Raw genomic sequence first — 287,822 nt, 5'->3', positions numbered from 1 at the left:
TGTCCTTCTCTCTTTCCTTCCCTCCCTCCCCTCCTTCTCCCTCCTTCCTTCCCTTCCACCCTTTCATTCTTGCTTCCTTCCCTCCCTTTTGTTTTCCTTCTTCCTTTCCTTCCTTACCTCCCTCTTTCTCCCTCCCTCTTTCCTTCCCTTTCACCCTTCCTTCCCTCTTTTCTCTCTCCTTCTCTCCTTCCCTCTTTCTCCCCCCTTCCTTCCTTCCCTCCCTTTTGTCTTTCCTTCTCTTCCTTTCCTTTTGTCCTTGCTTCCTTCCTTCCTCCCCTCCCTTTTGTCTTTCCTTCTCTTTCTTTCCTTCTTCATTTCCTTCCTTACCTCTCTCTTTCTCCCTCCCTCCTTCTTTCCCTTTCCCCTTCCTTTCCCCTTTCCTTCTCTCCCCCTTTCTCCTTCCTTCCTTCCTTCCTTTCCTTTTGTCTTCCCTTCTCGCTTTCTTCCCTCCCTCCATTCTCTTCCATCCTTCCTTCCATCCTTCTCTTTCCCTTCCTTCCTTCCTTCCTTCTCTTTTTCCTTCCTCCTTTCCTCCTGGAGAAGGGGAGGTTGAGAGGGAGCATGAGAACCATGTTTCAAGATTTACAAGTTGTGATAATACAAGTCCCTGTTTGCATTACAGAATCTAAGGTTAGACATTGCTTGAACTGCCCTGGCCCAGTGCTATGGGATCATGAAAGGTATATTTTTACAGTGTCTTGAGAATTCCCTGCCTCACCAACCATAGCATTGAGCCAGGGCAGTTAAAGTGGAGTCAAATTGCGTTAATTCTACAGTATAGATGCATGCTGTGTTTCTCATTTGTCCCTTATGAAACATTAAGATTCATTGCTGGCAATTTGATAATGTTTCTAATCCAGCCCACAGTGTTCCAATAACTGTCTCATTCTTTGGAAATTTCTACATCGGATTTGTAAATCAGTTTTAAAATGTTTGTAAATAAAGAGCCTGTTTTGGTTTTGTCTGAGCATCTGGAGAAGCTGCAATGCTTATTTGTTGTTATTTTCAGAGCTGCTTCTAACACTGTGTCTTCTCCCATTTCACTTTCTTTTTTTCTATGGATGATTATTGTACTGAGGACAAAAACATGTGTGCGTTACAGTCTGCAGAACAGGAAACCCACATCTTGTAGCCCCTCTGATCCCCATTTCCTGCCCAAGCACAATACATGTGACAGACAGTATTGTTCCAACCAATTACACTGCTGAAGTATAGAAATGTAAACAACCGTCAGAAGTCTGGAAATTAAAGGTCTTCGGTTGTGTTGATTTAACTCACAGTGCCTATTTCAGCAACACGACTTTCTGGCAATGGTGCTTGGAGAAAGGGAAAATTAACTAAAATAAATTAAAATTCGGGAACATTGCATTGTTGCTTTTTTAAAAAGTGTCATCAGAGAATTGAGCTTCTTGATCATCGACAATGAGGTAGGAAGCTACTTTTTTGATGTTTTTAAACAAGGTCAGTAGCAAGTTCTTGTCCTGTGAGAATAGCCCCAGCAAGGAAGGGCTGAAATGAATGTGTGAAAATGTTTCCTGTAGAAATTCCACAAGATTCATGCAGTCATATGAGTAATGTAGAGTGAATATGGATTTCACCACAACTTGGTCCTGGATAAAATATTTAATGTATGTGGTTAGAGCCAGACTTCCACAGAAATAATTAATTAAATTCCATTGCAAAAATTCGTATGTGGGAGTGGACAGGAATTAATCTTCTGGCACCTTGAAATTAAAGGGGGGGGGGGGGATAGCATATGCTTTTGTGAACTACATCCCACTTCATCAGATGCATGGATTGTTGTTTTTGTATTTGGGAATTGTTGCTGAGTAAGTTCCTATATGATCCTAACTGGATTTAGATGTTAAAGAAGAGCACTATTTATTATACATGTTTTACATGTGCCCATTAGATTTGCCCCAAACTTGTCCTTCCTCACTTAGGCACTTCTACACTACCATATAAAGTCCACATTATCTGCTTTGAACTGGATTATATGGCAGTGTAAACTCATATAATCCAGTTCAAAGCAAACACTGTGGGTTATAGGCTTTGATAAAATGGATTATATGGCAGTGTAGAAGGGACCTTAGTTTTGCTCTACTAACTTTTGTGAATATTTTTGGCAGTCTTGAAGTGGCTTCTGTTGTTCAGAACATGTACACATAAACGATTCTGACCAGTGATATGAGATCCTGGGTGTAGGTGCTACTGCATGCCCCTCCACCGGGTGCATCTCTACTGTAGAATTAACACAGATTGGCACCACTTTAACTGTCACGGCCCAGTTCTATAGGATCATGGGGGTTTTCATTTGTTGAAGCACTAGCACTCTGGCAGAGAAGACTAAAGATATTATAAAACTACAACTCCCATGAACCTATAGCATCAAGCCAGGGCAGTTCAAGTGGTGTCAAACTGCATTAATTCTACAGTGGAGATGCATCCTATCTTGGTAGGTAAATGTAGCAAGGTTCTCTTTGTAGTGACATCCTAATTATGGATTTCCCTCCCTGGAGACACCTTGATGGCTCCATTCAACTTGAGCTACCAACAAAGAACCAAGACAGTGCTACTTCAGCCTTGATCCTTAAAACCATCATAGTTTTGTCTGATTGTTTTAGCTAGATGTGTGTGTTTGCATGTGTTCAAAACTGTTTTGGAAAAAATATTTGTTAGAAGAGTGTTTTTCTTTGTATTTGTTCTTAAAAACCATCAAGTTGATTTCAACTTATGGCAACTCTATTAATGTTGCTGTAGTTACTTTCAAGTAATTTTCGACCTATGGAAACTTTAATGCGAACCTATCACAGGGGTTTCTTGGGAAGATTTGTTCAGAATCGGTTTCCCATTGCCTTTCTTTGAGGCTAAGAGAGTGTGACTTGTCAAAGGTCATTAAGTGGTTTCCAGGGCTGAATAGGGACTTCATCACACTAGAGCAAAAGATATGAATGAATTCCTATGCACACTGCACATATCTTATTTATAGTGCAAAAAAAAAAACAACAATACAATAATTTGGAGAAATAGTCAGGAGGAAATTAAGAACAATTTTAACAAATATAAACTTATTAGTATTTCAATGGAAAGTGTGGGCCTGATTTTGGCTGATGAGATAGGATTGTTGTTATTATTGTGTGCTTTCAAGTAGTTTCATACTTAGGTTGACCCTGAGTGAGGGCCGGGTAAATGACCTTGGAGGGCCGCATCCGGCCCCGGGCCTTAGTTTGAGGACCCCTGCACTAGGACATGGATCTACTTCAAATCTGGTTTCTGCCTCCTGCAGAATTCTGGGTTTTGTAGTTTAGTGAGACCAGGACCCCTCTGGCTTAGCAGTTTAAAGGCTCCTCCCTAAACTCCCCAAGTCCCAGAATTCTGCAGGGGGCAGAAGCTGGTTTTAAAATGGATCCATGCTAGTCCATAAACCCAGAGTCACAGTTCAATGTTTAAACCACTATATCATTCTGGCTCAATGAGAGACCTCCACATTTCTCTGTTAACAACAGTCCTGTTCAAGTCCTACAAATCTAGCATGACTTCCTTGTATCTGTCCAATGAAAATGTGGTCTTCCTATTTTTCTATTCCCTTCTATTTTATCAAACATCCTTCTATTTATTGTCAAAGGCTTTCATGGCCGGAATCACTGGGTTGTTGTAGGTTTTCCGGGCTATATGGCCATGTTCTAGAGGCATTTTCTCCTGACCCTGGTCTTTCCACAGATATATAAACCCATTTTCCTACTTCCAACAGACCTCACTACCTCTGAGGATGCTTGCTATAGATGCAGGCGAAACGTCAGGAGAAAATGCCTCTAGAACATGGCCATATAGCCCGGAAAACCTACAACAACCCATCCTTCTATTTTCTAATGAACCCTGTTTTCACATGATATATAACTTTTTGTCTGTAGTACAAAAAGTGCGAAAATATATGTGTTTACCATTTTGTACGGTACAATCAGTTCCTGTTAAAATGTAACAGGAAACCCTTACCTTCCTGTCTATAGCATGCTATTTCAGGGATCAAATCTGATCACCTGATTACCAGCGTCTTCCTTGATAAAATATACATGTTTCTTTTGGTTTCTAGAGTTGAACTGAAAAGCAAATGGTGGCTGAAATGTAGCTTGTAGTCACTGATTTTATTCTTAAAGAGCAGACATCACCATATTTCTTTGATTGTAAGATGCCATTGATTATAAGAGTCACACTAAATTGGATAGTAGCAGTTGGCAGCATTTACGTCAGTAAAATATGGAATAAATTTAATCTTTGGCCAACTTTAAGGGAGCCAATGAAAGGTATCTCCAAAATAGTCAATGCCTTGGAAAACTCAGACTGATACCAAGAACAGATCCATTATTCTACTGCCATGGAAGTTACCAGGGATGGTGGGGATGGTGGGATTTTAGTAGAGTCAGACATGTAGCCGGGGGGGGGGGAGGGGGGGGTTGAGGGGCTTCAGCCCCCCCCCCCTGAAATTCTCATGGTGGTTCGCGAAAACGCCTTACTGGTATATTGTACATTATTTCAACTGTTATGTTTATTCATATCATGATCTGATCACCATACTCAATATATCCCATATGCATGGGGGTATTGGGGTAATGATACAAAAGGTTTGCTAGGGTAAACCCTCTTTCACTCAGACTCAGCCCCCCCCCCCCCCAAGAAATCCACAATAAGAGTCACCATAAGTAGGAAGCAACTTGAAGGAACACCACAACAACCAAGATTTTTACTGCTATGACTCCATTGTATGCAGGAATGTAGCCCCGGGAGGTGGTGGCTTGAGGGGCTTCAACCCCCCCCCCCCCACCGAAATTCTCAAGGTGGTCTGCGAGAAGGCCTTACTGGTACATTATTTAAACTGTTATGTGTATTCATATCATGATCTGATCACCATGCTCAACATATCCCATATGCATGGGGGTATTGGGATAATGATACAAAACGTTTGCTAGGGTAGATCCTCTCTCACTCAGACTCAGCCCTCCCTCCCCCCGAATCAAAATCCTGGCTATGGGCCTGATCGTATGGATCCATACCATTACTAACCGGTCTAAGACAACTCTACTAAAATCCCATAATTCCTGATATCTTCCATTGATCCATCGTATTAATCCACACTTTGTACACATTCGTCCATTAGCCTTATCTACAACACTAGAGATCTCTGGCAAATAATTTTAAGTAACTTATTGTATGTATGCATGGAAATTATTATGAGGTGCCTATGATAATGGAATCAATTGACTTTTACTCATGCAGTCCAATAGTGGAATAACACTGTCTTGGAGTGTGGTGGAGTCTTCTTTTCTGGAGGGTTTTAAACTACATGGCAGTGTTCCTACATGGCAGGGTTTTGGACTGGATGGCCCTTGTCATCTCTTCCAACTCTGATTCCATGCACATTGTTTAAATTATTTTAACCTTTCTTTAAAGCCTTTTTGTTTGGATGGTTCAATATGTTCGTATTTTGTTTAAATTATTTATGTTGTTTTATCTGATTGCCACCTGATAATCTTATGATAAAAGGGCAAGATAAGAATATTTTGAGAGATTAATTTCACATATCATTTCAAGCACCTTGGAGAATATATATGTGGCAGTTTTGTTAAATTTCTGGTGTAGGTATCTGAAGTTACATCCCTGGTCTACATAGAGAGGGCTGTTGCTTTTTGCGTGAAAGTTACATTATGTCAAGGAAGCAAATGATTACTTCAGAATGTTCTATTAATCATAGCATTATCAATGTTTGCAGTTGATTAGGAGTTTCCCGTGCATTGATTATAAGTAGCAATGGAAGGTAATGGCTTCAATGCCATTGGGTGGTGAATGCGTTTGTTTTAGGTTTTAGCCAGAACTTTACCTCTTCAACCTGCTCATCATAGTTTGGGAATAGAAATCAGCACAATACATAGTTCCTCTCAAGGTCTGTTGAGGAAAAAGAGATTGCTGTGGGAAATATCTGAGGCCCCTTCTACACTGCCATATAAAATCCAGATTATCTGATTTGAACAGGATTATATGGCAGTGTGGACTCATATAATCAGTTTAAAGCAAATAATATGGATTGTCTGCTTTGATTATCTGGATTATATGGCAATGTAGACGGGACCTGAGAAGTTACAAATTGAGAATCACATCATCTGGACCTTTTGCCCCCACATAAAATTTTCTGGTTAAGGCAAAGCAACTGCAACATTAAAACCTTGTGGAGAATAGGCCGTTTTTTTGCTTGTTTGTTTTGTTTTGTCATAGTGAATGGACAAAGGATTATAATTGCAGATTATTCAAGCAAAAGCTGTCTTGGGATATTTCCTTATTGGTCGCAATAAAAAAGAAGCTTTCAAAATATATCTCCCTGGATTTCTTCTGAATTTTACCAGTTCTTGTCACCTCCATATCTCTTGTTTCATTCTTTTGGAAGGCTGTTTGTAGTGAGTTTTTGGATCTTCCCTAGAGCTCTTCCAAATAATTTATAATGTGAGTATGGTCTGCCAAAATGCTCTGATGGTTTGATATGCCAATTAGTTTCTCTCTGATTTTTAAAAAGAAAGTATTGCAAAATTGTCATTTCAGAGCAGCACCTTATCCCTAAAAAATTACGATATGAAAGGAGAAAAAGATAATGGACTATATTATTCCAATATATCATAGAACAGAAAAGAAACTAACTTGAGAGTGGGCCTAAAAGTGGCTGAGAATTACCTGAAAATGTTTCAGGACTAGAGGTGTGTCAATGTGGTGTTTTTTTTAAGAAGTACAGCAATACATACTCCAGCCTATCAACATATTTGCCTTATTTTAAAAAGTGTTGCTTGCTTGTTGTTGTTTAGTGCCTTCAGGTAATTTCTACCATGGAAACTCTAGTGTGAACCAATCATCAGGTTTTCTGGGGCCGAGAGTATGTGGCTCATGCAAAGTCATTTAGTGGGTTTCCATGTCCACGCAGGGAATCAAACCTTGATCTCCAGAGTCATAATTCAATGCTCAAACTATATTGGCTAGCTCTAGGAAATTTTCTCTTTCTTTCTTTCTCCTAGTTTAAATATTGCTTTGCCATTAGAGGGCAGACTTTAACCAGTAAAGTATTATCTATCCATATTTTGACTCAAATATATCCTTGAAGACCTTAGTACCCTAAAGGCACCAGATCCTGCCTGACAAGGAAAGTTAAGTGGGGTCAACCTTGGCTAGTACTTGGGTGGGTGCCTAGCGACCAATACCAAATGCTATATATAAGAGAAAGAAACTAGAAAAAACACTTCTGAAATCACTTCTTGTCTAAGAAAACCTATGAAATCCATAAGTTGGTGGCCAATTTGAAGGCACATACACACATCACGTCAAGTTTGGATTACCCATCAAAGGGATCAATTTTTGCCATTTACAAAGGAACCAAAAATATTTGCAAATATATTTATTACTTAAGAATGTGTATGCACCCTGCTGTAGATAATATGATGCTATACAGTGTAGTAGAATACCAACCACTTAACAAAAGTCACTGTAAAATGCTTAGGGAATGACTCAATCAGCAGAGGGAAGCCAACCCAGAAGCAACCCTGATTTTTTTGTATAATACCAAGAGAAGATACCAGCCTGGGAGCCCCTGGTGGCACAGTGGGTTAAACCGCTGAGCTGCTAAACTTGTTGACCGAAAGCTTGCAGGTTCGAATCTGAGGAGCAGTATGAGCTTCTGCTGTTAGCCCCAGCTTCTGCCAACCTAGCAGTTCAAAAACATGCAAATGTGAGTAGATCAATAGGTACCGCTCCGACGGGAAGGTAACAGCGCTCCATGCAGTCATGCCGGCCACATGACCTTGGAGGTGTCTATGGACAACGCCGGCTCTTCAGCTTAGAAATGGAGATGATCACCAATCTCCAGAGTCAGACACCCATGAAGCTTCCTGGGTCAGGCTCATTTCTTTGCAGTCTGCAATGACATAGCTTCTGGTTGCCTGCTATTTCTTTGTCATTTTCTGTCTTTTGGCTTCTGCCTTATTTGTGCCCTTAGCTACCACCAACTCTACTCCATCATGCTGAATTTTCAGTATATATTGTATGGTCTTCTGTAGTTTTATCAGAAACCTAACATACAGTTTCATCAGACCAGATACTTCTACTTGTATATATTTATTCACTTTATGTGTATCATGCCTCATGGTGGCTAACAATAAATATGACACGATGCAAATTAAAATACGAGTATAATTTTTTTTTAAAAAATCAACCTTTTCTATCATAAAACAATTAAACATAAAAATATGAAAATACATTACAATTAATCTGTATAGCCACCCCAAAGTCTCAATCACACCACACTACTGGGAAATGTTTTCCTGATTCCTTAAACTTCTAGAGTTTTAAAATGCCCAGAAAAACTAATTTTTTATGTCACTCAGAACCTGCTTTACAATGCATTACAAACAGGAAATAATACATTGTGACCTCATATTAAAACCTGTAACATGTTATCGTTTAGGGTAAGGAGGGCATGATGATGGACATTTTGTGTATAACGCAAGAATCATGATGTAAAAATCAAAATTTATTCTTTGCTTGTTTTCATTATTTTCAGATGTTTTCTTGGGGGAATTTCACGGAATTTGGTTTTTTTCTTTTTTAGCTATTTAGATACTTTTAAAATAATTTTAATACATTAAAAGTACTGTATTCACTCTGATCTCACTCATCTATTAGCTTCTAAGTTGCAAATGTGTTTCACTGTTTGAAAGAAAATCAGCTTTCTCCAACCTGTTGTTTGTTAGACATATTGGGTTGCAACCCCCATCAGGCCTAGCCATCATAGTGATGGTGCACGTACACTGTGTGGAAAGCATCAGATTGAGGAAAGCTGAGATCTTCAATTGAATAATAGGTAGCTGAGATATACTATAGGACTAGGTAAAAATGTAGGCCATCTGTCAAAGGTAGTTTTGACTGCTTTTCCTGCATGGCAGGGGGTTTGACTAGATGGCCCATTCAGTCTCTTCTATGATTCTATGTACAGTAATAAAATGACTTTGTCAGAAAAAACCCAGCTCAGGTTCTGCATCACAGCTCCGTGTCTCATGAAACAAGTATGTAGACTCACAGCTTCTAGAGAAAAGCCCCACATCTCCATTGACGAGAACTATTAAAGATCTTTGGTAATTATATCATGTCTGATGAATGAATCAGATGTTGCTGCCCTGTCTCTTCTTTCACCAAGACACTTTGAGATGTGGAAGTTGCAATGAGTGACATCATCTACTTGGGAAGAAAATTTCTACTTTTATCATTTTTAATAGAGAGGCAAAAGAATTGCTAAAATAGGGAAATTACTGTTGCTCAAGAAATATATTTAAAAGGGAAAATAATAGGATAATTAGTACAAATGGAAAGTACGATTACAAAACTGGCATTGCTTTTCATTGACACTCAGTCTTAAGTAGGGAGGAGGATTATAGAGCTTCAAAAACCAGTACCAGTAGCAAAGCCTTAAAATGTGTGATGGGAGCACCATACACTTTACAAGCCATGGTCTTGTGGAATGCAAAGTACAGATCTGAAACCTGCATCCTACAAAAGCAGAAACACTGCAATACTTGAAATAAATAATATGCAGGTACTTACAAAAACAAGGTACCTCAATGCTTATGCAATATGCTGTGTACAGATTCAAAATTCTGCCCTAAAATTAATGTGCTGTGGACTCTAGCATGAGCACATCCTATGTTCCCTCTGTAATCATACTATAGACTTGGAGTGCCTAAGAAATAAACCCTGGAAAATTTCCCAATCCTAGTCCCCTGGAGCTCTAGCCTGTTCCTCCAATTAAGATCTCAGAGCCTGGCAAATGTGAAGAAGAGTTTATACAGCAAACCCATGTTCTTTCCCCCTTCTTCTTTTAGCTACCCCTGAATGAAATGCTGTGCATGCAGAATAAATCAGTTATCCTTTTCAAAGGATTCTGCAAGGGAAGGAAAGTGCAGCATCTGCTGTGTCAGTTGCAAGCAAAGGCGATGCACAAGTGAGCAGCTCACCCTGCAGTGCTCTATGGCATGGATTTCTGAAAGCTCTGCAAAGTAGAGGGTGCTGTAAGGTGACAGCTTCTCCGTCAGCAACCTTCTTTGACATCTCCGTCTTTTCCCTAAAAGGGGCCAGTTATCTTCATACTTTACCACATCTGGGTTTCTCACAGCAACCTTCACCAAAGCTACTACAAAGCCTTCAGGAAACCACAGAGAGGGTGGTGCACTTGCAGGGATAGGGATGTATATGTGTGTGCGTGCATGCGTGTGTGTGTGTGCACACTCTGAGTTGGAGGCAGCAAGAAGGGGAGAGAATCCTTTTTCCCAAGTTTTAACACAACCTGGAGATGAATTTCCTGTGCTGATACAATGAGAAAGTTAAGACTGCAGCTCCTTCCTCGGGAACCACTTGTCAGAAATGGGCATCCTTTATTCATTTGGTGAATAAAGCATATCCAGAGTGTTGTTGACAACCAGTTTTATTTCAGTGCAGACAAGCAGAGTGTTATTGAGGTTTTGTGGAACCACTCTCCTCTTAAATGATGTAATTTTTAAAAAATTATTTAGAGTTTGGTTCAATGTTCATTTGGTCAGTCCTCCACAATTGCAGAGGCCGGGGCAAAAGACCCCACAAACGTGAAAAAAAGTTATTTCTTTTTTCTTTAGAGAACACCTTTCTAGGAATAGCTAGGTTCTCCAGCATGACGATGGAAGTTTTCCCTCTAGTAAATGCCATGTTCACTGGCATGACTGTACAATCAACTTCAGGCAAAGTTGACCATAGAATTGTACTGGACAACTTAGAGATTCTTCGAATTTTTTAAAAAAATCAAATGCCTGAACAATCAAATTCACAAAAGTCAAAGCTGCTGATGTGGAGGGTCTACTGTAGTATCTTCTACCTTGTTCTCTTTCTTTTACAATAGTTAATTGGTTGCTTCATGTTGGCCTATTTCTGTTTGTCTTATTCCTGAAATTCTATTAGTGTGTTTTGTTGCAGTGCAAGTGGATGGTGGTATTTAATGAGTCATAGAATCATAGAGTTGGAAGAAGCCTCATGGGCCATCCAGTCCAACCCCCTGCCAAGAAGCAGGAAAATCGCATTCAAAGCACCCCTGACAGATGGCCATCCAGCCTCTGTTTAAAAGCCTCCAAAGAAGGAGAACCCACCACACTTCAGTGCAGAGAATTCCACTGCTGAACAGCTCTCACAGTTAGGAAGTTCTTCCTCGTGTTCAGGTAGAATCTCCTTTCCTATAGTTTGAAGCCATTGTTTCATGTTCTAGTCTCCAGGGTAGCAGAAAACAAGCTTGCTCCCTCCTCCATATGACTTTCCCTCACATATTTATACATGGCCATCATGTCTCCTCTCTGCCTTCTCTTCTGGAGGCAAAACATGACCAGCTCTTTAAGCAGCTCCTCATAGGGTTTGTTCTTCAGACTCTTGATCATTTTAGTTGCCCTTCTCTGGACACATTCCAGCATGTCAACATCTCCCATTTATCATGCTCCTCCAAATGATTTTCTTTCCTTTCCTTTGTTCCTCTCTCACAATCTGAAATCCTTAGGCCCTTTTTTTTTTGGTATGCTGATTCCCACATGGATCCCAACAAAACTCCCAAGGTTAACATATTTAAAATTCAGTATTCTGGACAGATGAGAAGTCTCTATGCAATTGATTTGTTAAACTGGATTTTAGCAGCTTAGGATGTTTTGACAGTTATGCCTTGAAGACAAATAGTATTTTGTAAAATAGAAGAGAAAACTATATGAGAAAAAGTCATATGGAGGAAGGAGCAAGCTTGTAAAATTACAGTATTTGTTTTCCCTTATAGTAATCACTTCAGATGGCTTTGAATATTTCTATCACTTTCTGAAATTCCCCCAAAATTTATATAAAGAAATGTCTGATTCAGTAATATGGATTCTTTTCCAATAAATGCCACTGAAATTACTTTTGAAAGTAATTTCAATTCTGTGACCTAAACCTTGTAATTATCTGACCCTGAGGAACTAAAAAAATCCCAAGAGGTAGGTTTGCAATTATAAAAGAGAAATAAACAGTTTACTAAACTTTTAGTTCTTTAATGCCAGTGAGATATTATATATAAATATTTGCTTTTTTAAAATCTGGCTTATTTAATTTACTGATAATTTACAATTCCGGGTTTTTTTACTGATTGAAGACAGTCTTTTTCATTAAACATAAATACAATTCATTTGTCAATTTGGAGTTGAAAGTAAGATGGCAGCTAGTGGTTCTTTGGACATTTAGTAACTTGGTTTCAAAAGGCTATTGCTTTCTGTTGCAGAGGGAGTGAAAAGAAGGAGGGCTACCATCGGCCTTGATAAGAAACCCCACATGTTGTAAGGTGATATTCTATTTGTTAGGACCAAACAATATGATCACAATTGAAGATCTCAGAAGCTAGTATATGTGGGGAAGCATTTCTAATGGATATCGTTATGGGGCTTTGTGTGTCGCCAATAACATCTTGAATATAGTTTGGAAGCAATCATAATTGAAAGCTAATGACTTTCTTTAAACCAGGTATGGTAAATGCATGTAGTGGACTAGTGTTGGATGAGGACTTTGGAAGGCCAGGATCCAAAATCCCTGTTATGTCATGGAAACCTATTTAGTGACCTTGTGTAAGTCATAATTTCTCAGCCTAAGTGGAAGGCAATGTCAAACATCCTAGGAATAAATCCCACCAAGACAACCTTATAGTAGTGTTGCCATAAGTCAAAGTCAACCTGAAAGCACATAACAGACAATAATTTACCAGTGCATAGTCCAAAGTAGCAAGCTTGTCCATTTTCTGGGAAACAGTATTGTTGAGACATTTGTCAATGCAGGTAGTTAGTACTTCAGTACACTGCGGTTTGCAGTAATAAAAAAATTCCAGGATTACACAACAGGTGGTCTTTAGAGGGTATGCAGCCCTGTCCAGAATAGATAAACAAGACATTTTCTGGACATGTAGACTCTCTACTCAAAAATATCTCACTAGAATTCAGTTTGACTTGTTCACTCTCATCCAGCTCACTACTGCCATTAGGCAATTTTTCACAGTATGTTTGGCTTCTCTCACTTCAGATCTTGCAGAAAACAAAACTTTGGTGTCATCTGTGAAATGATACTTCAGCTGCTTTGTATATACATGGAAGGGACCTGTCTCGTCTTTGCAATATGAAATTAGGTTAAGAATATCTTTAATTTCTCAGAATGAGTTTTAATGGAGGAAATACACAACAGTGCTTGGTAAAAAAGGATGATCTTGCAGGGACTGGGGAGGTATGAGTAAATGTAAGACCAAAAAAAAATGCTCAATTGCTGGGCACCAAATGCTGTCATTCACCAGCAGAAGTAGAAGAATGGCAGAACACCAAAACATGAAGATAGAGCCTGTCATCTGCATCTGTTGTGAACACACCACAGTAGCCAAAACTCCCGCCCTTTCTTAGAGCAACACAGTTAGTTGAGAGGGTGAAAAATAGCTCCTGATAAAGCCTCACTGAGCCCAGCTGTCAAGAGACCAGCCTACCGACCAAACCTGGGGAGCAGCACCAGCTGGGAGACAATGATAGGCTTCATTGCCCACCGTCTGTTCACCCTCACTCCTCTGGGGACAGACACTGACATATATCATCTCCCTTCCTTCCTCCATGCATTCTCTTATATGCTGCTGTCTCTTCCTCTCTGGGTCTATATTTGTCTCCATAGATACTGCCAACTAGTCCTTGCAAACCCACTGGTCCTTCTCGGTTGAATTCTATCTCTTCTCAATTGCCTGTTTTTCAATTAATCCACTTTGGTGAGGGTCTCACAGAACCATAGCAACACTTTTATGAAGGTCCCATACTATTACTGGTGGAGGATTTTTTTTTTCATATCAATTGGAGAGAGGCTCTTTGACACTCAATGAAAGCAGAAAAAAGAACAAAAACCTAAGTGGCTGTGTGGCCCATAAGTTTAAAAACCTTGAAAATTACAGAAAATTACCCTTTATTTTGACAATTAAAGAGTTCCAAGAGTAGCACATGAGAGGATGGTTTCTGAACAGTAAACTCTTCTTGGGTACCTTCAAGTTAACTAGAGCAAACAACACAAACAAATTGACTTAACTCCTCCTTGTCCCCATTTTAACTCTTTAAGTGTGAGCTTCTACTAGTCCCACACTTCTCTGAAATAACTTGAAGAGGTTGCATCAGGTAGAACATTTCCATGTGTCATTTTCCTTTCTCTAATTTTCACAAATGTATTTATATGTTTATACATTGGTAAGTAATTGTCGAACTGAGGAGAGTCAAGCGGATAAAGGTATCTTTTTGAAAAGGTCCTTTTGATATGGAAATGTCTTCAGCTAGCTTTGGACTTGAAAGCCTGCATGAATCTAAAGCCTTTCAAATGTGTTTCACTACAACTTCCAACATTCCCAGCCACCATGACCACTGGCTATCTACTGGAATGATGAAAACTGTATCTTGAGCCATCTAGAAGGCAGCAAATTGAGGAAGCCTGTTGCAGATTATTTTTTGCTACTTATAAGGAGCCAGTGTGGCATAGGGGTTTGAGTGTTGGGTTATGACTCTGCAGACCAAATTCGATTCTCTGCTTTGCCATTGAGTGACCCTGTGTCAGTCACACATTCTCAGGCCCAGAAAACGCTATTGTAGGTTGGTTTTATGATCACCATAAATTGAATTGAAGGCACACAACAAAAACAGTAACATGTGGCTATTTTGTATACACTCCATATTCTCTGCTCTGACAACAGATACCTAACATAGCTTCCAACTGAAGGAGCGCAAGAACCCAGCCTGAGGCTGTGAGGTGTTACAAGAAGATTCAGTTCATGCTTCACCTGTGAACAACTGTCACTGCTCACAAACCTGGTTTCTTTTCCTCTTTGAATGAGCAGGGTCTTCTCATCTGGCACTGGCAGTTGGATAGCTCTGATGATACAATCACAAGGATAATGCATAGGACCAAGCACCTGTTTTGTTTGAGACAATGGGTTCACTCTTTGTGAACGAAATGCCTGTGAAGACTCTAGAAAACAACAGTTGACACAGTTGGCATGAAGTGGAAATTGGCGACATCTGAAGTAGAAAGAAAGAAGGTGGGAACTTCTGAAGATCAGATTATATGGCAGGTGGAGACTTGGCCCATTATGACTGTGCTAGGGATGCTGATTGAACCCATTGGAAGTGAGAAAAAGGGCCATATTACAAATGTGTTAGATGCAATTTCATGTTTATAAACTCCCTCTACTAAAATGATGGGGCAGTATAGGTTGCAAATTGGAAGATGGGGACAGTATATATGGGCCCAAAGAACAAGAAAGAAGATTCCCATTACACATTTGGAAAAAAAACCTTCCTGATGTAAGTGCTGTTCAATGGTGGAATGGACTGCCTCAGGATGTAAAAACCTCAGAGATTTTAAACAGTCGTAATGGCAGGGAGTTGGAGCAGGTAACCATTGGGATTACTTCCACCTCTACAGTTCTAGAAATCAAATGTAAAATATGGCAAGATGATAAAATAGTACTACATAAAACCAAAGCATTGGGTAAAACAGTATGAGTAATTTTAAAAATGAAATATCATAAACCTCCCAACATTAAAGTAACAGTTATTTGCTATCTTTAGAAATTTGGAAAAATAGGACTGATTTGACTTGGGAGCACATCAGAAACATTCATTTGCTCAAAGGGATGTATATTAGACCTTTCAACATGCAAACAAACTTCATATGTCTGCAACTTTTAGACCTGGATTCAGAACACAAAAATCTTTTCTAGGTTTATTGACAGTTGTGCTCTCTTCTCCCGTACACACCTGTTCTAGAAAAGATGATCTATCTCAAATGAGATAGAGAGGGTCTTTTCAGGGTGTTGAATACTTTCCCCGGAGATGTGTGCCTTATGCCTCTGTTCTGGTTTTATGGTACCAGATGAGTACCTTTTCCCACTGCAAACTACATTAATTCTACAGTGTAGATGCCCTTTTAAAGCCTTTGCATGCAGCAAATATAAATTGTGAGGACTGATAAGACCTGAATACCCAAAGCAAGATCTCAGATGGTGGGGTCTGTGAACAGTGCAGCAGGACAAAAGCCCTATACGGCTTGGGTCTAAGCTTTTTGAAGATCTGTATCTCCCTTTATGAGCACATTAGTGCTCTAAAATCACCTGGATGTACCATTCTCTTGATCCCACCATCTTTTGAGGCTCATTTGGTAGAAACAAAGAGGGCCTTCTTAGTGGCTGTTCCCAGTCATTGGAACTTCCTCCCCAGAGAAGCCAGGATGGCTCCAACTTTGCTCTCCTTCCATCAGCAACTAAAAATATTTTGGTGCCACAAGGTTTTTAGGAATTGAATGGGGTGGCCTTTCAATGATGTGCTGTGCAGTTTTTTTTTATAATTACAGAATCTTTTAATTAATTGTAATGTTTTGAACATTTAATTACTTTTAAATTAACTGTTATATGTTCTATCAAAGATTGTTTATACATTTCTAATTGTATTGTTTCTAAAATGTGTTATCTGCTTTGAGTCCCACTATTGGAAGAAAGGGGAATAAATAAAATCATCGTAATCACAACAACAACACAAAAAGAGGTAGTGCAGCAGTAAAAGTCAAAATGTTGAGGCTAAAATACAGGGTGAATGCTTTTCTGTATTTTGAAAGGGTTCAAATATTAAAATGACTTGCTAACATAAAAGACTGCCCACTGTCTCTGAATTTCAGATATATAGCAGCCACACTTACATGGTACTGCAACATTATCTATAATTCGCTGGTGTATTTCCTTTTTTGCATTCATATATTCCATTGCCAAAATGGTGATTCGTGAGAAACCCAGTTTACCTAGTTTCTCATACAGTTTCTTTTCCCATCTAGAATTGAACCCGTCAGTTAATATTAATGGGGCTAATTCCGCCAAGGTAAAAACATTTTTAACCAGAAATTTAATTTAAGGATCCATGCCTAGGACTCAATTGACATTTGGCCTGTTTTGAATAGTAAATGTGCATTTGGCAAACAACTAGGAAGATCAAGGATAGTTCTCAAAAATTTGTCTGTATGGATTCCGTGGTGGCAAAATTACTATATGCACACCAGTGTGACCATATAGCAGCTGATACAGAATTGCACAAAGAATGCAACTATGCATGTAGATGCACACTCTTTTTTGATGTGTCTTTCCCCTTGCTGAGATTAGTGATAGCACCACTTTATTTGTGCATTCAGTTGTACACTCAATTGTATATTTAGTTGTTTAATGTACCATTCAACTGAAGGATCATTTAACTCAAGCAATGCGTAACTTCATATGTAGTGATATATACTATATAACCCTAATATAACATTTCAGTCATAACATCCAAAAGGGTCCCAGATCAAAGTATGTGAGTACATGCAAATACACATATACACATGCCCTTTTTATTTTTCAAAGTTTTTAAAAAAAATATTTTCAGATATGCTTATGATGATTATTTCCTACCACCAAATGCATTTTTCTAGTAGTTCTTGTAAATTAAAGCAAACAAACCTTGTAATTTCCTCCTACCCAACCACATTGTTTTATTGTTTGATATGATTTTCCAATGTATTTGCTTTCAATTTTTTTTATTTCCTTTCAACATGTGTGCATGCTTAGGCGATCCCTCATTGTCTGAGTAAGATTGTCCTCCAAGTTCATTGTCCTGCCAGGGGTACATGGGTGACTGTGAAGCCCTATTCGTGACCTGCATGTTCTCCCACAGTGAGGGCATTGGTTTCCAGGTGGAAGGCGGTCCCGATGGGGATTGGCTTGATGCGCCTTCCTCTTGGCAGGGTTCCCTCTTTCTCCCTCCATTCGTGCCTCTTCAAAACCTACAGCACTGCTGGTCACAGCGCTCAAGGCCAGGGCTACCCAGTTCTCGGTGTCCTTGCCACAGTTTTTAAGGCTGGCTTTGAGTCCATCTTTAAATCTCTTTTCCTGTCCTCCAACATTCTGTTTTCCATTCCTGAGTTCAGAGTAGATCAACTGCTTTGGGAGATGGTGATCAAACATTCAGACAACGTGCCCGGTCCAGCAAAGTTGATGGCGGAGGAGCATCGCTTCATTGCTGGTGGTCTTTGCTCCTTCCAGCACACTGACATTTGTCTGCCTGTCTTCCCAAGAGATTTGCAGGATTTTTCAGAGGTAACGCTGATGAAATCATTCCAGGAGTTGCATGTGACATCTGGAGACAGTCCATGTTTCACAGGCATATAGCTGGGTTGGGAGGACAATAGCTTTATAAGCAAGCACCTTGGTATCCCTACAGATGTCCCGGTCCTCAAACATTTTTTACTTCATTCGGAAAAATGCTGCACTTGGAGAGCTCAAGCAGTCTTGTATTTCAGTGTCAATGTTTACTTTTGTGGAGAGGTGGCTGCCAAGGTAGTGGAAATGTGTGCATACAGACCGTTTAAATGGGGAAGACAACTAGTTCTCAGCCCTGTAGCCAAAGCCCATACATGGTTTTGAGATGGAACACAGAGGAGAAAAGCCATCCAGTTTAAAGAGTTAACAGAGAATTGAGGCTCGGAGAATATTTAGCAAGATTTTGAAATCTGTTTTTCTTTCTGCAATAGAGATTAATCAACTTCCTATCTGAGAACAGAAGATGGTACAGAACACCAATGGCTTAGATCCTTTGCAGCCTATAATTATATTAAATAACCCAAATCCATTCTCATGTAAATCACTACTGATACTAAGCTAAAAAAGAACATGATTGGAACACTATGCTTTTTTCTGTTGGTGCAGAAATGCAGGAATTCTCTAGAATTGCTTCCCTTGCTGCTTGTCTATCAAATCAGCTCCTGTTATCCCTTAGTCATGGCTGTGTTGCCATTCAAGATGAGAACATTACTTCCACCTTCCTGCTCTAAAATAGATTTGCTTAAATATCCACAGCTACTTTCATAATCATGTGGTGTTCTGGTATTGGGATATGTTTTAAATACCTTCTGTTCTGGTGGAAATTATGCTCTTCTCTCTTTTTAAATGAATATATCATATTTTCATGCCAAGCTCCATGACTACAGGAACATTGGATAAATTGTTTGCAATGCATAAATTGTTTTGGGATGTTGTGTGGTTTTGGGGCTGTATGGGTGTGTTCTAGCAGCATTTTCTCCTAGGAGGAAATGCTGCTGGACCAGTTGTTCTCAACTTGTGGGTCCCCAGTTGTTTTGGACTACGACTCCAAGAAATTCCAGCCAGTTTATCAGCTGTTGGGATTTCTGGGAGTTGAAGGCCAAAACATCTGGAGACCCACAGGTTGAGAACCATTGGTCTATTGCAACGGAAAGCAAACTTGCCCCCTCCTCAATGTGACGTCCTTTTACCAATTCATGTGGCTCACCAACACAATCTCAAGGCTGAAAAACAGCCTGCTGAAGTTGCTTACCTTAGTGTATAGTAGCTGCACTGCATTTCTGGCTATATCCTGCATTCTTTAGAGGAAAATCATTAGTATGGTTATAATAAAATGTTATGATTCCCATACAAATCACCATAAAAATATACAAAAAGGATATGAAAAAATGTTTATTGCTGATTGTGAGCCTTTCAGGCATGCTTTCTGTGTTTTTTTTTTCTCTTCCACTCTGAAGGATAAAGAGAACTGCTATCCTTGTTATGCCTAGAATATTAAATTATTGCTGCCGGGAAATTCTGCTGGCTATTCATTGCTGCATAAAAAAGTGTAGCCACTGGTTTAAACTATATATGACAAGAAGATCTGAGTTCTGAGCTTTGGGGTTTCAGAGATGGGATGGGGGACAGGAATGGTCACCAGTATTTCATTTCTCCATTTCACATTACTTTGGATACTATGCTGGGGGGGGGGGGGGGGGACAGGATATTAAACAAAGAAATAATAATGCAGAATGATGTCTACCCCCATGTGATATTTCCCTGTCTTTTCTTCAGAGGTTTAAATAAATTAAAACTACATTTAGCAATTTAATCCTAACTATATTTAAGTATATTTATTTGAACGCAGTTCCTGTTGAGTTCTACAGAAGTTGTTGCTCAGTACAAGGTTGCTTAGGTGTGCAACTTACATCAACTGAAATATACTTAGGTTCCACAATACCTTCTAATAATTCAGTTGGCACATGTTGCACACCAAGGCATACTTTTACGGGGGGAACAAGTTCTAAAGAATTCAACAGGAACTGCTATATTTATGTGGTAGCAAAGCCAGTGCATTACTAGTAGCAGCTCAGAAAAGCTTATGACAAATAAAAACTTGTAGTCCTTGATGACATGCCTCTAGGCCAGGCATGGACAAACTTCAGCCCTCCAGGTGTTTTGGATTTCAACTCCCACAATTCCTAACAGCAAGTAGGTGGGCTGAAGTTTGTCCAAGCCTGGCCTAGATCCATTGTTATTTTTCCTCAGTTTCTGTCTTAGAATATAGGACACGATTTTTTTTTTACTGATGACACAGTATTGATGCTTTGGAATGCCCTCCTTCTTTATATACCACTTTTTTCTCTCTTTAAAAGACGCAAAGTGATGAAGTTATCTAGCAGTTGTTGCTTGGTTGTCATCTACAGCTAAAACTTTTAACATTATAAGAACAGTGAGAAAAAAATACATGAAATTCCAGATTGAATTGGACGGCAATTCATACCATCTCCAGCCAGTAGAAAAGGGTAACGGAGGTCCGTATTGTGAAGCTTCCCACACATAACTTAGAATGTGAGTTCCCAGATTTCCCATTTCTTTTAGTAGGGAATTTATCTCAGGAGGAGGGTGAATTTGCTACTAAGTATCATATATGGGAGCCTAATTACCCCAAGAGGCCGCAGTGGCACAGTAGGTGAAACTGCTAAGCTGCAGAACTTGATGACTTGAAGGTCAGCGGTTTGAATCTGCAGGATGAAGTGAGATCTTGTTGTTAGCCCCAGCTTCTGCTAACGTAGCAGTTCAAAAGCATGCAAATATGAGTAGATCAATAGGTACCACTTCGGCGGGAAGGTAACGGTACTGCATGCAGTCATGCCAGCCACATGACTTAGAAGGCATCTATGAACAAAGCTGGCTCTTCAGTTTAGAAATGGAGATGAGCACCTTCCCCCAGAGTTGGACACGACTAGACTTAATGTCAAGGGGAATCCTTTACATTTAAATACTCTAAAGGTGCCACACCCCATCTGATTTTGGAAGCTAAGCACAGCCATTCAAGTAGTAGCCATATCTGGTTACTACTTGAATGGGAGACTATTGATGAATAACAGGTGTGGTGGGCCATTATTTCAACTGGCAAAGCCCCACTGAATTTTCCTTGCCTAAGAAAACCATATAGAATTCATGGGTTCACAACTTGAGGATAAATACACAGGCACAGTTGCAGAAATGGTGCCATTATCCCCATCAAAATAGCAGCAGTATAAAGAAAGCCATCAAGAGGTCCTCATCTGTCCCTTAGAAGACAAGTGATAACATATAATAATTCTAATTCTGAATCTGAATCTAACTTAATACCACATTCACATTAAATCAAAGTCCTTTAGAGAGAATGACTTCATGGCCTGGAAATTCCCAAGAACTTTTTCCAGTGAGAGATTACTCATTTTACATTTGACAATTTACTCAGTTTATGAGAATTGCAACATTTGATATGAGCAGGAGTATGAAGATGGTTCAAAGGAAGACAGAAATAGTGCAGGGCTCTGAATCTGTTTAAATCACCCTTGCATGATCACAGACAGTGCCCTACCACTGTGTTGGATTACAGCTCCCAGAATTTCCCAGCCAGCTGTGATGAATGCAATTTAGCATCAGTGACTATGATGAACAAAGAATTCTGGGAGTTGTGGTCCAATACATTTGGCACTCACCAAGTTGATTTATCATATGTATTTAATTGTCTATAGATGAAGGGGTTTCAAAGTACATAGAATACATGGGTTGTTTTTTAAAAAAACATCTGGGCTTTACTGTGGTTCATAATAAATTTAATTTTGCATAAATGACCTGTCTTGCAGTAACATCTCATTTTTGGAACTTCCTTCTGTTCGTGATCTCGCCATCACTCACGTTTTTGTCTTTCAGCCACTCTTAATAAATGTATTTAAATGTAGAAGCTTTTGGAGAGTAAGCAAGCATCTGATTTGGCTCTTATTACTTCCTTTATTGCATTCTAGGGCCACATCTACACAGCCATATAATTCAGTTTCTGAATCCAGTTTATCTGCACTGAATTGGATTATATGGCAGTGTAGACTCATATAACCCAGTTCAAAGCAGGTATCTGGATTCAGAAATATGATTATGTGGCAGTGTAGATCCAACCTATAGGAAATATGGGTTTGTGATTGCATTTGAATTAGCTTCACTGACAAACAGTAGGAGCCCCTGGTGGCGCAGTGGGTTAAAGCCTTGTGCTGGCTGGACTGAAGACTGACAGGTCGCAGGTTTGAATCCGGGGAATGCATGGATGAGCTCCCTCTGTCAGCTCCAGCTCCCCATGCGGGGACATGAGAGAAGTCTCCCACAAGGATGTTAAAACATTAAAACATCCAGATATCCCCTGGGCAATGTTCTTGCAGACGGCCAATACTCTCACACCAGAAGTTGAAGTTTCTCAAGTCGCTCCTGACACAAAACAAAACAAAACTAACAGTTCATTTTAGTCCAGAATTTAAAGTGCTGGCTATGACCCACAAAATCCTATTTGGTTTGGGTCTAGATTAATTTATTGGAAGCATTCAAAGTCAATAGTACTTGGCACTGATGAGTTAGGAATGTCTTAGGAAGTGCAGCAGTAACAGAGTTAGCTTGACCCAAAGTGTCCTCCTTACAGCTACATAAGCCTACCCCCGCCCCATGTAAACTGATACTTTTAGGGTTGTTTCTTCACCTACTTCTCTTCCTGTTGTCCTCTCTCTGCTCTTCCACAGAATAGAGCGAAATTAGATTAACATTCTGAGTAATGGAATATCCACAATAAAGCCTTTGCCTTCTTTCTCAAAACCATTCATGCCTTTGCTCCTTAATCCAGATATCTAAAAGCTGCACACACTATCAATGGACCACATTGGATCCATACAGAGAGAAAAGCAGGAAATTGGATGGATGGATGAATAAATAAATAAATAGATAGATAGATCAGACATCTCCACTATATTTTTAAGATGATGTGATTTTTTGCTTTTTTCACCTAGACTCAAAGGCTGCTCTTTAAGTTCATGCAACACACCTACACACTGCAGCCAACACACTAATGTGTTGCGACACACAGTTTGAAAAGCTCTGCTTTAAAGTTTGGATTAAAACTCAGAGCCAATTCACCCTGTCACTGACATGGGAGCAAACAACAATATTGCCTTAGGTTTTAATTAATGAATTAAGTAAAGGAAAAGGTTTCCTGTGACATTAAGTCTAGTTGTATCTGACTCTGGGGGGTGGTTGTCATCTCGATTTCTGAGCCGAAGAGCCACCATTGTCCATAGACACCTCCAAGGTCATGTTGCCAGCATGACTGCATGGAGTACCATTACATTCCCACCAAAGCGGTACCTATTGATCTACTCACATTTGCAAATTTTCAAACTGCTAGGTTGGCAGAAGCTGGGCCTAATACCAGGAGCTAACCTCGCTCCCCGGATTTGAACCGCCAACCTTTCGGTCAGCAAGTTCAGCAGCTCAGCGGTTTAACCCACTGCGCCAACAGGGGGGTTACATGTATTGAAATATGGATTGGAAAATTAATTAATTGGAGTATTAAGTAATTTTAATTAATTAGATTTTAATTAACTAAAGCATAGTATTAATGTGCTGTTTCAGAGGGGACTGTGAACATTCTGCCCTGAGAACCAAAGCAGTCAATATTATTGCAAACAGGGCATACCACACTGAGAGGCAATTTGTTGTCATTTGCCCCATGCAATGCATGGGATGCAGTGAAAAGCAGAACTATGTTCAGTTCACTGGGCACTCCATTATTGTCAGTTACTTCCTCCAGGGGTGCAAATGAAGATGCAGAAAATAGATGCTCAATATGGCTGGATGCAATGGGGTGTTTCATACACAAATAATTTTGTCTGTTTTTTACCTGCTTATTTTCTGCCTGTGTCTGTATTACCTTTGAGTGAACAGGTGTTTGAGGAAGATGTGTCTAGCACCAAAACAGCTCTGAAACCACTTATTTAGAAATACTGGGGGAAGGACCCAGTTTTAAAAATCAACTGGTCATTAAAGAAAATCTAGCTAAGGTTATTTTTTTCTGGGATAATCAGGAATTTTAAAGGACCATAAGAGCAAGTACAAAAATGCGACCATTCTTCACTGATATATTGTAAACTTTCCCTGATCACTTAGTCCAGTCCACTGAGAAGACATTGGACTGTACTTCCCATCATTCTTCACTGGCTATGCTGTCTGGGGATGACAGCCTTTGTAATCCAAAAACATCTGGGGAGCCAGACATTCCTCATAAGACTGAGTGATGTGTTATAACATTAGCAATGTAATGTTGCTTTACATTTATCAAATTATTTTCCTTATTTATTTAGTTATTTATAGTATTTATAGTATTTATATTTCATCCTTCTCAACCCAAAGGGGACTCAGAGTGGATTGCAGAACATATATTCGGCAAATATCCAATGCTGTTATACACTGACAAGGCAGACAACTGTACCTAGATAGAGGTACACATAGGCTTTCTCATCTTTGGCATCTTGGAGGCTGTGCTCGGTTCCAGCCATGGGGTGGGGGCTGTCACTCCACTTTCCCTGCCAAAGAGCTTTGTTCATAAACTTCCTCCATAATCCTTTTAGTTGGCAAGATTTACTGCAGCTGGTTGTTAACCTGCCATGCTAAAGCCCAGTCCTAACCAAACCCAATTCAGAATAAAACATGGGATTTGTGTTTGGAAATAGAGTTTAATGAAGTAGGTTTCATTAATTTTAATATTTAATGTTTTTTTCTATTATTTATTTTCTTACTCTGATTATCCAGGAAAAATATGAAAACACAAAATAAAACAGAAGGAGAGGAACAAGCCTTCTATCTCTGTGGCATAAACATAATTTAAAATGATATAAACATCCACAGTGTGGACAGTACTTCCCACCATTTCCCTCTCTACTTGCAACCATCCATTTGAGCACAAAAAAACCCATTCTTACCTGAAGGAATTTTCAATTGCCAGGTTTATCCTACAATATAAATTATCTGAGATCAGCACCCTAACCTCTCAACTTAAATGGTACTCGTGCCTGACTTTTCTCTCTTTATACAGTGCCCAACAGCAACTTGGGAGTCATTTCAGTAAAGGAAGTAATTAACAGAAAGGGTCAAACAGCACTTTCCTAGACATCCTTTCACACCTGAATAAAATCCCACATTTTCTGCTTTGAATTGGAATATATGGCAGTGTGGACTCAGATAGCACAGTTCAAAGATGTAGTGGGATTTTCTGCTTTGATATTCTGGGTTATATGTTTGGGTAGGAGGGTCCTAAATCTGGTCAAAATCAATGAAATCCTAACAGCTGCTTTAAGTTCAAAGCAATACCCGATAGATTCTGTCTTGAATCCCTCCTATTTACATATAGAGATTCTCTAATCCAAAATGACTTGGACCAGAAGTGTTTTGGATGTTGGATTTCTTTGGATTTTGGAATACTTACATCAGCATACACGTACATAATGACATACAGGACCCAAGTCTGAACATGACATCATGTTTAGGTATCTGTATACACTGTTTTAAATAATTTTGTACATGAAACACACTGTGTTATACATCAGAAAACAAAGATGTTTTCTTCAATAGAGCTACAAGCTGGGTAGATGTGGGGAATGCCGTGGATGTAGCGTTCCTGGATTTCAGTAAGGCCTTCGACAAGGTCCCCCATGACCTTCTGGCAAGGAAACTAGTCCAATGTGGGCTAGGCAAAACTACGGTGAGGTGGATCTGTAATTGGTTAAGTGGACGAACACAGAGAGTGCTCACTAATGCTTCCTCTTCATCTTGGAAAGAAGTGACAAGTGGAGTGCCGCAGGGTTCCGTCCTGGGCCCGGTCCTGTTCAACATCTTTATTAATGACTTAGATGAAGGGCTAGAAGGCATGATCATCAAGTTTGCAGACGACACCAAATTGGGAGGGATAGCCAATAGTCCAGAGGACAGGAGCAGAATTCAAAACGATCTTGACAGATTAGAGAGATGGGCCAAAACTAACAAAATGAAGTTCAACAGTGACAAATGCAAGATACTCCACTTTGGCAGAAAAAATGAAATGCAAAGATACAGAATGGGGGACGCCTGGCTCGAGAGCAGTACGTGTGAAAAAGATCTTGGAGTCCTCATGAACAACAAGTTAAACGTGAGCCAACAATGTGATGTGGCGGCAAAAAAAGCCAATGGGATTTTGGCCTGCATCAATAGGAGCATAGTGTCTAGATCTAAGGAAGTAATGCTACCCCTCTATTCTGCTTTGGTTAGACCACATCTGGAATATTGTGTCCAACTCTGGGCACCACAATTCAAGAGAGATATTGACAAGCTGGAATGTGTCCAGAGGAGGGCGACTAAAATGATCAAGGGTCTGGAGAACAAGCCCTATGAGGAGCGGCTTAGGGAACTGGGCATGTTTAGCCTGAAGAAGAGAAGGCTGAGAGGAGATATGATAGCCATGTATAAATATGTGAGAGGAAGCCACAGGGAGGAGGGAGCAAGCTTGTTTTCTGCTTCCTTGGAGACTAGGACGCGGAGCAATGGCTTCAAACTGCAAGAGAGGAGATTCCATCTGAACATTAGGAAGAACTTCCTGACTGTGAGAGCCGTTCAGCAGTGGAACTCTCTGCCCCGGAGTGTGGTGGAGGCTCCTTCTTTGGAAGCTTTTAAGCAGAGGCTGGATGGCCACTTGTCAGGGGTGATTTGAATGCAATATTCCTGCTTCTTGGCAGGGGGTTGGACTGGATGTCCCATGAGGTCTCTTCCAACTCTTTGATTCTATGATTCTATGATTCTATGAGTGTTATAAAAATATATCAAATAAATATTGGAAATGCACAAATCATTGCACAAATCATACATGGTGGACCTGTGAAAAAGCAAAAAAAAGAAAAGAAAAGAAAAGAAAGAAATACATGAAAAAATACCAAAACTACTAAAGATTAAAATCAAAATGGAACCCGAATACTTCCTACTAGGAATGCTAGACTTGGAGGAAAGAAAAAAAGAGACCCTGTTTTACTACCTAGCTTCAGCAGCTAGAATAGTATATGCAAGGAATTGGAGGCTAAAAGAAGTACCTCTGATTGAAGACTGGCATAACAAGATGTTGGAAATAATGAATATGGACAGACTTACATACTTAATAACACCAAATCAAGGACTACCAAATAAACTGACTGACAACCAGTCAAGGACTACTTTAAACAATTAAAGATGGAAATAAGAGTTTAGATGGTAATTACATTTGTAGAAAACAGATGTAATTACCATCTGAAAGAAAGGATATGTGAAGAAGGCAAAGATAAGACAAGGTGGTGTCTTGGACTTTAAAACATGACAAACACATAGAACGACCACCAAGGAACAGATGGAAGTCAAATATACTTCTGTTATTATTTTGTTTTGTTTATCTCTTCTCCCCCCCCCCCTCCATCTTCATTATTATTTTTGTATTGTTTTTTTCTTCTTTTTTCTCTCCTTTCCCATTTTAACAGACCTTTTTTTCCTACATTTTTGGATTTTAGTGTAATATGAAATTAACCATGTGTTAACAATTTTAAAAGTTTGCAAAATGAAGAAAGAAAATAAAACAAAGATGGCACCATCTCAGCCACCCTTGTGGACAATTTAGGAGTATTTTGGAATTGCAGATAAAGGATGCCCAACTTGTATCAACACTGCATAATTGTCCTAAAACTTTTCCATGACAGTGGGTTGTTGTAGGTTTTTCAGGCTGCATGGCCATGTTTGAGAAGCATTCTCCCCTGACGTTTTGCCTGCATCTATGGCAGGCATCCTCAGAGGTTGTGAGGTCTGTTGGAAACTAGGAAACTTGGATTTATATGTGGAAAGTCCAGGGTGGGAGAAAGAACTCTTGTCTGTTGGAGGGAGGTGTGAATGTTTCAACTGGCCATCTTTATTAGCATTTCATGGCCTGACAGTTTTTAAGTGAGCCTTGTTACTGCCTGGGGAAATCTTTTGTTGAGAGGTGATTAGCTGTCCCTGATTGTTTCCTCTCTGGAGTCCCCCTGTGTTTGAGTGCTGTTCTTATTTACTTATTTATTCATAATTTTCAGTTTTTTAAAAAAAACTGGTAGCCAGATTTTGTTCATTTTCATGCTTCCTGCTTTTTTGTTGAAATTGTCCACATGCTTGTGGATTTCAGTGGCTTCTCTGTGTAGTCTGACATGGTGGTTGTTAAAGTAGTCCAGCATTTCTATGTTCTCAAATAATATGCTGTGTCCAGGTCGATTCATCTGATGCTCTGCTATGGCTGACTTCTCTGGTTGAATTAGTCTGCAGTGCCTTTCATGTTCCTTGATTTGTGTTTGGGCAATGCTGCGTTTGGTGGTCCCTATGTAGGCTTGTCCATAGCTGCATGGTATACGGGAGACTCCTGCAGAGACGAGAGGATCCCTCTTGTCCTTTGCGGAACGTAGCATTTGTTGGATTTTCCATGACAATCATTTAAGATTGCTGTTCCACAGTCATTGGGTAAAATTAGGGTGTGACCTAGATACATTAACATGCATTTGGTTTGAAAAGAGGTTTTATTTCTGCTTTTGGTGTTATATGAGCAGCATTTCAATTGCAAATTGATTTCTTTGAGGGCAGTAACAGTTAACGGTGTGCAGGTGGGTACAGTTCGCACATTAACATTGAGCTCAGATGCAGATGATGTTCAGCACAAACCACAAGTGTGATCACAAGTGTCTCTTCTATTCGAGTTTCCTCCAACAATAAAAAAGGAAACAGTCCAAATCAGCACAAAGAAACTGGCTCCAAAAACCCCCACAAAAATGCACAAAAGTGTGATGCCTTTATTGGCCAACCAAAAGACACAAAAGTTGCAAGCTTTTGAAACTCTGCAGGTTTTTGAGGCTTGAACAACTTACACAAAACTTTTTGTGCATATTAGTTGACCAATAAAGGTATTGCCCTTTTCTGGATTTTGTTTAATTTTGCAGAATGGCTGACTATACATGGCTATACATGAATGTGCCGCCGAAGAAGTCACTTGCACAGGGCATTCAATATGTTTTGTGTTGAGGAGAAGGGATATGAAATAAAAACCTTTATTTTTAGTTCTGCTGGCAATAAGATATTTGAAGCCAGGGCTTGTTGTTGTATGCAGAGATACACAAATCCATAGTCATTTACACTCTATATATAGGCAGCCACATGCACATACATATCATCCTGTGACAGACATTGTGGGTCTCGGACTCTAGGGATCAGTTCCTTACTTCCTCCACATCTATGACAGCTGCTCAGGAAAAGGAACTTGCAAGTAACTAGTTGAATGTGTTTCTGCTGGAAGATGACTCAACACATCAAGGATGCTATATGACCACAGCAGTACGCTTTATACCTGAGCATTTATTATTCTCTACTGCATCCAGATAGGTGGGTTTCTGTCTACAAAACCTAATACAAAAATACGTAAAAGCTAGTTAAAGGTGTGAACACATTTCTATTTTTTTCTCCTTTTTATGTGTCCTGTAGTTTCATGATCTCCTCCTCATCTTTCCATGTAAAGGGTAATTCCGTGACTTGGTTGAGCTGATTGGAGGAATGCCTGGATATTTGAAAGCACAGGTGGGACAGTAACAGGGTACAACAGTTCAAAAGTGGCCTGGTCCTTAAAATACACAAGCACTTCTTGGAATTTGAAAAGAGGTGGTAAAGGTGAATTTATGATTGCAACTTGATGTGTTGGTTAGTTGCACTTGACCAAATTCTCTAGGAAGTTTGCCACAATAGCAGGCAAAGTCTGTACCAAATTCATTCCAGCCATTGAATTTATCACATTGCATTGCACTGCATATTTTTTTATTATAATTGCAATTTTTCAGGAGTGCCTGTGCAATTCTAGGCTGCATCAAAAAGAGTATATAGTATCAACACTGAGGGATGTGATAGTCCCACTCTGTTCTGCTTTGGTCAGATCTTACCTGAAATAACACTGAGTCCAATTCTGGGCACCACAATTCAACAAAAATATTGTCAAGCTGGAACCTATCCAAAAAAAGGAAACCAAAATTATATTTTTTGGAACCCAAGCCCTATGAAGAACGGCTTAACGATCTAGGCATATTTAGCTTAGGGCCCTTCCACACAGCCATCTAACTCAGAATAGCAAGGCAGATAATCCACAATTTCTGCTTTGAACTGGATTATATGAGTCCCCACTGTCATATAATATAGTTCAATGTGAATTTTATACAGCTGTATGGAAGGGGCCTTAGAGGGAAGGATGGCTGGCAGGGAATGTGTTAGTCATATTTAAATATTTGAAAGGATTTCACATTGAGGAGAGGGCAATGCTCTTGAGACGAATGCCCCTTCTACACAGCTGAATAAAATCCCACATTATCTGCTTTGAACTGGAATATATGGCAGTGTGGACTCAGATAACCCAATTCAAAGCAGATATTATGGGATTTTCTGCAGACCCTTCTACACAGCCATATAACCCAGAATATCAAGGCAGAAAATCCCACAATATCTGCTTTGAACTGGGTTATCTGACTCCACATTGCCATATATCCCAGTTGAAAGCAGAAAATGTGGGATTTTCAGCCTTGATATTCTGGGATATAGAGCTGTGTGGAAGGGCCCTGCCTTGATATTCTGGGTTATATGGCTGTGTGTAATGGCCTTAGAAGACAAAGCAATGGATTCAAATTGCGGGAAAGAAATTCTACCTAAACATTAGAAGAACTTCCTCATTATGGGAACAGTAATGGAATATGCTACCTTGGAGTGTAGTGGTTTTTGAAACAGAGGCTGGATGGCCATCTGTCAGGAGTGTTTTGATCACATTTTCCTGCATAGCAGAATGGGGTTGGACTAGATAGCCTTTGTAGTGTCTTTCCCAACATTACAATTCTATGAAATCATCAACGGAAAGACATTCCAAATATGCAATTGGTCATCACAACAGACTTAGTGTAATCTTAAAGACTAGCAGTGTTTTTGAGAGCTAACGTGGTGTATTGGTTCAAGCATTCAACTAGGACTCTGGAGAGCAAGATTCAAATCCCTGCTTGGTCATGGAAGCCTACTAAATGGGTTTGGGCAAGTCATACTCCGTCAACCTCAGAGAAAGGCAAACCCCTTTGATCAAACATTGCGAAGAAAACCCAGTTATAGTGTTGCCATTCAAATGTTTGCAAACACACTTTCATTCATTCCATCTCAAGACATGATGGGGATAACTCAACTTCAATATCAAGTGCCCCCCCCCCTTTTCTCTTCCTTCTCCATCTTTAAAAATATGTATTTCAAATATCTTAGCTAATGAAGAGATCCGAATAAATCTATTAATACATGTTAAACATCCCTTTACCAAAATGCTTGGAAATAAAATTGTTTTGGATTGTGGATCCCTCTCCCTCTCCAGGTTTTGGAATACCTGTATCTGCATATACACACATCATGACATGTGACTTAAGTCTTAACACAAAAATCCCTTTCATTTACACCTTACACACATAGCCTGAAGGGCAATTGTATACACAATATTTCAAATGCTTTTGTGCATTGAACAAAGTTTGTGACCATTTAACCATTAGAAAGCCAATGTATCATTATCTCTACTATGCATATAGATGATTTTGGATTTTGGGGTGTTTCAAATTTGGAATAACTTCTAAGATCAAAGAGGATTTAGTGCCAGGATCAAACAGACGGATTGATAGCAATCTGTATGAGAAGTTTCACATACATACAAGCTGAGCATCCCTTATCCATAATTCTGTGATACTCCAAAATCCTTTAAGACATTTTGGATAAGGGATACTCAACTTGTATTGAAATATTGAAACTATATAATTAGTGGTCAATGTTGTTATTTGTTTCCTTCTTTTATTTCTTGATTAAGTAACAAAGTGGCTCACAATATTTTTTTAAAAGTACAATTTAAATTCCACATCCCATAAATATTAAAATAGAACTAAACAAATCAATCAATTATAATCCCTTAAAACACTTAATTGTTAAAATACCAGGAATCCCTAGAGCACTGGCACACGCTTGACACACAGCCTATTTTTTCTCTGTCCTTCAATCCCCTATAAAAAGCTATTCATTTCCCATCTTTTACGTCATAAGTAGGCAAATGCAGTCGATGTGGGGGGGGGGCAATTCTCAAGAGGCAAATGGACTGTTAAAAAAGATGGCAAAGAATAACACACAAACCTCAAAGTTATCAAGAGTCACTTCTGATTTTGAAAAGCAGCCAGAATCCCATGTTTGTGAAGCTGCACAATTTTCATATCCAATACAGGTGTGAGAATTACTTTTCTGAAGATTTACATCTGTAACTCTTAGACTTCATGGGCCCTTCCACACAGCCCTATATATGGAATATAGGGCTATGAGGAAGGGCCCTAAGTCATTGGGACAGGAAATATATTTGCGGTTTTAGTGTAAAGGAGCTATACAATCATCTGTATAAATAAAAATGTAATGTTTTTCTGTGGGATTAACATAACTCAAAAACCACTGGACGAATTGACACCAAATTTGGACACAATTTTTATTGTAGTGAGGGAGAGAGACTATTTCCTCTTTAAAAACCTCTTTGTTGCTTTATACTGATCCAGTTTCTTCTTTTATATTGGTTGGGGCTTTCTGTGTGCTGTTAAATCTTTGCACTTTATATCACAGGCAATGAAACACTCTTGTGTATAACAAAGTAACACAGTTTATTTGTAGCTTCTGGCTCCAACGCTTGTGGTTACATTTGTGTTTTGTTGCAATCTTGAGGCTTACAGTCAGTATCATTTACTTGGTTAACTTTCCTGAATAAACTATCAATGTTTCACATTCAAAAACATGTTACTTGCTTTACACACTCTTGGCTGAATTATATTTTGAACTAAGGCAACACTAGCCTTCTTTATGTTCCTTAAAACTCGAGCTCTATTTAACTAACTGCTGCTCTATATCAGAAGTCTTTAACACATCTTCATAACTGCTTATTTCTATCAGACACTCAAAATCCAACTCTCCTCTTCACACACAGATTCCTAACTGTCATTTTCAAACTCCCTCACTCTAACTGCCTCTTTCAAAACCTTGGCTCCGCCCCTTTGGAATGTTCAGCTCTGCTCTCCCCAACTGTCATTTTGGCCTAGCAACCTTTTCAAATCCTGGACCTACACCAATCTGCATATGACCAATCGGCTTCTCATATGCAAATGAATCCTATCTCTGCTGTTGCTACCCTGTCTGTGGCTATTCTTCCCTATCTGTCATATGTAAACATAGAGCTATACACCAAAACTTTAACATAGTGTAGCAATTTCACTACAGCACCTATCAGGGCAATGAGTGACCATCACTCATAAAAATGCTGAAAAACACAGCAGAAGAGACTTCAAAAGCCAAATAACAAAAACTGCATTAGAACACATTTTCAAAACCACATATACATACACAAACACACATATACACACACACACACATGTACACACACAAAACACATATACACAAATTAGGCCACAGCAAAGTGTGGCAGGGGATGGCTAGTAGAACCATAAAGTTGGAAGAGACCTCATGGGCCATCCTGTCCAACCCCCTGCCAAGAAGCAAGAAAATCGCATTCAAAGCACCCCTGACAGATGGCCATCCAGCCTCTATTTAAAAGCCTCCAAAGAAGGAGCCTCTACCACACTCCGGGGCAGAGAGTTCCACTGCTGAACAGCTCTCACAGTTAGGAAGTTCATCCTAATGTTCAAGTGGAATCTCCTTTCCTGTAGTATGAAGCCACTGTTCCACGTCCTACTCTCTAGGGCAGAAGAAAACAAGCCTTCTCCTTCCTCCCTATGACTTCCCCCACATATTTATACATGGCCATCATGTGTCCTCTCAACCTTCTCTTCTGTAGGTTAAACATGCCCAGCTCTTTAAGCCACTCCTCATAGGGCTTGTTCATAGGTGCAAAACCTATTTTACAGAAAGGGTTCAGCATCTTAGATAGCTCGTTTATTCAAACTAAAACCTGGAGTAGAATTGATGCCCTATGGAGATGGAAGCTCCAGCCACTAGTGCTATTGACTATCCATTGCTATGGTTAAACACCCTAATTCTTTGAGATCTTTGTTTGTAGATGCCTGCTTCTTTTGATTTTGTTCTTAATAACTGATCTGTTGCTAGTGATTGCTCTCTAAGAAATAATAATATCTTGATTGCTGCAGTTTTGTCATTATTACTACTTCTACTACTATTGTTGTTGTTGCAATTTTGGCAATTAAACTGCTTGTTAGGGGCTTTTAATATTGTTTGAAAGAATGCCAGATAATTCTGCTGCCTTGTTATGCATCTTTGCAATTCAGTAACGATGTTTCTTAGTGCTTCTGCTACTTAGTTAACTGGTTTCAAATCTACTTTTGAGTGACAAATCATACAGCAGAGATTTCCAAACTGTGAATCGTGACATGTTAGTGTATTGGCTGCAGTATACAGGTGTGTCATGCAAATATAACACAAACGTCTGAATCTGTGTGAATAAGCAATAAATCATATTTTTTAAGAATATGAATGAAATGCTTTCATGAGATACATTGTATCCCCAAACAGTTCATTATTACAGTTTATGTATGTGCCTGTATCTCTTGTAAGGAGTTGCTTTAACCTCTGGTTTGCTAGTAAACCTAAATCATTGTGTTACAAAATGTCTAAAAAGGTGTGTCACCAATGTTAAAGTTTGGAAATCTCTGTCAGACAGGATTCCAGTTAATGTTTTTTGGTATGTGAGACATTGCAGAGGGTTTCCTAATTGTTGTCAAAGGCTTTCATGACTAGTATCACTGGGTTGCTGTGAGTTTTCCTGGCTGTATGGTCATGCTCCAGAAGCATTCTCTCCTGATGTTTCACCCACATCTGTGGCAGGCATCCTCAGAGGTTGTGAAGTCTGCTTACTATAGATGTGGGCAAACGGTCAGGAGCAAATGTTTCTGGAGCACGGCCATACAGCCCAGAAAACTCACAGCAACCCAATTTGAGATCTGTTTTAGTACTGAATTGTTGCTCCTGAAAGGTTCCAGAAGAGGCAAATCAAAGCTTTCCCCGCTCCCCAACATTTGGCCAGAAAAACTGTGGTCTGGGAAACTTGGCTGGACCGAGCACACGAAAACAAGATCCAGGGGCCATATATAGCCTTATCTATGTCTTAGGTAATGCCATACTGTTGACACATAGTTTGATTGACTGTTTGCAGAATTTTCATAGAACTAGGTTGTGCAAGAATATCAAGCAAAGGCAAAAAATGTCTTCAGGACATTTGCTTTTATTAGGCAAAAACAGTATTTTAGAGCAGAATTATAATGCAAGGAATGAATTTGCATATCTGCAGTATTTATAATGCCACTTATCTTTCTTTGAGCTGTCAGTTCCCATGCAAGTCAATAAACCTTAAATATGTAAAATATGGTTGCATTATTATCAGCCATACTGCAGGCATGGTGGTAAGAAACCTAAGGCTGATCACGTAAGGACACAGCTGAGAAATTTGAAACTCTCAGAGACTTGCAATTCATAACATAAATTCTTAACCCCTTTATTATAGAGCTTTATTATAGAACATAGGAGCTTTAGGGACATTCCTGCCTTGCTTTTTACCAAAAGAATACATTCTACTTTCAATATTATTTTACTTTTATGCTCATTTTGATGCTGTATTTTAAATCATCATCCTCATAAGGCAGGGTATATTTAAAAAATAAATGAAACAATAAAAAATCCTGCCAGTTAAGAAAATATGTGACTCTCCTCATACATAGTGGTATTATGCAGTCATTTTACTCCTAGCACTAAATTCTCTCTGATCTTGAAAGTTAAAATCCTTTAAAAAAAACATAGAAATGAGATCCACATAAGTTTTTACAGTAATGTGTTCTTAAGTGTTTGTTTTTGTTTGTGCCCAAATACTTTTTGTGTTATTTTGCTCTTGAAAGCCAAGCAGGGTCAGTTTTGGTTAGTAGTTGAAATGGAGACCAACTGGGAATGTCAAGAGCTGTAAGTCAGTGCAAATCAAAGGGCCCTTCCGCACAGCCCTATATCCCAGAATATCAAGGCGGGAAATCCCACATTATCTGAGTGTGGACGCAGATAACCTAGTTCAAAGCAGATATTGTGGGATTTTCTGCCTTGATATTCTGGGATATAGGGCTGTGTGGAAGGGCCCAAAATCTTGAGTAGCAATTGCTGCAAATTGCATTCAAATTGCATACCCTCCAACATTTCACCAATTAAAAAACATGTTACATGTGGCCAAACAACCTCAGAATGTGATGAAAATTATAAAAGGTATAAATGCAGAAGTGCACACATGCTAGGAGAGGTTGCTGCAGTTTGCTTTTGCCCGAGCCTACTGGGAAGGGCAAGGTTTTGTCTTTTCTGCTTCTCTTCTGCCTGCTAAGTTAACCAAGGCCCCTTCCACACAGCTGAATAAAAGTCAACATTATCTGCTTTGAATGAATATATGGCAGTGTGGACTCACATAACCCAGTTCAAAGGAGATATTGTGAGATTTTCGGCCTTGGTATTCTGGGATATAGGACTGTGTGGAAGGGCCTTGAGTGCCAATACTTTAGGACTTTGAACTCTGTTTGCAGCAACTGAAGAAAGCTGGAGGACTAAAGAAGAGAGCGGGAGAAGGAGAAACAAAACTGGAACATATTAAAGTTAGTTGACATAATAGGTTTAATTGAAGTGCCCTGCCAAACAGAGAAAGCTGGAGGGCATGCCCAGTGCCAAACCATAAGCCATCAACCTCAATTCCTTGGAGAGTTTTCCAGATTGGCAATGGCCAATCTCCTCTAAATAACTCATGTCTAAATAACTCCTCTAAATAACTCATGGGGTCATCATAATTTGGGGTTGACCTAAAAGCACATAACAAGAGTAATAACTACTAGTTCATAAACAAAGCTTGATATAAGAGTGCATTGTGAAGTACAGTAATAATAAAACCACCTCTGTTGGTTTCTTCTCTCTCGGAGGCCTTGGAGGCATTATAAAGTTGAAAACTAGCTGCTGATTGAAGCATTATCTGTTGCTGTCAAGACAGTGCTGTTTGCTTTACTTTCTTCTTTTGAATGCAGATAGATTCTAAGAAATGGAGACAACAAATGGCAGGGGAAGTAGGACGATTCAAAGCCTCCTTGCTTATCTCAAACAGTTCTGTGGCAAAAGGGTGTCATCACGCCACAGGGTGGGCATCCTCAGGGAACTCAGATAATACTAAAGCTGTGACCTCTTGATTACCATAAATTGAACTTAACTTCTTCAAAGACTTAAAAATCCACAAAGAAGTCCAAAGAAAGATACTTCCATATTGAAAGGTCTGGTTAAGATGTTAGCACCAAAGAATTTAGTATTTGGGTTAATCCTGAGGACTAGTATTATAGTGTCTCCTTCAAGGAGGAAATACCAGGATTCCATAGGATGAAACCATAGTAGTTAAAATATAACTACAACATTATAAAATATGTAGTGAAAAAATATTGTACATACGTTTATATTACTATATGACATCATACTATTACACACAAGCTTTCAATTTTTATAAGTGGTCCTTTAGTATATTATGAATTAATTTAAACATTACATTTTCTTGGTGGTTGAATAATTTAATCCTTAGTGAGCATGGCTTCCTGCTGATCAGTTAATAAATTATATTTAGGATGCACCTACACTGCAGAATTAATGCTATTTGACACCACTATAACTGCCATGACTTTTTTTTGTGTGTATCAGGAGCGATTTGAGGGACTGGGCACTGCATATACTGTTTCAATAAGGAGATCTCTAAAAAAGAGATCCAAAGAGGCTATGCTTTTTTTTCATACCCAGTAGTAACTTGAGAAACTGCAGGTTGCTTCTGGTGTGAGAGAATTGGCTGTCTGCAAGGACGTTGTCCAGGGGATGCCTGATTGTTTGATGTTTTACAATCCTTGTGGGAGGCTTCCCTCATGTCCCCATGGGGGAAGCTGCAGCTGACAGGGGAGCTCATCCACACTATCCCCGGATTCGAACCTCTGACCTGTTGATCAGCAGTCCTGCTGGCACAAGGGTTTAACCCATTGCACCACCGAAGGCTCCATTGCCATGTCTCAATGCTATGGAATCATGAGATTTGTAGTTTAGTGACGCACTGGAACTCTTTGGCAGAGAAGGCTAGAGATCTTATAAAACTACAGCTCCAATAACTGCAAAATCTTGAGGCATGGTAGTTAAAGTGGTGTCAAACCGCATTAATTCTACAGTACAGTTGAACCCTTAGGCAATTTCTTAAATCTTTTTGTGTAAAGTGTGAAGACGGAGTTTGAAAAGTATCATTCTTAGATTAAAGGCAGAATCCCGCAGCCTACATAGTTTGTAGCCATGCTGGCTGGAGGATTTAGGGAGTTTTCATTGCAAAAAAATAACTTTTCCAAACTCTGCACAGGGGTAGTTGTTTATACAATATATCATTCTCTACCTGCTAAAGTATGACCATGTCTAATAAAGTGTCAGAAGTGCAATAATGTTAGCACAAGATGGTGGTTTGAGAATTGCTCTGGAACTCCGGAGGAACAGGATGGAAATCTGCACTCAGCCATAAGAACCCATGGCTACATGACCTTGGACAAGTCAGCAGAGGCTCCTTCTTTGGAGGCTTTTAAACAGAGGCTGGATGGCCATCTGTTGGGGGTGCTTTGAATGCAATTTTCCTGCTTCTTGGGAGGGGGTTGGACTGGGTGGCCCATGAGGTCTCTTCCAACTCTATATTCTCTCACCCACAGGTGAGGCAATAGCAAACCTCTGAATAAATCTTGCCAAGAAATCCTGTGAAACTGTTGCCATAAGTCAGACTCCACTTGAAGATATCTACAACAACAGAATACAAATTTGCCTGACAGCAAATTCCAGTGGCATTTACTTCTGAGTAAATCATGCAGATTATAATCCTTCCATTGTCTTTTGGGCCAGAAAGAGGAAATGTCCTTTGCACAAAAGCAAGAAAATCTCCTTTGAGGTCTTGCTTTTGTAATTGTCATTTCCATTTGTTATTTCTAGGGCAGCCACCAAACTTCACATATATGAGAGGCAGCCACACCCTGTCAGTTTCTCAAGTTTTGGTTTCAGTCGCCATGTGGGAGAGGTCAATGAAGGTGACTGACAAGCACTGATGGCTATCTTGAAGGCATGTTTGGTTGCTAAATGCTATGAAAAGGAGAACTGAGCTCTTCCTTTTCAATTAAGTGATGACATCCTCGGGCCCTCCCAAAATTCACAGCTGAAAATGGGATACATGTAAATAGGATACATATAGCCAAAGAAAAACAAGAGTTTTTAATGAGAAAGAATACAGAAACAAGGAAATGCTGCCAAAGTTTGCTTTTGTCTGAGTCTACTGAAAAGGAAAAAATTCAGCTCCCTCTTCTGTCCCACCTGCCCTATTGAGTGCAAACTACTTTGTACTTTGAACTCAGTTGGGAGTTATTGGAGTAAGCAAAAGGAGAAAGGGGCAAATTGGGAGGAGAAGAGGATTAATCAGGAATATCCCTGTAAAGCTCAAACAGTTGGAGGGAATTAATAATATTAATGTCGAAGGCTTTCATGGCTGGAATCACTAGGTTCTTGTGGGTTTTTTCGGGCTATAGGGCCATGTTCTAGAGGCATTTCTCCTGACGTTTCGCCTGCATCTATGGCAAGCATCCTCAGAGGTAGTGACTACCTCACTACCTCTGAGGATGCTTGCCATAGATGCAGGCGAAACGTCAGGAGAAATGCCTCTAGAACATGGCCCTATAGTCCGAAAAAACCCACAAGAACCTAATAATATTAATTTTTGTTTATATCGTGTAACATTTCCTGCCAGATACTAGAACTGAGCTTCCTCCCATACACCTATCTCAATTTGTTTATTGAAGTATTTTATCACTGCATTGCTACTATGTGCACATTCTCTAGAGCAGATCTTTAAAAACACTTCATGTTGGTGACACATTTTTAGACCGGCATCATTTTGTGACACTCAGTTTTACAAGCAACCCAATCCCTTGTAAGAGATACAGAAACATAGGATTGTAAAAACGAAATATATGGGGGGCACAGAATATCTAATTAAAACCTTTCATTTATATATTTTAAAAGATATGATTTGAAAGATAATAAAATACATTTCTAATATTTTTGTTGTTTCCCATTACATTTGTGTGACACCTATGCATTGTTGACATACTAACATGCTACGACACACTGTTTGGAAAGCTTTGCTATAGAGCAATGGTTGTTAAATGTTTCCCACTTGTGATTCCTTTCTGCACAAGAATGTTTTGCACAACCTTGGGCATATAAGTATACAAAACAGGTATAAAAATCAAACATTTACCTAAAATAAATCAGCATTTGCAATCTTGCTAAACTGGCTGATTTTTTTTATGAAGTACAGCTCAAGCATTTTCTTCAGACTCCCCTATAAACACTGCAAGTTGCTGCTAACAGATTAATATAACTATCTAGGTAGCATTCAGAACTTTTTTTTTACTGTTGCCAAATTTTTCGCAATTCCAAAATTGAGTTAAGGGTATCCCATTTGGGGACAGGATCCACAATTTAAGAAGCAGTGCTCAATCTCAGTGGTTCTTAACCTGTGGGTCCCCAGGTGTTTTGGCCTACAACTCCCAGAAATCCCAGCCAGTTAGGATTTCTGGGAGTTGAAGGCCAAAACATTTGGGGGCTCACAATGCAGTTTGTCACCATCCTAACTACCACAGTTTAGTGCTATGGAATCACAGGATTTTGGTTGGACAAGGCACCAGCATGCTTTGTAGTTAACTTCTCTTCATGGAACAGGGAGGGGCTGCCATCTCATCTATTGCCATGTGCAGAAAAAGGCCTTGGTTATTGCATTGGCAGAAGCATTTCTGGTGGATTTTTATATGATCACCACTTTCCTATGGTTTGAACTGGGAGTTGACTCATTCCTCCTCCTCCTGAGTTTTAATGACTGACTAGAGCCTGTGGCATGCCTAATGATGAGTAATACCCATAATTCCTCTGTATATCACATCAAATGGTAACTTTTCCCAATTCTATTAGTGTTCCTATATTATAGCAGCACTAATAATTTGGAGCTGAGGGCTCCAGGTTTATGTGTTTAAATTCCATTTTCCTCTTCCATTCTGTGACATTCTTCAAAGTACAATTTTGTGATTTGGTGCCTATAAGAAGTGAATAGATTCTGCCTCGTTTAAAAGTGACACTGTAATTGTGTCCTTCCTCTCTCTCTTACCAATATTCATCCCAAAATCAGTAAGATATTTATTCTGTTTTGAATGCCTAAACTCATTATTAAAGGTAACTGCTTTAAGTATTTGGTGGAGAAAGTCAATGTGGTAGGCCAACACACCGGGCACTAACAATACATATAACAAAACTACTTAGTAAACTCTTTGTTGACCTAGGGCTTGTCTACATGGGTTTAATAACCCATATTCACTGTGCAGTTGCTCCTGACAGTTTTCATGATGTTCTGAGGCTCCTTCTACATTTCCATATAATCCAGATTATCAAATCAAATAATCCACATTATCTACTTAGACTGGATTATATGAGTTAACCTGATTTAGCATAGGAGATGCCCTGGAGTTTGTCTGAATCCCTGGAGCAACTCCATAGCTTCAGGGCAATGTGGGCAACAAGACTGAATCTGATTCAGACTAGTTTACTGTCCACATGGGCCACTGCTACCATCACCTGTGCTCAACAGTCCTATGTCACCACTGTCACTTCTGTCAGATGGCCACAGGAGCTCCTGGCTGTGGTGTTGCATCAGCAGAAATAGCTGCATGACCAGGAAGATCAGAGGAGATAGCAACCATCTGAAGCAACTTGGAAAACAGTACAATGTTCTTGTCCTCAGGTTCCTCCTCTTTCCCTGAGATGGAGTGAAGGGCAAGCAGGCACTGTGATACAAGAACCCTACCTGTTATTGCCATTGGAACTTGAAAAGCAATGTTAGCCACTACAGTATTCTCTATCAGCTGCTTAATTAATTCTCTTGTTGACGTTATTCCACTGGTGATTGACTTTTTCTTTTTTCAAAAGAGCTTTCATATTTATACCATTGTGGGTGTGCAATTGTCTTCTCTCTTTAATAATAAAGTTCCTCTGAAGACATAAGGACTAATTTCTAGTGTAGAGTCATGACGAGGAGGAAAGCAGAATGGATTTTAGGACACCCTTCCAGCATCTTGAACATATCTGGGGTCCTTCAATGAAGGCAAGGACTTGAACAAATGAGAAGAAACATGAATCAGAATCCCTATCCTGATAATACTGTGGAGACAGTGAGTCTGCACATGGTTGCCTTGTACAAACACTCTTTGACACTGTTGTGACTGAAAGTACAAGAACTCATGTGAGGGGTTCATGTTTTCTGTCCTTGGGCTTCATGAATGTCATACAAAATCAAGGTGTGTTGGAGGTGATCCATTGTTTTCCAGTTGATTATATTTCTAGCTGCATATGCACTAAGGCTACTAGGAATAATATTATTGTGGTATTTAATAGATTTGAGTTTCTGTGCATATATGTGTGTTTGGTTGCCATGGTCCTCAGAAAGAGGGATGTGATATTACCTACTTAGGGTTTTATCACACTAGCCTGCTGTCTCACCACAATTATGTTAATGTTGGGAATGGAAACATACTAGTTTCAGAGCATTCAGTATTATACCTCTCCACATTTACAGAACAACATTATTTCGGCAATCAGTGGTTCCATGATCTGACTTCTGCACAGCTTCCAAAATTGTGCCTTTCTGCTCTATCTGATGTACCATGTTTCTTTTAATTGTACCATAATTTTGCAATTGCAGAAATACTTTAAAAAAGACCAAAAGGGGGGCCTGCTTGGGAATAGCAAGGGGCAAGTGAAAGAGGACAATCATGTCCACTGATGTCACGTGACTACTGGCATATTGAAATATAAGTGGAAGGGACTTATTAAGAAAGTAAAGGGGGGGGGGGCAGCAAAATGGAGGAGACCCATTGATGGGTTTTACCCATCCATGAAAAGAAGCATTTTAGTAATGGGGGGAAGGCAATGCCACAGTAGGATTCACACAATAGCATGTGATAAGTACTAGGAACAGACACTATTATCCTGCTGCAATTCCAATTTGCCAGCATTGTGTGATAAAGTCCCAAGTCCCCTCTCAACAGTGATCTGCATAACAAGATGGAATGGATGGAATCTTTGAAAGATAAGATACTTGTGTGACTCCTTCAGTCAAAGACAGTGAGAAAGAAGCTAGCAAAAACTAAGCATTAAAGAGATTAAAGACAAATAGATGTAATAATGGATCATCATGTGTTAATGGGAACAGGTTGTTTGTTGACTACAGTAGAAATTTCGACGAATTGAAAAGAACCAAATCTCTCAATGGGTTTGCTGTTTCCAACCATAGTTATAATAATTGCTCGCTTGATTTTAAATAACCTGAGGAGTTATCATGAACTGGATGATTTACAGTGTTCCCTCACTTATCACGGATGTTATGTTCCAGGACCACCCATGAAAAGTGAAAATCTGTAAAGTAGGCACACAGGAGCCTGGAAGTGGCAGCCAGGCTCCTGCTTCTGCAGCCGCTGACACCGTTGCCACCCTTCTCACTCACTCAGTTACCTACCCCCCTTGCTTGGTACTCACCAGGCCAAATCCTGGTTCTGCCACCGGGATCCAGCCCAATAAGTGAGCAAGCAAGAGTGGCAAGGCAGAAGCAGGAGTCTGACCACCTCTTCTAGGCTCCTGCTTCTGCCGCTGCCCCCATCTTTGCGGCCCTCGCTCACTCGCTACTCACCAGGCTGGGTCCTGGTGGCATAACCAGGACTTGGCCAGGTGAGTAGCAAGAGAGTGAGGGAGGACATGTGGGTGAGCGAGCAAGGGAGGCCGCAAAGGCAGAGCGAGCGAGGGCTGCTGCTTCTGCCTTTGTGGTCCTCCCTCGCTTGTTCACCCGCCCTCCCTCGCTCATTCGCTACTCACATGGCCGCGGTCTGGTGGCAGAACCAGGACTCGGCCCGGTGAGTAACAAGGGAAGAAAACAGTGAAAAAGCGAGTCCATGAAAAGTGAACTGTATACCACAAAATCAGGATCTGCAATGAGTTGTTCATAGGAACAATCCAATGCATAGTAATTTCTGCTCAGCATCACAGCTTGGTTAAAGTAGACTCTACTAAACTTACAAGATGTTGCTTCATAACATCAATTATCTTACAATTTTATCTATTAAAATCAAGAAGCTCCATTTGTCATATGGAGCTCCTGGTGGTGCAACGGGTTAAACCCTTGTGCCAGCAGGATTGCTGACCGACAGGTCAGTGGTTCAAATCCAGGGAGAGCGTAGATGAGCTCCCTCTGTCAGCTCCAGCTCCCCATGCAGGGACATGAGAGAAGCCTCCCACAAGGATGGTAAAACATCAAACATCTGGGCATGCCCTGGGCAACGTCCTTGTAGACAGCCAATTCTGTTACACCAGAAGTGACTTCCAGTTTCTCAAGTCACTCCTGACATGGAAAAAAATCTGTCATATGAACAACTAGAGAGCAAGATTTTTTTTAATTATTTGAGGTTTTTTTATCATCTATACCTTGACAAATTTGCATTTATACAGATTTTCCAGAAATTCAGCTCCATCTATGACTACAGACAAGTTATGTTTCTCATCTTCAACTGCTACATTATTTCCCTTCAAACAAGTTTTTTTTTCTTGCCAAGCAACCGTGGAGAATTTCAGTGCAATAATAATTGCAAATCATAGCTTATCCTATCCAGTGAGGATTAAAAATACTAAATCCATTTAAGAACCTATTTGACTATGTGGCTCTAATTCTTAATTTCACTATTGGGTTTTTAAATAAATGCAAATGGTTATAGTAATTTTGTTTTAGTTATTTTTCAGAGTTTAATCATTTAGGTAATTCAAAAGTAAATAAATTTTAAACCAGGAAATGTTAAGAGCACCTTGGGAAGGTAGAGTCTCTACAACAGAAAAAGCACAGCTACTGCACATATCCCAGAAAACTGTATTTTGGATTTCCTAATCCTAAGGAGTTTTATTTATTTATTTACTCTATTTATACCCCGAAGGGGACTCAGGGTGGGTTTACATATAGGCAACTATTCAATACCTTAATGGATTCACAAAGAAATCCATTAGTGAAAGACAGGAAGATAATAAAAAGATGAGATTATAAATTAGGAGTGAGGAGAAAGAAAAGGAAAACATGAGAAGACATTTTGGTATGATGTGTAAGTTTTTAAAGCAAGAATCCATGTAGCTGTTTCTGTTCTAGAAAACTCAAAAGAAAATGGATGGGATTTCATTTTTTTAAGATGTTTAGTGTAATAATGTAACATACATGTAAACACCAATGTAAAATTCCCTTCATTCTCCTTGTTCCTTAAAGAGAGAGAAAGGGGAGGGGGCTTTTTCTACTTTCAGTCTCTATTCCGTTCTGAGCTGAACTGAAGTCTGGGAAATGACAATTCTTCACCTTGAGGGACAAGTGCCATTATTCCACCCACCTCCCTAAGATTCACACCCTGCTTTTCAAATGATTGGGGCCACCGTTTTATACTGCTGCTTACATTTCTTATTTCACTTGTTTATGGATTTCACCAGCATATCATGCAGGGTGCCACCCACTCACAAAACTGACAACTGCAAAACCAAAACTACATTTGGCACAAGTGGTAGCTTGTGATCTGTTATGCTTACATGATGATCCTTTATCTCACATGGAGGACAGAGTTAATACATCTTTCCCCTTCTCAAACGGTCCTTAGGTTATAATGGCATACATTTGTGTTGGCCTCCACAGTCCTATATAGAAGATGCTGCACAGAGAAAAACTTGGAATGTCACTTTTGAAAGGAACCAATTAATTATTCTGATCATATTGTTGCTGTTATTGTTGTGGGTCTTCTAATCATTTCTGACATTATTATCCCAAGGCCACAGGGTGACTCATCCAAGACCACTCAGGGCGCATCCAGACAGCCCCTTTAATGCGAGAGTAACTGCAATAAAAAGGGGGTTGTCCAGATGACATCCTGGACAAACTCAAACCAGTGGAGAATTAATTTGTTAGTGGGTTTATTCCATGCCTTCTTGGAAGGCACAAGATAAAACCACTACTTACGGTGTCTGGATTGCAGTCCAAACAGTAGTCCCATGGTTTTCCAGGCTAAATTAGCCTGAAAAACTGTGAAAACACCAACCCCTTCCCCAAAAGCCCTATTTAAAAACAAAAGAACTTACCTAGCCTCCATTAGAGGGTTGCCGGAGCTCTCCTTGTGCATAGAAATGACATGCCAGGAGAAAGGGAGGGAGGAAAATTGCTCCTGCCCCCCCCCCCCCTTCTCCTGGCATGTCATTCTACGTGCCAGGAGAGCTCCGTCAGCCCTCTAATGGAGGTCAGGTAAGTTCTTTTGTTTTTTACAGGGCTTTTGAGAGCTTTTGGGAAGGGGGTTAGAGTGTCTGGAAAGTTCTAGGAGAACACCTGGACACGCATCCCAGAAAGCACAGGCTTTCTGGGGTGTGTGTGGACGTTCCTGAGATAAATGCCTGTCTGGAAGCACCCTCAGAGGGTTTCTACTGCTAGGCTAGGATTCAGACTCTGAGCTGCAGTCATAGTCCTGACAAACCACTCCACGCCACTGGCTCTCAGATCATACAACTGGTTGTTTCTAGTTACATCTACTTCATTCTAGGTTCTTGATTACTCATTGCTCCCTTTATAATAATTATATTGTGTCAATGAAAAATGCAAGACAATGTTCTCTGGTTTCCTGCTTTGGTTACCATTGTAATTCCGAATTGACTACCATGTTTAAACTTCTCACCACATGCAACTGCCATACAGATGCTTTGCATGCTTTTGGCAGGTGCAGAAAAGCAGTAATTCACTCAGTCCTTCTTCCTTTCTCACCCCCCTTTCCCCAAGTATTTGTTCTACATCTCATGCTTGAATTGGTTTGTCCTCCTCTGATTTTTCCTTCACACAGCTCACACTAATTCATCCAGTCCAAATGTGCACTATGTGCCTCTATTTGGTGCAGCCAGACTGATCAACCTTCCTCAGCACAAAGGTTCCCAACCTTTGGTCCTCCAGTTGTTTTGGACTTCAACTCCCAGAAATCTCAGCCAGCTTATCAGTTGTTAGGAATTGTGGAAGCTAAAGTCCAAAACACCTGGAGGATCAAAGGTCAGAAACCACTGCCCTAGCACATACACTGAATATCTAACTGTGGCAGCACTTTCTTTCATTGGGGCAGTCAGTCAGAAAAGGCAGGATAGATTTTTAAACATCATCCCCCAGAAAGAAGTATCCCAAATTTGATTGCAAGTTTCTCAACAACTACTGTCTCACCTCTTCCCCATTGCTGGTCCCTCTGCTCATCACGAACTGCTATCCCACATCACACAAAGAGGCAGCACAAGGCAGCCACCCATGTGATCATTTCTCCTTCCCCTGTCATTGCTCAAGATGAGCAAACTTGTGGGTTAAACCTTTGCAGATTTGATTAATATGTTCTCCTTTGGGAATTCCTAGGTCCTCCAATGTGACTCTATAGAAAAGTGATTGCAAATTGCAGAAAGAAGGGAGGCACCCATCCACCTCCTCCTATCCATGCAAGTGCAATAGGATCCATCTGCACCATAGAGTCAACACAGTGCAACGTCTCCTGGAAATTGACCATAGACTCACACTGGAGGAATTAGACTCCTAAAGATACGTCATTGCAGATTGTGGTGATGGTGATGATGATGATGATAATAGTTTCTTCCTACACTACACGAAGCAAGAGTATTTCAGCAAACTTTTAATCCAAGGTTATCAATGTGCACCAGGTCAGGTAGCATAATTGGCGAAAAGTTTAATTTTCTAGAGACCACTTGAAAGTTTCTACCAAAATACCTGCAGGGGTTTTGTTTTTATCCAGCCTTCCTTTTCCTCAGCATGTTTGATATACTGGGGTGTAGCAGGTGACTCGGGCTTAGCTGATCCCCATGTTATTCCCCAGTTTGCTATTATCTAAGAATTCACAATTATAGTAAGATCAGCTAGGATACAATTATATTATTTCCCAGATCAAACTTTATAGCATTGTTTGCTTCAGACATGCTTCTGTCAAGACCCAGGCCAGGCAGCAAAACAAACGGCACCGTAGGAGTTAAAAGAAGGTGTTTAATGTCTATTAGCAAAACAAAAGGAGTCTCTTCACTTCAGAGATGTAAACAAAGGAGGCTTGCAGTCAGCAGAAATGTAAACAAACCGGTAGCTGCCGAAAGGAAAGTCAGTCTTTAAACTAAAGCAAACAGCTTGAACTCAGCAAGGAAAACATAGTCCGTTTCAAATGCCAACAAAACAGCAAACAGCTATCCGCATGAGGAGCGGTCCAACGAAGTTTCCAGGATAAAGCAGGGGCGTTGTCAGGCAGTCCGAGGGTCAAAGCACAGAAGACTCACGAGTCAGGAACCAGCAGGATTGTTCACACGATCAGGTAACACGAAGCTGCAACAAGAACTCAGGGCAGGAGTTAACACAAGGCACACGGCATGCGACACTTTGAACTCTGCAATTAGTCTGTCCCCAAGCTGCTGCTTAAATCTCATCCGAATCGCTGGAGTTACTGTCAGCTGGGTCCAATTCCTCAGGTGAATCCAGGCTGCGCCATTGTTGCCAGTCAGCACTTCGTGCTCCATCCTGCAAAGAATTATCTACAACCCAATCATCATGAAAACCCTGGAATTCATCGCTAGAGGTGGGGGCATTAAGCACATCCATTACTTCCTGAACTTTAGTCCAGTCCAGATCTTCCTCTTCGCTGTCGAACTCCCCACAATCTGCTACATCTCTCAGGCGTTTAGCAACAGATCCTACATCGCTATTTGAGCTGCTGGCTACTCTTTTTACACCTCTGTAATCTTCCAGCTCCATTTCCTCGCGAGTAAAACCTGCAAAATCCTCCTCATCTGTAGTCTCTAGGAACAAGTCTCTAATCCTTTTCAGCTGCCGCTGAGCTTCATCATTCTCTAAACCACGTTTCCTTCTACTACTAGTAGTAGGTGCATGAGACAAACGCTGAGTCTCAACAGCTTCTGCAATGTTACACCCAAAGTTGGCTTCCTTAGCTTTTCTTTATCCTCCTAATGCCGTTACTATTTTTTAGAAAGGACAAGGAGGAAAAAGTGCTGGTTAAGTGGATATAAAAATTCTTTGTGAAAAGGAGCTTCTTTATTGGAGGCTTAGGTATCCCTGTGTTACAAAGTGGAGGTTGCAGAGTAATCTTCCTTCTGCAATTGCAATTAAAGAATGATAAATACATCTCAATTCCTTCTATTTCTCTTCCTTCCTTCCTTCTTTCCTTCCAAAGGCAAGGAGACAGACTGTCTAAACAGAAAAAGGTGTATAGATGGGATATACTTCAAAAATACAATTTTATTTCGCCATTTGCATGAACTCCCTAGAATGAACTAAAAATACACCCAAGGGGCTTTCCAGTGCTCATTCAGGGTTTACAGTTTCTACCTTAATTTATCTGCTATTGCAAATGCTCTAGAGGCTAAGGATGGGCAGCTGGTAAGCCATGGAGCAGAGCTACTTTTTGAAGAGGTGCCCAGTGCTTAGCTGCCAGTTGCTGGATCTTCTACAAAGACTGATAATAGTAATAATAATAATAATAATAATAATAATAATAATAATAATAATATATTTATATTCTGCAGGGCGGATTTCAAACATAAAAGGCAAACATTCAATGCCCGAATACAACAACCATACATCCATACTAACAAAATTTATACAACCCAATATATAAACATGAATTATAACTTAACAAACTAAAAATAAATAAAAAGCACAGCCTGTTATAACAGACATAAGACAAAACATCAAATGGAAACAATAATTTCACATGGGTGAAACAGCTCCTCATTGAGATCCCAGGATGACATTTTAAGGCCCCTTATACACTACCATATAATACAGATTATCAAAGCAGATAATCCACATTATCTACTTTGAACTGATTATATAAATCTATACTGCCATATAATCCAGTTCAAAGCAGATAATCTGGATTTTATATGGCAACGTAGAAGACGCCTAAGAAAGAGTATGATCTTTAAGAAAGAGTGGACTCAGGATGTCCTAGTACAGATTAGTAACACCCTTAACTGAAAATAAACACTGAGTATGAGCTCTTACTGTACATCAGTGGAGCACTAGGGTTAGATCCTGAATTATTGGAGTCAGACCACTCCGGCTGTAGAAAGAGAAAATGTCATACAGTTAATTTCTTGTGATAAGAAATTTTGCCATATTTTCCAGTTGCATATTCTAGTTTTACATTTTGTTAGGCTCAAAAATAAACTACTGAGCATGCAGCGAACTGATTGCTACATCAATACAACAACACCCTAACCGAGATGTCACAAGAGCAATGTAGGGATGTTACATCATACCTCTCCAACCTTAGCCATGCACTAGAGAGGAGGGATGCACAACTTTTTTTTTAAGAGAAGCAAAATTCAATACTTGATCAGCTTTTTCCAACCTGATGGGGCTCAACACATCTATCTAGAGAGTGTCTGGTTAGAAAAGACTTCTTCTTTTAAAGTGATGTGATGTTCTGAGGGACTATGCATCCTCCCAACAATTTTAAGAAACACCCACATTTTTTAAAAAAATGACATTATGTTTTCTTGATTCACTATATTGGTATAACTACACTAGTGTAGATAATGGCAACAGGAGAGGAAAGGTTCCAGGTTCAGTGGCAAAGAAGTAAGCGTATGACGTATCTTCAAGTTGCCAGTGGATTTGTGGTGACCCCTGAATTTCATGTTTTTCAAACACAGGGCTACTCAGATTTTTTTCCGTGTCAGGAGTGACTTGAGAAACTGCAAGTCACTTCTTGTGTGGGAGAATTGGCCGTCTACAAGGATGTTGCCCAGGGGACGCCCAGATGTTTGATGTTTACCATCCCTGTGGGAGGCTTCTCTCGTGTCCCTGAAGCTGAGAGAGGGAGCTCAACATGCTCTCCCTGGATTCGAACTACTAACCTCTTGGTCAGCGGTCCTGCCGGCACAAGGGTTTAACTCATTGCGCCACTGGGGGCTCCTACTCAGATACGATGCTATGCTACCATCTTCCTCTGAAATAAGCTAAGCAGGATCAAGCCTGGTTAGTACAGATGGGTGAGTGGGATTGCTATACTCAGATATGATGCTGTGCTACAGCCTTGCTCTGAAATATATTACTGTTTTAAGGTTTTGGGTTTTATACACAATTCCCTTGTAATAACAACTCCATTGGTTGCTAGTTTGTTTCTGGGCACTATTTAAAGTGCTGGTTACTACCACAAATGTGGTAGTAAAACTAAAAACATCTTAGTGATATTAATATTAAAAATATCTTTGTAATATTAAACATCAGAATAACACTGTGGGACTACAATTGAGAGTCAAGTGTTAAAGATCTTGAAATTATTTTATTTGTTTTTTTAAAAAATATTGGTCCAGGTTCAGATGGTTAGTTCTAACTCGATCAAAAGAACTTGCATAACTGTTGACAGAAAATTTCCATTAAATCACAATTTCTGCTCAGATTAACAATTGAATTTAGTAAATTATTAATTTGATGAGGAAAACTTCTTCTTCTTCTTGTCGTATTATTATTAATTATTATTATTATTATTATTATTATTATTAAAATAATAGAGTTTGTACCTAGAGAAGATTGAATAGCTGGTAGAAAACAGAGGAGGATCGTTATAAATCACCGTGCAGTGGATATCCAGCAAGTTCTTTCAACATTTTGCGTGTTTTGCATTTCTTTTGGATTTTATGTAAAGGGCTTCAGTTGAAGGTATGTAGGAACCAACAGGAGTGTCTTGGAACAGGATTAAATAATACATCATTTGCCTGTGAATATTAAGACTATCAAAGGTCCTAATGTTTATAATTCCTATATCTTATGTCCCGCCTTTCTATAGCAATTTGTGGTATTTTACAATTTCAGAACCTCACGCACAGAGCATTAAATAATAATTGAAATAATTCTAATATTATACAAGTAGCAGTGTGCATTTAGAAATTAAAAGCTATAGCAGAGACAACCTTATAAAGAGAAGAACAACCCTAGAAATACTGCTGAAATGAGATTGTTTACAGATTCTCCTTAAATATGGGCAAGGGGGAGACATATTGTCCTGCCCCAAGTGACTTGACAACATTGCTATATCCATGCAAAAAGAGATTCCTTTGATGGTGCATGCCAATGTGTGCAGCTCCAAACATACTTGACTTTTGCACAATGTATGAATTCTACTGAGTTCCAGCCTCCTGGACATGAACCAGCTGCCCAGTTGTTCCTGATTGCTGCTCATACAAATCTCTCTGTTCTTCCCTCCTGCACCAGGAGTCGCTAAACCAAAGGTGGGCAACATATGGCCTAGGAGCCATATGTGCCACCTATGATCACTGTTGTGGCCAATGGCCATATGTTCCCTACTTCTGGTTTAACAGCTCCTATGCCATAGAGAGCTCCTAGTGCTCTTCTTGCACCTACTGCTGCTTTAAACATCTACAGGATCTATCCCTCAATTTCAGCAGTATTTGTTATTTGCTGACACACCCTATTTTAGTGTGAAAGCTGGAGTTCTTCAGCAATCAAAAGCTAGAAGAGGGGCACTTCTTGTTCCTATTACATTGCCAAGATTCAGTTGGTGAGGAGTATGCAGTGCATACCAGAATCCAGGTAGATGACACTGGTCACCTTCTTGCCAAACATTGTTCTAAAGGTAGCTACTAAATCCCTGGATGTATATATATAGAGAGAGGGAGGGAGAGAGGGAGGGAGGGAAGAGGAAAAGGCAATTGACCTCACCAGAAGGGTATCCTCCAATTTAATCTCTGACTTATTTGTATTCTTTTAATTCCCAGTGGGATACACCCTCTTGCAACCCCAAATTTTTTTAAGGGAGGACAGCCATGCTCAGATAATTAGTGACAGTCTTCCAAAGCAAATATCTCTCTCTGCTTAGCATTATTTTAGATTCATAATTTTCCACCTGAATATATTATGTTGAGGGAGCTTTGAGGTCATCCTGAATGCCTCAAAAATAGGACTGAAAGCCACACATAGCTGATATGCCACACTTTACCCACCACCAAATTGAAGGGTCTTCTTAGGATGGGAAGTGACAAATGTTCGCTGACCCATTTTCCCTCATTTCTATAGATCAGGGGTCCTTAACCAGGGATCCCTTGAGGCTCTGCGGAAAAATTTCAAGGGTCCATGAGTTTGAACTGAAAAAAATTGTATTATCTTTGTAAAATATAATTTTGAACAATCCTAAAATTTAATTTAAAGACATATTGAGTGTCATAAAACTATCTGCTGCTACATTTTGAGAAGGGTCCATGGTTTTCATCTGACTGGCAAAGGGTTTCATGGAACAAAAATGTTTAAGAAGTCTTGCTTTAGATGCCAGGGGAAAGGAAAGCAAACAAACAGTCATGTGCTTCCAAGTTATCATGGGGTAGGAGCAGGTAGGCACATGCACCACTCTCTGCTCACTCCACAATTTGAGACACAGGAAACGGTTCAATTTCTAAAAATATCTCAATACCTGGTAGAACTTTGCTTAAATACCTGGGATTGTTACACTTGTGGTTACACTTTTTCTAGCAAAGAAAAGACAACTTGTCTTCCTCAACAGAAGGGAAAAGCTGCTGCTTTTGAGCAGCTCGTTTCTCCATTGCCTGCCTTCTGTGTGGGTCTTTTTTTCCAGGATGCCTGGGAAGGCTAGTTGGAAGATAGGCGAGTCTCTTGTGATTTTCCAAGGCAACAGTAGTGAATTCCCTACCTGTTAGGCTAGGAAAAGCCTAGGAAAAAGTAGTCCCAGGAAGTTTGGCAGCCATTTTGGAAAGAGTGCCGGGGGAAATCCATTTTAGTTACTCATTTCCTGAAGGAGGCATGTTTAGAAAGAGCAGCTTTGGAAGGAAATGAAGGAAGACTGTAATTGGCTGAGTGAGAATGGGTGGAGCCTAACTTGGAAAAAGAAAAAAAATGACTTTAAGGGAAGGTTTTAAAACCCTGTCAGGCAGATTGACTGTGGGGGTCAAAGAAGAAGGAGCTGGGTGTTAGGAGTGGTGAAGGCTTAGTGAAAGAGGCCTGAAATTGGTCAGTTGGTAGCAGAGATAGCTAGTGGGAGGATTTTTACAGCTGGTGGAGAAGTGAAGAGATAGATCCAGGATAGGACTATCTGTGCTGGTGCTTAGAATACTTCCAGAGAAGCCTCATTCCAATCACAAGTGGTGTTCTGCCTTTTGGGATTTTGTTCTCAAATAAAGCCTTGATCTTTATACCAACCTTCCTAAGCATGCTGGCTCAAATGACACACCCAGGAGCCATGCTTTGAAGAAACAAACTACATAACAACAACAACAACAATAGTGCTGCTTCTGTGACTGTGCATTTTGTATTTTGATTCTGTAGCCCACTTGTCTAGAATCATCAGTATCCGTGGCCTTTTTTATCCTGGATGATGATCGAACCAGTATAGACTTCATTTTGGTTTGTTTCTCCATACTGCTAATGGGTTAGCTGAGAGCTCTCTGACTTGTTTGGACCTACTGGTAGTTACACTACCACCGGCACAGCTCTCTGCATCTTTGGAACAGTTAAACCCACCACCACAACAAGGTGGCACCCATCAGGTGGTGGTGGTGGTGGTGGGGGGAGTTTGGATTATTGATGTCGCCATACCAGATAACAGCTGAATTGAGGAAAAACAACAGGCAAAACTCAGCCGTTATCAGGACCTCAAAATTGAACTGCAAAGGCTCTGGCATCAACTTGTACAGTTGGCCCCAGTGGTAATCAGCACTCTGGGTGCCATGCCAAAAGATCTCAGCTGGCATTTGAAAACAATAAACATTGACAAAATCACAATCTGTCAACTGCAAAAGGCCACCTTACTTGGATCTGTGTACATCATTTGAAAATATATCACACAGTCCTAAACACTTGGGAAATGTTCGACTTGTGATTTTGTGATCGGTAATCCAACATATATATCTCGTTTGCATTGTGTGGCACATAGAGCTTTGTCCTCTAGTGCAGTGGTTCTCAACCTGGGGTCCCCAGATGTTTTTGGCCTTCGACTCCCAGAAATCCTAACAGCTGATAAACTGGCTGGGATTTCTTGCAGTTGTAGGCCAAAAACATCTGGGGACACCAGGTTGAGAACCACTGCTCTAGTGCCTTCCCACTGCACATTATCTTGTCACACTAGTTGGTTAGGGTTAAGGCAGCCTCCACACTTTGCTCAGTGGCAAAACCAGCCCTGGTCCTGATGCTGTATGGTAGAAAGGACACAGAAGTTTGGAAAGTTCATCTTGAAAAAGTAATCCATTCTCCTTGCTTGTTATAAAGTATTTGAAGTTTGTTTTGTTGTATTTCTGCATTGCAAAGTTGAGATAATAACTTGTAGCATCACTGTTTACCTTTTCCTGTTTTGTTTTCGCTATTTAAAAAAAACCCTTTAATATGGATAAAAGAAGGGCATAATATTAATGGGATGGAGTGGCAAACCTTGGCCCTCCTGATGTTTTGGACTTCATCTCCCACAATTCTTAACAGCCTCAGGCCCTTTCCTTTTCCTGAGACTGTTAGGAGTTGTGGGAGATGAAGTCCAAAACACCAGGAGGGCTGAGGTTTGTCCATGCTTGCTCTAGAAGGTGTTACTTATTATTTTAATAAAGTAGCTTTATTAGCATTACATTGCATACTTTTGGAAGGCAATTCAGTTATACCACTGTTTAACCTAATCCCAGTAACTGATCACAGGTAACTAATATACTTATGACACATAACTTTCAAATTTTGAAACAATGGAAATGTTATTTAGCAATGTCCTTGTGCTTTCCGATCTCAGTAATGTATTACTTTCAATCTCTGAAGCAGTGGAAGGGTTGCAAGACACGAGGGAGTAGTAGAACGTGTAGTTTCATCCTTTGGATGAAACCCCAAGTGTTCTTGTTAGGAAGTGAGTCACGTCCAAGCAAACATGTTTTAGGATCCATCCATTAGGGGAGAATAAACACTTCCTAAAAGCGACAGGAGCCCAGCCTAAGAAAACTATGAAGAATTGCATCACAGTTGAGGCATTTTTTAATATAACGATGGAAGAGTCTTCTGCTTTAAATCATCAGTTAAGAGTAAATATTCCTGGTCTCACTTTTCAATTTAATGGGTGTAATGTTTCTGTTCCCCTTCTCTATTTAAAAATAACATGAAGTTCAGAATTTCAGAATTACATTCTTCTGAAAGAGAAGAAAGCAAAGAAAGTATTTACTTACAGGCCCTTTATAAAAATGTATTTATTTAAACGGGGTGGCAATCCTGTGACACTCCAGATATTGTTGGCTTGCAACTCTCAGTATTCATCCCTTTTGACTATGCTGACCAGGGCTGATGGGAATTGCAATTCAACAACTCTTGGAAGACATCATATTTTCCACCCTTGATTTATAAATATCCAGACTGCCAAGGAAGGGCTAAAGCAAATGTCCCAGTAGGTACAGTTTCAGTGTCCAATATGTGTCAAACACAGCCAGCTGCACCATACAAAATAAATACTCAACAGAGTCACGAGGAGCATCTCTCATAAGTGTGTGCAGCTGCAAGACAGTTAAAGAAATAGTAAGATGTACTGTGGAACAGGGCTTTGTAAACCTTTTCCTCTCATGACCCTGTTCTGCTTGAGAATTTTTTCATGACCCCTTTATTCTCAAAAAATCTTTATGTGACCCCAGGTAGATAGGTATATAAAATAGGTATGAAAATCAACCATTTACTGATAACAAATCAACATTTGCAAGACTTGCTAAATGGTTTGATTTTCCTTTTTATGAAGTACAGCAGAAGCATTTTCTGCAGAGTCCATTATAAATGCTGCATGTTGTTGCTAACATATTCATATAAATGTCTAGGGACCTCATCACAAAGGCCCATGGATTTGTCACACATCATGGTGAATCCATTGGCGTCCCAGTGAGAGGCTTGGAGAACCTGCCGCTCCAGACCTTACCATGATCCCTATCTTACAGGGGAAGTGTCACCACCAGGCTTCTACCCATTCTTTCTAAGGCAACACGGGAAGACTCCTATGTTGCTGCAGTGATGGCTCTCCTCTTTTCACATAGAATCTGGCCAGAAGGACAGGTGCATCGTGTAATGGTCTCCATGTTGAAAGGGGAGAACAAGTGGCATGCGACAATCAAAGTAGCCCATCTGATGAGGTCATTATTGGCATTCAGAAAACTTTTACTGGTGCAAATGTTTTGCAACTCCAGCATTGAGCTAAGAGGATCCCTTATGAGGTCAGGATCCACAGCTGAAGAAGCAGTGATGCAGAAAATGGAATTTCAGCTGGAATTTCAATGAACTGCATTTGCTGAAATCCCCTATTTTGCATAACTATGAAAAAGGTCTTCGTTGTTACCTTTCCACTCCAGCTTTTGCCTAGGTACTACTTCAAATTGCAGATGGGAGATTGCATGGGTAAATAAATTAGTAAATAATTATCTTCACAAGGAAATCTAGAATGCCAAGGAGAAGGTTCCAGTCTAGCACTGCCGCACAAACCCATCTGATCTCTGTTTCTCCATCCACTAATCTTGCCTGCAGCTCTAACTGTTACTGATGAGAAAGTTGTATATGCATTCCATTCCATGCTGGTGGACAGCCCAAATTCCAGGCAGTAAATGTTTCTTAATGAACTGGAACTGACCCCGTTCAACTGGTGGGTTTCCCCGTGCTTTGGCTGTACCTTGGGGACAAGGTCATACTACAATCTTCCCATCAAAATGTTTATCTAGCTGGGATTGGTTGGGTTTAGGAAGAATTGATCTCTATCAACATTGATCCAAAATAGAAAATTATTAAGCATAGAATGAAATTACCTACCTTTGAAAGTTATCTAGGTAGCACTTCATACATGATTATTTTTTGTGTGGGTTAAGTTTTCATGTGCCTTTGGTGGATATGAGTGATATAAGAAGTTTAATTGTATCACTCATTATATCACATCGACAGGAAAAGAAAAATGCAGTGTGGATTATGATAACTTCACAAAGAGTCATAATGAGGCAAATTTTCTAAGAAACATGTGGCTGCTACATATGCTCCAAGATAAGGCTCAGAAATCTGATTAATCCTTGGTTAAGATAGCTTTATTTCTTTTGCCTCATGTTGCAAATAGATTTCTACCTTTATTTTAGAGTATACCATTGAGACCTGACAGTAAAAGCTATCTTCTCCATTCTCAATATCCTCCAGCAGGAAAGAAAATCTCACCTTCCCATCCAATGAGATTTCCAGCTGTGTCATTCAGTGATGAATGGGTCTCTAGTATCACCAATAAAACATAGTCAGGGCAATTCTTAGGATGGGAATGCGTGAGGGATCAGCTTTATAAGCAAAACATGTCATGCTTCCATACATCACGAGTTGGAAAAATGGCCATCTCATCTATATCTTTCATGATCCCACAACAAGATTGATCAGTGGTCGTTGTGGCTAAATAATTCTGTGAGTTTCAGTTCCAAAGTTGATTCTCCAAGTTCTGAAACAATTAGAACAGGGGCCCCCAATCTAATGTTCTCCAAATGTGTTGGCTATCATATTTGGACAGCATAGCTCAAAATATTTGGAGGGCACCAAGATGGGAAAGGCTGAACTACAAACTTGCATGTTTGTAAAAGAATTTAATCCAGTAGAACAATAACAACAACAACATAACTGTTTAGTATATATATATATATATATATATATATATATATATATACTAAGGTATTGGTGGGTGCTATCAGTTTAGATCCGGTCACTCTACTGAGCTCCCTAATGCAAAGGAGAGATCAATTTTATTTTGATATCTGTGCCTCTTAAAACTTTCTTATAATGCTGGGAGTTAGCACTGTTCACCACATTTGAAAACATTTGAAGGAATTTTCTAAACTCAATTTACTTTAGGCATTTCCTAGACTAAAATTAGCTGCAATTAGATTCATATGTCTATGCATGATTAATTTCCTCTACCAAATGAGATTCCAGAATGCAATGCCTTGCAATATTACATGAAGGCACAAAGAACTAAGATGGTGATGGTGATGCTTCATAGGTTTCTTTCCTGCAATGCTTCCTAATTTGGATTTATTCTATGCAGAATTATTTATTTCTCTTGACACTTGGGATTGCAGTTGGCTGTGTGTGTAAATGTGTACTTCCTATTGCTGAATTCAGTGCAACAGATCTTGTTAACATTATATTTACCACTCACCCAATGAGTTTTTATGGCTGTATTGGAAATTGAATCCTGGTCTCCAAAGAGCTCAAACTACTCTGAAGAGCTCAAACTACTACGGCTATCCTTTTCTCAGTGCCACTCGTTAATAAAGTGGACTATGTTTTGGGGGCTGGAGGGAGGAAAGGGGCTTTTTTCTTTCATCATACCATTACAGTTTGGAAATCTCATCCCTAAGGAATTAGAATAGCACCCATTTCACAAGTGTTGGGTGTCAGTTGAAAATATTTATATTTCCCCAGACATTTAAACTGGATGTATTGGTTATTTCTGTGTTATAGTTCTATACTTTGGTGTCTTTAGTTTATTTGGAAGATATTATCTCTTGGGGCTTTTTTTAATTATTATATTATGTGTGCTTTATGCTACACCCTAGATTCTCTCAGGATAAAAAATACTCGATGATTTCTTAAAATAAATTGCCATATTTCATTGCATAATAGTTGCCATCACAACTTTTGGGGTCCCAGTTTGGATATTTCTGTTTTCCTTGTATAATAGTAACACACTTGATTTACCTATGTAAATGTCCTTCCATTCACCCACCTGCCCACCCGTCCAAATCCCACCTGCCTGCTTCATTCACCTGCCCATCTGCTCATCCCCTTGCCCACCAAAAGATCCATCCTCTCACTCATTTACTCTCTCACATATGCTGTTGTGACTCAGCTGGAATCACAGAGTGCCTCTGATGAGGATGATGGGATTCAGGTTCATCTGCCTGTTATAGTCAATGAGGAACAGGGTGTGAAAGTTCAGTTTCCCACAGCAAGAGATGAGTTTGTTGATTCTGACACTAGCCAGGTGCAGGTGCAAATTGACTCAGAAAAAGAGGACAGTTTTCAGCCTGATAATGAGCAGGCAAACTGGATAACACTAACGAACAGGCTGACCTTGACGAAACAGGAAACTTAGATCGTGCTGACCGTTTGGAATTCAGAGTTCGAAGGAGTGTGAGAATAGCTAACAAGAAGGAGGTCACTGGCCAAAGAAATGCCTTCATGTTTTGCAAAGGATATTAAGCTGTGTGTTTGGGACCAAACCTTTGTCATAGCAACTTTTCGTTTAACCAAGAAGCTTGCATTCTGCTTGCCTGGATTGTCTTTCAGTTCTTCTGTTCATGGTCTCAGGACTCAGTCATGTTCTCATGGGATTTTGCTTTGCTGGTGTCTTTTTGGATTATGCTTCCAAGTGTTATTTTGTATTGATCTTTTGGAACATTACTTTTGCTTTTAAGAACTTTTTACCTTTTACTTTTTAATAATCTATAAAGACTTTTGGCTGTGTGCAGTTTGGTGTTTTTAGCAAAGTGAATCTATTCTGAGGTGCGACATATGCACTCACATATGGGGATGTGTTCTCAATTGTTTTTTTAGCATTGCCTTATTACAAGATTACTGTTTTGGAACAAAAAAAAGGGTTTTTTTCTTCATGTAATAGTCGCACCCCCTTTTTGTTACTATTATGACATAAAATATGGTAGCTTTCTTAATCATTTGATGTCAGTCACTTTATAAGTGATAACAAAACCTCTGACAAAGAAGCTCCTTTTTAAAAGGTCTTTCAATATCTGTCGCCCCCACCACTCAAAAAATTGTGTCTCCTCTATATTCTCTGTTTAGCTGCAAAGTTTTCAAAACCAGCATCTGTATTGGGAGGGTAGTGAAGAAGGGTTGAAGAAACACAGACTTTTGATGTTCCATTGTAGTAGTGTGTCTGCAGCAGACAGTGCAATAAAGGAAAGATTAAAGGAGTTGGACATATTCAGCTTGGTGAAAAGAAGACTGGGGATGATATAATTTCACCCTTTAACAGTCTATAGAGCAGTCTCAGAGAGGAAGGGGCAGGTTTGCTCTCTGTTACCTCAGATCAGGTCTAATAGTTTGAAGTTGCAGAAGAGTAAATTTTATTGAAAATTAGAAGGAAATTTCTAACAGCAAGAGTGGTTCAGCAATGGAATCAATTGCCTTGAGGTAGAGAGAGCTCCTTCTCGGGATGTCTTCAAAAAGAGATTGAACAATTACCTGCTGTGGCTGCTCTAGTGCAGTGGTTCTCAACCTGTGGGTCCCCAGATGTTTTGGCCTTCAACTCCCAGAAATCCTAACAGCTGGTAAACTGGCTGGTATTTCTGGGAGTTGTAGGCCAAAACACCTGGGGACCTACAGGTTGAGAACCACTGAATCTAGTGGGAGACCCTACATTGAGCAATGAGTTGAACTCAATGATCCAGGAGGCCCCTACAACTCTATGATTCTGTGGCAACAAACTTTCGATTAAAGAAGTAATGTCCAGTAAACATCTACTATGTTAAGTGAGATATACTTGTATTTGGTAAGATCTATTGCCTTCATTGCTGCTGGCCACTCAACACCCACATCTTTTTCTTTAATAAAATAATTATTACGTATTATTCATGATTCACCAAAGAAAAACTTAGTTGGTATCTTAGAAACCAAGAAACCCTCAGTGATGTGTTTGTTTGTTTTTCAAATTTTCATCAAGAATTTCCTCCCCTATTTGCCAAACTCTTTGCCAGGAAAGCCAGGAAGTTATCCATCCTTAGTCAGCAGTGAACAGACTATTGTTTTTGCTTCATCTTCCCATTTTTTTCCCAGAGGGCTGTTGAGTAGACCTTTCAGGGTTAATGGAGTCCGTCATTTGAGCCTGATAATGTGGTTTTAGATACCCTAGTTTTGCCAAATCATCCTCTGGGGAGAATATTTTGCAACTATCTTACTTTCTTTCCCTCCCCACCCTTGGCTTTTCTGTTTCTCTAAATTGCTTCAGAATATTCCAGGCTATATTTGAGCCAACCCTGGATGAAGCAGATTACTGTTTTTAATGCAATGTGTGTATCTCCAGTTCCAAAATACTTGATCCAGAAAACCTTCAGGAACAAGTATCCAACACTCTGGTTTCCCAATGTTTGGCTAAGAAGACAACCTTTGCCTATTTTCACTGAAAGCACAGAACTTGATGCTTTTGTACAAACCAAACGATGCTGGCCACAAATCATGGAGTGGAAGGTAGCCATAGTTTAAATTCAGCTGACTGGCTGGCATTGGTGAACACAGATATTTTACTCATGGAATCTTTAAATATTTAATGGCCACAGGGGTTGGAAGATTTCTGAAACTCAAGTAAAAGCTGTTCAAGATTAATTTTTAATGTGATGTCACTTCCTTGACATTTTCCTTTTGACATAGGACTTTTAAGTTTTAATGTGCATGTGTGTTGAACTTGGGTTGTCCCATTCATTCCATATTTCTGTTTTCACCCTACTATTATTTTTCAGATACTTTTTAAATGTCAAGTTTTGTATGGTGGTTTCACATATCACAGTGTCTCACCTAGAATGGACTGGAGTCACTCATCAATCTGATACTTAACCATTGAAGTTACTATCAAAACCTGCAGTCTATGGCTAAATCATTACAGTTGTGAAAATCTGAGTCCTAGTTGTTCTTCACATACTTCTGATATAGGCCTAGGATAGATATTATTGTTGTCACAGGAGTGCCACAGAAAAGAAGCTCCAGGTGGTATTATCCCGTATCTACCAATGCACACCCCAAATGTCTCCTTAATAAACTCCGGGTTTCCCTTATGAGTGGCTAAGAGAATCCTTCAGAAGAGGATGGTGATGTGATCCATAGTGAATATATTTCTGTGTATCATGGCAAGGATAAGGATCCTTTAGCAGAGAAAAGATATCTCTGCTGATTGAAATGCATATTTGAGTCCTATGATTTGCCCAAGAACAAGACAGAATCCCAAGAGGGATTGTAATTTTTTCATACTGGTTTTTGGATGCTTCCATTGTTTTGTGGGTTGTTGCAGGTTTTTCAGGCTATATGGCCATGCTTCTAGAACCCAAAAAACCTACAACAAACCCAGTGATTCCAGCCATGAAAGCCTTCGGCAATACATGGTTTCTTTTGTGATTGTTCCATTATCCTGTGGAAGAGCTTCCATGGTCAGCCAGAGGGTAAATACATTTTGGGCAGTTTATGAAATGTGTTTACATGTGAGTGTGTGAATACATTTCACTGAATGAGTCCTTGGTGAGAAATCAATAGAATGATAAATCTACAAATATTAATAGTTAATAGAAATGTATTAAATGCAAGGATAACAGGAGTGAAGAATATACAAAAAGAAAAAAATGGTTGACAAATTAATAGTGTGTGCACAAATTGTTTTAGTGAGGGGTTGGAAAGAAAGCAAAATAGACTCTAACGAATTGGTATACGTCTATAGTTAATATGTTAAATGTGGAAATAACAAATTGCAATTTTTATTATTTTTTTTTGTCATGTCAGGAGCAACTTGAGAAATTGCAAGTCGCTTCTGGTCACTTCTGGTGTGAGAGAATTGGCCGTCTGCAAGGACATTGCCCAGGGGACGCCCGGATGATTTTTATGTTTTTATCATCCTTGTGGGAGGCTTCTCTCATGTCCCCATATGAGGAGCTGGAGCTGATAGAGAGAGCTCATCCACCTCTCCCCTGATTTGAACCTGCGACCTGTCGGTCTTTAGTCCTGCCAGCACAGGGGTTTAACCCACTGCGCCACCGGGGGCTCCTCAAATTGCAAATGGAACAATATAGATACATTTGAAATGGTTACAATAATTAAGTGGATGTGAGAACCAGTTAGAAATTATTTGGAGAATGTGCTAAAATGAGGAGTGGAAAAATTAAGATTGAGATTGATATTTCAAATGTAACTTCTGTAGTCTGCTGTATAAATTGCATGTTTCAAGGAGGGGAGGGTGGGAGTGGGAGGAAACAACAAAACAACAATTAAAAATGAATGAGTCCTTGGTAACATAACGAATGTAAAGTATTAGTCTTAATAAGATGCTGGCAGATTTAATTTCATTTGCTGAAATATTTTATCCTCTACTGCTGTTTTTATCTTGGTTTTATATAATTGTTTTTTCAGTCTGCATTTTAGTCTATTATTATTATTATTATTATTATTATTATTATCCTCAACCTATGAGGATGCCTGCCATAGATGCAGGTGAAACGTCAGAAGAGAATGCTTCTGGAACATGGCCATACAGCCGGAAAATTCACAGCAACCCACTATTATTTTAGTATTTTATATTTTAATAGAATGTACATTTCCCAGAAATTTTGTTGTATGAGCTATTTATAGTGCAATAAAACAAGAAAATAAATAATGGTGTTTTCTCACTTGAAATAAAATGCTTCCCCAATGCTCTCGTCATGTTCAGAACTTCTGTAGTTTGCTCAGTCAGCTAAACATGCCATCTTCATTTTTCAGGCAATGTCATTGCTCTCTCCACAGATCTCATAAAAATGTGCCACTGTAGACAAATGCTAAAGCCATAATGAACCAATTAATTTATTGGGAGTGGTTGTTGGCTAAGTAGGCTTGCCATAGCCTTCTAGGCTCTTGAGATTTCAGGGCTAAACCTTAGATCTAGGAATGGCTCTTCTAACGCCATGAGGATAGGCCTTGGTGAGGTCATTGTACAATTATGTATCAACCATGCTTGATTTAGAGTATGTCCTTCAAATAAAACCGGAAAGTCTAACAAAGGAGAATATCTTTCTCAGGTTGGCAAGCTCTACTCTGAATAAGAAACTTTCCCCGGTTCTCTTTTGAAAATGTGTGCAAACATTTATTTTAAAACCACTTGGCAATTGTAGTCCAATTTAAAAAAGTGTAAATGCTATGCTCTGAGTTTAAAAAAAAGGAAAAAATTCCAGCTCCATTTCAAACTTTTGTAATCACTGCTTTGCACAACACAGGGAAGGTGCAATCCAATCAAATAACTATTTCCAAGCTTAGTTTAGAACAGACTAATTTTTAATAATTTTGCAGGTATTTATTTTTAGAACATGAGAATTATCATGTAACCAAAAAAAGTTTCTGGGTAAGTGAAAGGAAAATTTTCAATGCTTTTAATGGGTTACTCTCATTTCCTTACTTACCTACTTACCTTCTTTCCTTCCTTGTTCAGTCATGGAACTATCTCACCTTCAAAATAATCATGATAAACATGGTGCTAAAATCACTGAATATTTTGGGGAGCGAAAGATGATGATTCTGATTATTGATAATTATCTAATATATTCCTGACATGATTTCAAGGTTTTCTTGGTGGGCTAAGAACAAAAGTGAAGGAGATTGTGAGACATTGAGTGAGAAAGTAAGAGAATGAATGTGGTTAGAACAGTGTTTCTCATCCTGGGAGTCGGAACCTCTGGTGGGGTTGCGAAGGGGTGTCAGAGGTGTCTCCAAAGACCATCAGAAAACACAGTATTTTCTGTTGGTCGTGGGGGTTCTGCATGAGAAGTTTGGCCCAATTCTATCGTTGGTGGGGTTTAGAATGCTCTTTGATTGTAGCTGAACTACAACTCCCAAATGTCAAGGTATATTTTCCCAAAACCCCACCAGTGTTCACATTTGGGCATATTGAGCATTCTTGCCCAGTTTGGTCCAGATCCATCATTGTTTGAGTCCACAGTGCTCTCTGGATGTAGGTGAACTCAAGTATTTTCCAGTATTTTCTGTTGATCATGGGAGTTCTGTGTGCCAAGCTGGTTCAATTCCATCTTTGGTGGAGTTCAGAATGCTCTTTGATTGTAGGTGAACTATAAATCCCATCCATTACAACTCCCAAATGACAAACCTAACCACCAGCACCACCAGCACCACCACCCCCCGGCAACCCCACCAGTATTCAAATTTGGGTGTATTGGGTATTTGTGCCAAATTTGGTCCAGGGAATGAAAATACATCCTGCATATCAGATGTTTACATTATGATTCATAACAGTAGCAAAATTACAGTTATGAAGTAGCAACAAAAATAATTTCGTGGTTGGGGGTCACCAGAACATGAGGAACTGTATTAAGGGGTCGCGACATTAGGAAGGTTGAGAACCACATGGTTAGAAGGAAGGGGGAAGAGAAGGAGAATCACAGTGAGAAATAAAGATGGGAAAGCCAAGAGAAGACAAATTTAACAGGCAAGGACAAAGAAAACATCAGAAAGGGAGAAGGGCTTATGGGGAAGATGAGTGTGGAAAAGAGAGAAAAGAGAAGATGATGGAGTTGTACAAGGAGTTGTACAAGGAGAAGAGGAGAAGGTGGAAGAGGTTGAGAGGCAAAGGGGGAGATGCTTGGGGGAGTGTATGGTGTGTGTTCGAGAAGAATTTTACAGTCGGCCCTCTACATTTGTAGATGTGATGTTTCTAGATTTGGTTATTAACTTGAATAAAGTATTTTCTCTAGGAATTTCTAGGTTGTTGAAGGCTTTCTTGGCTGGAATCACTGGGTTGTTGTACGCTTTTACGGGCTATATGGCCATGTTCTAGAGGCATTCTCTCCTGATGTTTTGCCTGCATCTATGGCAAGCATCCTCAGAGGTTGTGACTTCACAACCTCTGAGGATGTTTGCCATAGTTGCAGGTGAAACGTCAGGAGAGAATGCCTCTAGAACATGGCCATATAGCCCGAAAAAACCTACAACAACCCAATCTCTAGGTCCTCCATTGCAATTCTATGGTCAACCATGAGGTCTTCCTGGAGGACCTAAAGATTCCTAGAGAAGTGTTCTTTCAGGTAAAAAAGATGGACTTTCATGTATGGTTTTTCCACTTTTGTGGGGATTCCATGCCCCTAACCATAGTGAATGTGGAAGGCTGGCTGTATACTGAATGTCTCCTGAGGCACTGAATAATGGACTGTTCAATATTTCCCACATTGAACACTCCCTCATTTTCAGAAACATTGAGAGAGGGAGGATGAGGAGGATAACACGGAGGGGATTATTTGGAAAGTCTATGGCATCCATTATGAAACTTGCACTTTTGTTCTGAGACTTCTTCTTGCTGCCCTGAATCCAAGTTCTGAGGTTCTTCTTGTTCTGAGGCCAAGAAACCTTATTCATTTAGTTGGACATTTTAAGATATTTTCACTACTATAATGGTCAGCATTTTGGAATTTGTCCCATTAATCACAGGATCCTTTGTTGAGTAATGCTTTGGCGCTCCAAAGGAAGGTGGCATTTACAATCTATTCATCACAAAATAAGCCTGGCTATTGTAATCTAATTAGCTGTCTGCTTTCATTCCTTCAAGCCCACAAGACAGTTGTCTAATCAGATAACCCCAGTCAAAAAAGCGTTCCTTTAGAAAGGTCACGCTGATAGAAACAATTAGCATTATAATGTACTCACAATGTCCAAAGGGCTTCCCCATATACGCCCTTGGTTATCTTGGAACAATTTTGTAAAGCTGTTCAGTGCTGTGATTTCCATATGGCAAAAAGGAGGCGAATTCAGCTGCGAGGGGAGATTGGGTTTGCTAAGCTGTGCAAAAACCCTCCAGGCAGTTCAAAAGTATCCACATTTGTTGTTTATTATCATCAAGTAGACTTATGAATCCAAGTCAACAGCTTGGCTCAGGTCTTGCAGATTCAAGTACAAGGCATCCTTGATTGAGTCTATATATCTGGAACTAGCCATCCCCTGCCATGCATGGCTGTGGCCCAGTCTGATGAACTGGAAAATAAAGTAATGAGAAAGTATTGGTTTCTAATATACGTAATTTCTTTATGCTTGTAGTAAACAATATTTGTTGTTGTTTCTTTGTCAGTATTGATGTGGAGATTGTCTGGTTTGCCTACTCTGGAACATGCAACATATAATTATCCTTCTTTAGGGGTTCCTTTCAAATCTATGATACTATATCTGCCATGTACATATTGTGTGTGTGTGAATCATATATATCTGTATATATCTATGGCTCAATGGCTCTTTGTCAGGAGGGCTTTGATTATGCTTTCTTGCCCTGGTGAAGGCAGCATTTCTCAACCTGGGGGTCGGGACCCCTGGGGGATCGCAAGGGTGTGTCAAAGGGGGCTGCTCTAATTTCACTTGGGAGGGAGTTCCATAGCCAAGGGGCCACCACTGAGAAGGCCTTGTCTCTTCTCCCCACCAGTCGCACCTGTGAGGAGAGCAGGCCCTCCCCAGAAGATCTTAATCTCCGAGGTGTATCATAGCAGGAGATACGTTTGGACTGGTAAAATGGGCCAGAACTGTTTAGGGCAGTGGTTCTCAACCTGTGGGTCCCCAGATGTTTTTGGCCTTCAATTCCCAGAAATCCTAACAGATGGTAAACTGGCTGAGATTTCTGGGGGCTGTAGGCCAAAAACATCTGGGACCCCAGGTTGAGAACCACTGGTGTAGGCTAAAGCCAGCACTTTGATTTATGCTTGGAAGCAGACTGGAAGCCAGTGGAGCTGGTGTGACAGGGGAGTTGTATGCTTCCTGAATGCTGTCCTAGTGAGCAAACTGGCTGCCACATGTTGGACCACTTGAAGCTTCTGAACAGTCTTCAAAGCCAGCCCCACATAGTGCACATTGCAGTAGTCTATCCTTTTTGTTACAAGAGCATGGACCACTGTGGCCAAGTCAGACTTCACAAAGTAGGGGTTCAAAAAGTGTAATTCCAGTCAATGTTCGTTTGTGGGATTAACATAACTCAAAAACCACTGAACGAATTGACACAAAATCATAATACAACTATCAGGCCAACAAGTGACCATCACTCATACCACCACCACCCCAAAAAAACCAGCAGAAAAGACTTAAAAACCCCAAAAAGCTAAATGATGAAAAGCTAAATGATGATACAGAAAAAAAGGGAAGGAGGGAAGGAAGGGTAGAAAGAAAGAAGGAAATAAAGAGAGAAAGAGGGAGGGAAAGAAAGAAGGAAAGAGAGAAAGAAGCATTGAAGCAAGGAGCAAAGGAAGGAAGGAAGGAAGGAAGGAAGGAGGCAGAGAAGGAAGAAAGGAGAGAAAGAAGAAGGAAAATAAACGGGGGGGGGGGGGAGGAAAGAAAGAGGTAGAGAAGGAAGGAAGTAGAGAAGGAAAGAAAAAAGGGAAAGGAAGGAAAGAATGAGCAAAGGAAGGATGGGAGCAAAGAGCAAAGGAAGGAAGGAAGGAAGGAAGGAAGGAAGGAAGGAAGGAAGGAAAGAGGTAGAGAAGGAAGAAAGGAGAGAAAGAGGGATGGAAGGAAAGAGGTAGAAAAAGAAGAAAGGAGAGAAAGAAGAAGGAAAAAAACAGGGAAGGAAAGAAAGAGGTAGGGAAGGAAGGAAGGAGAGAAAGAGGGATGGAAGGAAAGAGGTAGAAAAAGAAGAAAGGAGAGAAAGAAGAAGGAAAAGAAACGGAAGGAAAGAAAGAGGTAGGGAACGAAGGAAGGAGAAAAGGAAAGAAAGAAGGAAAGGAAGGAAAGAGGGAGTGAAGGAAGGAGGGAAAGAAGGAAAAAAGAGGGAGGGAAGGAATGAAGGAAACAGAAGGAAGGATGAAAGCAAAGAGCGAAGGAAGGAAGGAAAGAGGTAGAGAAGGAAGGAAGGAGAGAAAGAGTGAGGGAAAAGAAAGGAGGGGAAGGAAAGAAAGATGTAGAGAAGGAAGGAAGGAGAGGAAGGAAACAAAAAAGGAAAGGAAGGAAAGAGGGAGCAAAGGAAGGAGAGGAAGAGGGGGAAGGAAAGAAGGAAACAGAAGGAAGAATGGAAGCAAACAGCGAGGGAAGGAAGGAAAGAGGTAGAGAAGAAAGGAGAGAAAGAGGGAGGGAAGGAAAGACAGAAGGAAGGATTGAAACAAAAAGTGAAGGAGGGTAGGAAAGAGGTAGAAAAGGAAGAAAGGAGAGAAAGAGGGAGGAAAAGAAAAAGGGGGAAGGACAGAGGTAGAGAAGGAAGGAAGGAGAGAAAGAGGGAGGAAAAGAAAGAAGGGGGAAGGAAAGAGGTAGAGAAGGAAGGAAGGAGAGAAAGAGGGAGGAAAAGAAAAAAGGGGGAAGGACAGAGGTAGAGAAGGAAGGAAGGAGAGAAAGAGGGAGGAAAAGAAAAAGGGGGAAGGAAAGAGGTAGAGAAGGAAGGAAGGAGAGAAGGAAAGAAGAAAAGGGAGAGAGGGAGGGAAGGAAGGAAGGAAAGAGGGAGCGAAGGAAGGAGGGAAGGAGAGAAAGAGGGAGGAAAAGAAAAAGGGGGAAGGACAGAGGTAGAGAAGGAAGGAAGGAGAGAAAGAGGGAGGAAAAGAAAGAAGGGGGAAGGAAAGAGGTAGAGAAGGAAGGAAGGAGAGAAAGAGGGAGGAAAAGAAAAAAGGGGGAAGGACAGAGGTAGAGAAGGAAGGAAGGAGAGAAAGAGGGAGGAAAAGAAAAAGGGGGAAGGAAAGAGGTAGAGAAGGAAGGAAGGAGAGAAGGAAAGAAGAAAAGGGAGAGAGGGAGGAAAGGAAGGAAGGAAAGAGGGAGCGAAGGAAGGAGGGAAGGAGAGAAAGAGGGAGGAAAAGAAAAAGGGGGAAGGACAGAGGTAGAGAAGGAAGGAAGGAGAGAAAGAGGGAGGAAAAGAAAGAAGGGGGAAGGAAAGAGGTAGAGAAGGAAGGAAGGAGAGAAAGAGGGAGGAAAAGAAAAAAGGGGGAAGGACAGAGGTAGAGAAGGAAGGAAGGAGAGAAAGAGGGAGGAAAAGAAAAAGGGGGAAGGAAAGAGGTAGAGAAGGAAGGAAGGAGAGAAAGAGGGAGGAAAAGAAAAAAGGGGGAAGGAAAGAGGTAGAGAAGGAAGGAAGGAGAGAAAGAGGGAGGAAAAGAAAAAAGGGAGAAGGAAAGAGGTAGAGAAGGAAGGAAGGAGAGAAAGGGGGAGGAAAAGAAAAAGGGGGAAGGACAGAGGTAGAGAAGGAAGGAAGGAGAGAAAGAGGGAGGAAAAGAAAAAGGGGGAAGGAAAGAGGTAGAGAAGGAAGGAAGGAGAGAAGGAAAGAAGAAAAGGGAGAGAGGGAGGGAAGGAAGGAAGGAAGGAAAGAGGGAGGAAAAGAAAAAAGGGGAAGGACAGAGGTAGAGAAGGAAGGAAGAAGGAAAGAAGGGAGGGAAGGAAGGGAGGAAGGAAAGAGGGAACGAAGAAAGGAGGAAAAGAAGGAGAGAAAAAGGAAGGGAAAGTTGGCGGGTGCATACACACACACACACACACAATATTGGCTGGAGTTACACCTAAAAACGTGCCCGTCCCGACTTACAAACACATTTAACTTAAAACCCATCTTGTTCGTAACTCGGGGACATCCTTTATTGGCTTTGCTGCAAATAACATTCTGGGTAGAGAAGCGTTTTCTGTTTTATTATTTTTTTCCAAACCCCATCTATACAGAGGTGGGGGTGTGGCGGAGCAGGAAGGCCTTCCCCTCCCCCCCCCCCTTCCAATGCGAGGAGGGCAGCCGGGGCGCGTGGCCAGGCGCTTGGGAGGCGGGGTCCTCGGGCGTCACAGGCAGAAGGGACGGCGCTCCCCGGCTCCCACCGCCAAAGAGGAGGAGGAGGAGGAGGATCATCCCGGGCTCCGCCTCCCCGGAGGTCCTTCCACTGCTGCCGCGTTCCATGCGGGAGTGTCAGCACCAGCAGCAGCAGCAGCGCCCATTTCTGCCCTGCGCAGGGGGCGGGGAAGCAGGCCGGAGAGAGAGAGAGAGAGAGAGGGAGCGTCCGGCTTCTCCTGGCTTTGCTCGCGGGCCTCTCTCTCTCTTTCCTCTCCTTCCATTCCCAGCCTTTCTCCCTCCCTCTCTCCCTCCTTCCTTCCACCCGCGGCGCCGGGGTCCCGTGGGCGCATGGAACTGCTGTGCGGGGAAGCGGGTCCGGCGCGGCGGGCCAAGCGGGACCCTCGGCTCCTGGCCGACCGGCGCGTCCTCCGCAATCTGCTCCTCCAGGAAGAGCGCTACACCCCCCGCGCCTCCTACTTCCAGTGCGTCCAGAAGGAGATCCAGCCCTACATGCGGAAGATGTTGGCCTTCTGGATGCTGGAGGTCGGTGCCCGGGTCTTTTGGGGGGGGGGGGTCCTTCCTCCTCCTCCATCCCCCCTCCCCCCGTTTAGCAAACCCATCCTCACAGCCCTGGAGCGTTCTTTTTAACTCCCCCCCCCCCCCATATATAAAGTGGGGGAAGGCAGGAGATAACCCAGGCCTGGGCAAACTTCGGCCCTCCGGGTGTTTTGCACTTCAACTCCCTACCGGCTGTTAGGAATTGTGGGAGATGAAATCCAAAACACCCAGAGGGCCGAAGTTTGCCCAGGCCTGGGATAGGCAGGAAAGGGAATCTGTGTGTGAGTGTGTGAGAGAGAGAAAGAGTATAAATACTTGCATATCTCCCTTCTGACCACGAGGCTTTACTTCCTAGGAAAACTTTGCATACCCTCATACAAATATATACGGCAGATTACTTCATAGGAAGCCTTTGTACTCCCCCATATATGGGGGGATTACTTCCTTGGAAACCTTTGCATTTGGCTCCCCGATAGATAGATATTGGATCTGAACATATACACATACACACACACACACACACACACACACACACATATATAGCTCCCATATAGGACGCAATTTGCATTTGGCTCCCGGATAGATAGATATTGGATCTCTCTGTCTCTCTCTCTCTCTCTCTCTCTCTATATATATATATATATCATCCCCTCCCACACACACACATATATATATAGCTCCCATATAGGATGCAAGGGTTTCCTAGGAAGACTTACTTCCTAGAAAATCTTTGCATTTAATCCCCCCATATATATATATATATATATATAGAGAGAGAGAGAGAGAGAGAGAGATGGGATCTATATGTGTGTGTGTATACAATATATATTAGAGATATATAAGAGAGAAAGAGAGATGGGATCTATATATAAATGTGTTTATGGGCTGCAAAGGTTCCCAAGGAAGTAAGCCTATGAGGTTTCCTAGGGGCTTCCTCTCATCTATTTATGGGGGAGGAAATGCATATATATTAGGGGAAGGGAATGCATAGGATTCCTTGGAAGAAAACTTTGTGGGATTTCCACCCATGGTGGCCCCATATATATCTATATGTGTATATTGGGGGGGGGGGGGGAAGGAAATACAAAGGTTTGCTAGGAAGAAAGCCTCCTGGAGTTTCCATGGGACTTGATCCTCTCTCTCTCTCTCTCTCTCTCTGCAATATATATATATATATATAGAGAGAGAGAGGAAATCTGAGAGATGGTTTTGCTCCTTGGTAAGTATGCATTTAAGAGTTGCTGTGTTTACTCGGAAGTAAATTACATTGAGCAAGGATGCGTGTAGGATTGAGGCCTGGAGAAAGTGCTGATCTTTGAATTGGGGGGTGCAGGATGGGATGAGATTGAGTGCATTTAGGGGGGGGGGTGTATTCAGCCTTATCTGGGGTGCAATGGTATGTTTTGTAGCAGTATTTGTGGGGCTCGGGAATCAATGGAGGCAGGGAACCACGCTGCAGTTAGGAATCAATGCATTGCAAGGCCTGGGAATGTGCAAGCGGCTCCTTCCTGCCTGCAGTTGGGTCTTGTGTTTGGGAAAGCAAGCCCCCCATTGCTGCAAGGCCAAATAAAGAGCCATTTTTAGGTTGGAGAGGTGGCAAAAAAGGGAGCTGCTAAGCTGCCAATACACTTTGATCTCCCAACTGGGAAAGGAGGAAAAGGAAAGGAACAAATGCATCAGGTCAATTATAATTATAATAACAACAACCACCACTACCAAAAACAAGATGCTGCTTTTTAAAACAACCAATGCTATGGAATCATCAGAGTTGCAGTATCACAAGGTTTTTAACCTTCTCTGTCAAAAAAGCCTAGTGTTGAATAAACTACATCTTCCATTGAATCATGGCAATTCAAGTGGTTCCAAACTGCATTAATTATACAATGTAGATACACCCTGACATGACCATCCCGAGACTGTCTGAACTTTGACTAGCCTTCTCCTTATGCAAGAGAGTCTATATATTCAGCATAAATGGCCATTTCCCCTCAAGGAACGTGTGTCATCCTGACAATTTGATTTGGCTCACGGTTTAGGGCTTGCAAAGAGTAATTTGCTTTGGCCTGATCTGGGTAAAGGTAGGAATACCTTCCAGGAATGCAGTCTGGGAAACTCCCAGAAACTGGATAGAAGAGAACTCATTCTTTTGAAATGCTGTGTTGTTAGTGTCACAAATTCTTGCAATCATGTAGCAAAACAGAGTTGTGTTGACTTGCAAGCCTGGTTATTTTCCTTATATATATTTCTGTGTCAGGAGCGACTTGAGAAACTTCAAGTTGCTTCTGGTGTAAGAGAATTGGTCATCTGCAAGGATGTTGCCCAGGGGCTTTTACCATCCTGTGGGAGGCTTCTCTCATGTTCCCACATGGGGAGCTAGAGCTGACAGACAGAAGCTCACCCCACTCACCGGATTTGAACTGCTGACCTTTTGGTCAGCAGTCCTGCTGGCACAAAGGTTTAAAAGTCATCATTTAGACAAATACCAAATGCTAAAGCAGGAAAGCCCTGTGACAACAAATCCATACAAAAATTGCTCTGTTACAAATCTATAAGAAAGTTGGACAAGAAAAAAATAATGAGCTTTTGCAGAAAAGAGAAAGCTCAGTGTAGATTTTTAACTGTAATTTCATGCATTCAATGTGGGCAGTGTTTTGGTTACTCGGTCTAGCCAGTGGTCAAGATGAGGGACTGGACGCCGGACCTTTCCTCCCTCTCTTTGATTCCACAAATTATTCTTGGTTGATATTGTCATCATTTGATAGCTTCCTGTGTGCACATAGCATTCAGTTCAATGGCGTTTGCATTGGCATGAGATCCAGAGCGTCAGGGTTGAAATGTTCTGTTGAGGGATATGAATGGTTTGATTCTTACTCACAAAGCATGACACATTGGGACAAAATTTACAAAAACCCAAGTGCTGATTCTGTATTCAAAATCTGGTTGCAGTGGATGCTGACTCAAAAAGACTTCTGCCATAAGTACATGAATGATTTGGAATGCATGAGACATTGAAAGTGCTCCGTTTGCCTAGTATTTAAATATGCTAGTTTAAATCTCTAGATTTTATTTTTTTTCATGTCAGGAATGACTTGAGAAACTGCAAGTCGCTTCTGATGTGAGAAAATTGGCCGTCTGCAAGGATGCTACTCTGAAACGCCAGGATGTTTTATCATCCTGTGGGAGACTTCTCTCATATATCCGCATGAGAAACTGGAGCTTACAGACAGAAGCTCACCTTGCTCCCTGGATTCGAACTGCCCACCTTTCGGTCAGCAGTCCTGCTGGCACAAGGATTTAATCCATTGTTTCACTGGGGGCTCCATCTCTAGATAATTATATAATTATGGTCATTGATGGGAACTCAAGTCAATACAGCTTGAAAGATGATTAAGACCTTAAAAATACCCTATGTGTTTGAACATGGAAATTATCTGACAGAAAATGCTACGTCTGATTCTTTCATTAAGATCTGGTTGTTATGAATGTTTGAGTACCTGTGTAGGTGGACTTCTATGTCTTTTCACAGCATCCTATAAAAAAAGAGAAATATTTCCATTGGCAGGTGGAAAGTATGGCTCAGTGACCTAACCTAACCAATTTTGCAAAAGACGTCTATGGAAGAGCAGGAAACTGCAGCATGATCCCTGGGTTCCCCATTTAAGAAGCTTGGTGCCCTTTCACACTACATACTTATAGCCCTGTGGTTCCTCTTTAACTACCATGGCAATATCCATGGGAAGGCGGATCTGGCCAAGGTGGTCCACGCCTTAGTCACCTCTAGACTGGATTACTGCAATGCACTCTACGTGGGGCTGCCCTTGAAAATGGCCCGGAAATTTCAGATGATCCAACAGGCGGCAGCCAGGTTGTTAACCGGGGCTCCTTACAGAGGGAGGTCATCCCTCCTGTTTAAGGAGCTCCACTGGCTGCCTTTCATCTACCGGACCCAATTCAAGGTGCAAATTCTTACCTACAAAGCCCTGAACGGTTTGGGACCCGCCTACCTGCGTGACCGCATCTCTGTATATGAACCCACACACCCTCTTCGATCATCCAGGGAGGCCCTGCTCTCAATCCCACCAGCATCGCAGGCGTGATTGGTGGGGATGAGAGAGAGGGCCTTTTCGGTGGTGGCCCCTCGATTCTGGAACTCACTCCCTAAAGACATCAGACAGGCTCCAACTTTGGCAGTCTTCAGGAGGAACTTGAAGACGTGGCTGTTCCAGTGTGCCTTCCTGGAATAATGTCCTCCAAAGCATTTTACATTTTCTAAGTCTGCTCGTATGCCCTTTCACAAACACCAGTATCATCTTCCATCCATGTCCCAGCATATTTCCAATTTTAACTTTACATTTGGCCTCCCCTCTGTTTTAATTGTGTGTTGTTTATTGATAATGTTGTTTATCTTATTGTCTATATTTTTAATTGCTTGTATTGTTGTTTTATTGCTTGTATTGTTGTGTTTGGGCTCGACCTCATGTAACCCGCACCGAGTCCCTTGGGGAGATGGTAGCGGGGTACAAATAAAGTTAATAAATAAATAATAAATAAATATCCTGTAGAATCCTGGGGTTTGTATTTTGCTGAGGCCCTGATGCATATTGACTGAAAACACTAAATCAGAGCTTTCCAAACTTCATGTTGGTGACACACTTTTTAGATGTGTATCATTTCACGACACAGTAATTCAGAAGTTAAATCAGCCCCTTATAAGAGAGACCGACACATGCAAACATTTTAATAACTGAATGCATAGGGACACAACATCTCTCGTGACAACATGTCATTCATATTTTTAAAAATGTATGATTTTTGCTTATTTCACATATATTTCTTATTATGGTCATGCAACACACTGCAACCAACACACAAATGTGTCGCGACACACAGTTTGGAACACTTAGCTCTAACTCCTCTTCCCTAAAATACAATTCCAAGGATTCCATAGGCTTTATGCATGATTATTAAAGTGAAATTCCAACATTATAATTGTGTAGGGCAGTGGTCCCCAATCTTTAGTCCTCCATGTGTTTTGGACAATTCCTAACCACCTGGTCAGTGGGCTAGGGTTTCTGGGAGTTGGAAGTCCAAAACAATTGGAGGACCAAAGGTTGCGAACCACCTAGAATACATTGTTAATGGTAATTCTTTAAAGCTTCCATACAAATAAGAGTGGATGCCCGCCTGTTCATGGACATGTTCACCTTAATTTTTGATTGTTGGTCTTGTTAGGTTTGCGAAGAGCAGAAATGTGAAGAGGAGGTGTTCCCCCTGGCCATGAATTACGTCGATCGCTACCTGTCCTGTGTCTCCACCCGGAAAAACCACTTGCAGCTTTTGGGAGCTGTCTGTATGCTTCTGGCCTCCAAACTGCGGGAGACCACACCTCTCAGCGTGGAGAAACTCTGCATCTATACGGACAATTCCATCACACCGTGTGAAGTTTTGGTAAGATGTCTTCCTTTCTCTGGTTATAAGACACCTTCTCCATTTCTACAAATCGGTTTGTGCTGCCACTCATTAGTAGCACTGTGGTACTTCTTCCTGTGTGGCATATACGTTTGCCATTTTCCTGTTTCTTTTCCTGCTTCTTTCTCAGTAGACATGACACTTTTCCCTGGTGCTGCCATTATGTCTTTTTCATATGATTCAATTTTGCTTTTGATGGTAATAGGGAGGAGGGAGCAAGCTTGTTTTCTGCTGCCCTGGAGACTAGGACACCGAACAATGGCTTCAAACTACAGGAAAGGAGATTCCACGTGAACATTAGGAAGAACTTCCTAACTGTGAGATATGTTCAGCAGTGGATCTCTCTGCCCTGGAGTATTGTGGAGGCTCCTTTGGATGCTTTTAAACAGAGGCTGGGTGGCCATTTCATTCATTCATTCATTCATTTATGGTATTTCTATCCTGTTCCTTCTCAACCCCCAAAGGCGGACTCAGGACGGCTTACATTTGGCAGCAATTCGATGCCACTACATATAACAGAGCAATATAATAACAATTAAAACAATAAGTAAAACATTCATTAAAACAGTAAAAAACAGTATTGATAGCCGTATCACCATTCCAGTCAATTCCCTACCCAATTCCATGTCCAAAGTGCTATCTATGTCTGTTGTCCAAAAGCCTGGTCCCAGAACCACGACTTCAATTTCTTCTTAAATTACAAGAGGGACAAAGCCGTTCTTACCTCAGTGGGAAGCGAGTTCCACAGGCGATGAGCCACAGCCGAGAAAGCCCTGTCTCTCATCCCCGCCAGACGTATTTGTGATGCTGGCGGGAGCGAGAGCAGGGCCTCCCCAGATGATCTTAAACTGTGAGGTGGGCCATCTGTCAGGGGTGCTTTGAAAGCAATTTTCCTGCTTCTTGGCAGGAGGTTGGACTGGATGGCCCATGAGGTCGCTTCCAACTCAATGATTCTGTGATTCTGTATAAGTGAGCTGGGGTTAAAGGTTGACAATCCCAAATTATTTGGGATTGACTTAAGAAAGAAGGGTTGCAAAGAGCTCCACGAAAAGCCTGTTCTGTTCCCATATTTCCATAATATGAAAAAAGGAATCCTGCAGCTTGTGGTGTATGAAAAAGACTCATTATCTTACCAGTTCTATTGGGGGGGGGGGGGGGGGGAATTATCCTGAAGACAATAACTGTTTGCAATTTTCCTTTGATATAAATTGCCTTGGAATGCCTTGGAATATTTAAGATAAACACTCCATTTTGTAGACATAGCAAAATATGATTCAGAACTGAAGTGGTGATATTATAGTTGCATAGCCACTTCCAATAACACTACATAGCATGATTTACATAGTGTAATAGGTCCACTTGTAAATTCAGCAGAGCCCAGTGCAGGCATAAACACATTCAGAAGATCTTCCATTACTATAAGTGTGATGCTGCTCTTGTTCTCTCTTAGGATATGGCCAAATTATTTGAACTGGTAACAAGTAGTTTCTCTACCAAGAGATTAAGAAACCAGTTAAAATCAGTTAACTAGTTTAATATTTGAAGGCAATCAGGGGTGCTTTTTTAACAAGGAAGCACCTATCCAGCTGTACTAGGCTTTGCATGAACGGTCTATTCATTTTGAGTAAAGCATCTCTTTTTAACCACAAATATAATATTAAAATATTATGTATTCTGAGAGTATATAACCTGGATTTTCTTTGGGATCCTGTGGCTAAGGCTTTTGACTGAACAATGTCTGGCATTTCTGGGAAACAAAGGTCTTTTAAGGCATCACCCACAAGATGTTTTTGGTCTATAACTTCCATAACCCCTAGTCAGCACAGCCATTGATGAGAGATGATGTGAACTAGTATGCAGTCCTCTGCAGAGTGGGCAGGTCAAGTTTTCTGAAGGAGAAGGGTAAGCAGGATATTTATAATGAAGTCCCAGGTATGCCTTCAAATTCCAACTTATGGCAACCCTAGAGTGAACGTATTATGACATTTTTGTGGCAAGATTTGTCAGAAGGGGCTTGCTGTTACCTTCTTCTGAGGCTGAGAGAGTATGACTTTTCCAAGGTCACCCACCAAGTTTCCATGGCTAAGAACAGATTTAAACTCTGGTCTCTGGAGTTGTACTCCAACATTCAAATCACCACACCATGCTAACTTGCCACACTGGTTGTTGAGTGTGTATGCTCAAAAGTAAATCCAAATATGGGATTGTTCAGAAAAGAAAGAAATAGGCTTATCTTTTAACCTTTCCACTGTGATTTAACAAAGAAGAAGGCTCCTTGGCATAGCTGCCCTCTTTCCTTAGTACCAAAGGCCAATGCTGTGGCACCACGGGTTAAACCACTGAGCTGCTGAACTTGCTGACTGAAGGTTGGCAGTCCGAATCCGCATGACAGTGTGAGCTCCCGCTGTTAACCCCAGCTCCTATCAACTTAGCAGTTTTAAAACATGCAAATGTGAGTCAATCAATAGGTACTGCTTCAGCCGGTAGGTAAATGGCGCTCCATGCAGTCATGCTGGCCACATGACCTAGGAGGTGTCTACAGACAATGCAGGCTATTCAGCTTAGAAATGGAGATGAGCACCACTCTTCAGAGCTAGAGGGAAAGCCTTTACCTTTTTTCTGTGTTTCGTTGTTCCTAGGCATTGAATGTTTTCCTTGTGTCTGTATATACTGGAATCTTCCCTGAGTCCCCTCGGGGAGATAGGGCAGAATACAAATAAATTATTATTATTATTAATATTAATATTAATATTAATATTTTGAGCTGACATTATTGGATCACAAGAGGCCAGGACAGGCCACCATCCCATCCTCATGCCATCCTCATATTTACATGCACCTACAGAAGGATTCGACCAGTTCCTGTCAACAGGATGGGGTTGGGCATTTACGCTAACAAAGCAAAAGGGCTGATTTAAATAACTGAATGAAACCACATTTCCAACTTTCATAGCCTTGCTGATGTAAGAAATGAAACAGTCTGCTCACAACTGCCTAGGATACGATATTATACATGATTGGACATTTTGGTCATCCTTTTTATTTAAATGATATAATAATAAATGTATATATGGGAGCAATAGTAAAGGCAAGGATTTCTGTTTGACTTTTCCTGTAACATGTAAGGACACATATTAAGGTTGATTACTTGAAGATTGAGTGCTCTGACTTTCAGAAGCAAAGGCTAGTAGTGGTTAAGTAGTGTTTCTACATGTTTCCAGCAGCACAATCCTAAGCAAGGTGGTGATGGGGGAGCAAAGCAGATATTTCACCATTTCTGAAAATCAACTTGCTCCCCACTCCACATACACATATTGTAATACAGTTCCTTTCGACCAGCACAGCAGCACTCCATCCTAATGTCCTCCTTCATTATCTGATGGATCAGCAGGTCAGGATTGCTATACATTTTCTTTTAATGACCAAATTTGAATATTCATAGTAAAGATAAAAGTTTCCCCTTGACATTAAGTCTAGTCATGTCTGACTCTGGGGGGTGATGCTCATCTCCATTTCTAAGCCAAAGAGCTGGAATTGTCTGTAGATGCCTCCAAGGTGATGTGGCTGGCATGATTGCATGGAGTACCTTTGCCTTCCTGTCGGAGCGGTACCTATTGATCTGCTCACATTTACATGTTTTCAAAACAGATAGGTTGTCAGAAGCTGGGGCTAGATTCGAACTACCAACCTTTCAGTCAGCAATTTCAGCAGCTCAGCGGTTTAAGCCACTGTGCCACCGGGCCCCCCTGAATATTCATAATTTACACAAAAATAAATACATGATTTATTTGGCATGCCTAATAATGCTTGATCTCCTGAGTCTTATGTTAATAATGGAACTTTGAATGGTGATAATGCTTGTTTGTATTACTTTCTAATACCATTTTAAACAAGCTTTAAGAGATAGAGTAGGACCCCATCTGCAGGAGATATGTTCCTGAGTGGACCATGTTTATATGAAACCGTGGATGTGAAAGAATGTGATCTCACTCCTGGTTCTAGCATGCCATAAAGTTTTGCTGGAAGACCAAGAGATCCCCACCGTGGTATCTGCTTGGAAATATCTTTATCCTCCAGTGCAACTCAGTGGGTATCTTTAGAGGAGTGGTTGTCAACCTGTGGGTCCCCAGATGTTTTGGCCTTCAAATCGCAGGAACATACAATCCCAGGAACATACAATCTGGGCAGGTGGCCATCCAGCCTCTTCTTAAAAACCTCCAGAGAAGGAGACCCCACCATTCCAAGTCCCCTTGGGGAGAGATGACAGTCTATAAATAATAATAAAAAAAATAATAATTATTATTATTATTATTACTACTACCACCATTCACCAAGGCAGCATATTCCACTTCCAAACAGCTTTTACTGTCCTTATATTTAGATCAGGCAAACTTCGCCCTTCAGGTTTTTCAGACTTCAACTTTCACAATTTCTAACAATCAGTAAAAAGGCTGGGATTTCTGGGAGTTGAAGTTCAAAACACCTGAAGAATCATAGTTTTCCCATGCCTGGTTTAGATGGAACCTGATATTTGAATCCATTGCTCTGTGTCCTAATCTCCAGAGTAAATGAAACACAAGCTTGCCCTCTCCTCAATCTGACATGCTTTGAAATATTTACAGATGGACATCATGCCTTCATTTCTCAAAGCTAAACATCCCCAACTCCTTGCTAGCTTCACAGTAATGAAGCCCACAAATGGAAGTAGTTTTTCACCAACATCTGGAATACTGCAAGTTCTCCAAAACCAGTTTAATCATCATGCAGTTGAATCAACATAAAGCTGGAGTTTTTTGAAGGAAGTGTGTGAGATAATCTCTGCAAAAACTTTTCTCAGAGGATGGAAAGGGAAGCAAGATATGTGGTTTGAGAGAAGAAAGAGTTTAGATTTTTCTTAATGCAAATGTAAATTTACTTCCATGCCCCTTCCTTTTTGGCATTTGCAGGGTGGTTGCTGCTTGGCTTGAACAAAATATATTGCACAGCCTTACTATAAATACATAAGGATGTCCATGTGAGCAGAGTGGGATATCAATCTCCAGCAGTCTTCACTTACAGTTCATAAATGAAATTTGCCCTTATTCGTATTTCTGCTCCTAGTCAAATATGTTTTGTAACAAGCCATTCCTGTTCACTCACATAGTTCCCTTGAATTCATTTTGAGTGCAGTCTTGATGCTATTGTGAACCTGCAAAATGAGGTATGCATCAGAGGACACCGAATATGGCTGCTACAGAAATACAGACTTTGTGCTTATTGGGTATTAGAAGAATGAAGTTCTATCTTAGCTATGTGTCCACAATAGCCAGCATAGCCACTTTGGGTCTCTTTTTTAGAGAGGAAAAAGTGGGGTCGAAGAAAAAAATATCAATACAGTCTTGCTTATCCAAGATAAACAGGCCGGCAGAACATTGGATAAGTGAAAGTGTTGGATTATAAGGAGGGATTAAGGAAAAGCCTATTAAATGTAAAATTACGTTATGATTTTACAAATTAATCACCAAAGCATCATGTTTTACAACAAATAGACAGACAAAGCAGTTTAATACATGGCAACATTATGTACTAAGCTGTGGATCTGGGTGGGAGGCAGACTGTGTTGGATAATACAGAACGTTGGGTGAGCAAAGGTTGGATAAGCGAGACTCTACTATATATGTGTGTGTGTGTGTGTGTTGGGATGTGGCATTTTGCTATCTCTCCTCATTGAAACAGTATATGCAGTGAATGCAGTGAAAAGATCCCAAACCCACTATGTAGTGTTCTTCATTGGAATAACACGAAGAGTTTAATATTGGAAGCCACAGACAAATGTCCGAGAAACACAGATAAGAATGTGATTGCACTCCTTGATCTGGGATTTGTTTTTGAGGTCTCTTCCTGGTCTTGGGCTTTAGGACCACAGAATGATTTTCAGCCTGCTTTTGAGTGTTCATTGCTATTAAGATGGGCCTGTTACTCCCTTGGGTACTGCTGCATGGCATCTGGCTCTGGGATTGAGAGTGTTAATATCTCACTTACACAATTGTAGAGAGCTGCTACTTCCCTTCTGTGTGCTAATAATGTCCCGTGCCTTTCTCTCTTCTTTCACAACTGGGCAGTGAGAGTGATCCAGGCAGAGGAAGGAGAAAGCCTCTTCATCACAGTTAGGACAATAGCTACATCCTGGCAACCTTGCAGGATATAGCCACAAGCCAGCTCCTCCACGGCTCCTGGAAGGAAAGCTGCCTCACTTTCCCAGCAGGTCAATTTCCTCTTGCAGAAAAGGATGCCTGCTTGACACCAGCTCCGCACTCAAAATCATGATGAAGTTATTCTTAGTTAGAAGGAAATGATGCAACAAGGAATTCATCCACTTGGAGGAAGCTGGGTTTCCGTCCACGGGTATTATCTGAGCAGGCTTGTGCTTTATTCATTCAGCCAATCTGCTGTATTCAGGCTTAACTGCAGGGATGGCTCAAAAGAGCATTTCATGTCAGCAGGTCACAAGGTCTTTGCTTTGATGGGATCTGCTTTCAAAGTTCATGCATTTACCATCTGGTCTGCCCAGTCCTTGGTCCTGTTGTTCTTTAAGATGCTCAAAACTGCCCCGTAGATATTGGGGACTATTTTTTGGTAAAGATATTCAGTTGTGAAATATGACCTGGGAAACAACAGAACTCTCCACCCCAATTGCTGAACATGAGATTGTATAATGCAGGGCTTCTTATACTTTTTTGTTCAGGATGTGTTTTGCCTGAAGAAATTTCCACATGGCCCCTAGTAAATAATAATAATAATAATAATAATAATAATAACAACAACAACAACAATAACAACAACAACAACTTGTGCCACAAATACCATCTGCCTGTGACAAGGATCTGGTGGGATTACAAGTCTGAAAAGGTTACGGAAAATGAACATGTCAAACTACTCTGGGACTTCCGAATTCAGACTGACAGAGTTTTGGAGCACAATACTCCTGACCTCATGATTTTGGGGGCGGGGGGGGGGGGGGGGGCGGGACAAGTATGGATCATTGATGTTACAGTCCTAGGTGACAGCAGAATTGACGAGAAGCAACTGGAAAACCTGATATGAGGATTTAAGGATAGAGCTGCAAAGACTCTGGCACAAGCGAGTAAAGGTGGTCCCAGTGGTGGTCGGCACACTAGGTGCAGTGCCTAAAGACCTTGGCTTGCACTTAAACACAATCGGCGCTGACAAAATTACCATCTGTCAGCTGCAAAAGGCCACCCTACTCGGATCTGTATGCATTATTCGCTGATACATCACACAATCCTAGATACTTGGGAAATGCCTGATGTGTGATCAAATACAAAAGCCAGCATAGTGATCTTGTTTGCTGTGTACTAATCTTGTTATGTATCAAATAATAATAGTAATATTAATAAATCTTTATTTATATCTCGCTTTTCTCCCAAAGCGGCATATAAAGGGACCCAAAGCGGCATATAAAAGACATATAAAAATCAAACATTTACTGATAAGAAATCAGCATTTGCAAGGTTCACTAAACAGACTGATTTTTCTTTTTATGAAGTACAGCTGTAAACACTGCACAAGAGATTCACGTTAATGTCTAAAACAGCTAAGTGGCATTCAGAAAACCTTTACTGTTGCCCAACATTGAGCTAAGGGAACCCCATTTGAGGTCAGGACCCACGGTTTAAGAGGAATTGCATAATGGATTGTTATACTTGAGCATGTAAAATGCTTCTCTGTAAAATATTTCCCGCAAATAAACACTAGCATGGCATTAAGAGTCATGCTATAGTCTGCCTTATAGTCTTTGTTTCGGATATGCTATTTTTACTTGTGTGGAATATTTTTATGTGGAAGAACATTTAAAGATGGCACCTCCTTCCAGAGATCTGACGATATCGTCTTCTAGTCTGCCACTTCTGATTCTGTCATCTTGTTTGGCATAAACTTAATTTCATAAGGACATCCAAAACACACATTTATTTTTCCAGATGAGAAAGTGTGTGTTACTGTTTTCTGAGTGTAGGAGGGCACTGCTTGAAGTTGTTTCATGTTGCATCAAGAGACTAATGTCTTGAATTGTCATATTTCACAAAGGAGACAAAAGTAGACATGTAATCGAATCTTCATTTTTGCAAAATGGACTCTTTTTCTCTTGCTCATTTCATTATCTACATCTGTTGCTGAGTGGGTTGAGTGATGAACTGCATGTGTGTCAGTTGTTTTTCTGGTCTTTGAGATTTTGATATCAGTATGATGTGTTGGAGGAAAATTTTGAGAGTGCCATGGATCGCAAGAAGATCAAACCAGTCTATACTCCAGGAAACAAAGCCTGACTTCTTACTGGAGAAAAGGATATTAGAGGCAAAGATGAAGTACTTTGGCCACATAATGAGAAGACAAGAAAGCTTGGAGAAGACAATGATGCTGGGGAAAATGGAAGGAAAAAGGAAGAGGGACCAACCAAGGGCAAGATGGATGGATGGTATCCTTGAAGTGACTGGCTTGACTCTGAAGGAGCTGGGGGTGGTGACAGCCAGGAGCTCTGATGTGGGCTGGTCCATGAGGTCATGAAGAGTTGGAAGCAACTGAACAAATAAACAACAACAACATGATGTGTGGAGATGTTGTTTTGCTACGATGGCTCATTTGTCCCCATGGTACTGGTGCCTACGCTGCAAGTGTTGCCATCTTTTCTGGGACATGTTCAAAAAGAATATTGAGGCCCCAGTGAACCTAAGAGGCTTCTTTGACCCAAGACCACTAGAGCTACTATACAAACAAGATCTAATTCCACCTTGAGCATCAGTTACTGACCATGATAGATCTGAGGTGCAGAACCTCCAAGCCCTGATCCAAAAGTGCTGGCTGGGGACACATGATAGTATTGACTGAAAAAGTTTCAAGAAAAGGGTGTTTCCTCTTTCAGGCAGAATGCAATAGTGCCTTTCCTGGGTTTACGTTTGCCAAGAGTTCTAGTGGTCTTCCTTCCTAAGATAAGGGAATTAAATAATTATGCTGTGATCTGTACTTTCGAGGGAGATAAACATGGGTTGAAAACCTTTAAAGCAAAATTAGACAGCTAATTTGATGTCCCTAGAAGTGTCTGGATTTCTGAAAATTTGAAGTCGATGAGCCTTCCTTGATTTGGGGACCTCCATATGTTTTGAACTACAATTCTCATTACCTCTGACGTGGCTTCGACTGATGGGTCTTCTAGTTCGAATCATGTGAAAGGCACTGTATAGAGAAAGTCTAGGTTAAAACTCTTTAATTGGAAAAAGAAACCATACAACATAAGAATATCTGGAATTTAAGAGTTTTGTTGGAACAAATAAACCTGATTGCAGTTTTTTCTCAGCAAATGAATGAAACAAGGACTCCTCTATAGGCTTAGATAATGGAAGAGTCATTGTCTAGCGATATATTCAGTTGTGACCTTAACTGTTTAGCTAGTTGAGGGCATCAACAAGCAGATGTAGATTTTGGCTAATTCTGCATACTAGTTTTAACCCAATGCATTTCCCTGGGAGACAGAGAGGAGGAATGCTCTAGACTTACATCTTCCATCTCTTAGGAGCAGTAGTAAGCATGCCTGTGGTCCTAGATGTGACAAGAAATAGGAGAGGCAACAATGGTGGAACCTCTTTCTATCTCATACAAAGTTACTCTGATTTTTATGGGTCCTAGCCAATTCCATGTGATTCTTTGTTTTGTCCCTTATTTGGCAGTTCATGGTAAGATTCTTGCCAAGCACATCTCAGCCAAACGGTGATCAGCCATGTTGGCTGGGAAAGTCTGGAGTAGTTTATCCAAGCTCTGAAGCAGATGCTTGCTCATTGAGTGTTGTAATATTGGCTGCGATGTCTTATGAAGCAAGCTGTATGGGTATGGGGTTTTTTTTTTTAAGAGATGGGTGGGGAGTTTTAGGGTCCTGCTGATCTATTCTGAAATATCTAACAAAAAAGACTGTTTTTGTATAACCCTCTTTTGTTTTGTTTTGTTTTGTTTTCCTGTATAGGACTGGGAGTGTTTAGTTCTAGAGAAGCTAAAATGGGACCTAGTGGCAGTAATAGCAAACGACTTCTTGGATCATATTCTCCAGCGGCTGCCCCTTCCCCAGCAGAAGGTGGACTTGGTGAAGAAACACGCACAGACGTTCATTGCATTGTGTGCTACAGGTATAGTTTGGGCTGTGAAAGGTGGACTCCTTTGGAAGTGTGGCTCAGCAGAAAACAACATTAAGACGAGGCAGGCCTTATTTTAATTCCTAACCATGCTCAACCAATTCTCAGCCTGACCTAAGATTCTTATTTTAAGAGAATCTGAATAGCATTATGTTTGATCTCAAGTCCCTTTATTCCTGAGCTTTGGGTTATAAACACTTTCGGAAAAGCAAGGGTGATTTATTATTCTTAATATATAAGATTGAAAGACCTGCCATTCTAAAAGATTCTCAATAGATGCAGAAAAAAAATCTGCATCTATAAAGAAGAGCAGGCCCATTCTTTCTGTTATCAGAGGTCTTAATCCAATTGCCAGTCCCTTGTAAAGGAGACACACTGAATTTATTAAGGAATGGTAAGACAGTTCCATACATTACATTGCTTCTGTGGGTCCTCCTTCGCTGGCGCTAGCAAGTGGATTTAGGTCAGAAGTTTTCACTACTTGGCTAAAGTTTAGCACTTGCTTAACTCACTTTGTGTAGTCACCTTAACACACACACTCTCTCTCTTGTGTTTCCATTTTGCTGAGAGAACTTTCACAACTCTGTTGTATAGTTTTGTCTTCTCTCAGTGTTCTGTCTAATTGAGATGGAATGCCTGGCTCACCACTCGCATTCCAGTGGTCATCTAAAATAGGCATCCATTCAGTCCTGAGCCTTTTTGTGCAGTCAGGAATCAGATTTGAACTTTGCCATGTCTACAGCTGCATGTTTCTGTCACGAGTGCAAGGACAAAGGTGCACAGTCACATGCATCTTTAATGTTAGCTGGCTTCACATAACATGCTATCAAAAAGAAGCAACTGTTAGGTAATGAAGCATCTTGGACAGGTTCCATGTGCCATTTGCTTCTTTTCTAGGTTCAGGTATTAGAAAAAGGAAATGCTTTGTGGTTACTTTGGAACTCTAGGATGTGTTCTCCAGTCACTCTTGACCTGGAAGTGAATGGGGAATGCATCATGCAGTACTGTTTCCCCTTCTTCCTTCCACTGCAGTTATTAAGGGCTGATGTATTGAGATGTTAACAGTGCTCCCACAGGAAACAATAGTTAACTATTAATTATAGATACATTTGGTGCCCAGTGTTTTCAACATATCCTTCTATGGTCCATTTGTGCAGACCACTCCTTGCATTTTGTTGCAAAATGATTTCCGTAAGCTTATGAATCGTATGAACATTTTAAGCACTAGGTTCTTGTGGGTTTTTTCGGGCTATAGAGCCATGTTCTAGAGGCATTTCTCCTGACGTTTCGCCTGCATCTATGGCAAGCATCCTCAGAGGTTGTGAGCTCCCATTTTAAGCACTGTTTCCAAATTCCTAATGCAACTCGATAGTTGCTGAGCTGAATTTGAGAAGTTGGTTTTTTAATGCCCAAAGCCTTTCACAGGCTAAGGTCTTCCTTACTCCACAAGTTTTTTCTGCACATTACCATCATCTCAAGGTGTTCTGCTCCATGGGTTTTTTGTTTATGTTTTGTGAGTGAAGATGACCTTCATAAAAAGGAGGGCTTTTTTATCATAGCCTCACTGCATGTTGAATCCTCTTTTAGTGGGGATCTGCTAACATATTCTTGATACAACAGAGAAGAGGCTGCAGTCCCAATTCTTAAGAATTGGAGTTACTTCTGATAAGTTTTGGGGGACTAGCACTATTTATCCATTTTTATTCAGAAATAGTTCCTACTGGTTTTAATGTAGCTTGGAAAAGTGGGTATAGACCTGCAGACAAATTCAGAAAAAAGACAGGTACAGAACTGTAATATTATTTATTGCACTGCTTGTTCTGACCTACCGAGTGGAGAATGTAGCAGGATATAATTATTTTAAATAAAAAAATTAAAGAAACATCTATATTATGTCTTCCAAAAATGCAGGAAGTATGTATCTTGTTGATATTCAATGCTTCTGCCAAAGTTGCATAACTAAAGTAGAGAATGCTAGTCACTTAGCATAAATTTGCTTAGGTTTAGTTTTGAATTTATGCAGCATGTGGACTCTGTCTTAAGTCTCTCCCCTTCCTCATTTTCTGGTTTCAATGGAATATTGTACTAGATGTAGCAGCAAGCAGGTAGATTTGTCTGTCTTCCCTTCTCCTAATGTCCTTTCTCTCCCTTTGGAATTTGTAGATTACACATTTGCAATGTACCCACCTTCCATGATTGCTACAGGCAGCATTGGAGCGGCAGTCCACGGCCTCTCTACCTCATCCAGTGATTTTTCCGGCGAGGCGCTTATGGAGTTGCTTGCTAGTACAACTGGCACAGAAGTGGTGAGTATGCAGTTGGAGATTGCAGAAGATTGAAGGGGGAAATGGAGGTACTGCTTTCATTTTGCTGCCTGATTCCAGGATAGCCATTGGCAGTTACATTTTCACATTCGGTACAGAAAAGATGTTATTTGTACTTATAAAGAGGCCAGATGTTCTGATGACAACAAGCATCATTTTGTGCCCTTCTTCAGTTTGGGAAAACAAATTATAGTTCGGTTGCTTACTTGATAAGGTTGTTTTTGGAGCAGTGTGGGCAACTTAGTCATTATCTGAGCATGTTGAGAATTTGAGTCCAAATACATGTAGAAGGACTCCAGTCGTTCACCTGCATTTTAAAGACATGGGACAACCATATTTATGCTAACAGAGCTGAGGTACCTGAACAAGGCTGATGACTCACCATGGCTGTAACTGTTTTTTATAAAGATGATTAATAATGATGATTACTTTCCATTAGAGAACTAGACAGCTAACCAAAAAGACAACCCTACAATGGTATTTAATTCTGCCTCCAAATGTGCTTAGGTTGCAGCTTCTTTCATCCCACACTATTAGCTTGGGGTGATGGGAGTTGCAGTCCAAAGTCTTCACTAATTATGGTGTATCAGATTAAAGAAGGCTGCATAACATTAGCAACAGTAAGACAATAAATTTTTGGGCTGCTGATGTCTAATTTGAGGGAGGGGCATTGAGAGATGTATATATTCAGAATAGAAATCTGATTGGTGGTTCTAGAACAGGCATGGGCAAACTTGGGTCCTGTAGGTGTTTTGGACTTCAACTCCCACAATTCCTCACAGCCTACCGTATCTTAGTGCCCCATTCGGGAGAAAGGATGAGAACATTGTAACAGAGAATTGAACTAGATGTGTTTAAAGTCAAGGAAGGACAGTTGACGAAGTAAGTAAATAAATCAACTTCTCCTTGATGTGGTTAATGTCAGTGATTTACAAGGTAGTCCTGTGCATATTTCTTCAGAAGTGAGTCTCTCTCTTTGAGTTTAGTTAGAACCCGCTTTGCAATAGATTATGTTCAGGATTGCAGGCTTAACAGGCTATGAAAGAAAATCCTTCATTCTACCTGAGGAGCATGCTTAAGAAAGGGCATTTCATTTTTCACCTGGCGTGTTCAATATAACCTTTTGTATTAATGCTGTGCATCTAAATGCCAGAGGGATAGCAAACGCACCAGTGGGGATGTTGTGAATTCGTGTCTTGTGAATTTCATGCATGGGGACCCCTCCGTTTATTTATCTTATCTAATTGGACAGCTGATCATCTGGTAGGAACATAGCATCCCTGTTCAAGAAACATATTGACAAACTGAAGCATGTCCAGACGAGGGCAGTAGATGGTAGAAACAGTAGAAGATCTGAAAGCCATGTTGAATGGATGTTGTATTAAAGATGGATCAAGCTTGGTTTCTATTACTCTGGAGACTAGGGCACTGAGCAGTGCATTTAAAGTACAGGGAAATATATTCCATCTAAACCTTAGAGAGGATTTCCTGACAGTAAGGGCTGTTCAACACCATCTCATTCTCTGAAAAAATTTAAACAAGCTGGATGGTCATATGTCAGGAGTGCTTTGATTGTGTAGTCTTCCATGGCAGGGGATTGGCCCTTATGGTCCCTTCCAACTTTATGATTCTGTAACAGATTAGTCATAGAATCATAGAGTTGGAAGAGATCCCATGGGCCATCTAGTCCAACCCCCCGCCATGCAGGAAAAGCACAAGTATCCCTGACAGACGGCTATCCAGCCCCTGTTTAAAAGTTTCCAAAGAAGGAGCATCCACGCTGAGGCAGAGAGTTCCATTGCTCATATGGTCAGGAAGTTCTTCCTAATCTTCCTGTAATCAATAGCAGTATCCTGTATACCTTCTTTTCTTGGCAACCCAAAGACCTTGCTGTTTTCTTTAGTTCCCCAGTAACATAGCTCCCCTCCCCACTTCTCTAGAAGGTCTAGAACAAGGGTGAAGAAAATATAGTGCTCTCCAGAGCTCTTGTTCTTCAATTTTAAAAATCTAATTGAGAATCAGTTTATTGCTCAGAAATTGATAAAAGCTGCCCAAAGCTCACCCAAAACACAGCATAGTTTTTTCCACTTCTCAGAGAACCTTAACCCCTCCCAAAGGGCTGAAAGGAAAAATAAGAGGTAGCATGACAGCAATTCTGCTTTTCTGAAAAAGGCAGGGGTATCTTTATGGATGGGTCAGTAGTCTTAAGTTGGTCCCTGATGCCCAATCCAGGTCTAGTCCAGAAAGCTCTCCTAAAAGAAGTTCAGCTGCTAGACCATGAAAAGCTCCAAATTGAAGAGTAAAACTGAGGGGATTTTTTTGTAGCATTCAGAAGCATGCATGTGAGTTCGGACTTGAAAGAAACGTGCTGATGGCATTAAAAAAAGCCACAATAGCTTTCAGAGTATGTAGCATGCAACACTTTGTTTTCTTCAGTGCATATATCCACACAGTTGAGAGTAGCAGAGGCTTCTTTAAATTCCAGTCCAGTGCGGAAGTGTTGGGGCCTCCGGAAGCGGAGGATGCCCTTGGCTTTCTTTGCCTGCTAGGTGCAAAGGCTACATGGCAGGCACAGGAAAATACTGAGCCCTCTCCTAGCTGAGCCTTCTGGCTGGCAGCCTTCCGCTCCGTCCTTTGCTTCTATCCTGATTCCCAAGCCAGTGCTCCCATTTTGATACAATGCCAGGCTAGTGAGTGGCTGCAACTCTTCCCTTGTCAGCGGGGGTTGCCATGAATCTGGCTGTCTCTCCAGAGTCCAACTGCATTTTCCCAGTTCACCCTGCCAGCTTCCTGGCCTGCTGGTGAATGGATGATTGCCGCACGCTGCAGATGGCGCCTCCACTGATTGCTTGCATGATGTCTCACATCAGTTGCTCTTTTTTTTCTCCTTCTATACACAGTAAGCCTTTGAAAAGCATCCCAGCACTGATTGGACAGGTGTTAGAGATTGCCTTGGCCAATGAAGGAAGGCTGGAACCAGCTTAGTGTCTGGTCATGTGGGCTGATGTCAGATTCCTGCCAGGGTCAACTATGGAGTCTGGAGACATTCATTCCAAGTACTGTTCCGGAGCTTTCCCTTGGCACCAGCAAAGGGCAAAGCTGATGTTTTAAGGGAAACAGTTACTCTGCTACCTGGTGAAAACTGCAAGGTATAGTGAGGGCTGTAGAACTGTACCTGTCTTGCAGATCCCTGCTTGATTGGTACGAAAGTCACAGAAAGCTGTCTCTGTGACTTTGGTTGGCTTTTTGCCCCAGGCTTTCTCACTTGCCCATAGCCAGCTGCTTGCAAGCTGCTCTGGTGAATGTGGCCAAAGCCGAATAGTGAGCCTGTGAGCATTGCTGATTGAAGGCACTGCAGAACAGGTGGGAGGTAGAGAGAGGATTATAAAAGAGTGAAAACTGAAAGAGAAGATTAGATGCACTGAAGTCACCAAGGCTTCATTGGAAAAGTTCAGTCAGTCCAAAGTTGGAAGGACTCACTTTTATCAGTTGGGGTCTTTACTGCTGTCCAGTTCCTTTTGGCTTCCTTTCCGCTTTTTGTTTATTTTGAATATCTTGTCTCCTGATCTGACATTTGAAGGAAAAGTTAGCATCTTCTTCATGAAGTCTCGTGCCATGCCTTCTGCCATGTTTAATAGGCATTTGCTAAAGAGTCAGCAAGGAAGGGCTTCAAGCAGTGACTTGGATTGTTTATTCTCACTTGTGTCGGTCCCCTGCAAGGTTGAAAAGCTGTTCTGTCTTTTCAGGGGGAAAGCGGTGTTTCTTCCCCATGCAATGAAAAAAGGGTTTCTGTCACTATTAGTTGCAGTCTGCCCTTCATGTTGTTATTATTATTATTATTATTATTATTATTATTATTATTATTTCTTTCTTTTCTTGCACGGTGGGAAAATATAAAATCAAGACAATTACAAACAAAAATTTGAACCTGAACCCTGACAAATAAGAAATTAACAATTTAAGACGTTGAAATATTATAAACATCCCTTACCCCTGACAAATAACAACAACAACAACTATATTCTTATATCCTGCCACCATCTCCCCGAAGGAACTCGGGACGGCTTACAGACAGTACAAAGTGCCTATAAACAAACATAAAAGTGAACACAATATAATATACAATACAATAAAACACATGTACATATAAAAACATCAATTCAGACTCAATCAATCTGCAATCTTCTAACCGTGGTGGTAAATTACTGTGACTATGGTCAGGCGGTAAACATTAGGAATAAAATAAGTGCCAGCTGCAGTAATGGAGACAGGGCATGGGATAAAGTGCAGGATTTGCGACTACTACGCAGGACAACTAGGGGCTAAATATTCTCAAAGGCTTTATTGAAGAGCCACGTTTTTAAGTTTCTACAAAAGGAGGATAATGTGGGAGCCTGTCTAATCTCCCTGGGGAGGGATTTCCAAACTAGCATAAACAACTAGCATAAAACTAGTATAGCAACATAAAATTGAAAACTTACCAGTTAAAACCCATGTAATGTCCTATTCCTTTATGCCGTGAAACAAACCAATTGTCGACGATCTGCTATATAGTTCACATATTGCACATTACAATTAATGTCAATATACTGGCCTTTTTTGGGGAAGGCCTGCTTCCAAAGGAAGGTTTTTACTTGCTTCTGAAATGACAGCATTAAGGGGGCCGTTCTAGCCTCTTTCAGGAGGGTATAATCTCATTTTCATTTCTAATGTCCTTCTTTCTTTCCACAAAATTCAAGCAAAGCATCTTGCATGATTTGTTTTTACATCTAACAATATTGTCTTGGAAGCATGATAGGGATGGACTTCTAGAGTGCTATTTCACTCTAATGCTAGAGCACTTTTACACTTAGCAGTAGAGAACTTACAATGCTTCCTGCAAAGGTAATGTCCCAGCAATGTTATTAGGAGCCACCTTGTTACTCTTCTGCACCTGGAAGTGGCTCCTGCTCAATGAAGGAATGTGTTATTTCTTCAGAGTACAAACTCTAATTTTGAGGGATGGATTAGAAGGCTGATGACTTGCTTGAGACATCAAGATCCAAACTTCCGGAAGATATTCTGTGTATATCGTCACCTATGGGCATGTTGTTTCGACAGGTTAATGCTATCAAGCTGGTTAAACAATACACATGGAATCTGACAAGGGGTTTGAATATTATCAAAGGTTTGTTTTCGTCCTGGTTACCTTTGGCTTCTTGGTAGTTGTGCAGGTCCCAAGAAAACTGTTAGTGTACTTCTTATTGCATTTTCAACCTTCTTGACCTTTCTTGCCTGCCACATTTTACTTGGCAGCCCGAAGAATATGGCCTGTTCTTCTTTTAAGTGAGCATGTGGACAGCATCAGTGTGGGATGGCAAAGAGCTATGGACGGATTACTTCAGTGCATATGGTCATTTTCTTGAAGGGAGTACAGAACCATTTTTGTGGGCCATACTTTCTTTGTATTTGCCACAGCCATATTCCTTTGTTTCATGTTAGCATGTTACTTGTATGAGTTTATTTAGTGTGCATTTTCCAACAAAGGTAAACATTTTTATCTCTGAATGGTTTTACCATGACTATGGATGCTGCATTGGATAGGCATCCATGTTACCTATAGAGTTGTCCATGTCCTTTGCTGTAAATCTCTCTTGTGAGCAGCTTGCCTGACACTTCCAGAAGCTCAGGCTCCTAAAAGGCAAAGTTGCCAAATACTTGTGATTGCCAGAGGCAATGCTATCTTTGAGTATACGTGGCACTTGCTCACTGTGGACATCTTAAATAGTTGTGGGCATGTTGTAAGCTCATGAGATAAGTCTATATAGCTCAGCATTCACACACTGATAGTCAGTGGCTCTCCAGGGCTTTAGGCAAGTTACTTTTAAAAAATAACTCTCAGAATCCTTTAATCAACATGACCACTGACTGGATCAATTCTTGTTGTCAGGCAAAAAATGTAACTTACAGTATCCTAGGCGCTAATCTTTTCAAGCAGGAGCCCCCGGTGGCACAATGGGTTAAACCTTTGTGCTGGCAGGACTGCTAACTTAAAGGTTGGCGGTTTGAATCTGGGGAGTGGGATGAGCTCCCATCTGTCAGCTCCAGCTTCCCATGCGGGGACATGAGAGAAGCATCCCACAGGATGGTAAAACATCCAGACATCCCCTGGACAACGTTCTTGCAGACGACCAATTCTCTCACACCAGAAGTGACTTGCAATTTCTCAAGTGTCTCCTGGCACAATTTAAAAAAATCTTTCAACCTCCATCTGGAGATGCTGGATCTGCTGGTCCATCTGGTGTGCAAAGTATGTGTTTGTCCATCCAGGTGTGGTCCTTCCTTAGCTTTCTGAACACTTTGGGGGATGCACAGAATGGAGTTGGGAAGTTCAGTTTTTTTACTCTCTCTCTCTTTACACACAGCATTTTCACTCTCTGTGGAGAGCCCTAATTACAATGCATCTAATTTCTTAGATGCAAATCCTCTTCTCTTTGTAGCTTTGGCTTCCCTTCCTATATACTTGGAAGCTGGACCCAAATTATAGAACGGCCTTCAGTGGGCCCTCTTGCTATAGAGAGGAGGCTTTAGAGGCTACAGTTACTGGAACCGTCTTGGGGAATGGGTGTTGGGTGTTACTATTTTTACTTGCCACATCCTTTGTCATTTCTAAGAACGACGTGTGGATTCTTCGTAAGATTGTGCACACCCGTATGACAGGATCTCTGCGAACAGAGCCAGCCTCGAGGAGTCTGTTGGGGGTCCATGTGAAACTGCAACATGAAATGTCACTTCACGATAAGCTGGGACAAGAAGTTGATGCTTGGCCTTTAAAGAAAGGGTAGTGCATCGGGTTAAGGCATCTGCTGGGTCTCACCGCTGTGGCTCACTGCAGAACTTCAGGGGTTTCCACATCTTCCTGAAACCAGTCATTGCTGCATGCAACTGCTTCCTAACTTGAAGGTCAAGATTTTCCCTTGTATTAAGATCATTACCTTGGCAGTGCTGTTTTATGAAGAACCGGGCTGTAAGGAATTTACCCGATTCAAATACTTGCAAAACGGGAGGTGGGAGGAAAGAGAACTCTAATTACTAAATAATTTATAGCACTATGGCAGTGTTTTGTACATTGTCTCATCGGAAGAGTGGGAAATGGAACACATGCTTGTGGCATTTGCTCCCCTCCAAGTGGAGCAAGACACAGGAAAGCTTGTGATAGCTGCTTCTCCCTTGCAAACCAGATGTGGTCTTCTATCTTGTTGTACTGCCACAGTCCCTTGCCTCTTCCTGCCACAGACAGCAGGATTGGATATTGCCTCATAAGAAGCAGAAGGGGATGTCAGGATACTGGCTGTGTCACCTTCTGAATGTTTCATTGTTGAATGTGTTCTTCAAGGCTTTCATGACCGGAATCACTGGGTTGCTGTGAGTTTTCCAGGCTGTATGGCCATATTCTAGAAGTATTCTCTCCCGATGTTTTTCCCACATCTATGGCAGGCATTCTCAGAGCTTGAGGAGTCTGTTGGAAACAAGGCAAGTGAGGTTTATGTATCTGTGGGATGTCCAGAGTGGGAGAGAAAACTTCTCTGCTTGATACATGTGTGAATGCTGCAGTTGGCCAACTTAAGTAGCATTTAATGGCATTGCAACTTCAAAGCCTGCAAGGCCATATACCATATGCCATGCAGCAGTGGACAAGTCTACATCGGGACCACAAAACACAGCAGTGCCCAAACACAAATCAAGGAACAGGAAAGGCACTGCAGACTAAGTCAATCAGAGAAGTCAGCTATAGCAGAGCACCTGATGAACCAACCTGGACACAGCATATTATTTGAGAACCACTCTAACAACCACCATGTCAGACTACACAAAGAAACCATTGAAATCCACAAGCATGTGGACCATTTCAACAGAAAGGAGGAAACCATGAAAATGTACAAATCTGGCTACCAGTATTTTAAAAAACTCTAAAATCGGGACAGACAATAAAAAGCAACACTTAAAAATTGGGAATTCCAGACAAGAAAGAATCAGGTCCATCTAACACCTCCCAACAAAGGATTCCCCCATGCAGGAAGCAGTCAGGATTTGAAGCTGCAAGGCCATTAAATGCTAATCAAGGTGCCAATTGCAACATTCGCACCTGCCTCAAGCAGACAAGAGTTCTTTCCCACCCTGGACATCCCACAGATATATAAACCTCACTTGCCTAGTTTCCAACAGACCCCGCAATTATAGTATGAACTGCTGTATGGACTGATGAGTTGTCATGCGCTCTGCAATGAAGGTTATGTGTCTTGTGTAGAGAACATGGAAAAATAGACTTTTGAGTTCTTAATATACCAAATAACAATCCTGGCAGGAATAGTCACTCCTTATTTAATAAGTGAACCAGAGATTTGAGTTCTGGTTTGGTGCTCTGTTAAATAAAGTCATCTTTTGGTCCTAAAAACAACTGAAAAATGCCCAGATAATAGACAAATTCCCCTGCTTTATTTTGAGTCCATTTCCAAAGATAAAACAAGATGAGAGTTCAGTGTGATGCCAGGTTCCTCCCCCCTCTCCCCATCCAGCAGTTGCCTACCTCTGTGTTAGTGGAACATAATGCTAAAAATACAACAAAGAACTTGTTCAGTAGTTAATTCTTATGTAACGGCTGAATTCCATTTTTTTTCTCGACCTCTCAAAACATTTCTTCCATTGCACTCTTTCCAGGAGCTTTGCCAAACAATAGAGACATAACTGCAAGGTAATAGAACCTGCGACAAGTCATGTCTGTTATCAGGGGTTCCCAGCCTTTGGTCCTCTGAATGCTTTGGAATTCAAATCCCAGAAACTCCATCCAGCTTGGCCAGCGAGTTAGAATATGCAAGCAGGCAGACTTACATACAAGATGCGTTCTGTAGGTTTGTTCTTAAGTTGAATTTGAATGTATGTTGGAATGGGTATATTGTTAAAGTTTTGGATAGCATAGGGAAGGATTAACATTCCTTTAATGTTTGGTTTGCTGCCTGTGCCCTTTTCCTGAAGAGCAAGAGAGGCTGGCTGTATTAAAATTCATTAACACTACCTTAAAACCCTCGTCATTAGGTACCTACTCAGACAGACTATCTTGATTTTTTAAAAATTGTATTCAGACACTATTTGAACTATACCTATATCAGGGAACAGTGAAGTGCAAGCTGATGCAGTGTTGGAACCTTGTATCAGATTCTAGAGACAGAACACCAACCAGTCTATAAATAAGCTAGCTCTATAGCTAAGTTTATATAGGTAGCTATCCACCTAGTATTGAGGCTTCCAATTGCAGAGGTTTCAAGATTAATGGTGAAGCATCCTTAGTTGGTGTGTATTAAGCTTTAGAGCTCTAATGTCAGTTGCAGAACTGTCTCAGTTGCAACTAACCCCTCCAACATGTTAGGGGTAGGGATGTGACTGTCCCAAAAATTTCCCCAGGGGAAAAAAATGACTTATTTCAGAAAATTTGAAAATGCCTTATTTGGCTGAAGCCACATTTTTACTTTAGAAGCATAAAATGTATGAGATTTCAGATAGTAAAAGCATACTACTCAATTTTCTAATGCCACGTTATCATCATCATCATCATTATTGAAGACTCCGGTAGAGCAATGGGTTAAACAATGGGCGGTTTGAATCCAGGAGTGAGCTCCCATCTGTTAGCTCCAGCTTCTCATGCAGGGACATGAGAGAAGCCTCCCACAAGGATGGTGAAACATCTGCGCGACCCCTGGGCAACGTCGTTGCAGACAGCCAGTTCTCATACACCAGAAGCAAGTTGCATTTTCAAGTCACTCCTGACATGAAAAAATATTATTATTATTATTATTATTATTATTATTATTATACATTTAAAAAACACAGCACTTCCATATCCTTCCTATTTTGGGAGGGATGGGACCTGTAAACTGCTTCAAACAATATAAGCGAATGCAAAAAGCACCCTCCCCCAGTAATTGCCACAATGTAATTTATTTTTACCATGTTGCTTCCACTCTCTTCTCTCCCCCAGTTTTTCTGTCTCGCCCTTCATAATCAAAATAGAAAACAAAGTACCTTTCTTTGTTGCTAGATATGTAGTGTTACTGAGCACAAGTTGCTAAATTGTTTTTTCCCCCAATTGGGTTTAGAGGCATTTATGAAATAATTCTCCTGCCCTGTTTTGATTTTTTTTTATTATTCTTTGGATGCAGAGGGGGTTAAAACCTACTTTATATGGAAGTGACTGTGTAGAGAGTTTACCCTGTCTGGAGCCTCTTTTCAGCCGTGTTCAGGCTTGGTGATGTAATCCACATGCCGGTTCCTTGCACATGCTCCGAACCACTATGGAGGGAGCTTTGCCAGTAACGTTGCCAGCGAGGATGCAGAGCATGTGCAAATATCAGATGTGCTCAGAATAGTGCCAAATATCACAGAGCAAATGGAGACAGGTGAGGTTTGAGAAGTGTTGGCAGAAAGGAGATCCCTTTAGCCAGGTTTTTGAAGCATTATTACACCTTAAATGAAGAGCAGACTTTACCTTGCTTATTGAGGCTACTCTGCTTCCATTTCTGTAGCAGCACAAACATTACAATTTTCAAAGCTTGAAAATATTACTTTTCTGGACTATGTTGCTCCCAGAATTTTCCAGCTAGAAGAAGCATTTGGTTAAAGGTTCTTGGAGCTGTAAGCCAACATAAGGTGCATCTACACTATACAGAATTAATGCAGTTTGACATTACTTTAACTGGCAAGACTCAATGCTATGGGGTCCTGGGATTTGCAGTTTGGTGAGAACCCAGTACTGTGGCAGAGAAGGCCCAAGACCTTGTAAAACTACAACTCCCATGATTACAGAGCATCGAGTTATGGCAGTTAAAGTAGTGTCAATCTGCATAGTCATTTTTCCAACTTCAGTTCAAGGTTTGCTCAGTTAATGTTGTGTTGAAAATAGTCTTATGCCTCAGATGAAAAATAAGAAGTGGAAATTAACCATTCCTTTGATGTTCTCATCCCTTTCCCAGGACTGTCTGAAAGCTTGTCAGGAGCAGATTGAAGCTGCCTTGGCCGAGAACCTGAAGCAGACCTCCCAGCCACGGCAGGAATACAGCTCCTCCAAGAATGCCGCTTACTCCGACAGCCAGGAGGTCACCCCCACCGGCACTCCTACGGATGTCACCGACATCAACCTGTGACCAAGCCTTCCCTGTGACCACCCAGATCCCAGCAAGTAGAACCTGGCACAGAAAAGGAAGGAAAGGACTGGGTTGCTGTGAGTTTTCCGAGCTGTATGGCCATGTTCCAGAAGCGTTCTCTCCTGACGTTTCACCCACATCTATGGCAGGCATCCTCAGAAGTTGTGAAGTCTGTTGGAAACTAAGCAAGTGGGGTTTATATATCTGTGGAATGTCCAAGGTGGGAGAAATAACTCTTTGTCTATTTGAAGCAAGTGTGAATGTTGCAATTGGCGAGCTTGATTAGCATTGAATGGACTTGCAGCTTCACAGCCCGGCTGCTTCCTGCCTGGAGGAATGCTTTGTTGGGAGGTGATTAGCTGGCCCAGATTTCTTGTCTGGAATTCCCTGTTTTCTGAGTGCTGTTCTTTATTTACTGTCCTGATTTTAGAGGTTTTTTTTTTAAAAAAAAATACTGGTAGCCACATCAGCCACGAATCAGATTGACTACATCCTTTGCAGCCAAAGGTGGCGGACATCTATCCACTTGGTGAAAACAAGACCTGGGGCTGACTGTAGTTCAGATCATGAACTTCTTATTGCACAATTTAGAATTAGACTAAAGAGATCAGGGGCAACACACATTGAACCAGTCCATACTTCAGGAAATAAAGCCCAACTGCTCACTGGAGGGAAGGATATTAGAGGCAAAGATGAAGTACTTTGGCCACATCATGAGAAGACAGGATAGCTTAGAGAAGACAATTATGCTGGGGAAAATGGAAGGAAAAAGGAAGAGGGGCTGATCAAGGGCAAGATGGATGGATGGTATCCTTGAAGTGACTGGCTTGAAGGAGCTGGGGGTGGAGCTCTGAAGGAGCTGGGTGTGGTGACAGCTGACAGGGAGCTCTGGGGCATGGACTGGTCCATGAGGTCACAAAGAGTTGGAAGCAACTGAACGAATAAACAACAGCCACATTTTGTTCATTTTCATGTTTTTCTTTTCTGTTGAAATTGTCCATATGCTTGTGGATTTCAATGGCTTCTCTGTGTAGTCTGACATGGTAGTTTTTAGAGTGGTCTAGCATTTCTGTGTTTTCAAATAATATGTTGTGTCCAGGTTGGTTCACCAGGTGCTCTGCTATGGCTGACTTCTCTGGTTGAATTAGTCTGCAGTGCCTTTCATGTTCCTTGATTTGTGTTTGGGCAATGCTGCATTTGGTGGTCCCTATGTAGACTTGTCCACAGCTGCATGGTATATAGTAGACACCTGCAAAAATGAGAGGATCCCTCTTGTCCTTGATGAGCATACCATTTGTTGGATTTCCTTATTGGGTTTGTAGATGGTTTGTAGGTTGTGGAGAGGAGAGGACATTTTGCTTGCCTGCATTCATCACCAAAGAACGAAGGAAGTTCAAGAAGATTTCCCCAGTGAACATCGACATTGTAATAAGGCCGTGGTGAAATTGGGTCTTAGAGGAACAGGGTGGGGCTCAGACAGGAAATGGCATTTTGCAGTAGGGCAGTTTCTGTCTTGCAAACCTGATTTCTTTGGAATGACTGGAACATGGTTCAGCTTGGAAAGGCAAGTTCTGGGTCTTCGTTCCAAACATTCTTCAGTTTGGGTTTGCTTCGTTGCTGTTATCTTAACTATGTTGTCTTAACTGTTTCTGTATGCCTGCTGCACGCATGTCAGATGTAACACACTTTTGTTACCTAAACGACTCGCCTTCACCTTCGATGAAGACATTTTAAGTATTCGCCTGAGACCTCCTTGGCTGAAACTGCTTTTCTCTTGCTGCCATGTATGGGCAACTGGTGAGAGACCAAGTGAAGCACTAGCTTAGTGGCTTCCTTTTCCAGTTTTGCTCAATACTAAAAAATAGTCTTAGTTATCCTTTAAAGGTTAGTAGTAGTGAAGGTTAATAGTAGCTTGAAGGTTAATAGTAGCACAAGTCCTTAGTCTTTCAGTGGAAATGAGTGGGTTTTGGCCAGCTTTGTATAGGTGCTTGTAAAGTGATGCTTGCCATAGTGAAAACTTGGGGACAGGGGGAGAAATCCTCTCATCACAGTAGGCTGAAGCAATAAATTGTCCTTGCACCCAATTGCCTTTTCTTACTCCCCAGAACCCCTGAGCAACTTTATTTATTTTGTGGACTAAGTATTATAAAACTGCAGAGTGGGGGAAGGGGCTTGATAGTGTTTGTTTATCTCTTCTTGACGTCCAAAACTAGTGCCTTAATGTTCTCCCTTATTCTCCTTCATACCTCTGGGTTGCTTAGTTTGAGAGATTAGTCAGTGTTGAAGTCAATCCACATTCAGAGTACACCCAAAAAGTGCTGCTATAACTTGTATGTAGAAATCCCCCCTTTGTCTTCACTGCCAAAAAGAGCGAAAGAAAGACAGAAAGAAAGAAAGAAAAGAAAAGAGGCGGGAGAGCTACATGCAAAGGATGGGTGGAGAAGTAATAGGAAATCAAAGCTATTGGATTGCCTGCTTTTATAACGGGGGTCAAAGATTAACCTCTTTCCCCGAAAGAGTTTACAATATGATGAGCGGCAGACTGCACTGGAGTCGATAGTTGTATTCTTGTTCAGGAAAAAAAAGGGTTTGTTTGTTTCTAAATGCTGCTTTTTATAAGAAATCACTTTTGAGAATTATCAGGTATGAATAAACAGTCATGATGGGTATAACTGTCCATTTGGAAATGCTCCAGTTGGAAAAGAATATGGACTGATGCTACCTAGAACACCACTGGAGACCACGTTTGCCAACGAGAAAAAGGTGCTTCTTTTGCTATTTCTCTTTCTCCTCATTGTGCTTAAGCCTGTTCAGTCATAACAGAAGTGCTACTGGCAGATCTGGTAAATGGGAAGTCAGTATCCTATAAACTTCATAGAAGTTTGGAATTGAGGGGAAATTATTTTTATAGATCCACTTATATCTGTATCTATATTTTACAGCTTTAAAGAAAGTTTGTCCATATTATTCATCATCACTTGAAATCTGATTGTTCTGAAAACCCTTTTGTAATATTGCAATAAAGGATTGTAAAAAAACCCTAGCAGATTCTTTCCTTCTTTCATTGGAAGTGGAAATGTGATATAAAAGGATCAAATGGACCTAGACTCTAATGCAGGGTTTTTCAACCAGGATTCCCTGGAATCCATAAGAAGTTGCTAGGAGTTCCACGAGAGATGGCTATAGATAAAAATAATTTTTATCCAAGCATCCCTCCAAGGTAAAAAGGTTGAGAAAGGCTGCTGTGATGAAATCCTACTATTTATTTCAGAATAGAATACAGCTTTTTCCTGGTCCCTGCTTTCAGAAGGTTTATATAAATTCACTTATAGCACTTTCATATAGTGGTGAGCATTGGCTTCTGGGAGACCAGGGAAACCTACTGGATTAAACCCTTGTGCTGGCAAGACTGCTGACCAAAAGGTTGGTGGTTCGAATCTGGGGAGTGAGGTGAGCTCCCATATATCAACTGAAGCTTCCCAGGCAGGGTCATGAGAGAAGCCTCCCACAGGATGGTAAAACATCTTGGCGTCCCCTGGGCAACGTCCTTGCAAATGGCCAATTCTCTCACACTAAAAGTGACTTGCTGTCTCTCAAGTAGCTCCTGACACACACAAAAATTGAAACCTACCTTTGCAAGTCACACTCCTGAAGCCTCAGAGGAAGGCAATGAATGGTAAACCCCTTTGAACAAATCTGGCCAAGGAATCGTTTACTTTAGAGTTGCCATAAATTGGAAATGACTTGAAGGCACCCAATAATATGACTGTAGACTTACTAGTCTTACCAGAAGTGTATCTTATACGGTAATATCAATTACTTAAGATTATAAGATGAAAGGTGCACTTGCCATCATGTCCCACTGGTGAGCTTTCCATGGGCGACTTGGTTGGCAACTGTGTGAATAGAGTGCTGGACCAGACAAGCTTTCTGCCTGATTTAGCATGGTCCTTGTTATGTTTGCTAGAATGGTTGAACCACACGACTGCTGCTTTCTAATAGGATTATGATGGACACAGTACAGATGGGAGGCCAGGATTACAAGAGACACAGACACTGACCCAACATGTTGAATCAGTCTGTTCAAAGCCAATCCTTCACATATACTGGCCTACTGTTGGCTTGATTTTACTCCTTTCTGCTTTGAACCTCTGTTTTAGCAGCTTGCTATTAGGCAGCACCAGCAAGCGAGATCTCCATCCACTTTAGTGCTCCAGGCTGTTTCAGCAGGGTAATTTACCACTCAGCATGGAGCTAACAGCTTTTGCCTGTGACTGGATCGACTAATTTCTGCCAAGTTAGAAAGATGGGAGATGTGCAAATTGTTAATAATCTGTGCTCTAGCAAGTGTGTGTCTTCGGGGACATCTCCCAGCGTGAACAAACATGGCACTCTTGAGGAGCCACTCAACCAAATCTTCCCAGGAGCTAAAACCTGCTCAGACACATTACTCTTCCTCTCCCAACTGCTGTAGGCACATCACTAAAGGGGGCCTGTCATTCACATGAGAACGACGGGTTCTGGATGGTGAATAAGGAGAGCAGGAGGATCCCCAAGTACAAAATGTGTTAATGCTTCTCTAGGGCTTCAACAGCACAGAGGAAGCACTGACTTGTTGACTCCGAGCCAATGATCAAGGATTCCCCTTTGGCGGCCTCACATTCTTGTTGATCAAGGTTAACAGACTGAAGGCTTCCAGGAGGAGGAAAGTACGCCATGGGAAGAAGCAATTTCTAGAAACAGCACAGGCTGCCATTGCCAGCTGTTTCTAGAAAGCAAAATGTTGGAAGCCTTAACATTATGTAATGCAAACTCAACATTCTTGTGGCTTAAATTGTAGCTTGATTTATAACGCACTGTAGCAAAAAGAAAGGAGAGGGAAAAGCAGAGAGAAAAATAGTTTGCTTTCTTAATGGTGGCAACATAGACTGGGCATTGCTTGAGGGTTGGGGGAAGGGCCAGATGACGCCAACATCAAAATATGCCATGTCCGAGTGATGCCTAGCTGGCCTAGTTCCTCTTATTCTTAAGCCATGATTTGGAAGACAAAGCTTTTGTTGGGTGAGTGGGCTTAATAACAAAAGACCCTCCTCATAAATGTACAGCAGAGTAACTTATTAGTAGCAGCGTGACCCAGCACCAGTAGCCCAAAATGATAAAAAGGACAAAAACACACAGACCAATGTTATCTCTTCCACAAGAGACTTTTCTTTGTAGTAAACTAATATGGTTGCGCTATTTACACGAAGGTTTCCATAACATAAATAAAGTTCAGCCTTCGCACTGGAGCTTCACACACAAGGCCTTCTCATACCGAGGCCTACCTCACACTTGGGCCTACTAAAAATGAGGCCTATTCTCTCACTGAGGCGATCTCTCTCACAGGCCCTTTCCACACAGCTGAATAAACCCTACATTATCTGCTTTAAACTGGAACATATGGCAGTGTGGACATAGGGCCCTTCCACACAGCCCTATATCCCAGAATATCAAGGCAGAAAATCCCACAGTATCTGCTTTGAACTGGGTTATTTTAGTCCACACTCAAAGCAGATTCCCGTTCAAAGCAGATAAATGTGGTTTTTTCGGCTGTGATATTCTGTGATATAGGGCTGTGTGGAAGGGCCCTGAGTCACTGCATCCATTTAACCCTTTCAGTACTTGACTCACATTTCTGTTACCAAAAATACCTAGTTTTTAGTATTACTGACAGCTTTTCATCTAGTAGATCCAAAATTCTGGTCCATGTAAGTTACTATTTTTCTCCATTGCTCTCACCAGGGGACAAGCATGAGGATAACAATCTAATGGAAGTTTTGGTATCAGAGATAAGTTTGGGGGGTGGGGGGAGATCTCTTGCTTTAGTTTCAAGTGAAAGCATGCAACATCCTACAAGCCTCAGGCAGCTGTCCAAGAGACTCTTAAGATTACAGCCATTTTTGTTATTTCATAAGTTAAAACTATTCTTCACAATCTTGATTAGCTATTATTTTCATTGCATACAAAGCAAGCTTTGTGGAATCTATTTTCTAAGATGTTGCCTGCAGTTCCTCTCCCCTTAAAAAGACTGTTTGGATTGGGTTGTTGTAGGTTTTTTCGGGCTATTTGACCATGTTCTAGAGGCATTCTCTCCTGACGTTGCGCCTGCATCTATGGCAAGCATCCTCAGAGATTGTGAGTCTTCGACAATACACTGTTTGGATTCATAGGCCAATATGTGTAAGCATCTTAGATGAAAGAAATCTTAGTTTAATCTGATGATAGGCCAAGTAATTATTTGTTTTTAAAATTTCTCAGACTAAAGAAGAGTAATTGTAACACATGAAAAAAATGGGGGGGGGGGGTGATGACAAGAGACCTGCAGCCGAGATACTTTGCATTTCACAGGCAAAAATAACAGATTTTTTTCTTCACTTGGGAAATGCAGAAGAAGAGCCACAATTGATAACCCATTTTAATCAAAAGAATGAAGCACAGGACACTCAAAGGAATGGCAAGGAACTGGATCAAAATTGAATGACATGGGGCACCAGAGCTGTGATCAAGGTCCTTACTGTGGAGGCTGTAGGAGGCCTTCTGCAGGCAGGGCAATTTTACCAATTCCCATTTATTTATTTATTTAGAGCTTTTCTATACCGGCCTTCTCAACCTCAACCTCGACGAGGGACCCAGGTCGGTTTACAGCACATATGGGCAAAGCCAATTCATAAGACCTCCTTAGTGGATAGGAACGCTCTCACAGCAATTGCTTTTAGACATGGGGAATACTCCTTTAGAACAGGTATGGGCAAACCCAGGTCCGGGGGCCAGATACGGCCCTCCTCTCTCACCATCTAAAAGTTTCCCATCTTTCCTTCACTTTCCGTCTCTGAAAGAGAACAGGAAGGGGAGGAAAAGACAGGGAGGAGACTTGGGCAGAACCCCCTCCCTCCCAGCCCGCCCTGCTTCGGCCCGCCATGCGGCCTCTAAGTTAGAAAGTAGAATCTCATCCTAAAATATACGTATCTTGTGTATATCTCTTTTGTGAAAAGATTTCTTGAAGTACCCAGGATGATGCATTACTTTCTAAAGGTTAACACACTATCCAGTGTTATTTTAACATTTGTTCATTCATTTTTAAATGCACTTTACCAATCCCCCAAAATTGCCCCAAAAATCACCAAATGAAACCTCCAGAAAGGTTACAAGACAAGCAAGCAAAATTCTACCGTTATTTTACTTATTATTTAAAAACAACAAGGTTGTATCATCATCACCCTTCCGAATAATGGATTGTAAGTAATGGTGTTCATTTTTAATGTATTACTTCCAAGCTCCTGAGTAAAAATACCAAGATTCTAAAAAGTGAATCTTCCATATATTTTCCAGACTGCCTCATATTTATTCACTCTCTCCATCCTAGTTTATTCCACTGCTGTTTATTAACAATATGCATTCTCCAGTGGATGCCTTTGACTTAACAAGTTCCAGCCCAAACAAAACCGCAGCATCTGCAGTGTCCAATACACAGAGTTTGTGTTCCCATCCTTGATTCACTCCACTGCCATGGGCTGCATTCCCTCCGTGTCCCGACACTTGGAATTCACAAGTTCTCTGCGGATCTCTGGAGAGATCTGGGGGTGGCTGTGAGACTTGAGCAACTCCAAAAGGGCTTCCTTCTGCTCTGAAGAAAGATCCTCTTTGTACCGCTGAGCAAAGGTCAGGAGACACTGATGCCACAGGACAGGCAAGGTACGCTTGTCTGTCCGGAAGGCTAAGAAGTGAAAGACCAGGGCATCCACCACTCGGAAAGGCAAGGCATACTTCTTGTCAATGAGCAAGCGGAGGAAGATGCTGTTGGCACCGCTGTACTCCATCTCAGCAATCTTTAGCATTGCGGCCCTGTAGGAGTGGGAGAAGACAAATTAGGTTCTCCTATGAGTTTGTATCATGCAATGCCCCTCCTTATGAAGAACGAGACAGAAGAATGAAATAGGGAGCAATTCAGGCAGTTCTTAATAATAATAAATTATTATTATTATTATTATTATTATTATTATTATTATTTGTATTCTGCCCTATCTCCCAAAGCGGAGTCAGGGCAGATTCCAACAAATAAAAAATATAGAGGCAAACATTCCATGCCTCACCACAAGTGCAAACATGAATACATTAAAGTGCTGGAAAAATGCCCTTAGCTTCCCACTTGTATTTCCAGCACAGGGAAGATAAGCAGGAACAAGTTCAACTCCCACCTGCCAACACAATAGTGTCCCATCTCTTTCATCAGGAGATGGATCTTGGGCTGGATTGGCATTCCCGGCATTGATCATAGAATAATAGTGTTGGAAGAGACCACATAGACCATTTAGTCCAACCCCCTGCCGTGTAGGAAAAGCATAATCAAAGGGCTTGGCAAAGACAACTTAAGAAAAGGTAGCCAGTACTCCTGAGAGGGCCATTTTTTGTATTCACACTTTGATCTCAGCCCACCTACTAAAAGTAAAGGTTTCCCTTGACATTAAGTTTAGTCATGTCTGGCTCTAGGAGGCAGTCCTCATTTCCATTTTTAAGCTGAAGAGCCGGCGTTGTCCACAGAGGTGTCCATGATCATGTGGCCCGCATGACTGCATGGAGCGTCATTACCTTCTCATAGAAGCGGTAACTATTGATCTCATATTTGCATGTTTTCGAATTGCTAGGTTGGCAGAAGTTGGGGTGAACAGCAGGAGCTCACCCCGCTCCCTGGATTCAAAACGCTGACCTTTCAGTCAGCAAGTTTAGCAGCTCAGTGGTTTAACCTGCTGCACCACCGGGGGATGGGGGTCACGTACTAAAGAACACTGTCAGATACACAAATGGGAACTCTTTCCACAAGGCATCAAAGAAAATTTTTAAGCAAGGTTACTATCTGATCTTCAATGGGATAAGAATACAAGAGAGAATGACATGAACACACACCCATTCTTATTTTAAAATTATTAGCCTTCAATTAACAGATTAACCTAGTTCTCCTTACCCAGAATGAAGGACAGGGATAGAGCACTTGGCAAGAATGCTGCCCACTATGATGGCTTCCCGCAGCGTGCATGTTCCCGACTCACACAAGGGGAGAAGGATACCTTGGAGGAAGGAGAAAAAACTATATACATTTCTCTAACACTATACATCAAAACATAAGATCAAAAGTACAAGAGGTTATTTCTTTTTAAAAATAATTCCACCTTCAGAATTGCATTGAATGACCAACTGGTGAGCTTAAGTGTCATGGAATGCAGGTAGGTATAACAGTGCTGCAGCCTATACAGTACCACAGCACCACAGTGTGGTTATAATTATGCAGTAAAAAAGCCATTCTCCTAAACGTATAAGATCTTAACAATAGTTTGGTAAAGTTTCTTGGTGGTTTCATATTCATAAGATCATATGCGTTGAAGCTGACTTGACAACACATAATAGACACTTTATCATTAAGAGACCTGCTGTAGACTTGCCTACATGCAAGATCAAACTACTTTAAGTGCAAATCTGCCTCTCAAGAATGTTTGGAGCAAGGTGTGTGTGTCTGGATGCAGTGTGTTTGTGCTTAAAAGTAAAAAGGTGACTTGGGCTGAAGGGCACTAAGTTTGTCCTGCATCTACTTGTCTCTCCCAGGTGTTTCCAGCCATAATCATTTCCAGTATGAAAAATGGCTGACAGAACATTCATCGGATGAAGTAAGAAGCACAGGAAAGTACCTAGGGATGAGTGAATCCATCTGTTTCCAGCTCATATAACCTCTTCTTGGTTTTTGTTATTGTTTACTTAAAATTCAATTCCACTGTACTCTACAATTTAAAACCAATCCTCTCAAAATATGATAGATTTAAAGACATATTTTGTCAAAGTTGATTTTTATTGCAACATTTGGAGAAAGGTTGGAGAGATGGTGGAGAGATCTTGAATATACATTTTAAGACTGCCAGTTTTATCCGCAGGCATCACTGCGTTTTATGAATTTCATGATTAAAAAAAAAATTATAATGTGTCATTTTATGCATGTTTGCTGTAGTAAATTTATGCTGTTACAGTCATTTTTATGTATTGTTTATTTTATGTTCGGTACTGGTAGTGCTTCTGTGAGCCACCCTGAGTCCCTTTGGGAAGATGGTGGAGGGGTATAAATAAAGTTTATTGAAAAAGGTTTGTTTTGGGGTTACAATTCCAGAATCTTCCAGTTCCATACAGTACTCTGAAAGGAGTGCAATAATAATAATAATAATAATAATAATAATAATAATTCTTTATTTATATCCTGCTTTTCTCCCTCATGGGACCCAAAGCAGCTAACAACATATTAAAATTGTGTAAACAATCCATATGAATCAATAGTAAGTATAAAACATCAAAATAAGCAGTTTAAAACAATAATATACATTCACATTCTTGTGGCACCTTGTCAGATCACATTGCACTTTGTTCCAGTTCATAACATTATAGTATTTCTTATCACTCCAGCTTAGTTTTCTTCACTAAAGGGCTGTCTAAACAGGAAAGTTTTTAATTGGTTCTTGAAAGAAGAAAGGGAGGAAGCTGATTTAATTTCTTTTGGGAGGGTGTTCCACAGGGTCGGGTAAATGCCACTGAAAATGTCCTCTCCCTCAATGCTTTGAATGAAAGGAGGCGAGATCCTGTTGGCCCATATTCCTCAAACATATCTAAGAAAGTTGAATTCAGAGACTGAAGCAGAGTCATCATATTAAGAAAGATAGGGCCACATTATCTGCTCTATAGAGACATCAGGAGCTAGTTCCTCCTCTTCTTTGCCTCTTTCTGTTCCATTCTAAACATTTGGATCTTAAAAACAAGTGCCTGGGTTTGCTTTTCCGCTCTTACCCTTTTTTTTTTTTTTGAAAATATACCTTTTAGACTGCAAGCCTGCAGACAGGCGCTTTCTCATTTTGGACTCTATATGCTGCTCTTGGAACCTTCTGTCTAATAGAGTGGCATAAAAAATGCTCTAAAGATAAAAGACTAACTGGTTTTCTCATACCAAGCTATCTATCCTGTATCCTGTGGCACGCTGTAATGCGTCTTTCACGAGTCATTAGAAAGTAGTTACTACAGAGGCAAATGCTTCATATTTCAGATGAAAGTGACAATATAAGTCCTACTTGTGCATACTACAGTGCTGTTCTCTTATTACACGATTTTCAGAGGAAAAACTTACGGTAAGGATTGATCCAAATGAAAGTTCTCCATATTCTCCCTACCATGTAGTGATGAAACGATCAAATAAACCCCAGATAATTTAACATTCTGAGCTACTGTCCTTGAGGTAAAGTGTCTTCTGTACCTTTGAACCAGGCTCCAGGTTTGAACAGCGCCTTCTTCAATGCCATATAGAGATGGAAGTTGAGCCGTTTATATTCAGCAATGTCGTCCCTGATTCTCGGGAGAAGGACCAGATTGTAGAACCGCTGGGCCATCCGCTCTTTGAGATTTGAAGCAAAGATTCTGAGATGAATAACATTAACAATGAGAAAACAAATTAAAAGCCAGATCCTAAACATCTTTGGTTATTATGGAATTCTTAGCAAAAAATCATTCATTACATTTAATTATTTACATGTCACCTGGAGTCACACTGTGTCCAATTCTGGGCACCGTGATTGAAGGGAGAGGTTTACTCTAAGCCAGAAGAGGGCAAATAAAATGATCAAGTGTCTGGAGAAGAAGCCCTATGAGGAACGGCTTAAAGAGCTGGGCATGTTTAGCCTGAAGAAGAGAAAGCTGAGGAGAGACATGATGGCCATATATAAATATGTGAGGGTAGTCATAGGGAGGAGGGAGCAAGCTTGCTCTGACTAGGACACAGAACAGTGGCTTCAAACTACAGGAAAGGAGTGTCCACCTGAACATGAGGACGAACTTCCTATCTGTGAGAGCTGTTTAGCAGTGGAACTCTCTGCCCCAGACTGTGGGAGAGGCTCCTTCTTTGGAGGGTTTTAAACAGAGGTTGGGTGGCCATCTGTCGGGGGTGCTTTGAATGTGATTTTCCTGCTTCTTGGCAGTGAATTGGACTGGATGGCCCATGAGATCTCTTCCAACTCTATGATTCTATTATTCATAGCCGGAATCACTAGGGTGGAGCACAACATATATACGGAAAGCATTCCATGCCGGGACATAAAACAACTATAAATATACACAAACACTAAAATCAGTTATATTTACATTAAAATCAGTTGTCTAAAACCATCTCAAAACACCATGCTGGCTCCGGTCAGAGGAGTGCGTTTCCTATTATTGCCTTATTGCACTAAGGCTCAAAACACTGCTGGGATGAGCAACTCAGGAGGGTCTGGGGACCAATTTTATGGGCTGCAGAAACAGACTCTGTCTGGTGTGCTGTGGAAGGCTTTCAAGGCCAGAATAACTGGGTTGCTATGAGTTTTCCGGGCTGTATGGCCATGCTCCAGAAGCATTCTCTCTTGACATTTCGCCCACATCTATGGCAGGCATGCTCAGAGGTTGAGAGGTCTGTTTCCAGGAGAGATTGCCTCTGAAACATGGCCATAAAGCCCGGAAAACTCACAGCAACCCAGACTGTCTGCCTTTGCTACAAATAATGTGACAGTTCCCACCTTGTTGCCTCGTACATGGCAGCCGCTGTCCACGTTTCTGGCTCTGTGATGTAGAGGATCTGCTCCCAGTTGGATAATGCTGGGATAACTTTGAAGGCTTTGGGAAGTTTTCCACTCCTGTATTTAGACAACACCTTTGGAAGATTTTTTTTAATTATGTAAGAAAAATAAACAGGCATGGCATTCAAGTCCAATATGTATTTATTAAAATATTTTAATAACAATTTAGTGCTGTCATTCATCATTACTCACACATTAGCAAAAATTACTCTAATCCATGAACAGTCATAAGTATTTATAACAAATCATCTTAAAATGCAGTGTTAGGAAGATACAAAGCAATAGCTACCCTTCCCCCGATTACCAGACCTCCATATAAGCATTATGAGTAATTGGTTCTATGATAGATGGCTTTAGATCGATTCTGATGTGTAAGTATATGTACCTATATGATACATGCATGTTTACCCTAATTTGCACAAATGAAAGTATTATTCTTACTTCTCTGACACCCTTGTAGACCTCTAGGACCCGAGGATTAAGCTGTGGCATGGGGTGGCCAGATACTTCTGACATCACAGTCTCCACTTCTGTCTGTTTCTCTGTAATTTTCTCCATTATAATGTCTGCCAAGGTGCGCCTAATGGGACATGAAAGCAAACAAAATAAGACAAAGTCTAACTCCTCATTAGTAAATCAGACAGCAATATGGTAGGAGTCCTCTTCTTCCTTCTATGAAATGCCTCCACTGTAATTTTCCTTCTCCAATTCAAATTGCTGATATGCCAATAAAAAAGCAAGTGGCAATGTCTTTACTGTCTTCCTGCAAGGTTTTGCTCTTGGGGACTAGCTAGGAAACTCATAGTTCTTTGATATTTTGAACTTCCTTTTGGGATGCCAACATACAACAAGATGTTTTAATGATGAAGACCATTACCATAAAATTTTAGTTTGCAGAATTATAATACTATAATACTAAATAAGGTAAAGGTTTCCCCTTGACATTAAGTCTAGTCGAGTCTGGCTCTGGGGGGTGGTACTCATCTCAATTTCTAAGCCAAAGAACCGGCATTGTCTGTAGACGCCACCTAGGTCATGTGGCCAACATGACTGCATGGAGCGCCGTTACCTTCCTGACGAAACGGTACTTATTGATACTCACATTTGGATGTTTTCAAACTCCTAGGTTGATAGAAGCTGAGACTAACAATGAGAGCTCACCACTTCTGTGGTTTCGAACTGCCAACCTTCCAATCAGCGAGTTCTGCAGCTTAGCAATTTAACCCGCCACGCTACCACGGCTCTACTAAATAAGGATATTAGCTTAAAGCTGTCACATAATCTTCTGGCTTTTTTTGCAAGTTATGTGGGGCAGAAACTTAAAATCTAAAATAATAAGGAACTACAAGCAGTACATATGCCTTCTGCTTTTGCTCCAAATTCACAGAGAAAATGATTCTTTCGCAATAGGCAAACAATGCCACACAAAAAGGGTTAAATTATTATTCTTATTTATATCCAGCCTTTTCTCTCCACAAGATTTGGCCCTCCATGTACTGGTGCAACTTTCCAAGTTGATATTTCTTATATAATAACTAAAGCACCATCTGCTGGCTAAAAGAAAAAAACCCAGCAAACAATTATTGAATCACAAGTGCTGTACTAAATTTTATTCTTTCCCCATGACTTTCAGCATCTAAGGAAGTGGTTCCCAACCTTTTTTTTTTGGCCAAGGGCCATTCTCCAACATGAGAAATGAAAGGGTTACAAATCAGTTTTTGGTTTGGTTATTTGGGGTGTTGATTCAGAAAATTACACTGGAGAGACCACACCAGCTCTGGTTTCTGACACAGAAATATGCTATCCAGTAGTCGCCATCTGCTCACCAACAGAAAACCATATTTAATAACCTAGAGTTGATGTGGTAGTAGTAATTTTTCGTTGGTAGTAAGCCTCTCCCCTCCCGACATCCAGTTGTCTAGGTACTATAAGAAGGTTTTGCGATACCAGTCACTCTCGTTGACCCATGGTTTCTACATATTCTCTATTTTCTCCATATGCCCTTTATGTGGAACTGTCTCCTCATACTGCAGGCCCATAAGTGACCAAGCATGTCCTTGGAGGAAGAATTTGTTGACACCACGAAGCCTGTGAATTGGGTAAAACACTTGCATAATGAAACTCCTTTGAGTAAAAGAGAAATTATGCAAACACTCTCAAGGGTAACTTGTACCTGATCCCTCTCCATCTAAGAGGGATTACTTTTTAACTTGGCAGCTGATAAAATGGGGCAAGGACTTTGATATATGATAAGAGCTACACAAATTTGAACTATCTGACTGTTCATACGTCTAGATTTTTTTAAACCGACTTGTACATAGACCCAAAAAAGTATTAATTAAGCACACCATCTAAATGACTCACATTAGCTCCTTTTCTTCAGAGTGTAAGCAAACATTTCACCCATGGGAGAAAGGCGGTATAGAAATACATAATAACAACAACAACAATAATAATTGTTGTTGTTGTTCTGCTGCCTGTACATGATTTGTTATTTCAAAGGTTGTGTTTTATGAGGGTTAATAGCTACTCTGTTTTGCTGTGCTGATGAGACATAAAACTAAGACACATAAAAATACATCTGAGAGCTGTTCCATTCTTATAAAGATCAATAAACACTAGAACAGTGGTTCTCAACCTGTGGGTCCCCAGGTGTTTTGGCCTACAACTCCCAGAAATCCCAGCCAGTTTACCAGCTATTGGGATTTCTGGGAGTTGAAGGCCAAAACATCTGGGGACCCACAGGTTGAGAGCCACATGTTCTAGTCAATTATATTCCAACTGGCTTCAAGTCTCTAAGTTTGCAGGTAAACAATTAATCTGTTTTTTCTCCCAATCAATATTAGTCAATTAGCTGTAGAGGATGCTTTTTCTGTCAATTTATAATTTGACATCATTAGTCCATTAAAAACCAACGTAATCCCATTCCTTCAGTGGAATTCTGTTTCATAATTGCATATAATACAAACAGTGGGAGTGAGGCAAAATAATAAAAGAAGTAACAGGTAAGCTGGACCCAAACCATTTAGGGCAGTAGTTCTCAACCTGTGGGTCCCCAAGTGTTTTGGCCTACAACTCTCAGAGACCTCAGCCAATTTACCGGCTGTTGGGATTTCTGGGAGTTGAAGGCCAAAACATCTGGGGACACACAGGTTGAGAACCACTACACAAGAGGGAACTAGGGGAAATTTCTCAGCTTTTGTACCAACTTTCCACATATCGCTTAATCCCAGGAACAAAATCAAACAAAACAAAAACCCTAAAAGGGCTCCTCTACCACTAATTTTTCAACCATAAACCAAGATTTGGTCCTTTTGGGCTCACCTCAGTGGTGGGTTCTTATTCATGAACATTTCAATGGCTTTTTCATCCTCAGGATTCACAGTCATCTCCTCACAATACTCTCCCTTCTCCATGGCTGCAGCTTTCTCCAGTGATGGCCATTCCTCGTCATCTGTATCTGAACCTCCATCCTTTGAGTTGGAGCCTAGAAGAGGCAGGTGAAAATTAGCTCTACATGTTTAGCAAAACAAGCAATTGCCTTATTGCCCCTGATCTGAAGAATTCCTGGGGACGATGGCAGCTGTACCAACCTGGAGAATACCAGAGTGGGATCCTAAAGTATAGAATAGGTTCTTATTGTAATCAATGGGATAGTGGTCAAAAGGGTTTTTTTCCAGCTGCAAAGAAGAACTAGTTATGGACATGCATTGAAAATGCATTGTTATCCTTAGCTTCACTTACTTTGACTTTGACCACGCATGGGTAAACTTGGGCCCTTCAGGTGTTTTGGACTTCAACTCTCACAATTCCTAACAGCCTCAGGCCCCTTCCTTTTCCCCCTCGGCTGCTTAAGACACATGACCTTGGAGGCGTACGGTCTTCGGCTTAGAAATGGTGATGAGCATCATCTCCCAGAGTTGGGTACGACTAGACAATGTCAGGGGAAACCTTTACCTGTATAGTATTAGATCTAATTTTAATAGCAACTCCCATGCTACCAGAAACTACAGAAATTGCCATTTATCTATCCCATGACTTAACAGAGAGTCTACTGCAGGGGTCCTCAAACTTTTTAAACAGAGGGCCAGGTCAGAGTCCCTCAAACTATTAGAGGGCCGGATTATAATTTGAAAAAAAAAAAACACGAATGAATTCCTATACACTTAAAAACAATACAATAATTATAATGAAGAACAATTTTAGCAAATATAAACTTATTACTATTTCAATGGTAAGTGTGTGCCTGCTTTTAGCTGATGAGATAGGATTGTTGTTGTTGTTGTTGTGTGCTTTCAAGTCATTTCAGACTTAGGTAGACCCTGAGCAAGGGCCGGGTAAATTACCTTGGAGGGCCGCATCCGGCCCCCGGGCCTTAGTTTGAGGATCCCTGGTCTACTGTATATGGTTGAAACATCTTATGGCAATGCTATGAAAATACAGTTAATATCACCCTTAGTTCATTTACTTGGACAAAATATAGTAGACTCTGAGTTAACCACAACTCAAGCAGCCAGAACTCTCGGGTAACCGGGGGGGGGGGGGGGGATCAAAGAAATAATGTTGTTGAAGGCTTTCATGGCCAAAATCACCGGGGCCCCTTCCACATAGCTGAATAAAATCCCACATTATCTGGGATATATGGCAGCGTGGACTCAGATAAACCAGTTCAAAATAGATATTGTGGGATTTTCTTCCTTGATATTCTGGGTTATATGGCTGTGTGGAAGGGCCCTGGGTTGCTGTGAGTTTCGGGCTGTAATGGCCATGTTCCAGAAGCATTCTCTCCTCACATTTCGCCCACATCTATGGCAGGCATCCTGAGAGATTGTGACATTTGTTGGGAACTAGGCAAGTGGAGTTTACAGGCTTTGAAGCTGCAAGCCCATTCAATGTTAATCAAGGTGACCGATTACAACATTCACACTTGCCTCCATCAGACAAGAGTTATTTCTCCCACTCTGGACATTCCACAGATATATAAACCTCACTTGTCTAGCTTCTGGAACATGGCCAGACAGCCCGGAAAACTCACAACAATCCAGTTAAACAAAACTTTTGCTGTGTTTTGTAACATAACCAATTGGGAAATGACGTTTACAACCCAGAAACAAACATTGTGTTACACAGTGTGATAGAAAGGCAGAGTTAGGCCTATTTTTATTACTTGGCTGTACTGAAGGAGTTGGGGATGATGGCAGTTGTAGTCCATCGCATCTGGAGGATGGCGGGGTGTTTGGTTTGTTTAATCCCAGGATGGGCTTAATAATGTGATGTCACGTGCTTTTTGCCCACTCACCCAGGACGGTGGTCTTCCTCTTGGGCTCCTCTCTGCCGGAAAGGCCATGCTCGGCCTGCAGCTCCTCCTGCTGGATCCGCGCCTGCTCCAGGATCTTCCGGGAGAGCCGCTCGTCCACGTACTTCTCCTCCTCCTCCTCCTCCTCTTCTCCTCCCGCTCCCCCGCCATGCAGGCCGGCTTTGCCCCTCCGCTTCACCCGCCGACTGGGCTTCACCGCCTCGCCCTGCAGGATCTGCTCGGCCAGAGGCACGCTCACCCCGGCCGCCGAGGAGGCCCCTCGCACCCGCTTCTCTTTCGGCATGATCGCCCAGACACGTGGGGGAGAGGAAAGGCTAAGACGCATGCGCCGGAAAGAGAAGGCCAGAAAAGGGGCGGGGCTTGCGACCGCAGGGGCGGAATAGATATAGAGCAGAGCTTTCCCAACTTTTCACGCTTTTGAGACCAATCAGGCGTGGGCAAACTTGGGCCTTCCGGGTGTTTTGGACTTCAACTCACACAATTCCTAGCAGCCGGTAGGGCTCAAGTTTGCCCACATCTCTAATATTTTGCATATACATTTGGAAAATTGTATATGCAAAATATCAGACAGATGGAAAGCTATTTAACCTCAGCAGACTGAAAGCCAAAACCAAGGTGACAACATCTATTACAGAAGTCCAATATGCTGATGATAACATCGTCTGTGCACATTCAGAATTTCTACATGCCACTCTAAACACCTTCGCAGAAGTATATGAAAAGCTTGGCCTGTCATTGAACATCGAGAAAGCCAAAGTGCTCTTCCAGCAGTCACCAGCCAATCCCTCTCCAATGCCAGAAATATAGCTTAATGGTGTAACATTAGAAAATGTTGATAATTTCCACTACCTTGGCAGCCACCTCCCCACAAAAGTCCACATTGACACTTAAATACAACACCGCCTGAGCTCTGTGAGTGCATTTTTACGAATGAAGCACAGAGTGTTTGAGGACTGGGACATCTTGAAAGCATGGCTATTTCAGTGTGCCTTCCCTGAATAAAGGAAACAATGCCCTAATTTGATCAATTTTCTGCAATATGTCCTCTGAAGCACTACCCGTTGGATTTATTTCCCTACATTACTCTCTAACCGCCCCACCCCCCGTTTAGATACCCTACTTCTGTTCACACCCAGTATTTTAAAAATTTAATCTACTACATCCGGCCTTTCCCACAGTCTTTTAAATCTCTTGTGTGTTACTGCTTATATGTTATTTATGATATTGTACTGTGTTTTATTTGCTTGCTTGCCTTGTTTTCTACTGATGTATTTTGTTGGGCTTGGCCTCATGTAAGCCGCCCGAGTCACCTTGGGGAGATGGTGGCAGGGTATAAATAAAGTTATTATTATTATTATTATTATTATTATAAACTAGCTGTCCCCTGCCACGTGTTGCTGTAGCCCAGTCTGTGCATATGTGTTTTGTGTGTGTGTATATATGTGTTTATGTATGTGTATATATTTGTGTATATAAGTGTGTGTATATATGTGTATTTATATGTGTGCATGCATATTGTGTATATGTGTGTGCTTGTCTATATGCATATTTGTGTGTGTGTGTGTGTGTGTATATATATATATATATTATTTATTTTATTAATCAATTTTATATACTTCCACTCGCCGAAGTCTCGGAGCGGTTTACAATATACACAAGAAAAACTTTGATCAACAAAATTCAAATGCCACCCTAAATAAATAAGTTTTACAAGCTCTACGAAAAGCAAGTAAATCTCGGAGAGCTCCTGTTCCTGCTGGCAAAGCATTCCATAGATAAGGAGCCACCACCGTGAAAGTTCTACGCCTAGTAGACATCAGGTGAATGGTCCTAAAATTGGGAACTTCAAGGAGATTCTGATCGTCTGAACGAAATATTATGTGGATATGTATATGTGTGTGCATGTGTATATGTATATCTGTGTGTATCTGTGTGTATGTGTATGTATGTTTGTGTATATGTGTATATCTGTGTGTGTTTGTGCATATATATATGTGTGTGTGTATGAATGTGTGCATGTGTATATGTATATGAGTGTATGTGTATCTGGACACATTGACAAGCTGGAATGTGTCCAGAGGAGGGCGACTGGAGAACAAGCCCTATGAGGAGCGGCTTAATGAGCTGGGCATGTTTAGCCTGAAGAAGAGAAGGCTGAGAGGAGACATGATAGCCATGTATAAGTATGTGAGAGGAAGTCATAGGGAGGAGGGAGCAAGCTTGTTTTCTGCTTCCATGGAGACTAGGACGCAGAACAATGGCTTCAAACTACAAGAAAGGCGATTCCATCTGAACATGAGGAAGAACTTCCTGACTGTGAGAGCCATTCAGCAGTGGAACTCTCTGCCCCGGAGTGTGGTGGAGGCTCCTTCTTTGGAAGCTTTTAAACAGAGGCTGGATGGCCATCTGTCAGGGGTGATTTGAATGCAATATTCCTGCTTCTTGGCAGGGGGTTAGACTGGATGGCCCATGAGGTCTCTTCCAACTCTATGATTCTGTGTATATGTAAATATGGTATTTTTGGGGGGGTTTTAAGTCTGTTCGGCTGGGGTTTTGTGTGTGTTTGTGTGTGTGTTTACAGGTGATGGTCACACGTTGGACTGTTAGGTGTATTGTGTCTAAATTTGGTGTCAATTCGTCCAGTGGTTTTTGAGTTATGTTAATCCCACAAACGAACATTACATTTTTATTTATATAGATGAAATACAATTTTAAACCTAAATATACGTATATATAAAGTAGATCTTAGGAAGTTGTTTCTTGATTTAAAACGTCAATATGCTGGCTGATATCCGAACAGAGGATGGGCCGGAGGTGTCAATACTTTCCTCCCTACAGGAAAGCCTGGCTCCACTTTCTTTTGCTGGATGGGCAATGCAGGACCACCTGAGTTGGAGGTGGGCCTGCATTGCCTGCTCCGGCCGCCAGGGGGCCGCTTCCGAGAGGAGGCGGCGAGGACGACACTCGCCCGCATTCCCCGCGATGACGTCACTTCCTTTCGGCGTTCTTCCCTCCGAGGAGGCGAGGCTGTGTGAGGCTCCGCGAAGACCGCCGGGCAGAGGGCGCTGAGTGAGGCTGAGAAGTCTTGGGCCACCTTTCCGCCCGGGTTCACGCCTCCCCCGCGGAGGAGACAGCCGAGGAAACATGGGTGTCACCTGGTACGGCTTCCCAAGGCTGCTGTAGCCTTAGCCAAACATTTTACCTTGAGACCGTTGCATGTTTTTGCTTCTCAGTGTCGGCCAAGATGGAGGCCTGCTGCGATTGTGCTTGGATGTACATTCGTTTCAAGAATGAGGGGTCGGGTATGGAGTGTAACGTGTGAACGAGCGAATGACGAGTGTCAGGGGCAGGAGAGGGACCTGGTGACAGGTAGGGTTACTACAGGCATGGGCAAACTTCGCCCCTCCAGGTGTTTTGGACTACAACGCTCACAATTCCTAACAGCCGGTAGGCTGTTAGGAATTGTGGGTGTTGTAGTCCAAAACACCTGGAGGGCCGAAGTTTACCCATGCCTGAGTTACTAAATCTCCTCAATGTAATGCCAGGGGAGTATCTGCCCCTCATCCGAATTGCTTGGCGCCAGACAAGTTTGCGATTTCAGGTATTTTTGTGTGTGGGATTTTTTTTTTTTTGCATCGCCTAATTGCTAAGCCTAATCAAACCAGTCATTTATGTTTCACGTACACATAACATGTATATGAAACATAAATGTTGTGTTTAGGCTTGGCTCCCATCTTCAAGGTGTTAGTAAATAAGATATTGACACCACCTGCATGTAACACAGGTATGGAGAAACCCACGCCCGGGAGCCGAATGCGGCCTCTTGGACTCTTTTTGCAGGCCCTCCTCTCGCTCACCATCCTATCCTTCCTTCCTTCCCTCTTTCCTTCTGCCTTTCCCCCTTCCCTCCTACCCTTCCAGTCTTCTGTCTTTCTTCCCTCTTTCTCTCCCTCTTTCTCCTTCCTTCCTTCCCTTTTGTCACAGGGAGGAGGGAGCAAGCTTGTTTTCTGCTTCCCTGGAGACTAGGACGCGGAACAATGGCTTCAAACTACAAGAGAGGAGATTCCATCTGAACATTAGGAAGAACTTCCTGACTGTGAGAGCCGTTCAGCAGTGGAACTCTCTGCTCCGGAGTGTGGTGGAAGCTCCTTCTTTGGAAGCTTTTAAACAGAGGCTGGATGGCCATCTGTCAGGGGTGATTTGAATGCAATATTCCTGCTTCTTGGCAGGGGGTTTGACTGGATGGCCCATGAGGTCTCTTCCAACTATGATTCTATGATTCCTTCCCTCTTTCCTCCCTCCCCGCATTCCCTCCACCCTTCCTTCCATCCATCCTTCTCTTCTTCCCTTTTTACCTTCCTTCCTTTTCTTTTTCCTTCCTTCTTTCCTCCTGGGGCATGTTTACCTGGGGGAAGAGAAGGTAGAGAAGGAACATGAGAACCAATTTTCAAGATCTAAAAGGGTGTCCCATTGAAGAGGAGGGGGAAAACCAACTTTCTGCTGCTCTAGAGACCAGAACACAAGGAAGCAATGGGTTCAAATGGCAGGGGAAAAGATTAGGAAGAATTCCTGAAAGTAAGAGCTGTTGGAGAGTGGCCTAGGCTGCCTGGGAGTGTGGTAGAGTCTCCTCTGGAGACTTTTCCGCAGAGGCTGTCTGTCGGGAATGCTTTAATTGTGCCTTCTTGCTTGGCAGGGGGTTGGACTGGATGGCCCTTGAGGGTCCTTTCCAGCTCTAGGATTCTATATCAGGAGTATGCAGTATGGGGTCTAATAGATACACTTTTTCCTCTCGTATCCACCTCATCCTGACCAAGGCTAACCTTTTGGGATCCAAATGTTTCCCATCTTTCCTTTGCTTTCTGCCTCCGAAAGAGAAGAGGAAGGGGAGGAAAGGGCAGGGAGGGGACTTGGAGAGAATCCCCCTGCTCCTGGCCTGCCCACCCTGCTCCAGCCTGCCATGAGGCCCCCAAGTTAGAAAGTTTGCCCATGCCTGATGTAACATATTGAAGATGGGAGCCAAGCCTAAACACAGCATATATGTTTCATTTACACATTATACACGTAGCCTGAAGGCACCTTTATGCACAGTATTTTAAATAATTTGGTACATTGAACCATCAGAAAGCAAAGGTGTCAATATCTCAGACACATGTGGGAAATTTGGGATTTCTGGATAAAAGATACTCAACCTGTAGCATTAGATTGCCGTTAATGCAGTTTTAATACTCCCTTGGGTGGAAAGGGATCATGAGTGGAAAAAGTTAAACCCTGATCTAGAGCACCATTTGTTGGAAAGCTAGGAAATAAATGTAAGAGATAGATAAATTAGCTTTGGCTTTCATTTTTCTTTATTCACCAATGTGAAGTGAAAGGGCAAAGAGGCTTGGAGGAGATGGAATGTTTTAAAAGGCATTTTCTCTCTGTTTTGTATCAGACATACACAATGCAGCATAATATAGAAATCTGGATATGGGTCTAAACATCTGATTACTTGTCTTTCTCTGTTCTCCTCCCTTTGTTATCTTCCACCTCATTGAAGTCTTTGTAAGGTTCTTATGGCAGGAACCTGACTTTTTGTTCCATTTCCTCCTCTTTCTCTTATTATAAGGCATTGAGTATGTTAGTAGGTAACATGTAGTAGTATGTTACTATATAAGATAAACTATTTTATTTGGTAGCACATGAAGTGGAAAGTAGCAGTGATTCTTACCGTGTTTTGAAACTTATTTTCATCAATGGCTTTTCTCCCTTGTTAGTGTATCTCAGATGCCCATAGCAGAAGGGAAAAGTGTCCAGCAAACAGTTGAAATCTTAACACGAAAACTAGAACTACTTGGAGCAGAAAAACAAGGAACATTCTGTGTAGACTGTGAAACATACCACACTGCAGCTTCCACAATGGGCAATCAAGGTAAAAATTAATTTTTCTACCATAATTGGTGCATTCACTTCCTTCAAGCAAATGTAATGGCATTCAATTTGTAAAGAGAAATTTAAGGGCCTCACAGAAACAGCTTTGTTTATATGTTTTCTGGAAATTGGATTTTCATCAAATCCATTATAAAAGATGCTGTCACTGTGTCTAGTATGCAATTAGAATTTGCTGTTTTGGATAAGGTTTAGTGTGGAGGAATGTCAGGACAAACATCTGCAAACAGAATGGTGTCTATATTTTTCTGCAGCTCCTTCGGATTTAAACATTTGCAGAAAGATATATCATCTGATGTATGACATTGGATTCATTTGCTTTTCATCTACTGAATGTGAAATAATAAAATGAAGAAAAAGTGAGATTAAAAATAGGTTAAACTGTTTAATATACATATTAAATTATACCATGGTTGCAATATACTTTTGACGTAATACAACATAGTTCTGTAATAGTACATAAGGTACTAGCCCATAAAAGCACATTCTCTAATCATCATTTATATGTAATATACAGTGGATAAAAATGAACTAGCTTCTGTAAAGCTTATTTGGTTGATTACCTGGAAGTGATTATTCCTTTCCATAGGGGATCTATTTAGACCTTTGATCTTATGCCCATTTGCTTAAAGGTAAGACCTAATGAGTTTAATAATATTTATTCCCAGATAAATGTCAATAAGGCTATAGTCTTGCTAGTGAGAGCCTCTTTTTTACATTCATATGCCTTGTTAATAAGATATAATGAATGCGGTTTTATGCCTCTTGGCAGGGGGTTGGACTGGATGCTTCTTGGCAAGGGGTTGGGCTGGATAGGTCTCTTCCAACTCTATGATTCTATAAATCTTTAGAAAGTGAAGCATTTATCAAGAGGACAGGAATCGATAAGTTGATGTTGCACTTTCTTCCTTTTCTCAGTCGTTGTTCCATGTCTTTGCTATGTTCTACCAGTATGATTGTAGGCTATTAACTGAAGTTTTGCAGAGATACTTTAAATCACAGTGACATTACGTTAGATAATTATTTATTGTTCTAAAGTGGATTCACATCTTTATAAATAGGTCATGAAGTTTGCCATTCTGGCTTGTCAGTATAGGTTGAATATCCCTTATCTGTAAATTTCAAAGGCTCTAAATTCCAATATTGTCTGGAAGAGTTTTTGAGATAGTGACACCTTTGCTTTCTGATAGTTCAGTGTACTTCGTTTTGTGCATAAAATTATTAAAACTATTGTGGATAGAATAACCTTCAAGCTACATATATAAGATGTATATAAAACAAATAAATGTTGTGTTTAGACTTGGATCCCTCCTCCAAGATATCACATTATATATATATGCAAATATTCACAAATCCCAAACATTTCTGGTATTATTATTTTATTTCTTACCTGCCTCTCCTCGTGGCTTGAGGCAGGTTAAAGCATAATTAAAACACATAAACATTGTAATAATGCTATAAATACACATATTAAAATGTATTTCTATAAAATACATATTAAAATAAACAGAACAAAGATTAAACACAAGATATGAGTTTAACATTCATACTTAAAATTGGCTGGCATTTTGAATAAGGGACACTCAACTTGTACTGTATATGTTATTTGCAACTTTGTCATGAGTTAATTATTCTAACCTCTAGAGGTCAGTAATGAATCTTTGCACTTTTCTAAACCTCATTTTCTCTGAATCTTTTATTTGCAAGGGGGCAGGCATGTAGCGGGGGGGGGGGGGGGACTTGAGGGGCTTCAGCCCCCCCCCCCCAAATTCTCATGGTGGTTTGCGAAAAGGCCTTACTGGTGCATTATTTAAACTGTTATCTTTATTCATATTATGATCTGATCACCATACTCAATATATCCCATATGCATGGGGGTATTGAGGTAATGATACAAAAGGTTTGCTAGGGTAGACCCTCTTACACTCAGACTCAGCCCCCCTGAAACCCCCCCTGAAAATTTTTTAGCCCCCCCCCCCCCCCCCCCGAAACGAAATCCTGGGGATGTGTTAATATATCTCATAACTATTTCTGCATTTCCAAAATACTTACCAAATAATTTTCCTGCCCCTGAATTTTTCAAAGCAAGTTAAAAATGTGTAGAAAAGCAGCAAAACGTCATTAGACGAATGTGAATAAGCTGAAGTAAACCCAGTGAGTTCACTAGAAGTTGGAAAATTAAATCTTTAAAGAGACACTTCCAGAATTCACCAAACAGCATGGTCATACTAATGAGGGAGTGTGGGAATTGCAATCCAAAGATAATTTTTCAAAGTTCTGGAGTTTCCCTTTTAGTAAACACACGGTATTGTGTACATTGCTAGTGCTGGACAGAAATAGAAACAGCAGTCTGTTATATGGACAAAGCAAGTCATGCTCTTCAAGGTTATGCCCAGATTTAGGGAGCTTTTTGTCATCCTTACAAATGACTACTGGGATGATATCTACCTGTTTAAATACTGAAGGGAGTTCAACTTTATGGATCCTTTGTATCAGTATTTTTCAGGTTGCTACTTTGGAGGACCTTTCTGACTTTAAGTAGCCTTCTGAGGAAGTTTTGTCCAAAGTCATGCACCTCGGATTTTTTTTTTTGGACTATGGCTGCCACCATCACTGATTGGAACTGATGCACAAAGTAGTCTGAAATGCCTCTTAAGGGATATATATACAACAGTGCTCACCAAGGTATACAATGTTGGGGGCAAAATCAGTTTTTCTCCAGGAAAGCTTGTTACTGCTAAAGATCTTCCCATTAAATGTTTTAAGACTACTAGGGTTCCCTGGAATACAATTTGAGAAACTCTAAATAGCAATTTGCTTCATAGAATTATAGAGTTGGAAGAGAGCTTGTGGGCCATCCAGTCCAACCTCCAGCCAAGAAGCAGGAAAATTGCATTCAAAGCACCCCTGACAGATGGCCATCCAGCCTCTGCTTTAAATCCTCCAAAGAAGGAGCCTCCACCACACTCTGGGATAGGGAGTTCCACTGCTGAACAGCTCTCACAGTTAGGAAGTTCTTCCTAATGTTCAGGTGGAACCTCCTTTCCTGTAGTTTGAAGCCATTGTTCCGCATCCTAGTCTCGGGGGGGGGGGGGGGGCAGCAGAAAACAAGCTTGCTCCCTGTGACTTCCCCTCACATGGCTTTCCTCCTCAACAACCCTGAGCATCATATGCAGTGCTTAGCAGTTCCCCCCTCTTCTCCAGAGAAACAAGGCTGCTGGAGGTGGCAAGGGACATTCAGTGACAGAACATATACGTAGCATGTACAGATCATGCATACAGAATGATCCAGGCTAAGTTCAAATCTCCAATAAATGGGCTGAAACAGAACATAGGGAAATACCTCTGTAATCCTATTCCAGAGGCTTTTTATCAGAGTTCTCCTATTTTGTTTCTCACTTGTTTACACTCCACTTTGGGTTGCATGCCCAACGGCTGGGAATATGTATGTCAGTAGTTCTTACTTCTGGTTCTCCAGATGTTTTGGACTTCGGCTCCTAGAAGCCTCAGCCAGGATAGCTAATATTCAGTATTCTGGAGATTGAAAATCAAAAATATCAATAGGGTAAAGAGATGAAAGTCACAGCTTTATATAAAAACAGAATTCTGACAAATATTCAATTGCTCTTATTTTTCATTGGATGATCAGAATTTTCAAGAGTCTGCCTGTTTTAGCTTGCATGGAACTGAGTTAGTTTACAGCCCATTATAAAATTAAGTCCTTCTTTAAAAATTAGTTCCTGATAGATGTGGATTTTCCAAATGCCTGTTTCCTGGCCAAGATGAATTAGGATAAGAGGAATATTGCTGCATGATGAAATTATGGGTCTCTATTACTGAGTGAGACAAAGGACCCATTGTCATCTAATTTAATTCATGAGGGAGATGCAGCTTGAAAAGGGGGAGGTAATCAGTGTGAATACAAAAATTGTAGAGATCTGTGTTTGGTTAGGATTATGAGCATGACTTTACAGCTTCTGCCCTGTGCTGAATTAAATAAAGTTGCAACTTTTTGAACAAACATATTATCAGAATCATATCTAAAATGCAGGTTTCATTCTACTGAAAGCCTTATCAAGTATTTTTTAGGATGTAAGCCAAAGGTTACACAAGATAGGATTTTTTTTCTTCAGCAGTATATAATGCTGTCTTTCTGTCTGGGTTTTCTCCTCGTCTATCTTTGGCCAGAATCTTGTCAGCACTTTTCTAAGTGGTTACACTTTTTTCCTAAATTGTGCAGCAGTGACAAGGAGATGTAGACAGGCCTGGTGATTAAAAGCAGCCTGATTTTTACAACATATTTCCTCCTTGACAGTCATTACAGTCACCACCTTTCCCTCCTATCACCACCCTAGCATAATTATAGCCGTGTGATGTCCCCAAAAACGGTGCCCTTTATCTCCAAAAGTGGAACATTTTCCTAGGTGAGGCTATTCAATTAATGTATAATGTTTACCAAATTTATTTTTCCTGGGAATATGTAAGCTACAGAGTGAGAAATTATGGAAAACTATGAATAGAGGATGAGAGCACAGGAGAAGTGTGCCAACGCAGGAAGGGCACAATTGGCTACAAGAGAAGAGACTCTCAGTAGTTACAGCCAAGGGGAAAATTAAAATATGGATGTAGCCAGTGGACTGATGGCCTATGGGCCTTCTCTGGCAGATGTGAGATGGAGAACAGATGAAGAGGCAGAGGGGGAGCTGATCTCAAAATAGAAGGATGCAGAAGTCAAGATTAGTGAAATATGGCAGATTGTTTTATGGCCAAGAGTCTGAGGTGAAAGGAGTTCACTTCTCAGGCAAAATAAGATTGAAAGTAGTCTAGGAATGGGAACATGCTGGTGCGGCTCAACCCATTACGCAAAGTAAGCATTTGCAGTATAGTTGATTTTGCCCAGGGGCACTCTTGGGGGAAAATAGATCTTGATATATGCGAGTTGTAGTTCTAGGCTGTATAGTTCACCTACAATCAAAGAGCATTCTGAACTCCACCAATGATGCAGTTGAACCAAATATGGCACACAGAACTCCCACGACGAACAGAAAATATATATCAGTGATTGGGGGGGGGGGGAGCGCCAAAATACTGTTTGCTTACCGTTGAAAATGACCTAGGGCCGCCTCTGGGAGCATACAAACTGTAAAGGTCGTCATCTTGATGGTTAATGAGGCTGAAGTAACCACCATGTTAGAGCCACAGTTTTTAATTCGGTTGAAGATTTTTTAAAAACATTTTGCCCCAGCTAGACTACAGATTTGAAAAAAAATAGACATGTAAAACTGCCCCCCCCCCCCCCAAATTTGATATTGTGGAGACTTCACATCTCAAGTTGAGGGCATATCACGGAATTTTAACACCTCTTCCGCAAAAAACTAGTGGAAATAAAGATGCACTGTTGTGTGAAATTACCTTTAGCCTATGAGTATAAGCTGTATATGAAACATAAATCAATTTCATTTTTAGACTTGGGTCCCCCCCCCCCCCCCACCATATCATATAATCTATATTTGTACAAAAAAATTTAAAGATCCAAAACATTTCTGTTTCCAAGTATTTTGAATAAGGGATACTCAACTTGCAATGCCAGTGAGGAAAGATAATAAAAGTATGATTTGCAGAGCCCTTGTCTTCCTCCCTTTTAACACTAGCTGATAGCAATTGGGTGCTAGTCGGGCAACAACTGTAATAGGAAAGTTTTCAAAAGGCAGAGTGAAAGAGAATGAGAATAAACTCAAGAAGATAGCATCCCAAGTTTCTGGGAATTGTACTAATTTTATAATCCAATTAGCCAGAAAAGAGTGGAAGGAGGGGTTCAGTCTCTGCTGTTCCTGGCCTTTGCTTTCTAAACACAGATCCCCAAAGGTCCCTAGAGATAAGAAATAAGGAGTACACCTACTGTATCCTGATAGGTTAACTTTGAAGTATATTTTCTTGAAAAAGATTACAACAGTTGTTGTTCCTCTGCTTAACTGGTATGTAATTGCCCACAGTTAAGAGAATGATAGTATCTCAGAGAAATTCCTAATCGCTTGTCTTTTTAGGGAAAGCAAGTGTGAGGAAATGTAGAATGCTATGTGTATGGGCATAACAAAAATAATTTACTTCTCTAAATCCAAAAGATTATCTGGGTGGTTTAGGAATTGTGTACATGTTGAAGAATTATTCCTTTCTTTGTCTACTTCCCTCCATCTTGTGCAATTATGTTGTTCAGCCTATTTCCATGTATTAGTCAAGTTAATGGATTGCTATTTGAAGGCTATACTCCAGAATGAGCAAATATTCATTTATCTTAGAACTGTGGTTCCTTTAATAACATGAAGTTACTTATGTTTTGCTTACGCAGAAAGGCATTCAGCAATCAGTGCAGTGTCAATCTTTAATGAATAACATAAGAGATTCTGACTTGGAAGCAATGGCTTGAAACAGAAATGACAAAGAAAGATATAACAGATGTTTCATTTTAAAGCATGTAAGAGAGAAGGAATATCCTTCTTGAAGCGATAATAATGCTGCTCTTGTTTCAGGGCAGACTGCCAAGCTGATGTACGTGATGCACAATTCTGAATATCCCCTCAGCTGTTTTGCTCTCTTTGAAAATGGCCCCTGCCTCATAGCAGATGCCAACTTTGACGTCCTTATGGTGAAATTGAAAGGCTTCTTTCAAAATGCCAAAGGGAACAAGATAGAGAGCCGGGGCACCCGGTACCAGTACTGTGATTTCTTGGTGAAGGTTGGCACTGTTACCATGGGACCCAGCGCTCGGGGAATATCTGTGGAGGTAAGGATGCCTGTGAAATATGAAAATGACAGAGAAGTTTCCGGCAAAGTGTGCAGTGATGTATTGTGGTCCAAGTTGAGACAAGAGCTTGAAGTTGTGCTTTTAAAAAGTAACTTGGTAGTGTTGCTTATTGTTGTAATGCTGATTACTAATTAGTTATTTTGTTTAATTTAAAGAAATGCACTAGGATGGTCAAAGGTTTGGGAGATTGTTGTTTAAATCTCTCTTCTACCTTGGTGAAGAAATGCCATCTTGAAAAGGAAATTGCTATCTCATAATATTTTCCTCCCTATATATATTGCAAAGGCTGGCTTTTCCCTCAATGCCCTTATCTCTGTGGATAATTTGGATTTAATACGTCCAGAGAACACACAAGTAGATAGGTTTGTTGGACAGATAGGCTTAAATAAAAATGATATTTTCCAAAGCAGCAGTTCTATCACATTAATGACGTGGGTGTATTTTGTAGGCATTATATAAGTTTAAGGCAGGTTTTGGGCAAAAATTATGGATTTTGAAATCCTATGGATAATTCTGCAGAGGAGAAAGTACCAGTACTGCCTCAGGAAGCCAGCCATCCTTGACCATTGTTGCCATTTTATCACCCCTGCCTTCAAAAAAGCCAGAATAAGAACTGCAGCAGAGAGGCCTGAGGGGTCAGTGCTTCTTTTAAGTTCTCCCAGCATGGACTAAGTTCCCACCTTTCACTACTCCATTTGAAGAAGATTTTTTTTTACAAGAGTTAAGGCACAGTACTGATATTGACCTGTAGATGTTTGGATTATGTTATTTTAATGGTTATATTAATATGCTTTTAACTCCACATTTTAATATCCAAATGTTGTTACGTTTTTATGAACTGTTTGATCGTTACATGTTATTGTAGTTTATGTTAGATTTCATATGTATGTGAGGCATTAAATTTTGCCATAAATATGTTGGGAACCGCTTTGAGTCCCCCTCTGGAGTGAGAAAAGCAGTGAAGTAAATAAATAATAAATACATAGATTAGGCAGCCCAGGTCTTTGCTGAAGTTTCTAGTCAAATACATAAGTGGGCCTACCATAGCTTTGACACTAAAATTGCCCAATCATTATCCCTAGAGGACATGAGGGCTTTTTCATGCTCTCTAGGGATAAAAAGGCACATGTTGCCTACTTCTGTCAGTGCTACTTCCATCCCCATATTCTGGTGTTCTTGCTAATCAAATGACAGCTGTCCCTCCATCTGCCAAGTATGAACAGTGAACTCTTAAACAGAGCTATCCTTATTAGCAAATCAACTTTGGAGCTGTCCCTTCCCATCTCCTTCAGCACTTGCCTGCACTAGATTAACATCCAGAAATCACAAGTAAAAGTCTTTATTTAATCAACAATCTTGTGCCTGCAGTTTATTTTAGTCTTATATATGAAATTGTGAAATATTTGCTATATGTCATAAGTGGGGGACTATTTTACCATAATTGCACTTGCAGTATTTTTAATACTGGCCCGTAAAAAGATTGTCCATTTAATCTTGCTTTTGGAACATATCCTATATGCTCAAGAATAAATCCAGAAAATTTAATAAAAATATCTGTCTACTGTACCTTAATTCTTACCAAAAAAAGGAAACTTTCCCATTCTTGGAGCAGAATGGTGACAGAAGAGAGTTTTTTCTGTTCTTGAAGAGCCTAAAAGAAGCACTTGGCCCTCATTATTGTTGCCACCATGGTATTGTGTCCAGCTTTTTTGAATGTCTGGGTAGTAAAATGGCAGCAATGGCCACGGGCAGCTGGGCCCTAGGCAGTAATGGTGATTTTCTCTCTTTGTGGAATGACCCTTAACTTACCCATAAGCCATATAAAATCCATAATTTTGTCTCTCAAAAGTTGTCCGTGGTTTATGTATGAGGTAGGTCAATAAATAGGTATATATACGTAATACTCTAATATTCTAGTGATAAGCTTTATTCTAAAATTACTCTGAAATTGAAACATAGCTATATTATAAGAGCAACTACTTCAGTGTTCTCAGCTACCTTAGTGTCTTTAGTTTCACCTCCATTTTTTAAAAGCGGTATTTCAATTTGTTTAGCTGAGAAGCATCTCTTTCCAAATGGGCGAGCTCTTCAGTGTTAATTGAAGTCTTAATTACCTCCTGTGGAATTATTGTTAGCTCTGTATTTTAAAGTTTCTGTGTCTGTTGCCAGGTGGAATACTGTCCCTGTGTGGTGGCCAATGACTGTTGGAACCTGCTAATGGAGTTCATGCAAAGTTTCATGGGAAGTCATGCCCCGGGGATTCCTTCTGTGTTTGGCAATAAACATGACAGCATCTACAGCTCAGGTGACACGATGGTACAGTACATGGAACTCTTCAACAAGATTCGCAAGCAGCAGCAGGTGCCGATTGCAGGGATCAGATGAGGAACCTTTATAAGGCCTTTCTTCATGTGGGCAACTGCATTGTTGACTTGTCAGTCTGCTGAGTAGCTGTTCCATTCTGGCACTCTAGATTGCATTCGTTTCCCATTTTAAAAATGCAGTCGGTCTTCCTTGGAGCTAGAATTAATATCATGTCATCTCTGCTTCTCAAGGCCAGTGACAATGCCATGGGTGGTCTTAGATTCTTCAAGCAACACTCCTGCAACAGAGTGGGATTTGAAGAAAAATTATTATGCAGAAAAGAGCAGGTTGGAAATGTGGGCAAATGGTAGGATAGGCTTTGGATTTGCTCAGTTGGCTATGAGTGAACTTGAGATTTCTGGCCAATAATATGAAAAAAAAATCGTACTTTTTATTTTCATATGATGCATTCTGTCAGTGATACTACTAAAATATATCCTCAAATTGAGGGAACTGTATGTTTTGTGTTAGAAAAGTACTGAACTATATGTTGTTAAATCAAACAGACAGCAACAGAGTTCTGTTATCAGAGTTTTAAGTTCCTGGCCTTTCACTATCTTCATGAAGCTGTTGAGAGGATTATCATGTTTGAGCTTTAGGATAATATCATTGTACCCTGGAAGTTTAAATCCTTTCCCTTCTAATGTTGCAATTCTGTCTGATGGAACAGGGTAGACAGTCCTTCACCATGAAAACCTATTCAGAACCAAGACTTAGATCAAATTACAACAACAGCATTTTTATAAGTTGAGGCCTCAAAGTGCAAATGCATGGAATTTTCCAAATTCTTTAAAATATTAAATGTGTCATTGAGAAATCCCTTACTGTGTCATACAAGTTATTTGTTTTGCAGTTTTCTCCTATTGCTGCTGCAAATGCAGAGTTGTTGTGCTGTTTCTTCTATGAAAACCATTCCCTTAAACTTTTCCAAATTAAAGAGAATATAACTTAGGATCTTCTCTACTTAATTTTGGAGCCTAAATCTTGGTAAAGAATTTATTATTTGACAGGTTATAGTACTCCACCACATGGTAACTTTTTTCTTCCCTCTGATCTCCTTGTGTATATCTGATTTTGACAAAAACCTGTGAGCAAAAGTCCCAAGAGTAGTTAGAAAAGATCTTAAACTCTGAGAACTGGGTCACACACTTTAAATTAGCTTAGTAATAGATGTTTCTGTGCTCGTGTTCTTGGACATCATTGTCTAGCTCTAGGACATGGTCCAGGAAGCTTCAAGGTACAAGTTCCCGCCATCCATGGTCCATATTTTTTGCAGCATCCCTGTCCCCTAACACTGACATGCTTATTATAAAATCTGTAGTAAAAGGAACAGTGACTTTGCTGGTATGCCTTTGCATTGAATGTTCCAGTGTGGAGAAGGGTATCACCTATTTCAGTGTATTTATAGGCTGCTGAGTACATTGTTGATCACTTTGACAGAAAAGGGTGTGCTTCTGTGACTGTGGATAGAAAAGAGAATTTGATTTGTAAAGAGCATAGAGTATAGCTTCAGAATATAGTTATAGGGATAATTTCCTATTAAATCCGACATCTGTGCACGTGCCTTCAAAACATATTTCAATTTATGGTGAGCTCATAAATTTCAGAGGGTTTTCTTAGGCAAAATGGTCTTGCCAGTTCTTTCCTCTGAAATGTAACCTGGTATTCATTTGCAGTCTGCCATCCAAGTACTACCCAGGGCTTACCTTGCTTAGCCCCTTTGATCGGATGGGATCTGGTGCCTTTGGGGTGTCTTGACCCTTAGGAAGGATTAAACCTTTCCTCTGCCTTAACCACCAGATTGAGTGAGGCAACAGTACATAGTAGTAGGTAACCCGCTGATGAATCATGCCTTTATGTGTGTTAGTAACTTTGTATAAATCAGAACCTGTTTGATTTACAAAATTGTAGGAAAAATACTTTTGCAGGTACAGAGGGAAAGATGCTGTCTTATATTCAAGATGCAACATGAAAAGTAGATTTCCTTTTTAAATTGATCTGCATCTGATTTCATACAGATAACATTGTTCCCCAATACATTTGCAAATTAACTAAAAAGAAATACGTGTTAATCGGAATTTGCAAATAGACAGCGTGGTGGGTAAACAGGTCCAATATGCAAAAATAATGGGCAATACAACTTGATTTGAAAATACCCCTTTCAAATCTGCAGTGTGTTTTTGTTATAAACCTTTACCACCATTGATTATCTTTTATTTGTTGATTTCCAATCACAAATGAACATTAAAGCTATACACATGCTCATAATAAAGATATAACCATTAGGATCAGCATTATCCTATGGCTCTAAAAAATCGGCAAAGCTATTACATATGATTTTTATTGTTCAATAGTCATTTCTTAAGACAGGGTATCTACACATTAAAGCGCTTAGAAATGTTTCTCAGTATTTCCAACCCTCTCCATTGGCCATGAGCCCAGAAAGGTCTGACACTGATTGATAACATGTGTAAAAAAAGTTTGTATTGCACATTTATGAGTAATTTCAACATACTAATAACTAAATTGAATCTGGTCCATGAACTACATTTGACTTTAATACCTTTTGACTTCTCTGTTTTCTGATTAACTGCCCTGAGTAAGGCTAAAATCTTCGGCCTTTGCTTCATTGGTACTGTGCCTTTAAAGGAGTTAATATAAACTTCTGTTGTAAATGTGTTTATGTGGAAAAAGACGTAAAGCTTCAGTGGGAGTTATGAATAAGTTACAGTATGTACGTCTGGAGCCCTGCTTGTAAAAAGTACGTGGTTTTTGTGTTTTTCATGATACTGGTATTTAGAACTAAAGGGTCAACTGATTTTACAGTCTGAGGTGACAATCTAAGTCACATATCTTAAAAGTTGAAATATGGGCTTGCTGGAAGCTCAGTAGCATTCATTCTATAATTTTCTTCATATCAGCTTGGGCCCCTAGAGTTAAACTCTGATTTCAATTATAATCATACAACTCCAGTGATATCAGAGTGATACAAGTGGTTGGGCGATTCTTAAAAAGATTCCTAGTATGAAGTGCATGCACATTGCCAGACATTAACCTTGTGTGTAAAACATAATGTAAGATAGGTGTTCTGAAAAAATATACTTAAGGTTAAGAAATGATCAGGTTATGTGTGTCGCAGGAGCAGGTGGTATATACATGTGTCCTTTGTAGGCCAGCAGACCTGCTTGTACGTGTGATGCAGCATCTGTTTAAAATACAAAATGTCCCTGAGAAGCAGCCCTCAATGGGTTCATTTTCATTTCCGTATAATTAGATTTCCTATTTTTCTCTCACCCATCCTGCCACTCTCCCAGATAAAACATATTCTAAGCCACGGAAATACTATGTGATTAGACGGTTATATCAGTTGCTCTCCAATTTAACTTAAATAAGATTATTTTTAATATTTTAATTATTACTTTGATATTAATCATATTTTATATAATTTAATTACTATTTTATATACAATTATTTTAATGTAAGATTATTAACAAAATATTTACACTCCACTCAATATGTTATAAACAACAAGGAGATTTTAGATCAATTATACTGTGAAAAATATAAATTAAATTGCCCTATCAAAATGTAAATAGATGCTAGAAGTATCCAATCTCCTTCTGATGTTAATGCTATTAGTTCTATGAGCAGGAATGCCTGCATGTCTTCTCCTGCCCCTGAAACCTGAACTAAATTGTAGCCCTCCATGTGATGACTGAATAAAACAAATCCCTAAATTCCACAAAGAACATGCTGCTTTGAAAACCCAAAGTCTTCCTTCCATCCACCGCCCCTCCCCGCCTCCCTGTCCATCATTTCAGGTGTTGCTGTGGTAACCAAAAGCAAGGGCGAGGGGGGGGGGGAGTAAGTCTTCAGCAGTCAAGAGTCTCAAGCCACCCACCCACCCACCCTTTATGCTAGGATGATGAGGAGATTCCAGGGAAATCTTTTCCTCTCTGTGCCAATCTCTTTGGTATTGACAGCAAAGCCTCCTGCGCCTTGTCCTTTCTCTCTGTATGCAGACAGACATGAAAACTGGGCGTAGTCAGAAGTTCATTGTTACCCATTGTTATCATTACTGTACTCTAAAACTGAACTAGATTTTCATTCCCAACTTCCAATGCAAAGAATTGGGGAGTTTCATCTTAGAAAAGGCCAGGCATAATGCAAATGCCATTTGTAAAAAAACCCACAAAAACTTTCTCATTAGGCCGTGTATAGCTGAGCACTTCTCTCTCTCTCTAAGCTCTTCATCTATTTAATATTTTTTTCTAACGACCGAGTTTGGACTTTTGGATATCTTTTCTATCACCTTTCTCACTATGTTCTTTGTGGAATTCAGTGGTTCAACTGCTTTTGTAACTTGGATCTAGGAATTGGTTGGGGTGACAACATAGGTAGGTTGACATGCTTTCTGCTTTGAAGCATATAAAGTGAAGGTGAATGACCAGCTACTGAGTTGGTAGAAGGTAATTCTAGTAAGTAAGGGATTGGACTACGTGACCCTTGGGATTTCTTCTATGACTCTGAAATTTGTTTGGACCCATTTGATTTTTGCCATTAAATCAAACAGATTCTTCAGTTTTTCAAAACTAAGAATTGCAGTCAACATTAAAAACTGTCCACTCTAGTCAAAATGACAATCCGAAGAATGCATTTTATGCCTCAATAAGTTCTATGTTTGTCTTGTTTATCAGCTTGGAAAAAAAATCTTGCAAACTTTGTGCAATCAAGTTTGTTGTAAGCCTCCTTGAATCTCAAACAAAGCCAAGATATAGATATAACAATAAATAATAGTGTGGGAAAGGTTGTGTATGGTTCTTCAACAACCCCTTAACCCTGCAAACATTCAATAAAATTCTTAAATGGATTCCCCAAAAAATTAAGTCTTAACTATGAGTATTTTCACAATTGGGGATCCTAGCACTGCAATAAAAAAGCCATTGTTGAGCCATTTAAGCTTGCTTTTTTTCAGTAGATTTTCTTGGGTAAAATATTGAAAAAAGGGTGTGAGAAACCACAGGTGCATCTCTCCCAAGGATAAAACAGAATCGGTCTCCCCCCCTTTAAGGACATTTAGTACTGAGCTATGTGCTTTTTACTGTAGGCTGTGAGTCTTAATTCATACTGTTGACAATGAGTATGTGCACACAGCTCGTGGAGCACCATTCTGTTCTGAGCTGCTGTTTTAAATAACAGGCAAAGTGGTCCCCAGTGCTTTTAAGTACTGTACCTCCTGCAAATAAAATCCAGTTTAATACTATCCTTGTTCCTTTTAAATCATTCATCTCTGGATAGACCTGCAGCATGTTAGAAAATGTCCAAAGCAGCTGCATTCTTCAGCTGTATTATCTCACCCTGGGCTTTCTGCCTGAGATTGTTTTTTTGCTGTTGCATGGTTGGCATTTTATTCTTATAGGGAGCAGCATACTTACAGCCAGAGTTGATATCATAATTAGCATACTGTTTAGAAAGGGTGGGATCCTTTCCATTTGAAGAAAAAGCAGCCCTGGGACCAATTCACAATATACTCATGCTCTGCTGCTTTCCTTCAAGCCACCCCTCCCTTCCCCAGTACTGGTCCAGAAAAAGTGCTGTTTATCAAAGTTGTATCAAAATGCTTTCCCACAAGTTCCTCCACTTCCACTCTCCTACTTGTTAGGAATGTGTTTGTCTCTTGGGGGCTAGATCTTATATTTCATCATTAAGTGCCATTATGTTAAAGTGCTGGAACTCTTATAAACTGAGGATTTATAAAAGATGCTTTATCACGGAGAAAACCTTTTAAAAGTATGAGGTTTGCAACAAATCACACTGAGATACAATTTTGACTTAATTCATTGGGAGATGCCATGTTTCATTGGCTAACTGAACTACTGAGTCGAACAGGTGGACAAATTATGAATTTGATTCAAGGTCGACTGTTCTTGGATATTTTCAAATTATGGTTAGATTTATTTCAAGGATAAGAAATGAGAATTTAGGCAGATATGCTAGGATGTAAAAAAAAGGAATCCCCAGGCTTTTTTGAGAGACTGAAAAAGGAAATTTCTAGCATATGTTTCTGTGGATTGTAGCCCATTTCATAAGATGGATCCAGAAGTAGTTTTATGTGGGCGTGCAAATTCAGCAAGCTTCGTCTCAAGTCTGCTAGATAACAAACAACACACATACAATTTATAATCTAATAATAGATTATGCACATATTTTCTCTCTAGATTACACAAAATAACATTTCTGCATGAAGTGAACTGGTCTCTACAAAGGTTTAGGCTAGAGATGTCTTTTTTGTTTCAAGTATCATCTACACATTTTTGTGCTGGCACAAACTAATATGGTTATGTCTCTGAATACTGTTAATTAGGGATGTTTACTTAATCAGGTAGCAGACTCAAAACACAATGTTTCCAAATTGCTTTCATATACAGAAAGAAAGAGCAAGATGAATTTATTATTGCTGATCTAGCTTAGTGGGCAAGCATCTCACAAAGTACTGGATTGAGCTGACAAGCCTCACTTCAGATGGTATCTTGACAGCTAGCTGCTGGACTCTGAAGAGGTCCTTCACCCTCACTGCCTTGTTTCTGGCATTCCTTTTCCATAGGAGAAGAAACCCTCATGACTTTTAAACTGTGGCTTTTCAGGTCTTGGGAAAATATCTAAAAAGCTAGCAGTTTATTCTTCCTTTGTCTTTTTGTTGTCTCCCTCAAGCCTTAAATTGGCCTCTTTCTTTGTGTTTCTTAATTCCCGCAGCAACCAGAACAATTGCCAGCCTGCCTTTTACCTTGGGTTAACTTTTCGTTGGCCACTCCTCATACACAGTTCATTATACCGTTTCATATTCTTGGAACTGGAAAGTAAACCTATCTAGCAGAATTAAATTGAATCCTGCTGAATGTACACTACTATATGCAGACCTCATGAAACATCCAACAATTCAGTTTGCACAGTTGTTCCTGACAAAAATTGTGGCTCCACTATGGGATGGTGCTGCCATGCTTAAAGAGAGGACTTGTATTACACAGAAACAGTCCAAATCCATGATCATTGTTCACATTTGTTTCAACAGAATGAATTGCACTAGTTTGTGTCTCAATTATAATGTAAAATGTGTGACTTGGGGCCATAAAATTACCATTGATCTTCATACCTAGGAACACAATAATATGCATTACAAAAATGCAACATATCATATTTCCATATGAATTTTAAAATATGTTAAATATATGAACATATCATATTTTTATCATTGTGTAACTCACACCCATCTGTGTGGGAGACACTAAATAATAGAGTTAGCATTTCATGGCATAATTGTAGCACATTTTAGATTTGGAATACAGAACCAGTGGGTTTGGTTTGTCAGATTGCAGTGGTCTGCAATCTAATAATAGATCACACAGTTCTGTCTGCAAAAGCTGTAAAAAAAATCATAGCTCAGCACATGGTACCAGTAGCACAAAACTATATATGAGATCTGTATTTTCACATATTCTTGATCTTTATAAGAAAGCTAAAACCTACAATCTGTACATTGATTACAGTCTACAAACCTTGCTTTTGCAGCATCAAAAACACTGTTTGTGTCCTTGGTGCATAAAAAACCTATCCATTTGCAAATCACCTGTCTTTTTTTTTCAAAAGCGCCACCAAATTATGGCACAACAGTGATAATGAAAAACTACATCCCAAACAGATTAATCCTTGCGATTTTCCACAAACGCATACCAAATACCTCATCTAATTATCACTTGCATCTATGCCAAGGCACAGCTGAATGTATTGCAGGAATGAAATAAAATTTGGAGGGCCATCCATCTCCTACCATGCATTATATAAAATGTATCATCCAGCATTTTATAGCACCACCATGCAAAAATCTAAATATGAAATATAATTGTTTAAACATGCTCCAGAAAATCCCATTGTTTATAAACAGCTCACATCTGTGCTACAGACAAAATCATAAATATAATTTAGGATTTTCTGTTTGTGGGCGCACTCTCATAAAAGCATCAGTCTTAAGAAAAATTCTCATGATTTTACAGAGGCACCCCATGTTTACCATACAATTACAGTCCATAATCATGTCATGATTTACATCATGAAAGTAATTACAGCACGTAAATAGTGCTTATTTATGAAGAAAACAATTCAAAACCTTTCACTGTAAAATGTAAATGCCCACAACAATACAATCATATGGTACATGCTATAGTGTTTTAGTGACAAAAATACAGCCGTCATACATAATATTCTCACACATTCCCTTTGAATTTTAATGTGGGCTTCTCAAACATTTATGATATCTAGATACCATATTTATGTATCTATTGAACTTATATTCTGCCTTTTTCTCAAAATAGAATTCAAAGTGGCTCCTAATATTTTTTTAAAAAGATGTCACTAAAGCATTAATTTACAAAAGTACGAATGGAATATATACTGTCACTATTATTAAAAACGGGTTTTGGATTTAATCTGTGTTCCATTGCATTGAATCTCTGCAGTACTGGAAAAAAAACACAACAAAGAATCATCAGATGCTTCTCTGCTTTCATTGGTTTTCTGTTCAGATTCAATAACTTATTTTAACAATGAGAGTACCACCGTTTCCATTTACATACTCTAACTTTATCTCATATTTTAAAATCCATGTCTCAGACAGATATTTTGGCACCATGATGTTGTCATGAAACAATGGGTCCATAATGTTATAAGCGGTACTGAGATATTTTAGTTGGCAGAGTATATGTCTCATAACCTGGTTTCTGTGTTCTTGGCAAGGCCACAAAATACTGCCTGTTTTTACTCCCAGCTCCCATGTGTCAATCAGTATAGATGCCAGCTAGGGATGTTTTGTGCTATGATCACATGATGGAATATGGGGAACACCAATGCACAAAACCTGAAAAGATCAAAGAAGAATTGTGTCCAGAATTATGCAAAATAGCTACCAATTTTGCATGGTGGTATGTTAGCTTAGTGTCTTTTACACTGGAGTCTAAGCAGCCTCAAAAGAAAAACTTAATTTGGAGACTTAGAGAAATTCATGTAAAAACCATGAGAATCCATGGCAGTTTCAGCATCTGTGGAATGTGGAGCATGTGCTGGGCTATAGACCTCACAGCCATAAGTCCCAAACTGCTGTTACCACTGCACTGGCACGACTCTTGTTGTTGGCCAGTGATTTGAGAAGGGGGGTGAGACTGGCAATGGTACTAAAAGGATCAAAACCTGGAACATTTCCAGAGAAGGGTGATCAACATGGGAAAAGGTCTGGAAGCCAAGCCTTACGAGGAGCAATTTAGGAAGCTGGATGTGATTAACTTGGAGAAAGGAAGGCTGAGAGGGAAAATGAAAGCTATGTTCAAATATCTGAAAAGATGTCATATTTTTGTTGCTTTGGACATGGAACAGGGGACTCAAAACTGCAAGAAAAGAGATATCACCTAAACATGAGGAAGAACTTCCTGCTGGTCAGAACTGTATGTGATTGGGATATACTGCTGCCTCAGAGTATGATGGAGTCTCCTTCTCTGGAGGTATTTAAATGGAAGCTGGATGGCCATCTGTTGGAAGTGCTTTACTTGTGTGATCCTGCACAAGGTTGGACTGGATGGGGTCTCTTCCATCTCTCTGATTTTGTGATCCTCCTGACCATACTAGTCTGAGGGAGAGTGTAGCATAGAGGGCAGCATAACAAAAAGCTCTGTTCACTATCACTGCTGCCATTACCAATAAACCCTGATCAGATAGCTTACCTTTCATAGCGGGGCAGGAGGATGCACATTAGCCTCATAGTTCCAGTACCGCAGTCTCCAAGTTACAAATATCTGACTTACAAATGACTCAATTAAGAATGGAGGTGGGACAACAGGAAGTGACAAAAATCTCTCCCTAGGAAGGGAAATTCACTCTTGAAAGAGTTATGGGGGAAAGGTATCTCCACTGACTTACACCAGTCTTTATTTCCACAACAAGCCAATTTTTTCAAAATCCAATTATCATAGGGAAAGACAACAAGGAGAAATCTTCTGAACAGATAGGAAAACAAAACCACAGGGGTGTTAACCCTTCCCTATGCTATCCAATATATATATGGAGTTACACTTTGAAATGTATCTGTTCCTTCTTATTTACATACACATTCATCTTAAGAACAAGCCTACAGAACCTATCTAGTTCATAACTTGGGGATTGTCTGTATTGACCTATGAAGCTCACCCTGATAGCTCATTTCTCGGCTGTGCCAACTTCATCTCTGGCATGCTAAGTCAACGGTGGGACCGGCAGAATGAAGATGGCAGTAGCAAAATTCAGGTGTGCTGGCTGAAGCTCTGCTCACAACTGCTGCCATGGAAGACAGGAAGCGAAATTGCCACAGGGCTTCTGAAACTTTTTCCACTCACGACCCTTTCCACCTGATAAATCTTTATGTCACCCCTAGTATATAGATATAAAACCCAACCATTTGCTGATAATTCAGCATTTTCAAAACTTGCTAAACAGGCTGATTTTCCTTTTTGTGGAGGACAAGCTGAAGGATCTGCTGCAAAGTCCACTGCACCTTGTTGCTAACAGATCTGTGTAAACATTTACTGTTGCCATTTCTTTCGTGATCCCAACATTGAGCTTAAGGAACCCCCATTTGAGTTTGAGACTCACAGTTTAAGAAGCAGTGGTCTAGCAAACAAGGGAGAGTTAAGGAGGGCTACCTTGCCTAGAATGCTGAAAAACAAAATACCTAGCAATGGTCCATGTGACTGTGCCATTGCAAAACCACAAAGTGCTGTGCCTATTGTTTATGACACATCTAGTTGGCATTAATGTGTTCTGTAAACATATTAATGACAAATGTCCTGGATTGATATTTACTTTGTGTTTGTTGTTTATTCATTCAGTCGCTTCTGACTCTTCGTGACCTCCTGGACCAGCCCACGCCAGAGCTCCCTGTTGGCCGTCACCACCCCCAGCTCCTTCAGAGTTAAGCCAGTCACTTCAAGGATACTATCCATCCATCTTGCCCTTGGTTGGCCCCTCTTCCTTTTTCCTTCCATTTTCCCCAGCATCATTGTCTTCTCCAAGCTTTCCGGTCTTCTCATTATGTGGCTAAAGTACTTCATCTTTGCCTCCAATATTCTTCCCTCCAGTGAGCAGTCGGGCATTATTTCCTGGAGTATGGACTGATTTGATCTTTTCCTCCAACACCACAGTTCAGAAGCATCTATCTTCTTTCGCTCAGCCTTCCTTATGATCCAGCTCTCACATCCATAGGTTATTAAGGGGAATACCATTGCTTTATGCAGATCTTTGTTGCCAGTGTGATGTCTCTAGTCTTCACTGTTTAATCGAGATTGGTCATTGCTTTAATCTCAAGAAGTAAACGTTTTCTGATTTCCTGCTGCAGTCTGCGTCTGCAGTAATCTTTGCGCCAAGAAATACAAAGTCTGTCACTGCCTCCATGTTTTCTCCCTCTGTTTGCCAGTTATCAATCAGTCTGGTTGCCATAATCTTGGGGTTTTTTTTTTAAGCTTTTTTGCTTTCTTCTTTCACCTTGGTTATAAGGCTCCTCAGCTCCTCCTCGCTTTCAGCCATCACTTCAATATTTATTTATCGTATCAGGAGCAAACCAAGGGAAAAGTAAACAAAAAAGCCCCCACATGAAACTTGGCATTATATTAAATGTCCTTTGACCAGTAGCTGGCCACTTGGAGTGCCTCTGGTGTTGCTATAAGAAGGTCCTCCATTCTGCATGTGGCAGGGCTCAGATTGCATGTTGTGCTCTACTTTGTGGCCCCATTTCTTAAGGTTGGCTCTGCATTTCGTGGTGCCAGAGCTCAGTCTGTTCAGTGCCTTCCAAGTTGCCCATTCTTCTATGTGCCCAGGAGGGAATCTCTCACTTGGTATTAGCCAAAGATTAAGGTTCTGGGTTTTAGTCTGCCACTTTTGGACTCTCACTTGCTGAGGTGTTCCTGTGAGTGTCTCTGTAGATCATAGAAAACTATTTCTTCATTTAAGGCGTTGGCGTGCTACCTGATATCTAAACAGGGGATGGGCCAGAGATGTCACTGCGTTGGTCCTTTCACTATTGGTTGCTACTTCCTGGGGGATGTTAGGTTGTGCAATACTGGCTAAACAGTATAATTTCTCCAGTGGTGTAGGGTGCAGACACCCTGTGATAATGCAGCTCAATGTGATAATGCGGCTCAATGAAAATAGCCAATTCAATATAGTCATTTGAAAAAAAAAATACCTCTTAGGGCTACACCTTTGTTAGGATCAACTAAAATATCTCCCAAATACTCAGAATTTTTAAAAATTCTCCATAAACCTTCACCAGCCTGGATTTTCCTAAGCAAAGGCCAAGAATCTGTGGTCTTATCATCAGAGTAGTGGATACGGGCTAGGATTTGATGGTGGATTTTGCATAAAATTACACCTATGTAATGCTAAGGTAAAGGTTTTCCGCTGGCATGTTGTGTCCGACTCTGGGGTGTTGTGCTCATCTCCATTTCTAAGCCGAAGAGCCAGCGTTGTCCATAGACCCCTCCAAGATCATGGGGTCGGCATGACTGCATGGAGCATCGTTATCTTCCAGCTGGAGCGGTACCTTTTAATCTACTCACATTTGCATGTTTTCGAACAGCTAGGTTGGCAGAAGCTGGGGCTGACATCTGAAGCTCACGCCGCTCCCGGATTCAAACCTGCGACCTTTCAGTCAACAAGCTCAGCAGCTCAGCGCTTTAACCCACTGCACAGGGTATTGCTTCAGAATGCAACATATGGGCTTTTGGTGGATAGGTTGCAAGACAGTTTGTGAAGTTATGAGCTGTTATTTCATACCCATTTCGGGGGGGGGGGGGAGAGAGAATCCACATAATAACTATGAGGATCAAAATCTCTGTATATTATTTGCTTCTCAGCAGAATCACACATATTCAGTAATTACCCCCCCCCCTTTTTTTTTTAAATTTTGCAGTCAATGGATGTGTGCAAATTGGAGGAGATTTCCGTGTAGGAGATCCATTGTAAAGATGATTTCCACACTTTGAAAAAAAGAAAAACAGCAGTACTTAAAGCCACCGCGTGCTCTTTTCCCAGGAAAGTAGGAAGCACGTCCAAAACATTTCACCCATTCATTCCTTTTATGGAGTTGCCCTAAGATCGAAACTCTTATGTAAGCCAGGCCTGGGCAAACTTGGGCCTTCCCTCCAGGGGTTTTGGACTCCAACTCCCACCATTCCTAAGGGCCTCGGGCCCTTTCCTTTTCCCCTTCAGCCGCTTAAGCAAGCTTAAGCGGCTGAAGGGGAAAAGGAAAGGGCCCGAGGCCCTTAGGAATGGTGGGAGTTGGAGTCCAAAACCCCTGGAGGGAAGGCCCAAGTTTGCCCAGGCCTGATCTAAGCCATAGCCTCTTCCACAAGGCTTCAGAGTCCCCATAATTACGGTGGCGCCTGTTATGTGCGTACACGTGTCCTGGAAACACGTGTGAATCCGCTCTCGAGGCGACACGCGGCCCTCTCTCTTGGCGGCGCCGTCTCCTGAGGCCTGCGCTGAAGAAACTCGTGCGGTCGGACAGCCGGTCTGCCGAAATGGGTCTCTGCCCCTTTAAGAGTCCCTTTGTCTCCGAAACATCCTTATTTACCCTCCTGTGATTCAACCAAACTTCACCCGCCTCCCCCTCCCCTCGATTCACAAAGCCTTCGCGCGTCACGAACTGCGGGGGGCGGAGCTAACATTCCCCCCTCATCAGAAACTGGGATTTTACCAAGCTCCGCAAATGCCGTAAAAACCTGCATTCGGTTAAACAAGAGAACGAGCGCGTTCTCCCTAGTTACGCAACTCGCGCAAACTGGTTTTGAGGCAATGAGCCCCTACGGCGGCGCCACTTGCGTAAATCCAAGAGAGGTTTCCCGTTTCCCGCTCTTTCTTTTACCCCTTTCCTTAGAAAGGCCTTTGCGCTGATGGCGTAAGCGAGTCGCCGCCGCCGGAGAAGGAGGGTGAGAAGGAGAGGCTTTCTTAGTGTGGCGTGCGGTTCGGCCAATGGGAGCTCGGGGAGGCGAGAGGCTCGGAGCCAATGGCGGCCGCGGGGGGCGTGTCAGGCACCGGTTGGGGTGTCTCGCGCTTGGTGACAGCTCGCGCGTGCTGATGATGGCGGTAAATAAAGGGGCCGGGGGTGGGGAGGGGAGGGGGGCTTTACTCTCTCGGGGCACAAACGCGAAATTTGAAAACCAAGACGGGGAAGGGAGGGGGGGGTAACAAGGAAAGCTTTTCGTGGGGCGCGAAAGGGCGCCTCACGTGGGACCCGGGGGGCTGGAGGGAGAAGGAGGAGGGGGCCCTGACCCCCGAGTTGGGGAGGGAAGGAGGGAGGGAGGCAGGAAGGGGGCTCCTCCCCTTTGGGGCTCTTGTCTTCCGGCGGGGCCTGCCCTGAGGGGGCTTTCTGAGGGCCAGGCCGACTCCAGCCCGACCCCCAAGTCCTCAGTGGCTCCCTTCGTTGGAGAAACGCGGGGCCGAGGCGCAGAGGGGGGCCCCATTTTGGCCCTGGCGAGGAGAGAGAGAGAGAGAAAGAGGAAGCCACCTCTGACCTCCTGAGAGTTTTGTCAGGATGCCTGAACCATCCCAGACCGACCCACCGCTGCATTGTGAACGCTGGAGACCCTCTTCGCCTCTTGTGTGGAGCTGGGGCACCCTCCAGTGCCTCCACAGCTGGGGATATGTCTCCTAAACCCGCTCTGTGTGTGGACCACAGATCCTGAGGGCTCAGGCAGAGAAACAACGAGAAAGTATGTAAGATGAGTTGTCGAAGGCTTTCATGGTTGGAATCAATGGGTTGCTGTGAGTTTTCCAGGCTGCATAGCATTCTCTCCTGATGTATTGTCGAAGGCTTTCATGGCCGGAATCACTGGGTTGTTGTAGGTTTTTCCGGGCTATATGGCCATGTTCTGGAGGCAATTTTACGCCTGACGTTTCGCCTGCATCTATGGCAAGCATCCTCAAAGGTAGTGAGGTCTGTTGGAAGTAGGAATTTTTCTTTTTTTTCCTATTCCATTTTTCCTACTTCCAACAGACCTCACTACCTCTGAGGATGCTTGCCATAGATGCAGGCGAAACGTCAGGAGAAAAATTGCCTCCAGAACATGGCCATATAGCCCGGAAAAACCTACAACAACCCATTCTCTCCTGATGTTTCACCTGCATCTATGGCAGGCATCATCAGAGGTTGTCAGGTTTGTTGGAAACTAGGCAAGTTGGGTTTACACCAGTTCTCAACCTGGGGTCCCCAGATGTTTTTGGCCTTCAACTTCCAGAAATCCTAGCAGCTGGTAAACTGGCAGGGATTTCTGGGAGCTGTAGGCCAAAAACATCTAGGGACCCCAGATTGAGAACCACTGGTACAGGCTTTGAAGCTGCAAGGCCATTCAATGCTAATCAAGGTGACCAATTGCAACATTCCCACTTGCCTCCAGCAAACAAGAGTTCTTTCTCCCACTCTGGATATTTCACAGATATATAAACCACATTTTTCTAGTTTCCAACAGACCTCACAACCTCTGAGGATGCCTGCCATAGATGCAGGAGAAACAGGAGAGAATGCTTTCGAAACACAGCCGTTCAGCCGAAAAACTTACAGCAATCCAACAAGAAAGTATGTAAGATGAGTTGTTGAAGGCTTTCATGGCCAGAATCTATGGGTTGCTGTGAGTTTTCCAGGTTGTGTGGCCATGTTCCAGAAGCATTCTCTCCTGATGTTTCGCCTGCATCTATGGCAGGCATCCTCAGAGGTTGTGAGGTCTGTTGGAAACTGGGAAAATGGGGTCTGTACATTTCACACCTACCTCCAACAGACACAATTTCTTTCTCCCACCCAGGACATTCCACAGATATATAAACTGCATTTTCCTAGTTTCCAACAGATCTCACAACCTTTGAGAATGCCTGCCATAGATGCAGGCGAAACGCCAGAAGAGAATGCTTCTGGAACATGGCCATAGAGCCCAAAAAACTTACAGTAACCCAACAAGAAAGTATGTAAGATGAGCTGTCGAAGGCTTTCATGGCCAGAATCAATGGGTTGCTGTGAGTTTTACGGGCCGTATGGCTATGTTCCAGAAGCATTCTCTCTTGACGTTTTACTCACATCTATGGCAGGCATCTTCAGAGGTTGAGGGGTCTGTTGGAAACGAAGTAAGTGAGGTTTATATATCTGTGGGATGTCCAGGGTGGGAGAAAGAACTCTCGTCTGCTTTAGGTACGTGTGAATTTTGTAATTTGCCACCTTGATTAGCATTTAATGGCCTGCAGATTCAATGCCTGGCTGCTTCCTGTCTGGGGGAATTACTTGTTGGGAGGTATTATTTGGCCCTGATTTATTATTGTCTGGAATTCCCCTGCTTTTTGAGTCTTGCTCTTTATTTACTGTGTAATTTTAGAGTTTTTTAAATACTAGTAACCAGATTTTGTTCATTTTCATGGTTTCCTCCTTTGTGTTGAAATTGTTCACTTGCTTGTGAATTTCACAATGGCTTCTCTGTGTAGTCTGACATGGTGGTTGTTAGAGTGGTCCAGCATTTCTGTGTTCTCAAATAATATGCTGTGTCCAGGTTGCCTAAACACGAATCAAGGAACATGAAAGGCACTGCAGACTAATTCAACCAGAGAAGTCAGCTATAGCAGGTCACCTGATGAACCAACCTGGAAATAGCATGTTGTTGGAGAACACAAAAATGTTGGACCGCTCTAACAACTACCATGTCGGACTACACAGAAAAGCCATTGAAATCCACAAACATATGGACAATTTCAACAAAAAAGCAGGAAGCCATGAAAATGAACAAAATCTGGCTACCAGTTTTACAAAACTTTAAAATCAGAACAGTAAAAGAAAGAGCAAGTCCCAAAAAGGGGAATCCAGACAAGAATCAGTCAGGGGCAGCTAACAACTCCCAACAAAGAAACATGGCCATACAGCCCGGAAAGCTCACAGTAGCTCTATGTAAGATGATTTAAGTGGACAAAAACACTGGGCTGGCAAGAAGATGGAAATTAAAGTTGAAGGAGGCTAGATGGACATCTGTCAGGAGTGCTTTGATATGAGGTCAGAATAGTCTATTTCAGACTTACGATTCTATAACATGCATGGGCAAACTTCAGCCATCTCTCCAGATGTTTTGGGCTGCAACTCTCATAATTCCTAATAGCCATTAGGCTGTTGGGAATTGTGGGAGTTGAAGTCCAAAACACATGGAGGGAGAGCCAAAGTTTGCATATGCCTGTTCTATAGGTAAATGTAAAATCATAAAAGGAAGTGAAGCCCTGTGACTTAGGGAGCTAAACATGTTTAGTCTAGAGAAGAGAAGGTTAGGGGGGATGACACACGATAGGCATGTTTAAATATTTGAAAGGGCCTCACATTGAGGAAGAGGGTAAGCTTGTTTTCTGCTGTTTTGGAGACTAGAACACAGCAGAGCAATGGATTCAAGCTGCAAGAAAAGAGATACCGCTTAAACATGAGGAAGACATGGTTTTAATTGATTTTAAGTTCATAGTTTTATGTAGCAGTTAGCTATTATGATTTCTCTGTGTACTGTATGTTGGCATTGAATTTTTTACTATTAGTATGTTCTAATCCGCGTTAAGTCCACCCAGGGGTGAGAAAGGCGGTATATAAATACAGTAAATAAACAAGAACTTCCTGTTGCACAATGGGATATGCTACATTGGAGTGCGGTGGAGGCTCCTTCTTTGGAGGATTTTAAACAGAGGCTGTCTGTCAGGAAAGTTTTGATTATGTTTTCCTAGAATCAAAGAGCTGGAAGAGACCCTATGGCCCATCCAGTCCAACCCCCCTGCCATGCAGGAAAAACACAATGAAAGCACTTCCGTCAGATGGCCTTTGCTTAAAAGCCTGGATAGGAGCCCCCACCACATGTTTGAGGCAGAGAATTCCACTGTTGAACAACTCTCACGGTCAAGAAGTTCTTCCTAATGTTCAAGTGGAATCTCCTTTCCTGTAATTGCCCCCCATTGCTCCAAGTTTAGTCTCGAGAGCAGCAGAAAACAAGCCTGTTCCCTCTTCCTTATGACATCCTTTCAGATATTTTCGTGCAAAGCAGTGGGCTGGACTGGATGGCCCTTTGTGATGTCTTCCAACTCCATGATTCTAAGACATGGGTTGTGCAGGATAATGCAAAGAGAGCAAGGGCTGTGCATATCAATTGGCAGGAAACGAATGCGGCCCTTAATGCCTGGAAACAGCAAGAGTTGAAAGAAGGGACTTTTCACAACAAGCAGTGGATGTTACAGAGAAATACTGTGTTGTGTTGTTGTGGGTATTAGTATAGGCAGCATGCACAGGACGTAGAATAGTGATGGGCAGTAGGGTGGTGTTGCTAAGCCGTGGTGTGCTGTTCTTTGTTTGTGAGGAGAAAGATGCCGAGGTGATTTGTTTCAATTATTGTGGGTTCTAGCTTCTTTTTTCAAATGTCGTGCTCTGAACCATAATCTGTGAATTCTACGGTATTTTGCCTTTGAGTTATACTCATTAATATAAAATTGGTTTGAGAAAAGGTGTTGCTTTTTAACTCATTGCTGTTAAGCATGCTTAGCAATGCTGGGTAAGTTGTTTCAAGAATGAAATCAAGCAAATAAGAATATTTACAGCATGGACCAAGCTTTTGCAACAACTAGTTTGCAAATGCTGTTTATCACTCTGCTGTTGAACTCACTGTTGTTACACAATTCTCACATGTAAAATTAGTAGGTTAACAAAGATAATCATTTTGTTACAGTCCTACTCCTATCTTCTTATTTTTGTAAGGAAGTTGCATATATTAATGTATGAAGATTTTTGTGCTTTAAAACATGTTTTTATTTAGGTATTTACCAATTGTTAAGTAAAATTAAGCCTGTTTTCTTGGGAGTTAGGTAGTTGTTTTACTGGATGTGTATGATCTTATAGTGATAACACATCACATAGGCAGTCCCAACAGTTACCTGCAAACTTAAGATCTAAATGCTGAGCTTCTTCTTGTTTCAGAATATGTTGATTCTTTGATCATTATAGAGAAGGAAGCAAAACTTGTTTGTTTTATTTATTTGAAGTTTTCCTCTTTTCTCTCCACCATCACATTGTTATAGAAAAAGGGCCAAGGATATGCCTTAATTTTAAACTGATTTGTGTGTGTGTAAATGATGTTGAAAATAAAGGCAGATGTACCAAGTTAGGCATTTCTAATTCTGTTTCATTCCTAAGCCTCTTGAGAAACCTACTACTTTTCTTTCGTTTCATTAAACTAAGTTTAATAGGACCAAAGATAGTTTTCAACCCCTCTAAAACAAATGTAAATTTCATGCTAAAGTTCTAGAGGCTTAGAAAAAATAATTCCAAAATAGACTCCGTATATGCAATTAACAGGAACTAATCGATAATAGGAAAATATTTTATATCTCCTTTTAAGTTCTTAAAGAGGAAGCATCATGGCTGTAGATTTCAAAATTAAACCACTTTTGTCAGGTTTCACGAAAGACTGATGATGGGAGATGAAACAGAATTGCATGTAATTTGTTGGTAACATAAAACATAGACAACAAAACTTAAATCATTAGCAGTTTTGCTAACAGGTGATCTGCTTCATTATTTTACAAAGGTTCATTAATATTTAAAGTTTAAAGACAGCAGCATTGATTTTTCTTTATAGAATTTCAGTTCATCACATTTCACTTTTGTTTTGCAACTTTGTCAATGAAAATTGTCGACTTTATTTTTCTTACTTTATTTATATAAAGTACTTGGCATTACCTGTTGTTATCACTGGTTAGGTTTCTTTGATGTTCAAGATCCTGGAGGGTAGATGAGATGTTGGATGCTGGAAGATATTGGAAGCTTCTGGAATAAGGCCAAAAACCAATGGACATGTTTTATATGTTATAAGAAGACTGGAACTGGCAGAAACAATACATCTCTGGTGACTTGGGGAAGGGAGAGTGGGGGGGGGGGGGGGGAGGAGCACAGTATCAAGGAGGCGGAGATACCTCCCCTTCTGTCTTATGGAGGAGCTTATTTATTATGCCCAGCCTGAGATGATTTGAGCTGTTACGTCTTTGAAGGGGAAAGTTCTTATAGTAAAAGGGAACAGGAAAAAAGGGAATGCTGTTGATAGGAAGAGGCAAGAAAGGCTATTTTTCTGATGTGTTCTTGAATGTACCCAAATGAATTTTGTTGAGTACTGTTGTGGGAAAACTGGTCAACATTTTTGTGTAGAAAACAGTGATTTGGGGGGATACATAGAACAAACGTATATTTTATGCAATTTATTTTATTATATTAAAATCTGTGGAAGAAATGTTTGTTATCTAGAACTGAACACATTTCATCTATTTTGAGTGTTGGATTTACCAGGAAACTTGGATTATTTGAGCCTTGTCTTGATCACTAAGCTTGCTGAATGTATTTCATTGCTTTCTGAATAATTCGACTGGAATGCTAGGAGCAATCCATAAACACTGTATTGCAGAGTTGAACTGATATTATTGAAAGACTCCTTTTCTATCCCCCCCCCCCCTTTAAAAAGTGATGGTGAGAAAATAAATTAGGACTGCATTTTTAAAATGTATAACACTTTCCACCAAGGTCATTTTTCTGGGTGAAATTGTCTGCTCTCCATATACACTTGATATTCGATTCAGTGGAGAAACTAGATGAGTTGTTACTGTTCCAAAGGGGCAGTTATTTGGCAAAGCGGCAATTCCACCACCAGGTATAACTTGGCACTCATAGCAATGTATTTTGAATGAATTGGATATTGTTTTAAGGCATTTGCCAAGCTTTGGAAATCTAGTGATTTGTGAGCTCTGAGTATGAAAAAGAGAGTGGGAAATGTAGGACTAAAACCTCTGTACTTTTGGGAAAGATATACCCTTAAATATTCTCCAATCTCCCAGTTATTACTCAACATGGGGAATACTTGATTGCGGGCACCACTAACTAGAGCAAAGATTTTTCAGTACAAGATTAATGTAAAATCTAATACTATAAGCCCAGCCCACGCCTCACCCCACCTCCCAAAAAACCCCTCGCTGATCAGGGACAAACAACACGTTGTTGCATTCTCTGATTACTCCCCCTTGCAGCAGGAATGTTTAAACAGTAATTCCACCAGTAATTTTGTTTATTGTGATATACTCATCTGTAATAAATTGGCATTCTGATTTCTTTTTCCCTTGACACACCCCTGGTTTGTTGTGTAGGAACTGAATGTCATGACAAACAGAACATGGTTTGGAGGCCCATAGTGTGTTTAGTTTGGGTAAAGAAAAGTGAAGCAAGCAGAGTCCTTGGATCTCAGCAGAACAACTTCTTCAAGCACTCAGGTCCACTTTTAGAGTAGCTTTTTGGATTGCTCTAAAATTTATAAAACCACTGCAAAACATGATGGAAACAACTTCAAAACATGTAATCTGTTTAATTGGAAAATTAGAGCAGCAGGGACCTATATATTCCCAGACTGGGAAAAAGCTGGAGGTTGTAGTAGTTGATACCAGATTTTCCCCAAAAGAAAATTAGAAAGGCCTGTTGAAGACAGATACATATCAATGTTTCATAGGTTTCAGGTCATAATTTTTATGAAACAGATTTTAACTCTTCACTAGGTGAATATACATTATAATGTAAATGACGAAGTTTGTAGTAGTTGATAAAAATGCTATTTAAAGTCTGGCATTTGTGAGACATTGATTGAATGTACTGTGTATACTCCTGTATATGCCTAGAAATGTTAGTAAAAAACTCAGCCCAAAAAACTTGGGACAATTTATCCACGGGTCGTAGTGAGTGCTTCGCCTTAACTGTTATCAAAAAAGGAATCATCCCATTCTCTGATTAGAGTGGCAAAAGGCAAGAGCTTAGCTCATCCCAGGAGAACCTAAAAGGTCCAATCCTCCCTATGCTTTCTACTGTGGTGTTGCTTTTTGGGGTTTTTTTTGGGGGGAGGGTTAGTGCTTGCATCAAGAAAATCACAGGAACAGTAGCCAGGAGTGGCTGGCCCTTTGAGGTGCTGCTGCTTTTCCCACTTCATGAAATGACTCTCAGTTTAACCGCAGGTCATAACAGATTCTATAGTTTGGCCTAAAATCTGCCCTCGACTTATACATGATATCAACTTATATACAAGTATATGCAGTGTATAAGATTTGCTAAAATGTGAAGGAATTATATGCGTATTTCATGTGACCTAGTCTTGTTTACAGAACTAATCACATATTGGCTTGTATATTATTGGACTTGTATGTTGCCGTTTTAAAAAGACTGTGGAATTAAAAGGGAAATGTATATTTATATGAAAATAGCTACAACAGACACTTGCCACTTATGATCCGTTAACTTAGAGATATTGCTAAGTTAAAAGAGTAAAGAAGTATTTTAGTCATCTGCTACTGTGTGTGATAGATTGTGATTGAATGTCTTACTGTTATGGATTATTTGTCCTCTTACTTGAATTTCTTCAGAATTTTCTTCTTGGCTATGCCAGGTTTTGTCATGCCTTTTTCTTTTTAGTTGGCTATGTGGTGTACGCTTTTTTACATAAGCTTCTGGGTACATTATAAGTACTTGAAAAGGCAGTGAATGATAGCCCTTAGCCCTCTTCAGGCCAGTTGTGTGCACCAGCTGCCAGTCATTAGATTTAATATTTTAGCATTTATTCTCATGCATTTGAGGATGTGTTGAAAGCAGAATCTCAAGCATGGTGGGTTTAGTGGCAGTTGTAGTGGCTGATGTAGTGGACATTCTAACTGAGAACTTGTGGTACAGAGAGGATCACACTAGGTTTTCTTTTTACCACCATGACATACTACTTAACTGTAAAATGTATTAATTAGTTTTGCAGGGTTATTATATTTTGAAAAGTAAAGGGGAACACATTTATTGACTTACTAGTTCAAGCTATCAGTCATTAAGATGACTCACTTTAAATACCAACAGTAGATAAGTTATGATCATTGCTAATTTTTTTTTATTGTGTCAGAAGCGACTTGAGAAGCTACAAGTCACTTCTGGTGTGAGAGATTGGCCGTCTTCAGATACGTTGCCCAGGGGACGCCTGGATGTGTTACCACCCTGTGGGAGGATTCTCTCATGTCTCGGCGTTGCTACTGAAAATATTTCTAATCTTAATTATATTCAAATAAGTTTTTAATGTATTATTTAATAATACCAACAATATCCCAACACAGCCTTGGTCTAGAAGTGTATCTCTTGTGCCTCTTCCAGCACATTAGGTTCCCCAAACAATCTTGTGAGGTATGGTGACAGAAAGGATACCTATCAAGGTGATTAAAAAGAGAGCTGGGGGCCGTGAAAGGCATGATGAATGAATGGTCCTAAGAAGGTGAAAACACGATATGATGCAGTAGCTCCTTTCTCACCAGAGTTTCTGTTGCCAACATTCCCCTTTCTTTCTCTTGCCACTCAGAGTGCCATCAGTGCAGAGTGTTGTTAAATTCACAAGCTTCAGTCTTAATCTTCCCTAATAGGATAATATCCCAATCGAATATTCTCTGTATCTGTTTCATTTTGTTTCATGGGTCTTTATCATACAAGACTCTTCTCCTCTCAAATAGTGTTGTTTTCAAAAGCGTTATGCAATCAGGACTGCTTTCTTCCCCGTCACATCTTTAAAATCTTTCCAGTATTATGCCCTTCATTTGTGTTAAGACCTAATCACATACCGCATTTGGCACTGCTCACCCAGTATCGCCACTTTTCTTAGTTTGGTACACATACAGAATAATGAATAAATGCTGTTTTATCTATAAGACTCAAATTCCCCTCTGCGTGGTGAGTCTGAGGCCTCTTCCATACAGCTGTATAAAATCCACATTGAACTGGATTATATGGCAGTGCGAACTCATTGTGGATTATCTGCTTTGATATTCTGGGTTATATGGCTGTGCAAGAGAAAAAGGGAGAGGGAATAAGAGAGAGAATCAGGAAATTGGCTACTCGGTTGGAAAAGGAGGGGTGAGGGAGGCAGTCAGCAAACGTTTCCCTTCTTGGCTTTTGTGACAAGCCCCAGAGGGATCATTTACAAATGGATTTTTTTCCATGGAGGAAAAAAAACCTTTTAATTGAAAGGAAATCAGATTGAAGTTTCCACTCCTTCTCCAATCACTGAGAAGCAAAGGGTGCCTAAGCCGTACTCATAGCATGCCTATGGACCACCTCAACGACTCAAAACCATCATTAAACTGGAATTAAACTTTCAAGATGAAATTCCAAGTAGAATTATAATAGGAAAGCAGGTAATAATAGTTTTCTTGTGTTACTACAAATGTATTCCAAAATGTCTCTTGTGGGAGAACAAGAGACTAGGGATGATACCATGGAATAAACCCCAACTGAGAGTACTATTTTCTTGCTGTAGTTGTGATTTACCTGCCTTGTGACAAAACAGACAGATTGATTATACAGGCAGTCCCCCAAGTTACGAACAAGATAGATTATGTAGGTTTGTTCTGAAGTTGAATTTGTATGTAAGTCAGAACAGGTATATTTTAAAAGTGTAACTACAGCCAAATATATATAGAGAGAGAGACAGAGCACTTCAGATAGCATATAGAAGAATTAACATCCCTGTGGTGTTTGTTTTCCTCTGTGTGCCCCTGTTCTGAAGATTTCACCTCACTTTCTGTCCCGATGATAATTAGATTTTGAAAAATTTGGCTTGTTGTGGAAACAAGGATAGGTGATAAAGCTTCAGTGGCGACACCTTTTCTTGGATAAACATGTTAGCCTTGAAAAAGGGGCATATGTCTACCAAAAAGAGGATGTATAATATCCCCCAAATTATGTTAGAGGTAAAATATGAATAATATTTCAAAATATGTAAATGCGTAAACATAATCTATATAAGTTTCTTTCTCGGGCTAGCTTTATTCATACGAAGATGTGCACATACTGGCAGGAAAGATTTCAACAAAAACAATTGAAAAATGAAAAGATATTGTTATTCTAGATAAAATTATAGGATTAACTTAGCAATAGAGATTCTCCCAATTTTGTTTATGCCTTCATCCAATACCGTAGTCTCGCCCAATGTACTTATTTCATGCTTATATTGTAGCTAGACACAAGTGGACATAAGAAATCTTGCTCGTATAGTCAGCAACCATTTTTTTAAAATGGAAGAGCACCTCTCTAGGAATTTCTAGGTCTTCAAGAACAACTCTTTGGGAAAATTCCTTTGGAAGTGAACACAGAATTACATTGAGGGACTTAGAGATTCCCAAATAAATCTTCTTCCTAGAAATCTCTAGGTCCTCTAGCATGACTGGTGGGAACTGACCATAGAGTCACACTGGAGGACCTAGGGAATCCTAGAGAGAACATTTTTAAAATCAAGTCTGGGAATAACCAAATGTATAAAAGCCAAACTATGAATGTGGAGGGAAGGCTGTACAGGAATTTGTTTCTACCCAATAATACACAAATTTGTCAACACTGCTGAGTCAAACATGCCCTACAAATGTGCTGTTCACTTGAACAACTGTGTTTGTATTCGTCATGCATTGGTGTATCTATTTCAGATCAGTTTGCATGCTATTGTGCTGTTCAGCTGAACCATTTACTGGCTGAATTCACCTGAGTCACTGTTTTAATAATCCATACATATTGCAGGGTTTTAAATTTAGTAATAATTTTAACAGTTTCACATAGACATTTTCATAGTATAAGTATCCTATGGAGTGTGTAATTAGGTTTTCATGGCAGTAGATTCTGTTGCTGTCCCACAGTTTTCCACACTTCTTAAGCAGGAAAAGCCTTGAATGTGAGGTAGTAGCAAATCAGTGTTTAAATTATGTCTAACATCCATAGTTCTGTTTGAAATGTAAACATGAAGAGTTAAGGTTCCTGTTCTGATTTTTGCTCTCTGGATGCACAAAACTGGATGTTAAATGTTTTTAATGTTCTAGTAGCTAGTATTTTGAACTAAGTATAATATAAAATCAAATATTAACTAGAAAATAATATCTATATCTAGGAAACTGCAGATTCCCCATTTTAGATCATTGTAGTGACATTAAAGAGTGAGTGTTCTTGTGAACAGTCTCAAAATCTGTCTCAGTGCTTCTTTTCTTGCCATTAATCCTCTTGCATGAAACTCTTACAGTAATTTTAAAAGTAATTTATTCTTCAGGAATTGTGTAATATTGATATATAACCAGTTTGCTTTAGCTGTATTTCCCACATTTTTTAGACCAGGGATGTCCCAATTTTGACATAGCATGTTACTTATTCTTTTTTCCTTTTTGTAGTATAAATACAGGCAGTTCCTGAGTTACAAACAGCTGACTTACAAACAACTCACAGTTAAGAATGGGAGTGAAACAATAGGAAGTAAGAAATCTACCCCTAGGAAGAGAAATTCATTTTTGAAAGAGTTATCATGGGGAAAAGGTGTGTCCACTGAAGTTTTCTCACCAATCCTTATTTCCACAACAAGCCAAATTTTTCAAAATCCAATTATCACAGGGAAAGAAAGTGAGGTGGAATCTTCTGAATAGGGCACAGACAGCAAAACAGACACCACAAGGGTGATAACCCTTTCCTATGCTATCCAGAGTTTGTATGTATGTTTGTATATCTATCTATCTATCTATCTATCTCTCTATCTGTAGTTAAATTTTTAAAAAGCACCTCTTCTGACTTGCATACAAATTCAACGTAAGAACAAATCTATAAAACCTGTCATGTTCATAATTTGGGGACTGTCAGTAATTGGATATATCAGGGATGGTCTTCCTCAAAGCCCTGGAAGAATTAAAACGTATTAAATTGGACTTTAGATTAAGTGCATATGTCTAATATCTGCAATGTTTCTCTTTTTTTATATAAAAATAATGCTGAATGGGCAGGGAATACACTTGCCATGTGACAGCTCAGAACGTGGAAGATTTGTGTAGAAACTGACAAAGTACATCATTTGTGATGGGGTGAATATATTATCAGTTTTTCTTAAAAACAAAGGAAGAAGACGATCCTGCTTTCTGTCTTAAATGGGATGAGGGCCTTAGTGATGACTGAGTGAAAAAATTAACTATTGTTTGAATACTTGCTGTATACTGAATAATGCTTGTACCTTGTTTTTAAAAAAATAACTTTGAGGTATCTTGAGGTAGACTAAATGTAATAAGAAATGGAAAATTAGTGTATAACATCCTTGCATGTTATTACTTACAGCAATTCTCACTTGATAATGCTAACTTTAAAGTGCAGAAACAAGGCGAGAAACTTCTGCTGTTGTAGGTCAATCAATTTGTTAGCTAAATGTTAAAATCTGTCTTCCTTTAAAGTATTCTTAGAATCTGACTATAAGCTAAAGCTAATCCTACTTGAAGAGAGGTCTTTAGTCTTCAGTTAGTCTTCTTCCTTCAATTCGCCAAATTTGTTCTAATAGATCCCCCAAGATTGGAAGGCACCAGCAGGGTTGTACAGTGTAGAGGGATTTTCATATCCCAATACTTTCTGTTTTGCAGTAGAAAGGAAATATTTGAATATAATTTTAACATAGAATCATAGAATCAAAGGAGACCTCATGGGCCACATGCCAGAACTTCTGCAACAATAACTACAATAGTCTCCTATTTCAGTACTAACCAGGGCTCATCAAGACCAGAAAGAGTCTATTGTCTTTAGGACATTTAGGTCCTTACTGGTCCCTACATGTGGCAACTTTCTTGCCAACTTTTGTTCAGAGAGAGCTTGCTAGTGCCTTCTCTAAGGCTGAGAGAGTCTCTCTATTGTCTTCCCAATAGACCTAGGAAGTCATAATTTTTTTACTTCCTAGGTCCTAGTCCACCACTAGGATTTGGAGCAGCGAGTTCCAATTACAGGAAAGGGGATTCCATCTCAACATTAGGAAGAAATTCCAGACTATAAGAACTGTTAAACAGTGGAACTGTGCTTTGGAGTGTAGTGGAAGCGCCTTCTTTGGAGACTTTTAAATTGAAACTGGATGTCCATCTGTTGGGGGTAGTTCGCGCTTCTCCTGCATTGCAGGGGATTGGGCTGGATGGCCCATGAGGCCTCTTTCATTCTGCCACCTTACACCATGTCGAATCTCCATACATTTGATGCATATTATAAATCTGAGCTTACTTTTATTCTTTTAAGAAAACGATGCATTTTTCACATAACTTACTGTAGGTTTTTAAAAAGAAAAAAATATCCCTTTTCAGCAAAAGAAAAAAAAATCCAGTGTCCATGTCATGTAACGTTCTGCTGCTTGCACTATATTTTCAAAACTACTTATTTCTGGGTTATCAGGTTTTTTGGTAGCTTTGCTTGTGTAGCAAGCAGATTGACAAATGGAGATCAATCACATAAAGCTAATCCTGCTGTGGAGATAAAGCACCTAAAGGGTTTTATGTGTTTATATTCTACAGTATATGCCGTGCTGTTCCAAAGCTTAGAAGCCAGGACAGAAAAAAGTGGCAACCCACTGTCTTATGCAAGATATGTTTAGTTTCAAGACTGATGTTTGACCACTACTGAAATGACTAGAGAATATTTTATAATTATTTGTGAAATTATTCATAACATCAAAACAGAAAAAATGGAGAGGATATTCTATTAACATTATAGCAAGTAGCACAGCCCGGTATATTAGACCATCTGAATTATATTCTCTAAAGTTAAACATCTTATTTTGCTTTGCTTATGAAATACATTATCTTTAGGATGCCAATACCATTTGCTGTTGTGAAGTAATTTTCAACTACAGTCTTTCACAAAACTTATTTGAAACATGCGTTTCTCGCCTATTTTTCTTGTCATGTATTCATGGCTTCCAAGTAAATAAAGCTACCGTATATTGTTTCTGGGATGCAGATAATTAGAGATCAAGTAAGAGAAAGAGGATTGGTAGTACTAAAACAAAATTACTCTGGTGCTTAAATAGCACATTGCTAAAGCTCTCTATATAAAGTCTACTAAATTTATATAAAGGCCCCCTGGAAATGGAAGAAAATCAGTTTCTGAAATATTGCATGAGACTGGATGTGACATGTGCTTAGTGGAAGAGAAAAGATATGTAAAAGGGAGGGAAATCTAGAATATTTTAAGAAATGATTATATTCAAACCTGTGAATATGCAAGCACAATTAAAGTAAAACAAAAAATAGAAACATTTGAGACAGTCTGTTTGAGACCTAATTTGTCTGAAAAAGGAAAAAGAATCTTGACAAATACCATACCATGGCCAATATAAGATCTGTGATAGTTGATTTTTTAAAAGAAAAGTATGTAGATAATTCTGTAAAATGAGATACATTTGTAAATTTCTTAAAATATAATAATGTTATAATATAATAATTACTTTTTTACCAGGCCTCTCCCTGCAACTCGAGCCAGGATACAACATCATTAAAACAGTAGATAAAACACTATTAAAATGCAAGTTAAAATCCACTGATAAAATGCAGATTAAAATTTACAACTTAAAATTGACCGGTTAGGCTTCCCAGAAGAGATGGGTCTTCAATTGTGTCTTTAAATTGTTTGTAAATTACTACATACATTATAGTATTCATATAGACAAAAAATCTTGAAATTGAGTTCTTCAACGTAGTTTTTAAATTTAATTAAATTCTTCCGTTTTGATGTGTGCTGTAGAAACATTGCTGAGGACCCAGGAGCATGTTCTAGGATGCAAATTTACAGCATTTGAAGTGCTTTGTGATCTCTGAGAGCCACATCAATACACACAATCCTGAGTATTTGCTTTAGATCACACTTACACGGAGTATTTGCTTTAGAACAGTCTAGAGTACTGCAGAGGAACATACAGTTCTGTAGTGATACACTTAATTCACAATAATTGTGTAGTGAATGGAGAAGCAAGGCATGTTTTTGCACACTGTCTCTATGTATTGTATTGGTCATGATTGTTAATATATACTGAACAATAAACCATGAAAAATTAATGCTATCATACCAAATGTCTTGCTTTGTAGGGAGGAGGTGATGGATGTAGGAATTCATTGTTTTTATTTAACTGCAATTATAATTTTTCCATCTATTCTGAATCCTTCTGTATATGACTTACATAGGATATCAGCTGAGAAATCATAACAAATTAGAAATATGACCTCTTAGATCAACTTTTACTCACCCAAGAAGTGCCGCCTTGCATCTGTTTCATTGGGTGGCTTTAGATCCCATTGAGAAATATTGCCCTACAGCTTCATTTACCCTCAGACATACAGTTCATGCTGTGAAAAAGAAAACCACAAATGTTTGAAGTTCTGATCCTTTTTTTGTTTTGTTTTTTAACAAAAATGTCAATGTATGTGGAAAGCTTTCTTGAAGTACTTCTAATAGTGAACATTCAGATTACTTGAGAAGTGACATGTGATCAGAAATGCTATATGCATAATCTAAAAATGAAATCTGGTTTGCATTTCTGTTTCACTAGTGCTTTGTTCTCCAGGCTTCTGCAAAGGAACAGCGTCTGTGATCCCTATAGATTCTCTATTCCAGTTCCAACAGAACCTGAAAATAGTTTTTCAGTTTTTTTTAAAAAAGGCAGGTCATTAAAGCATTTTGTTTGCCAAGCCCTTCAGTGTCATGTCTAATACAATTGCACAATAAAGAGTGAATTTTAAAACCACGTAGTTTGAAATTGTTGTGATTCTGCAAACTAATCAAGTAATAAGTCCTGTCACAGGTTTGTATGACATCTGAGGATTACTTATCATTACTGTTTCTGGCTTGCCAGTGTACAGTGATCCATAAAAATAAATGATTTATTTGGTTTTTGTATTCTACCTTTTATCAAGCTACTATCACCGTCTAACATATCAGATCAAATATGGACCAGATTTTGGTATCTAGTACAGTGTGTCTTCATGCATTGCAATTAACTGTATGGTTTTGTAGATCTATTTAATATCATATGAAGTATAAATATGGTTAGGATTGAGTTATCAGTAGTATGTGTGCAAGTGTGTATTTTATGTCTGCGCATTATCATACAAAGTCTGTCACAGAGAGTTTATTCTCTGGGACAGTTTGTTAGGAAATTAGTTCCATATGTAAAAGAAGTACTTCCTTTTTTGTACATTTCCAAATACTTATAAAGGCTATTTTTGTATATCAGGTACACTTTTTAAAAATAAAATCCAAATGAGAGAGAGAAATGCAGTGAGTATCCTTTCACTCCAGCTGGTTCCTAGATGCAGTCAAGGTAACAGAGTTTCTGCCAAGTCCTATTCCAAGCTGGGAACACTCCCTTAATCATCCAGCTGAAGGTCAGGGTTGCAGGATAGCTGATCTCTAGAAGTGCTTTCTTTTCCCTTAAAGAAATCCTGATGTTAAGTTGCATTACTTGTTCCATATGCTGATTGCCTTTAATTTTTCAACATTATGCTACTTTAATCAGGATATTATATAACAGTTTGGTTTTATTTGCATTTCTTCCTCACACATTGCAGCCTTATATGCATAGCTTGAGATCCAGTGTGTTGTTGTTGTTGTTGTTGTTGTTGTTGTTGTTGTTGTGTACCTTCAGATAATTCCTGATGTATAATGACCTTAAGGTGAAGCTCTGTCATGAGGTTTTCTTGGCAAGATTTTTAAGAGGGTTTTTTTTCTTTACCTTCTGAGGCTTAAAGAATGTGTTAAGGTCACCCAGTGGTTTTCCCTGAGTGAACTCAGAATTGATTCCATGTTTTCAGCATTGTCACTGACTCTCACGCTACTAGTCATTCGGTTTATATTCTGCCCTTCTGCTATGAATTAGATTCAGATTAGTTTGTCTTGGTCATAAGCCTCCTACTTATGGGAAGCAGTAAAGGTTTAAAAATATTTTAAGTTCTTGTTTCAAGTTCGGGGGTGAATAATAATAATAATAATAATTATTATTATTATTCTCAAAAATTCTCAAAAGCAAGCTCAGTGGAGGCAATACCATCAAGGCTATAAACACCTGGGCCATACCTATCATAAGATATACTGCTGGCATCATAAACTGGATGCAGGCAGAACTGGACAATTTGGACAGAAAAACAAGAAAACTCATGATCATTCATAATTCACTACATCCTCGCAGTGATGCTACCTGCTCTATCTGCCTAGAAAGTCTGGTGGCAGAGGATTTTACAAGTAAAACAAGCAGTTGAAGAAGAAAAACACACCCTTGCAGAATATGCAAAGGAAAGCCGAGAACCTGCTTTGATTGAAGTCAATAATTGGAAACTTCTCAAAGCACAGCAGACAAAAAGTCAGTACAAGAAAACTGCACTCCAAACCAGAGCTGACAGCTGGCACAACAAAGCATTGCATGGGCAGTTCCTTGACAAAATTGATGGAAAAGTTGACAGGGAGAAGACCTGGTTATGGCTCACGAATGGAACACTGAAGAAGGAGATAGAAGGCCTGATTCTTGCAGCCCAGGAGCAAGCCATCAGAACCAATGCAATTAAGGCCAGGATCAAAAAATCAGCGGATGACCCAAAATGCAGACTGTGCAAGGAAGCTGATGCAACCATGGACCATATCCTCAGCTATTGCGAGAAAATCACACAGACGGACTACAAACAGAGGCACAACTCTGTGGCCCAGATGATTCACTGGAACTTATGTCACAAGTACCTCCTGACAGCAGTAAAGAATTGGTGGGATCATAAACCCGGAAAGGTCATGGAAAATGAACATGCAAAAATACTGTGGGACTTTCAAATCCAGACTGACAAAGTTTTGGAACACAATACACCAGACATCATGATTGTGGAAAAGAAAAAAGTCTGGATTATTGATGTTGCCATTCCAGGTGACAGTTGCATTGAGGAAAAACAACAAGAAAAACTCAGCCGCTATCAAGACCTCAAAATCGAACTGCAAAGGCTCTGGCATAAACCAGTACAGGTGCTCCCAGTGGTCATCGGCACACTGGGTACCGTGCCAAAAGATCTCAGCCGGCATTTGGAAACAATAAACATTGACAAAATCAAGATCTGTCAACTGCAAAAGGCCACCTTACTTGGATCTGTGCGCATCATTCGAAAATACATCACACAGTCCTAGACGCTTGGGAAGTGTTCGACTTGTGATTTTGTGATACGAAATCCAGCATATAGATCTCGTTTGCTGTGACATACTGTGCTTTTGTGTCAATAATAATAATAAGAATAATAATAAACAACTTTATTTGTATCCCACCACCTCTCCCTCGGACTCAGCACGGCTTACAGTATTAAAGGCAAGTATTCAATGCCAACAAATAAATACATGCATACATAACTTAATAAAACATGTAAAAACACAACAGCAATATATTATAAATTAACATTGCAGTATTCTCTCATAAACACTCATGTACTTACAACATGCAAAAAATTGAGTTATAAAACTGATGCAGTTATTTAGCATCCTTAGAGCTGTTGCAAACTAGCCTCCTGCGGGAGCAAACTATGCTAGCACGTCCACGCCTCTCTCCCCGCCCCTTTCTCCGCCTCTTTCTCCGTGCCAGAGCAGTCTTTCCTTTGCTAGGGCAGCATTGCCAGCGTACTCTCGTTGTTGAATTCTGCCAACAACGAGAGTACACTGGCAATGCTGCCCTAGCAAAGGAAAAACCACTCTGGCACGGAGAAAGAGGCGGAGAAAGGGGCGGGGAGAGAGGCGCAGTCTTATGACGTCATGGACGTGCTAGCACAGTTTGCTCCCGCAGGAGGCTAGTTTGCAACGGGTCTTAGAGCCGCCGCAAACTAGGCTCCTGCGGGAGCAAGCCTTGCCAGCACGTCCCTGACGTCATGAGGCTGCGCCTCTCGCCCCCACCCCTTTCTCAGCCTCTTTCTCCATGCCAGAGTGGTTTTTCCTTTGCTAGGGCAGCATTGCCAGCGTACTCTCTCAGTTGGCAGAATTCAACTGAGAGAGTATGCTGGCAATGCTGCCGTAGCAGAGGAAAAACCACTCTGGCACGGAGAAAGAGGCTGAGAAAGGGGTGGGACGAGAGGCGGAGTCTCATGACGTCAGGGATGTGCTGGCAAGGTTTGCTCCCGCAGGAGCCTAGTTTGCGACGGGTCTAAAGTCTGTTCCATCAGATGGTTTGTTTATCATTTCTTTATAAATGAGTGAAGCACCTGAAAATGAAATAGATTAAAATGTTTCCATGACCATCACTTTTTCTTGGTGGCATGAAAAGGGGACAGAGTTCAAAAGCAAAGCCATTTTAGTTTGTTAAAACAAGTACACAGGACGGATGTGCCTGATGTTCAGGATGGATCATTCCCCTCAAAGGACCAGATTAACAGTCATGGTGCAAAGGATGATTTGTAATCCAGCTGTAGTCTTCCCTGAATTAGGGTGGCAAGATCTATATTGGAATACCACAATAATATTGTGACAGTCTTCTATTTGTGTTTTAAATGTGAAGTTCAGATGTGTTTTCCTGGAAAGTTAGTGTTTGGGACTATTTCCTGTAATATTATTGTCTTGTAGGAAGATGGTTTCTCTGTAATTTTTGCAGCTTTGCATTTTTTTTACCTATCTGTTCAATATTCATTTTATACATAACATGTGCATTCCTTAACTCTACAAAAGCTTATGCTACCTACCTACCTCTTTCTCTCAGTCTCAAAGGTGCTACAATATCTCTTTGCATTCTGATACAGACTAAGGGCACATCTACATTGTAGCATTAATGCTGTCTGCCATCACTTTAATTGCCCCGGCTCAATGCTATGGAATCCTTAGTTGTAGCTTGGTGAGACCCCAGCACTCTTTATTATATAGTAATGTATAATAGTAACATATTATATAGTAATCTATATAACAATATATAAAATATTGTATTTATATCTTACATAGAAAGAAGGAAAGGAAGAAGGGAGGAAGGAAATGAAGAAAGGGAAGGAAGGGAGGAAGGAAAGGAAGAAGGAAGGAGGGATAGGTTGAAAGGGAAGAAGGGAAAGAAGGAAAGGAAGGAGAAAGAAAGGAAGGAAGAAAAGGAAAGAAAGGGAGGGAGGAAAGAAGGGAAGGGATGAGGGAGAGAAGGAGTGAGGTGGAGTGTGGCAGAGGCAGCTACCTCCCGGTCTGGATGTTAATAGGAAAGAGAGAGTGTGTGTTAAATGTGTGCGCGTGTTGCCGGAGACAGCCGATTAGCTCAAACTGACAGAAAGGAAGGAGTTGAAAAAGAAAGCAGAAGGATCTACAGAAATGAGAGAGAAGAAGAGGGAGGAAAGGAAGAAGGAATTGGAGGAGGAAGAAGGGAGCAGGATGCAGAGGAATGGGAGAATTCAAAAATAAAACTTGTTTCTGCCTCTTTTTTTCTTTCCTCCTTCCTGCAGTGAAGGGAGGGAGGCAAGAAAGAGTTTGCGAAGAAGAGAATAGTCTCTCTCCCCTCCTCCCTCCCTCCTGCCTGCTGCTTCCACCAGGGCATCTTGGAGGAAGAGGAGGCGATGAAAGGGAGGGGGGCAGCCAAGAGGAAGAAGGCTGCTGCTTCTGTTGGCGAAGGAGGGACTTTAGGAGCCCATCCACCGTCGTCCTCCTTTTCTTCCTCACTTCTAAAACCTAATGCTTTAACCGCTGGCTGTTTCCCTGTGAGAAGGAGGGGGTGTGGCCATGGGTCTCTTTGTAGGCATGCAGTTTCTCCATTGTGGACATGCAGTTTAGAAGTCGTTTCTGCTTTTTGTTTTCATTGTTTTTTGTTTTGTTTTTTTGAGTGAAGGACATACATTGGGTTGTTAGGTATATCGTGTCCAAATTTGGTGTCAATTCCCCCAGTGGTTTTTGAGTTCTGTTAATCCCACAAACGAACATTACATTTTTATTTATATAGATGTCAGTTAAAGCAGTGTCAAACTGGATTATTTCTACAGTGTAGGTGCTCCCATAGTCTTGGAAGACATTTTGTGTAACAGTTCATACTCGTAACAATAAACAACATATTCCAAGAATGTAAAAGTCACCTTCCACAAATCGGAAAGGATGCAATGCTTTTGTAAAATTGTTTATAACAGATTTTAATTCCCACATAGCCAGCTCGGCTCCCCTTCCTTGTGGCCTTTGTGATATAATTGACAGAAACAGATACTTGCTAGTATTTGTAGTGCTGATTGGTTCATCAGTTTTGTCCATCCTTCTATTCCTCCCTCCCATATTACATACCTCTGTTCAGAAGGATTATCTTATAAAGAAATTAAGGTGTGCATGCTCTTCTGATTGATTAATCTTGTGTTGCACTGGAAGGAGATAAAGGATTGTGATGTCACAGGAACCAACTGGTGAGCATTATGCACAGCTGGCTTTTACTGCAAACTAGCAGAACTAGTTTTCTCTGAATCTCAACTCCAGAAAAGAATACATACATATTTGAAAATGTGCTGAGTGTGCTTCCAAAGTGGCCCAGATGCCCCATTAATGTGTACTTGTATGACCTCTTTGATTAGTATTTACTCATTGATTTACAGTAAGATATTTTCCTAATCAGAGAAAATAAGAGCATTTACTATTTGAGATGTATCTATTATTGTCCAGAATCTCCAAAGTTTAATTTGTTGAAAATTGCAAGGAAATTTGTTTTGTTTTTTTCTTCGTTTAAACCTCATGATTATAATATCCAAAATAAAATAAATAGATCTATAAGCTGATTTAATTTTAGTTTTTATAATTATTGTTAATAGCATTGTTAAGATTCTCTGAATTGTATGACCTGGTCCCTTGGAATGGGACTTCTAGACATTAAAATAACAGCTGTCACCCCTCCTTTCTGTCTTTCCATCAGTTCTACCAGCTTACCTACTGCCCATTGTCAAGAGAATTGTTAGTGAACATTAATGTCCTCCATCTGTTATAATATATTAAAATAGCATCAAGGGCACCACCTTTTAATCACACTTTAAAATAGGCCTGTAGTATCAACATGGAGGAGGGGGATGTTTTATTTCCTCTGATAACTTCCAGGAATGTATGCCTCTTCTGTTCAGGGTTATATTTGTCTCTCAAAATAGCCAAGAACTTATTAGAGAAGATTTCTTCCAGAATAGATAAGCAGATGTTTAACAACCTAGAGAAAGTGTCAAACATATTGTGATGGTAGTATTGAAATTAGAAACGGGCTATTATGCCTACCTTGTCCTTTCTTTTATTGTTCACCTTTTATTTGCAGGTGTTTTGTTTAATAGAAATGTGCAGTGACTGTTCATAGCAGAACCCAAATGAATAAATGCAACTGACAGCTAGGGGTTATTCTTTTTTGTGGCTAACGAGAGCTCAGGAACCTGCATGACTTTAAGATTAGCATTTCATTGTAGAAATAACTGCAGAAAACATTGATGTAATTCTGTGTGCAAATTCTTTACTTTAGAAAAATAATGTATTTCTCATTTTATTTGCTTAAAAACAAAAACAAACCCTATTATGTGCCAATCAACAAGTGGTTCTTTTTTTAAAGCCTGGCAGAAAGCCAATCACTTTTTTATTATTGAATTTGCAACTGTGCATCACAAGAACCCTCCTGCTTCTTGAATTTCTTGCATATACAGTGATACCTTGAGTTAAGAGTTTGTTCTGTGACTGAGCTCTTAACTCAATTTGCCCTTATTTCAAAGTTTTCTTTCTATTGAAGTGTATTGAAATGCTATTAATTTGTGCAACCCCCCCCCCGCCAGTTTTTTGTTATGTTTTTAAACTGGAAAATGTATTTTATAAATAACAAATAATGTATACAAATTATTACACATAATAAAAAAGAATGTTAACAAGTCAACTTGCTTGCTTCCATCCAGCCACTGTGGCAAGGAAGCACATTTGAGGCAGCAAAATGTGTGTTGGCCATTGCAACAGCAATGTAGAACCTGCACATTCACATGGAACAATAACAACAGACAGATCAACTTTTAAATGGTAAAAACCACAAAGTTGTGCAAGGAAGCACAAAGTGAAGAGGCAGAAGCATAATTTTCTTACTGTAGGGTACTCATTCTTGGAAGCTCCTTCAAGAGCAGAAGAGGGAGAGGAGAGGTGGTAATGTGGGTGGTGGAACAGGAAGAGGGAGTGCAAGACATTCGTCTGTGCCTAGGGAGCCCCATTTGCATTATGGGCACAGCGGGTGTCTGCTGCTTAATTCTCACAGCAATTCCAGCCATGGGTAGGAGCAGTAATTGCACCCTGGGCTTGGGGCTTCAGATACACTTGTGCCCTGTCCTTTGGGCACCTGGCGTTGGGAACGAAAGTCCTGCACTCTTACATTACTGCCCCTCTGGTGTCAGCTCATAAATAAAATCTCTGCTTGTATGTCAAAGTGAAATCCAGGCTGAGCAACGGCTCATAACTCAAAAATCTTGTAAGTAGGGAAACTCGTAAGTCAAGGTTCAACTGTATAGCAAAATGTTTGTCATGTAAATTGTACCTTGTGCAATACAGTAGTGGAGATTGACTGTTCAGTTGTCGCTAGGAAAATAATAAAACCCATTTTGCTTGTGTTTTCCATTTAACATCAGAAAATTATCCCGCCAAGTTCTTTTTTTCTCCATGCTTTTAACCAGAGATGTGTTTTTGGCATATTTGGTGGACTAGTTAATGATCTTCAGCTGCGAAAGACAAAATACAGTCCTCCAGTTGTTAAACTGCAAGAACTAACACCCCCATTGGAACCAGCATACCAATAATGAGGATGGTGGTTTTGTTGCAAATTCAATACCCGAGGACTGTATTTTACTTCATCCTGCTTAGATTAATAGGTATGTGAATAAATAAGGGATGCCACTTTATTGATTATTATTTTTAGCTATAGGCACTGTGTTGTTAATTTTATTATGGGCCATGACTATTGCAAGGTGTTGATTGCTGAGTGTTCTATAGCATCATTCATATGCATATATAGTTTGCTGATATTCCACTGTCTTAATTCCATTTGAAACCTAACGTAATATTTAAAAGTGAAGAATTTCATGGAAAATGAAATCACTAAAGAAGTTCATGTTCTCTGTTATGTTTTGCTATATGAAGCATTATTTTAAAGCCATTTTATATTTTTATGGTAGTGAGGAACTAACTTTTCCTCTCTGTTTGTTTTTATTGCTATAGTCAGTTATTTATTCAGACTAAGAGACAATTTCTCGTGTCCTCGTGTACACAAGAATAGATGGTCTGCCAGCTATACTCCCTGGTTCCTGTCAGCCAAGAATCAGCCAGTGTAAAGCTACATGTAAACATATAATCTCTAAGGAAAGAGCTTGTGTGGAGAGATGAATGGCCACAATGTACCTAATTTTTTTTACAAGATAACCTTGTGGATTTGAGAGGATGCTTGGTATGAGACGAGACAAAAGGATTAATAAAATGGTATCTATGTGAAAGTCCTAGACTACAGTCACATCGCTGCTTGGGAATTTGATGATATATAATGATATTTCTTTCTGTGGATCTATATCATATCACACTTTTAAAAATGACAGACTTTTAGGGACTCAATCAGGTCGAAAGCTTTAAATCCAGTGTTTAGTATCTTTTTCAGGAATCTGGACTGTGGCCCATAGTAACTTGTATGAATTTACATAGTCCTTTTTATGTCTAATGTTTGTGACTTTAGACAGTAGTAACAGGGTAAAGTTTCTAAAGTTCTTCTCCTACTTGTAAGACTTGCTTTGAACACGATTTTCTTGCTTCTTGGCAGGAGGTTGGACTGGATGGCCCACGAGGTCTCATCCAACTCTATGATTCTAGCAGAATACAGAGACATGTAGAAACATAACATTTATGTGTTTCATTCATGCTTCTGCATGGTTTAATATGAGATACAAACATGGCTTACTTCTGCTTTCTTAAGATTTCCGTTAATACTGGGAAATCTGGTTAAGCAGTGAGTAACAGAGGTTTCCTAGTCTACTATCAATGAAAGAGGTAGCATATCTTTAAAATGCTTCTTATTCACATCAGAGAACTTTGGGTTTATATACTGACAGCAGCATGTCTCTGGAGATTAACTAGTCAACTTACTTCTGTCAGTGGGAGAGGTGGCATGTATTTAAATTCTTCTCATTCACCTAGGAGAATTTTGGTGTTTACACAGTGTCTCCAGCATGTCTCTGCTTAAGCTAAATCTAGGGTCCTAAAGTGGGAGATGGCAATCTCCTGAAAACATTCTAGTGTTTGATGAGTACAATTAAAAGATTTGCATAAGACCCAGGAGGCATTTGGGATCTTGAACAAGCTACTGACATACCTGTTTATATTATTTCCTTGATAAAGGAACTGATTAAGATATCAGTGTTTCTGTTTGTAGCCAGAGTTAGGAAAAGGAGAAAATCTTAGTGATTTGGTTGCATGAGTTTTTAAATACCTCAAAAATTCTTGCTGTGCAGGTGAAATATAACATAATCCTTCCTTTCCAGTTTACAGATTATATCACATCAAATGTAATAGATAAACAAGTATTACATAAACATAACCCTCTAAAATTGATGTACTATTGCTCAAGATGTATAAGCTACCTAAAAGAGGCTAGTACCCAGTACTCTAGTGATATTAGCCACATAGGTTATTTACATTGACATGATTTATAATAGTATTTGCAATAATAACTGAAATAACAACTCCCAAAATAGGTAGATCTTTACTTCAGTGTTCTCATGTTTGTTCTGAATTAATTATAATTGCATGTATATTCTGATTCTTAATTATGCTATTAGTGATACTCAAGGTTTGTAATGTTAAAAACTGGAATTGAAGGTAGCAATCTGGATCATTCATTCATGTATTGGAATAATATATTAAAGATTTAAAGAGTCTGTAAAATCCTTCTTATGTTTCATGCCTAATATATTGTGTAGTGACTGGAAAGCTTTTCTGTTAAAACGTGCCAGTAAACATTATGCATAAAACCACACAATTTTACAAAATGAGACTGATTTCCTCTTGATTTACTTCAATCTTGTGCTAGAAGTGAAAACTGAATAATGTGGCAATTCTACTTTTACCTGAATGGTAAAACCAGGTTTACAGCATATATTTGTAATTTTAAAAGTCTTAACATGTATTTGGTCCTATCTCTAGAGATCAATGTGGCAGTCTTGCATAGATACATATCCTTTTCCCTTTCTGTCCCCCACTCCCAATTTCTCTTTTTCCCCCCTTTTATTTGAACACTGCATAGTCTTCTCTGTCTTCATGCAGTTGCTCTTAGACTCATTGGTCTTGCCATGATCTCTTTACAATCTGTCCTCTACATTTGCTGGGATTATGGGCACAGGGTCCCAGTGAACGTGAAATACCTAGAAAGGACTCAATGATCAATCTTCAATAAAAGTTAACCACAGAGTAACACTGAAATTTGTAAAAACTACTAGAAAGAACATTTTAATCAAATTCATAATGTAAAATTCACAAAAGTTAAACTGTGGAAAGATTACTGTAAAGTAACAAAGGCTACCCTTAGTTTAAAATATATTGTATATTATAATTGTTAGTTTGCCAGTCCACATCATCACCTAGGCTTTAAAATGTTCTTGAGTCCTTAAAATGAAATGTAGTAAGAGGCACATCTACTAAAAGTTGTAAATGTATTAAAATGGTTTATCTAATTCTTTGTCCTTTCTCCAAAGTTTCTTGGTTTGTATGATTAAATAAAATGACACCTAAGCCACCATGTTACTTTGTTGTAGTTTGACAACATCTGGAAGAACATAGGTTTGCTTCTACTTGGCTTACAATGCCAAAGAGATCAGCTATTGAACTGTTAAAATTGAACTGTTGAACTGTTAAAATCAAACCTCTGAGGATGTCTCCCATAGATGCAGACAAAATGTCAGGAGAGAATGCTTCAGGAACATGGCCATACAGCCCAAAAACCTTAGAGCAGGGGTCCCCAAACTACGGCCTGCGGGCCACTTCCGGCCCGCTAAGGGCCCCGATCCGGCCTGCAGAGGAGGAGCGCCCCCCCCCCCACACACAGTGCCCCTCCGTTGGCTGGCTCACGCTGTCCATGGGGCCCGATGGACAGCGTGAGGCAGCCAAGGGAGGCTCCTCCACATGGTCTACTCATGAGTAAAGCTCCTCGCAAAGTGCTTTACTCAAAAGTAGGCCGCGCGGGCCTACTCCCCCCTTGGCAGGCTCATGCTGTCCATGGGGCCTGATGGACAGCGTGAGCCAGCCAAGGGAGGCTGCTCCGTGTGGTCTACTCGCGAGTAAAGCACCTCGCAAACTGCTTTACTCACAAGTAGGCCGCGCGAGCCAGCCAAGGAGGGCTGCTCCGCGTGGTCTACTCGCAAGTAGGCCACGCGGGCCTGCTCCCCCCTTGGCAGGCTCACGCTATCCGTCAGGCCTGATGGACAGCGTGAGCCTGCCAAGGGAGGCTGCTCCGCATGGTCTATTCACGAGTAAAGCACCTCGCAAACTGCTTTACTCACAAGTAGGCCACGCGAGCCAGCCAAGGGAGGCTGCTCCGCGTGGTCTACTCACAAGTAGGCTGTGCGGGCCTGCTCCCCCTTTGGCAGGCTCACGCTGTCCATTGGGCCTGACGGACAGCGTGAGCCAGCCAAAGGAGGCTGCTCCGCGTGGTCTACTCACGAGTAAAGCACCTCGCGAGGTGCTTTACTCACAAGTAGGCCGCGCGGGCCTGCTCCTCCCTTGGCAGGCTCACGCTATCCGTCAGGCCTGATGGACAGCGTGAGCCAGCCAAGGGAGGCTGCCCCGGCGCTACATGCAGTCATGCTGGCCACATGACCTTGGAGCTGTCTATGGACAACGCTGGCTCTTCGACTTGTAGATGAGCACCACACCCCAGAGTCAGACATGACTCAACTTAATGTCAGGGGACTACCTTTAACCAGGAAAATTGTGGAAGATCCAGGGTGGGAGAAAGAAGTCTTGTCTGTTGGAGGCAGGTATGAATTGTTTCAATTGGCCACCTTGATTACCTTTTCATAGCCTGACAGTTTTTAGGGAGAATCCTTTGTTGAGAGATGATTAGCTGGCCCTGATTGTTTCTTGTCTGGAGTTCCCCTGTGTTAGAGTGTTGTTCTTTATTTAAAGTTATGATTTTAGAGATGTTTAAATACTAGTAGCCAGATTTTTGGTCAGACTAGAAATAGGAAGATTTCCCATTCTCTTCTCCTGGAATTACTGCCTAAAGAGGACTAGAAAGAACCCCCTCTAAGGGCCCTTCCACACAGCAAAATAAGATATGTGCAATGTGTAGAGGAATTTTTTAATTGATTTTTTTTTTAAAAAAACAACAACTATAGTCTGGCCCTCCATCGGTCTGAGGGACAGTAAACTGGCCCCCGGTTTAAAAAGTTTGGGGACCCCTGCCTTAGAGCAACCCACATATAAATCATTCTTTTTCCCTTTTGTTGCCGAGGGCTTTAAAAGCATTTATTTCTAATTCTTTGGTTAGTTACAATTGTAATATAGGATGCTATTCTAGTTTTCTGTGAGAGCCTTGTTTCTTGTCCTGTGGCCAAGCTCTCCTATTTCTTTGGCATGGTTTATAAATCTTACTGCTCTTTTTGAAACAGTTTGCTCATGCCTTAGCTATTTTGGTGTTTGATATCTGAATGAAATGCCCTTACTTCATTCATTCCCCCTCGATGGACTGTCACCTTGTCGTGGTGAGGGGGCTTGCGTGTTCCGATGAACCTGTGGGCACAACAACTGGAGTCGTGCACTCCCAGGAGTGGCCGCGGGGGAGGTCCCAGACCAAGCACAGTCCGAAGACCCAAAGACCTCAACGGCGGAGCAGGCGGAGGATAACATGGCACATGTTACAACGGCTGCGAAGGCGGAAGAAGGCTGCAACAGACTGAGAAGCCATGGTCATTGTGTTAAACTACATCACCAGTGGAACCTCATCTGTGAAGACTGTGTGTTGTTCAGTTGTGCACTGACCTCCACACATTAAAAAAACCCACGCACAGGCGTCTTCCAAAGAAAACAAAAACCAAGCAACCAAAGTCCCATGGCGATCAGCGAGTGGCGACGGGGGCAGGACTGTGAAATCTGGAAGCCCCTAGTCACAGACTGGCACATGGGCGGTGGGTACGGACTCAGTCGTTCTACCTCAAGGTCCGAGGCAGTTGAGTAGTTCGGCAGCTGTATCCGCGACTGAGCAGCCCTATTGAGGACCCACTCTGCTCACCCCACACGGGGAGGGGGCTAGAAAAGGTGCCCTAAACATAGTCTGCCTCACTTATCCCTGACTGGACTGCCGCGTCCAGTGGGGTCACCATCCTGCGGCCAAAAAAGAAAAATGAACTTCGGTACGTGGAACGTACGGACTCTGATGGACAACAGTGGCAGTGAACGCCCCGAACGCAGAACTGCCATCATTGCAAGGGAGCTGGGACGCTTCAACATCGACATAGCAGCCCTTCAGGAGACCCGGAGAGCAGGAGAGGGACAGCTGAAGGAAGAAAAAGGGGGCTACACCTTCTTCTGGAAGGGACTGCCCGAAGAAGACCAAAGAATGCACGGAGTTGGCTTCGCTATAAGAAATGACCTGATGAAACATCTGTCCGAAGCACCCACTGGCATCAACGAACGACTCTCCACCCTCCGAATTGATCTTGCCAAAAACCAACGGGCAACCATCATAAGTGCCTATGCACCAACACTAGACGCTGATGAAGACATCAAGGAGAAATTCTACTGTCAGCTGGACACCGTCCTATCGGGGATACCTAAGGAGGACAAAATCATTCTCCTGGGGGACTTCAATGCAAGAGTCGGGCGAGACTTCGACCTGTGGCCAGGCACCATAGGAAAAGACGGGGTTGGAAACAGCAACTCGAATGGCATCCTGCTTCTCACCAAATGTGCGGAGCACAACCTTGTCATCACCAACACGCTCTTCCGCCAGAAAAACAAGTTCAAGACATCATGGAAGCACCCCCGGTCAAAGCATTGGCACCTCTTAGACTATGTAATCACACGTGCCAGAGACCGCCGTGACGTACTCCTCACAAGAGCCATGACAGGTGCTGACGACTGCTGGACCGACCACAGGCTAATCCGATCCACGATGGCTATCAAGATCGCCCCCAAGCGCAGACTCCAAGGAAGAAAGACAAGGCGCAAAATGAACACCCAAGCCCTTCAGGAGCCCTCCAGGCGAGCCCATCTCCAAACAGCACTCAAGGACCATCTACCCACAGTACACCCCGAAAATGTTGAGGAACATTGGAACAAACTGAAGACCTCCATCATCCAAGCCTGCGAAGAAACTATTGGATACCAAGCCAAGAAACATCAAGACTGGTTTGACGAAAATGACACCGAGATCCAACAGCTAATCGACAAGAAAAGGAAAGCCTTCCAAACATGGCAGAGAGACATCAACTGTGCTGCTAAGAAAAAGATCTACGCCAGTGCAAAAGCTGAGGTCCAAAGAAGGACAAGAGAACTCAAGAACATCTGGTGGACAAAGAAGGCTGAAGAAATCCAACACCTGGCAGATACCCATAATGCTCAAGGATTTTTCAAAGCCACAAAGGTCATCTATGGGCCAAGAAACCATGGCATACAGCCTCTACGCTCATCAGATGGAACCAAACTCCTGAAAGACCAAAAGTCAATTGCACTACGTTGGAAAGAACACTACCAAAGCCTCCTGAACCGCAGCTCCAGTGTGGCCGAAGAGGTTCTCTCACAAATCCCGCAACAACAAACCAGGGATGAGCTTGCAGCACTGCCTAGTTTGGAAGAAGTCAGCAATGCCATCAGCCAACAAAAGAACAACAAAGCCAGCGGACCGGATGGGATCCCTGCTGAAATCTTTAAAGAGGGAGGACCTGCGCTGACACACCAACTCCACCAGCTCATAGAAAAAGTGTGGGTGACCGAGAAAATCCCAGCAGACTTCAAGGATGCCACCATCATCACCCTCTTCAAAAAAGGGGAAAGAACAGACTGCGGAAACTATCGAGGTATCTCCCTTCTAACCTCTGCTGGAAAAATCCTCACAAGAATCCTTGCAAACCGCCTTCTGCCCCTCTCAGAAGACACCCTCCCAGAATCCCAGAACGGCTTCCGCCCCTCCAGAGGAACTGTGGACATGATCTTCACTGCACGACAGCTCCAAGAAAAATGCAGGGAACAAAACCAACCTCTGTACATGGCATTCATCGACCTTGCAAAGGCATTCGACACAGTGAATCGCAGCGCTCTCTGGACCATCCTCCAAAAAATCGGGTGCCCAAGCAAATTTGTGAACATCCTGCGGCTCCTCCACGATGACATGATGGCAACAGTCTTGGACAGCAATGGCTCCCAAAGTGACCCATTTAAGGTGGAATCGGGTGTCAAACAGGGATGTGTTATTGCCCCAACTTTATTCTCCATCTTCATCGCCATGATACTTCACCTTGTTGATGGGAAGCTTCCCACCGGAGTGGAAATCATCTATCGGACAGACGGCAAGCTATTTAACCTCAGCAGACTGAAAGCCAAAACCAAGGTCACAACAACATCTGTTATAGAACTCCAGTATGCTGATGACAATGTCGTCTGTGCGCATACAGAAGAAGATCTACAAGCCACTCTCAACACCTTTGCAGAAGCATACACAAAGCTTGGCCTGTCACTGAACATCGAGAAAACCAAAGTGCTGTTCCAGCAGTCCCCAGCCGTCCCCTCTCCAATGCCAGAGATACAGCTTAATGGTGTAACATTAGAAAATGTCGACCATTTCCGCTACCTTGGCAGCCACCTCTCCACCAAAGTCAACATCGACGCCGAAATACAACACCGCCTGAGCTCTGCAAGTGCAGCATTTTCCCGAATGAAGCAGAGAGTGTTTGAGGACAGGGACATCCGTAGGGATACTAAGGTGCTTGTCTATAAAGCTATTGTCCTCCCAACCCTGCTCTATGCCTGTGAGACGTGGACTGTCTACAGACATCACATGCAGCTCCTGGAACGATTCCATCAGCGCTGCCTCCGGAAAATCCTGCAAATCTCCTGGGAAGACAAGCGGACAAACGTCAGCGTGCTGGAGGAAGCAAAGACCACCAGCATTGAAGCGATGGTCCTCCAACATCAACTCCGCTGGACAGGCCATGTTGTCCGGATGCCCGACCACCGTCTCCCAAAGCAGTTGCTCTACTCCGAACTCAAGAACGGAAAACGGAATGTTGGTGGACAGGAAAAGAGATTTAAAGATGGGCTCAAAGCCAACCTTAAAAACTGTGGCATAGACACTGAGAACTGGGAGGCCCTGGCCCTTGAGCGCTCCAGCTGGAGGTCAGCTGTGACCAGCAGTGCTGCAGAATTTGAGGAGGCACGAGTGGAGGGTGAAAGAGAGAAACGTGCCAGGAGGAAGGCGCGTCAAGCCAACCCCGACCGGGACCGCCTTCCACCTGGAAACCAATGCCCTCACTGCGGAAGAAGATGCAGAGCAAGAATAGGGCTCCACAGCCACATGCGGACCCACAAGGAAACACATGATGGAAGACCATCTTACTCGTCCAACGAGGGATCGCCTAAGTAAGTAAGTAAGTACTTCATTCATTATTAAGACAACAGTGTGGTGATATAGTAACAATTAGTTTTTTTCTTGAAATTATTTTGAGGAAGAAAAGGTAAGAAACTATCAGTATTGATTGTTTTTAAAGTATCACCAAGTACACTGATAGAAAACAAAGTTTAAACCTATGACACTGGATGCTTTACACCTGGGTAGACCTTCTGTGATGATCCCAGAGAGCACTGAATACTAACAGTAAATATGGCCTTAGCTCGCACTATCTTGGTTGCCAGCGGAATATTTGGGGAACTCACTTACTATATTCAATCTTGAATTATGTTGAAAAGTGGTAGGAGAGCATAATGGAAGTGGCCAGCCTATTATTATATATAAGCTGTACATTCCCAATATCTTTATTAAAAAGCAATAGTTGATTTAAAACCACAGATTCTAAACCAATTTGTGAAACTGTTCTACTCAGAAAGTATGCATAGATTCTAAAACAGTTAGAACACTTGGAATGATGGTCAGGAGAGATTATCCCACAAAATTAAATAGATGGTGGTAGAAAGGCAAGCAGGCAGAATCTGCTTGAAGACTACACATGTGTGGATCTGGTTAGACAGCTCAAGTAAACAAACCAAGTGCAATGTGGGATTGGACACTGGATTGCCCTCTTTGATTAAGAATGCAATCACATAATTAAGAGATCTGGAAATGAATAATTTTAGAGAATAGGAAACCATATTTTCCCATAGCAATTATTCAATTATTCACTTGGGATATTCTCTAAGGCTTAATGAGGATCATTTCATGAAGTATGTATATTGGAATATTCATTCTTTAAGAAAAACATTTGGACAGGTTTCAAATGTTTTTTTCTCAAAAACATGGATGTAAAATTACTTTGAGACTCTAAATTTGGCACACTCTATTAAAGGACAGAAGAGATGGATCACCATATTTAAGCCTGTGCCAGTTCCATCCTTGTGTGTTTGATCTGCTTTCAAGCAGATCTGTACAAACAATATTTCTATATAAACATTCTCCACACACATTCTCCTTATATTTTGGGATCCTAAAATAAGAATTCTAACACCAGTTTAAACTGTAGCAGCTATAATAACTGTTACTGTAATATGAACTGATATGATACAGTGTTTGGAATGTTAAGTTTGAGCTGTAAAACCCATGTTCAGATCTCTTTTCAGCTATAAAGCTTCCAGAATAGCCTTAGGGAAATGGCATTATCTCAGTGATTGATATCTACAGAACAGAGTGTCTGGAGGAGGATGTAAAAAGATCTACTCTGAGCTCTTTGGTGGAAGGTCAGAGTATAAATCCAGTCTGGATATCTAGTGATGTTAAATCCCATAGATAACTTAGGACAAGGTGCGAGGCAGGGAAAGGAACTGTTTTCTCTTCACTTTCTCTAACTCATGAATGATTTCATATCCTCTATTATACTTATTCTTGTAATATATGCCGTATATAATATTTGTGTAAGTGTTCACATATGGCTAGACTGGTCTATTTTGGCTATTTTTGTATGATTTGCAACTTCCATTGCTTTAGCACATTTCTTGGAACCATAATGAGCACATGAATATGACAATTCCTCCTAAGTTTTTGCTGGTCTGTGAATATTTTTTTAAAATCAGTACTTTGACCTTAAATGCACAGACGGATGGCTTGATGTAGTTGGTGATACTGAGACAGACATACTCAGTGCTGCACTCTGGTGATTTTTTACCATTGCTGCAACTAGTTTACACATCTGAATGTTCTTAAAAAGATATTTGAAAGAAAAAGCTCCATGTAAAAATATGTGATTTGTGTTCACCTGACTACTGATGTTTAGAATTCAGTTTACAGGTTCTCTTTGATGCCTTTTTTAAATCTTAGGAGCACACTTTATTTTGGCAATCTAAAAAAATTGTTTAATCTTTTTTACTTAATAGACAGGCTAAGTCAACTGTGGTCAGTAAGATTCCTTAGCATTATCAACGTGTAGTATACTGAATATAGCAAGAAATGCAAAAAAGAAAGACCCTGATTCTGAACGTCTTATACTCTAAATTTTAACAATATATGGAGGTATTTTAACAATGAGTGGAGGAAAGCAAGGGAATAATTTTTGTGAGAGGGAGGATGACTGAAAAGAGACATAAAAGATGGCATTATTTGTACCATACTAAGCTTTTCTTTCAGTTGGGAGATGAAAAGATATGGCTTTTATGGGTTGTGTTCCAGTTTCTTGATGTATTTCTAGTTCACAATAAGTTTTCAGCACATATAGTGCCTCACATGTGACCCAAATATTTGTTGTAGAAGTGGTCATAAAAGAACAAGGCATTTTCCCTCCCCCAGATAATCTTTCAGGGGAGCTTGTTATTTGTCTCCCTACTTCTTCCCTCTCACTCCAAGATCCCATGTGACTGCTTTGTTCTTTGCTAAAATTCATGGAAAGTTCTCAAGGCAAGCACCCCTGGCCAACCCCATCTCAGTGATGTCATAGCTATTGAAATCTGCTTAGTGGGAGGCCAAAGACATGCAAATAGAAAGATCCCCTGTGGGTTTAAATGTCAGAGGATAACTTGGATTGCTTCCAGAACAAAAGGGGATCCTCCAGGAAAGGAGAGCCTGCCTTAGCTGTGAGCATACAACAATGTGAGGCATAATTTACTATGTACTCACAGATATTTTTTGGTCTGCAGGGATTCTTTTCATTAGTAAGTAGCATCAAGCACATCTGTAACAATATGTATTTCACAGTGATGATGGAACTGTAGCTTGCACTGGTGTTTTAATATGACTATTTTATTGCATTCAGACACACCATTCCTTTAAAATTTACCTTCATAAATGTGGTCATTTCCATTTTAACTTAATTTCTGTAGTATGTTATTGTCTTATTTTCTTTATACATGCACGGACATGTTCTAAAATCCTATAGGAAGCAAAGCTGTGGTAGATTTTTTCCACAAACAAGCTATTTCCTCTTTTCATCCAAAATCAAAGAAATTCAACATTTGTCTTGGGGTGGGGGGTGTCTTTAGCTTTTGCTTTGCAGTACAATATAGTAGTTCATTAGAAGTTTGATTAGCAGACTGTTCTGTAAAGTTCTGGAACAAAGGAAAATCCAGAGTGCCTTTTTCATTTAACATTTCATCAGTGGTATATTATTTCTAGCTAGTTTTTATCCATTAAAACATATTTTCTACAGTAGTTCTTTCACAAGATAAATTATTCGTGTTCTAAAACTATGTGGATTGTGCTTTGTTTACAAATATTTTACAGGATTATTTTTTACAGGGTTTTCTTGTTGCATTGCCTTTTTCTGATGAAGACATAAGTTTAGACTAAATTCCAGAACTTCTGAAACTTCAGTTGATTGAAATGGAGATGTTCCAACCTGGGGTCATTGAGTTGCGAGAGTATTTAAATATGAATCGGTAAGTATTTTTCTTTGTTTTAAACTTCCTTTTCTATATCTGGGGATTCCCCCCCCCCCCCCCCCCAAATTTCAGAATTTTTTTTCTGAGCAACAAATATTCTGCCTGCTTGTTGAGTTAATGTATGTGGGATGAGCAACGTTTTCACCATCCTGGTAGACAGTGTGTAAATATGCCAGAAGTGGGCTTGCCCACAATCAGTGATAGGTAGGGCTGCAGATGCCCACTTCTTTCAAACAGCATTGCCCCCACACACTTTGTTTTTTTACAATGTCTCACTTCCTCACCATGAGAAAGACAGGCAAAGATGAAGGCATATGCATCTTATTACAGCTTCATCACACCAGAGTATGGATCCACTTTAAATCCAGTTTCTGATTCTTGCAGAATTTTGGGATTTGTAGTTTATTGAAGCCCAGGACCTGCCTGGCTGAGCAGTTTAAAAGCCCCTCCCTAAATTACATGCCCCAGAATTCTGCAGGAGGCAGAAACTGGATTTAAAATAGATCCATTATCTAGTGTGGTGAGGCATAACTCTTCTTCCCATTGTGATTTTGAGCCTACTCTTTCAGGGCAGAAAATATTTTACAGTTCTTTCTAGGAAATTATTAGTAGCTGTTATAGTCCATCTTAACTTCATGGTTTTTCCATAAGTAAGATTCTTGAGGGAAAAACAAGAGGCTAGAGTGGGGTTAGCAGAGTACAGTCCCAAGGCCAAATTGTGGCCCTAGATTCCTGCAGAATTCCAGGGCGGGGGGGGGGGGGGAGGTTGGATTGCATTTTCTATGAGCCTGCAGGGATGGTAACTAATCTTTTGAATAAGTTTCTCAATTTAGTTTCACTGTTGATAATTAAAAAAACAGGAATACCAAAACCATGTTTTCACAAATAGAAGTGGATTTTGTACTAGTTCTGATTTAGGGAGGCATTTATGGCAGTCCCTGTACATGTCCCTCTGGCTTTCAAGAAAAAAAAAACTTGAATCCACTACAGCTGCCCATCCTTGCCCTAAAAGGCCTGATCACATAGAATTCTGTGAGCTAAAATACTATTTTAGCACCTGAAAAAAAATGTTGTGAGAAATATGCAGAGAGGAATTGGGGCAGAGGCCCTTAGGGCAACTGTAATGAAAACTGAAAGCTATAGGTGGCTTATTGATCACTTTTCCTAAATTTGTAATTTACCCTTGCTGATCAGGGGCTGCAACATCCCAAAATTTTGTCATCAATATACAATATGGGGAAAGCTGAAATCAAAATATTTCATGTACACTTCTGGCATAATTTAGCATTAAGAAATATATCTATTTGTATCATTATTTGCAACATACTACTTCATTCAGAATCAGCCAATACTTAAGATGTCACTTTGGGCTTGAAAAATTTCATATAACTTGGAGCAATTGTGGTAGAAATTTTCAAGGTGGGGATAATTTTAAAAGGTAGAAAGGAGCCAAACTCATTTTATCAATTGATTGATTGATCAATCGATCAATCAAGTAAAAAGAAAAATCTCTTCTTACTTTATTGGTTTTTCCCTTACTAACCAGATGAAATCATGACACCTCAAATTATTTTGTTTTAATTCCTTCCTTCCATCCATCCATCCATCCATCCACCATCACCCCTTCCTATTGAAAGAAAACCTGCACTGACCAAATAATTAGTGAGAGTTTCATCTGATCCAGTTCCTCCTCCTCCTGCTTTTTAATGTAATGTATTACACTATGCTGTAAATGACTTTGTAGAAAACAAGGGTATGTATGTTTTGTTTTGCTTTATTTTGTAAGCTATCTATATGACTGTATTCTTTTAATGCATCCAGTGTTTGAATTCTTTCCTGTCTGTTTTTAAAGGTTAAAGCAGTGGAGCTTTATGTAAGACATGGATAGATGCAAACATGTTGGGCGGCTACGACTTGCCCAAGACCACTCTATTCTGAACCCCCAGAAGTGGCACTGCATGGACTGCAACACCACAGAATCCATTTGGGCTTGCCTGAAATGCTCCCATGTGGCCTGTGGAAGATATATTGAAGACCATGCACTTAAACACTTTGAAGAAACCAGGCATCCTTTGGCAATGGAAGTGAATGATTTCTATGTCTTCTGTTACTTTTGTGAAGACTATGTATTGAACGATAATCCCGAGGGTGACTTGAAATTACTAAGAAGTTCTCTATCGGCAATTAAAAGTCAGAAGCATGACCCATCTGCTAGAAGTGGGAGGACGCTGCGGTCAATGGCTTTGGGGGAGGATGTTTGCAACCATCAGAGGGCCCCTCAGGGACAGCCTCAGATGCTTACAGCCCTTTGGTACAGACGGCAGTCATTGCTAGCAAAAGCACTGAAGACCTGGTTTGATAAGAGTTCCAGAGGCCAGCAAAAGCTCGAACAAAAGAAACAAATGGAAGAACTAGAGAGAAAAAAAGAAATGGCCAGGCAGCGGCGTCAAGAGATGAAGCGGAGATTGTTGGAGGAACTGGCGAGCACCCCTCCAAGAAAAAGTGCTAGGCTTTTGTCACATATTCGCAGAGAGAATCTGATTCCTCGAAAGTTCAGAGACATGGAAGCAAGTTCCCCTACCTCAAGACGAGTGCAAAGGAGCAGATTCAAACAGTTTTATTCCATTCGGCGGAAGCCTCTCATGACACCTGGTGTGACTGGACTAAAGAATCTTGGAAATACATGCTACATGAATTCTATTCTTCAAGTATTAAGTCACCTCCAGAAGTTTAGAGAATGTTTTTTGACGCTGGATCTTTGTGAAACTGAAGAACTCTTAGCTAAGACCGTGAATGGAAAGTCTAGAATGTCTGGAAAGCTGCTCAGTAGGCTTGGTCCTACCGAGTCAGGTAGAAATGATCAATTGGGTTCATATGGCAGGCAGAGCCTGCCAGCTGGCTTGAATGGCGGGTCCTCGATAAGCAAAAGTTTAGAACTAACACAGCCCAAGGAGCCAAGTTCAAAGCACATCTCTCTCTGTCATGAACTGCACACACTTTTCAGAGTTATGTGGTCTGGGAAGTGGGCTTCAGTGTCTCCTTTTGCCATGCTGCACTCTGTATGGAGTCTGATTCCAGCGTTTCGAGGTTATGATCAGCAAGATGCTCAGGAATTTCTCTGTGAATTGTTGGACAAGGTGCAGCAGGAGCTGGAATCTGAAGGAACGAAACGCAGGATCCTCATCCCCTTTTCGCAGAGGAAGCTCACCAAGCAAGTCCTGAAAGTGGTGAACACCATTTTTCATGGGCAGCTACTCAGTCAGGTAGGCATTTACACAGTTTTGCTTTTGTTACGATACTTTTGAACAATTCAATATTCTTGTGTGTGTTTTACAAAATATGTAGTTATCATTCAGGTGTAAAACTTCTTTTTAGACAAGACATTTTATGTCCAATAATGTGCCTGTTTTCCTTGCATTTGTTCTAGTCTCTTTTATGTGATTTTTAATATTAATCCAAAATTACCTCTTGGCAGAATGTGGTAGAGATTGCTTTTTATTACTGAGGAGTCCTGCATAAAAAACAATGTGTCTATTCCCCCCCCCCCCCCCCCCACACACACTCTTTTTAAAGCAAAGTATCATAATTGTATTATCCTTATTTTAGAGTCTTGCACAGCTATGTAACATTTCAGGCTAGTTCTTGTGTAATGTCTTACCACAGCTTTCATGATCCACCCTACATTCATGAGCTCTGTTTCCCTTCCTGACTTTCTGGTTCATATTATTGCTTCCAGACCATCAAATTATAGGTTCTCTAGCACTAGAAGTCAGGATGGAATTCAAAGTATGTTGTAGGTGTCAAACTTCAGATTCACTCATATCATTGAGATTCGCACACGTAATGCCAGTCTGTGGTTTGGATCAGTTTATGAAGTGTTGCAATGTGCTTATTACTTTTATATGTTTGATCAGGCAAATGAAATAAAGTACAACTGCAGTTTTTTGTGAAACAAGTGACAAGATGTTTCCCGAAGAACAACATTACTGAAACTACACAATGTAACATGGTTTTGCACGTACTGTACAAATAAACTAAAGAACTGGATTCTGCCACTCATATACTAATTTAACCTTTAAAAGAAAGTTATAGCTATCTCAGTAAATTATCCAGACAAGATTACTTAATGTAATAGAGTTTTTTAATTTAACTGTGTCACTGTTAAACATTTTTTTCATTTAAACAAGTAATTCAGATCAATTAATGATGTCATTTTTTGCAGATCTGATTAGCCATAGATTTCAGTTGAACTAAATATTTATATTTTGTGCATTATACAAAGGAAACTCTTCTGAAGATGCATATTTTTCAAAGCACAGTCTCCATCTTACAGAGGGTTACAGATTCGGGTCAGCAAGAGCAGAAACATGCCATTCTGTCCTGGTTGCCACTGGCCTTGTAATGAGAATGCTTATATGCTGCAAAGTACACAGAAATGTCTGAATACATGTTTTCCTGCTAGGTCACCTGTATAACATGTAACTATAAATCCAATACTGTGGAACCCTTCTGGGATCTCTCCCTGGAATTCCCTGAACGCTATCACTCCATCAACAAAGGGATTGTGCCTGTTAATCAGACGGAGTGCATGCTTACTGAAATGTTGGCCAAATTCACAGAAACAGAAGCTTTGGAAGGGAGAATTTATGCATGTGACCAGTGCAACAGTAAGTAAAGAACTGCTCTGTGACTTGCACATTTAACTTTCCACTGTATCACGTAAGAAATGTCCCTGCATGCCTGTGTACCCAAATAGATGCTCATTTTATGGGTTTTAAATATTTACTGAGCCGTTCAGAAATAATTATTATATACTCCAGCAGGTATACTGAATATCATAGACTGAAAGCAAAGGTGGGCAACTGTGACTCACCTCCCCCCCCCCCCCAACCCTTTGGCCTCTTACTCCGACCAGCTGTAGTCAATATAGGAAATTATGAGCAATTATGGGAGTTGCAGTAAATAACCAAAAAAAACCCTTAAAAAACTGGTGGGGCAAAGTTGCACAACCCTTCTACAAAAGATTTAACTTCACTTAGAATGTTGTCAACCTCTTTGACTCCTTTACATAGATCCTTCTCTGGTGCTAAAAATACATGCGGCAGTTTTTCTGTATATGCCCCTTCCCCCAAGCAAGGGGAAATGTGTAATTTTTCTGCCAGATTGTTGAGACAGATAAGTCATCATAACTAGGTGGGTTACTGACACATGAATAGCAAGACTTTTTGACAGAAATTGTCTTTCCTTTAATGGAAGCATCTGAACTTTTTGTGTTCTGAAAAACAGAAGACGCATTAGGGGAAAGCAATAATGTGGGAATGGTGTTAGTTTCTTCCATCTTTAGACATGTTTAACTTGGGTATGTGTGTGCTGTTGAGGTGAAATCAGTTTTGCACCTGTTCTTTTTTAAAAGAATAAGAAAAATAGCACCATAAAATTTCTGCAATGTATTTCAGTATTTGTCATTTGCATCAAATTAATCTGCTAGATATATAGATCCTTTCCACATTGTCTCCTATATTTGGACATGGTGACTTTGTTCAGCAATGTCCACTTTGGGACAGTTGCAATTGCATGTGATTTGTGTTATCCTAGTTTTGGGAACATAGCAGGATATAGATCAGAGGAATAAAATGTTTCCTCCTCTCACAAAACTGACATGGTTAATTTGCAAACAATAATAGAAGCCAAAAGAGCATTCAGAAGATTTAAAGAAGACAGTCTTCATTTCCAATAGGCCCATACTTTTCACTGTAATATTCAGGCACCTAGCAAAATTTATGTTACCATGTATTCTTTTTCTTTGGAACCTTTAAGGCAAAGAATTGTGTGTGTGTATTTGTCGTGTCAGGAGCGACTTGAGAAACTGCAAGTTGCTTCTGGTGTGAGAAAATTGGCCGTCTGCAAGGACGTTGCCCAGGGGACGCCCGGATGTTTTGATGTTTTATCATCCTTGTGGGAGGCTTCTCTCGTGTCCTCGCATGAGAAGCTGGAGCTGATAGAGGGAGCTCATCCGCGCTCTCCCTGGATTCGAACCTGCGACCTGTCGGACTTCAGTCCTGCTGGCATAGGGGTTTAACCCACTGCACCACCGGGGGCTCCTATTTATAATTGACTATTATTCATATTGAAATTAAAGTTGTGGCCACCATTTTTCTGTATATAATACATTGTCCTACATTTAACAGTTCTAGTACCTCATGGAAACTCATAGATTCCTCTGTCACGTGCGCTTCACAACTTTTGGTTTCTATAGAGCCAACTTGGGTAAACTGGGTTACAGAACATGAGAAAGTCACTCCACTTTTTAGTTCTGTTCTTTGTTCTCTCTCATCTCAGTGTAAGAGACATTCTGCTAGGCATCTATATTATCTTTCACTGTCACTATTGTTAGTAATCGATCAGTAATAAGAGATGCTGTGAAAAGAGGATGCAATAACTATAAACTAATAAAAAGAAAATGCAGTAGTGATTAAGATTTGAACTTATTTAGTGACTTCAGGTGGGTTTTGGCTTTTCCTTTACTATTTTCCTCCAAAGCCTTTTTACTATTAAGGCTTTAAAATACACCACACATATTCAAAAACCATATGTATGTGTGTTTTTAAGAGTTTTGAATTACTGTGAAATGTTCATGTTGATGTTACCAACTGTTAATCTCCCTCTAAAAATTAGAGTTTAATCTTTCTGGGAATTGTTGTGGTACTGTGTGTGGGAATAGCAGCTTACATTAAAAGGTTTGTTTCCCAGGCTATCTTTATTGCTCTTCCTCTTAGGGTTTCGTCAAGCCTTAGCCCTATCCTTGTGAGATTATATTTTGTCAGATTTATTTTTGAGTAGGTATATTAGTCTCTCAGCTCTGTAATACTGGCCTGTCCCATTGAGCTTGATGGGACTTGCATCTAAGTAAAGGTGTACATAGGAATGCTGCAAATAATTTCAAAATAAGCAGCAGGGAAATTTGTTCAATTATTTATCAGTATATCATTTTTATCCTTCTGATCAGCCAGAAAGACTCTTTGAGCCATTTATATAAATTTGTTTTTTAGAATATCTTTTTCTAAACAAAAAGCAAAAAGTCTGTGCCTACAAAACATATAACCTTAGGGGAAAATCGGATCTGAAAAGTGATTGGCAAAAAGAAATATAACATATCGTATTTCAAATTTCCTTGCAACGTCATATCATTCTGACTGTGCGCTAACAGTTTCTCATGGAAGTTTAATCAGAAATTACTATAGCATTTGTTTTCCAACTGCTTTTGTATAGACCAGTAGTTCTCAACCTATGGGTACTCAGGTGTTTTGGCCTACAACTCCCAGAAATCCCAGCCAGTTTACCAGCTGTTAGGATTTCTGGGAGTTGAAGGCCAAAACATTTGGGGACCTGCAGGTTGAGAACCACTGTTATAGATCATGGTTGTTGCAACAGTAAAAAAAAAACCTCAGTATATGCAGTATTTTCCCCAGAAACCTGTAACTTGTCTTCTCTTTTAACTTGCCCTTTCTTAAATGTTATGTAGGCAAACGACGGAAGTCTTCTCCCAAACCTCTCATTCTAAGTGAAGCTAAAAAGCAGTTAATGATCTACAGACTACCTCAGGTCCTCCGACTGCACCTTAAACGATTCAGGTGAATTGGATGTGGTGGAACAAGGGTCATTTAAAATTTTAAAACAATGGCGTGAATGATTATTTTATTGCTGAACAATTTCATAAAGTGGCACAAAGTGTATCCTTTCACTTTTGAAGACATCTAGAATAATGCTTTTCCTTTAGTTCCTTCAGGACACATTCAAAGAAAAAGCAAAGCCACTATTTGTAAAAAAAAATGATGCACATAATAGAATACTTGTGTTTATTGTTGAGCCATTCTGATAAAATATTATCCACTCTAATACTTTCATAATCCGTATATGTGTCTTTGAATGAAAATTCCTCCCCCCCCCCCCCCCCCCCGGCACTATATTTGGAAAACTTGCTGATTTTTCTTCAGATACTGTTAATTGATTCAAGCTATTGTAAGCTGGAATTCTATCATGCAGTCATGATCCTGGAGTACATTGGATGGATGTGTATGAATATAAGAAATCATGGCATTAAAGCCTGTTGATGTAATTTTGGATTAGAAATATGGGAGGAATTGACTCTGTCATTCAACCACTGGTGGATTCAATCCAATAGATTTATATCTATGGAGACTACTACTGTAGCAGTTTGAAGTCACAGCAGGTGGTACCCAGGATATCAAGACTATTTCAAGTCTTATGATAGCTTCATTGCACAACTAGTTGAAGTCCTTTTGATTGCATGTCTTTGGATTATAGGTGGTCTGGACGTAATCACCGTGAGAAGATTGGGGTCCATGTCCTCTTTGACCAGGTATTAAACATGGAACCTTACTGCTGCAGGGACACTCTCTCCTCTCTTGACAAAGAGACCTTTGTCTATGACCTCTCGGCTGTGGTGATGCATCATGGGAAAGGGTTTGGCTCAGGACATTACACGGCTTATTGCTACAACACGGAGGGAGGTGCGTGTGCCTTGTTACAAGGGGACATTTTTTATTTATTTCGTTTTGTAAATTTATCACTTCTGTGAGAATCTTTGTTTTTTTCTGTGATGGTGTGTCAATGATAGTGTAACTGCAAGGGACCAGAAACATTTTCCTTCCTTCCTTCCTTCCTTCCTTCCTTCCTTCCTTCCTTCCTTCCTTCCTTCCTTCCTTCCCCTTTCTTGTAGAGTTTCAGAACTGACTTCTATTGTCTCTTCATATTCAATGAGTCAGGGTCTTTTTATTCAACTTAACATCATATTGAATGAAATTGTTTCTTTTCCAATTTAGTGGTGTCTGTACTCAAGCTGTAGAAGAGTGCTGTTCTGATATGAAATTCACTGTGACTGGAGACTACTTTTCACCCACTCAATATTTAGAGCACCTTCTTTTATTTTGTTTATAAATGTTAGTATGGCATATTCCTGGGGACTTGAGAAAGTCAGAATTAGAATTATCTTTTCTTGAACATGATTCAAGACATTGGCAAACTAAGATGCAGAGTGCTCTCCTTTTAGATTTGTGGCTGCCTGTTGCAATCATTTATTTGTTTTATTTGAGCATCAGAATCACAATCTGATTTTGAGAATCTCTTGTGTTTTCAAGTGAGTTGCTTTTCAACTGATAGGGCTGCTGTTCAGCTAATATAAACTCCTGTTTCTTTTGTCCCCTCCCTTCCCATCCCTTATTTAGTATTGGCACAGATACAGGCTTTTTTTTTCTCTTTGTGGATCAACCCAGATAGTTAAGTTTTCAGATACGTTATTTGTATTAATATACTTTGCCTTCTTTCTTCTTTTTTAGGGTTTTGGGTCCACTGCAATGACTCCAAACTGAATGTATGTAGTGTGGAGGAGGTATGCAAAACCCAGGCCTACATTCTTTTTTATACTCAAAGAACCGTGCAGGGCAAAGCAAGTATCTCAGAAACACAACTTCAAGCTCAGGTGCTGTCCAAACACAACGATAAAGACAGAAGATTGACACTCCCATGAGAGGAAGCATTAATATCTCAATCAGCTGGCTCATCTTTTTAAAAAAGCCTTTGGAGTTCACTCATCTTGGCAGGAACAAAATACTGCTGCAGGAATTATTTGGATCCACAGTCTGAAAAAGTGGGCCTCCTACTATGTGGAACTCTGTTCTATGAGATTGTAGCAGAACATCTATTTTTTTAAAAGACAGATGTATTTGTAAACCCGTCCCTCTTCTAAGCAAAACAAAGAGTAACAGCCTCCAATGTCTAGGATCATTTATCTTCTTTCCAAGAGAAATTTAATTGGCGTGGAAAAATAGGTGCATTCAGACTTATGTGTACAACCAGGATACAAAGCCATCACTTTGACCACACATATATAAATTCCTTCAAAAAAAGGGATGAATAGGTACAGTAAAATCTCATTTAATCTATGCTGCCTTGGTATAGTAAATGGTTCTTGCACCAATTGGTGTAAATAGCTGTCACAATTATTATACAGCATCCATCTTTCTAACCCAACATGTGGATGGATGGTGTTGTATTGTGCTGAAGCCCAAGTTAAGATATTCTCACCAGCAAAATGTGCTTATCTGCTCTGGCTTGTTATGTTGTGTAGCAGGCATGTCCTCTTTTACATCTGTGATCATTCCAGTCTATTGAAATTGAAATTACATAAAAATCTGAAGAATGTATCACATGCTCCAATTTAAGTGTGTTTAAAAATGACAAAATATTTTTCTCATTCTTTATATTTTCCAGTGTCTGCTAATCAGAGAAATATTTCAATGGGAGCCACATTCTCCACTTCCCTATGTAATGATTGCAGACATTATGGGATGCACATTGCTTTTAAGGCTTTCATTATGTATTGGCTGTCACGTGATGATCACTGCACACATTATGTGACTCTACCCAGTTTCGCAATGGATGATTTGGTTTCCTGTATCAGTTACTCATTTTGTTTTTCATCTGCTACTGTCAAAACATATCAACTCCTCTTTTATGTGCATAATTTCTTATATGCAAAGAATGTCCAGAGGGTGTACTCATTATCACACAGATAAAGAGTGGCGAATTCCTGCTAACAAAATCCTAAACCTTATCCCCATTCTTCCAGTGAAATATCCCCTTCTTAGCATTTTCAAGGTATTCAGTTATATTGGAAGGAGATTGTTTCTACCTAATCATCTTCTTTCTTTCCCTCATCCCCAGTTCATGGGGTTTTAGAATATTAGTTCACCCATATCAGCCTACAGTAAAGTTGTGGTGCCCAGAGCCATACTTGTCACATGCCTTGGGTCTCCTGTGCATGGTGACTCCCAATATCATACGCTATCCATGGTGATTTTAGTTAGAGCTGTTGCTGACCTTTTATCATGACACTGTTGCAACTTGACAAAAGGGATAGACTTGGAAAACATAGATCTTGGTGTGGTTGAACAACTTGGTGCTTTTGAATTAGGAAAAATAGGATAGATATCCCACATTGTTCACTGAATTGAAGATAAAGCACATGAAATGTAGGTTTTTTTAAAAAAAATCTGGGTTTGTAACTAGTCTGAGGGCAATGGTCCTAATTGTTTTTAAGAAATAGGCCAACTTGTAGGATGTGAGTGCATGAAAGATGGCAGATCTAATTGTGCATTTGTGATAAACAGATATCAGTGTTTACCTCACACTGATTCCTTTGGTCAGGCAAAATACAGGTACTTCAAGGAAAACTTTCAGAGATAGCTTAGCCTTTTTATAAAGATAACAGTTTCCACCTCTGTCAAAAACAAAAGCTATAATGCAGTGGTTTAGTTCTCAGTATTAATTGGAAATACTGCTATGGGAGGAGAATAATTTGTGTGCTAGAAATCTGCTTTCCTGGCAAATATGAATAACTGGACCTTGAAAGGTGGACAGGGATCTGACATGTGCAGGATTTTCATGTTTTCTTGTGATTGCTAGCTTCCTGATAAAACTGAATGGCAAAAGAATGAAAGCAACAAAACATAAGGGCTTGCCTCTTCCGGCTCTTTTCTCCCAAAAAACTTTTGAAGTGGAGAAAACATTGCATAGGGTTTGCAGTCTTAGACTGTGTCAAGCACAGTGATTCCACTAGAGTTTCGTCTATTGTTTAAACTGGTAAGGATTAGCATAGTACAGATGTCACTACAAATATTGAGTATCGATATACCTGGTATTCCAGGAGACTCTCCATGAGAAACACCTCAGTGATAAATTCAGATTCCACTGCCTGGTAGACTTTGCAACACATTGATTCAATAGAACAAGTTGAATCTCTGTAAATCGAAGTGCAGCATTGAAATGCGTACAATAGTGAAAATATTTTTTCACCAGTAAACTTGTCAACTGACTGGAAGGGAAAACTCAACCTTTCATCAACAGAAGCCTGATGTGCAGAAATCAACATCTGAAAGTTTTACATGAGATAAGCACCAACAAGCATTACTGCCTACACATTGCATTATTTTTATATCATGTGATAGCCACTTCCTTTGAGATAACCTCTAGGGTAAGAGGCATGTGAGCAGAAGGCAGGGCCAATTTATCCCCACCATTACTCTTGCTTCTTTCTCATAAGAAGCTCAAGAAAGGTAGTGTTGGGTGTAGCTATCCTAAGTTAGACTCAGTGCCTGCCACTCTTAAGCATACCCCTCCTTTCGTTTTCTCTTCTTTCCTTTTTTTGTTTCTTTATTTCCCCTCAGGCCCACAGTTAAGAACTTTCTGCCTCAAGTATTCAGGTGCTGCAAAAAGGTCAAGAAAACAGCCAGCCTCAGACCACAGTGTGGCAGCTAGAACATTTTGGTGACAAATGCCTCCTTGTGGCAGTTATAGCTAGTACAGGGAAACAAGGGTACAGACACAGAGGGCTGCATACTTCATGTAACAATCACAACTACAGAGGTTCATTAAAATAGGACACACCTACCATTCATATTCATCTTTTGACTGAGTATTGTAAGAATAGGTGTGACCTCTATTAGATATATAGAAGAGAGCATGAAAGGGAGGTGTATTTGAATGCTTCACATTTCCCAAGCAACTTAGGAGAATAGTAGCCTCTTGTGTGCATAATGGAGTGCCATGTGGAAAAATGTGCAATTAAGTTATCTCTATAGGAAAGGAACTGTCCTTTGAACTGAGCTTGCTGTTTCCAACACTGTGAGGTTTCTGTAATAATTAGCTTTTATTTGGAAGCGATAGCGTATAGCATTTTTATGCTGTTTCTTTTATACCCGTCTACTGCAAGCAGTACTCTTGCTATGCTGCGTACACTGTTTTAAAGTGTCCTGTTTGGCAGAAAAAAATAGTAATAAATGTTTCTCGACAGTTCCATATCTTCCCATTACAATGGAAGCCTCTCAGAGTAACAGATCAGATATTGTGTCTTCCCAAGCTAATTTTCATAGCCACATTCCACTCAGTTGTTTGCGTATGTGTTAAAAGAAGGCTGGCATGTCAGTCCAGATTCTGAAAACTTGTACTGTATTAATGACCAATGTGGCACTTCACTCAAAAGCCTTCTGATGCTTGCAGAGTAAAACAAAAAGCTCAGCCATACCTTTTAATCCACAGAGTTTCTCTAGGGCTTCATGGTAGGAAGCAAGCCCATTAAACTGGTTTGACATTGCTGATTCAACATGTTTGGGGTTAGGATGTAAGAAGTGTACAATCAGGGATACCTTGACTGCATTTAAAGATTAGATTTTTTAGGAAAACAAAACAAAAGCTCATTCCGTGTAACTAAAACCAGCTGAAAAATAAAGCTAAATGGAGCAATTTAGAATATCAAGTCTTTAAAATATTTTGTTACATCCCTCACTTGTGAACTTCATGTAGAGTTCTCAAAGATCTGTAAAACAAGGGACGGCTTGTGAAAGCTCCATAGTGTTGACTTAGAATGACCAGTGCTCTTTATCAGACCTCTCTTATTTCCTTGCAGAAATGCATATTGCCCTAGACAAAAACAGTGCCACTTGGCCAAACTGTCATCTTCCAATTACATTTAAAGTTACCAACTCAAGTTGTGACAGTGTCAGATTGCAAATTTCTTTGCTCCCAGCTATGGCAAAACACAACTTTTATCACAGATGGCTTAATCGGGGAGGGTGTGTGCGTGTGAAAGCCGTGAGCTTGCAATTTATAACAGCATTCCTATGCGGAGTGTAAGGAACAGCTCTGCCATGACTTTCTGAACCACTAGTCTTTTGAAGCCAAGAAAAAATCTCAGAATTTTCAGCTGTTGGTCAAAGACACAGGTAAAATGATATCTATTTGTACTTACAAGCACAGCATCTTAACTATAGAATTGCACCCAGCATTACCTTGTGTGTAAAAAAAATATTACAGCTTTCTTTTATTGCAGAAATTTGGTAAACATTGCTAACTTTATCAAGCAAGGATACAAAATTATGACTATCGCCGCAGGCAACTCAATTGTACTGCAAATGCACTCTTTTGTTACTTTTTGAACTATAAATGTTTTCATTCACTTCAGGGAAAGCATAACACACCTACAAATTAACATGTATTTAAATTTGGTGTTAAGTGTGTCCTATGGACTCAAAAGGAGACTTTTCTGTGTATGAGAAGTTATCTTTGATGGAGAAGCAGCCTGTTTCTGATTGTAACATTTCTTTGTGTGCCATGTATGCCTGAGAGAAAATGTGCGAGTGTTGAATGTCAGTTAATTGTCCTGAACACAAACTGCAACAATGTTCCAACAGTATTGCTGACAAACTTTTTTTAATGAACTGGGATGAAGATTGGGGGTGAGATTAGTTTTGCCTACTGATAAAGCTTTGTGAGCAGTTTTTTAAAAGATAAAAAATTGGTGCCTTGTATTTAATTACATTTTGCATGGGATACAAGTCTGAAGTTCCACCCACTCCCAAATCTGCGTCTTTACAATACTTTAGTAGCATCGCTTTTTTTTACACATTTCATATTTGTATGTGAATGGGGAAAACGGTTCCTACCAGCAAATTGATGTATTTTACTGTACGTGTCTAAAGACTGTATTCCTAATAATGGAAATGATTTTCTTAGAGTATAATTTTTGTTTTTGTGTTAAATCTTTGTCAGTAAAAACTTTTTTCAAATTAGTTTTTTTCTCTTTAAAATAAAGTTCTTTTAACTATAATGTGGAAAGAATGCCTAGATAAACCTATTGATAAAACAGTTTGGAATAGTGTCTTGACTCTTATGCATCAGGGCTGAACATTTTAGTCCCCCAGAGTCAGTTTTTCTTCTAGAATCCATATAGTGTTAGATCTGTATGTCCTATTCAGCCACATTGCTACTTGAATAATTGTGGAGGGGTTTTTTTTAATTCTCAGATTTCAGACTTGCAATCTACAGGTTATTTGTTTGTTTTAAATAACATTTTTAGTCCCCCAGAGTCAGTTTTTCTTCTAGAATCCATATAGTGTTAGATCTGTATGTCCTATTCAGCCACATTGCTACTTGAATAATTGTGGAGGGGTTTTTTTTTAATTCTCAGATTTCAGACTTGCAATCTACAGGTTATTTGTTTGTTTTAAATAAAAACAGCTGAGATCTAGTGCTTTTTTTTTTTTTTTTGGCCCCAGCCAGTATAACAAAATGGAGCAACCAAAACACCCCTCCATGGCTCTTTTAGGACATCCATCTTACAATGAATCAAGAAATGGCATACTGTGATTGTCAGCAGTCTGGCTCTATTCAGAATACTAGAATTCTCAGTGGACTCAGGAAATTAAAAAAAAGTGCGTTATTTTTGAATATTGATCCTAACATACATTGGATGTTTAATTGTGATTAGAAAACATCCCATAACTCAACTCAATGGCAGTTTTTTCTTTAAGTGTGCATAAAGTTACATTACTGCAGGGGAACTATTCCCTTCAACAAATGTTCTGCTTCCTACTATTTCCGGTTATGAGGACAATTACTCAATCCTGTCTTCAAGCAGACTCAGTACTGTTGCATGGTAAATGGTATCCAAAGTTAAATACCTGTATACAAGGATAATTAATAGACTTCAACTTCTAGTAAATTCTTTCATGATACCAAATTTAGTATATATTCAAATTTCTAGAGCTATCTCCTCTTTTTAAATGGAACAGTTCAAATAGAGTGCAACATGGTCACTATGACATTGCTTCAATGTGTGTGTTTGGGGGGGGGGATCATGGCATGTCTGTGTGGGCTTAACATTCATATACTATTTTTAGTACACAGTGCACTGTATTCTCCAAGAGAGCCTGTAAAAAGGAATAGCTAAATATACCAATAAGGATTCTGCAGAATACCACAATGTATATTGTGGAACCTGAGTAGCAAGAGAGAAAAGCCTGCTCTCTTTAGAAGAACTGTGAACTTTAAAACTTGCATCAATTGAAAAACTGGATGCTAGGCCAGGTACAAAAACACAAAGTTAGGGGAGCTATTTTCTGAATTAATCCCTCCAGTTTTGTCTATCCATTCCCTCTCTACAGAAGGTGGTCCTCATTTCACCATCCAAGTTCAATAAACCTTTGCTATTCTCTTTAGTATTTTAATTGCCAGAGTTGCAGCCTACTGGTGCTAAATCAAATACTGTGTTTTGCAGCTTTGCTTTCTAACTCCATTCAATCCAAACATATTCCTTGAATCCCGATCCAAGCCACTGAAGAGCTATATAGGAAAGCTACATAATTAAAAGTGAATATAAACACGGCCTTTTAACATCCAGGCATTGCTAGCTGTTCTACACCTCGTAAGTAAGAACTATTCTGGGATTTGGCCATCCATAATGTGTAGTATCATTAAGAACTCTATTGCTACTAATTAAATTCTTACAGTTTTTTTTCCCCTAATGCTAAATTACTCCAGTATATTTTGAAATTGTTCGAGCTGTTTTCTGGGTGAGTCTGTAAATGCAAATATATGGGTGCTAGGGTTTTTTTAGTGGGGATTTGAAAGCCAATCTGACTGAATTATACTTCTGGTTACTCCTTGTATGATGTCAGTTACTTAAGTTCATTTCTTCCACTCAATACTGCTCCTGCTGAAAGTGGCTTGCAAGATGCCAATTAGTGATAGCAAACAGAAGATCAATACATTGCACAATATTTTTTGACTGCAGCAATTTATCTTTTACATCATAATCTGGATGTAATAGTTACCAACAACTCCATTATGCCCTGATAGGAAGCTGTGGGTCATCAAAGCTATGAACAACAACATGCTCTAACTGCAAAATCTTACATGTTTTCTATCTTTTCTTAAGTGCGGTATTCCCTATGCCCTTGGCTCCAAAGTTTTGATTCAATTTTAATGGCAGCAGCAGTTTTAGTTACATTCCATTTACACTTCTAATCAAAATACTTTTCATCCCAATATAGGAAGGGATGGTTTTGATGGAAAATCATCCTTCCATTATTGAAGGAAACTTTAAAGCAGACACTGAAGTGGTAATAAAATCATTTATGATGCACAACATCTTGGACCTTACTTCATTAAAATTGTACTTTCCAATTAACTTCAGAGGCATTGAATTGCAGTCCAGGACACCAAAATGCTATGCAACACCAAATGGTTTCCTTTCCACATACAATATGAAATCATAATTCCCAACACCATACAACCATTTTGCTGACTGAAAACTGTCCATAATTAAGGCTCACCTAGGCCTTCTAAAATGTATTTTTCCTTTCAATAGTTAATATGTCCTGCTTAAACAAAGGACTGAGGCTTGTTACTATGTTTAAGTGTGAATTATGAATCATGTTTTTATGATTTTTGTAAATCTACTTTTTACCTTGTTTTTGTAAGCTGAAATTTCCTATTAAAAAGAAAAAGTCCAATGCACTGACATGTCTTTATTTTGCTATGTAGAAGTTGTTAAACTCAGAAACCAATTCAATCTACAAAATAATTTTATCTTACATTTTATTAGCTTTTGAATAGCTGATGCAAAAAAGAGTAGAGATTCAAGGACTACAATTCTACTTGGACACCAAACTCTTTGCTCCCAAACCAGTGAAATGAACATAATGAAATGTACACGTAAAACATAGCTTCAGTGTCGTCACTACTACTTCACAATTTAGTTTGCAGACCTGCCAATGTCTCTAATACTTGGAATAGAAGCAGCTTGGAAAATAACATCTATGCAAAATGTCGTTATCAATTGCAACTCATTTTTTCATGTAGCAAGATGTTCTGTTCTGACTTCAGGGAGAGATCTGTAATCAAATAATATTAAGGATTATGCTGCTGTACAATTAAAGTAACATATAGCCTTCCCATAAATATGTAAAGCCCTCGCCCCATGCATACAAGTCTGCTCAGCTCCTTTTTAACATTTTCTGGCAGATGTTAAATATTCATAAATTAAAAATCTTATGTTTCATGTACTTTCCTTAAGGTAGACTCAAAACAGGTGAAACATGCAAACTACACTAGCATGTCCTCCATAGTGTTGATGAAATATAATTTAACCCTAGATAACCAGTGTAATTTTTACAAAGTATGCACAAATGATATCACAGATGTCTAATTTTGCTTTAAAGAAAAGGCAGGCAGCTGTGGAAAACTATGTTGCCACGTTATTTATTATTATTAATTTTGGACGTTTGTATCCTGTCCTATCTTGACCTCCACAAAGGGACTCGGGGCGGCTTACAAACCGTCACCCCATGGTGTCTACAACCAAAAATATACAATTAATATACAATTTAAATAACAATATAGCAATAAAACTGTGTAAAACAGTATAAATACTTCAGGAGACCTTGGAAACCCTTCAAGAGACCTTGGAAACCTACCAAGTGCCTACAAAAATATTCATTTGCCTCCAAGTTTCCCCAGACACCTTCTACAAAACACAAAGGCATGCTCACCATGTTTCTGGGATTTCTGAAGTCCCTAGAGGGAATATAAGGGCATCAAATAATTTAAGGGAAGGGCAACTCACACTTCCCCTCCCTCCACTGCTTGACAGTTTTAGGTTGCCAGTCTGCAACTTTGAGAAGAAATATTTTTCTCTAAGTGGGTTGTTGTAGGTTTTTGGGCTATATGGCCATGTTCTAGAGGCATTCTCTCCTGACGTTTCGCCTGCATCTATGGAAAGCATCCTCAGAGGTAGTGACCTCACTACCTCTGAGGATGCTTGCCATAGATGCAGGTGAAACATAGATGCAGGTGAAGCCTTCGACAATACATTTTTCTCTAAGTCCTTTTGGACCTTCTGCTGACAATGGAGGCCCAGGTCTCCGCCGTGAGCAGAACCGCCTTCTTTCACCTGCGGCAGACTAGACGGCTGGCCCCCTACCTGTCCAGGGACGACCTAGCTACGGTGATCCAGGCCACGGTCATCTCAAGACTGGAGTACTGTAACGCCCTCTACATTGGCCTCCCTCTGTCGGTGATTCGGAAGCTCAAGTTGGTACAAAACGCAGCTGCTCGGCTTCTTGCGGGAATTCCAATGAGATGCCACATAACACCAATCTTACTACAGCTGCATTGGTTACCAATTGAGCACCGGATCACTTTCAAAGTGATGGTACTCACCTTTAAGGCCTTGCATGGTCTGGGGCCAATGTATCTGAGGGATCGTCTCACCCCCTACCAACCCCAGAGATCCCTCCGTTCTGAGGACCAAGATCTACTGGAGGTCCCCAGTGTCAAGACCTTGCGTCTAGCGGCAACCAGACGCAGAGCCTTCACAGCAGTGGCGCCATCAGTCTGGAATGCTCTGCCACCTGAGGTTCATGCCCAGCGGGACTTACCAGCTTTCCGCAGGGCATGTAAGACATACCTGTTCCGACAGGCTTTTAATGTTTGATACTGTTGTTTTTAAATTGTTTTAAATTGCTTTTAAACTTTGTTAGATTTTAGCTATTCTTGTAAGCCGCTCCGAGCCCCAGGGGAGTGGTGGCATATAAGTTTAATAAAAAAATAAATAAATAAATAAATAAATAAATAAATAAGTTTATTCTCAATCAAGCAGCATAAATGGACAAAGCTAAATCCATTAATTCTATTCAGGTTCACATATTTAAATAAAGGGCTTTTGCTAAACATAAGGGACTCAGTTTCAGAGCAAAAAAAAAAAAATTAGAAGTGACATGACACCATGATATAGATTCTCCCCAGAAGATCATAATCTAACAGCCTAGTTCAGTGAAAAGGCAACTACCAAAGGCTGAGTTCAATTGTTTGTTTTTTAAAGCTCTGCTTGTATAGAACAAGCACCATCATATTTATTCATATTTTCAATTAACTATTAAGCTGATTGAGAAGGTACAAATTCAGGATATATCTATGCCCCCCCCCCTCCCACCTCTCTGGCCACCTGCCTAAGTCTTGGCTACTTACCACTTCTGCTATGCAACAGGCTGCGGTGCCATCAAGTCAATATCTGTTAAATTTCTTGCTACCCAGACTCCAACTGCAAAGAGTCCCAAATTAACAATGAGGTTCCTGCAATAAATATAAAATAGGTCTAATGATTATGACTGACATAGTTGGTTACAATTGGTTTCATGGAGGATTTCCTATCTAAAGTCATTAATGCCAAGCATGCACATAATCAAGGACACAACTATAGTTTCAGACCCATAAACATTTCTAGCACACCTGGTGTGTATTCTAGCGCACCAGGAAGTGACTGTTCTTATTGAGTTCTCATTTTTTGCTTCATATACTCATGAAGACATACCCCCTTGCCCCCTGTCTCTCCCCCCGGGGTGCTCCCATGCTTATAAAAAACAAAAAAATTTCATTCACTCATACAATTGGTCTTCCCATCTATACCATAAAAATCACCTCTTATCAGAATTGTTCACACTCAGGGGGAAAGGGGGCCTTATGGGTATTGCAGTGCTGAGTCTTGGCACACCTTCAAAATGTAGAGCTTCCTTTTTTTATATAGGGGTTTCTCTCAATCAGTGATTCATCCATCACAGTTTATTTTTCATTTGTTGTTTCTATTCTGCTCTGGGTAAGAGTGGCCCATCAATCATTAATTCAAGTTCCATAATAAATAAGTCCATTAATTGTTCCTTGTTCCACTCTAGCCAGATGTGTCTTGTCCTACTGTTGTTATCTTTAAGATGGGTCACTGATTGTCCCTTTCTGCACAGACACTTTCTCTGCCAGCCTGTGAAGGCTTTGCAATTCCTTACCTCCCCTCGCTTCCCATAATGTAACTTTCATACCCCATTTGTGGCGTTCTTCAGCCTTGTTAATGTAAGCAAAAGAAGTTCCCTCTTATCCAGAGAAGAGGGGAAACTGAATAATTTGCAACTTAAGACTCTGGGTTTGGAAGAATATCCAAAGATACCAGATCTAAGTTTAAACACCTTGCATGTAACTTTTATTAAGCATTTAAAATCATACAGCAAGTTGATAGCAAGGTTGCATTCATTCTCTCATTCATCCATCCTCATACTCAAAACGGCCCTTCTCAAAGAATTAAGCAATTCCTTCATAGAACCCCCGCCCCCCTTACACACACACACATATATCATTTTCAGGTGTATCTCAATCCATGCTTTATGCCAATTGTTTTCCATATTCCTTTCAGTTCTTGGTACCCGGTACACCTTTATTGTACTAGTTGGGAGGTATCCTTTGTTGTTTCCTATTCAATTGTTCAATTCATCATTTTGAATGGTTAATCTCCCAGGTGCTGGTACTCCCTGTTTCATACCAATTCATCAGGTGGAAAAGTTATTTCATGGAACAACTATTCCTCGTTTCGATTGCCAAAAGTCTCCAGACCATCATGCATTGCTTTTCTACACTTACAGTAGTGTTTTCCTTATATACAGGGTTAGTCAAAATGCATAGGCCAATAAGCCATTCAATTGAATGGCTTATTGGCCTATGCATTTTGACTAACCCTGTATATGTAGCCTTCTTCTTTGTTTCTTCAGCAGTTCCGCTCAAACACTCATATTTATCTTATTTGGGCCAACACTGAACCATTCATTACATTCTTAAGCAAGGAATATTCAGACCTGGTTTTGCCAGTTACTTTTTCTAAAAAACACCTGGTATTCCTTGGTGGAAAAAAACTAACCAGGGCTAACTCTGCTTAGCTTCCAAAATCAGAGAGGACCTGGAGCATTTAGGTAGAAATACAATTAACACCCATGAATGTTTCAAATCATCTTATGAAGGTGTCCAAATTGTGGATCTGAGGACATAAATTCTAATATTTAACTATGTGTTACATAATTATGTTTTATTTATTCTACATCTCCCACCATTCAACTTCATAGAACAACCAGAAATTTCTCAAAGGGGGAGGTGGATTTTTTATATCCACATGTCCTCTCTTAAGAATTTTGAAGTGGAAAAACCCGCAAATATTGTAACTTTCCCCAAATAAAGGTGCTTTTTGTTCCCTGATCATTTTTCTGCTTGTTTCTGCAGAGCTCTATATTTTTTCGAGATGCAGCCATTGCAGCAGACAGCAACCTATCCGTTGGGACGCAAATGGGGTGGAAGAACGACACCAGGCTAGAGCAGAGTTCCAAGTTCAAAACTTTTTACTTTTCCATGGAAAAGGATGGGAAACCTCAGCTCGCAGCTGAATCAAGGGGTTTCCACACATCTTGATTTAAACAGAGCACATATTTATATACAATTGCTTATATAACTTGTTGACATTAATTAATTAATAATACATAGGAAAACATCTTAATCATCTGGAAAATCAGCGTGTCCAGATCATATCTCCTGTGACCTTGTGCTGGTCAGCAGATCTGACGAATACAGGCAGTTCAAACAGGACCAAAAGGGAAAAATCAATACATACTTTTCTGTTGACTTTTGTACTAAAAGGGATGGATATATATATATATATATATATATATATATATATGCCCCCACACAGCAACCAGAATTGTAAAACAGAATTTCAGTTATAGCCATAATTTAGATTTGTATAATACCATCATGATGTTGTTAATAATATTTCCTTTCCTAATGTTCTCCAACATGAAAGCTGCCTTTTAGGCAGAAGTGACATGATGAACTGTACTGCCAGCTCTGTCGCTATTAGCGTATTAATGAAAGGGGGGCACTTCCTCACCTTCCCGCCCACCCCCCACCCCCACAATGTGCATCCATTTATACTTGCTTACAATAAATTGTATCTCTTGTATCTCTCAGTTCTGACCACTATCAAACATGTTATGATGTTTTAAATCGCTTAGCCAAGGGGATAAGCTTATCATTATTATTATTGATCAATTCACATGTGCATGTTTTCACATGTGCATTCAAAAGAAGACCTACAAGCCACTCTAAACACCTTTGCAGAAGCATACGAGAAGCTCGGCCTGTCATTAAACATCGAGAAAACCAAAGTGCTCTTCCAGCAGTCACTGGCCAATCCCTCTCCAATGCCAGAAATACAGCTTAATGGTGTAACATTAGAAAATGTTGACCATTTCTGCTACCTTGGCAGCCACCTCTCCACAAAAGTCAACATTGACACTGAAATTCAACACCGCCTGAGCTCTGCAAGTGCAGCATTTTTTCGAATGAAACAGAGAGTGAGGACCAGGAAATCTGTAGGGATACCAAGGTGCTTGTTTATAAAGCTATTGTTCTCCCAACCCTGCGAGACGTGAACAGTCTACAGACGTCACTTGCAACTCCTGGAACGATTCCATCAGTGCTACCTCTGAAAAATCCTGCAAATCTCTTGGGAAGACAAGTGAACAAATGTCAGCGTGCTGGAAGAAGCAAAGACCACCAGCACTAAAGTGATGGTCCTCCGCCATCAACTCCGCTGGACTGGCCATGTTATCCAGATGCCCGACCACCGTCTCCCAAAGCAGATGCTCTATTCCGAACTCAAGAATGGAAAACGGAATGTTGGAGGACAGGAAAAGATATTTAAAGACGGGCTCAAAGCCAACCTTTAAAACTGTGGCATAGACACTGAGAACTGAGAAGCCCTGGCCCTTGAGCGCTCCACTTGGAGGTCAGCTGTGACCAGCAGTGCTGCAGAATTTGAAAAGGCATGAATGGAGGGCGAAAGAGAGAAACATGCCAAGAGGTAGGGGCATCAAACCAATCCCAACCGGGACCACCTTCCACCTGGAAATCGATGCCCTCACTGCGGGAGAACATGCAAATCAAGAATAGGACTCCATAGTCACCTACGGACCCACCACCAGGATACTACACTTGGAGGACCATCATCCTCGGACTACGAGGGATCGCCTAAGTAAGTTTTCAAACTGCTAAGTTGTGCCACAGGGGGTTCCCAACATATTTAAACCATTAATACTTAATCATCACATCAAGTGAAATGTCCATAGTTCATTCCACATAAGCACTATCCAGCAAGCCAAATCATGAGTGCCGCAGGGTTCCATCCTGGGCCCGGTCCTGTTCAACATCTTTATTAATGACTTAGATGAAGGGCTAGAAGGCATGATCATCAAGTTTGCAGACGACACCAAATTGGGAGGGATAGCCAATACTCCAGATGACAGGAGCAGGATTCAAAATGATCTTAACAGATTAGAGAGATGGGCCAAAACTAACAAAATGAAGTGCAACAGGGACAAATGCAAGATACTCCACTTTGGCAGGAAAAACGAAATGCAAAGATACAGAATGGGGGACGATGCCTGGCTCGAGAGCAGTACGTGTGAAAACGATCTTGGAGTCCTCGTGGACAACAAGTTAAACATGAGCCAACAATGTGATGTGGCAGCAAAAAAAGCCAATGGGATTTTGGCCTGCATCAATAGAAGCATAGTGTCTAGATCTAGGAAATTAATGGCGCTCCTCTATTCTGCCTTGGTTAGACCACACCTGGAATATTCAATTGAAGGGGTGAGCTTATGAAGTGAAGAGAAGTTAGAAATGCTGAAATACAAGCCCAAGAGAGAGGTTTGTCCTTTTGCCTACAAAACAGCGAAGGCTGAAAGGAAGATAGGATATTTGAAAGACAGGATGCAGAGTTGCCAAGGACATGGGGCAGGATGACATCCAAGAAGGAATCTGAAGTCATAACATGGATGTTTGCTCTAAGTGTGTAGAAGGTTATCAGTTTTAGAGGCGACAAAGTGACAAGAAGGTGAAAGAACATGTTTCTGAAACATTGTTCTGGAGGTGGATCGGTTTCATGACACAGCAAGAAACGTGTATAAAGAATGAACTGAGAAATCAAATGGCACACACAGCCCTTTTTGAAAGACATATGACTTGTCTGGCTGTCTGTCCTAGTGTGGTCACACTTGAAAATAAAACGATTTTTGCTTCATTCACGGAGACTATTTGCCTTTCTTTGTCACCAACCATTGGTAATTAAAATAGTTCCCTACACCATTGAACCTTGTTATATATTCATATGTTTTATGTAACTGATGTTATTGCTTAATGTTTGCGTTTTTGGTTTTTCTTTATTGTAATTGTCATTTGGGCTTGGCCTCATATAAGCAGCTCCGAGTCCTCATTGAGGAGATGGTGGCAGGGTAATAAATAAATTTCATTATTATTATATTGTGTCCAATTCTGGGCACCACAATTGTAGAGAGATGTTGACAAGCTGGAATGTGTCCAGAGGAGGGTGACTAAAATGATCAAGGGTCTGGAGAACAAGCCCTATGAGGAGCGGATGAAAGAGCTGGGCATGTTTAGCCTGAAGATGAGAAGACTGAGAGGAGATATGACAGCCATGTATAAATAGTGTCTAGATCCAGTAATGCTACCCCTCTATTCTGCTTTGGTTAGACCACAACTGGAATATTGTGTCCAATTCTGGGCACCACAATTGAAGAGAGATATTGACAAGCTGGAATGTGTCCAGAGGAGGGCGACTAAAATGATCAAGGGTCTGGAGAACAAGCCCTATGAGGAGCGGCTTAAGGAGCTGGGCATGTTTAGCCTGAAGAAGAGAAGGCTGAGAGGAGACATGATAGCCATGTATAAATATGTGAGAGGAAGTCATAGGGAGGAGGGAGCAAGCTTGTTTTCTGCTTCCCTGGAGACTAGGACGCAGAACAATGGCTTCAAACTACAAGAAAGGAGATTCCATCTGAACATTAGGAAGAACTTCCTGACTGTGAGAGCCGTTCAGCAGTGGAACTCCCTACCCCAGAGTGTGGTGGAGGCTCCTTCTTTGGAGGATTTAAAGCAGAGGCTGGATGGCCATTTGTCAGGGGTGCTTTGAATGCAATATTTCTGCTTCTTGGCAGGGGGTTGGACTGGATGGCCCATGAGGTCTCTTCCAACTCTTTGATTCTATGATAGCTGGCTGCATAACCTTACCTTGTGATAAGAAAGGCAAATGTCAGGCAGAACGTGTCCTGTCAACAACTTCAGGGAACAGGTTCTAAGGTAAGAGGCCAAACGTTTTCCAGCAACCCCCACAAGAAGAGGCCTTCCATTGACCCTCACCACCCCTTGTGTTCAGAGGCCCCTGGGAAGACGTCCCAGAAGCTCCTTCTGCTGGGATTCAGGACACACCGACAGACAGGTACCTTCGGAAATCGTTGCGGTCCGTGGCGAAGCGGTAGGCGCCTCGGACCCAGCTTCGGAGGCCCTCCGGCGAAACCGGCTCGGAGCTCCCGCCGCTGCCGCTCCCCGTTTGCCCGCCGGGCGCCATGTCTCTCACGCTTGCCCCGAAACTGCCCCGGCGCCGAGAGAACGCACCGCTTCCGTCGCACGCCTCTTACGTCACCGCGTGGCATCCTATCCCCGGACTTCATCTCTCAGAATTCCTCACCGTCGGCCATCGTCGCTGAGGCTTCTGGGAGTTGAAGTCCAACATCCCTGGGGAGACTTTCTAAAATTGGATCCATACCAGGCATGGGCAAACTTGGGCCTTCCCTCCAAGTGTTTTGGACTCCAACTCCCACCATTCCTAACAGCCTCAGGCCCTTTCCTTTTCCCCCTCAGCCGCTTAAGCGTCTGAGGGGGAAAAGGAAAGGGCCTGAGGCTGTTAGGAATGGTGGGAGTTGGAGTCCAAAACACTTGGAGGGAAGGCCCAAGTTTGCCCATGCCTGATCTATATATTCTAGAATTAAAAGATTCCCACCATTAAGTGCCTTGGCTCAATGCTGTGGAATAATGGGACTTGTTTATGCCTCACCCAACTACAACTCCATGGGTCCCATAGCATTGAATTGGGGCAGACAAAGTGGTGTCAATCTGCATTAATCCTACAATGCGGATGCACCCTCCTGTGGCTGAGCATGGATTGGAATCAGGCCCTCAAGGGAGTCAGTTTGGCCCCTTGCTGTGGAGTCGTAGGAGGCAGCTGTACTTTCACAAGGCCTTTCGCCTCCCCTTGCCAAAGTACAACTCCCTCCATTCTTTAGCACGGCAGTGAAAAATGGAGCCAGCCTGCATTCATTGTGCAGTGGAGGTGGGCGGGCACCCACCCAAACCTACGCCTCTAAGGGGCAAAGCCAAGGAAGTCTCTGCCTTGCCCTCTTTTCTGCTGATAGCATCGTGAGAGCCCACCCTCTCCTTCCTTTTGTTTCCTCGCAGTTCATTCCTTAAAAGTCTTGTTTTGTGGAAACTCTTTCCTCTGGGCGGACTGTTGTTTTTCCCACCCAAAAAAACAAACCCCTCAACAAGATCCAGTCAAGGTTTCATTGATTGATGGACGCCTACATTCCTTGCATTTTTGGAGACTGAGAGTGCTTTGCTCCAAATCCCCATTTTAAAAGCAGGCAGCAAAAGAAGGGCAGAAGGAAATAGAGCTCAAGGTAAGGATCCTTCACTGTTTGGGTTCTTCCCCCTCATTATTTATTTATTTCTAGGTTGCTGTAAGTTTTCCAGGCTGTATGGCCATGTTCCAGAAGCATTCTTTCCTGATGTTTTGCCTGCATCTATGGCAGGCATCCTCAGAAGTTGTGAGGTCTGTTGGAAACTGAAAAAATGTAGTTTATATATCTGTGGAAACAGAAGAACGGCTTGCTTCAGGGGAGCGTGCTTGCTCCATCCATGTTCAACATCTACACAAACGATGTGCCAGAAGGGACAGAGAGTTTCATCTATGCTGATAATCGTGCCATTACCACTCAAGCAGGGAGCTTTGAGATGGTTGAAAAGAAGCTCTCCGAAGCTCTAGGTGCTCTTACTGCCTATTACAGGGAAAACCAGCTGATCCCTAATCCATCTAAAACACAGACATGCGCCTTTCACCTTAAGAACAGACAAGCACTCCGAGCTCTGAGGATTGCCTGGGAAGGAATCCCACTGGAGCATTGCAACACACCCAAATACCTGGGAGTCACTTTGGACCGTGCTCTGACCTACAAGAAGCACTGCCTGAACATCAAGCAAAAAGTGGGCGCTAGAAACAACATCATACGAAAGCTGACTGGCACAACCTGGGGATCACAACCAGACACAGTGAAGACATCTGCCCTTGCGCTATGCTATTCTGCTGCTGAGTACGCATGCCCAGTGTGGAACACATCTCACCACACTAAAACAGTAGATGTGGCTCTTAATGAGACATGCCACATTATCACAGGGTGTCTGCGCCCCACACAACTGGAGAAATTACACTGCTTAGCTGGTATTGCACCATCTGACATCCGCCGGGAAGTAGCAGCCAATAGTGAAAGGACCAAGGCAGAGACATCTCCAGCTCATCCCCTGTTTGGGTATCAGCCAGCACGTCAACGACTTAAATCAAGACATAGTTTTCTTAGATCTACAGAGACACTCGCTGGAACACCTCAGCAAGCAAGAGTCCAAAAGTGGCAGGCCCAAACCCAGGACCTCAATCCATGGGTGATACCAGATGAAAGACTCCCCCCTGGGCACACAGAAGACTGGGCAACTTATAAGGCGCTGAACAGACTCCGCTTTGGCACCACGAGATGCAAAGCCAATCTTAAGAAATGGGACTACAGGGTGGAATCCTCGGCATGCGAGTGCGGAGAAGAACAAACCACTGACCACCTGCTGCAATGCACCCTAAGCCCTGCCACATGCACAATGGAGGACCTTCTTGCGGCAACCCCAGAGGCACTCCAAGTGGCCAGATACTGGTCAAAGGACATTTAACCAACTACCAAGTTTGCAAAATCTGTGGGTTTTTTTTAATCTGTGTGTTTGTTTTGTTCTGTTAGAAATGTAATACAATGGTATGGTTGCTGATGACACGATAAATAAATCTGTGGATTGTCCAGATAGGGAGAAAGGGCTCTTTGTCAGTTTGAGGCAAGTGTGAATGTTGCAATTGGCCACCTACCTCCAACAGACAAGAGTTCTTTCTCCCACCCTGGACATTCCACAGATATATAAACTTCATTTTCCTAGTTTCCAACAGACCTCACAACCTCTGAGGATGCCTGCCATGGATGAAGGCAAAATGTCAGGAGAGAATGCTTCAGGAACATGGCCATACAGCCCAAAAAACTTACAACAACCCAGTGATTCTGGCCATGAAAGACTTTGACAACACATTATTTACTTCATTGTATACCGCTTTTCTCCCCCAGCGGGAGACTCAAAGCAGTTTCCAACATAATTATAGTAAAATTTGATACCTCACACACAGAAACCTAATATAATGATAATAACATACAATTATCAGTCTATATAAATGAAAATGTAATGTTTCTTTGTGGGATTAACATAACTCAAAAATCACTTGACGAATTGACACCAAATTTGGACACAATACACATATCAGGCCAATGAGTGACCATCACTCATAAAAACACTGATAAACACAGCGGAAGAGACTTTAAAAGCTGAAAAATAAAAAATACATTACAACGCATGTACAAAGCCACATGTATACACAAATATATACATACACAAAACACATATACACAGACTGGGCCACAGCAATGTGTGGCAGGGAACAGCTAGTTAAATCATAAAACATGACATCATTTAACATTAAAACATGGAATTAAAACATATCAATACAAACATTAAAATCACACAATACAACAATTGTAGTCCAGGGTGTTCCAAATATCATAATCCCTGGTAATTCATTGTACTGCTTACCATTAAAATATGTGTGTTCTTTAAAGGTACTGATCCTAAGGGTGCCATGGGCCCCATCTACACTGCTATATCATCTAGTTTGAACTGCATTATAATGGCCAATGTAGACTCACATAATACAGATTGAACTGAATTGTTTGAGTCTACGCTGCTATATAATCCAGTTCAATGCAATTAATCTACATTCTGAAACTGGACTATTTAGCAGTGTAGATGGGGCCTTAGATGGAGCCTGTAGAATTAATGCAATTTGACACCACTACAAGTCCTAGGGAATCATTGGAGTTGTAGTTTTACAGCTTCAATTCTTTGTCTTCTTCGCCAAAGATTCCTGGTGCCTCACCAAAACGACAACTTCAAGCATAAAGATTGTTGTTGTAAATTTAACTGTCTCTCTTAAAATTTTGAGTTAAAATGATTGAAAGGAAAAACCAACTCCCAGGGTTCCATAGCATTCCCAAACTGTGTGTGCTGACATATTTGGGTGTTGGCTGCAGTATGTGTTGCGCAAACTTAATGATCTATAAGCAATAAATAATATATATTTAAAATATAAATGAAATATTTTAATAAGATACACTGTGGCCTCTTACATTTTGTTACTGCATTTTATGTATGTGTCTGTATCTTTTATAAGAAGTTGGTTAAACTTCCAGTTTGCTATTAAAACCGAATCACTGTGTCGCAAAATGATGTATGTCTAAAAAGATGTGCCACCCACATGAAGTGTTTGCAAAGCTCTGCATTCAGCCATGGCTGCTAAAGTGGTGTTAGATGGCACTAATTCTCCAGTATAAATGCACCCTGAGAAGAGGGCAATTGAAGTTAGATTGTATTCTATATTATAGATTTGTAGATTATTGGATTACAGGCAGACCCCCAAGGCACAGAAAACATGGATTCTATAGGTTTGGATAGCATGCTTTGGATAGCATAGGGAAGGGTTAAAACCCCTGTGGTGTTTGTTCTGCTGTCTGTGCTCCTGTTCAGAAGATTTTCACCTCACGTTCTGTCCCTGTAATAATTGAATTTTGAAAAATTTGGCTTCTTCTGGAAACAGGGATTGGTAATAAAGCTACAGTGAAGACACCTTTTCCCTATAATAACTTTCAGGAGTAAAATTTTTTTTCCTAGGGATAGATTTCTTTCACTTCCTGTTATCTCACCCCATTCTTAACTATGTGAGCCGGATGTTTGTAACTTGGGGGCTTCCCATTTATCAGAGAAATTAAGCATTTTGGTAAAAGGCAGCTCCTTGTGTTGAGTTTACCCTAATCTCCAGGAGCATTTTGTATTTTTTTTTATTATACAGCCCTGCCTACCCCCAAACACAACAAATTCTTATTGTCTTGGTTTTTTGACCAGATTTTGGGTTATTTGGGGAGCTGAAATTGGGTTGGATAGATCACATCAACTCTAGTGTCTTTTATATATATATATAGTTATCATGGTTTTCTGTGGGCAAGCAGATGGCGACTGATAGGCATATGTTCTTATCTCAAACACTAGAGCTGAGAGGGGGAAACTGGTGCTATCTGTGGAAGCAGCAGGTCAAATATGCTCAGGAACAGGTCTAACCTTTGAAGCACTGAAATGTGTGTTGATCAGTGTTATTGATAGTGTGATTACGGCAGGCATTCTCAGAGGATGTGAGGTCTGTTGGGAGCTAGGAAAATGGGATTTATGTACTTACTTACTTCCTTACTTCCTGGATTTATGTATCTGTGGAATGTCCAGGGTAGGAGAAAGAACTCTTGTCTGAGATAGGTGCGAATGTAGCAATTGGTCACCTTGATTAGCATATGCAAATTGCTACATTCACACCAACCTTCTCCGTCAGTAGAGAATGCTTCTGAAACATGGCCATAGAGCCCGGAAAACACACAACAACCCAGTGGTTCCAGCCATGAAAGCCTTCGACAATACATTAATCAGATGGATAGTTGAGTTAAAACTAATCTAAGGCTTGCCCAAAAGGTCAAGACAGTGAGAAGTGCAACTGTCTAAATTGTGAACAGGCATAGACGACAAAATGATGATGTAGTTGCCTGTATAAGATAACGGGAATAGACAAAAGGCCGAGGCAATTGTCTCTGAAGGTTTGAAAATTGCAGAGGTGCCCTTTTTAAAATTAAGTAATGGGGAGGGGAGTAGGGGTTGATTTTAATCATGTACATGAGCAAACGTTAATCAGTAACTGTCCTCTTTTGCTACTGTGATTTCACTGCTGCTGCTGCTAAAAAATAGAATGTGTGAGACTGGTATGTCAAAAAGCTTGATTTTGTGCATGTAATCATCTGCACAGCAAAACCACTTTCTTCAGTTTGAAATTGCATTACATGGCCAGTATGTTGTGGAATAATTCAGTTCGTTTAGGCATTAGAAAGAGGAACCAGGCGGACAAGGCAACCAGGTTTCAAGGCTGTTTACTGGTTTTTACATCAACCGGGGTAGCAGCCCGAACTCATGTTGCAAACAGACTGCTACACCACGCTAGGCACAGGGCCAAGGAGTTATACTGTTGTTATAAATATGTGCAGTCAACCTATTACTTTAGATACATTTCAGACATGCGTGGTGATAACTCATGATTTCCCTTCCACATCCATATTTGGACCACACTATTGCTTAAAGCATTTCTTATGACTAGGAGTTGCACATAGTTCAGAAAATCAACAAGTCTAGATGTGAGGTTCAGAGTCTTATCCAAAATACAGAAGTCCGCAGTTTCTAAATGCAGAAATCAGTTACAGAGATCAGCAAAAGCTATTCATGATTCAGTTAAAAATCTCGCCATATAAAATTTCCCTTCTTGATTAAATTTCTGATTTATTCAGCTCCCACAAGTATAGATGTGGCCCTGCAGATCTAAAAATTAATATTGGCTTGTATAGAGAGATTTAGTCTTTCAGGTTGTTTGAACACAAGTTGTTTAGGGCTGTAAAAACCAAACCAGTGTGCTTTTTATGTTGTCGAATGCAACAGAGTCAAACGCGACAGAGTAGAAATAATAAAATGAACAAGGCAGGAAAAGTGGCCGGAAGCTGCTTATGAACAGAAGGGGAAAAGTGACTGTGCTTTGAACTATTGGCTGATTTGTATAGTACTGAAAAGATGAATGCATCCTTTAAAAAAACGATCAGTCACTTTATTTTTTTCTCTCCACAGAGCTTGAAATATTTAGAAGTGGCTTATTTTTTTGAATTCAGAGATGTACCCCACAAGAGGACGTGGACCTCGGTTTCCTCAGGCTGTAAGTTGTTGCCTTTGCTACTTAGGTTTCCCTACTGTTTTCTGGCTACTATTTTTTTAACAACAGAGAAGTTTGCATATATTCCTTCTATCAAAGGAACAGAAGTGTACAAGCAAAATGTTTTTAATTCCCATATGTAATTGGAAGCTCATAGTGCTGTACACTATAGCAAAGTAGAGAGACTATCCCATATAGTGAAATCATTCTTGCTGTATTTGTTTTTCTTGCCAGACACACTAATACAAAGTACTACTTTTGTGACAATTTTAAGGAATTCAATTTGAATCAACCATAATATATGTGATACATTTTTTGTTATTTTAATATCATTCCATCTCGTTTTAAGTGCATTCTGTGTACATGCACTTTTTAAAATTAGATGTTAATAGTTTTTCACTGTTTCTGTTGACTGCACATTATAATAAAACCGTTGAAGTCTTTAGAAGCCTCACCAAACTACAATTCCCATGATTCTATAGCATTAAGCCATGGTAATTCAAGTAGTGTTAAATTGCACTAATTCTATAGTGTAGATGTATTCCTTGTCATACTTCCCCTTCTGCAGGATTCAAAATAATATATTAGATGAAAAAAAAACCAATTTCATTCCTTGAAGCTTTTTCTTTAATATGCTTATTTTGAATAAGGTTTGTGTAGAATACGTTTTAATTTAAAGATGCATTAAAGCATATATGAATAAGAACAAATTGTTTCCTCAGAAATCAAATTATTAAGAAAGGAATTATGAGCAATCATTTTGCTTAGCTGCAGAAATGTAATACATTCATTAATATCTAAGTTCAGACAAATGAAAATTGTAGTACAGGACCTCATTGAGGTCACCACCAACTAACCATAATATTGTCCATTGCAAAGGGGTTTAAGTTATCTGGGAAATTTTGCACAAAGCAAACCTGACTAATGTTGGTTGAAATAAAAGTTATCTGTGTTATAGCACAATGAAGTAAACTAAGAAAAATCTCCCACACAGATTCCTCATAACATCTTCAATTTGTGGAAGATGCATTTTGGAAATTAAAATTGCTGTTGCCTCAGGCTTTGGTTGAGTTCCCAGAAATTATTCTTTGAATTGTAAATAATGAGAAAATTACAACCAGAGTCATTCTTTGTGTTTCCTAAGGAACACAATTTCAGAAGTATATGCTTGATGATTTTTAAGATCCATGTCCTTTTAATATCCAAACCTTAGGAACATTAAAGGAGACAATTTTGAGTGTGTCTAACATTGTTTCATATTTGCACATAATGTGAGGTATCATTAACAATCACAACTACAAGACTGTAAATAAATAGGAAGAATAAACGAATCCATGAAGGAGATGTAGGGAAAACCTATGAAAAACCATTCAAGGAGATAGGCCTGGTGTACCACAATTGTCCTATCCATTTCTATGTCCGCTAAAACAGGGCTTTTAAAACTTTTTCTACTTGCAATTCCTTCCACCCAAGAAATTTTGTCATGACTCTTTTCCACCCGAGGAATTTTTGCCTGTCTATATAAGTATATAAGATAGGTATAAAAATTAAATATTTACTCATACTTAATCAGCATTAGCAAGTCTTGCTAAACAGGCTGATTTTCCTTTTTGTAGAGTACAACAAATTTCTTCAGAGCCCACTGTAAACACTGCATGTTGTTGCTAACGGATTTGTATAAATATCTAGGTGGTAGTAAGACACCTATTACTATTGTCAAACTTTTCATAACCCCAACATTGAGCTTTATGGTTGGGAGAGACCCTTAGTGCCCCAAAAGACTGAAGGTTAAGTCTCCTTTAAGGACTTTTTTGCTGGATAGTTTCGAGGTCAGAACTGATCAGGAGCATAAGGCCTTAGAATGCAGGAGGATACCTTAATCAGTAAAGTTGGCTGATGCTCACCTGTCTTGCCTTATCTTTTATGTGGTACAAGAAGATCCCATTGTCAAAAAACCAGATGTGTTTCATTAGGATGTTGCCTTGAGCAGCACATAGCACCCCAACCTGGCAAGGTATAAAAGACCTCACAGTTCAACTTAATACTGAACCTGGATGCAGGCTAAGATTGGGAAGGTGCTGCATGTTGACCATGTTCTTCACTGTTTATCTTGAGATTTCCAACAACTGATAGGAGAATTAAGCTTACAAGGTGTGTATTCTTCTAGAATGCTTGTGTTGCTTTAAAATAAAATAGTTTGGATTCTGATTGCTTATTGCTTCTGAATCCATAGAGAACCTTTGCTTTTAGCAAAACAAGGGAGTGTAGTATAAACTGATATCCAGAGGAAAGCTGACCATTCCTATCAGAGCAGCCAAAGTTTCCTTAGTTTGAAGTCTTAAACAATGCATTTGGAATGATAATTAGGGATAGATCCAATCTTAGATTACAACATGTCTTCAAGGAAAAAATGCAGATAAACATATGAAGGAAGTAAATGAATCCTATTTAATTAATTTAAAAATAAAAAGGTTGGAGAAAAATGGAGTGTTTTAGTAATTTTGGATACTTTCAAAGCAACATCAAATGAGTGGCTAGGGATTTTTAATCAAGAACATGTGTGTGTTAATTTTAATAGATGGAGACTACAGAGGTTCGATAAGTCAAAGTTAGAAGCAACAATAAATGAAAATATACAAAGTATTGGATCAAATAACTAATGTGGATAAAATAAAAGCCCGGGTAGTAGTAGTTGTTGTTTTGACAATGCCAACATTTCATCAGTTTAGTTTATAAATCATTGCAATTAGAGCAGGCAAACTATACTTTCCACTGTTTGCCATCTAGTATTTGTGAAGTCGAGACTTCAGTTATATATTATTTCAAAATAGACATTAAGTATAATGAATTTTCATACTAATATCAAGACGAATCATTTTAGTGACAACATCAAGGAGAGTTGCTAAAATTATGAATTCTGAAGGGTGAGATCCCGGACAGTCTGGGACTAGCCATCAACAAATAGCTGAAGTCTTTCAGAATTAGAAATTTCTATTGCCTAATAATAATAATAATAATAATAATAATTATTATTATAATTCTTACCCACCTCTCCTCATGGTTCGAGATGGCTTACAACATTGCTAAAACATTCTAGCAATACACATATTAAAACATATTTCTCCAAAATACATATTATAATACACAGGACAAAGATTAAACATAGGACGCAGCTTAAAATTTGTGATTAAAACTGACTGTGAAGGCCTGCCAGAAGAGATAGTTCTTGTTTCGAATGCCCCCCTCCCCTGTTCTTATTTTGGGAAAATTCTTCCCAAAACTGAACTTAGGGTTTTGAATTATGAATCTGAATGATCCACCATCTAATCTCTCGGAATCTTTCCAAAAACAGAACGGGAGGTATCCAGAATTCAAAATGGAAACAACAAAAACGGAATGCATTGCATACCCCTAAGACCATTCCATAAGCAAATTCCTGGCCTTTCAGTTTGTGTAGTTCAAAGTTGACTAAATAAGACAAAATGTTGTTGTTCTTGGCATTGTCATGCTGGTAGAATTTCAGTTCCATCATTACCCTGCTCCTAAATTATTTAAATATTCAATTATTGGTTTGTTCAGAATTTCAATTTCTGAAGCTTGATTTGGTGGCCAGAAATTTAAAATGCATAACACTAAGAAAGAAAACCAAACTTCTGCTGCTGGTATCATATATTTCTTTATTTTTTTTAAAAAAAAGTCAGAGGTCCTTCAGATATAGGACTGCAAATCCCATGATTCCTCACCATTGGATGTACTGGCTAAAGCTGGATTTCAGTGTAACGGAGTGTACTGCAATCACTTTGTTCAGTAAACCATCAGCATGCTGAGCCAATCAGTCTTCAATACTAGTGCATCATGGTGGTTGTTATGGTTTGTAGTGTTTTAACCTGAAATGTTTTTCGTTAATCAGTATATGCCAAACAGAAGTTGCCAGGAAGATGGTTGGGATAGGCCAAAGCAGAACTGGTACCCGGATGGCCCAGGAAGGGGCCAGTTCTATAACAGGTGGGTGATGTTTCCATAATATGTATATTCTGTACCTTTCTCTCATCTTGTAATATTGTTTTTAATACTTTGGAACAATATTTACAAAAGTGCTATGCAAGTTGGAAATTGTATTGCACAAGCGGCGACCTTTTACCTTACTGATAGCTTACTGACAGTTCATGGATTCTCACATTGGACATATATCCTCAAGGTTCTGATTTCATCTTCCATTTCAGTCAGAGATCATAATTTGAATCTTAACAAAAATGTTTGGGGTGTCATGAAATGGAATGAGAAAAAGCATTATGTATATAATTTAATTCAGTTCTAGGATGTAACAACATGTGGAAATCACTTCTCAACAAAAGATTCCCCCAGGCACTAACAAGCCACACCAAAAAAACTGCCAGTCCATCAAATGCTAATCAAGGAAAGGTTGAAAAAGAGTGAATAATTCTGCAAGGTGTTATATATACATATAATGTGAATACTATGGAATGAAAGTGCCTAAGATTTGAGCATGAGGCAGGACTATATTGAAAATTGTGGATAGCAGTAAGAGATTGCACATAAACTATATTTAAAATGGACGGTGGTTTGTAATGGCTAGCACTGTCACTATAAGTTGAATTTATGACTGGGAGCTATTGAACAAATATCAGTATACTTACCATAATTTACTGTATCTTGCCCAGCTTTTCAGGCCTGCAGTGACTTTTATTAAAGAGAGTGGCAACAAATTATACAGAAGGTTATGGACATTTGTGTCTTAGCAGAGCAAATGGTGACAACTTTGGCCAATACAGAGGTTCTTACCGAGGCCGTGGTTGGAGACGTCCCCGAAGCGATTTTCCTGAGGAACGTCACTATCGTGGCCATTCTTACAGAAGATCAAAAACCAGCTTCACAAAAGGTTGGGTTTGAGAGAAAGAAAATATGTGTGAGTTAGAGAGAAAATGGAACATTGCCAAATCTTTTTACCCATCTTGTATTACCCTTGGGATATCCACTTTGCTTAAAGGCTTCCTAAATAAAAGGCCATTGTGGTTTTTTTGTGTAATTTTTTTTCTTTTGTTCTTGTTCCAAGTTCTCATCAGAATGTTCCTAATTGGGTGATGGTTAAAGCTTGAGTCTTCTGCCACTTTTCCATAAATTTAGGTCTGCATGCAAGACAAGTTTTAAATCTGCTCCTTCAAGAACTATGAGGCTTTGATTATCAAAATGGAGCCGTTCTTTTAACCAATTCAGTATAGCTGCTTCTCGGTAAAGTTTTAAGTTTGTGAGGGCAAGTTCTTGTCTTTGTTTAGCATGTTGTACATTTTTTATTTATTCTAGGTTTTTTCCCTTTCCAGATAAATCTTGTAAGTTCAGCATTCCAGTTCCTATTATCTTTTTTCTTAATATCAATTGGGATATTTTGGAACAAGAAGAATAGTTTGGGTAGGATGTTCATTTTATTGTTGCTCTGTTCTAGAAAATAGATCTCCAAATTCATCCATTTGTTCAAGTCTTTTAAATTTTAATTCCAGGTTTTCTTATCGTCATTTTTATTAGGCTTGGGCCTGGATCAGTTTGACTGAAAGTGATTTGTAATATTCGGTGGTTCATTTCGTATAATACCCCGAAAACAGAACAGGGAGGACGGAACTGGAAAGACAGCCAAAACAGATAAAGAGAGCCGGATTTATCGGCTACTGGAAAGGATGGAGTTAAGTCTGCCATATACCTGAGGCAGGGGTCTGCTTCGGAGGCTCCTGTAGAAGAAGGGATTAACTGTAGCATCTTTTCTCCCTCCCTGGCAGTGGAAAAGTTCCCTAGGCCCCTCCTCTAGAGAGGGCCCTGCTGGGAATTTGCTTTCCCGGCAGCACTTGCATGGGCGAACATTTAAAGTCTCTGAATTCCTCTCGGAGCATAATGGGAGTTGGAGGTTTTTTCTCTCTATCTCTCACCCAATAAAAGACCTGATTGTGTCCATGCTCCGATTGGCTGAGAATGTACACAACCGGCAACTACAATTCCTAGAACCCTCTCTTGAAATTTGTCTTATTTTTAAAATGTTATGGTTAAAAAAATCGGTATGTTTTCAGAAATTGATATGTTCCGAAACTTGGCAGGCCTGCAGTTGTAAATTTGTTCTAAAATGGAGGTAGATTTCATGCAGATAGGCCTTAAAATGGATGAGCCTTTAAAGTTTCCCATTGCAGCCAATGGGCTGAATCTTTACCAAATGAAAATGGCAGCACTCCTCCTGATTCAAGTAACTTCACGGTAAACAGAATTAGGGTTAGCCAAAAATGGACCCCGAAATGGCATGCCTTTTGGCAGAATATTTATATAAAATCGTAATTATTCATCGTTATATAATATATATCCTATATATTTTACTTGGGTGGCAGTTTCACTTTCTGTTTTCTGTCTTAGTTTATCTTTTTCTTTGTTATTTATCTTTGCTGCTAATATTTTTGTTTTACGTAAATTGATCAAGAGTCCAGCAACTAGTCCAAATTGGTTATGGTCTATCATTTTAGGAAAATCCTTCAATGCGTCTTCCAACATTAGGACACTGTCATCCACAAATAACTTTATTTTGTATTTTTGGCTTTTCACTTTTATTCCTATTAGATCTTTATCTTGGTATAATTTCTTAAAACACAACACTATTAAAATACTTATAACAAAATACACAAGACCATATCAATAACATGTAGGTTAAAATTCAAAAGTCAACATTGACTGGGTAGGCCTGCCATAAGAGCAGTTGTATCTTAAATTCTGATGGCTAATTTTGGTCATTCCACGGTTTAGGAGGGGCCAATGAAATGGTCCTCTGAGTGAGGGTTGTCAGTCAGGTTCTGGCTAGATGGAGTAGCCCCCCTCCCCCTTTATTTATGTTCTTGTGTTTGATTGTTATATGTTTCTAGAAAAATATTATTATTATTAACATTTGTCCTGAAAAGAATGAGCCAAACGGAGTTACTGCAAGCATTCAGACTTCTCAACTTTCTATTTAATTTTGTTCAGACTATTTTTTCTCTGTCTCCAGGTAGATACCAGCATGCTTCACGTCCCCCCTGCTTGAAGACGGTAAGGGATGCACCAGTGCAGATTAATTCCTATAGTCATATTGGGAGCTGTATGACATCCCTCAAAGTCTTTCTGTGCAGCTCTAGAGACCTTTTCCATGATAGAACCAATTAGAAAATGACATTTTGTAACCCAGGAACAAAAATTGTGTTACATAGTGGTATTGTTTTTTGGGGCTTTTTCAAAAATGCAGATCTCATTGAAAAACAGCCAGACAGCTGAAGTGTCTTCCAGCCACACTTCCCCTGTGCCACCAGCCAAAACACCTACAGAACAAACATCATCTATTAAAAAAGACCCTCATAACATGGGGAAAGAACCTGTATCGGTATGAACCATTATCCTTTCTTTTAGGTTAGATAAACACACATGAAATTTCTTTGTAATAATTTGTTACAACTGAAAAATTTGTTCAGTTCAGAATCATATAATTTTGTATCTAATCCAAATCTTTCAAAAATCTGTCTATAAGAAAATAATTGAAAGTGTGGCTCTTTCTTCAAAAAATCTTCATTTGACTTAATTCAAAGTGGCCATGTCGGAATTAAAGGGCCAGACTCAGAATTAGTTCCAAAGTAAAGTTTATTAAGCAAAGAAAAAGGGCTCAGAGACACTTAACTCAGTGTCTCTGGCCAAACTCAAAAGCAGATACCAGTCCTGGTTCAAAAGAGATAACTGAAGCAATAATCCGGATTATCCGGAGAAAAGAACCGGATTAAAACAAAGCAGTCCAAAAGCTCCTCAAAATAGCACAGCAAGTATATAGTTAACAAACACAAGGGCTGCAGGGAAGAAAGCGTAGTCAAACGAAGTCCGAGGTCAAAGCAAGCCGAATTCAAAGTAGCAAAGTTCCAAAGATCCACGTAGTCAGCGTCGTAGTCAAACGACGAAGTCATGGAAGGAAGAAATCGGCACTCACGGGAATCCAAGCCGAGTTGAAAACACACACGAATGGAAGCAATAACCTGTAGATCCAGGACCCAATACCAACACGAAATCCAGCACTTTGCCTTCTGCAAAGATTCCCCATTTCAGAGCCTACTTTTATCTTACACATCATCAGAAGAATCTGAGCTGACCTCCGCCCCGTCCTTATCCCTTGAAACTGTTCTTGATTCCACACGTGAACTCCTATTGTTGCTCCTCATCAGACTCCTTCTCCCGAGTAGTCCTTTTCCTTCCCTTAGACCATTCCATTATGTTTCCTCTCTCCTCCTCACTTGTTGACCCATCGTCCCCAGAAAAGCCCAAGAATGATTCCTCATCTGTGGGAGCATTAAGTATATCTCGGATCCTCTTTCTTTGTTGCTCCTCATCAGACTCCTGGTCCCGAGTAACCCGTTTTCCCCTTCTAGTATCCTCACTACTGGTAGCATCGTTACTCACAGGCTCTACTACAACAGGCCATTTTCAAATTGTAAAAGATCTTGGTATGGTGAGTCATTTTTTCTTTGCTCTTTAGTTTTAGGAAAAGGAATATGCCATTACTTCTCTTTCATGAATATAACACAAAGGACAAAGCTTCCCTTCTAGTTGCTTCCATGTCATCCTTTAGTATTCCACCATATTTCTGTTCCTCAAGGACTGTTGCCTCTCTACCCCATGCTGTCCTTTGTAGAATCCCTCTATATGATCTTCAGTGCTGTTGAAAGCCCATAGACATTCCAACTAAGCCAGTGGTTCCCAACCTTTTTTTTTTTTTGACCAGCGATCACTTTGACCAGGGACCACTCTCCAACATTAGTATCAAAAGAGTTACAAATCAGTTTTTGGTCAACTTTAGATCCAGTTTGGGATGCTGATTCAGAAATTGCATTGGATAGACCACATCAGCTCTAGTTTCTGAGACAGAACATATTCCATGGTCAGCGACAGGGAAGGGGTAGCAGGTGGCGTGAAAGGAGTGGAAATAAATAAAATAAAATTTAAAAAATGAAGAGGAAGGAGGCTCGCAGACCAGATTTTCATCTTCGCAGCCCACTGGTGGTTCGTGGCCCACAGGTTAAGAACCACTGAAGTAAGCAGTTCCCTCTGAAAGCCTGGCTGAAGTAATGCCCTTGAAGTTATTGCTTCTCCAACATCTTCCTGTTATTGTTTTTACATTGCCCATGCATGGACTTTAATAAGCAGTGCATCTGAAAAAGTGGATTTACATCCATGAAAGCTTATGCAGTAATAAAAACCAGATAACCTTAAAAGTGCTGCCACAGTTCTTTTATTGTTCATTCTCTTCCTCCTTTTTATGCTACAAGAAACTGCTACACTTTCTTCTTTTAAAACTACATAAAGGCTTTACAATGACACCCCCCCCCCCCCCCAATTAAGTATGTACTTTTAAGAGTTTATCTCAGGGGTCCTCAAACTTTTTAAACAGAGGGCCAGGCCACAGTCTCTCATGCTGTTGGAGGGCTGGATTATAAGTTGAAAAAAACATGAATGAATTCCTATGCACGTTGCACATATCTTATTTGTAGTGCAAAAACACTTAAAAGCAATACAATAATTAAAATGAAGATCAATTTTAACAAATATAAGCTTATTAGTATTTCAGTGGGAAGTGTGGGCCTGTTTTGGCTGATGAGATAGAATTGTTTTTGCTGTTGTGTGCTTTCAAGTCATTTCAGACTTAGGTTGACCCTGAGCATGGGCCGGGTAAATTACCTTGGAGGGCTGTATCCGGCCCTCGGGCCGTAGTTTGAGGACCCCTGGTTTATCTCAACTGACTCTGGACTCTGGGACTATGAAATTATACAGAACAAACATAACAATCAAAGAATTGCTTTTGTAATGTTTTGTGACTTGAAACTCTATAATTATGAATAATGTTATTTTTAAAGCTCACATCACTCATTCCTCCTATTTTTGTGTGCATTTCTGATACACTTTTGCATTTTCTTTTATTTTGCTTGTAAAGCCAAACAATCTAGGATGTTTCCTTTAATTAAAAGTTGAATCAGAGATTCACAAGAACATGACTGGGTACACAGAAGAATATTGGAACATAAGGATTTATGCCTTTTGAATTTTGATAATAATGCTTATTCATAATTTTAATGATGTCAACAAAGCCTTCTAAGCTTTGGTATAGCAATTAATCAATTTAAATGCGGATTTAATAAGAATGATGTAACACCCAGTGAGGATGTGCAAAAAATGTGGACATATTAAAAGAAGCCAACAATCTTTTAAATTTACACTTGAAATCAAGGATGAGGCAGCGGCTATGCGGTACTGACAATATCTGCTTAGGTTTTGAAGGCTTTAAATTCTTGAAACTGAAAACTGGGTGCTTTTTTTTTCTTTCTCTCTCCCTCTCTCATACTTGTACTTTCCCCCAAATCTCTATAGATGAGAGAAAGGCACAGTGCAGCTGCAGAATCTTCTGCCAACCAGACCCATCCTGTTCCATTTCCTGAAGCACCTCTACATGCACCTGAGTACACAGAAGAACTTCATGCTAAAGCAAAAGAAAAATATGTGTTGGTAGGAGCCGGTGTCCCTTTTTGCTTTGATTAGTAAAGTAGAACAGGTTGTGACCTAAAATTAGGAGAAGGCTGATGGTTGGAGGGTTGGTGCCCTTATTTACACAACCATTTTCTTGGAGTTTGCTGTCATTTTTAACATTATACTTGGGTAATTTTCTATCAGTGAATCATTGTGAAAACCATGATGGATGAAGTATGTTGGATGTTCTTGTTCTAACCATGAAGGCATTTTCTTTTGCTTATTATTGGCAAATGTACTGCTTGATTCCTACAAATTCATGACCACTCTTTTCTGCAGTGTGAAGTCAGGCAATCTAGAGACCGACTTGGAGATGTTATCTCACCTGTAGCTGTAGAAATACCATTTCTCTTTGAGAACACAGATGATCACCAGTCTGAAGGAAAAGAAGCAATTGAACGGGTATTAAATAACTACATTATTCAATTTTTCAGGGGAGGGGAGATAAAATCCAAAGTTTCAAGTTCCATTAAGTCAAAAGTGTCAAACCTGTGGCCCTCCGGTATGAGCCGGTGTCCCTTTTTGCTTTGATTAGTAAAGTAGAACAGTTTGTGACCTAAAATTAGGCGAAGGCTGGTCAACGGTTGGAGGGTTGGTGCCCTTATTTACACAACCATTTTCTTGGAGTTCGCTGTCATTTTTAACATTATACTTTGGTAATTTTCTATCAGTGAATCATTGTGAAAACCATGACAGATGAAGTATGTTGGATATTCTTGTTCTAACCATGAAGACATTTTCTTTTGCTTATTATTGGCAAATGTAGTGTCTGATTCCTATAAATTCATGACCACTCTTTTCTGCAGCTTGAAGTCAAGCAATCTAGAGACCGACATGGAGATGTTATCTCACCTGTGGCTGTAGAAATACCATTTCTGTCTGAGAACACAGATGGTCATTAGTCTGAAGGAAAAGAAGCAATTGAACGAGTATTAAATAACTACATTATTTTTCGGCCGGGGGGGGGGGGGGGGGAGATAAAATCCAAAGTTTCAAATTCCATTAAGTCAGAAGTGTCAAACTTCTGGCCCTCCGGTATGAGCTGTGTCCCTTTTTTCTTTGATTAGTAAAGTTGAACAGTTTGTGACCTGAAATTAGGCAAAGGCTGATCAACGGTTGGAGGGCTGGTGCCCTTATTTACATAAATATTTTCTTGGAGTTTGCTGTCATTTTTAACATTATAATTGGGTAATTTTCTATCAGTGAATCATTGTGAAAACCATGATGGATGAAGTATGTTGGATGTTCTTGTGCTAACCATGAAAGCATTTTCTTTTGCTTATTATTGGCAAATGTAGTGTCTGATTCCTACAAATTCATGACCACTCTTTTCTGCAGTGTGAAGTCAAGCAATCTAGAGACCGACTTGGAGATGTTATCTCACCTGTGGCTGTAGAAATACCATTTCTGTCTGAGAACACAGATGGTCACCAGTCTGAAGGAAAAGAAGCAATTGAACGGGTATTAAATAACTATTATTTTTCAGGGAGGGATAAATTCCAAAGTTTTAAGTTTTATTAAGTCATAAGTGTCAAACCTGTGGCCTTCCGGTATGAGCCGGTGTCCCTTTTTGCTTTGATTAGTAAAGTAGAACAGTTTGTGGCCTAAAATTAGGTGAAGGCTCGTCAACGGTTGGAGGGTTGGTGCCCTTATTTACACAACCATTTTCTTGGAGTTCGCTGTCATTTTTAACATTATAATTGGGTAATTTTCTATCAGTGAATCATTGTGAAAACCATGATGGATGAAGTATGTTGGATGTTCTTCTGCTAACCATGAAGGCATTTTCTTTTGCTTATTATTGGCAAATGTACTGCTTGATTCTTACAAATTCATGACCACTCTTTTCTGCAGTGTGAAGTCAAGCAATCTAGAGACCAACTTGGAGATGTTATCTCACCTGTGGCTGTAGAAATACCATTTCTGTCTGAGAACACAGATGGTCACCAGTCTGAAGGAAAAGAAGCAATTGAACGGGTATTAAATAACTATTATTTTTCAGGGAGGGATAAATTCCAAAGTTTTAAGTTTTATTAAGTCATAAGTGTCAAACCTGTGGCCTTCCGGTATGAGCCGGTGTCCCTTTTTGCTTTGATTAGTAAAGTAGAACAGTTTGTGGCCTAAAATTAGGTGAAGGCTCGTCAACGGTTGGAGGGTTGGTGCCCTTATTTACACAACCATTTTCTTGGAGTTCGCTGTCATTTTTAACATTATAATTGGGTAATTTTCTATCAGTGAATCATTGTGAAAACCATGATGGATGAAGTATGTTGGATGTTCTTCTGCTAACCATGAAGGCATTTTCTTTTGCTTATTATTGGCAAATGTACTGCTTGATTCCTACAAATTCATGACCACTCTTTTCTGCAGTGTGAAGTCAAGCAATCTAGAGACCAACTTGGAGATGTTATCTCACCTGTGGCTGTAGAAATACCATTTCTGTCTGAGAACACAGATGGTCACCAGTCTGAAGGAAAAGAAGCAATTGAACGGGTATTAAATAACTATTATTTTTCAGGGAGGGATAAATTCCAAAGTTTTAAGTTTTATTAAGTCATAAGTGTCAAACCTGTGGCCTTCCGGTATGAGCCGGTGTCCCTTTTTGCTTTGATTAGTAAAGTAGAACAGTTTGTGGCCTAAAATTAGGTGAAGGCTCGTCAACGGTTGGAGGGTTGGTGCCCTTATTTACACAACCATTTTCTTGGAGTTCGCTGTCATTTTTAACATTATAATTGGGTAATTTTCTATCAGTGAATCATTGTGAAAACCATGATGGATGAAGTATGTTGGATGTTCTTGTGCTAACCATGAAAGCATTTTCTTTTGCTTATTATTGGCAAATGTAGTGTCTGATTCCTACAAATTCATGATCACTCTTTTCTGCAGCTTGAAGTCAGGCAATCTAGAAACCGAGTTGGAGATGTTATCTCACCTGTGGCTGTAGAAATACCATTTCTGTCTGGGAACACAGATGGTCACCAGTCTGAAGGAAAAGAAGCAATTGAACAGGTATTAAATAACTACATTATTTTTTGGGGGGTGGGGGATAAAGTCCAAAGTTTCAAGTTCCATTAAGTCGGAAGTGTCAAACCTGTGGCCCTCTGGTATGAGCCAGTGTCCCTTTTTGCTTTGATTAGTAACGTAGAACAGTTTGCGTCCTAAAATTAGGCGAAAGCTTGTCAACGGTTGGAGGGCTGGTCCCCTTATTTACACAACCATTTTCTTGGAGTTTGCTGTCATTTTTAACATTATAATTGGGTAATTTTCTATCAGTGAATCGTTGTGAAAACCATGAAGGATGAAGTATGTTGGATATTCTTGTGCTAACCATGAAAGCATTTTCTTTTGCTTATTATTGGCAAATGTAGTGTCTGATTCCTACAAATTCATGATCACTCTTTTCTGCAGTGTGAAGTCAGGCAATCTAGAAACCGAGTTGGAGATGTTATCTCACCTGTGGCTGTAGAAATACCATTTCTGTATGGGAACACAGATGGTCACCAGTCTGAAGGAAAAGAAGCAATTGAACGGGTATTAAATAACTACATTATTTTTCGGGGGGGGGGGTGTAGTGAAATTGCTACTCTATGTTAAAGTTTTGGTGTATAGCTCTATGTTTACATATGACAGATAGGGAAGAATAGGCACAGACAGGGTAGCAACAGCACAGATAGGATTTATTTGCATATGTGAAGCCGATTGGTCATATGCAGATTAGTGTAGGCCCAGGATTTGAAAAGGCTGCTAGGCCAAAATGACAGTTGGGGAGAGCAAAGCTGAACATTCCAAAGGGGCGGAGCCATGGTTCTGAACGAGGCAGTTAGAGAAAGGGAGTTTGAAAATGACAGTTAGGAATCTGTGTGAGAAGAGGAGAGTTGGTTTTTGAGTGCCTGATAAAAATAAGCAGTTATGAAGATGTGTTAAAGACTTCTGATATAGAGAAGCAGTTAGTTAAATACATCTCGAGTTTTAAGGAACATAAAGAAGGCTAGTGTTGCCTTAGTTCAGAATATAATTCAACCAAGAGTGTGTAAAGCAAGTAACATGTTTGTGAATGTAAAATATTGATAGTTCATTCAGAAAAGTTAACCAAGTAAATGATACTGACTGTAAGTCTCAAGGATGCAACAAAACACAAATGTAACCACAAGCGTTGGAGCCAGAAGTTATAAATAAACTGAGTTACTTTGTTATACACAAGAGTGTTTCATTGCCTGTGATATAAAGTACAAAGGTTTAACAGCACACAGAAAGTCCCAGCCAATATAAAAGAAGAAACTAAATCAGTATAAGGCAGCAAAGAGGTTTTTAAAGAGGAAATAGTCTCTCTCCCTCGCCTCACGGGGGATAAATTCCAAAGTTTCAAGTTCCATTAAGTCAAAAGTGTCAAACCTGTGGCCCTCCAGATGTTTCAGACTTCAACTTCAAGAAGCCCTGGCCAGTTTTATCCAATGGTTAGGAATTCTGGAACATGACATCCAAAACACCTGGAGACCCACAAGTATAACACCATTCTAACTTGCTCCATTAATCTTGACTCCTCAATAGTTCTGCCTTCTGTTTGTCATAAATTACCTTGATCCAAGCAATGATCAGTGGTTCAAATCCAGGGTGTGGGGTGATCTTCCGCTATTAGACCCAGCTTCTGCCAATCTAGCAGTTTGAAAAAATGCATATGTGAGTAGATCAATAGGTACTTCCTCAGCGGGTAGGTAATAGCACTCCATACCGGCCACACAATCTAGGAGGTGTCTACAGACAACGCCGGATCTTTGTCTTAGAAATGAAGATGAGCACCACCTCCCAGAGTCGAAAATGACTAGACTTAATGTCAAGGGAAAACCTTTACCTTTATACAATGCTGCATTTTGTGTACTGTTGATGTTGATAGCTCTGTTTTGTTAGTGTCTAGTTGTCATTTAACAAGAATGGTAAGGAACTTTAACCTTTAGTAATACGATGGTAAAAAAAAATCTCGAGGATGTAAGGATACTTATATGCAGCCTTATTAAATAAAGACACATTCTTGTACAGACTATACAAATGAAATGGAGATATAGTGAGGCTGCAAAATCTTCTGCTAACCAGACCCTACCTATTCCACCTCCTGAAGCACCTGTAGAAGAGCAAACCACACTTGAGACAACAGAACGTCGGCCTACAGCAAAACAAAATTCTATTTTGGTATGAGCAGTGTCCCTTTTTGTTTTGGTTGTCAAAGTAGCTTATCTTTAATTGGAAAATTGGAAACAGGCTTATAAATGTTTTGGGGAGTTGGGTGCCTTTATTTCCATGACCACATTACTGAATGGTCCTCCAGTTTGTAACGTTGCCATTATTCAAGTTTTTATTAGCGAATGGTTGTGAAAAACAATAATGGATGATGTTCTAATCATGAATTTATTAGCTTATTATTGCCAAATGTGGAGTCTAATTCCTGCAAACCCATGATCACTCTCTTTTCTGCAGCTGGAATCTAGTCAGGCAATCTAGAGACCAACATGAACACATTAGGCCACATGTGGCTGTAGAAAAAACTATTTCTGTGGCAGACCACAAATGGTCACCAATCTATTAGAAAAGGATCAATTGAACTAGTGTTAAATAACTGTCATTTTTATTGGTGGGACGGGGGAACTAATGGCATATATAGGAATTCCAAAGGCTGGAGCTTGTTAACTTACTCAATTAATCTGGAATCCCGGTTAACTAATAGCAATGCCTTCTATTTGTCATTAATCACATTGATCTGTAATGAAGTTGTCAACAAACCTCATCTTTTTCTTCCTGTTAACCCTATTACAGAACCAGCCTACTGTTCAGACAGATGAGAAATATATCCAGCATGTTGTTTCTAAAGAAGGTGCCCAGAGCTACGTCCTAGATGGTCACACAGTGGAGGTAAACTGGCAAGACAGAGGTGGAGAAACAGTGTTGATCCAGATATCAACTGGGGCACTAGTCATGCATGTTGTAAAAGAGGGAGGATCCATCCCAAAATAATTTAACATCAAATATCAATGTATATCGCGCCGCTGGGCACCAATATAAAGGATCATATGTAATATCACACCACTGGACACTAGTATGGTAGCGATATGGTGTTATATATTATATGTAATGGTAGAGTGTAAAGTACTTGTCTTATATTTATATGCTGCCACCACCCCAAGCTGTCTCAGAATTTTAAAATGCCGCTCTGAGGTAAATTTTCCCCTCTTCTGCCCTAACTACCCTTAGCTCTCAAAAATGACTGCTTGGATAAGAGACCTTTTTGTGGTATCAGGATGTTAAACTGCCTGGCAAATTTTATCCCAGGACTATTGATAGAATGAGTAACGATAGAGGCTTTTTAAAAGTCAAACATAGAAAAGGTTTATTTATAAAAATAAACAGACAACTGACTTCTTCTTTTGAGAGGCACAAACGCTTGACTTTTTACTATAGCACAATATCTTAATGGTTGCTTAGAAAAGAGTTTCTTGACTTGGTTACAAACAGAGCTAATCTCACAGATATCGCTACTAGTTACAAAAAATCCCTCACTCTACTTCAGTGAAATAGCAATGAGTTCTTGACTAACCTATCCCAGGCTGTCTTCTGAATAATTAGCTAACTCTCCCCAGAGTCCTTCCAGCTAACTTACTCAAACTAGAGAGCAAATTCCTTGTGTTGTCTCCCACAAGTAATCAGGATGCTGCTTGACCTTTCTTGCCAGTTATTCAGCCCTGCCTGACACAAACACACTCTCTCAGAAAAAACCCAGTCTCAAAAGACACTTCTTTCCTCCCCAGCTTCCAGTTCCCAATTCTCTTCTCTCTCAGAAGCTGAAATCTTTTCTCTCCCAAGACTTGGCTCCTCCTCCTCTGCTCTAGCCAATCCCAGGAGACCTCCAACTCCTCCCATCTCCTATCTATTCTCCTTCAAGATGGCTGCTTTCCTGGCAGACACTCTCAAAATGGAGGTTTGCCCTACTGTCTTCCCATGTTCTACTCTGGCCTATTAGGTAAGAGTAATTACACATGTGCTCTAGAAAATTGTATCCTTTCTCTTGTTTCAAATTAATGCAGACTTCAAACACAGACAGCAAAGAGGATACAAAAGTGGTGTATTAACCCAAATATTGAAATGTCTTCCATCAAATGTCTCCAAATTAAAATACTCAAAATTCCCAGGGCTCCCCTTGGTGTACTCCAAATCAAAGATATATTATTTACGTTTTCTGTGTTGATGTAGTATTATAGTTGTGTGCTTTCAAGCACTTTTTAAAGAATAGCTGCAGGGCTGCATTTTGTGTACTGTTAATGTTGACAGTTCTGTTTTGTTAGTGCCTAAGTGTTAGACTAAGTGTTTAGGCTAAGTGTCTTTTAAAGAGAATGGTGAGCAATTTAACCCTTTATAATAAGATGGTAGAAAATCTTTTGGATGTAAGGATATTCTACTTCATGTAAACTTGTATGCAGCCCTATTGAATAATTTCTCAATTTTACAGCCTCCACAATCTCTACAGATGAAAGAGAGAGACAGAGACAGTGAGTCTGCAGAATCTTCTGCCAACCAGACCCAACCTATTCTATCTTCTGAAGCACCTGTAGAAGAGCAAACAACACCCGAGACTACAGAGCATCATTCTACAGTAAAACAAAATTCTATATTGGTATGAGCCAGGGTCCCTTTTTGTTTTGCTTGTCAAAGAACTTCCTTAGTTTGAGAGCAGGCTCATCAATAGTTTGGTTCCTTTTATTTTCATGACTATTTTATTGGATTGTTCTGTCATTTGTAACATTATTATTCTCTGATTTTCTGTCAGTGAATGGATGTGAAAAACAATAATGGATAAAGTATGTTCCGTGTTTTTGTTCTAACTATAAGGTTGTTGCCAAGGCACAAAATTCTCCATAACTCACGTCTCTCATTATACAGAAGCAGCCTACTGTTCTAAGGGATGAGACATGTATTCAGCATGCTCCTCCTGAGGAAGGCGAAGGTGCCACGAATCAAGCCCCAAATGACAATTCAGTGAAGGTAAATTGGCAAGACAGAAGTGGAGAAATAGTGCTAATCCAGATATCCACTGTTACAAACAAGATAGGTTTTATAGGTTTGTTCTTAAATTGAATTTGTAAGTAATTCAGAACAGGTACATTTTAAGTGTAAATCCAGCCAAACACACACACACATATACACACACACATTTTGGATAGCATAGGGAAGGATTAACACCCCTGTTGTGTTTGTTTTGCTTTCTGTGCCCCTGTTCAGAAGATTTCACCTCACTTTCTGTCCCTGTGACAATTGGATTTTGAAAAATTTAACTGCCTGTAGAAACAAGGTTTTCGAAAAAATTGGTTTGTTGTGGAAACAAGGATTGATGGTAAAGCTTCAGTTGAGACCCCTTTTCTGTATGATAACTCTTTAAGGAATTAATGTCTCTTCCCAGGAGTAGATTGCTCTCGCCCTATTCTTCACTATGAGTTGTTTGTAAGTCGAATGATTGTAACTCGGGGACTCCCTCTATTTTGTTCTAAACCAATGCAGACTCCAAGCACAGGCAGCCACAAGGAAGCAAGTCCTGGACAAAAGGATCTTGGCCTTACTGGCTTCCCACTTAACTTCAGTAGTATTCATTATGTGCCTGTCCTGGTGCAAAAAGCAGAAATGCAATTGGTAAGTCTGCTGGAACTCTTTGTGTCTTTGTTCCTTGACAAACTAGGTGGGTATATTTTTTGAATCTTGAATCCATTTGTCTCCCTAGGAATCACAATTAAGAAATTAGCATTGAATTGACAACAACCAAAAAGGAAAAGCAGTTAATATACTCTTCAGAATCCTATGATTCAGAAATGAATTGAAAGGGAGGGCTAAGAACATGTTTCCCAAACTTCCATATTGTGTCTAGAAGTCTCACTGTTTTCATTAAATCTTAGAATATATGAGTGAAAATAAATTGTTAATTTGGCAATTTGGACTAGACTTACAGTCTCAGTGGGGGGGGGGGGGGAAGCAGAAAAAGAAATTATGTCCTCCATTATCATCACTAGTGGAACTGTAGAAACTTTGGGGGGGGGGGGGGGTTAAGGAATTTCATGCATTTTATTCTAAAAGGTACTTGCCCAAGACATTGCTTGATCTAGATATGGATGTATTTTTAAAATCTCTTAAGATAAAAAGCTTCATTCATTTACATTAATAAACCAATTAAATTGTAAAAAATCAAATGTGTTATTGACAACTTTATTCCCTGCTCAACCCCAAAACAGTTATAGATATCCTAAAATGAGATCCTGAGAAAAGAAAGGATGTAATAGCAGAACAAGAGATGATTTAAGAAGTCCAAGAATCAGTCGACAGTTGAGCCAAAGCTCTAGTTCAGATCAAAAATTATTCAGGTTTCCCCCCTTAACACCAAAGTGTTCATTGGCTACTCCAAAGACAAAGAAAGGGGGAAAGGGGATTTTTGTGGATCACTCTTGTGCCTTGTTTGATAACTCTGTTCTCTTTACAGTTATCTTCACACTCCCTGCCTCAGACACATGTCATTTGTGACCGAAAATGTGATATTGAAAGACTACTGGTCTGTCATTCATGTTCATCAAGAATTCACCACAGCAGTGCATCAGAGTATTCGAGCCAAAACTGTGTGCCAAGGGAGTTCTGCATTTTGAGGTCAAGATCCCCTCACAGGCAAGAACAGGAATTGAGATCTGATCACAAGAAAAAACAGAAATTGGGATCATTTTGCAGGCAAGAGCAGAGTTTGAAGTCCTCTCGTAAGTGCAAACCATCTCCCCACAGACGAAAGCAACATTCAGGGTCCCCTCAGAGGTGAGAGAAGCATAATTCCTGCCACTACTATCTGTTCTGTTTAGGAAATTGTTAGTGTGGGGATCAAATAAAATAATAACGGCACAAGACATGGAAAAACATGGAATCAGAGATAAGTAGGGAGAAATGCTGCCACATAGTTAGCGCTTGGAAGAAGGTACTAGTATTCAATTTGTATTCAATTCCCCAATTCAAAATGGGGAATTCCAAAGCACCGAAATGGGTGGGCAGGAGGAGGTAAGTCTGAACCAGCTAGAAGATTACTGGTAATTTCCATTCAGTGTCAAGTAGATCAAGAAGATTATTTGGCAGCATCAGAAAGAATTCCCACCTGTGACACTAAATTGTATTGTTGAAGTAAAGAAAAGTGAGATGATATGAAGTGGATTTTTACACGCAATAATTGTATGCTCCTTCCCATTTTTGTGCTTAGAACCAATTCCTGGAGTCATTATTATTGAACTCTAATCTGATTTGTGGGTTGTAGTAAAAAGCAAAATAGATTCACAAGCCTGGCTTCTGCTCAACCATATCCTAGTAGGTCTTAGTGATTCACCCTAATTTTCACCAGATTGAAGGGAAATTGTAAGAGTAATGTATTATTTGTTTATTTTATTTTTATGTATTGTACTGTGTGTATTCATGGTGTGAGCTGCCCAGAGTCCCTTGGGGAGATGGGGCAAGGTACAAAAAAAGTTGTTATTATTATTACTAGTTTTGAATAGTTGGTTTCTAGATGGTGTATTGAAGGCAGATGGTTGCCACTCCTCATCTGTAATCCTTGTACTTCTTTCAACAGGAGAAGTGATTATGTTGGAAGCTGTTACCATTGTTACTGTGATTATAAATATGACTGCAGTCTATCCCAAGAGAATCCCAAGGAAAGTGATTTGTCTCCTCGTTACTTGCCCCATAAAATAAACAACTGCCATTCCCCCAAAGGTTTGTTTTTCTTGGCATTTAGGATGTGTGCCTAAAACAGTTTTGAAAGTGATTTTTTGTGTTTTCACTGAAGGGACTGAGTTTGATGTCTTAAAGTTGGTATACTTTGAGGGTGCAACATTCTTCTTCATAACATCTACCGACTTGTGTTCCCCAGCACCTGCCGTGCAGATGCATACTGCCTTTGACTGTAGTACAATCTTTATCACTAACACCCATTCATAGCCTTAGCCTCCATGAATTCATTTGATTTCCCTTTAAATCGGCCAAAATTTAAAACTTATGAAAGAAAATTTAATTGACGAAGATGTACTTCCTTCAATGCAAACTGATTCATAGTTAAAAATACAGTAATTGTAAATTGTAATTTAATGCTCATTAAAATCTCATTTTGTATTGTGTGTCCTAGACTAGACAGCTAAGTCCACAAATCAGAAAGGTTTGTTCTTTTCTTCTTCTTTTTTTCAGAAAGAAGTGAAAAAGTGTCCCATCTCAACTCTCCAGCGAGTCACACTGTGGTAAGAGAAAGTGGTTATACTCTTCTTGCTTCGAAGGGTGTCTTTATTAAGCTCTTAACTGTGGCTCTGACATGTCAGTTGAATATGTTGCAAAGGATGCTAGTAGTCAAATTGGATTCAATCTGATTCCTAATAAATGATGCTCAAAGTCTGCTCTCATTTGTCACGGTACATATCATCACATGCACATGCATACATACATACATACATACATACATACATACATACTCAGTCAATCTACAAAAGAGAGCCTTGCTTCCCACCCCCCCACCCCACCCCACCAATGGGCAGGACATTTTATGTGGAAGATTGTGGTGATGGGATATGTCAGAATATATTTTTTTTATCTTGACTCTGTCTCCTGTTCTCCTGGCTGGTAAAATGAAAATCCTTTCACAGAAGGCAAAGAAAGAAAAAGTGATGCAGCCTGAAGAAATGGCAAAGAAGAAGAGATCATCTTCAGGGAAAGGAACAAAGTTTATCAAGGTAGTTAACACTATCTGGATTTTACTTAAATCAGCTGTGGGATTAATGTGATGAAACATCATCTGCATATGCATGTGAATAGATGGGAGGATTTATTTATTTACAGTATTTATATTCGCCATTCTCACTCTGAAGGGGACTCAGGGTGGATCACAATGCACACATACACGGCAAACATTCAATGCCATTTTTAGACATACAAGACAGACAAAGAGAGGTGTTTTGGCATTTCCAACTTCGGCACCTGGTTGTTAATGCTTGATTCCGGCCACAGGTGGGTGTTGTCGCTTCATCCACTATGATACCAAGTCATTTTGATTGTATTTCCTCCTTGTTCTTTGATTGCTGGTGTCCTAAAATACCTCCCTGCTTTAAGTGGTCCCTAATTTCCCTACTCAGAGCTCAGCTGTTTTTGAACTGCCTAGGTGGACAGTAAGCTAGGCTTAACAGTCAGGTTCTCAATCCAACTGGGGCTTCGAACATGCCATCTTCAGGTTGGAAGTGATCTATTGCTGCTGGAGATTAACCAGCTGTGCTACAGCCCGGCACTATCCCTATCTGTCTAACCAATTTGGAAAACACAATTTCAGAAAGAATTGACCTTTTAGCTTCATCTCTGTCTCTGGGAAGATGTATGACATAGATCACGATTTGTTGTACTATCCATTGTACAGCGATCCTTACGTTTCTTTTTTCAAAAAATCCCGTTGAGAGCTGCCTGATACTATTGTCTTATTGACAGATCACACTACTTGAGAGACCCACAAAATACACCTTAGTAACATTAAACATAGTTATTTGTAATGAGCCTTAGTTTTATTTCCCTGTGACGTAATCTGGTAGTACCCTTCTCATGTAGCTGTTTGCATTCAAACTAGTAATGGATGTATGTGTTCAAATGAAAATGAGTTACTTGACTGTATAACTAGCCATGCTGTTCACTTGCAGTAATGTGTAACATCTGGCATGTTGCTATCCTTTTCTTTTTAGATTATAAACATAGAGGTGGAGGTAATGATTTGTCATCTAGACTGTATATTTATCATTTGTAAACTGAGGTCTCAGTACAACATTTTAATCCAGTTTATTTATTTAAGACTGGCCCCTCTTTTGGTTGTACTCCATACCCCACAGAACAAAAATAAGACTGTAACCTTTGTGTTCTAGGCCATGGATAGGAATTACATGTGTCTTTCAGATTGTTAGACTGTACCTACTAGCATTCCTCACCTGTGCTAGCTAGGATTTCAGAGATACACAGTGACCTTAACTCCTGCTCTAGGTCATATTAACTCCGCAACCCTTTGGTACCTCTTTTTAGATCCAGAAAACAGTCAGCAATTATGAGGACACGACTTCCCCTCAACATCCCAACACTGAAGAGAAAACCAGCTCTTCAGCCATATCATGGACACTGAAGGACCGTTCTGCAGATGTACTGGCAAAGGAAGAGATTGAGGAGGTAACTAAAACACAAACCTCCCCAAAAGAATTTGTGCTACTTTTAATTAATGAAAATGTATCATACTTAAAATGGATCTCCCATGCAATGCAGTTTGTGCGTGTGCGGTGGGGCGTGCGGGTAGGCCCAGAAAGCACACAAGCCTGCCACTGCCTGCAGCTGAGTGCCTCTTACTCTTGAGCAAGAGGCACTCAGCTGCAGGCATGCTCCGGGCCTGCCTGCACACCATGCCACACACGCCCTGCCACTCTCTCCAAGAGCATGTGTGTGTTGGATCATGCCTGCAACCGAGCCTGCCTGTATGCCCTGCCAAGAGTGTGTTTGTGGCAGGGCGTGCAGACAGTCCTGCAGCCGAGCTCCAGACCTGCCTTCCTGCCCTGCCACAAAGCTCTGCCACACTCTCCAAGAGTGTGTGTGTGATGGGGCATGCAGGCAGGCCCCAAGTGTGCCTGCAACTGAGCTATGGGCTTGTTTTCCTGCACTCAGTCACTCACCGAGAGTGTGCGTGGTAGAGCGTGCAGGTAGGCCTGGAGCACACCTGCAGCCAGGGACTGGGCCTGCCTGACCACACAAAAGAGACACTAATTTTGCGCACATGTCAAACTTACAATGACCTTAACTCCTGCTCTAGGTCATATTAACTCTACATCCCTTTGGGACATCTTTTTAGATCCAGACAACAGCCAGCAATTATGAGGTCCAAGGTTCCCCTCAACACCCCAACACTGAAGAGAAAACCAGCTCTTCAGACATATCATGGACACTGAAGGACCGTTCTGCAGCTGTGTTGGCAAAAAAGGAAGAGATTGAGGAGGTAACTAAAACACACACTTCCCCAATAGCATTTGTGCTACTTTTAATTAATGAAAATATACTTAAAATGGATCTCTCATGCAATGCAAATTGGTCTTTTTAAAAACAATGTTCTCTTATGAATTTCCTTATGACAATTGTAATACATCAGATAGGGAGAAACAGAACTGAACTGGGAGATAGCACCATAAGATGTATCGGACCCTCAAAAACTGTTCCTCCCTTGAAAGCTTAATACTATAACTCCCAGAGTCCCTTACTGTTGATTATATTTGCTGAATTTTCTGGCAGTAGGAAATGCAGAAATAGTAGGAAGGCCACACTTTCCTGACCAGCGAGTTTAGGCAGGGTGCGCAACTATGGCATGTGTCCCCACATGCCTGATTCCACACAAACCCTCCCCTCTCCAACACAAACACACACACAATGCCTTCTGGAACCATTTTACCATGTTTCAGGCTTTTTTAAAACAGGGAATGAACTGCCCCCCCCCCCTCCTGTCCAAGAAGTAAATTTTTTATTGCTATGAGCCACTTGCGAGCATAGTCAATGCTTCTTTCTTCTCTGGGCTAGGGCGATGAAAACCTAAAATATGCATTGACTAGGAACAGGATACCCATAAAGGAAAATTCTCAAACCTGTGGATTTCACCTTTAGACCTGGAAAGTTAGGGAGCATTAATTTCTGACATTGAGTTACATGTGATGCAATGCAATCAATAGAAAAGCATCACCTCTAAACCAGGGGTCCTCAAACTAAGGCCTGGGGGCCGGATGTGGCCCTCCAAGGTCATTTACCCAGCCCTCACTCAGGGTCAACCTAAGTCTGAAATGACTTGAAAGCACACAACAACAACAATCCTATCTCATCAGCCAAAAGCAGGCCCACATTTCTCATTGAAATACTAATAAGTTTATATTTGTTAACATTGTTCCTCATTTTAATTATTGTATTGTTTTAAAGTGTTTTTTACACTACAAATAAGGTATGTGCAACGTGCATAGGAATTCATGTTTGTTTGTTTTTTTTCAAATTATGATCTGGCCCTCCAACAGTTTGAGGGACTGTGACTTGGCCCTCTGTTTAAAAGGTTTGTGGACCCCTGCTCTAAACTATAGAGTTGGATAGGTTCTCCTGTTGAACCATATTTTCTTTCCTTCAGGCTTATCTGCGGGTGCTTCTCAACTTCGCAGTGATGGCCATCATGTTAGTGGAAAAGGAACCCAGCATGGAGACGACTATCGGATCAGCACTGAGGGCCAACCTGAGGAGGACTGGGGACTATTATGAACACATGTTGAAGAACTACATTGACAGCTTAGCTGAACCCAGCTGAGAGGAGATTCAATAGAAAAATCTACCCAGACAGAAATCCTGAGGAATTGGAGGCTGTGTGTTTTTGTTGTTGTTTTGGACTTAGGTGAGGCTGGAAGAAACCTCCCATTGGCAATAGATATAATAAATCCCCAAGGGATATGAATTTACACTGTAACAGCTATTGGAAATGGAAACAGTAACTGAAAGATTTGTTGATGCCTTTACTTTAGGACAAAGGGATAGAGAAAGGGGTTGGCATGGGAAAAAGAAAAGACCTTCTGGTAACAGCACTATTGTGAGCAATTGCAAAAGCCAGGGACTCAATTTGATGATTAGCGGATATGGCAGAAAACCAGTTTTGCCATAGTGTCCTGTTAGGGTCAGGTTTTGGACAGCTGTCCCCTCTTGATATGTCAATATGTCTTAAATTCACTTACATTCTTACTGTCCTACTATAGGCATGGACAAAATGGAGGTTGTGCTGTACAATATTTCATATGATGTGCTGTTGTGCTGTACAGTATTTCATATGATGCTCCATCGTTTGTTTTGGTGTTTTTTTTTAATTTTTGAAGATATTAAAATGAATACTGGAGACAGCAGGGCCTTAGAGTTGCCTTTATTTGTTAGTATACCTCATCTCTAGTCAGCTCTGAATAAAATTGTTTTTAGGTTCTTTTAGCCACCTGTTTAAGGTTGCCAAGTCACATATTTAAATAAGGCCATTAAAGACAAGGTTAATCCATGTATTCTTAGCACCTTTTGTACACATATTGGATGAGGTGGTAGTAAGCAAAGTTCCTAAGAGCCTTGTCAGTTAATGCAGAACTTGGAAGAAAGAATATAATTTGAATGAATACTGTAGCTTTGCTTTACATTCCTTGCATCCAAGCCAGGAGACCTGATGTCTGGCAAAAATTCTGGACGATGTGCCCTATTATATTCTGAGCACTGGTGTAACTGGCGAAGACTAATGGGTGATGTAGTCAAATTGCAGGATACGTCTTCTAGCTGAAGCTGTGGCCATTGAGGCTGGATCCACACATATGGAGGTCTTGGCTGTACATACTTCCAAAATCCACCAGCCACTATGGCTTGGCTAACGGGGAGGGGAGAGTTCTGGGAGGCATAGTCCCAAAAGATAACATTTCCTAGCTGCGACCCAGACGCAAGGTTTTCAGAATCATGAATGGCATTATCAGAACTACATGTCTGCCATGTCTCTTGATGGATTTCAGGATTACTTGGGTACTAAAATATGCCCAGAGCTGCCAGCAGGGAGCAGTATAAAACAACTATTTAGGGAACAAAGTGAAACAGCTGAACACAGGGATTACAGAAATATTTCCAGGATGGATTCCAAAAAGTTGAAAGGCCATTGTTGATATCTCACTTTTCACACTTAATAGACTGAACTCAAAGCAAGATGAGGGTTAGCATGTCCAGTACATATCATGTGTATGGACCTGTGAGCCTTTTCATTCCCACCCATTTCACTTTTTAAAATACCAACAAAATACCATTATTGTCACATATGCAGAAAATTTTGCATGTTTGTCTAAAAGTGTATTTTCCTTTCTTTAAAATTGCAGGGAAGAAAGAATGGCAAGGTCTTTCTCCCTAACCTCTGCAATACAAAGCTTAACAAACTGGAGACATTTACAATCTACATCAAGGAGGGAATCGTACAGCTCTCCAGATTTTGTTTGCCTGCAACGTCTAGCAGCCCCCTGTACAGCCAATAGTGACAGATAGGAAATACAGTTCTGCAACTATGGCATTCCGGCTTCTCAGGTCTCCTGAATCCATTGTTCCTGAGTTAGCCTAAACTGATTGGGTCTTTTGCTTTGTGCTCATAGGGAGATGGGCTTCCAGTCTCCCTCTCTCCGTGCCATTTTGCTACATAAAGTGTCTGCTCATGCCACTACCTTCCTCCTTCTCTTCTGACCTATTCTTCAGATATATGGGCACTATCCCTTGTTAGGCTATGCTACAGTGTTTGCTATTTGCCTTCGCTCTGGCTGCCCGCCGTGTTACTTTGTCAAGTGTTTCTGGCTCTATACTGGGCAGAGAAATGCGCCTGGCCGCAGGCTTTGGGATTGGCTTCCCAAAGAAGAAGCCTTCTGGCTCAGAGTCCGAATCAGAAGAGGATGAGCAAGTTGGGCACCAAGTGTCGCTTTGTTCCACCGCAGCTTCTTGTTCATCTGTGCTGCCTTTCAGTGGGCTTTCTGGGAAGTCCATGGTTAATACTGATGCACGGGGTGATACAGAGAGGCTGCTTCTGAGGTGATGGTCTCGGACTTGTTCCTGAGGTGCTTGTAGGAGAGTGGCACCCAAGCTGTGGACCTCTCTCTGACTTATGGAGCTCCAGGTTTCTAGGGAAGGAGATGTGGAAATTTCTACCACTTTTTGTGGAGAATCAGTCAATGACTCACATTCACTAAGTTGTGGGGATAACATTTTGTTCCTGAAGACAATGCCTGATTCTTCCTGGCTGCCATATTCAGGACACACTGGAGAATTCCCAGTTGGGCAAAGGTTTTCAATTGCTGGAAAAGAAATAAAAGAAACACAATTTAAGAGCACAGTGGTGGCCACTGCTAAATGAAATCTATATGGTATTATTACAGTGACATTTGTTTGCAAATTATCAACGAGTCAGATGTTTCTGGAGTCAAATCAGCTCTACATCCAGATCAAGTTTGCAAGATCTTATTTTGTGAGCCATGCCATTTATGTACTATCTTATTTCATAAGCGAGTTTTCAAACAAATTTTCTGGTTTTTGATCTTAAAAGAGTCTTTACATGCACAATGTTTTATTTACTAGCACAATATTTCCATAAGAAAATTAAGGTATTTTGTTCAAGTTGAGCATCCCTTATCCAGAATACTTGAGTCCAGAAGTGCTTTGATTTTTTTTATTTTGCAAATATGTGATATTATGGGAATAGGACCCAAGTCTAAACACAAAATTCATATGCAGCTTATACACATGGCCGGAAGGTAATTTCATACAATATTCTTAATACCTTTGTGCATGAAACAAAGTTTGTGCACACTGAGCCTTCAGCAAATAAAAGTGTCACTATTTCAGTGACCCATGTGGACCATTTTGGATTTTGGAATTCAGGATAAAGGAATTACAGACTTTGCTGTTCTGTTAAACAGTGACATTAACCTCTTTTCCTAGTTTGCCCTCTTTAGTATGCTATGCAGTTCTTTTCCTGCTGATACACATCTGACACCAAAAGTCATATTTTCTGCCAATAGGCCATGTAAAGCTATTATCATTAGCCATCTGCCAAAGCTTTATATCTCATCAGAAGGCCCACTTTTTAGCCCTCCCAAGCCAATGCCTGTGGCTGCATTGCCTCTCCTTGCTATTATTGCTTTTTTATCTGTCCATTCCAGAAGGCCAGTGGGATCTAGCAGTTGAACAGTTGGATAGGCTCTGGGAGATCCAGCTCCAAATCCCAACTGAACTATGAAACTCACTGGATGACAATGGGCTAGTAAATCTCAGGCTAACTTACAGGGTGGTTGTGAGAAAATAGCAAGTCATGGATACTTCTTTATCGGAATGGAAGAAACGTGTAACAATCAAGAAGAAGGAGCTGTAGTCTCTACTCTTTTTCTTCTACATAGTGCCAGAAATTTGGCCCACAGGAAAAAGAGCAATGGCAGGGAGATACATTCACTCTGAGCAAAGAATCCAAATGGGACTGTTGTACCCAAACCCACCTGCTTCACCACCCCAAAATTAGAAGCTGACCCTTCATTGAGAATACAATAACCTAAGACAGGTTCATTGATCAGAAAACACTTGCTTTTGAAAGTGGATGCTCAAAGACATTACCATTGGCACCTTCAATTTCCATGCAGCTGGTTTCTGCAGCTTCAGCGGAACAGCCAGGGCTACTGTTTCTAACTCTTGTGAGGGGTGTGGAGTCAGGGGACGGTGCAGAGATGAAAGCAGAGTCAGAGGAATCTGAGCCACTGAACGACAAAGCCGATTCCTTCTCTAAGCTGCAGGCTTCAGAGCAGAAAAGGTGGCCATTGTGAGTGATAGCCAGCTGGTCTATCAGTGCTTTTTGACACAGGCTGCAGCAGAAACAGGAGGTTTTGGCATGCCAGTGCTGACCTTGGAGGGTGGCCTGCTCGCTGTCAACCCCTTTGGAAAAGAACAAAACAAGAGTTTCATTTTATGATAAATGAATGAGAAGCTCCTAGCACTTGCAGTTAAGAATGAGATCTGCTTAGCTATATTGCACTTTCAGTAGGAGTTACTTGTGGTTACCAAATATACATTCTTTAAATTGCTCCCCAGAGTGGCCAGAGCAGTTTTACACTTTGCTATTGTTGTGTGCCTTCTGGTCGTTTCCCACTTAATACTGACACTAGGGCAAACCTATCATCAGGTTTTCTGTGCAAGATTTGTTCAGAGAGCTTGCCTTTGCCTTCCTGTGAAGTCAGGTGGGAATTTGAACCCTGGTATCGAGAATTATAGTCCAAACCTGAAGCCACTACACATTACACCCCATATAATGAGACCTTCCTAACTACAAGTGAAGTATTCCATAAGTATTTTGATTTTTGCATACTTCTGCAAGTGGGAAGGCCTTAACTCAGCGACAGAGCCCATTTTTTGCACACAGAAGATCCCTGGTTTGATTCTCTCCCCCATCTTTGGTGGTTTCTGCACTACAGAACTGTAGCAAGGTAATACCAGTTTAACCTCTGTGGTTCCATTCTACGGACTCCTGGGATTTGTAGACCGAGGAGGCCCTCAGAATTCTGAGCTAAAGTTATAGTGTTGTAGTTCAGGTTGGAGGTTCGAATCCAGGGAGAGGGCAGATGAGCTCCCTTTGTCAGCTCCAGCTCCCCATGTGAGGACATGAGAGAAGCCTCCCACAAGGATGGTAAAACGTCAAACATCTGGGCATCCCCTGGGAAACATCCTTGCAGACGGCCAATTTTCTCACATCAGAAGCGACTTGCAGTTTCTCAAGTCGCTCCTGACACACACACACACACACAAGTTCAGAAAAATACACACTTGAAATCTCTGTAGCAGGAAATCTCAGGTCTCTCATCAAACTACAAAATCTAGCATTTCATAGGGTGGAACCATAACAATTAAAGTAGTAACACACTTGTACAACTTACATACCATTAACTGGATGCATTTGTTTTAAAAATGAGTTAATACAAATTTGTTTTCCATCCTCAACTGGGAGCAACTTACAAGAGTGCATATATAATACTGACACAAATTGATTTATGTGCAGCAGAAAAAGCCAACACACTCAGAAAATTAGTAAGTGAAGTTAAAAATTATAAATATTTTAAATGAACAAATTGGAAAGCTCAATCATCCACAAATACATATAACTACAACCAACCACAAGATCAATAATTTATTAATTTTTGGCATTTATTTCATACATAACTGACTTTGTGTTTGGTTTATTTATATGTATTTGTTGATAATTTATCTTTTTAATTTATTTGTTTAAAATATTTACAACTATTGCTTCATTTATTAATTTTTGCCTCTAGGTTTTTCTGTTCTTAGATCTTGACAGGTCCTCTATTTCTTCCTCCTTTCAGTACAATGCAGCTCCTTGCATTCCAGGGCATCCAGGACCTACCAATGATTTCTCCGCAGGCTTGGCAGATGTCTGCATACAGGCTCTCAAAACAAGCACAGCAGCAGGGCTGACCACCCTTCATGACATATCGCCGTGCCCCCAGGGGCAAGTCACACTCCAGGCAGCAGAAGTGCTCTTCATGCCAACGCATGCCTTCTGCTTCCATGCACTGTGATGTGAAGATGAGCTGCAGAGAGAGGAAAGGAAGGGAGAAAGTCCATATTGCCATGTACAAAGTTATTAAGGCGGAAGCATGCTGTGCTCCAGAGAGAAATCCTACCTGTCTTTTAATCTAATGGTACACTTTACAACAGTGGCTGGCAACCAGTAGTCCACAAGAACAAAAATGTGGTCCACAACCTCACCATTACTACACTGTTGCCTCGAAACCATATGGCAACAAGAGCGACGGTCTTGCAAAACCCTCTTATAGTGATGAGGCAATGGGGATGTCGGGAGGGGAGAGGGTGACTATCCATGAAAGATTACTATATGTTACCACATCAGCATTAGATTATTAAATGTGGTTTGCTGTGGGCGGACAGATGGCGACTACTGTACATACTATATACTAGCCAGAAGACAACTTTATACATTGTTTTAAAATAATTTTGTGCATGAAACAACATTTGTGTACATTGAACACTCTGAAAACAAAGCTATCACTATCTCAGCAATCCATTTGGACTATTTCAGGTTGTGGAGTATTTTGGAATTCTGGACAAGCAATGGGATCATGGGAGTCTGGTAAAAAATTTCCTATCTTCTACCATATCCACCACTGTACTGCAGATAACACTGGGAGCAACTGAGGGCCTTGAGCTGATCATCCCTGCCCTAGAACAAAAGATAAATATTTTTTAAAGTGTGCCATATTCAACCACATGAGTATGTCCTCCCATTGTATCTCATGAAGGTCTACCAAATACCCTGTTCTGAGATGAGCATTTACATTTATCTGACCTTAAATACATCCTGTAAAATGTTATACCTCATTTTATGATCATTCCTTTATTTTGAGGCTACTGTTCATCACATAAGTCAAGAAACCACACTAAACTGTTATTGCCTGAGTTGCTGTAAATCATCTGAGATTTCACCAGTTGCTACATAACATATTTTTAAGTGTCTTTTTCCAGCAACAGAAACTGGAAATGGGCTTCAACTAAATGAAACATAACTCTTCACACAACACTAATATCATTATAAGTGTTTCAGAAAGGCAGAATATTATTAGACTAAATCTCAACATGGCTATATACAATGTATTTGCTGAAGGAATTTTTTACTTTCTACACAGCTTTGTAACACTATATTAAACTATTTAGATATTTCTGGAGGAATACTGAAGAATAGGCAGAAGGCTAAAATGTCTAGTTCATTTGTTCTCCATAGAACCTCAATCTCCCAGAAAACCTAATCTTCATGCTTGCAAAGCAATAATATCATTGAATTTTCCCTTTCCAACACAGTGTATTTGTCTGAGAGACTTCGTTTCTGTTGGTAGTGAGGAACACCTCACTGTGAATATATATGAGATGTATAATCTGCTTTACAAGGAAATCTTCATCTTTCCCTACAAGTGGTCTTGAGCAGACTGAGGATGAGAGGTGAGGAGCAACAATGATCTGATATAGTAGAGTGTCAGATTTCAGATATAATCAAGTTAGAAGCTCATTTGGTTGCAAAAACAGAAGGATCATTACAACATAAAATCTCTTATACTCACCTGATCACATGAAGCACAACGTGGTCGGAAGAATTCTGCATGGTGTCGACCACAGTAAATATTTCCATGCCGATGGAAGTAGATCAGATCTACTAGGGGCTCATGGCAAGTGAGGCAGACAAAACAGGAAGGGTGCCAGCAGAACTGCTCTCCCAGTTTAGGTGCAAACACAACTTTCTCATCTCTGAGTATCATCTTGCCACACTGAAAATCAAGCAGATAGGATCTCATTATCTAAAGTTCATAGTTACTATATCTGTTCTTTGTGCAGAGAAAAACTAGAAGAGCTTAAAATTCTGTATCAAAACTAGAATAATTCTACAAACAGTAATATTATACAAAATTTATACATTCTCATAGTTTTTATTTACTTTACTTTACTTTATTTACAGTATTTATATTCCATCCTGCTCACCCTGAAGGGGACTCAGGGCAAATCACAGAACACATATCCGGCAAACATGCAATGCCATTATACACTGACAAGACAGATAACTGTACATAGATAGAAGTACATATTGGCTTTCCCATCTTCAGCATCTTGGAGGCCGTGCCTGGTTCCAGCCACAGGGCGTACTGTCACTCCATCTTCCATGCCAAAGAGCTTTGTTCATAAAATTCCTCCTTGACTGAATCGCTGTTATTTTTCTGGCATTTCTTTATGGGTACCTGAAATACCTCCCTGCTTTAAAGTGGTAACTATTTATCTATTCACATTTGCGTTCAAACTGCTAAATAGACAGAAGCTAGGATAAAGGCCAGGAGCTCATCCCAACCTGGGCTTCGAACTGTCAAACTTTCAATTGGCAAGATTTACTGCAGCTGTCAGTTAACTTGCTGTGCTAAAGCCCGGCCCTAGCTTTTCTTATTGAGACAAGTCTGTAATGCTTACTGTTTGATATCATTTATTCTGGTTTGTTATACAGCAGTGCCACTTTCCATAGCTTAAGCTACTGTGCTTTGGCTGAAGGCACAGCAACAGACATCCCCAAGGGTCATCTCAAGGTCTCTGCAATGAATCATTGCTGTATATCCAGCAACAGGAATCTAGCTGGAGGCTTCTCAACTGTTCCTCCCACTCTGCACTTGTCACTCTCTCTCTCTCTCTCCACATGGAGGGTTGGATTCCCTACTTGGCTATGGAAACCTACCAGGTGACCATGGGCAAGTCACACACTCTCAGCCTCAGAAAACTCAATGATAGGTTTGCCTTAGGGTCAATATTAGTGGGAAGTTATTTTAAGGTTAAGAAAGCTCACCTTTTTACATGAGCACCCATTAGTTGTGAGTGACACCAAACATTGGACTCCTTGCCCCAGTGATTCCTGCCGCCGTTGTGCAGCGAATGTCCGTAGCTGCTCTTTCTCCTCCTCCCCAATGGATGAACAATATCGCTCCTCGAACATAAAATAAATATATTTACTAACACAGACAAGAAGCCAATTTTCTGTGGATAGAGAACTTTCAAATAATGCCCAAGGTGTACTATCATTGTGCTTCTATTTTTTAATTTTGTTTGTGACCACTGGTGTACATGATGACATGTTATGCTGTGCTACTACTATTAAAGGAAATGTTTTCCCCTGAAATTAAGTCTAGTCGTGTCAAACTTTGGGGGGTGGTGCTCAACTCCATTTCTAAGCCAAAGAGCCAATTTTGTCCGTAGACATTTCCAAGGTCATGTAGCCAGCATGACTACATGGAGTGCCGTTACATTCCCACCAGAGCAGTACCTATTGGTCTACTCACATTTGCATGTTTTAAAACTGCTAGGTTGGCAGAAGCTGGGGCTAGCAACAAGAGCTTACCCTGTCCTGCGGATACAAATTGCCGACCTTCCGTTCACAAGTTCTGCCGCTCAGCAGTTTAACCCACTGCACCACTTGGGGGCTCTTTCTTCTGCTACTATTACTACTGAATAAAAACTCATTTTTCTTTAACAGTTAAATCATGTTTATGTCTACCCAGAAAGCACTGTTGTGTTCAATGGCAGTCATGTTATGTTTAACACTGTTGTGTTCAATGGGAGTTACTAATGCACACAATTCTATTTAAGCTCCAATATCCTCCTACTTTGGAATGCTTTTGTGCATTTTCCAAAGGCTAAAGCATTGCACAATATTGTTAATCAAGTCATTCTTCTAAATTCGGAGCACAAAGGAGATGCTACAGCACCCTATACAGCCTCCCTGCTTCTGAGTGAATAGTAGCATTATATAGTTCAGTCACTTGGAGGCACTGTATTTGGTTGCAACTGTTCTGTTTTTCTTGGGGAGGGACAATAAAGTTCTTGTCTATTTTCCTGATTGGTGGTGTCACGAAGACAATATTTACAGTGTAATGCTTGTGCAAGTCACAAAATCCATGATTCTTTCAGTTGACTAACAGGTTGTGTTAGAGACAATTATGTATAACATCTTTCATGAGTCATTCGTTGATCTATTCATTTATTATAAATAATTATAAAATTATACATTGAAAATCAAAGGAAAGTCCCAAAGCACCAGAATCTTATTGGCTTTGGCTCAGGCAGCAAAAACAAGAGTGGAAGAAGAAGGCTCATGGCATCTCGGGGACAACAGGATTAAGTAGTCGGACTGGGGAAAACATCCTTCTCCATGCTGGGCTAGACCAAATGATTTCCCAGGCATCATATGGCCCATGGGCTAGACATTCCCCACCCCTTCCCTAGAAGATTAGGAGGTAAAGATAGAAGTGTTGTCTCTACATAACTGAAAATTCAGGTGTTGCAATAGAAAAAGCACGGTTGCTTTGCTTCCATATCCTTTCCCTAGTGAAAGGAAATGAAGGTTGTGGAAGATTGTTGATTTTTTTTCCAGTTACAACTGCATGCATAAAATCTACATTTGTACTATACTTCATAGAAAGTCCGTGGAATAGAGTTGAGAAGCAAGACTCTGACCAGAGGTCTCTGAAAGAATGCAATTCATCTCACACACCTTGCCACACCTCTGCAAAGACTCTCAGGTTAATTAGTGCACAAACTGAAATATCTAACTCTACTCCACTCAGAAAAAAGGACATCTGATCAGCCTTTTCAACCAAGGCTTCAACAAGTGATGGCAAGCTTTTAAACTGTGGGTGAGAAGTTTTAAAATCTTACATCACTGTCTTGTGGGGGCAGCTGCTGGAGGAGTGTTTTGATGCGGAGCTGGTTCTGCGTGGCAGTAGGGATTGCATCTGATGAGTGACAACCGAAGTCTGGTGACACCTGTGAGACAGAGACAGAGAATCAGTGATTTTCTGAGTTTAGGGGGAATGCTCTAATTAAAACCTTTCCCACAATACTCCTTCCCCTGACAGATCCAGTTGAAATTTCCCACAGGAAGAGAGAAAGTCCTACAGAATGGGTTTTCCTGTTCAGAAGTGAAACTAACTAGCAAAGCAAGAAGAAGGTAGTTAACTCAGCATTCACTGGTTTTAGCAGGAGCAGCCATAATTTACCTCTCCAAATGTTGGCTGAATGTAATTCTTATTGTCCCTCACCAACAGTATGCAGGAAGAACTGACTGGTATATAAACCTTTAAAAGACTCTGTTTCAAAGAAGAAGAAGAATAACAATAATAACACTTTATTTATATTCTGCCCCGTCTCCCCGAGGGGACTCAAGGCAGATTCCATCATATGCAGACACAAGGAAAACATTCAATGCCTCCAAAAAATGACACACAGATAAAGGTAAAGGCTTCCCTTACATCTTTGGCTTTGGGTGGTGGTGCTCATCTCTAGATCTGGGGGTGGTGCTCATCTTCATTCCTTATCCGAAGAGCTGGCATTCTCCATAGACACCTCCTAGGTTATGTGGCTGCATGGCTGCATGGTGCGCCATTTACCTTCCCACCAAAGCAATACCTATTGATCTACTCACATTTGCATGTTTTCAAACTGCTAGTTTGGCAGGAGCTGGGGCCAACAGTGGGAGCTCACACTGTCCTGCAGATTCAAACCATCAACCTTCTGGTTAGCAAGTTCAGCAGCAAAATGGTTTAACCATTGTGCCACGGAGACCCCTCCAACACTTAGTTCTGTTCTACTGAACAGGTGTTGGCCAAACCATGATACATCCAGCACCTCAGCTTGCTCTACTGATTCTGACCATTCACTCACCAAACCCTACTCTTCCCTAGAATGAGATATTAAATGATGGGAAAAGGAAAGAGAGCAATGCCAAAAATCTGGACTGTTTTGATTTTTAGATGGAAGAGTAGCAGAGCCTGACAACAGCAAGTGACAACAAGGGAAAAGGCCAACTCCTACAAATTAAATCCAGAAGACCTCCAAGGAGAAGCCTTGCAAGGTTAGAGCACCTTTTCCACAAAAATAAGAAATGGAGGATGGAAAGGAAGGGTCTTGCTACCCACCTCTGAAGCTGGTCCCTGGTAATCTTCGAGGGCACAGCCGGAATCACTGTCTGAAGACAAAACCGGCAGCAGGGTGCCCAGAGTTCCACTGCATGGAGCCTTCTCTCTCTGGGAGCAAGGAGGACTTGGTTGGGACATCCGCAGAAAAGTGCTGGAAAAAAAGAGTTTGTGAAGACTTGTGATGCAATCAGCATGAGTTGCTCACCACCATTTTACAGGTTGTCCCGATGACCCCACCATCTTGTCCACATCCCATACATTATCACAGCCTTCCTTTCTCGCCAACAAGGGAAATAGCTAAATAGGGGAAAGCTCTACCAACTAAACTATTGCCATGATTAAACAAGACACTCGTGACATATTCCCCACACTTCCTTAAGCAGTTTGTAACTGTGATTGTGAATTCCTGTTTATATGTTTTACATGCTTATATGTATTTAACAATATCTATACACATAATAAAAGTGAAAATATGCATCTGCGTATGTGGCTGGAGTGTCCACTTACACAGACAAGCTCCTGCCTCCACAAAAAGCTATAGCTCCCACTACTCAGGAGACACCAGTAGCTTTCCCTCCAATGATACTGCAGGTTATAGTGAGCACAATGAACATGTACAAGAACCCTGACAATGTCCTCCACCATCACAATACTGCCCACCACCCAAGTGAAGGCTTTCATAAGGGGACAATTTCATCCTAGATTTTTTGTTTTTCCTCCACCACAGACATCCCATTGTTTCTGACTCTCTCCATTGGTGAGGCATTTGCATGACCCTGCCCACTGCCTCTCTCTTAACCCTTTCCTATTCTTTTCTATGGCACACAGCAAACAGAGGAATTGATCAGCAACTGAACATACTAGAGAGGTTTGAGGAGAATTCACCATGATTTATAGGAGTTGTAGGTACTGGGGTGTATAGTTCACCTGCAATTTAAGAGCACTCTGAACTCCACCAACAATGAACCTGGAACTAACTTGGCACACAGAACCTCCATGACATATATGAGTCTTTGGAGGGATTTATAGGAGTTCTAGTTCACATATATCCAGAGCGCACTATGAACCCAATCAATTATGGATCTGGACCAAACATGGCATGCTTACCTGATATTTCCAAATTTGAATACTGGTGGGTTTTGAGGGGAATAGGCATGGACATTTTGGAGTTGTAGGTACTGGGATTTATAGTTCACCTGCAAACAATGAGCCCTTTGAACTCCACCAAAGATGGAATTGGACCAAACTTGTCACACAGAGCCCCCATGATCAACAAAACATAGTGAGGGTCTTTGGGGAATATCCACCTTGCTTTGGGGGAGTTGTAGTTTATCTGCATCCAGAGAGCACTCTGAACCCAAACACCGATGGATCTGGGCTAAACTTGACGCACATACCTGAGATTATTGTGACCTCCACTAATGATGGACTTGTACCAAACTTGGCACACAGAACTTCCATGACTAGCTCAATCTACTGGAGGGGTTTGAGGGGACTGACTCACCATAGTGAGAGCTGTAGTTTACTCTATAACCAGAGAGCACACTGGTTATAGAGTAAACTTGCCCAACACAACAAACTTTAAGTACTAATGGAGTTTTTTTGGGTTAATTTGGCATGATGTGAGTTGTAGTTCACCCACAGCCTTATGCATTTTGTACAATTAAAAATGACTTTTTCAAATAACCCGGGCAGCGCTGGGTACCCAAATTAGTAAATACTGTATATAACCAGGATTCAAGCTCTGCAGATATCAAAGAGATTGGTAGGATAAATCTTTGCTGGGATTGCTTATATATTTCTTATATATGCAGGAGGCAACTGAATGAAAACAACTGAAGCTGTTATGACTTGCAAGACTGTCAGCCATGCCAATCCATATTCCCAAAATTCTTATTCATCTGTTTTTGTTTTTGGAACAAATAGAAGTCAAATAATAAAGATCATCATGCAGATATTATATACTGGAGGGAAAGGGAGGTTAATAGTCCAAGATTTTTGGAAGCACATTTTCAGTCTGCCCAATTTTCCTAGAAAATAATGCATATTCGAGGAAATGCCAGTGAAATAATTTTTGATGTTTATGCATTAGAATCCCAGATGGGTCTAAAAGGAACACAGTAATCTAATGCCAAGCCCAATTCTGACAGTGCGGAAGATTTTAAGAAGCTTAGCTCTTCACCCTCCTATTTTTCACTCAAAAGGATGCAACTGTCATTTGCAGAAGAATTTAATTTTCCATATTTCAGTTTGCATCATAAACCTTATCTCCTGAGTCATACCAACAACTGATACAAATACTCCAGTTCAGATACTCCTCTATGAACAGTCTTGGAATCAATTTACTAGAAACCCCTTTTTGAGTAGACTGCATTGGGTTCTAGTCATTCAGAAAAGAAATTATGGTATCTGCCATGTAGTCTCTTGTAGATTACATTTGATCTATAAAGACATGCTAAAGTAATTCCATAGGGATAATCCCAATCTTAAAAGTGTGAAATAATCTTTTTTTTTATGGAAGAAGCAGGTTGTCTGTGGGATTTATACTTCAATTCAATTACAAAACATGTTTGTTTGTTTTTTAGTGTCAGGAGCGACTTGCGAAACTGCAAGTCACTTCTGGTGTGAGAGAATTGGCCACCTGTAAGGATATCACCCGGGGGAATGACCAGATGTTTTAATGTTTTACCATACTTGTGGGAGGCTTCTCTCATGTCCCCACATGGGGAGCTGGGGCTGACAGAGGGAGCTCATCCATGCTCTCCCTGGATTCAAACCTGCAACTTGTTGGTCTTCAGTCCTGCTGGCACAAGGGTTTAACCCAATGCACCACCAGGGGCTCCTACACAAAACATGTTAGTTTCTACATATATACAGATTATCAGATCTGAATGTCTTAGCCACCCTGCTGGGATTATATCCTCAAAGACATGGAAACCAACAAGTCTAATTTATAAATATTTGCACGAAAGCACTTGATTTTATGTTCACACCAGCCTATTTGATGAAGTTAGAACTGAGTGAAGGGAAGAGATTGTCTACTACCAAATTGTTAAAGCAAAACTGTCCCATAGCTTCACTATCAAAAAACTCTTGAAACACACAAAATGTTTATTTTATAGATGCCAAATGTACTTTTGGAAATTTGGCCATTTTTTCTTAATGAGTATATCTACTTATTTAGGGCTTTATAGGCTAAAGACAGCACTTTGAATTGTGCTTGGTACAGACAGCCAGCGGAGCTGACGTAACGGGGAGTTGTATGCTCCTTGTATGCCACTCCGGTGAGCAATCTGGCTGCTGCCCGTTGGACCATTTGAAGCTTCTGAACAGTCTTCAAAGGTAACCCTATGTAGAGCGCAATGCAGAAGTCTATTCAGGATGTAATCAGAGCATGGACTACTGTGGCCAAGTCTGACTTCCAAGGGTACGGGTGCAGCTGGCACACAAGTTTTAATTGTGTGAATGCTCCCCTGGCCACCACCAAAACCTGGGTTTCCAGGCTTAGCTATGAGTCCAGGAGAACTCCCAAGCTGCAAACCTGTGTCTTCAGGGGGAGTGTAACCTCACCCAACACTGGCTGTAATCCTATACCCTGTTCTAGCCTATGACTATATCCTATGTACTTCTCATTCCCTTTTTGGTTCTTTTTTTCTCATTGTAATCATACTTTAAAATTTGAATTAAAACTTTTTTAAAAAACAGCAGCTTAATCCTGGAGTAATCAGAAGCAAGGCATGCAATGCACACGTTTGAATGGGGCAATTTCAAAACAGGGATAAAGGTACAGTGTTCCCTCGCTACTTCATGGTTTGCTTTTAGCGGACTCGCTGTTTTGCGGGTTTTAAAAAAATATTAATAAAAATATTAAATATTAAATATTTATGTCCAGTGGAGGCCAGGGACCCCAGAAGTATGGCAGCCTGAGGCATGGCGGGGAAGGCCTGCCTCCCTGGCCTGCTGCCTGCATGGCTCCGGACACTCTGCGGAAGCCAGGGAGGTGGGCAGGTGCCCTTGAGATGGGCCGGGAGGCAGGTAAGGAAGCGCAGGTAAGAAAATAATATATAATATATTAAAAATAATTTATTAATTTTAAAATTAATATGGCATCCCTACTTTGCGGATTTTCACTTATTGTGGGTGGTCCTGGAACGGAGCCCCCGCATTAGGTGAGGGAACACTGTATTGCTGATATTTAGGCAACACTGGTATTAGGTGAACAAATAATGAATGGCTGCCAATTTGTAAGCTGCTTTGAATCGCCTTCGGGCTTGAGAAAGGCAGGATAGATATATCGTAAATAAATAATTAATAGAATGCTATTAAAAGTAATTTAGTAATTTTCTTTTTCAACAACTGGATTGCAATAAGACAACAGGTTGGTGTGATAAAAGTTCTTAGTGAAGTATAATTACCCAGAAGAATCTTTTGGCCCTATGCTCCAGAACTTAATGTATTGGGTAGAGGCTGAGCAAGAAAAGGTGGTCCATTCTACTGGCTGAAAGGGGTAGAAACATAATTTATCCATGCCCTGCTTGCCAGAAGAACAGACCCCCTTCTCTTGAAGTAGCTGCTCCACATAGTAAAGAAGTTCTGGAAGAACAGTTATAAATGAGGTAATCATGCCATTATTATGACTACAAAGGGATCATTAATACAGAGCAGGTTTGTTGTTCATTCGTTCAGTTGCTTCCGACTCTTCATGACCACATGGACCAGTCCACACCAGAGCTCCCTGTTGGCCGTCATCACCCCCAGCTCCTTCAAGGTCATGCCAGTTACTTCACAGAGCAGGTACTCATGAAATTATGAAGTATCCTGAAACAGGAAAATTACCTTATGAATTTTAGAGAGGAGGTAAGATACATCTGGGAGCTTCACAGAAGGTTTCTTTCCCTGTCTTGGCACTTGAGACTGATATCTGGTACGTTATAAAGGCAAGGAATGCATTATGAATGAATTATGGGCAATCCTTATCCTGCTTTTGATCCATGCCAACACATTTTTCTTCTGAGGGATGAAAAGTGGATTTAAGAAGATGAAGGAGCATATTGTTATGGGATTGGGGGCTGGGATGGATGATCTCCTGGGATCCTGTCCAACTTGGTAGTTCTTTATTTGGAGAGAAAGGGTGGTCCTGAAACCTGCCTGACAGGTTTGGCTTAGGCACCTCATCTAGCTGGGCACATTCTTTAGTAAGGTAAACTAAGGTGATAAGTTGCCATATAGACTAATTTAGAAGCAGACAACCTTTTTACCTCCTGAGAGCCATCTCCTTTCATTCGAGATACATCAGGAGCTGCATTCTGAGTTGGTGTAACCAGAGTGAGAGTGGCACCATGCCCTCACCCAAGCATCCACTAACATGCTTATTCCCTCATGTATTGATCTGGGTTACTCTTAGATCTGTTAGCATTCGTCCACTATTTAGCTGTGGCTGAGGGAGCCATGTTGAGCTGCAAATCCAAGGCCTGAGAGAAAGGGCAGGAAGAAGTCATATTGTCCCAGCTATATTGACCTAAGCACTTACTTCAATACTGATATAGACCTGAGAAGACATGGAAATGAGATGTGCCATAGGATCTCATCACACTAGAGAATGAATCCACTTAAATCCGGTTTCTGCCTCCTGCAGAATTCTGGGATTTGTAGTGTAGGGAGGCTGTTAAAGGCTCCTCCCTAAACTACAAACCTCAGAATTCTGTAGTAGGCAGCAACCCGATTTAAAGTGGATTCATTCTCTAGTGTGATGAGGTCCATAGACTACAGTAGGGTATGGTAAGCCTGAAGAAATTGTGTGGTTGGTTCATAGTCTCCTTGCTCCTTTTGACAATTTTGGCAATGGTAGCAAAAACAAGCAAGTGCATTTACCTTTGACAACAAGGTGTGCAGGGAATGTGTGTCTTATCTTAAAGCAGACTCATATACCTAGAACATTCCTTAAAGCGAATTCTGAATTAAACCAAGGCAAGTCTTCACTGGTTGGTTTTTCAAAAAAATATTTGGGAGAAGAGGGTTGGGTGACAGGGCACCCCAAATTTACTGTGATGATGTGACACCTTCAAAAGTTCAGGAGCCCCCGGTGGCGCAGTGGGTTAAACCCCTGTGCCGGCAGGACTGAAGACAGACAGGTCACAGGTTCGAATCCGGGGAGAGCGCGGATGAGCTCCCTCTATCAGCTCCAGCTCCTCATACGGGGATATGAGAGAAGCCTCCTACAAGGATGATAAAACATCAAATCATCCGGGCGTCCCCTGGGCAACGTCCTTGCAGACCGCCAATTCTCTCACACCAGAAGTGACTTGCAGTTTCTCAAGTCACTCCTGACAAGACAAAAAACAATAAACAAAAAACCTTCAAAAGTCCTCATTTTTGAAAGTTGAAGAATTCCACAAGATTTTCCTACTGGTATGATTGGTGCTTCCATTGATGCCCTGATCACTCTTGTGTGGGATCACTCTAAAAATGGCTTCTCTGTCACTTATGTTGCGCTTGCCTCAGAAGACTAAATCCACAACTCAATAACAAAGTACAGAGATTCACAAGGTCAGTACATCTTCATGTACACAGAAATTAGGATCACTCTTAACTGCCAATGCAAATGGGCAAGGGTCACGTAAGAAAATATTGGCCAATGGGAACTTTATTGCTGGCCAACCGGAAGGTTACTTTTCCAAAATAGTGTCCTTTTCGTTCTTTCTCTATTGCCAACTACACAGTGTTTCAGTCTACTGCCCTCCTTTTCTAGAGTATTTTGAAGTATTTGATTCTACCTGAAAGGCAAATTCTATTATATTAAATCAATACAACTGGCCATCCTATGAATTGTGACAACTGAAAAAGATGTGCTTGGTCCCCCATCCACTCCTATTTACAGGATATTCCCATTTCCTTTCCTGTTTTCCTGTCTTGGGATTAGCTGTGCAGCAAGAAGTTTCATAGAGGCCCTTCTCTCCTGTGCTAGATAAACCCACACATGTTAATCTGGATAAGACAAATTACTTTGGCTTTACTTTGGTATTACTTCTCTTCTTATTTGAAGACAAAAATGGGGGCTATAGTGGTGCAATAGGTTAAACTCCTGTGCTGCTGACCTGAAGGTCACCAGTTTGAATCTGCAGGATGGGGTAAGCCTTAGCTCCTGCCAACCCAGCAGTTCGAAAACATGCAAATGTGAGTAGATCAATAGGTACCACTTCGGTGGGAAAAGCAAAAGACGCTCCATGCAGTCATGACCGGAGGGCTGGAGGTTTAGCACAGCTGGTAAATCACCAGCAACTATCAGATCTGTCAACCAAAAGGTTGCAAGTTTGAAGCCCCGGGTTGGCATGAGCGGTCAACTGTCAGCCCTGCTCACTGTTTACCTAAGTAGTCGAAAACAGCTTTAGCTGTAATTAGAGAAATTAGGTACTGCTAAAAGTGGGGGAGGTGTTTTACAGTGCCATAAAGAAAGAAGGTCAAAAAATGCTGGGTGACCAAAAAGGAAGGAGGAAGGCCTGATGGCTCTTCGTCATAGAGAATGGAGCAACAGCACCTCCTGTGACTGAACTCACCTTCCTTGGCACCAAAAACAGCTGGACACTGAGTCGGCAACACCTCCTTTCTGTTCTGTCTGTTGGTGTATTGTCTATACAAAGCAGCACTGAATGTTTGCCGTGTATGTGTGCTGTCATCCACCCTGAGTCCACTTTGGGGTGAGAAGCGCAGAATATAAAGAAATTATTATTATTATTATTATTATTATTATTATGACCAGGAGGTGTCTATGGCTAACACTGACTCTTTGGCTTGGAAATGGAGATGAGCACCTCCCCTAAAAAGCCAATGTTGAGCACCGCCTCCAGAGCTGGAAATGAAAGGAGAAGCCTTTGCCTTTGTCTGTGTTGTTTGTGTTTCACTGTAACAAGTCATTGAATGTTTGCCTATGTCTGAATATATACTGTAGTCCCCTTGAGGAGAAGGGCAGAATATAAATAGTTGTTGTTGTTGTTGTTGTTGTTGTTGTTACCATTATTATTGAAATGGGAATCTACTAAATAAAAAGCTCAAAGGGTTTTTGGTATCTGCAGCAATGATGGAAATAGTCAAAGCGGGGGGGGGGGGGGGGGGGACTGGGAGTTTATAGTTACAGAACTGGATAAACAGAATGTGGACCATAGTTTTACCTGAAAAAATAGAATTCGTGATTAGAGAGAGGATAAATAAAAGAGAATTTGTTCAACGTTAATAGGAAACCATTTATTAGCTATATGTGCCAGAGTCATAGCAAATTAAAGCCACAGTCAGATCAAGGGAAACTTTGGCAAAATGACTAGAGGAAGATATTTCTGTTATGATGAAAATTGGACAACCGAGTAAGGTAAAAGGTAAAGGTTTTCCCCTGACATTAAGTCCAATCATGTCCGACTCCGTAGGTTGGTGCTCATCTCTATTTCTAAGCCGAAGAGCTGGCGTTGTCCATAGACACCTGCAAGGTCATGTGGCTGGCGTGACTTCATGAAGCATTACCTTCCCGCCGAGGCGGTCCCTATTGATCTACTCACATTTGCATGTTTTCGAACTGCTAGGTTGGCAGAAGCTAAAGGATAATGTATTACTAAGGGAACTAGTTTGTAAACATCTGCAACTTGAGGAGGGGTGGGATAAGACAATTTTAATATGGAAAAAGGGGGAGTGGAGTCCCCTTGGAAAAGCTCTGGCAGCTTTCTTCCCCAGTCACCATTCCCTCTAATGCAGACAGTCATAACAGCCAGCCAAAGGCATTTTCCTGAGATCTGACAACCTTTGGGTTCCTGTATTAAGACAGGCTTTATTCTATTCTTCTTTGTGGGAAATAACATTTTCCTTTCACGCCAGCACAAGCCTGCATTGTTAATCATTCCCTGAAGCTCGGCTACTAGGGAGTTTTCCTGGTTAATGGTTATAACAATGAAAGAAAGGAACTCATCTCCCGGCTCTCTTTTCTAGCACTTGCCTGCTCACTTCCTTCCTCCCACAGGTCTGTTTCCAAAACAAAATAGCAATGGCAGTGTGATAGTTCTCTTCAACTCCTGGGGTTACTTGGATGCCTTCCCAGAGACTGACGTTCTCTAGATTTCCAGCCCTAGCACCAAACGATGCAGAGAAAAGGAGAAATGAATCTGGATGGGTCTGAGGGAGGATTAGATATGATAAGACTGGTAGAATCACGTATGATCAGCAGCCATTGTGTTATATAAGCAGTGGAACGAGGCGATGGCCATATACAACAGGGACCCTGTTTCAGCATGCTTGAGCTGTGAAAGCGTCTTCTGTCTTAACTGGCACAAAATCCCCCCTTTAATCGGAGAGGCTGATTCAGAGTATCATCGGAGGCATTCCAGTGAAACCCTTTCAGAGATCCCTAGGAACACAGCAGTATGACTGAAGTGGAGGGAGAGGAGAGGGCATTGGTTATTCTCATTTAAGTGGGGTTTGTACTCATGAAAAGGAAAACAGTCTTTGGCCTGCAATCCCCTTGGTGAACTACAAATAGACGACAAATAACTCTGTACACATTCAACTTTACAGTCTTTTCATGAGTTAGGGGTATCACTACACTACCCCCACCTCCTCATTGAACTCCTTTTGTAGGCGTACTTTGGCACACAGTGGCATCACACCATCCAAATGCAAGTGGCATCGGATAGAGTAATCTGCAGCTGAGAAAATGAATGCAAGGCCAAGATGGAAACGTTCACTTCACCAGCTAGCAGAATTTATTTGGTGTAAAAAGCAGGCAACTTTTTTTCATTTTCCTTTTTTTCTGGGTTTCAACTGTGTGACTGCTTTGGCTCGGAACAGTCTCTTTTGAAATGAGTGCACTGAGCTCAGGTTACTTTGCTGTGCACCTGGATCAATAATTAATTCAGCAAATGTGTGTGTGTGTGTGTGTGTGTAAGGCGAAACTGATTTTGTTGATTCACAGATGTCGCCGGAATTTACTTCCTAGGATACAGTAGCAGCACAGACTACTCAAGGATTCAAAGTGAGTGTAAGATCAGTTTCCCAAGAAGTTTCCAAGAAGAACTGGACTGTATATGTCCAGAGGGACAGTCAGCATGGTATAGGTGGTTTGAGAGCTGGACAAATCTTGCCAAGAAAATCCTGTGACAGGTTCACCTAATAGTTACCATGTCCAAGAAATGACCTGAAGGCAAACAACAAAAATATGTCCCATCCAAGTACAAACCAGGACCAACCCTGCTTAGCTTTCAAGATCAGACGAGATTGGGTGTGTTCAGGGTGGTATGGCCGTAGGCAACAATATGTCTACAAGATGGAATGGGAAGTTATTTTTCCAAGGTCTATTTATTTTAACAGATCAAATTAAGTTCATCTTGATTATGCAGCTGAGAGAAATTTCCATTACAGAATTCATGTTCAACAGTGACTCCTGAGATGTAATTTGGTTCACTAAACTAAAATGACACAGTAGAATTACAGAGACAGAGTGGGAATTGTGTTGTCGAAGGCTTTTATGGCTGGAATCACTGGAATGCTCTGAGTTTTCTGGGCTGTATGGTCATGTTCCAGAAGCATCAGGAAAGAATGCTTCTGGAACATGGCCATACAGCCCAGAAAACTCACAGCAACCCAAAGAGGGAATTGCCACAAATGACTGCCCAGAACAATAATGAATACAGATTATCTGTAAGTGGATCATTCATAATTGTCAATACTCCAAAGGTAAATTTTTGCTGTGAAGCAGAAATGTACTTCGTAGAATGGTAAACTATAATATAAACCATAATATAAATATGGCTTTACACAGACAAGGTTTTTTTTCTCCCACCCTGGACATTCCACACACACACACACACACATAGAGAGAGAGAATCATACAGTCATAGAGTTGGAAGAGACCTCATGGGCCATCCAGTCCAAACCTCTGTCAAGAAGCAGGAAAATTGCATTCAAAGCACCCCCCAACAGATGGTCATCCAGCTCTTTAAGCCCCTCCTCATAGGGCTTGTTCTCCAGATGCTTGATCATTTTAGTCGCCCTCCTCTGGACACCTTCCAGCTTGTCAATCTCTCTCTTCAACTGTGGTGCCAAGAATTGGACATAGTATTCCAGATGTGGCTTACCAAGGCAGAATAGAGGGGTAGCATGACTTCCCTGGATCTACTGTAGGTACTATATGCCAATTGATGCAGGCCAAAATCCCATTGGCTTTTTTTGCCGATGCATCCATTGTTGGCTCATATTTAACTTGTTGTCCACGAGGACTCCAAGATTGATCTACACACGCACACCACTTGCCTCACTTCCAACAGACCTCTGAGGATGATTGCCACAGAGGCAGTCAGAAGAGAATGCTACTGGAATATGGCCATACAGCTCGAAAAACTCACAGCAACCCTATAATATCATTATCAAAAATCTGACAGAACAGTGAACGGGGAAAAAAAATACAAGAAAATAGCTATATTTCTGTCTGGCCTAACATGGCCCCTGAAGTTCCATGAAGATTAATCCTTTCATGTGTTTCTTGTCCAATGGTTTTATGTGAGTAATCGGTCTGGCCGGCTGTTGGCCACAGACAATTCTCTGTAATCTACCCTAGTAATTAGTAAATACTACCCTAGTCTAGTCTGTGCCTGTCAGCTCACAGAGAATAGCTTCCTTTGCTCCTCCCCATATCCAGTTATAACTTGCAAGGGGATACACTCACAATTTATTTTCTCAATTTTCACCTTTTTTCTAATGAAAAAGCTGGGGCAGGCAACTGTACAATAGTGCAATTAAAAAAAAGAAAACAACCTAAAAAGCCATTAAAAGACAAAAAAAAAACCCCACTAGCATTAAAAGAGTGAACATTTTCCCTTCAGAAGGCTACCTCTAAATTTCTGCCATCCAAGACAATCCTATTCATCGCCCATTCTGACACTTGTTTGCAGCACTTTAGGGTAAGCTACCCAATGTCAGGTTCTTTCAAAGGCGCAATACTGTTTAGAAATGCATAGCTGCCCAATACATTAGCAACATTGAAGGAGCTAGCTGCCACAAAACTGAATTAAATACATGGATAACCCCTGATGTATCAGGAGAAATGCTTGGGGCAAACTAGCCTAGCATCCGGTTTCTGACTGGAATAGTGGCAAGTGAGATGCTTCTGTGAAACCGAGAGGCTTACCATGAAGATGGAAGCCTTTCCTTTGTTCCCAGTATCTGTGATTTAAAAGAAACATGCCTTTGAATACGATGTTTCTATTCAAGCAAACTATTCAGAGCTCAGAATCAAAACATTGCAAGGAACATAGTTACATATTCCTTGCATTGTTCTGCTTCCGAGTTCTGGAACACAGATAAGAGTAAACAATGGTATGATGAAGTTGCAAGTGCAAAGTAACATATCAAAGGGAAAAATATTGATTTCACTGGCATAAGGAGTAACATTTCCCATTTTTCAATGTTACTTTTAGAAGTTACAGAAACACTCTGGAATATTTGAAGCTTTATGGCATTCTGTTATCAATTATAAGTAAACATCTACTCCCCAAAGTAACAGAAAGGCAATGAATGGTTAGTAGTGTTTATATTTCTAAACACTATAAAAGGTAAAGGTTTCCCCTTGACCTTAAATCTAGTTGTGTCCGACTCTGGAGGTTAGTGCTCATCTCAGTTTCTAAGCCGAAGAGCTGGCGTTGTCCATAGATGCCGCCAAGGTCATGTGGCCAGAATGACTACATGGAGTTCCATTACCTTCCCGACGGAGCAGTACCTATTGATCTACTCACATTTGCATGTGTTTGAACTGCTAGGTTGGCAGAAGCTGGGGCTAACAATGGGAGCTCATCCCATTCCCAGGATTCTAATCATCGACCTTTCGGTCAGCAAGTTCAGTAGCTCAGCAGTTTAATCCAGGGGCTCTACTAAACACCATAGTGTACCATAAACAATGGAAATTAACAAGTTTCTAAAAGCAAGTTTCCAACATCTGATTATTTTCAAGTGCTAACTTTTATGACTATATACATTTTCCTTTTTATGAGCCTAAGGTAGAAAAGATTGCCACAATAAGGCAGTAAATTCATCTGAAATACCGTAGAACACCTTTTGCTTGGCAACAATTTCCTGTAGATCATTTACACTGGCTGACTCCAACAATTAGTAGGCAATGTTTGAAAAATATTATATAAAAAAACACCTGTTCTCCACTTCTGCTAAATCGTTATCAAGCTCTTTATCACATCCATCCTTTCCTGCCTGGGAAAATTGTTCTAGTCACCTAAATCAGAAGCAACATAAATAACACAATAAATAAGCACATATTCAATGACTGGAGTTATTTGTTCAGACTTCAGATATTTACTTTTCTTGGCATAAAATCTAGATAACTGGGTTCTTGTCTCTCCCCCCCCCCCCCCCCCGAATATATATGACTTTTGCCTTGTATGTCTAGTTTTAGCTCGTCTATAAATAAATGCCAGTTTTAAAAAACAAACTCTGTGGAACCAAGGTAGAGAATCAGACAACAAAAAGGGCCAGACAGTTTGCATGTGTTCTGTATTCCTTGCAGTGAGCCCTACACATCCACAGATTTTGCATCCAAGGATTCAACCATCCACTGCATTTTTTTAATTTAAGAAGCAAACCTTTTTTGCATTTTATTTAAGGGATGCCATTTTATTACACAATTGTATAACATGGAACTTAATTTTGGTATCCACAGGGGATTCTGGATCCAATCTCAGTGGATACTGAGGGCCTTCTCAGTGATTGCCCCCTGGTTATGGAACTCCCTTCCTGGCAATATTAGATCAGCCCCCCCACCCCACTCCTGTCCTTCAGAAGGATGGTGAAGACCTGGCTGTGGGATCAAGCCTTTGGGGCAGTACAATGAGGCAATAATAGTGTCCTGAGATGGTTTTTAAGAAACTGTGGATATAAGTGATTTTAATGTGTGTATATATTTATGGTTTTATGTCCTGGCACTGAATGTTTGTTGTATATATGATGTGCTCCACACTGAGTCCCCTGTGGGGCGAGAAGGGCGGAATATACAGGTTTTAAATAAATAAATAAATAAATAAATAAATACCCACAGTATTTTGTCCATTCCTGCTGCAATCTGACCTGTTCTTCATTTGACAATGAATTGGACCATTGCGATGTCACATGCAGCAAAAACAAATGGCAGCTCTAATCACATGAATTCTTGATGGTCCATTATCTGGACCCCACCTGTACTCACTAGGTCAAAAGGAACGGAAAAGAAACTGGGAAACCAGTTGGAGGTATCTATAGACAAAATGCACATAGGCCCAGAATCCATTCAAGCACAAATTTCCAGAACGTAAGCCACTGCATCTGATCTACAATCAGTTACCCTTTTGCCTCCTATTGCTACAAATCACAGACCACACTATGTGGAAAGTGCTTCTGGCCGCATCATGTGGAAAGTAAAGGTTAATTTCCATCCTGACCTTCCCCTGACTGTTAGATCAGTAGTTAGATACTCAACCCCGCCTCCCCATATACACACACAATGCTATAAAAAAGCCCTACACTGCAACATCTGTAATCAGCCTGGGTGTGGCATCAGCCTTCAAAGAATAACACAGTTTCCCCAAGGCAAACACAACTGATTTGTACAAATCACAAACAGTGATGTCTGCAATTTAAAAAATAAAAAATAGAGCAACTTGGTGGAGTAAGGAAAGAGAAGTTTGGAGCAAACAGAGGACTGCTGCAAATGTCTGTGAGTGATCTATCAGTGATCAAAACTATCAAAACCAGATTTGGGTTGCAGCTCGGACAAACCATAATATCTCCCTTCAATGTCATATATGTATGTATGCATATATAATCTAATCTAGTATAATATAATAAAGGAGCAGAATATACCAACATTACTGCTAGATTTTGAAGTTTACTTCATGAGCACTGCAATGACCTCAGTCTACCTCTCTATACAAGCACTTATCCTGGGATAACAACTTTCTGACATTGCTCCAGTAACTATTTTGGATACACATTTAGGCAGTAGATCAGAGGAGAGAATAAACATTGATGAAAGACAGCAAATCACAACACAAAGAGCCTTTGATTCACTTTGTAGCTACTTTTTTTTCAAGGACATGAAAAAATTTGTAAACTTTGAACTTGCCAAGATTCTCTCTTTTCATTTTGAAACTTCTTCTGATTCAATGTCCATACTAGATCTCAAGATGCTCTTTTCTCCAAACAAAAATATGTGCATATTTTAATGTACAGTATGTACACACATATCACAAAACACCACACAACACATGTTGTTGTTTATTCATTCAGTCACTTTCAACTCTTTGTGACCTCATGGACCAGCCCATACCAGAACTCCCTGTCAGCCATCACCACCCCCAGTTCCTTCAGAGTCAAGACAGTCACTTCAAGGATACCATCCATCCATCTTGCCCTTGGTCGCCCCCTCTTCCTTTTTCCTTCCATTTTCCCCAGCATCATTGTCTTCTCTAAGCTTTCCTATCTTCTCATGATGTGGCCAAAGTACTTCAACTTTGCCTCTACTATCCTTCCCTCCAATGAGCAGTCAGGCTTTATTTCCTGAAGTATGGACTGGTTGGCTCTTCTCACGGTCCAAGGCACTCTCAGAATTTTCCTCGAACACCACAGTTCAAAAGCATCTATCTTCCTTCGCTCAGCCTTCCTTATGGTCCAGCTTTCACATCCACAGGGAATACCATTGCTTTAACTATGCAGATCTTTGTTTCTCTACTCTTCACTATTTTATCGAGATGGGAGTCCCATCTTCCGATGGCGTACTGACATTTCTCTGGTTGTACTGAGCCATTTAGTTTTCATGACAAAAATACTGGGGTGGGTTGCCATACCTTCCCCAGGGATTGCGTTTGGTCTGACCTCTCTGCCATGACCTCTTCATCTTTGGTGTCCCTTTACAGTTTTGCTCATGGCATCATTGAGGTGCTCAAGCTCCAGCGCTGTGACAAGGCAGCGATCTTTTGCTGGAGACACAGCACATATAATGATCATATTTTTGAAAATATACCTTTTCTTCCGCTGGTGGTCATGTTGTTTTTGTTGTTGTTGTTGTTACTGCTATTTATATCTGCTTTTTCTCTCTCATAGGAGACTCAAAGTGGCTGTCTGTATTTTTCTTAATGTGCTTTCTCATACAGTTTTCAAAAGTACACATTTCTCTTAAACTGCTGTTGTGACACAAATCAAAATACAAGCTTGAAAACAGAAGACTACAGACTAAGTTTGGGCCTGGGCTCAGTTCCAAGGGGAATGAATTGGATCTACATAAAGTATTCTAGTCAAACTGCAACAAATCTCTCGCCCATCTCTAATCTTTTCTACTGCCAGCCACAACAGCACTGAAGCAGGATTATCTCTTTAACCCATTTACATTAAATAGATAACACGGTCATCTTTAAATTGGACAGCAAGAGATATCATTAGAATAACACAGAGGTGAAAAAAGGGGAAAAAAAGAGAAAAGGGGAGGAAATGTCAAAGCAAAACAACAAAACAACATGTTAAAGAGGTTGATGTATAAAATGCAACAGTATGTAATAATTGTGATAAATCAATAAAAAAATTAAAAAAAAAAAAGAATAACTTAGAATTCTTTGTTTATGCGCAAAGTTTAACTTTGCAATAAACTCTCTAGGTCTTGTATTCCATAAATAGTCTCGCACAAACACCACACATCTGCTACTGATCTGAAATGTGTGAATTTTGATTGACACAATTAATGTCAATCTACATATTCAGCAAAGTGAAGTGGTAGAATTCTCTTCTGTTACAGCTCCCTTTTCATTGAGGGGAGATTTAGAATCACAGAATAATAGAATCATAGAGTTGGAAGACACGTCGTGAGCCATCCAGTCCAACCCCTGCTAAGAAGCAGGAAAATCACCTTTAAAGCACCCCCAACAGATGGCCAAAGAAGGTGCCTCCACCGCACCTCCATATATAAACCTTTGTACAAGGAGACAATCAGGACATCAGAGAGAGAACAAGTTGGAATCTTTCATTGTCCTGCATTAGTTTTCAAGGAGTTTCAGGGACAATGCAAAATCCATACTCGCAGTTGACAGGTTGCCTTGATCTTGGAAAGGATTACAGCCTCATCTCAAGGGTATTTAAACATATTTTCCCCTCTCACTTTGTCAAATGGGATCCTGCGAGTGTGTTTTATTCTGCAGAGTAAAAGGCTTGTTTTTCCCCACTCAGGTTAGGGCAGCGAAAAGACGGCCTGGACATACCATTTTAAATTTTATGATAGATGGTTTATTACTCCTTATCTCCATTCCACTGACATCATTAAATTCACCTAGATGCGGTTCATAATATTGGACACATCTACACTGCAGAATTAATATGGTTTACCACTCTAACTGTCATGGCTCAATGCTATGGACAGATGGGAACTGTAGTTTCCCAATGTTTTTAGCTTTCTCTGCCAAAAAAGTGCTGGTGCTACACCAAACTGCAAGTCCTATGATTCCCTATCATTAAGCTATAGCAGTTTAAAAGGTATCAAATATATTAATTCTACAGTGCAGATGAACCCACTTTGTAGATGAGAAGAATTTGAAGAAAGGGGTCCCAGGTCATAAGCTGTTTAACCTTATACTAAATCACAGGTCAACCATAAATTAAGTCTGGCATTACTTTTTATCTAAATGCAATGTCAAATATACTTTTTTAAAAAACCAGAAAACATTTTGTGACATATAGGATATTCTGGCAGATAGACCAATTCTGACAATGTATAGCAGGCATGTACAAACTTTGGCCCTTCAGGTGTTTTGGACTACAATTCCTAACACCCTCAGGCCCCTTCCTTTCCTCCTCAGCCACCTCGAGGGCCAAAGTCTGCCTGTCGCTGTTGTATAGCATCTGTTGACATTGTTCCAACAACTATTCATGTTGCAGACACAAGAAAGTCGGTGGCTAGTTCACCATTCATCAAATGCAATCAGCCTGCCAACTGGAAATAGTACATAATAAACCGTTGCCACTGTTATTATCTCTATCTAGCACTTTAGGTACAAAACAAACCAGAACTCATGCTCAAACAGAAAAGCAATATTTAAAGAGAGTTTGGAAAAGTTTTATTTTTAATTGCACCTCCTACAATCCCCCAGTTTACATGATTACTGGCCTGGCTGGTTAGGGGATTCTGGAAGTTGTTGCTTCAATATGTAACCTTTCCAGGCTCTCAATTAAAGGTATTGTCGAAGGCTCTCATGGCCAGAATCACTGGGTTGTTGTAGGTTTTTCAGGCTGTATGGCCATGTTCTAGAAGCATTCTCTCCTGACGTTTCACCTGTATCTATGATAGGCATCCTCAGAGGTTGTGAGATGCAGGTGAAATGTCAGGAGAGAATGCTTCTAGAACATGGCCATACAGCCTGAAAACCTACAACAACTTTTCATTTAAGCCTTCCAGTTTTGCGTCTGTGTTTTCAAGTCTTCATCTGAGTTGGTGTTTGTATCACAGAGAAGACTATCTTTGGGAAATTAAAGCTTCCATACTCTGCCTTTGAAAGAGCAATTTCACAAATCACAGATTTCTTGCTGAATGCAGACTGTGTATAAGATCACTGGCTGTCCAATTGTACAGACAACACAATGAAGGCACATATTAAACAGTTTGTAATCAAAAAGATCCTCCACCCAGTAACTTTGATTGTACTCCAACAGATCCATTTGTGGGATGTACTTTTTGTTTTCATGCTACTTTTACAAGGAGCAATGTGGCCTTACATCCTATTCTGGAGGAATATGTTTTACTGTATGTTTCACAGGAAAGTTTCAACACATGTAAATTGAACTAGGCATTGATGTAGTCACTTCCCAGACAAGATGCAGAGCTAACCTTAAGAAATGGGACTACAAAGTGGAGACCACAACTTGTGAGTGTGGAGAAGAGCAAACCACAGATCACCTACTACAATGCAGTCCGAGGCCTGACACATGTACAATGGAGCACCCTCTTACAGCAACACCAGAGGCACTCCAATTGGCCAGCTATTGGTCAAAGGAAATCTAGTATAATGCCAAGTTTTTAACTTTGTGTTTTTAAATACATTATAACTATACCCACCATTCACTTCTGACATGATAAATAAATACTTCCCAGATATCACATTCATTTGGGAAATATATGTCAAGAATACAGGTGGGGGAAGATTTTATTTATTTATTTATTTATTATTTGCATTTGTTGACCGCCACTCTCAGCCCGAAGGCGACTCGTGGCGGTGTACAGAACAAAGAACACAGAGACAACAATTACAGTAAATCAGAGTCAAACATACATCTTACTAACAACAACAATTAAACTAAAAATCCGCTTCGTCTTGTTTGGGTCAAAATCCGTCTCGTCGTCTTAGTCCATTCCGGTGGTCATTCCAAAACACAGCACTTAATTAAAGGCCTTTTCAAAGAGCCAGGTTTTCAGGCCCTTACGGAAGGCCAAGAGGGAGGGCGCCTTTCTAATTTCCGCAGGGAGGGAGTTCCACAGCCGGGGGGCCACCACCGAGAAGGCCCGCTCTCTAGTCCCCGCCTCATCCTTCTACAGGGGAAAGGCAGCTACATTTTTCTAAAGAATCTTTTTTTCAATATCAATCAGAGCAGGTAGTATTTCCATTTTACGCCTCCAAAGGAAACCCTCTCTCTTATTACATGATTTAAATTTTTGTTTTTATATGTGAATGGTTTTACATTATTTTAAATTGCCTATATAGTGGAAAAGGTGGGACAAAACCTTATATCTCACCTTTTATTGTTTTTTGTTCACTACCTTATGTTCCTATATCGGGGAAAAGGTGGGATAAAAAATACATACATGATTTAGACACCTTCTACATTGCCATATAAAATTCAGATTATCTGCTTTGAATTGGATCATATGGCAGTGTAGACTAATATACTCTAGCTCAAAGCAGATAACATGGATTATCTGCTTTGATAATCTGGATTATATGGCAGTGTGGAAGGAGCCTTAAATAAGGGATACAAATGCAACCACTCCCCCCCCCCCCCCCATTACAATCAGTGTGGTATAAGCTGTTGTGCTATACATACTTTGTAGTTGTTACGTGTGTTCAAGTCTTTTCGCAAGCCTAAAGGTAAAGGTTTCCCCTTGACATTAAATCTGATTCTCGGGGTGGTGCTCATCTGCATTTCTAAGACGAAGAGTCGGCGTTGTCCATAGATGCCTCCTAGGTCATGACTACATGGAGCACTGTTACCTTCCCGCCGTATTAATTTAGTCACATTTGCATGTTTCTGAACTTCTAGGTTGGCAGAAGCTGGGGCTAGCAACAGGAGCTCACCCTGTCCCACATTTTGAACCGCTGACCTTCCAATCAGCAAGCCTATCACAGGGTTTTATTTTTACAAGGTTTGTTCAAAGGAGGTTCCTCTGAAACTGAGATTATGACTTGTCCAAGGTTATTCAATCACTTTCATGGTTGGGCAGAAAGCCAGAACTGGCTCTCCAGAGTCATAGCGTGCATCTACACTGTAGAGTTCATATAGGGCCCTTCCACACAGCCATATAACCCAGAACATCATGGCAGAAAATCCCACGTTATCTGCTTTGAACTCGGTTATCGGAGTCCACACTGCCAGATATTCCAGTTCAATGTGGATTTTATACAGCTGTGTGGAAAGGGTCCCAGTTTGACACCACTTTAACTGCCATGTCTGAATGCTATGGAATCCTAGGATCTGTAGTTTTCCAAAGTCTTGAGCTTCACTTAGCAATCATAGAGTTGGAAGAGACCTCGTGGGACATCCTGTCCAACCTCCTGCCAAGAAGCATCACATTCAAAGCACCCCTGACAGATGACCATCCAGCCTCTGCTTAAAAGCCTCCAAAGAAGGAGCCTCCACCACACTCCATGGCAGAGAGTGTGAGTGCCTCACCAAACTACAGCTTGGCAGTTAAAGTGGTGTCAAACTGCATTATTTACATAGGATACAAGCACTCCTACAACCCTGGAGATTTGAAGGAAGCTTCCAGTGTAGATGCACCTGTAGTCCAACTACACCACGCTGGCTCCTTACACAGTTTTGCCAGGGGCTTCCACACAGCTGAATAAAATCCCACATTATCTGCTTTGAACTGGAATATATTATTAATTTATTTACTACATTTATATGCCGCCCTTCTCACCCTGAAGGGGACTCAGAGCGGCTTACAAGTAATATGTAAATACAATATATTATATTATTACCATAGCACAATATTAATATTATATATGACTATATTGTACTATACTGTAATATTAGTAATATTACATGTAATATAAAATATATAATTATAATATCATATTATTAGTAGTATTATATTGTATTATATTACAATATTATCAATATGATATGTATATACACGATTATATTATATTATATGCACAGTGCAGGAGACAAGATGGAACTGCCTTCCTGGCCCCTCTCTCTTCACTCTGATTTATGGCAGTGTGGACTCAGGGCCCTTCCACACAACTCTACGTATATCCCAGAATATTAAGGCCGAAAAATTGCACATTATCAAGAGTGTGGACTCAGATAATCCAGCAAATATTGTGGGGTTTTCTGCCTTGATATTCTGGGATATAGGGCTGTGTGGAAGGGCCCTGGGATGACAGGAAGGGATAGCAGTGGGCTTTTAAAAAAAGAGACACTGAGTTGCAACCCATAAATATGGAAACTCTCTAGCATTTTCCTCCATAGGAAAGGATGGCAGATGTCTACTCTTTGATAAGGATTATCCCAATTAGCCCAGGCGAGGAGGCCTCTTTCTTGTCAGACACAACACAACACAACCCCAGAATGCTGCTGCAAAACAAGGCAAGAACTAGGTTTTTAAGTTAATTTTTTAGCAAACTTGCAGGAAAATGTCGGTAGGAAAGCAGGGAATTGACAGAGATTGCTCAAGGTTTGTAACTCACCCACCCTGGGTGTGCTTAGACCAGGCATGGGCAAACTTAGGCCCTTCAGGTGTTTTGGACTCCAACTCCCACCATTCCTAACAGCCTCAGGCCCCTTCCTTTTCACCCTCAGCCGCTTAAGCGGCTGAGGGTGAAAAGGAAGGGGCCTGAGGCTGTTAGGAATGGTGGGAGTTGGAGTCCAAAACACCTGAAGGGCCTAAGTTTGCCCATGCCTAATCTAGAGGCATCTTACAACCCTGGAGACTTGTGGTGTGGCCGTCTTTTGAGGTGAAAAGCTGTCCGGCTCCCCCTTCTTTACCTGCTTTCTGTTGTTGTTGTTGTTGTTGTTGTTGATCTCCGGGGTCGGGCTCCTTCCTGGAGGCGCTGGCGTCCAGCTTGGTTTCTTGGGCAAGAGGAGTGGGACTGGCGGTGCCCTTCGCCCACAACAAGCCGGGCTCCCTCCCTCCCTCCGGAGCCTCAGTGCAAAGTTTGCGCGAAGAAGGAGCGGAAACCCACCCGCTTGGGAGAAGGGACGCGGGCGGAGGCGGTGCTGTTGTCGTCGCCAGGACGCCTCGGTGCCCTTCTTCTCCCTTCGCTCCTCATCTGCCTAATTGCAGGGCGGCTTCTGCCAGGCTCCACTCGCCACTCAGCCGCAGCCAATGGACGGGAACCGGAACAGAAGGGAAGGAGGGAGGGAGGGAGGGAAGGAGGGAGGGCAAGGTGCAGCCGGCAGAAGGAAGGAGGGGGCAGGTTTCCACGCAGAGAGAGGCTGTCCCTGTGCCTGCCTCTCTCCGCCTGGATCTACGCTGCCAGAATGTGGATTAACTGCACGGGAGGGTGTGAGTCTACAGCAGATATGGGCAAACCCAGGCCCGGGGGACGGATGAGGCCCCCTGCCGGGCTCTTTCCTCAGGCCCTCTTCTCTCTCACCATCCTATCCTTCCTTCTTTCTTTCCTTCTTCCTTCCCTCCCCCTTTCTCCCTCCTTCCTTCCCTTCCACCCTTTCCTCCTTCCTTCCCCTTCCCCTCTTTCTCCTTCCTTCCTTTTTGTCTTTCTTTCCTTCTCTCTTTCCTTCCTCATTACTTCCCCCTTTCCTTCCTCATCACTTCCCCCTTTCCTCCTTCCATCCCTCTTTCCTTTCCCTATTTCTCCTTTCCTTCCTTCCTTTTTGTCTGTCTTTCCTTCTCTTTCCTCTTTCCTTCCCCTTTCCTCCTTCCCTCCCTCTTTCTCCCTTCCTCCTTCCATCTCTCTTTCCTCCCTCTTTCCCTATTTCTCCTTTCCTTCCTTCCTTTTTATCTTTCTTTCCTTCTCTCTTTCCCTCCTCCTTTCCTCCCCTTTCCTCCTTCCCTCACTCTTTCTCCCTCCTTCCTTCCCTTCCACCCCTTCCTCCTTCCTTCCCTCTTTCCCTCTCTCCTTTCTCCCTTCCTTCCTTCCTTCCTTCCTTCCTTTTGTCTTTCCTTCCTTCCCCCTTCCCTCCCTCTTTCCTCCTTCCCTCCCTCTTTACCCCCTCTGCCCCCCCTCTCTCCTTCCTTCCTTCTACTCTTTCCTTCCTTCTCTCTTTTCTGCCTTCCGTCTCTCCCTCTCTCTTTCTCCCTCACTCCTTCCCTCCCTCCCTCCCTCCCTCCCTTCCACCCATCTTTCCTTTTCTCTTTCCTTCGTCCTTCCCATCCTTATCTCCCTCTTTCTCCTTCCTTCCTGTCTTTCCTTCCTTCTCTCTTTCCTCCCTCTTTCTCCCTCCTTCCTTCCCTTCCACCTTTTCATCCTTCCACCCTTCTCTCTTTCCTTATTTTTCTTTCCTCTTCCCTTCCACCCTTCCTTCCTTTTGGCTTTCATTTTCTCTTTCCTTTCTCCTTATCTCTCTTTTTCCTTCCAGCCTTCCAGCCTTCCATCCTTCCTTCCCTCTTTCTCTCCCTTCCTCTTTCTCCTTCCTTTTTGTCTTTCCTTCTTTTTCTCTTTCTTCCCTCCCTTCCTCCCTCTTCCTCCCTTCCTCTTTTCTTCCCTTCCACCTTTTTGTCCTTCTTTCTCTCTTCCCTTCCTTCCTTCTCGTTTTCCTTCCTCCTTCCTTTCCACCCTTTCATCCTTCCTTCCTACCGATTTTTGTCTTTCTTCCTCCTTATCTCCCTCTTTCTCCTTCTATTCTTCCCTTTCATACTTTCATCCTTACTTCTATCCCTCTTTCCTTCCTCATTTCCTCTCACATATAAGTGTATCATGTCTCCTCTCAGCCTTCTCTTCTGCAGGCTAAATATGCCCAGCTCTTTAAGCCACTCCTCATAGGGCTTGTTCTCCAGACCCTTGATCATTTTAGGCACCCTCCTTTGGACACATTCCAGCTTGTCAACATCTCCCTTCAATTGTGATATCCAGAATTGGACACAGTATTCCAGATGTGGTCTAACCAAGGTGGAATAGAGGGGGAGCATGACTTCCCTGGATCTAGACACTATACTCCTATTGATGCAGGCTACAATAACGTTGAGGTTTTTTTTGCTGCCACATCAAATCCTAGTTCAGCCATAAAAACCCAGTGGGTGACCCATGGCAAGTCACACATTCACACACTCTCAGCTTCAGAAACCGCATGTGACAGGTTTGCCATAGGGGCATCATAAATGTGAAATGACCTCAAGGCACACAACAATTTAAAACTCACAGCCAAAGAACTGTGGTGCTTCCCTAAACTAGAAACCCCAGGTTTCCATGGCAGCTAAAATGGAATGTGGCATTATAATTGACTACTCATTTTATTTCAATCTCCTCTTATTTTAATCTGGGATTGTTAAATTGTTTATACTGTTTTACTTTTTTTTTAGTGCCCTGTAATCTCACAATAAAAGGGAAAGGTGAAGTTATTCAAATAAAGAAATAAATGTGCCACAAGTCTCTTTGTTGTCATAGGTTAGTGGTTCTCAACCTGTGGGTCCCCAGATGTTTTAGCCTTCAACTCCCTGATATCCTTACAGCTGGTAAACCGGCTGGTATTTCTGGGAGTTGTAGGCCAAAACACCTGGGGACCACTGTCATAGGTAAAGGTAAAATAAAGGAAAAGGTAAAGGTTTCCACTGACATTAAGACTAATCATGTCTGACTCTGCGGTGTGGTTTAAGCTGAAGAGCCAGCATTGTCCATAGACATTCCAAGGTCATGTGGCCAGCATGACTGCATGGAGCGCTGTTACCTTCCCTCCAAGGTAGTACCTATTAATCTCACATTTGTATGTTTTTGAACTGCTAGGTTGGCAGAAGCTGGGCCTAACAGTGGGAGCTCACCCTGCTCCCCAGATTTAAACTGCCAACCTTTCGGTCAGCAAGTTCAGCAGCTCAGTGGTTTAACCAACTGCGCCACCAGAGGGGCTTGGTTTTTTTAATTCAGGCCCAAAAATTCATGTAATATATAGTCCTCAAATAGAGGACATATCAGACATTAAACGGATAAGAACAAATACTACACTTGCTCTTAGCCAAAAGGCCGAGAAGCAATACTGTAAGTCATACTGTAAATGGGAAATCCAGCAGTGCTCTTTCATATGCAGCACTTCCAAAAAGTATATATTTTATAACATTTATACCAGTAACTAAACATCAGTAAAGTATAGGCAATGAGACCCTTTTTGGTAGTAAAATCCAGAAGTCTGGCATGTTTTGTCAAAGCTAGGGATCTGAAAGCCACAGTTTACAGGAAATAATTGCTCTCTTAACTAATTTGCTGTTTGGGTTCCGTTTACAGTTAGAGATCTGACATCATTCTGTTAGTTGCTTGCTCTTCTGGACTTTGCTCCATTACATTAGTGGGCCTCTTTGTGTATATTCTTGGCATGATTACTATACTTTACACTTTCTGTGGCTCTATTCTGTTTTGTTATGTTTTCTCATCCATTTCCCACACAAAAACCTAAATGGCATTTGTCTTGTTCATGAAGCTTTGCTATAAATCTGAGAACAAACATTTTAGACTCACTTGTAGCAGAGCCCTTTATTACTCACTAACAAGGCTTTACCAAATTTTTATAACTGTGGAATTAGGCATGCCTACACCCATTTAGATCAACAGCCTTAGGCAAGCCAGCTTTATGCAGGATCAGATTGTTAGTTCATTTTCATTCTTCCATGCATTTTTAACAAAAACTCATTTTAACATATATTAGAAACTTATCTGTGCTTTATTGTGTCAAGTGCTGCATAAATCCAGAAATAAAGGTACTTTGTCTAATGCTATTTCATATTATGTTGCCAAAAGTAAATCAAGATGGCTAAAACTGAAGAAAAGAGTGGGGAAAACCAGGAAACACAAGTCTTGTCAAAATATTATCTTTTAACATGCCAATCCTGCCAGGAAAGCATAATAATGACCAAACTCCTATGTAAGAACTGTTACAGGGAATTGTCTTCCCATTGCTTAGTCTACCCAGGTATGGGTACCAGTTACCATGAGCAGATTTTGGCATTTAATGGTATCAAAGTCATATCTTCTACTTTCAAACTCTTATCTTTTGCAGGGGTTAGAAGCACAGAACCCCTACAAAAGAGGGGGGAGGGATTGTAAATATCTCTTCCACCAACACACAATGTTTTAAACTCAAGATAACATCTCTCTAAGCATTAATAGGTCATCCAGCACAATTCTATGGTCAATTTACACCAAAAGTTGACCACAGAATTACTCTGTAGGACCTAGAGAGATTTACAGAGAACATATTAATAAACTTTGTGAATAGTTAAATCTACAAAAGTCGTCCTCAAAGTAGAGGGCTCACTATATTCCTGGTAGGACAGGTACTCTCATGTTCTGATTGGTCCTACCTATCCAGGCTTACCATTAGATTCTGTTGGACTAGAAGGAAGATAAGGCAGCCAGTTTACAGCACTACCTAGTTTGGAAGAAGTCAGCAATGCCATCAGTCAACAACAACAACAACAAAACACAAACAAAGCTTTGTTGAAGTCTTTAAAGAGGATGGACCTGAGCTGACACAACAACTCCACCAGCTAATTGAAAAAGTGTGGTGACTGAGAAAATCCCAGCAGACTTCAAGGATGCCACCATCATAAGCCTTTTCAAAAAAGGGGAAAGAACAAACTGTGGAAACTATCGAGGTATCTCCCTTCTAACCTCCGCTGAGAAAATCTTTGCAAGAATCCTTGCAAATTGCCTTCTACCTGTCTCAGAAAACACCCTCCCAGAATCCCAGAACAGCTTCCGCCCCTCCAGAGGAACAGTGGACATGATCTTCATTGCACAACAACTCCAAGAAAAATGCAGGGAACAAAATCAACCTCTGTACATGGCTTTCATTGACATTGCAAAGGCATTCGACACAGTGAATCGCTGTGCTCTCTGGACTGTCCTCCAAAAATTGGGTGCCCTGACAAATTTGTGAACATTCTGCAGCTCCTTCATGATGACATGATGGCAACGGTCTTGGACAACAGTGGCTCCCGAAGTGACCCATTTAAGGTGGAATCAGGTATCAAACAGGGATGTGTTATTGCCTCAACCTAATTCTCCATTTTCATCGCTATGATACTTCATCTTATTGGTGGGAACCTTCCTACCAGAGTGGAAAGAGGGGAAAATGTGGCAAGAGGAAGGTGTGTCAACCCAACCCTGATTGGGACCATTTTCCACCTGGAAACTGCGGGAGAACATGCAGGTCAAGAATAGGGTTCCACAACCACTTATGGACCCACTTCCAAGACACTACACTTGGAGAACAACTATCCTCAGACAATAAGAGATTGCCTAAGTGAGTGAGTGAGTGAGACAGCCAGTTAAGCTTTAACTGAATAGCATACCAATCCTAGATCTTCTATCCTAGATCTTCCATCCTAGATCTTTGGTATAGTTCTGCTGAGTAGCTTGTAGATCTGTTTCTGGTAGGAGAGTAAAGCCACTTTTACACCCTTATCACATTGACTCTTTTCTGTGCTTATTTATTAATTATTGATTTATTTACGACATTTATATCCTGCCCTTCTTACCCCGAAGGGGACTCAGAGTGGCTCACAACAAAGACACAATTTGATGCATTGAGTACCTATAAAAATAAAACAACATATACTTTAAAATCGCATAATTAAAACATATAACTTAAAACTATTACTTAAAATCATGCTGTTGGCACGGAGTCCCCTGGAGCCTTTCAAATGACACTGGGTTACCTTTAATGGCATTTTGTTCCAGCAGCACAGAGAAGCAGAGCCCAGAGAAGCCAGGTGTATGCCTGATTCCTAATAGAAGAAGCTGGGGAGGAAGTGGGATGAAGCCAGGGACAGCAGGAAAACTTTGTGGGAAGGGATCCCACTGCCACCGATGTTAAAGGCATGACGTATTATGCTGCCCCATGGTTTCCCCTGCTGTCCCCTGCTGTTCCTTGGCTTATGGACCTCAATGTGACAAGGCCCTTAATTTTGTTGCTGTTCTCCTGCTCCAAACTTTTCCAGGACCTTTTCTAGTACTGAAACTGATGGGATACATTTGTGCATGGAGACAGCACTCATCCAACTCAGAGCAGCTGCAGGTAGAATGGTTATAAAACCAACATAGGGTTCACAACCCCATGGCAACAGATCCATCAACGGCCCCTGGTTTGTGTTAGGTTATGATTCACTCTTTATGTTATGTTTGGGTTCCCTTTGGCTCTGATACTCATCCCTGGCTCTTCTTTCCCAGATCATCCCAGAGTATAGTCTGTGGATTAGTTCTAAAAAACAATGACATCCACTAGATATTTCCAAAGACAGCTGCTTCAAAGTAATATACCATTTGAGAAGACCACAGTTTAAGCTTCATTAATGTGTAAATTAATCCCAGTGATCCAGAGGGTACTGTTCTGCAAACAAGGGGAGGAATGAAGTTAAGTGACTTCACCGTATAAAGCTCTGTTCCATAACAGCAACTAGAACATTACTAGTCAAACATGGAAGATTGCCAGTTTCTCTGGTCTGAGGAAGAGTTCATAAAACTGAAGAAGAACTCCTTTTTATTTTGGGATCAGTTTGATCCAGAGGTTAAAATTAAAAAGCAACTGGCTTCAGTTCTATTGCTAGTCCTAACTGAAGTAGACACATTGAATCAATGGGGCTTACCTATGTGTTGACTCAGTATTCAATGGATCTATTCTAGTTGAAACTGCCCAATAGCATTCTGGCACATTACCAGCATTTTGTTGTGATGGTGTGATACTTCAATTTCAGCGACTTAAGGTGAACCTGTAATTTGGGGGGGGGGGGGGTGTTGCAAGATTTAAAGGGTGCTTTGCCTTACTTAGCCTTTCTCTGAGGCTGAGGGAGTATGATTTAGTCAAGGTCACCAAATGAGTTTCCGTGACCGAATGGGGATCCAAACCCATTCTCCAGATGCTTAAAACACTGAAGGATACTGGGTCACACATAATTATTTACAATGCTCAGATAGTGCCCAACAACAGATTTCTCAAACCCCCCCCCCAAAAAAACAAACTCTCAAGACAACAATAACATTCAATTTAAATAATATAATACAATCAAACTTTACTTTCTTGCTTTGGCAATCTCTGATGCTTCAAAGGATGCTTAATCCCCCGAGCTAAAAAGACAAGGGTGCAGGGATCAACACATAATTGAGAAATCACAATAAACCATAATATATAGTATTTATAATCCCCTGTGGACCCAATAATGATATTTATTTAATGATATCTGAACTTACAGATAAAATCCCCCTGAGAACCACCTGGCTTTGTCTGCAAATAGTAGTTTGTCTAAGCACCTTGTTCCAAACTTATATTTAAAAACACAACATAATAAGCATGTCCTCTATAGCAGATTAGAGCTGATATGGAGCAAAACACTTACATCAGAGGGGATTTTAAAAAAATGTTTGGGCTATCACAAGTATGACTCATGACAGTTTTTTAAAATTACATTGGTCTTGAAACTTGGCACACATGAAGAGCTAATGGATGTCTGTACAACTAAGCACTCCACAGACATCATTTTGTGTAATCTGCCTAGGCACTTTCTTGCTATGTGGGCGTAACATATTGTGTATTATTATTTTATGATATTAATTAACGCTACTGAGATTCTACTCATGCTTGCTGGCATACATGTGTGGGTGTATCTGATAGTTACAAACAAAGCCATATGGAGCAGGAAAAAACAGAGGCACACCTTTGTAGAAAAATAGCATTCAAAGCCATGGGAAATTTTTTTACAAGGGAAAACTATGTGTTTTGCCAACACAAATTGGTAGAAGTGAAAACCTCATGTAGTAGTTGGCAAGAGGAACTATAAAGAGGACTATTTGTTTGTGTGAGTGGTGTTCCATCTGTTTTGGAAGAATGAATGTCAGTTATTTGACAACTGTTGTGCTGAGGTGAGTGCAACTCATCATGTCATGTACCCTGTTGTGTCTCTGCAAATTTCTCCTCTTAATCGCTCACAAAAGGCCCAATGAAGCCATTCACTGCTTTGAGTTGAGGTGGAGAGGTCTTTTGCCTTTTAGAATACTCTCTAAATTGATGAGTAGAAAACACTGCCGAACATTGTTGTGCCACTCTTTAAAACTGGTACATCCTTGTTCCTATCTGATGCTTTTTTCATGGCAGGGAGGGATTCTGACATTGCCTCAAACTAGATTTGCAGACAAGTGGGATTGGAAATACAAGCAAATTGCTTGTGCATGCTTTCTTCCTCTGAAATCCCTTGTCTATTCATAAAAAGCCACTTCTGATTTAGTTCTATTCCCCCAAAGACCTTAGAAACATTGCTCCTCCCCTGCTCCTTGGAACAATTCCTAGATTCCTCTAGCCCAGCATTTCTCAAACTGGGAGTCAGGATCCCTGTGGGAGTTGTGAGGGGTTACATAGGGGTCACCAAAGACCATCAGAAAACATATATTTCTGATAGTCTTAAGCAGGGGTCCCCAAGCTTTTTAAACAGAGGGCAAGGGCACAGTCCATCAAACTGTTGGAGGGCCGGATTATAATTTGAAAAAAAGAACCAATTCCTATGAACACTGCACATATCTTATTAAAAACAATACAATAATTAAAATGAAGAACAATTTTAACAAATATAAACTTATTAGTATTTCAATGAGAAGTGTGGGCCTGCTTTTGGCTGATGGGATAAGATTGTTGTTGTTGTTGTTGTTGTTGTTGTTGTTGTGTGCTTTCAACTTGTTTCAGACTTAGGTTAACCCTGAGTGAGGGCCAGGTAAATGACCTTGGAGGGCCATATCTGGCCCCCGGGCCTTAGTTTGAGGACCCCTGGTCTTAAGGAACCCCTTTGGCAAAGAAGGCTGAAGATCTCTCTGCCTGGCCTTCTCTTCCTTTCTGGAAACAGACAGTGAATCCTCCCACTCAAATCTCTCCTCTGCTGTGATTGGCTGGCTTCTTAGCCAAGGGGAGGGCTGTTTCTGAGACACCAAGAAGAGAGGGGAGAGCAAGTGTGCTTGGCGCATGGCAAAGTATGTGAGGCTGGAGTGAGACTCACGCCAGCAAGTCCCTTCATGACATGGGGATTCTGTATGGGAAGTTTGGCTCAATTCTATCCTTGGTGTGATTCAGAATGCTATTTGATTGTAGGTGAATTATAAATCCCAGCAACTACAACTCCTAAATATCAAGGTCTATTTCCCCCAAACTCAACCAGTGTTCACATTTGGGCATATTGAGTATTTGTGCCAAGTTTGGTCCAGATCCAACATTGTTTGAGACCACAGTGCTCTCTGGATGTAGGTGAACTACATCTCCTAAACT

General features: G+C 40.6%; 6 protein-coding genes and 1 pseudogene across 17 annotated transcripts; 4 read left to right on the top strand and 3 right to left on the bottom strand.

The window, feature by feature from the left end:
* Positions 1-1,286: 1,286 nt before the first annotated feature.
* On the top strand, positions 1,287-102,121 carry CCND3 (cyclin D3). Of its 2 annotated transcripts, none has more exons than XM_060773049.2 (5): positions 1,287-1,427; positions 77,773-77,988; positions 88,019-88,178; positions 90,348-90,490; positions 101,512-102,121. In XM_060773049.2, exons 2-5 carry the CDS (start codon positions 77,818-77,820, stop codon positions 101,680-101,682), a joined length of 645 nt encoding a protein of 214 aa, XP_060629032.1. In that variant the 5' UTR covers positions 1,287-1,427; positions 77,773-77,817; the 3' UTR covers positions 101,683-102,121. The 2 variants fall into 2 exon arrangements, with proteins under 2 accessions (XP_060629032.1, XP_060629031.1); XM_060773048.2 differs by lacking the exon at positions 1,287-1,427 and adding an exon at positions 72,154-72,525.
* Positions 102,122-108,879: 6,758 nt separating this feature from the next.
* On the bottom strand, positions 108,880-119,997 carry LOC132773670 (bystin). The gene is made up of 7 exons (XM_067468021.1): positions 119,647-119,997; positions 117,672-117,834; positions 114,789-114,927; positions 114,288-114,421; positions 112,997-113,157; positions 110,681-110,783; positions 108,880-109,563 (listed from the first exon to the last, which is right to left on the bottom strand). Exons 1-7 carry the CDS (start codon positions 119,987-119,989, stop codon positions 109,215-109,217), a joined length of 1,392 nt encoding a protein of 463 aa, XP_067324122.1. The 5' UTR covers positions 119,990-119,997; the 3' UTR covers positions 108,880-109,214.
* Positions 119,998-122,643: 2,646 nt separating this feature from the next.
* MED20 (mediator complex subunit 20) lies at positions 122,644-135,578 on the top strand. 2 transcript variants are annotated; one of them, XM_067468019.1, is made up of 4 exons: positions 122,644-122,822; positions 125,421-125,575; positions 132,120-132,373; positions 134,564-135,578. In XM_067468019.1, exons 1-4 carry the CDS (start codon positions 122,809-122,811, stop codon positions 134,777-134,779), a joined length of 639 nt encoding a protein of 212 aa, XP_067324120.1. In that variant the 5' UTR covers positions 122,644-122,808; the 3' UTR covers positions 134,780-135,578. The 2 variants fall into 2 exon arrangements, with proteins under 2 accessions (XP_067324120.1, XP_067324121.1); XM_067468020.1 differs by lacking the exon at positions 122,644-122,822 and having other exon boundaries at positions 125,487-125,575; positions 132,125-132,373.
* Positions 135,579-148,826: 13,248 nt separating this feature from the next.
* Positions 148,827-203,042, top strand: USP49 (ubiquitin specific peptidase 49). Of its 3 annotated transcripts, none has more exons than XM_060773051.2 (7): positions 148,827-148,915; positions 185,527-185,666; positions 187,522-188,932; positions 190,132-190,336; positions 193,192-193,300; positions 193,995-194,200; positions 195,026-203,042. In XM_060773051.2, exons 3-7 carry the CDS (start codon positions 187,550-187,552, stop codon positions 195,214-195,216), a joined length of 2,094 nt encoding a protein of 697 aa, XP_060629034.2. In that variant the 5' UTR covers positions 148,827-148,915; positions 185,527-185,666; positions 187,522-187,549; the 3' UTR covers positions 195,217-203,042. The 3 variants fall into 3 exon arrangements, with proteins under 3 accessions (XP_060629034.2, XP_060629036.2, XP_060629035.2); XM_060773053.2 differs by having other exon boundaries at positions 193,995-194,049; positions 195,026-195,144; XM_060773052.2 differs by lacking the exon at positions 148,827-148,915 and adding an exon at positions 149,127-149,541.
* Positions 203,043-212,188: 9,146 nt separating this feature from the next.
* On the top strand, positions 212,189-244,979 carry LOC132773672 (uncharacterized). Of its 8 annotated transcripts, none has more exons than XM_067468011.1 (25): positions 212,190-212,923; positions 218,361-218,445; positions 222,353-222,447; positions 223,206-223,342; positions 225,473-225,513; positions 225,707-225,841; positions 228,862-228,996; positions 229,297-229,419; positions 230,356-230,478; positions 230,872-230,994; positions 231,388-231,510; positions 231,904-232,026; positions 232,426-232,548; positions 234,052-234,201; positions 234,823-234,918; positions 236,510-236,674; positions 236,941-237,042; positions 237,556-237,684; positions 238,523-238,842; positions 239,642-239,784; positions 240,253-240,302; positions 240,702-240,788; positions 242,110-242,250; positions 242,921-243,064; positions 244,226-244,979. In XM_067468011.1, the coding sequence occupies exons 2-25, from the start codon at positions 218,404-218,406 to the stop codon at positions 244,397-244,399; spliced, it is 3,024 nt and encodes a 1,007-aa protein (XP_067324112.1). In that variant the 5' UTR covers positions 212,190-212,923; positions 218,361-218,403; the 3' UTR covers positions 244,400-244,979. The 8 variants fall into 8 exon arrangements, with proteins under 8 accessions (XP_067324118.1, XP_067324112.1, XP_067324111.1 ...); XM_067468010.1 differs by having other exon boundaries at positions 223,203-223,342; XM_067468015.1 differs by lacking the exon at positions 231,904-232,026 and having other exon boundaries at positions 223,203-223,342.
* A 4-nt stretch (positions 244,980-244,983) lies between these two features.
* PRICKLE4 (prickle planar cell polarity protein 4) lies at positions 244,984-278,917 on the bottom strand. The gene is made up of 8 exons (XM_067468018.1): positions 278,400-278,917; positions 256,146-256,296; positions 254,887-254,994; positions 253,022-253,159; positions 251,763-251,966; positions 250,034-250,220; positions 248,239-248,553; positions 244,984-246,929 (listed from the first exon to the last, which is right to left on the bottom strand). Exons 2-8 carry the CDS (start codon positions 256,281-256,283, stop codon positions 246,361-246,363), a joined length of 1,659 nt encoding a protein of 552 aa, XP_067324119.1. The 5' UTR covers positions 256,284-256,296; positions 278,400-278,917; the 3' UTR covers positions 244,984-246,360.
* A 2,485-nt stretch (positions 278,918-281,402) lies between these two features.
* LOC132775244 (U2 spliceosomal RNA) lies at positions 281,403-281,560 on the bottom strand (annotated as a pseudogene).
* Between the last annotated feature and the right edge of the window lie 6,262 nt (positions 281,561-287,822).

The sequence above is a fragment of the Anolis sagrei genome, chromosome 4, assembly GCF_037176765.1.
Source record: "Anolis sagrei isolate rAnoSag1 chromosome 4, rAnoSag1.mat, whole genome shotgun sequence".
NCBI classification, from domain to species: domain Eukaryota; kingdom Metazoa; phylum Chordata; class Lepidosauria; order Squamata; family Dactyloidae; genus Anolis; species Anolis sagrei.
The sequence above is the reverse complement of the archived record's forward strand: the minus strand, read 5'-3'. Positions and strand labels throughout refer to the sequence as shown.

Excerpts from the sequence above, each read along its gene's own strand:
- CCND3 (XM_060773048.2), top strand. The coding sequence starts at position 72,331 with ATGGAACTGCTGTGCGGGGAAGCGGGTCCGGCGCGGCGGGCCAAGCGG. Across the intron at positions 72,526-77,772 it reads TGGCCTTCTGGATGCTGGAG|GTTTGCGAAGAGCAGAAATG; the intron begins GTCGGTGCCCGG and ends TGGTCTTGTTAG. Across the intron at positions 88,179-90,347 it reads CATTGCATTGTGTGCTACAG|ATTACACATTTGCAATGTAC; the intron begins GTATAGTTTGGG and ends TGGAATTTGTAG.
- LOC132773670 (XM_067468021.1), bottom strand. The coding sequence starts at position 119,989 with ATGCGTCTTAGCCTTTCCTCTCCCCCACGTGTCTGGGCGATCATGCCG. Across the intron at positions 113,158-114,287 it reads GCCATGTACGAGGCAACAAG|AATCTTTGCTTCAAATCTCA; the intron begins GTGGGAACTGTC and ends TATTCATCTCAG. Across the intron at positions 110,784-112,996 it reads ACCTGGAGCCTGGTTCAAAG|GTATCCTTCTCCCCTTGTGT; the intron begins GTACAGAAGACA and ends CCTTCCTCCAAG.
- MED20 (XM_067468019.1), top strand. Across the intron at positions 125,576-132,119 it reads TTCCACAATGGGCAATCAAG|GGCAGACTGCCAAGCTGATG; the intron begins GTAAAAATTAAT and ends CTCTTGTTTCAG. Across the intron at positions 132,374-134,563 it reads CTCGGGGAATATCTGTGGAG|GTGGAATACTGTCCCTGTGT; the intron begins GTAAGGATGCCT and ends GTCTGTTGCCAG.
- USP49 (XM_060773051.2), top strand. The coding sequence starts at position 187,550 with ATGGATAGATGCAAACATGTTGGGCGGCTACGACTTGCCCAAGACCAC. Across the intron at positions 188,933-190,131 it reads ATGGGCAGCTACTCAGTCAG|GTCACCTGTATAACATGTAA; the intron begins GTAGGCATTTAC and ends TTTTCCTGCTAG. Across the intron at positions 193,301-193,994 it reads CTGCACCTTAAACGATTCAG|GTGGTCTGGACGTAATCACC; the intron begins GTGAATTGGATG and ends TTTGGATTATAG.
- LOC132773672 (XM_067468010.1), top strand. The coding sequence starts at position 218,404 with ATGTACCCCACAAGAGGACGTGGACCTCGGTTTCCTCAGGCT. Across the intron at positions 237,685-238,522 it reads AAAAAGCAGAAATGCAATTG|TTATCTTCACACTCCCTGCC; the intron begins GTAAGTCTGCTG and ends TTCTCTTTACAG. Across the intron at positions 240,789-242,109 it reads AAGGAACAAAGTTTATCAAG|ATCCAGAAAACAGTCAGCAA; the intron begins GTAGTTAACACT and ends ACCTCTTTTTAG.
- PRICKLE4 (XM_067468018.1), bottom strand. The coding sequence starts at position 256,283 with ATGTCCCAACCAAGTCCTCCTTGCTCCCAGAGAGAGAAGGCTCCATGC. Across the intron at positions 250,221-251,762 it reads GTTGTGCTTCATGTGATCAG|CTCATCTTCACATCACAGTG; the intron begins GTGAGTATAAGA and ends CTCTCTCTGCAG. Across the intron at positions 248,554-250,033 it reads AGCCTGCGGAGAAATCATTG|GGGTTGACAGCGAGCAGGCC; the intron begins GTAGGTCCTGGA and ends TCTTTTCCAAAG.